We start from the raw sequence: 209,770 nt of genomic DNA, 5'->3' as shown, positions 1-209,770 counted from the left end.
CACACTCAGCCGTATTCGGGAACCATATTTAATGCATGTCTATGAGCCGACCGGAGTGAACCGCAGCCTCCGGTCGGCTTCGTTTTCGGCCCTATGCGGTTTCCCGACCGTAGGCAAAAACGCGGTCGACCACGTTTTTGCCTGCGGTCGGGAAAGCGCATACGGCCGAAAACGAAGCCGACCAGAGGCTGCGGTTCACTCCAGTCGGCTCATAGACATGCATTAAATACTGTTCCCGAATACGGCTGAGTGCGATTAAGCCCCGCCCCCCCTCCTCCCAGCCGTATACGGGAACCGCATTTAACAAAACGTGGTGTGAACCCAGCCTAAGAGAGGTGAATCCAAGGTGGGATATTATCTGACCGGAAGGTGCAACGTGCTGCAGATAAAGTGCAATGATGGCACGGTGCAAACGTGCTGTAGACAAGGTGATAATGGGAGTTATTTAGGTAGTATTGTAGGACATTAATGTTCATTTACCAATTTTTGAGAGGTCACTCCGGAGAATGCAAAATTGCCAGTCGATGTCCGTAAAAAAGGAGTGCAGTAAGCAGGGTTTGATTCGGTGATATCGGGAGGGAACGGGAGACAGCCCCGGCCGGCGGCGGCGTCTTTCCCGCTGACTTCCGATGTGTTCGCAGTCTCTGCCAGTGACATCACTACAGGTAGCACCACCTGTAGTGCATCACTGGCAGAGACCGCAAACACATTGGACTTCACCGGAACCTTGCCAGAAAGTTATACAGATTTGTAAATTACTTCTACTAAAAAATCTTAATCCTTCCAGTACTTATCAGCTGCTGTATGCTCTAGAGGAAGTTGTGTAGTCCGTTCAATTCTGACCACATTGCACTCTGCTGCCACCTATGTCTGTGTCAGGAACTGTCCAGAGCAGGAGCAAATCCCCATAGCAAACCTCTCATACTCTGGACAGTTCCTGACATGGATTCTATTTAAAAATCTTAATTCTTCCAGTACTTATCAGCTGCTGTATGCTCCAGAGGAAGTGGAGTTCTTTGTTGTTGTTCCTTTCAGTTGACAGTGCTCTCTGCTGACACCTCTGTCCATGTCAGGAACTGTCCAGAGCAGGAGAGGTTTGCTGTGGTGATCTGCTCCTACTCTGGACAATTCCTGACACGTACAGAGGTGTCAGCAGAGAGCACTGTGATCAGACTGAAAAGAAATTCAAAAAGAAAATAACTTCCTGTGGAGCATACAGCAGCTGGTAAGTACTGGAAGGATTAAGATTTTTTTAATAGAAGTAATTTACAAATCTGTATAACTTATGGGCACCAGTTAATAAAAAAAATAAATAAAAAAAAAAAAAGTTTCCCACCGGAGTGCCCCTTTGAATAGTCCACTTGTTACAGCCGAGCTATGCAGAATACAATCTCTGAATGCATAACATATCAAACCTTAAAGCAGATGGGTTACAGCAGCAGAAGACCACATCGGGTGCCACAAGCTGCGGAGTTGTAGTTTTGTATCTGCTAGAGCAGTGGTCTGCAACCTGCAGACCTCCAGATGTTGCAAAACAACAACTCCCAGCATGCCCGGACAGCCGTTGGATAGGGGATAAGATGTCTAGGGGCGGAGTACCCATTTAAACAGATTTGTGAATTACTTCTATTAAAAAAGCTTAATCCTTCCAGTACCTTTTAGGGGCTGTATACCACAGAGGAAATGCTTATCTTTTTGGATTTCTCTTCTGTCACGATCACAGAGCTGTCTGCTGACCTCTGCTGTCCATTTTAGGAACTGTCCAGAGCAGGAGAAAATCCCCATAGCAAACATATGCTGCTATGGACAGTTCCTAAAATGGTCAGCAGAGAGCACTGTGCTCGTGACAGAAGAGAAATCCAAAAAGAAAAGCATTTCCTCTGTAGTATACAGCCCCTAAAAAGTACTGGAAGGATTAAGATTTTTTTAATAGAAGTGATTTACAAATCTGTTTCTTTCTGGCACCAGTTGATTTAAAAAAAAATTAAAAAGTTTTCCACGTGAGTACCCCTTTAAGGCATGCTCTTTGACCAGTGCAGGTAGGTGGCAGATCCTATGAGTGGTGGCAGATCCTGTATTATCTATAAACTGGTTTCACCTTTCACTGTAAACCTGTATATAATAATGACAAGAGGGCTGGATAGTTTTCTCTCCAGAACAAGATGTTGCAGCTTTTTATTATTAGGCTGTATTTATACTAGTGTAACATTACGGCCACTAATTCCAGTACAACTATACGCCTGATGACACGAACTGACAGCGGTATACTGGATATTCATTGACGCAAGTTCAGATTGGTGCTGTGTGCAGGTACAAGTCCACCCCAAAACTACCAAAATCTCACTGTAAAGAGAACAAATACCAGTAAAGGTGGGTTTAGATAGAAAGCGGGTCCAACAAACTGTTTATATAGTTTATTGTATGTATACATCACGTACAAGGGGCTGTCATTATGTCATGTATATGGAGTACAAATTGTGACATGTAAGGTATAAAGAGTTACAATTCAATACCTCCTCAACTCCTCAAACATTTCTAGGCAGGAATCGCATGGTCACATGGTCTTCATGTGTTTTTAATAGCTTTTTTTTTATTTATTTATTTATTTTTTTACTCCCCCACCATTTTCAATTTTTTATAGTTAGCTAAGGTCTATAGCAGCGGTCTTCAAACTGTGGCCCTCCAGATGTTGCAAAACTACAACTCCCAGCATGCCCGGACAGCCAACGGCTGTCCGGGCATGCTGGGAATTGTAGTTTTGCAACATCTGGAGGGCCACAGTTTGAAGACCACTGCTCTATAGTGAAATACAAAAAAAAAAAAAAAAATTGCTAAATAACTAGCTAAATAAATAACTATAATTCCAGTCTTTGGGTCACTAACCATGCTCTAGGTGTGCCATTTTTTTTTCTATTGGTTTCTTTAAGGAACTGTAGAAAAATGCCTTTGCAAAAAAAGAACAAAAATTGCAACCAAAAAAAACGAAAAAAAAAATAAATAAATAAAAAAAATTAAAAAAAATTATCCCCTTCCAGGCTCTTCCAGGCATGCTGAGAGTTGTAGTTTTGCAACAGCTGGAGGCACACTGGTTACTCTTAGACTAAGGGTAGGGTCACACGTAACTGATCCGCAGAGTATTTCACCCGACCCATAGTGTGCCTCCAGCTGTTGCCACCCAACTCGACATGCCTCGCTCCGCCCCCTGGCCTGTTCGCAGCGGCAATCCGCCGCTCCAAGCTGCCACACAGGGGCCTGCGAGTTGCCGAGTGCACTTGCAGTATACACAGACAACGCAGAACAGCCACGATGTCCGAGTACACTGCACATGCGCACGACTACTCACAGGTTGGAGGCACACTACGGGTCGGGTCACTGGCATATCTGCTGGGTAAAATATGCAGAAGGCTGCTTATTCCAGCAATTGGTCGGGGTCTGAACACCCAGACCCCGACCGATCAAAACTCATGACTTGTCTCTATGACATGTGAAAAGTTTTTTTTTTAAGCGACAGATATACTTTAAGCATAAAGGTTCCTAGCAGCATATAGAACAGTGGTCTTCAACCTGCAGACCTCCAGATGTTTCAAAACTACAACTCCCAGCATGCCCGGACAGCATATGGCTGTTGAAGACCACTGATATAGAAGAAGTATCTGGAAAGCAAATGTTACAGTCATAAGTTATGTAATAAAAACAATTGAGGTTTTATTCCGTCCTGTACAATCCGTGTCGGTCTGACTTCTGCTCATCTTCCATGGATTGGCAGAGGCTTCACCTCATCCACTCGATTCTTATGCACTTGGAATGCTGGGGTGACCCATCGGCCACATGAACACCGATCTCCGTACCAGTTAAAGGAGCCCAGTTTGGCGTTACACTTCGGACACAGAAGCTGTGAGTAGAACGAGAGTCATTCATACATCAAATGGAAATGAACAAAACCTTAAAAAATGGGTACTCCAACTTAAATAAATGAGCCCCCCCCCCTCCCCCAGCTAGTCTCCAGAACGACACCCGACTACTTTGTTTTTAAGGGAGCAATGGGTCGGCACATCCACTGTGGCTCCATTCATTGTCTATGGCAGTGTTTTAAGTGTGTCTCCAGCTGTTGCAAAACTGGGCATGCTGGGAGTTGTAGATTTGCAACAGCTGGAGGCACACTGGTTAGGAAAAGCTGCCCTACCCAGTTTTGCAATAGCTGGAGGCACACTGTTTGGAAAACACTGGTCCATGGAGTCGCCGGAGATAGCCAAGTACATCGCTCAGCTATTTCCAGGGGATCTGTAGACAACGAATGGATCAGCGGCGAACGTGCCGATACTCTGCTCCCCTCAAAACAAGGTCAGGGTGCAATTCTGGAGATCACAGGGGACCCAACCCTATCATAGTAGATGAGCAGGATTATTTCCAAATCCGGCGTGTCATCTGCACATTCATAGAATGGCCAGCAGCTCCCTGTACAGTACTGTTCTCCAACCTGTCAGGGCATGCTGGGATTTATAGTTTCCCAATCTGTGGGTCCCCAGCTGTTACAAGCAGAAAGAAGTCAACCTAATCCGAATTCTTAACACTAAGATTTTGTGTTGTTAGTAACTCAGACGTCAGTGTGCACCTCCTGGCAGAAGAAACATTCTAAGCTTCACGCCAGTGTTTCCCAACCAGGGGACCTCCAGCTGTTGCAAAACTACAACTCCCAGCATGCCCGGCGAAACACTGGCGTAGAGTATAAAATTGCTGTGGTTCTAAAGGCCAAATGAAGTCCAACTTGCTAGTAGGTGGTGTCTCTAATGAAGTGGTCATTCAGTACAGTGGTCCCTCAACATACGATGGTAATTCGTTCCAAATGAACCATCGTTTGTTGAAACCATCACATGTTGAGGGATCCGTGCAATGCAATCTATATATATAAAAAAAACTCAACGTGGGTGTGTGTGTGTGTGTGTGTGTGTGTGTGTGTGTGTGTGTGTGTGTATGTATGTATGTATGTATGTGTATGTGTGTGTGTATGTATGTGTGTATATGTATGCATGTATGTATGTATGTGTATGTGTGTGTGTATGTATGTGTGTATATGTATGCATGTATGTATGTATGTGTATGTGTGTGTGTATGTATGTGTGTATATGTATGCATGTATGTATGTATGTGTGTATGTTCCAGCATCACGTCCGAACGGCTCACGATATGAACATTAAAACTTGGCACACGTGTTACTTATATGTCAACAACAAACATAGGATAGGTGATTTAACCCTTACTCACCCCCATTTGCCAGGGGCGGGGTTTATGTTTAACCCCTTAAGGACACATGACGTACTGGAACGTCATGTGTCCACTCCCGATCTATAACGCGGGGCCACGGCGTGGCCCCGCGTCATAGCGGGTCGGGCCCGGCCTCTAACAACGGCCGGGACCCGTGGCTAATAGCGCGTGGCATTGATCGCTGTGCCGCGCGCTATTAACCCTTTAGACGCGGCGTTCAAAGTTGAACGCCGCGTCTAAAGTGAAACCGAAAGCATCCCGGCTAGCTCAGTGGGCTGTTCGGGATAGCCGCGGTGAAATCGCGGCATCCCGAACAGCTGACAGGACAGCGGGAGGGCCCCTACCTGCCTCCTCGCTGTCCGATCGCCGAATGACTGCTCAGTGCCTGAGATCCAGGCATGAGCAGTCATCCGGCAGAATCGTTGATCACTGGTTTCTTATGAGAAACCAGTGATCAACATAGAAGATCAGTGTGTGCAGTGTTATAGGTCCCTATGGGACCTATAACACTGCAAAAAAAAAGTGAAAAAAAAAAGTGAATAAAGATCATTTAACTCCTCCCCTATTAAAAGTTTGAATCACCCCCCTTTTCCAATAAAAAAAAAAAACACAGTGTAAATAAAAATAAAAATAAACATATGTGGTATCACCGCGTGCGGAAATGTCCGAATTATAAAAATATATCATTAATTAAACCGCTCGGTCAATGGCGTGCGCGCAAAAAAATTCCAAAGTCCAAAATAGTGCATTTTTGGTCACTTTTTATATCATTTAAAAATGAATAAAAAGTGATCAATAAGTCCTATCAATGCAAAAATGGTACCGTTAAAAACTTCAGATCACGGCGCAAAAAATGAGCCCTCATACCGCCCCATACACGGAAAAATAAAAAAGTTATAGGGGTCAGAAGATGACAATTTTAAACGTATTAATTTTCCTGCATGTAGTTATGATTTTTTCCAGAAGTCCGACAAAATCAAACCTATATAAGTAGGGTATCATTTTAATCGTATGGACCTACAGAATACAGATCAGGTGTCATTTTTACCGAAAAATGTATTACGTAGAAACGGAAGCCCCCAAAAGTTACAAAACAGCGGTTTTTTTTCAATTTTGTCGTACAATGATTTTTTTTCCCGCTTCACCATAGATTTTTGGGCAAAATGACTGACGTCATTACAAAGTAGAATTGGTGGCGCAAAAAATAAGCCATCATATGGATTTTTAGGTGTAAATTTGAAAGCGTTATGATTTTTTAAAGGCAAGGAGCAAAAAACGAAAATGCAAAAACGGAAAAACCTCCGGTCCTTAAGGGGTTAAAGTCCCATACAAGTCAATGGGAAATATATGTTACTGGATAACTTCCAAACGGCTTGAGATATTTCGATAATACTTGGACACATGTTACTTATATGTCCACTTAAAATATAGGATAGTTAATTTAACCCTTAACTACCCCCCATTTGTGAGGGACTTTTTGTTTAAAGTCCCATGCAAATCAATGGGAAATGTATGTTCCCACATAACTTCTGTACGGCTGGAGATATTTCAATACCTGGTACACATATTACGTGTCGGGATAGGAGGTCGGGATATGAGGTCGGGATATGAAGTCATAAGCTTCCTCCTTTGTTTATTTTCCTCCCCAACAAGGATTAGGAAGGAAAAACCGGGCAACGCCGGGTACTCAGCTAGTGTTAAATATAGGACGTTGTACTCACCTGTCCCCGCCGCTCCGGACCCGTCACCGCTGCCCTGGATGTCGCCATCCATCGCTGCCGCTGCATCCCCGGGTTGTCCCCGCCACTCCAGAACGTCTCTGTTGCCTGGGATCATCGTTCCTCATCGCCGCCATTACGTCACTATGCACGCCGCTCCTATTGGATGACGGGATGGCATGTGCGGCGACGTGATGACGCCGAAGGAGAGCGACAGCGATGCAGGGGATCCCGAATATGACATCCTGGAGCGCCGCGGACAGGTGAGTGACCATCACCGAGGCTTGCGGGGCACCGTAAACGGCTATCCGGTGGCAGCTGAAGCAGTCAGCGCTGCCGGATAGCCGTTTATGCAATGGCCCAGACATACAAAAGCATTGTATGTTGATGCTGCCTTCAACATGTGATGGCCTCTGAGAGGCCATCGCATGTTGAAATTATCGTATGTCAGGGCCATCGCAGGTCGGGGGGGGTCACTGTATAGGCTTAGGTCTGTCTAAGCAGGAATTTTCTACGTATTGTGAACAATAGGAAGCCCTAAAAAGCAGGAATGAAGGAAGGGGGTGAATCGGTGGCAGGTGAGAAAACGTTTTCTTATGTTAATATATTAACCTGATACCCCAGGTACGAATTAATGTATAATTTATTCTCCAGACAATTCCCTTAAAGGGGTACTCAGGAGAGAAAAGAAAATGTTTTCACGTCAACTGCAAGAAAGTTAGACAGATTTGTAAATTACTTCTATATAAAAATCTTAATTCTACCAGTACTTATCAGCTGCTGTATTCTACAGAGGAAGTTGTCAGGAACTGTCCAGAGAACAAGCAAATCCCCATAGCAAACCTCTCCTACTCTGGACAGTTCCTGACACAGACAGAGGTGTCAGCAGAGAGTGCTTCCTGTGGAACACAGTAGCCAGGAGCAGTTGTGTGTGAAGCAGCTTTGGGTGTGTCCCTTTTTGTATTCCTCCAGAGTTCCAGAGGCAGAGCAGGTGATTCACCAACCTTTCCCAGGGGTGTGGAAGGCTCCTTGGGAGAGCTTCCCTGCATGGAGCCCCTGGCCTCCACTCCCCGTTCTTCCAGGCTGGCGGGGGGTGGAGAGAAAACAGCGACAGCCATTTTTCCGGCCGGAGGAAGAAGATCTGGCAGAGTCTGCAGCAATGCAGGCTCGGCTCCTCCGGCAATAGGTGCCAGACAGAGATCCAGTGGAAGAAAGGCGAAGAGGAAAAGTATTGAGTTGTGGGCTGAGAGGGGTCCCAAAGAGTCCAGCGAGACCTACTGCTCCTGCATGACCGCACAGTTTGCGGAATATGACCGCTGCGGTAGGGAGCTTAGGTTGATGAGAGAGGACCTGCGTGGAGCCCAGAATCTGGTATGCTCTGGGTCCAAAAAGGAATAAACTGGAACTGAAAAAGAGGATTACATCCCTGAAGAAAGACATTGCAAATCTAGAGGAGAGCAGAGATCCTGGAAGGGAGCGGTCTCTTCAGGGAGAGGATGGAGAACCAGGATCGGTTTGCCGCCATGAAATCCCCAGGTAAGGTGGAGGTGGATGATGGGGAGAGTAGTGGCGGTAAAGAAAGAAAGGATGGTGGTGTTGGTGTAAAGGAGGAGGAGAAGAAGTTGGAGGAAAGTGTACAGGTTGAGGAGGATGATGCATTGCCTGACCCTACTCCCTGTGACACCCAGACCACTAAGACTCAGGACAGCTACATAGAGCCAGCTCAGGTGGCACTACCGCTAAGCGATAGTGAGGATGATGATGTGGAGAGTGAGGCTGGGGGATTGCTGAGGGCTATAGTGATGCAGGAGTCCCCAGCCCACCTCCAGAATTTTACATTTGGTAATGACCAGTGTGATGACATATTAGTAAAGAGAAAAGCAAAAAAACAGAAGATCCAGGAAACTTTGCATTATGTGTTCCGTCCTTTCCAGCAGTCTGGGCCAGCTGCAAAGCTGGCTCAGGCTGCTGGGTCCTCTAAACTGCCAGACCCCGTTTCTGTGGTGGAACGGAACCAGCATGGGGGATACAGCATGGCATCAGTAAAAGCTGCAGATGCAATAGATGTGAAGCCCACCCATCCTGCCGGTAGGGAGGGGCAGGATGGGCTCATGGTGGGCAGCGCGAGTTATGCCCCTGTGTGCTCGGGGGGCGGTTCCCTGAGTACTGTGGGCATTACCGGCACTGCGGGGCACTCCCCTGTGAGGGTGGAGTGTCCGGGCGCCGGGATTATCCACAGAGCCTGTGAAGTCGGGTGAAGCAGGTGCTGGCGCTGTGGGAGGAGCTGGAGTGCGCCCGGTGGGGCAGCCCCAGAATCAGGATGTGATATCAGCCATGAAGGAGAAGCCATCAGCGTCGACCCCAGCAGCGGCTAAGCCAGCACAAAGGACTTTACTAAAGCCAGCCATACTACAAGTCCCAGCCAGCCCAGAATTTGTTAGTCAGGACAAGAATGTAGGATGTGATATTGATGGGTGTAGTAGTGTTGTGGGTGAGAGGAGTGTATGTGGGAGTGTCAGTGGAGTGAATGTTGATGGGAGTGGTAGTAGTATGGCTGGAAATAAAGAGGTTGAGAGTAGTGGTGTGAATGGTGTAGTTAGTGGTTCTGGCTATTGGTCTGGGTGTGGTCCGGCTGCCCCCCTGGCAGTGACTGCTCCTAGGAGCTATGCTAATGTCGCTGCCGGGGGTTCAGGGGGGGTCCCCGTCTCTGTCCGGCCCTGGGGGCCATTTGCAACAGCGCCTCCTGGAGGCTCTACGCAGGGGTGACCGGTCGATCCAGGTAGAGGGAAGGGGTGAGGTCGACCTGTCTTTCTGGATAGAGAGGCACGGTTTGGGGGCTTTCCGAGAGCGGAATGGGGAGGTGGTCTGGTCCCTCCCGACAACCGGGCAGGACAATAACCGTAGGAATGTGGTCCGTCTGATTTGGAGGGGTGAGGATGCGTGCCCACCTCGCGCTAAAGTGGTTGAGCTCCTCCTTCATATGGAATTCAGAGCGAGTGACATCTTTGCCCTGATTCACCCCTATGGTTCGTCTGAGGTTGATGTCAGTTTCGTTCAGCCAGAGGGTCTCAAACTCTTCTGGTTACGAAGTGGCAAAAAACGAGCCCGGCTGGCTGGATTTCGCCGTAAAGGCGATTTCCCATCAGAATGCTGTCAAGAAGGTAACCGTTTTGACCCGTAACGAGTCACTTTCTTGTTATGACATCATGACCTGGCTCGGACGGCATGGGGATGTGACGGACATGCCCAAGAAAAACTTGGATGAGCACGGGATCTGGTCCGGGGCCTGGGTGTTTTCCGTCAAACTCAAGCGTTCAGGGAGTACGGTTGCCCACATTCCGTCAGCCGCCTTCCTTGGACGTGATAGGATCCAGGTCTTCTACCAGGGGCAGCCTAAGGTCTGTCACAGGTGTGACAGACCCACCCACTTTAGCGCAGCCTGTACTGTACAGGTCTGCGCTTTGTGTGGTGGGTCATCTGGCCACATCCTGTTGGCAGATCCGGTGCCACCTGTGTGGTGTGCTCAGGCACCCTTTTAGCCGTTGTCCTAGCGCCTTCGCCCGTGCAGCGGCCACTCCGGCTGAGGAGAGCTGTGAAGTTGCCTCGGCCGGGGAGGGTATGGGAAGGGATGGGGGTGCAACAGGGCTTGTGAGGAGGAAAAAGGGCCCCGCCAAACTAAGGCGGGAGGAAAATCGTAGAAGGAGTAGGGAGCTGGAGAGTGCCCAGGTGATGGGGGTAGCTCCAGCCCCTGCTCCTGAAGCTGGCCCTGTAACCACTGAAGCCCTGGAGGAGGATGTGCTGGACGGGGAGATCAGGAGGCTTCACAGAGAGGAAGGCAATATGGCCGACTCTTCCGATTCCTCCCACTATGAAAGTGTGGATGAGGAGAGTGGGGAGAGGCCTAAAAAGAAAGACAAGGGCAAAAGGAAAGGGAAAAAGAAGAGGTCAGAGCCCTCTGTTCCTTGTGCTACGGGCCAGGTTCAAAACGGAAGCCTGACTGCCCCCCCTCTGATTGACCTGTCAAACCGGTACCTCGTCCTTGATACCATCTCCTCCCCCTCCTTGGCTGGGGAGGGTGAGGGCGAGGTGCCTAGGGAGAAAGAGCCTCTGGGAGGAACTGGGCCCTGTCCTGTTGAGGCACCTTCCTCAGAGGACAGGGCTAGACCGGGGCCAGACGGAGTCGTGGATAATATGGATCTATCTGAATAAAAAAAAAAAGATCCAAGAGTGGTCCTGCCCTCTCATCTTCTTCGGGGGATGAGGGGGCAAAAAAGAAGGGAAAACAAAAGTAAAGGGTGGGGCCGTCTAATTTAATCACCCTGTATGGCGGCTGGCATCTATTAATTGTGCCAGCATAAAGTCGGTTACGGCTAGATTCGCAGCCTTTGAGTTTCTCGGCCGCGTTGAAGCCGACATTTTCTTATTACAGGAGACCAGGTTGTCAGATCTAGCCTCTCTGGTAAAAGCCAGAAGAGAGTGGAGGTGTGGTCCCTCCCACTGGTCTCTTGCGGCTGAGCCGTATAGTGGGGTGGCGGTCCTTTTTACCGATCCGGTTGAATGCCGATGGGTTATTGAATTAGAAATGGGGAGGTGCCTGATCTTAGATGTCTTCATGAAGGGACAAGAGCTCTGGCTCATTAACATCTACGCCCCACGAACTAAGCGGGGCCGTAAAGATCTCTTTATGAGGATTAAGCCCTTTCTTTTTACAAGTCGGCAAGTGATCTTTGGAGGGGACTTCAATAATGTCACGAGGTCCCAAGATAGGAGAGGTTCCAATAGTCCGCTGACTTGCGATAGTGTTGCGCTGATGAGCATAGCTAGAGAAGCTCGCCTAGAGGATGCCCACATCCAGAGCCCCTCGGGCCACGCAGGTTTCACCTATCATCAAGGTAGTCGCAGGTCTAGGATTGATAGGTTTTATTTAAAGGAGGAAGCAGTCTCTTCTGCAGTGTCCGTGGTTGAGGTGGAGTTCTCCGATCACTATGATTTTGTTTTCCCTGAATGTTTCAGAAACCCCCCGGATGGGAAAAGGTTATTGGAAGCTGAATTCGTCCCTCCTGGAGGAAGCGGAGGTAAGACAGTCCTTTGAGGATTTTCTTCAGAGTCAGGTACCTTTACTGGGCCTATGTAGTAGTAAGTCAGAGTGGTGGGAGATATTCAAGAAACGGGCTGCGGGGTTCTTCCGCCAGCTCTCGAGCTTCAGGTCCCTGAACAGGTATCGCTTGTATCAGGGTCTGAGGAGGAAACTCGAGCTTCTTGTTTCGACTGGAGGTAGCCGAGAGGATATCTCCAGAGTGATATCCTTGCTGATGAGGTGTCAGTACGATAGGCACGCATCTTTGGTTTTTGAGAGGGATTTCGGGAAGTACTGCTCGCCCGACCCTTACAGAAACTGTAAGATGTCAGTGAGTAGTAAAATCATTTCAGGACTGATTGATAGTACAGGATCTCTGAATCGGTCCAGATCAGGGATCTTAGAGGTTGTCAGATCCTTCTACTCGCACCTCTTGGGGAGGAAGGATCTAGATTGAGACAAGATGTCGGTTTTCCTGGCTGAAAACATTCCTAAGCCAGGGGTAGACCCCTCTCTTGGCGTTTTGGCAGAAGAAATCAGGGAAGAGGAAGTGAGACTGGCGATCAAGGGGCTTGCCCCCAAGAAGTCGCCAGGTCCGGATGGCTTAACATCCGAGTGGTACAGGACCTTTAAGGAGTCTTTAGCTCCCCTCTTGACTGAAGTATTTCCGCTGGTGAACGGGTGGTCTGGACGCTCTTTTGAGGTGTATATGTGTTTGCGATTGATCCCTTCCTTAGGAGGGTGAGTCGCGGACCATTGGCGGGAGTCGGGATGAGTCTGGCGGAGCCAGCTGTTACCCAGAGAGTGGTGGCGAAGAGGAGGTCGATGTGGTGATGTCGGAGGTGGACCGCTACTCGGAGGCATCCGGGTCTAAGATCAACCGGGATGAGTGTGAGAGTCTCTGGCTGGGAGGGGGGGATCCCACATTTGATCTCCCGGACACCCTTCCAGGGCCCCAAGAATCAGCAAAAGTCTTAGGCATCACATTTGGCCAGGATGATTATCCCACCAAAAACTGGGATGGTAAGCTCCAGGATGCCGCTCCCCTTGTTTATCTATCTGGGCAGCGTATGTATCTTGCCAGAGGCTTACTATACTAGGATCTACAGCCTGTTTTTCCAACTGTTATGGGGGAACAGGATGAACCTAGTCAGGAGGGAGGTTACGTACCGCACGAGGAGACTAGGGGGTTTATCTATGGTAAACCCGGTGGTGTTCTTTACGAACACCTTCTTGAAAGCTAACATTGCAAACCTCTGGAAAGAGAGGGCTCCTCCGTGGGTACTCTCCTGCAGGGAATGGTTTCAGCCTTTCTTCCAGGAATGGGAGACAGGAGGGCGAGTGAAGGACCTCCGTACGCCCCATGGATATCTTCCGGCTTACGCTACCCCCACTCTGAAGTCAGTGGGGTCTAGGAGTGTGGGAGATCAGGACCCAGTCAAGGCAGTTCCTTGACAAGCGGGTTCTGTTGACCCACTTCCAGGAGCCTCTGGCGCTCAGGGACTGCCCAGGTCGGGATCTGAGGGTGGGGTTGTACCTTTTAAACATGAAAAGGATCCCCCAGAAGTTTTGGGACTTGGCCTGGCGCTGCTTTCAGGGGAAGCTATATGTAAGGGACAACCTGAAGTGCAGGAACTCTGATGACCGAGGATGTCCCCGTGAAGTGTGTGGGGACACGCTGGAAAGCATGGACCACTTCCTGCTTCATTGTCCCTTTAACCCCTTGAGGACCAGGCCATTTTACACCTTAAAGGACAAGTCTCACAGTAAACAATTGTTCAGCTTTTAGTGCAGAAGGTAAAGTTATACAGGTTTGTAAATCACTTCCATTACCAATGCTGCTTAGAAACCAGCTTTATCTGCATTCTTCTGTCTGACAGGAAATTCAGCTGTTCCAGGTTTTCATGACTTTCGACCCCCTATTCAGGCTGTTATCAGCAGCATCCAGGGGCCGTGACGTGACAATTACCCAGAAAACCCCTGTGCTGCAGAGAGATCCCTGAGCTCGGGCTTAGCCCCTCCCATCTGATGAATATTCACACTGTCCTCCCTCTGTTCTGCAGTGATTGGCTGAGCAGCACTGCCTATATGCCGGCTGATTCAGATCATAGTTCTCTCCCCTCTCCTTGCTAATGTTTTTACACTGATAACGGAGGAGAGGGGGGAGGGGAGGGAGCTGTCACACTGAGCACTGGGGAGACAGAAGTGCAGGGCAGAGAAGGGGGGAGGTTATTGGGTCAGTGTAAAGCTATTTCACTGAGAGGAGGAGGGGGAGGGAGTGATTTTACAGTGTAAAACTGCAGCTTCCACTCCAGGGTCCCTCTCTCTGAGCACTGAGATTACATTGTGTTTCCTCGTGGCCACCCTGCTGTATAGGGCTATGATTGGAGCTCAGTGTTATGTGGGAGTGAGCTAGCATAGCTGTGGGAGTGACTAACATAAGATAGGGGAGGTAACAAGTTCTCTGCTCAGGCAGCTGAGAGCAGGAAATGTGAGCAGTGCATGCAGGGAAATGTAGTCTTTGACATCACAGGCATAGGCACCATAACCAGGAAGTAACTGGAATTTATGAGCTGAATAGCCAGTGAATGGGGGGCGGAAAATAAATCACAAACATGTCAGAGAGGTGGTAGGTGAATATACTATGGAATGGCTAAGTATTTTTTTTTTTCTTTGCTGCATGGGATATCTTCTTTAAGGACCGGAGCGTTTTTTGCAATTCTGACCACTGTCACTTTAAACATTAATAACTCTGGAATGCTTTTAGTTATCATTCTGATTCTGAGATTGTTTTTTCGTGACATATTCTACTTTAACTTAGTGGTAAAATTTTATGGTAACTTGCATCCTTTCTTGGTGAAAAATCCCAAAATTTGATGAAAAAAATGAAATTTAGCATTTTTCTAACTTTGAAGCTCTCTGCTTGTAAGGAAAATGGATATTCAAAATAAAACATTTTTGGGTTCACATATACAATATGTCTACTTTATGTTTGCATCATAAAATCAATGAGTTTTTACTTTTGGAAGACACCAGAGGGCTTCAAAGTTCAGCAGCAATTTGGAAATTTTTCACAAAATTTTCAAACTCGCTATTTTTCATGGACCAGTTCAGGTTTGAAGTGGATTTGAAGGGTCTTCATATTAGAAATACCCCATAAATGACCCCATTATAAAAACTACACCCCCCAAAGTATTCAAAATGACATTCAATAAGTGTATTAACCCTTTAGGTGTTTCACAGGAATAGCAGAAAAGTGAAGGAGAAAATTCACAATCTTCATTTTTTACACTCGCATGTTCTTGTAGACCCAATTTTTGATTTTTTGCAATTGGTAGAATGGAGAAAATTTTTACTTGTATTTGAAACCCAATTTCTCTCGAGTAAGCACATACGTCATATGTCTATGTTAATTGTTCGGCGGGTGCAGTAGAGGGCTCAGAAGGGAAGGAGCGACAAATGGTTTTTGGGGGGCATGTCACCTTTAGGAAGCCCCTATGGTGCCAGGACAGCAAAAAAAAAACACATGGCATACCATTTTGGAAACTAGACCCCTCGGGGAACGTAACAAGGGGTAAAGTGAACCTTAATACCCCACAGGTGATTCACGACTTTTGCATATGTAAAAAAAAAAAAAAAAAAAAATGTTTTACCTAAAATGCTTGGTTTCCAAAAAATTTTACATTTTTAAAAAGGATAATAGCAGAAAATACCCCCCAAAATTTGAAGCCCAATTTCTCCCGATTCAGAAAACACCGCATATGGGGGTGAAAAGTGCTCTGCTGGCGCACTACAGGTCTCAGAAGAGGAGTAGTCACATTTGGCTTTTTGAAAGCAAATTTTGCTCTGGGGGCATGCCGCATTTAGGAAGCCCCTATGGTGCCAGAACCGCAAAAAAAAAACACATGGCATACCATTTTGGAAACTAGACCCCTCGGGGAACGTAAAAAGGGGTAAAGTGAACCTTAATACCCTACAGGTGTTTCACGACTTTTGCATATGTAAAAAAAAAAAAAATTTTACCTAAAATGCTTGGTTTCCCCAAATTTTTACATTTTTAAAAAGGGTAATAGCAGAAAATACCCACCCAAAATTTGAAGCCCAATTTCTCCCGATTCAGAAAACACCCCATATGGGGGTGAAAAGTGCTCTGCTGGCGCACTACAGGTCTCAGAAGAGGAGTCACATTTGGCTTTTTGAAAGCAAATTTTGCTCTGGGGGCATGCCGCATTTAGGAAGCCCCTATGGTGCCAGAACCGCAAAAAAAAAAAACCACATGGCATACCATTTTGGAAACTAGACCCCTCGGGGAACGTAACAAGGGGTAATGTGAACCTTAATACCCCACAGGTGATTCACAACATTTGCATATGTAAAAAAAAAAAAAATGTTACATTTTTAAAAAGGGTAATAGCAGAAAATACCCCCCAAAATTTGTAACACAATTTCTCCCGAGTACAGCGATACCCCATATGTGGCCCTAAACTGTTGCCTTGAAATACGACAGGGCTCCAAAGTGAGAGCGCCATGCGCATTTGAGGCCTAAATTAGGGACTTGCATAGGGGTGGACATAGGGGTATTCTACGCCAGTGATTCCCAAACAGGGTGCCTCCAGCTGTTGTAAAAGTCCCAGCATGCCTGGACAGTCAGTGGCTGTCTGGTAATACTGGGAGTAGTTGTTTTGCAACAGCTGGAGGCTCCGTTTTGGAAACAGTGGTGTACCAGACATTTTTCATTTTTATTCGGGAGGGGGGCTGTGTAGGGGTATGTGTATATGTAGTGTTTTTTACTTTTTATTTTATTTTGTGTTAGTGTAGTGTTTTTAGGGTACAGTCGCACGGGCGGGGGTTCACAGTAGTTTCTCGCTGGCAGTTTGAGCTGCAGCAGAAAATTTGCTCAGACTTGCAGCCGGATACTTACTGTAATCCTCCGCCCATGTGAGTGTACCCTGTACATTCACATTGGGGGGGGGGGGGGGGACGGGACAACAACCAGCTGTTGCAAAACTACAACTCCCAGCATGTACGGTCTATTAGTGCATGCTGGGAGTTGTAGTTTTGCAACAGCTGGAGGCACACTGGTTGTGAAACACAGAGTTTGGCAACAAACTCAGTGTTTTGCAACCAGTGTGCCTTCAGCTGTTGCAAAAGCTACAACCCCCAGCATGTACGGACAGCGGAAGGGCATGCTGGGTGTTGTAGTTATGCAACAGCGGGAGGCATACTACTTTGGCTGGGGATGCTGGGGATTGTAGTTATGCAACAGCTGGAGACACACTGGTTTGCTACTTAACTCAGTGGGCCTTCAGCTGTTGCAAAACTACAACTCTCAGCAGTCACCGACAGCCAACGGGCATGCTGGGAGTTGTAGTTATGCAACCAGCAGATGCACCACTACAACTCCCAGCATGCACTTTAGCTGTTTGTGCAAGCTGGGAGTTGTAGTTACACAACAGCTGAAGGTACACTTTTCCATAGAAAGAATGTGCCTCCAGCTGTTGCAAAACCATAAGTCCCAGCATGCCCATAAGGGAATGCTGGGAGTTGTGGTGGTCTGCCTCCTCCTGTTGCATAACTACAGCTCCCAGCATGCCCTTTTTGCATGCTGGGAGCTGTTGCTAAGCAACAGCAGGAGGCTGTCACTCACCTCCTGCTGCTGCTGATCGACGCTGCAGGTCAGTCCCGCCGCCGTCGTCGCTCCTGGGGCCCCGATCCCAACATTAACGCCAGGGATCGGGGTCCCCAGCACCCGAGGTCGTCTTCCCGCACCCGCTCACGTCCTCCGGAAGAGGGGCGGAGCGGGTGCGGGAGTGACACCTGCAGCAGGCGCCCTGATTGGTCGGCTGGGATTCCCGGACGACGAATCAGGGCGATCGTGAGGTGGCACCAGTGCCACCTCACCCCTGCAGGCTCTGGCTGTTCGGGGCAGTCTCTGACTGCCCCGATCAGCCAGTAATTCCGGGTCACTGGAGACCCGATTGACCCGGAATCGCCGCAGATCGCTGGACTGAATTGTCCAGCGATCTGCGGCCATCGCTGACATGGGGGGGCATAATGACCCCCCTGGGCGATATGCCGCGATGCCTGCTGAACGATTTCAGCAGGCATCGGGCACCGGCTCCCCTCCGGCTAGCGACCGGGGGCCGGGAATGAACAGAACGTACTCCTACGTCCTCGGTCCTTAAGGACTCGGAAACGGGGGCGTAGGAGTACGTCCATTGTCGTTAAGGGGTTAATATAGGGTTCTACAACCGGGTGGGTGCTTCCATCGGCTGAAGTCAACTTGCCGGCCTTACCTACCCGGAGTGGGCTTATGGGGCATTTAGGAACTTGAGTGGCCGAGACCGGGGCACTTTATTCTTAGTTAGTTTAGTGGTTAGGTACTACACATGGAATGCACGGCGTTTAGTGTCGAACCAACAGAAAATCCTCTCTGAGGTGGAGGTCTGTAGGAATATCACCGGTGACCTCGGTAAGATCAGGTCTTTGGAGTATGGCCGTCTTGGTACCAATAGGGCTTCTCCCCTGTGGAGAGGTTTTTCTTTTCATGTGCCCTAGGTACTAGGCCCTTAAGGTGAAGTACCTTAATTTTGGCTAGGGGTAGTGTATATATGTTAGGGTGAGTATAGGGTTGGTTTCATGAAGGGATAGCCATAGGGTCAGAGGTTGATAGGGAGAGGAATTTACATTTATTTTCATCAGGATTGCCATCCTTCTTCCTGGTGGGGGGCTATGTATGTCACCTTAGCCTTTTGTTTTGTTTTCTATGGATAGATTGTAAAAGGCTTGCAGGCAACCAAACTTGGGCCTTGTGGTTTGTTGTTTTTTGGTGTATTGTATTGTTAATATTGTTTTGTGGTAGAGTATGTGTATATTGTTTTGTATATGTTCTGTTTATTAGGTGGGTAGGGGTGGTGGTGATCTGGCATGGATCAGTTATGGACAATATGTGGATAAACTGTGATCTATGGACTTTGACCCATGTCCAGAGGGGGTGGTGGGTGATGGGATAGTATAGTGTAGGTTGTTATTTTTGTTATATAGTTGTTATTTGTTATATAGTTATATTGTTATATAGGTTGTCATGTGTAAGTTAATAATTTTTAACTTTTTTTTTTTTTTTGTGAGAATAGGCAGTCAGACCAGTTTTCTGTTGTTCTACGGTTTACCAAGTGGAGTCATTTTTAGTTACGACAGTTAGCCATATTTTTCTTTTGTTATTTTTAAAAAGGGAAAAGAAAAGGAAGAAAGGGTGTGTATATATATGTATGTGTGTGTATGTGTATGTATATATATGTGTGTATATGTATGTGTATTTTTGTTATTTTTTTTATTCATTTTTTTCCCTTTTTCTCTTTCTTCCAAGTTGGATAATTTTTAGTTACGGCAGTTGGCCATATTTTTCTTTTGTTAGTTACTTGTGTGTGTATAGGTGTGTATATATATGTATATATGTGTATGTATAAAAAAGAAAATATTTTCCAAGTTGGATTATTTTTAGTTACGGCAGTTGGACATATTTTTCTTTTCTTTTGCATGTTGTTATTTTAAGAAAGAGAAGGAAAAAAAGCGAGGAAAAGCTATTTATGTTGTTAAGGAATGTGTGTGTGTGTGTGTTGGACTGTTTGGTAATAGAATATTATAGGTAGGTCGTTATTTGTTATTTATTATAACCTGGGCTGGCCAGTCAGGAAAGTTTCACTTTTTGTTTCTGAGACAGAATGTCTGTATCCATGTTCAGTTTTGCTTATTTTTGCTTCAGTCAATGGAATTTGTTTTTGTGTTTTGTAAGGTTTTTTAATTTTATAATAAAAGAGTGTCAGCAGAGAGCACTGTGGTCACAGAGAAAAGAACAACACAACTTCCTCTGTAGTATACAGCAGCTGATGAGTACTGGAAGCCATTAGATTTTTTAAATAGAAGTAATTTACAAATCTGAATAAAACTTTTTGTTACCAGTTGATTTAAAAAGGTTTTATCTCTGAAGTTTTCCTTTAAATTATGCAGTTCTGGCTTTACCTGCCCATCCAGTACTCCCAAAAGAGCATCCTCCATCCACCGCACTGGCTCCACAAAAAAAGAAGTGCACTTCGTAGGGTCTTGTGATGCTTGTAACGATGCCAGTCTCTTATGAGCAAAAGCTGCAGGTCCGTCACCTAATGTATGGTTTAAGATGCTTCCCGCCCGGAACAAGGATCGTCTGTGATGGCGATATAGACAGACAACTATTTACCTAACCTATAAACTTTACGTTTATTTTAAAGGGGTACCCCGCTGCTCAGCGTTTGGAACAAAGTGCTCCGAACGCTGGAGTCGGGAACTCGTGACATCATAGCCCCGCCCCCTCAATGCAAGTCTATGGGAGGGGGCGTGACAACTGTCACGCCCCCTCCCATAGACTTGCATTGAGGGGGCGGGGTGTGACACAATGAGGGGGCTATGACATCACGAGTTCCTGGCGCCGGCTCCAGCGTTCGGAACAGTTTGTTCCAAACGCAGAGCAGCGGAGTACCCCTTTGAATTAATCTTTTTGTATATTATGGTCTTGTTTAAAGGGGTACCCCGCTGCTCAGCGTTTGAAACAAACTGTTCCAAGAGCTGGAGCCGGTGCCAGGAACTCGTGATGTCATAGCCCCGTCCCCTCACGACATCACGCCCCGCCCCCTCAATGCAAGTCTATGGGAGGGGGCGTGACAGTCGTCACCCCCCTTCCATAGACTTGCATTGAGGGGGTGGGGCGTGATGGCATGAGGGGGCGGGGCTATGACGTCACGAGTTCGCAGCTCCAGCGTTCGGAGCAGTTTGTTCCAAACGCTGAGCAGACTGTAATATACAAAAAGATTAATTCAATTATATTTTACTTATTTATAACTTGGAAGAAAGAGAAGACAAAGGGATATGATGAAAACTTTTATATACATAAAGGGAATCAACACGGCAAAAGGGGAGAGGGGATTTATATAGAAGAAAAACTACCACAAGAGGACATATTATATTAGAGGAGAAAGGTCTCTGCAGTAATATCAGGAAGTATTACTTTACTGAGAGAGTAGTGGATGCATGGAATAGCCTTCCTGCAGAAGTGGTCGCTGCAAATGTGAAGGAGTTTAACCCCTTAAGGACATCGCCAAATTCAGCAAATCTGACCTGTGTCTCTTTATGCATTAATAACTCTGGGATGCTTTTATTAATCATTCTGATTCTGAGACAGTTTTTTCGTTACATATTCTACTTTAAGATAGTGGTAAATTGTTTTCGAAATGCTCTGCTTTTTAGGAAGACGGTCATACCAAATAAATGACATTTTGTTTCACATAGGAAATGTGTCTACTTTATGTTGGAATCATAAAATAGACTTTTTCCCCTTTTTTAAAAAACATCAGAAGTCTTCAACCCCTTGGGGACTCAGGGTTTTTCCATTTTTTGCACTTTCGTTTTTTCTTTTTTTTTTTTGCGCCACCAATACTACTTTTTAATGTCATCAGTGATTTTACCCAGAAATCTACGGTGTAACCAAAAAAAATTTAAATAAATAAAAATCATTGCGATAAAATTGAAAAAACAAAACAAAAAAACACGCCATTTTCTAACATTTGGGGACTGCTGTTTCTATGCAGTGCATTTTTTGGGTAAAAATTACACATTATCATTATTCTGTAGGTCCAAACGATTAAAATGATACCCTACTTATATAGGTTTGATTTTGTCGTACTTCTGGAAAAAAATCATAACTACATGCACGAAAATTAATGTTTAAAAATGTCATCTTCTGACCCCTATAATTTTTTAATTTTTTTTCCGTATACGGGGATGTACGAGGGCTCGTGATCTGAAGTTTTTATCGGTACCATTTTTGTTTTGATCGGACTTTTTGATCGCTTTTTTATTCATTTTTTATGGTATAAAAAGTGACCAAAAATACGCTACTTTGGAATTTGGATTTTTTTTTTTACATGTACGCCATTGACCGTGCGGTTTAATTAACCTCTTAAGGATGTAGGGCGTACCTGTACGCCCTACGCCTGGTCCTGGTACCCCTGGTCCACAGTGACCCTGCATCACACTGGGTCGGTCCCGGCTGCTATTCATAGCGGGGACCCTGGTCTAACAGCATGCGGCACCGATCGTTGTGCCACGCGCTATTAACCCTTCAGACGCGGCAATCAAAGTTGACCGCCGCGTCTGAAAGTGAAAGTAAACGCTTCCCGGCAGTTTAGTCGGGCTGATCGGGACATCGCGATAAAATCGCGATGTCCGGATCAGCTGGGACGCGAGCGGAGGTCTCCTTACATGTCTCCGCTGCGTCCGATCTGGGTTTGATTGCTCCAAGCCTGAGCTACAGGCTTGAGCAATCGAGCCCCTATCTCGCTGATCCATGCAAAGCTATGGCTTTGCAGGGATCAGCATAAGAGATCAGTGTGTGCAGTGTTATAGCCCCCTATGGGAGCTATAAGGCCAAGTCTCCACTTGTTTCTTTGCACTGCGTTTTTAGGGATTAAAAAAACGCCTGAAAAATCGCCAGTGCAAGTGACGTCATCATGCGTTTTTTCTTGCGTTTTTTTTTTGGGGCTTTTTTTTCCATTTGTGTGGAAATTGCACCTTGGCTTTTTTTTTTTTTTTGGTACTCAAAATTTCTTGGGTACCAAAAAAAAAGGATGCAGCAGTGATGGAAATTTTTTTTTTATTAAACGCAATGTATATATTTTATAACCCAATTTTTATAATTTTTTTTAATAGTGTGTTTCACTTTTTTTTTAAATACATTTTTAAAAATTTTTATGTAGTACTACTACTCCCAGCATGGAACAGACTGCTCCATTCTGGGAGTGATAGTACCTGTACTATATAGACATATCGCCCCGGGTGTCAGTCCTGACGCCCGATGCGATCGTCCATAATATAGCAGAGAAGCGAGCGGGTCTATTCTTTGCTCGCCTCTCTGCACTATACTCCGGCCACTGATGTCAACAGAAATTCATATTTCCCACCCAGAGCTGTGATTGGCCGGATGGTTTCAGCCAATCACAGCTCTGAGGAAAAGATGAATGAATGAGTGGCCAGCCCGGAGTATAGTGCAGAGCAGGGATGTGAGCGATGTATACAGTCGCTACATCTCTGCTATAGACAGGACAATTACAGAGGAGTCAGTAGTGACATCCACTGTGATGTGTCCTTAAGCAGGCACTACTACTCCCAACATGGAGCACACTCTGCTCCATGCTGGGAGCTGTAGTACCTGTATTAATAGACAGACCGCAGCAAGTGTAACTTCTGACACCCGCTGCGATCTGTCTATTAATGCAGGTACTACAGCTCCCAGCATGAGGCAGAGTAGTAGTAGCTGCAGTTATGGAAAGATCATAGTGGGTATCACTTTTGACAGCCGCTGTGATCCTCCTGTATAATGTGTGGATGCAGCGGCCGCTCTTCTATGGTCCCTTGCACGGCCGTATATATACACACATGTTCCTATTTCTCACACAGAGCTGTGATTGGCTGGAACCATCTGGCCAATCACAGCTCTGTGGAAAATATGAATAAGTGTAAATATACGTCAGGGCAGGGGACCATAGAAGAGCGGCCGCCGCATCTATATATTATACAGAAAGATCGCAGCGGGCGATCTGTCTATTAGTACAGGTAGTACTACTCCCATCATAGAACAGTGTGTTCCATGCTGGGAGTAGTAGTACTAACTACAAAAAAATTTAAAAAATCAAGCAAAAAAGTGAAAAACACACAATACATTTTTATAATTGTCGGCTACATTTTTATTTCCCCTCACACATAAATTGATCCCTGTTTAAAAAGTAATAGTTTTTTTTTATACATTTTGTAAGATACAATTTTTTCCTTCACTACTGTATATTTTTTGGAAACATTTTTTTAATGGTACCCTACGAAATTTTATTAAAAACAGCTATCTACATCACTTTTTTGGATCGCTAAAGTCCCAAAAAGATTTAAAACCGCCTGCAAAAACACCAAAGTTAAAATCCACATAGCGTTTTTCTTGGCATTTTCTCACTCCCATAGACTTCTTCTAAAAAAACGCCAAAGTGAAAAGACGCAAAGTGGAATTCGAAATTTGCAATTTCTCATTGACTTACAGCTAACATCTGGCCGCAGCGTTTTTTGACCGAAAAAAACGCCATGCGGCAGAATTGGCGTTTTTCTTGGCAAGTGGAAACTTAGCCTTACCCTGCAAAAAAAATGTAAAAAAAAAAAAAAAAAAAAAAAAAGTTAACAAAGGTCATTTAACCCCTTCCCTAATAAAAGTTTGAATCTCCCCCCTTTTCCCATAAAAAAAATAAAAAAAACTGTGTAAATAAAAATAAACATATGTGGTATCGCCGCGTGCGGAGATGTCCGAACTATAAAAATATATCATTAATTAAACCATGCAGTCAATGGCGTACACGCAAAAAAATTCCAAAGTCCAAAATAGCGTATTTTTGGTCACTTTTTATATCATGAAAAAATGAATGAAAAGCAATCAAAAAGTCTGATCAATACAAATATGGTACTGATAAAAACTTCAGAACACGGCGCAAAAAATGAGTCCTCATACCGGCCCGTATGCGGAAAAATGTAAAAGTTATAGGGGTTAGAAGATGATAATTTTTAACATATAAATTTTCCTGCATGTAGATATGATTGGCTGCATTGGTGGGGGTCCATCTATTGGGTCTAGCCAAAAAAGCATTAGGGTGCTGTGCCACAAACTGTTCGGTGTACAAATTTGTTTGAGCCGCCAACAAATCACTAAATTTTTTTTTTTTTTTTTTTTTTTAACCCATAATAAATTCCATTTCTGTGAGAACTGTGAGGTCAATTTGGATTTCTGGCTGACCAACAAACCCAGGAACCTGTGGCTCATAATCATCCTGAACTGGGGTCCAGACGGGGTCACCTATATGGGGGACAGGGTCGCTATTACAGGGGAAAGGTAAACTTGTAAGGGGGACATGTCCAGGGTGCCTCTACTGGCAATGACCTTCAGCACCGCCCTGAGGGGAAGGAGGAAGATAGTGGAGTTTTCCTCTTCTCCCTCACTGGCAGACTCAGTGTCGGAGGCAAGTTGTCTGGCCTTGCTGGGAGTTGTAGTTTTGCAACAGCTGGAGGCACCCTGTTTAGGAAACGCTGCCCTACAGACCATTTTTCTATTTTAGTTTGGGGGGGGCGGGGGGGTAGTAACAGCGTAAGGGTTTGTGTAAATGTAGCGTTTTATTCTTTATTTCGTTTAGTGCAGTGCTTATAGGGTATGGTAACACAAGGGGATTACAGCGAGTCTCCCGCTGCAAGTTTGAGCTGCGCAAAATCTGCAGCAGATTTGCAGCAGATAGATATCAGCAGTCATGCTGTTCCGATCACCGCATGGCAGTGACAGGAAAAATGGAAAGCCTACAGGTTCGTCCTTAAGTGGTTAAACATGCATGGGATAAGCATAAGGCTTCATATAAGATAGGGCCAGGGACTATTGATAGGATTCAGATTATTGGGCAGACTAGATGGGCCAAATGCTTCTTATTTGCCGACACATTCTATGTTTCTATGTTACAGTGACTTACAAACAAACTGACAAACAGATGATTAGAGGGGATCTAACCTCTAAGGCCTCGTTCACACTGCTGTCGGGCTCCGTTAGGTGGAGCTTCATCGGCAGTTCTGTCAAGTCTAACGCAGAAAAAAAATAATGCAAGCACAGTTTTTTCTCCGCTATTCTCCTGTAAAATTATCGGATCACTGGCAGACCCCATACAAATGAATGGGGTAAGTCGGGACCTGGCAGTAGCCGTTTGCATCCGACCCGCTTCAGGGCTCATTTGGCTCCAAAAAAAAAATAAAATAAAAAGCCGGTCGGACCCTAAACAGGTCGGATGCAAACGGCAATGTGAACCTAGCCTTAGAAAGAGAGAGACAGAGCAAGATAAAGAAATAGACAGAGACACAGATACAGAGAATATGTATAATGAATATATGAAAAAAAATATTATAATCCCGACCTGCACTTTCTGCACCTGAACAATATGTCTGTACTTTGCCCCATAGAGGCAGGATCAGAGGCGAACACTTCCTGCGGCACTTTCTGTAATTCTAAAAGCAAATCACAGAATCACTGTTCCTAAATTTACACAATAAAAAATAATGTTCAGTGTTTAACAGTTTATTAATTTTATTGATCTGTTTTAGATTTTCAGTCTTTTGTTCACCTTGTTCCTAGATGCTGTGATCTTCTGCTTATATAATGACTAGGAAAACTAAGTCAATAAAAACCATAAATAAGACTTCACTATGGATGACATTCACTCTGTGCAGGTTATCTCACCACATAAGAAAGCACTTATGATGTCATTCAGCTTTTCTGTTATAATTAATTTTCCTTGGTTTTCCTCCAAGACCCTAACAGAGTTGGGACGCATTCACATTACAATTTTTACATCCGTCTAGTTCATATAATACTTTCCTTGAAAATCCGATAGCATAATATATCTAGATGTATCCATTGACACACATGCACCTGTTTTGGTCAGTTTACGTTCCTCTTCCTTCCAGAAATCGTGACTTTTGGGCTTGAAGCGACGTTGGGGCCCAGAGTATAACACTGCCGCTCAGCCAATCACTGGTCGCGAGGATATCCTGTCTCAGCCAGTGATTGGCTGACGGGCAGTGTGACACTCTGGGCCCCAACGTCACTTCTGAACCGAGCATCACGATTTCTGAGAGGAAGAGGATCACAACCAGGACACCAAAAACACCACGAGACAGGGGAACACTGGAAGTAACTAAAGGTTTATTTCTTTTAGAGCATGTACAATGGCCAAAGTTGTAAACCCCCCCCCAGTTGGATGACCCTTTCATCAAACACTTCCCTTGTTTTTTGTTTTTTTTTGCAGCAAAAAATATTAAACAATTAAACATAAAAAAAGTAAAAAAAAAAAAAACCCTAGGGGTCCTTACCGGGGAATTTCTGTGTCACTTTCTGTAGGCGATACTGTTTGTAGCTCGCGCTGCTGGTATCTACGTCGCAACCCATTTCTTCAAACAGTGCCAGCTGGTTTTCAAACTCCTCGTGGATTCTGAAAGAAACGTAAAACCAGGATGAGGTTGGGAAGCTTCTCTCTGTACACCAGTGTTACCCTACCGGGGTGCCTCCAGCTGTTGCCATACGACAACTCCCAGCATGCTGGGAGTTGTAGTTTTGCAACAGCTGGAGGCATCTTGGTTTGGAAACACTGCTGTATACTACAGATACTATAAATCAGCTGCTGTATACTACAGAGGAAGTATTTTTCTTTTTGAATTTATTTTCTGTTTGACCACAGTGCTCTCTGCTGACACCTCTGTCCATGTCAGGAACTGTCCAGAGTAGAAGCAAATCCCCATAGCAAACCTATCCTGCTCTGGACGTCCAGAGCAGGAGAGGTTTGCTGCTGCTCTGGACAGTTCCTGACATGGACAGAGGTGTCAGCAGAGAACACTGTGGTCAGACAGAAAAAAAATAATTCAAAAAGAACTTCCTCTGTAGTATACAGCAGCTGATAAGTACTGGAAGGATTAAGTAGAATTTAATACATTTAACTTTCTGGCACCAGTTGATTAAAAAAAAAAAAAATGTTTTCCACCCAAGTACCCCTTTAACACATATATACAGAGCAGCTACAATGTTAAAGGAGAACTCCAGAATAAGGAGATTTTTTAACACTTACCGTAAAATCTCTCTTTCTCGAAGGATCCATTGAGGGACACAGACCGTGGGTGTATGCTGCTGTCTCTAGGAGGTATGACACTAGGGTAACAAAAAAAAAAGCCAGCTCCTCCCAGCAGGATATACCCGCCTCCAGGCCCTGAGCTAATCAGTTTTAGTACCAGAGCAATAGGAGAGGACCGACAGATCAAAGAAAAAAACCTGAACTGTCCGAGAACCAGAAGAAAATATATAACTGAACACACACCATCGGACAGAGAACCAAAGAAAAACCCAAAAGGGCGGGAGCTGTGTCCCCCAATGGATCCTTCGAGAAAGAGATTTTACGGTAAGTGTTAAAAAATCTCCTTTTCTCTATCGGCTCCATTGGGGGGACACAGACCGTGGGACGTACCAAAGCCAAAGCAAACGGCTGTTCCACTGCCGCCTGCAGCACTTTACGGCCCAGACTAGCATCAGCCCATGCGAAGGTATGAACCCGGTAAAACCTCGAGAAAGTGTGCAAAGACAACCAAGTAGCCGCCTTGCAAATCTGCAAGGCCGAGGCCTTGTTCTGGAGAGCCCAGGATGCCCCAACAGAACGGTTAGAATGAGCCACAACCCTGAAGGGAGGAACCTTTCCCCTACAGCGATAGGCTTCCGAAATGGCAGACCGGATCCACCGAGAAATGGTGGCCTTGGAAGCAGGTTGTCCCTTGCAACAACCTTCGGTAAGGACGAAAAGGGAATCACACTGACGAAACGAAGAAGTGACAGAGAGGTAAGACCTAATAGCCCGAACCACATTCAGTTTGTGGAGTAAATGCTCCTTAGGATGAGAAGGAGCGGCACAAAAGGACGGAAGAACAATGTCCTCATTGAGATGAAAGGCCAAAACAACCTTAGGCAAAAAGGAAGGATCTGGCCGGAGGACAACCTTGTCCTGATGAAGCACCAAAAACGGAGAACGGCAGGAGAAAGCTGTCAATTCAGACAGACACTCTCCGGATGGAGGTGATAGCAACAAGAAACGCCACTTTCCAAGAAAGGAGGCGCAGGGACACCTCCCTAAGAGGTTCAAAGGGTTCACCTTGGAGGACCCCCAAGACCAGATTCAAGTCTCAAGGGGGAGAAGGTGACCGATAAGGAGGGGCAGCATGCACCACTCCTTGAAGGAAGGTCCGGACATGAGAATTAGAAGCCAGAGGACGCTGAAAAAAGACCAGAAAGAGACGAAACTTGACCCTTAAGGGAACTGAAAGACAAACCGAGTTCCAAACCCGACTGCAAGAAAGAAAGAAGATGGGAAACCGAAAAAGTAACAGGAGACAAAACCTGAGCTTCGCACCAACGAAAATAAGACCGCCAAGTACGGTGGTAAATTTTTGCCGAGGAGGGCTTACGAGCCCTGAGCATGGTGCGAATGACTGGGGAAGAGAAACCGCGGGCTCGCAAAACCGCCGTCTCAACCGCCACGCCGTCAAATGCAGCGACTGTAAATTGGGGTGGCAAAGAGGACCCTGAGACAGTAGGTCCGAACGAAGTGGAAGGCGTAATGGAGTGTCGTCCAGGAGTACCACGACCTTCGGGGCCAATCTGGAGCTATCAGAATGGCGGGAACTTCCTCCGCTTTGAGCTTCCTCAGAACCCTGGGAAGGAACAGAAGGGGAGGAAACAGATAGGGCAGAGCAAACCCCGTCCAAGGAATCACTAGGACGTCCACAGCTAGCGCCAGGGGGTCCCTGGACTTCGCCACAAACGGAAGTATCTTCCGATTGTGCCGAGACGCGAAGAGGTCCACGTCTGGAATGCCCCAGAGGTCGCAGATCTGCGTGAAGACCTCTGGATGCAGGGACCACTCACCGGGGTCGGCTGAGAAAGTCCGCTTCCCAGTTGAGCACACCCGGAATGTGAATCGCCGAAATGTCCGGAACCTTGTTTTCCGCCCAGATGAGAATCTTTGTCACCTCGGCCACGGCTGCGAGTGCCGCCTTGCCGATTTATGTATGCCACGGGCGTGGCGTTGTCCGACTGGACGCGGACAGGGCGGGACTGAAGCAGGGACTCCCAATGAAGATGGCAAAGAAGAATCGCCTTCAGTTCCAAGATGTTTATCGGAAGAAGGGCTTCCCGGGGAGACCAGAGGCCTTGAACCGTCCAGTCCTCCAGTCCCTGAACACACCGCCCCAGTCCGACAGACTGGCATCTGTTGTCACTACCTGCCAGTGGAGGGGAGAAATGATCGCCCCTGAAGAAGAAGGGGGGAGCGGAGCCACCAGAGCAGAGACTGACAGATCCGACGAGGTAGAGCAATCTTGCGATCGAGAGACAGAGAAGATCTGTCCCATCGAGAGAGAATCACCAGTTGAAGGGGACAGTAATGAAACTGGGCAAAGGGTACGGCCTCCATGGCCGCTACCATCCGACCCAAGACTTCCATGCAAAAGCGGATGGAAACTGGGACCTGGGCCCGAAGGGAGCGGACTCCTGACAGGAGAGTCAGATGTTTGTCCGGCGGAAGGCAAATCCGGGCAGAGGCCGTGTTGAATTGAAGTCCCAGGAAGATCAGAGACTGGGTGGGAGAAAGGACAGACTTGTCCCTGTTGACCATCCACCCGAAGCGATCCAAAGTCTGGAGAGTGAGATCCACATTCTCCAGGGTCTGGACTCTTGTGGGAGCCTTGATGAGAAGGTCGTCTAGGTAAGGGATCACTGAGACTCCTCTCGACCGCAACAGGGCTATCACTGGCGCAAGGATCTTGGTAAAGACCCGAGGAGCAGTGGCCAGACCCAAGGGGAGGGCGACGAATTGAAAATGCCCCTCCGGAACCGCAAAACAGAGGTACCGTTGATGGCCGAGAAATATTGGAACATGGAGGTAGGCATCTTTGATGTCCACCGAATAAAAAAAATTCCCCTTGTTCCATGGATGCCACTACCGAACGGAGGGATTCCATTCGGAAGTGGCGGATAAGAAGATGACGGTTGAGATGCTTGAGGTCCAGGATTGGCCGCACCGAACCGCCCTTTTTGGGGACCACAAAAATATTGGAATAGAAACCCCAAAAACGTTCCCTTGGAGGAACAGGGACAATAACTCCCTGGAGAAGCAGGGACCGAAGGGCCTCTTGAAACTGCTTCACCAGAGAAGGAGACCGGGGAGCCCGGGACCGGAAAAAAACGATCCCTCGGAAGGGAGGCAAACTCAATACCGTACCCATTGGACTCCACGTCCCTGACCCAAGAGTCCTGAATGTGTGTGGTCCAGACGTCTGGAAAAAATAAGAGACGACCTCCCACCCGAGAAAAATCTGCGGGTGGGGGCATCACTTCATGCGGAACTGGGTTTGCTGTTGCCCAATTTGGTTGGTGTCCGACTAACGGTTGGTGTCCGACTTCCAAGACGGGCACGCCCGGAACAAGGGGGCCTTCTGGTCCCGCGAGGGCGCCTGCCCCGACCCCTTATTGGGGCCAAAAGTCCAAATGGACCGAAAGGAAGAGGACTTCCTCTGAGAAGTAGAGCGAGCCTTATTTTGAGGCAACAAGGAACTCTTGCCCCCCGTCGCGCTTGCCAAAAAGACGGACACCAGTAAAAAGAAGCTCGGTGAGAGACCTTTTGGAAGCAGCATCCCAAGCCTTAAGCCACATGGAACGGCAGAGAGCCGCCAGGTGACCCACAGCAAAGGCAGCACAACGGGCTGACTGCATGGAGGCTGTGCACAGAAGTTCCCCAGCTTTAGAGCATTGGAGAACCAAGGCAGCAAGATCCTCAGGGGGGGGATCCCGCCTGGATACCCTGACGGAGTTTTGAGCACCACAACGATAGGGCTTTGGACACCCAAGCCGAAGCAAAGGTGGGAAGTAGAGAAGAGCCTGCTGCTTCAGAGGCAAACTTCGCTAAGGACTCCATCTTCTTGTCCGTCGGGTCCTTGAAAGCAGCCACACCTGCCAGTGGCAGTGTGGTAGCCTTAGAGAGGTGGGAAATTGGTGGGTCCACCGAGGGAGGGGAAACCACCTTAGAGACATGGTCCTTGTCGAATGGGTAACGCACCTGAACCTTCTTCATTCCCGGGAACCTCTTGTCTGGATGTTTCCATGCAGATTTCAGAAGGGTGTCAAATTCAGCGTGATGAAAGGATACTTCAGGAGTCACGTCCGAAGATCCTGGGTCCTCTAAGTGAAAGGTGTCTCTTATGGCTGCAACCAATGAGTTCACCGTTTCAACTGAATCTGCGTGGTCTTCCGAGTCATATGCCGATTTAAAAGCCTAATCCGCCAGTTCACCAGGAGAATGTGAACGAGTGGAGGCAGCCCTGGAGGGGGGCGACCCTGAACGGGTACGCGGCTCTGGCGAGGCAGAGTGGCAACTGTGGGAACGTCCTCTGGAGGAGCGACGTTTATGACCAGATGACCTGGGGGGCGGGACCCACGAGGGGAACGCCCACATCTACCTGAAGACTCAATGGAAGAGTCAGAAGATGCACCCCTAGTACGCTTGTGAGAGCGTGAGGTATGTGGAGAAGGGGAGCGGGTCCCTTTAGAGGGCCGGCGCAGGGCAGACCTCTTCAAGGCAGACACCACGTCACGGGAGGCCTCAGCCACCGAATGGGAGACTTGAGTCAAGTCAGCCATATACTGGGATAGGGAAGAAACCCAGGCTGGAGGGGCGGCCGAATCCACCGGAACTGAAAGAGCATCTGGTGGTACCATGGGGTCTGGGGTAGCAGAGGAGCAGGCAGAGCAAGTGGGTTCAGCCAAACCAGGCATTTTGGAATTACAGGACTTACAGACAAAATAGAAAACTAATGCTCCAGTTGTCTATTTAGAGGGAGGAACAGTTCTGGGTACGGACATAATGAAAAAAGAACTCTCACACCCGAGTCTGTGTCCCCTGTGGCAGCTGCTGTGAGGAGAACTCCGCTCTGAGAGAAAGAGAGGGAGAAACAGGCCAGCCAATAGCCATAGAGGGGCGTGCCTGGAGCAGAGGCACTGTCTAATTGGCCTCTGCCCCCGAAAATCGCGCGCACGGCGCTGATTGGAGGGCTGTTCGCATCTCCAGTAAGCTCCAGCGGCCCTGTGGGCGGAGCTATAGCACCCCGGCCGCCATGAAAAAGAACAGTAATGGCGCCCGTTCCTTGCCCCGGGGAAGTGAGCAGGCGATTCACATGTACGCCGGCAGCTGTCTGCTGCCGAAAACGAAAGTAAGTCGGCGCTCCGTGCACCGTACAGTACAGACGCCGCGGTGGCTGTCAGCCACATAGTAAGTATTGCGGCTGACAGCTGCATAGTATAAAGCACACACACACACACACGTAATAGTAAGAAGTAACCCCTTCCTGCTCAAAATGCCCTTGCTCGCCCCAGCTTTAAATAAAGATAGAGCCCCAATGGCCAGCCCCTTAACTGAAAGTGGTCCAAAAAATGATGGTCTCCAGAGGTTGCAAGTCAGCACCTAAGGGAGAAAATATATATTCACCTCAGTCAGAAGAACTTACCTAATGGAGTCTTCTGCGAGGTCTTCAGTCAGCTTTTGTTACCTGCATCACGCCGAGCTACCATGTGCGAGCGAGGCGAGCAGGGAATAGGGGGACCCGGACCCATGAGGTACAACCCCAGGCGCTGACCGTTGGCGAGAGGGGGTTAACAGCGCATATACGCAATGTCTGTGCCCCCTTACTCACAATGGGGAAACAGTGAGCAGCAGTTCCTGAGTCCCCACCTGAAAACATGAAAGAAAAAGGAATAAAAAACTAACACATTCCCTAACTCGGAAAATAATAAAACATAAGACCTGGTCTGGAGAAATCCAGACCATGTCCACCTCCTTCAGACACTAAGCTTAAACTGATTAGCTCAGGGCCTGGAGGCGGGTATATCCTGCTGGGAGGAGCCGACTTTTTTTGTTACCATAGTGTCATACCTCCTAGAGACAGCAGCATACTCCCACGGTCTGTGTCCCCCAATGGAGTCGATAGAGAAATAAAAATTGTCCCCCATACTGCCGGCAGTAAAAAAAATAAAGATGTACATACCTTCCTTCGCTCCCCCGGGGCCTCCGGTAACCGGCTCCGGTCTCCGCCGTGATCCTCTTCCTGGTTGCCGGTGGTCGGCGAGTCATACCACACTCAGCCAATCACCGGCCGCAGTGAAGTCCCGACTCGGCCGGCGATAGGCTGAGCGGCAGTGTGACGTTTTCGGCCCCATCAGCAGGTGGCAGTGTAGTGAAGAATTTTGTGTCCTGAAGTGTTCTCACACTGCCGCTCAGCCTATCGCCAGCCGAGTCGGGACTTCACCGCGGCCGGTAATTGGCTGAGTGCGGTATGACTCGCCGACCACCGGCAACCAGGAAGAGGATCACGGCGGAGACCGGAGCCGGTTACCGGAGGCCCCAGGGGAGCGAAGGAAGGTATGTACATCTTTATTTTTTTTACTGTCGGCAGTATGGGGAACAATTTTTATATTCTGGAGTTCTCCTTTAAGGTCAAGTAAATAACATAGAAAATCTGGTGACAATGGCGCCTGTCATTGACTGGGATACATTAGGCTCCAAGTGATAAGTCATTTTTTCGCAGATCATGTGTTGGATGCAGGAAAAATGGGCAGAGTGTATGGATCCGAGCGACTGTGACAAATTGTGATATCGAGACAACAGGACCAGAGTATCCCCAAAAGGGCCGGGTCTTGTGGGAATGTTCCTAGTGTGTAGTGATAAGGTGCTCCAAGGAAGAAGCAAGTGAATGGACGTCGGGGTCATCGGTGCCCAAGACTAAATAAAAAAATTTAAAAAATGGTGCAATCGCTATTCATATATTCAAAATTTACATTGAGGCCTATGGTGATGCAATCAAGAGAGTATTCCTATACTAGGATCTGTTCATCTACATCAGTGTTTCCCAACCAGGGCGTCTCCAGCTGTTGCAAAACTACAACTCCCAGTATGCCCGGACAGACAAAGGCTGTCCGGGCATGCTGGGAGTTGTAGTTTTGCAACAGCTGAAGGCGCCCTGGTTAGGAAACATTGATCTACATGAACGAACGCCAAACACATACATGAGCCTAGCCTAGGTTAGAACCAGTCAGTATTTCTGTAGTGTTACATCATATCATTCTCTTTATACGGCATTTAATGAGCACTGTCAGAATAAAAACTTTTTATATAATGTACATCTTGGCAAAACATTAACCTTTCTAATATACTTCATTAAAAAAAATTTATAGAAATCATGGCTGATACAAAAAAAAGACCACAAGGAGTCCCCATACCATCAGAACACAATCCTGTTTGGCTGCCGCATTATCTTTGTCCTAGCTGAAGCCCAGGCAGGGACAAAGCCCAGGAAGTGAGGGTGGAACTAGCAATACTCCATGCTCACTCCTGTCCTATCAGACTGCAGAATGAAAAAAGAAAGGAGGGGGTTACAGAGCAGCCTGCAGTGATTGGATGAAGAGACCCAATACAGCACAGCAGACTCAGGGAGGAAGTGAATGTATGGTGAGTGAGGGTGGGCTCAGAATTTGCTTCGGACACGCCCCTTCCTAAGCAGTGGGTTTCAGGATGAGTGAGCAGCAGAACAAAGTGATTTGTGAGCCACATACAGAAGCTAGACACATTAAAAAGACATGTAAAGCATCTGCATGACCTAGTGAGTAACATAAAGAAGCAGGATTTTTTATGTGATGCGACAGGTACGCTTTAAATATATAGATGTAGGTTATGAAATCTTTTGTAGAACATACTTAACGTCAGACTTTTTGTTTTGCAGTCTCCGGTACGCCTCTTCGTATGGACATCTCGCAGTGTTCATCATGTATGCCACAATCACAGCTGCACTTCGGCTCATCCCAGCATGGCTGATAAAAAAGAAACGGCATGGGTTGGGCTGTAAGTGCTAGAAGGATGATAGAGAGCATACTTAAGGGGTTTATGCCCCACACACGTTCTAAGCCCTTTCGCTAAAAAATGCACTTTGAGCAAGAAAATGCAGCAAAACTGAACATATTGTGAACTGAACCTAACCCACTTGTGAGTTTCAGCTGCTGTAGTAGGTAATTAGACCCCCAGGTGCAGTGACAAGAAGCCACGCCCTCCAGTGGAGGTTCACTTTTGACATACATAAATAACTTTCTAGATGTGCTAACCATTTTGAATCCTCACGTAAACTATTATATAGGTAGCATTACACCCCCGATCGGCTTGCCAAAATATACCCTTCATCCTCCAGGAATTGCTGGAGTTGTGGCAAGGCCTTTGGTACATTAATGCATATCTGGTGGACGTGTGAACGTATTGGCCCTTTTGAGCTTAGTATTAAAGGGTACTCCGCTGTTCAGAGTTTGAAACACACTGTTCCGAATGCTGGAGCCGGTAGCTTGTGAAGTCATAGCCACTCTCCCCATCGTGAGGGGGCGGGGTTATGACATCACAAGTTCACGCCGCTGGCTCCAGCGTTCGGAACAGTTTGTTTCAAACGCTGAGCAGCGGAGTACCCCTTTAAGGCTTTCCATGACCATCTACTCCCTTTCTCCATTCCATGGGGTTCTGAGGTGGCACTTTAATTTTTGACGCTGGATAATATGCCGATAGGCCACTTGACTATTATCTACCACTTTCTCACAGAAGCCAGAAAGTTGAGCCAGAAAGTTAAACAGATTTGAAAATAACTTTTAAAAAATCTTAATCCTTCCAGTACTTATTAGCTACTGAATACTACAGAGGAAATTATTTTCTTTTTGGAACACAGAGCTCTCTTCTGACATCACGAGCACAGTGCTCTCTGCTGACATATCTGCCCATTTTGGGGACTGTCCAGAGTAAAAAGAGTAGAAGAAAATCCCCATAGAAAACATATACTGCTATGGACAGTTCCTAAAATGGACAGAGATGTCAGCAGAGAGCACTGTGCTCGTGATGTCAGCAGAGAGCTCTGTGTTCCAAAAAGATAATAATTTCCTTTGTAGTATTCAGCAGCTAAAAATTACTGGAAGAATTAAGATTTTTTAATAGAAGTAAATTACAAATCTGTTTAACTTTCTGGCACCAGTTGATTTAAAAACAATTAAATAAAAATAAAAAGTTTTCCACTGGAATGTTTAGGCGTGCGGAGGACACAACCTGATAGAGGGAGTAAGGGGGCTGATCTAGTATAAGGAACCTCAGCGAGTATTAGGATATGTATTTTTTTTTTTTCTCCTTTTCCCATGTTATTATATGTATATTATTAATTATCGGCTTCCTTTTGACTCATATTTTTCTCTTCTGTGTGATAGGATTGTTTTGTCTTGTTATTGTTATGAATGTTATATCACATCTGTTCATTATGATTGCGATGCTCCTTTTTTCTTGGAGCTATATTTTTTTATGTTTCTGTGTAAAACATAAATAAAGAATTGAAATGAAAAAATAAAAATAAATAAATAAAAAAAGACTCCACACCCTGTCTCTGCAAAGCCAGAGGGTTCATGGAAAATTTAGGCAGCATTGGGAAATCCTTTCTCCGATTCCGAGTGCAATGAGTATGATTGAAACCTCATGCTTGCCACATCAGCTTCAACAGGTAAGCACAAGGCACACACAAGAACCTCTACATTATTCTCTAATAATGGCCTATGCTGCACTAAATAAGCAAACAAAGTCCAATTTTTTTATGAATAATATGGTTTTATCCCAGAATAACCCATTTATCCTGTGAAGTCTACTCGCAGTATTGATGAAGGTATTTGTATATTTCCCATAACTCACCAATGCACCAGCACACATGATCCTGGCGTTTCCAGAGCACTTGTTAAAAATGTTAAACATTCAGGCAAATAGCTTAGAAGGTCCGCGCTGGAATCATCCAAAAGACGAATAAACATCTTCTGAAGTGAGGGCGGTAGGTCCTTCGGCTCTGCGCTGTCTACAGTCAATATGTGGGTTATGCCAGAGGCCTGTAAGGACTGAACATCTGTAACGTCAGGGACACCGCCAATATACAGGCCTGGGAGAACACAGATCATCTTGGAAACGTTCAGAGGTGACAGGCTGTCCTATAAGGTAAATAAATAAATAAATATGCATTATGAAAAAAGATATCATTTTTATCATTTATCATTGGTTAAAAAATGTGTATATTTTTGGGTGAAAAAAATGTTGTTCCTGCAGCTATTGCCTGTGTTTCTCCGCAGGACAAAATATGGGGCTCCGTCCCCCGAGGACAAGATATGGGGCTCCGTCCACCGAGGGCAAGATATGGGGCTCCGTCCACCGAGGGCAAGATATGGGGCTCCGTCCACCGAGGGCAAGATATGGGGCTCCGTCCACCGAGGGCAAGATGTGGGGCTCCGTCCACCGAGGGCAAGATGTGGGGCTCCGTCCACCGAGGGCAAGATGTGGGGCTCCGTCCACCGAGGACAAAATATGGGGCTCCGTCCACCGAGGACAAAATATGGGGCTCCGTCCACCGAGGACAAAATATGGGGCTCCGTCCACCGAGGGCAAAATATGGGGCTCCGTCCACCGAGGGCAAGATATGGGGCTCCGTCCACCGAGGACAAGCGGGGCTCCGTCCACCGAGGACAAGGGGGGCTCCGTACACCGAGGACAAGCGGGGCTCCGTACACCGAGGACAAGCGGGGCTCCGTACACCGAGGACAAGCGGGGCTCTGTACACCGAGGACAAGCGGGGCTCTGTACACCGAGGACAAGCGGGGCTCTGTACACCGAGGACAAGCGGGGCTCTGTACACCGAGGACAAGCGGGGCTCTGTACACCGAGGACAAGCGGGGCTCTGTACACCGAGGACAAGCGGGGCTCTGTACACCGAGGACAAGCGCGACTCTGTACAATGAGGACAAGCGGGGCTCCGTGCACCGAGGACAAGCAGGACTCTGTAAACCGAGGACAAGCGGGGCTCTGTGCACCGAGGACAAGCAGGGCCGTAGGCTGTCCAGGCATGCTGGCAGTTGTACTTTTGCAACAGCTGGAGGCACATTGGTCAACACTGTGTTAGGAGAATACAAGACATCTGTGTGACTGTAATACAACTATTCCCATTCCTCAAACTGGGATAGTTCTTGTACTACAAAACTGGTATTTCATGTGATTTAAAGGACCTGTGACCTCCCCTGACCCGCCTGTTCTAGTAAATACATATATTCCCCATGATATAACAATTCTGTAGCACTTTTTCCTATAGCGGTTTTGTGATGTTCCTCTGTAACTCCGCCTGACCAATTCTGAATAAGTTGAGAACTGTGTGTGTCCGTACACAGTCTAATGCTGCCAGCTCTGATTGGACAGTAACGGACAGTGCAGGGACACGACCCCCAACCAGGAACACCCAACTGCCAATTTGTTAATACAGTTCCAGGAGGAATAAAGGAGGAACGGCCTAATGAAGAGTTATGAGTAAAGAAGCTTCAGAATTTATGTCACATGACCCTTCCCTGCAGGTGTTGCTCCTGTGATGTCATAAGTCTTATAATGGTATAAGGGATATACATGGAGAAGGGCGGATACCTACATTTTATCATGTTTCATTGCAGTCCTGAGGCCGAGATGTCAGGACTGCGTTGTCAGGTCATGCTGGGAGTTGTAGTTCCCCAATCTACGGGTCTCCAGCTGTTGGAAAACTACATGCTGGGAGATAAAGTTTTTAAGGTCTGAATACACACAGGTTGACGAAAAACTGTCATATAAGGTTCCCTTTCATAGTTCCTAATGTAAGAACGCCTATATAGAGTGGACGTATATACAGAGGTATCAATATTCCCTGCAAATGAATGGCAACTATATAGGTAGAGCCTAGAACCTCCTGAAGGCCCATGCATTCTAGGCTTTACAACAGTCTTTCCCAACCAGGGCGCCTCCAGCTGTTGCAAAACTACAACTCCCAGCATGTCCGGACAGCCTTCGGCTGTCCGGGCATGCTGGGAGTTGTAGTTTCGCAACAGCTGGAGGTGCCCTGGTTGGTTCAGTCTGCTCTGCACAGTTCTATAGCATCTCCATAAATCCCTGTGACATATATATATATATATATATATATATATATATACCGTTATATATACTGTGCACCCTTAGGGCCCATGCATACTTCAGAAATTTCGCTACAGAACTTCCAGCAGAATCCAATAGAGATGAATGGTAGTCGGAGCAGAATGTGCAGTGTGCATGGGCCCCTCTATGTGCCACGCTGAGGACAGCTCTGCCATATGTGCCCATGTGTAACTCACCCACAGACGCCTCTCACATGGTACATCCTAGTGCACAGGAGACCCTTTGATGATGTCACGACCATGTGACCTGTCACATGTGTGGGAGGGGTCAGACTGCAGGATGTGTTGCTACAATCTTTTTAGTGCTATAAACATTTCCTCCCAAAGATGTGTGAAGTGCATGACAAATACAGCTCTGCACAGTATACTATATACACGCAGCTCTGCACCGTATGATCTATACACACAGCTCTGCACCGTATACTATATACACACAGCTCTGCACCGTATGATCTATACACACAACACTGCACTGTATACTATATACACACAGCTCTGCACCATATGATCTATATACACAGCTCTGCACTGTATACTATATACACACAGCTCTGCACCATATACTATATACACACAGCTCTGCACCATATACTATATACACGCAGCTCTGCACCATATACTATATACACACAGCTCTGCACCATATGATCTATACACACACAGCACTGTATACTATATACACACAACTCTGCACTGTATGATCTATATACACAGCTCTGCACCGTATACTATATACACACAGCTCTGCACCGTATGATCTATACACGCAGCTCTGCACCGTATACTATATACACACAGCTCTGCACCATATGATCTATACACACAGCTCTGCACCGTATACTATATACACACAGCTCTGCACCGTATGATCTATACACACAACACTGCACTGTATACTATATACACACAGCTCTGCACCATATGATCTATATACACAGCTCTGCACCGTATACTATATACACACAGCTCTGCACCATATACTATATACACACAGCTCTGCACCATATGATCTATACACACACAGCACTGTATACTATATACACACAACTCTGCACCGTATGATCTATATACACAGCTCTGCACCGTATACTATATACACGCAGCTCTGCACCGGATACTATATACACACAGCTCTGCACCATATGATCTATACACACACAGCTCTGCACTGTATACTATATACACACAGCTCTGCACCGTATAATCTATACACACAGCTCTGCACAGTATACTAAATACACACAGCTCTGCACCGTATGATCTATACACACTGCACTGTATACTATATACACACAGCTCTGCACCGTATGATCTATACACACACAGCACTGCACTGTATACTATATACACACAGCTCTGCACCGTATGATCTATACACACAGCTCTGCACAGTATACTATATACACACAGCACTGCACTGTATACTATATACACACAGCTCTGCACCGTATGATATATACACACAGCTCTGCACCGTATACTATATACACACAGCTCTGCACCATATGATCTATTCACACACAGCACTGCACTGTATACTATATACACACAGCTCTGCACCGTATGATCTATACACACAGCTCTGCACAGTATACTATATACACACAGCTCTGCACCCTATGATCTATATACACAGCTCTGCACCGTATACTATATACACACAGCTCTGCACCGTATGATCTATACACACACAGCTCTGCACAGTATACTATATACACACAGCTCTGCACCGTATGATCTATATACACAGCTCTGCACCGTATACTATATACACACAGCTCTGCACCGTATGATCTATACACACAGCACTGCACTGTATACTATATACCCACAGCTCTGCACCGTATGATCTATACACACAGCTCTGCACGTATGATATATACACACAGCTCTGCACCGTATACTATATACACACAGCACTTCACTGTATACTATATACACACAGCTCTGCACCGTATGATCTATATACACACAGCACTGCACTGTATACTATATACACACAGCTCTGCACCGTATGATCTATACACACAGCACTGCACTGTATACTATATACACACAGCTCTGCACCGTATGATATATACACACAGCTCTGCACCATATACTATATACACATAGCTCTGCACCATATACTATATACACACAGCTCTGCACCATATGATCTATACACACAGCTCTGCCCCATATACTATATACACACAGCTCTGCACCATATCATCTATACACACAGTTCTGCACCATATACTATATACACACAGCTCTGCACCGTATGATCTATACACACAGCTCTGCACCGTATGATCTATATGGACACAGCTCTGCACCATATACTATATACACACAGCTCTGCACCATATACTATATACACACAGCTCTGCACCATATACTATATACACACAGCTCTTCACTGTATACTATACACACACAGCTCTGCACCATATACTATATACACACAGCTCTGCACCATATACTATATACACACAGCTCTGCACCATATGATCTATACACACACAGCTCTGCACCATATGATCTATACACACACAGCTCTGCACCATATACTATATTCACACATCTCTGCACTGTATGATCTATACACACACAGCTCTGTACCATATACTATATACTCATAGCTCTGCACCATTTGATCTATACACACACATCTCTGCACCATATACTATATACTCACAGCTCTACACCATATGATCTATATACACACAGCTCTGCACTATATACTACATACACACATTTCTGCACCGTATGATCTATACACACACAGCTCTGCGCCATATACTATATCCTCACAGCTCTACACCATATGATCTATACACACACAGCTCTGCACCATATACTATATACTCACAGCTCTGCACCATTTGATCTATACACACACAGCTCTGAACTATATACCACATACACACATTTCTGCACCGTATGATCTATACACCCACAGCTGCACCATATACTATATACTCACAGCTCTGCACCATATGATCTATACACACACAGCTCTGCACCATATACTATATACACACATCTCTGCACCATATGATCTATACACACACAGCTCTGCACCATATACTATATACTCACAGCTCTGCACCGTATGATCTATACACACAGCTCTGCACCATATACTATATACTCACAGCTCTGCACCATATGATCTATACACACACAGCTCTGCACCATATACTATATACTCACAGCTCTGCACCGTATGATCTATACACACAGCTCTGCACCATATACTATATACTCACAGCTCTGCACCATATGATCTATACACACACAGCTCTGCACCATATACTATATACTCACAGCTCTGCACCATATGATCTATACACACAGCTCTGCACCATATGATCTATACACACACAGCTCTACACCATATACTATATACTCACAGCTCTGCACTGTATGATCTATACACACACAGCTCTGCACCATATACTATATACTCACATCTCTGCACCGTATGATCTATACACACACAGCTCTGCAACGTATGATCTATACACATAGCTCTGCATCATATACTATATACACACAGCTCTGCACCGTATAATCTATACACACACAGCTCTGCACCGTATGATTTATACACACACAGCTCTGCACCGTATAATCTATACACACAGCTCTGCACCCTATAATCTATACACACACACCTCTGCACCGTATGATCTATATACACACAGTTCTGTACCTTATGATCTATACACACAGAGCTCTGCACGTATGATCTATACACACAGCTCTGCACCGTATGATCTATACACACACAGCTCTGCACCGTATGATCTATACACACACATCTCTGCACCATATGATCTATACACACACAGCTCTGCACCGTATGATCTATACACACACAGCTCTGCACCTTATGATCTATACACACACATCTCTGCACCATATGATCTATACAAACAGCTCTGCACCGTATGATCTATACACACACATCTCTGCACCATATGATCTATACAAACAGCTCTGCACCGTATGATCTATACACACACAGCTCTGCACCGTATGATCTATACACACACAGCTCTGCACCGTATGATTTATACACACAGCTCTGCACCGTATGATCTATACACACACAGCTCTGCACCGTATGATTTATACACACAGCTCTGCACCGTATGATCTATACACACAGCTCTGTATCGTATGCTCTATACACAAGCATAGGTCTGCACTATACGCTCTATACACACAGCTCAGCACTATACGCTCTATACACACAGCTCAGCACTATACATTCTATACACACACAGCTCTGCACTGTATGCTTAAAACACACACAGTTCTGTATCGTATGCTCTATACACAAGCACAGCTTTGTGCTGCACTGTGCCCTCTGAATATACTACCACACACTGAGCCCTCTGAATATAATACTACCACCCACTGCGCCCTCTGAATATAATACTACCACACACTGTGCCCTCTGAATATAATACTACCCCACACTGTACCCTCTGAATATAATACTATCACACACTGTGCCCTCTGAATATAATATAATACTACCCCACACTGCGACCTCTGAATATAATACTACCACACACTGTGCCCTCTGAATATAATACTACCAGACCCTGCACCCTCTGAATATAATACAACCACACACTGCGCACTCTGAATATAATACTACCACCCACTACGCCCTCTGAATATAATACTGCCACAGACTGTACGCTCTGATTATACTTCAACACACTGCACCCTCTGAATATAATAGTGCCACAGCCGCAACTGCACCCTTTGAATATTCTACTGCCTCACTGTGCCCTTAACACTAAAACACACTGCGCCCTCTGAATATAATGCTGCCACATACTCTGCCCTCAGTACTACTACACACTGTGCCCTCTGAATATAATGCGGCCACACACTGCACCCCCTGAATATAATACTACTACACACTGCACCCCCTGAATATAATACTACCACACACTGCACCCTCTGAATCTAACACTGTCATACACCATACCCTTTGAATATAACCTTGCCACAAACTGTTCCCCCTTAATATAATACTGCCAAACTCTGTATCCTCTGAATATCATCCTGCTACATACTGTGCCCCTTGAATATAATACTGCTGCACACTGTGCCCTCTAAATATAATACTGCCACACTCTGTGCCCTTTGAATAATATACTACCACACACTGTGCCCTATAAATATAATACTACCACCCACTGTACGCTCTGATTATAATACTTCCACACATTACCCTCTGAATGAAATACGGCCACACACTACACACTCTGCATATAATACTACTACACACTGCACCCTCTGATTATAATACTACCTCACACTGCACTGTGAGTGTGTATAGCCTGCGGTACCGAGCTGTGTGTGTATAAAGCATGCAGTACAGAACTGTATGTGTATATAGTGTGATGTCCCAAAACAGAGTCACCTGTTGCTACTCTGAACACTGTAGTGACAAAAGTTTTCTGTTGTGTCTAAAGTCTACCATTCTAAGTTTATTACAATGCACATGTATTTTTCTGCATCATTATATAATGCCTGCGTGCACTGAGGCCTAAATATAGAGTGTGTGTGTGTGTGTGGGGGGGGGGGGGGGGTTGCAACATTTTCTACCCAAAAGTCTATTCTCACTGTAAGAGATTTGTTAAAGAGTACTTCTCATGATCTTGTTAAATGCTATAATCCTCCCAGTTCACTGCCCCATCATGATAAACCACCCCCTGCCTTTATTTTCATTGTTTTTTAGTTTTCTACCTTGATACTTCTGCTCAGTCAGATTCACAGACTGGGAAGAGGCGTTTCCCCTTCGGCTGTCCGGGCATGCTGGGAGATGTAGTTTTGCAACAGCTGGGGGCACCCTGGTTGGGAAACACTGATTTAGAGAAACAGTATTTAGCGTAGGGGACCTGTTCTATCTTTCGGCTGTTTTTAGTAAATATAATTCTGGAATATATTTTCTGTATTTTGCATTTTCTCTGTTTTTTCCTTTTTTTTAATTTTAATTTTATTTTTTTGTAATTGATTGACCATCGGGTTTTGTCATTCTCAGTGTCAACACCCAGTTGTCAACATAGCGTTTTAGGAAAAAATGTTCCACGACGCCATCGTTTTTGCCAGTCTCACGTATAAGTTTGATGAAATGCACTTGTGAAAGTAAGTGTCCCTGATTGGCAGTTAGGAAATGTGGTTACTAGAGGTGCACCGAAATGGAAATTTCAGAACCGAAACGAAACCGAAATAAAAAAAATTGTCCGGCCGAAACCGATACCGAAACCGAAAATAACTTCTCCCCGTCTTCTGGTAAAATGCAGCGCTCCGCTCATTAGATTCCCCCACATTAGATTGCCAGCTCCCCCACATTAGGTCGGGAGTTCCCCCACATTAATAGGCAGCTCCCCCACATTAATAGGCAGCTCCCCCACAATAGTAGGCAGCTCCCCCACAATAGTAGGCAGCTCCCCCACATTAGGTCAGCATTTCCCCCACAATAGTAGGCAGTTCCCCCACAATATTAGGCAGCTCCCCCCAACAATATTAGGTCAGCAGTTCCCCCACAATAGTAGGCAGCTCCCCCACAATAGTAGGCAGCTCCCCCACATTAGGTCAGCATTTCCCCCACAATAGTAGGCAGTTCCCCCACAATATTAGGCAGCGCCCCACAATATTAGGCAGCTCCCCACAACAATATTAGGCAGCTCCCCACAACAATATTAGGCAGCACCCCCCACATTTGTAGGCAGCTCCCCCCACATTTGTAGGCAGCTCCCCCCCCCACAATATTAGGCAGCTCCCCCCCACAATATTAGGCAGCCCCCCCCCACAATATTAGGCAGCTCCCCCACAATATTAGGCAGCTCCCCCACACAATATTAGGCAGCTCCCCCACAATATTAGGCAGCTCCCCCACACAATATTAGGCAGCTCCCCCAAATTTGTAGGCAGCTCCCCCACATTTGTAGGCAGCTCCCCCCCAACAATATTAGGCAGCTCCCCCCACATTTGTAGGCAGCTCCCCCCCAACAATATTAGGCAGCCCCCCCACATTTGTAGGCAGCTCCCCCCAACAATATTAGGCAGCTCCCCCCACATTTGTAGGCAGCTCCCCCCCACAATATTAGGCAGCTCCCCCCACATTTGTAGGCAGCTACCCCCCAACAATATTAGGCAGCTCCCCCACAATAGTAGGCAGCTTCCCTCCACCCCACAGACATACAGCTTCCAGCCATATACAGTGTATGGCTGGAGGCTGTATATCTGTACTGCTGCCCCCACAGTGTTCCGGTCACCGCTCCTCTGGCCCGGGGTCACATCTACTGCTATGGCCTATGGACCATAGCAGTAGGTGCCGGGACCGGAGGAGCGGTGACCGGAACACTCAAGAAGATGACGCTGTCACTTACCAGGCCCCGGCCAGCGCGCGTTCTCCTGCGACGATCCTGCGGTCCTCCTGCGTCTCTATGGTTGTACGCACAGGACGTCAGCGACGTCCCGTACGTACGACCATAGAGGCGGAGAAGCGAAGGACCGAAGGAGGATCGCAGGAGGACACCGGGGAATGGTGAGTGACCGGCGGAAATCCTTATGTCCCGAAAAGATTTTGCCGGGCCGGGCATGCTGGGAGTTGTAGTTTCACAACAGCTGGAGGCCCCCTGGTTTTTAGTATACAGTATTAGGTTTTATATGCGCTGGCCGGCAGCCACACACGGGAGCCGGCCCGGGCACATAAAAAGAAGTGCCCCCCCCCCAGATGTTGCAGCCGGCCCCCCCTGCACCCCCCCACGAGTGCCTCTGCCACTGGCAGTGTTTGTAACTTGTGCTGTGGGCGGGCAGGGGAGGTGGGTCATTATCGGCACATTTTTTGTTGTTTCGGCATTTCCCCGAAACATCTATTTTCGGCCGATATGTATCGGTGCATCCCTAGTGGTTACCCTACCTAATCCCTAGGGATAGGGGAGGATCCTAAATCACATGTATGGTCTAGTCTGACCCTGGCCATAGAAGAGAGCACACCTGCCCTTCAGCTCTCTCACCTTCAGAGGGAGTCTGCCTACAGCTTCAATTTGTTCAACCAAAGGCATCAAAGCTGGTACCTGTATAACATGTGTGATAGCCTGGGGGATGTAGGGTATGGGGAGTGTAGCTGTGCAGTAATTAAAGGGTGCTTGTTAACCCTTGCTATTCATGATGCCAAGGTGGGGGTTCCTCATTAACGCTTTTCCTACTGCCACCCTTCCCAAGAGGAATAGGGAGGTAGATGATAAGAATAGATTGTCCACAACCGGAGAGTTTTCTGAAACAGTATTAACTTTTACTGAAGGTTTTCTGCAAGCTTCAATAATACAACAGTCTCTGAGCATAACAACAGCTTTCCTTGGAGATTGACAAAGGTTGGGACTTTAGCATTAAGAGTCTTTTAGCACTATGCGTTGCTCCACTGGATTTAGGGGTTAGTTGCGGTCCAGTAGTCACGCTAGCATTAGCGGGGATTTAGATTTGAACTCACGGTTTTGGTTCCGCTGAGGCCGGCAGGTTTTTGAGGCCTAGCGTGTCTTTGAAAGTTGCGTAGCACCGTCCTGTTAGTCCGGCATCCACAAGAGCAGCAACCCAAAAGAGCGATAATTGGACGCAGCTCCCTTATATGGGCAGGGGCTGGACTAATGCTAATTGGTCCATACTGATGTCAATCACCATTACAGAGATTTGTGGGTAACACGTGACCCAAGGACCTCCTAAGGTCCTACAACATACCATAGAGGTTATTAGCATGGTCACATGACCGAAGGCCCTGCGACGCCGAACAAGGTAAGTACTATACGTTACTATAGAATATATATATATATAATTATTAAATATATACATTTATTATTATTAAAGATAGACTTGAGGAGAGGCGACTAGGGGCTGTCCCACCTGAGGAACCCTACCTGAACGTAGTTACTCTGACTTTGGGGTCCTCTACACTAGGTACTGTATGCAATACTGTACTGGGACACCACACATGTCCTGCTACAGGGGTACTACAAGAGGTAGCATACAGGAGAAACGCATAGGTGCGTCTATTCCCCCAAACCTGGCCTAGTCAGCGCCAGACTCACATCTGGGGATTTCCTTTTACATGCTCTTGAAGTTAGCACTGTCTCAGAAAATCCAAGGAAAGGTAAGTAACGGAAGTTCTCCTTGCAAAGTTCACCATGGTACACCCCCGTGAAGACCCCTGAAGCTTGCTCAGATAAATTGGACATTTAGTACAGTCTACAGCCAAGTCTAAAATTCTTCAGTCAGGTTGCTTATCAAGTTCAGTGAGGAGCTAGCCAGGCCACACTGAAAGGGAACACTTATATTAATATCAATTTAACCCATCATGCATAGACATGGCATTACCTGAGCTGACCCGATTTGCTGATCCGGCCCATCATGCATCCCATTGAAGTGCCGTGAATGCCGTGACGTATGGTCCTCCCTGTCTTGCTCCTTGACTGTTCCCACCTCTACTCGAGAAGTGAACCATGTGATTTCCCGAAATGCTTCTCTAGGACTGGTCTGGTGTGTGAAATGCTGGTCTTAGCGCCTACTATGGGGCTTTGAAACAGGCTTAAAAGCTGAGCTCACTTTAACCCCTTAAGGATACCGCCTGTTTTTACCTTTATAACAAGCCCAATTTTTCAAATCTGTCCTGTGTCTCTTACCCCAAATACCTCTGACATGCTTTTACTTAGCAATGCAATTCTGAGATAGTTTTTTTTATTACATATTGGTTTTATATTAGTGGTAAATCTTTGTTGCTTCATGTAGCATTTTTTGTCAAAAACTCCAAAATATTGTGAAAATGTTAAAAAAAAAAAAATTTTCTTTCAATTTTTTTTCTGGCATTCACTGTATGGTAAAAATTATGTTATTTTTATTCGGTGCATCAGTACGATCATGGCAACACCCAATTTATATATAGCTTTTTGTATGTTCTTTTTCCTTTTCTCAACAAAATCCTTTTTGTCGGTTGTCCCCCTTGAGTCAGACATCAGCTCTTCCATGCGACAAATAAAAAGAATTTCCCTATACCAGTCAGACACTGTCGGGGGGGTGCTATTTTTCCAGCACCGGGGAATCACCGACCTGGCCGCTACCAACAGGAAGCGTGCTAATTTCTTGGCCGGAGTCCAGCGGGATGACGGCAGAATCGACAGCAGCAGAACCTTAGGATCATTGGGATAGGATATCCCTGTTATATGGAGTATGTGCGAGACTACTGTCACCCAGAAGGGGCCCAGGGATGGACATGACCACCATATGTGGGACATGGTGCCTACGTCTCCCCCACATCGCCAACAATTTGCCGACACCGTCGGGTACATTTTATTCAGAACAGACGGCACTCTGTACCATCTAGAGATGATTTTATAATTTGTCTCTTGGGCCCTACAGGAGATCAATATTTTATGGCAGAGGGAGAATGCTGCTGTCCAGTCTGAGGCCGCAAAGGTAGTGCCCAGTTCCACCTCCCACGCCCCCGTGTATCGAGGTGGCTCCTGGGCCATCGCGTCAAGCAGAAGGCCATATATCTGAGAGACCGCTCGGGGGACCGGGGAAGTGGAAGTGCACAGCACCTCAAAGGGCAAGAGGGGCCTACTTAGATGCAGGGAATCACCATCAGAGTTGACAAAGTGTCTGAGCTGCATGTATTGCATGTATCTAGCGGGGGATTGTAAGTGGTCAGGTACCAGTTCAGTATATGTACGTAGTTGTGTCCCCGTCAAGAAGACTCTCAGGGGGAGGGTCGGGGGATCGGTCAGCCCTAGGAAAGAGGAGCTCATGAGGCCCGGCGGAAAGCGAGGGTTCCCCAACAAGGGGGTGAGGGGGCCATCAGGTGTCAGGAGACCAGTGGTGTGCAGGCAGTGCCGCAGTACAATCAGAAGTTCCCTCGACACCCAAGGCAGGGCTCTGAGAGTGGTTGGTGTAATTGTGTCCCGCGGGAGCCAGGGAAAGGCCAAGACTAGGGGCCCCACGTCGCAGAGTTCCAGACCCACCCATCTCTTGGTCGTGCGGCCGTGGAGGAAGTCCAGGTATTGTGCCAAAGAGGCTGCTATGTAGTAGGCTCTACAGTCTGGGACCGCCAGTCCACCCGCCTGCTTTCGCCTCATCAAAATTCTTCTGGATATCCTCGACGGCCGCCCGGCCCAGATGAACCTAGTAAACAATCTGTCAAGCCTACGGAAGTATGAGGCGGGGATAGCAATCGGCACTGTCTGAAACAGGTATAACAACCTGGGGAGAATATTCATCTTGAGGATATTGGTTCTGCATACCCAGGTAAACGTTCCCCTCGACCATCTCTCAAGATCCCTCTCTACGGTAGATAGCTGGGGAAGGAAATTGAGAGAGTAAGCGTTGGACAGTTGTCTGGGAACCTGAATCCCTAGGTACCTAAACGAGTCAGTAGCCCAGCGAAAGGGGTGTTCTCGCTTCAGGCTATCTACCACAGTCTGCGGGAGGGTGATGTTGAGAGCAGTGCTTTTGGACATGTTTATCTGGTGATTACTGAAGTGGGAATAGAGCTGGAGAACGCGTGACACAGCTGGTAAGGAGGTGCAAGGGGAGGTCAGATATAGGAGCAGATCGTCCGCAAAGGCAGAGCAAAGGTGCCCATCCCCCCCCGAAGAGAACCCCTTAATGGCAGGGTCTTGTCTAAGTGCAATCAGAAGATGCTCCATGCAGATAACATAAAGCAGGGGGGAGAGCGGGCAACCCTGGCGCGTGCCATTCCGGATTTTGAAAGGGGAAGACAGTGCACCGTTAACCCTCACCCTAGCCTGTGGATCCCTATACAGAGCAGCCACACGGGTCAACATTGAGGGACCCAGGCCAATTTGAGCCAGCGAGCTCTCCAGAAACCCCCAGTCCACTCGATCAAACGCCTTCTCGGTGTCTAAGGAGAGAAGCATCAATGGCGTGCGGTCTGCAGTAGCCTTGTGTATGACTGAGAAAGCCCGGATTGTGTTCTCGCGAGCCTCTCTTGAGCGAAGGAAACCTGATTGATCGTGGTGGACTACGGGTCCCAGGACAGCCCCCAGTCGGTCCGCCAGTAGCTTGGCAAACAGTTTGATGTCCGTGTTTAATAGGGATATTGGGCGGTAGCTGGCACAAAGACCAGGGTCCTTATCGTCCTTGGGTATGACAGTGATTATGGCAGTAAGAGAGGCTGAACGGAAGCCGACCCCTGTAGAGACGTCGTTGAAGGCTGCATGGAGAAAGGGGACAATCTCCGCCTTCAGGGATTTAAAAAATTTGGCTGTGTAGCCATCGGGACCGGGGCTTTTACCGGATGGTAAGTCAGTAATGGCCTCCGCGATTTCCGCTTCGGTGAAGGGGGCTTCCAAGTCATCGATAACATCAGGCGGCAGTCTGGGGAGAGAAGTTTGGCGTATGTAGTCCGAGAGTGAGATCTGAGGGAGAGGGGGCTGAGGGAGGGCCGCGCGTGGAGGGAGATTGTAAAGATCAGTGTAGTACCGTTCGAAGGTCTCCAGAATCTCCGACGTGAGAAACGTATTCTCACCTTGCGGTGTTTTTATGGATGGGACGTATAAGGCAGCCCTTTGGTCACACAGAGCCCTGGCCAATAGTCTGCTCGGCTTATTGCCCCATTCATAAAACGCTTTGGAACATCTTTGGCGGTAGTGTTTGTATGTGTCGTTCAGCAATGTACAGATCTCATGTCGCACCCTAACGAGCTCCCTCAGAGTAGAGTCCAACTGGGACCGTTTGTGCAGTGTTTCCAGAGCGTTAAGTTGCGCCAACAGGCTCTTAAGCTTAGCAGCTTTTTCTCATTTAAGGCGTGAGCCATGGCTAATCAGAACGCCCCGTAAGACGCACTTCAATGCCTCCCACTGTAGTGGTGTGGAGGTCGGGTCGTTTTCATGGACTGTCCGGAAGTCGGCTATGGCCTTCTTCAGGTCAGCGACGCACAGAGCATCTAAGAGGAGGGATTCGTTGAGCCTCCACGAGTACTGCGGCTTGCTGAGCAGGGGTACATTTAGTGAGCAGTGGACGGGGGCATGGTCAGAAAGGAATAGATTACCTATCTGGGAAGAGGTCAGGTGCGGTAAATGGTGGTGAGTTAGAAAAATATAGTCCAATCTTGAATAAGTCCTGTGTGGGGAGGAGTAATGTGTGTAGTCCCGCTCCCCCGGGTGCTGGAGCCGCCACACATCGCATAACTGAAGAGCGTGAAGTTGTTGCCGGAGGCGGCTAAGCTGGCGACAGGACACAGCAGAGCGCCGTGCAGAGGCGTCCAGCACCGGGTGGACGGGAAGGTTGAAGTCTCCTGTGAGGAGCAACATACCTTGGGTAAAGGAAGTCAGATCATCTAGGGCCCGCAAGAGAAAAGGGACCTGAGCAGAATTGGGGGCATATACCGTCGCTATCGTTACCTCCTGGCCCAGGAGAAGACCCTTAACAAAAAGGTATCTAGCTGCAGTATCTGTCTTAAACTCCTGGAACGTGAAGGGTAGGGACCTATGTATGCCAATGGAGACCCCCTTCGAACGTGAGTCAGGCTTGGGGCAATGGAACCATGTCGGGAAGTACCTGCTCAGTCTGTCAGGGATATGGCCCACCTTAAAATGAGTCTCTTGCAAGCAGAGGATGCTAACCTTCAGTTTGTGCATATGGTAGAGGATCTGAGATCTCTTCTCCGGTACATTGAACCCCTGGACGTTGAGTGTGGTTATTTTGATATCAGTCCTCACCACCGTGCGGCAACCAGGCAGTCAGAGGAGGAGCGGCCAAAGGACGAGTGGTCGGTCAGAAACAGGTCCTGTGAAGAAATAAAGGAAACAGATATCAAAAAGGCAAACCAAGCCAAAAGTAGAGGTAACCGTGTACTATGCAGAGGAAATATTCAGGCGGTGTTCGGAAGCACTAGAGGTGCAAAGGGAAACTGGTGACAGCAATCAGACAGCTGTCTCGCAGGTGTGCTCAACGCACACCCAACCTATGTGGGGGGGTATGTGAGGAAGGCAGTATCAACTAAGTGAGTGGCTAAAGTAGGGGGGGGTAGTTGTTGCGGTCGGGTATCTAAGTCCGCCCACGGCCATGGGCTAGTATGAAGGGTGGCCCCTCTAGGGGAGCACACACAAACAGGCGTGTGAGGGTAGTGATCTATAACATCAGCAAAGAGGAAGCCCGGGGGGAAGCCGGGTCGGGGGAGGTCAGCTGCAATCAAGTAGGTGGTAGAGGGACCACGATCCTCGTGTGGGAAGGGTGGGGCCGAGAGCATTAGGAGCAGGGGAGGGTGTGACCGGTGGGGAGGAAAGCTGGAAGGGGGGGCGGGAAGTGGAGCAGGCAGAGGGGGGGGGGGAGCCAGAGATGGGAAGGGAGATGGAGGAGGAGAGGAGAGAGGGGGGAAAGCTGAAGGTGGGAGCGTGGGGGAAAGCGGGAGATGGGAGGGTGGGGGGGACAGGAGGGGGGGCAGGCATTGGTGGATGTGAGGGAGGGTAGTGGGTAGTCATGGAGGGGGGGGGACAGGGGAGTGAGCGAGGTAGGGTCTACTAATGAGTCCTTAAAGTGGGCGAGGAGGGTGGTAAGTGTCAGCTAGGGCCTGAACACTGTCCCCTAGGTGCACAAAGTGATACACTATGCAAGTTCGGTAATCACTGAAATCAGGGTTCAGCGGGAGTCCCTGAAGATAGGCGTCTGGGTCTTCTCAGACGCTGCAGCTGTGGCCAGCCCGGATTGGGGCGTCTGGCGGGGGTCCTCTGGATGGGTCTGGAGAGTGGGATCTGCATAGCAGGATAGGGGTTTTTCAGGAAATCGATCCATTCCGGTAGGGAGACGGGAGGGAGACCCAGGGCCGTAAGGAAATGGGGCAAGTCAGAGGGGTCCCTCAGAGTAGCTGAAACTTCACCAGACGTAGCATGCAGGGCAAATGGAAATCCCCATCCATAAGACAAATGGCGATCCTGGAGCAGTCTCAGCAGTGGTCGGAGAAGAGCTCTTTGTCGGAGGGTGCGTCTGGAGAGATCCGGGTATAGTTGCAGGGCAACCCCATCAAAGTCCACATCACCCCTCTGTCTCACATTTAGCATTATCTGTTCTTTCAAGGCGTATTTATGTACACGGCAGATTACGTCCCGTGGACGCGAGGGATCGTTGCTGGGAGCACGAAGCGCATGATGGGCCCTGTCAAGTTCGATACGAGACTCCGGTGGGCGCCCCAGAATCATGTTGAAAATCCTGGTGACAGTAGGGAATAGATCCTGGGATCCTGGGCTTCCGGGAGACCACGGATACGTATATTATTCCGGCGGCTCCTATTTTCGATGTCGTCTAAGTGCTCCACCAGGGCCTGTTGAGTGGATGCATGAGTGGTCAAGGTGGATTGCAGGTCTCTCATGGTATCAAGAGCGTTGGATTGAAAGTCCTCAAGGGCCCTCACCCTTCCTTGAAGGTCCGCTACGTCTTGCTTGACGGGCAGCAGGTCTTGGCGCCAGGCGTGTTTCAATTCCAAGGCCATGGCAGATATGTCACTTTTAGTGGGCAGGAGTGCTAGGAGTGCCTGGAGTTCAGGGTGACCCTTGAGCAAGGCCACCGCCTGGGCCGGGGGTGGGAGGGATGAGGACAGCGGGTCCCTCAGTTCATCCCGTTGCCCATGGAAACTAAGCGGCAAAGAATGAGTTCCTGAGCAGACCGACAAGTGGGGTGCAGTGGTTTGGGCACAGAGTCCAAGATGCGGCATGGCAGGTGATGGCTGAGCAGGCAAGGACAGATGTGTAGCTTCTCCGTACCCCTCAGCAGCATGCACTGAGTCGGAGAGGCCGTGAGCCAGGGCCAGGCTTCCAGGGTCCACTACAGGTTCTTGGTCCAGGGAGGACAATTGAGAGGTCGGGGACCCCCTGGGACTCCTAAAGATTGAGGGGATGCTCTGTGAGGGCGACACCTGCCCATTCATGGAGGAGCTAGGCTGGGAGTTGGGCATAGGGGGTGACAGAAGGACTTCAGCCCGCTTTCCTACCTCCACCAGGACGTCACAGCCGGAGCCCCTCTGTTCGGAGTCGTCCCCTATGTGTTGCAGCGGGGCACAACTTGCAGTATTGGTGCCCCCAGATGTGGATAGGCCCCCCGTCGGTAGTCAGGTTCGTGTTGGAGAAGGGAGGATCAGTGGTGTCCCCGCTCGTCCCGCCAGTCCCATCTGCGCTCCATCTGGGGAGAGTTCCGGTGCAGGATGCCTGCCGCCTCCACCCTCCACTCCGGCCGGGGACAGCGTACGTCGCAGCCCGGGCTCCTGACTTCCGGTTGGGCCCCGCTGAAGGGGTTGTATGCCGGGAGCTCTCCCATGGGGTTGCGTCCTCGTAGGTAAGTCCAGCAGGGATTGCATCGTTGTCTTCGGTGTAGCTGTAGCTGAGGCGGCCGCAGTGCGCCTTGTGACAGGCGGTGAGGGGAGAAGTGCGTCCTCAGTAGATGGCGCCCGCGCCATTTTGGAGAGGACAGTCATGGGGCCCGGGTCGTCTTGGAGTCCCGTCAGTGGGCCAAAAAAGTTCGAGATCGGGACCGGGGTGTGCTGTGAGGGTCCCCTCGATCTCCTGTTCCTTCCCGACCTCCTGGAGCTCATAAGGATGAGTTAAATACCCTCTATACAGGCCGTGGGTCCGGAGCTCTGCAGATTAGCTGCTGCTTCCTCTCATAGCAGGACACGCCCCCCTTATCCCATATTTTAAAATAAAATAATTTAAATAGAATAGACAAAAACACATTTGATATCGCTGTGTCCAAACTATTGACATATAATGTTAATAAAACCGCACAGTAAATTGTGTAAACATAAAAAATACCAAAGTCCAGAATTGGTAAAAGAAGTGACAAAAAAAATCATCAAGTGATCAAAAAGTCTGATCTAAAGAAAAATGGTATCAATAAAAACTACAGATTGCGACTTATAGATAGATACCTGTATACAGAAAAAAAGTGTTAGGGTATGCTGCTAAAATTCTGCAGGTACCTGCCTCCTCACTGTTCAATTATTGTCAGGTTACTCCTGGCAGTCTAAGCAGCCTGGAGAAATCGAGCGCAGATAACACTGATCAATGCTATGCTATGGCATAGCATTGTTCAGTATATGCAATCAGAAGACTGCATGTAATAGTCCCCTATGTTAAAGGAGTTATCCACCATAAGGTGATGTTAGTACGTACCTGGCAGACAGTAATGGACATGCTTAGGAAGGATCTGTGCTTGTCTTGGGGCTAAATGACTATGTTGTGAGATTACCATAACACTGTGGCTAGCTGTTTGTGAACTTGTATTTCCTGTTTGAGTGTTTCTTTTTTTGACTACAAATCCCACAATTCAATTTTCCTCCCTCCCACACATCAGCCACCCCACCCATTGAAACAAAGACCTGTGGTTTTCAGTCAGGGTGCCTACAGCTGTTGCATTAGTTGCAGTTGATCTCTCTCCTACCAAACGATCGCTCCACCTGCTCTGACTGAGTCTAGCTGAAGCTGGGTTTGTATAAGCAGAAGTTTAAAAAGTTTTATAAGCAGAAGTTTAAAAAGCAGGAGTTGTAAGCAGGACCCACTGTAACTGTAAGTATTACACTCCCTTGATAAAAGTAGTTTTTCTTAATAGTTAATAACAGCTGTTTGTCTCCAAGGATATGGACAGCAGGATTGGAGGTTTTCTTCAGTGCACATTGTGCCACATGTATACATCTCTGGAGCAGCAGCTTCAGGGTGAATACCGCTGTGACAAATGTGAGCATGTTGCCCACCTGGAAGCTCGTATTAGAGATCTAGAGGAGCAAAATGCAACATTGAGGGCGATTGACAATCTTACAGAGCAAGCAGTTAGTGGGGTAGAAATGGAGGTTGGAGAAACTAGCCAGGAGGCCCAAGTAGGGAGCTGGGTTAATGTAGTTAGAGGGACAGGAAAGGGGGCAAGGAAAAGGAAGGTCACTTCTGCTTCTGATCTCCCAAGTAAAATTGCCAAGTTGGGCGATGATGCGAGGGCCTCAGTATCAGAGATGGAAACCCTAGTGGATACTGGTTTCCCTAACAGCCGGGGGAACAGCTCAACTAGTAGTGTGGGGGATGGTAGCGCAGGTAGGCCAAGACAGTTAGTTGTGGTAGGGGATTCTATAATCAGGAAGACGGATAGAATAATTTGTCGCCAAGACCACCTCAACCGAATGGTTTGCTGTCTCCCTGGTGCCAGGGTTCGGCATGTGGTGGAAAGGGTGGACAAATTACTAGGGGGGGCTGGGGATGACCCAGCTGTCGTGGTCCATGTGGGAACCAACGACAGAATACATGGTAGGTGGAGGTCCTTGAAGAATAATTACAAGGAACTAGGTGCCAAGCTGAAGGGAAGGACGTCTAAGGTTGTGTTCTCTGGAATACTTCCTGTGCCATGCGCATCGCAGGAAAGACAGCGGAAGCTTAGGGAGTTAAATGCATGGCTTAAGTCGTGGTGTGAGGGGGAAGGTTTTGGGTTTTTAGAGCACTGGGCTGACTTTTCATTGGGGTACAAACTCTATTCTACGGATAATTTGCACCTGAATGGAAGGGGGTCTGCTGTGCTGGGGGAGAGAATCCTGGAAGGGGTGGCTGAGTATTTAAACTAGGTGAGTGGGGGGAGGATAATAAAGCAAAGAAAGCAGACAGTGGGATGGATAGGTTAGAGAGGGGTCAGGACATAATGGCGGGTGGAGAGGAGTCCTGTGGGGGGAGGTTAAGAGCAGTGGATAAGGAGATTCATGCGTTACAAACCAGCTGTAAAAATAAATGTAGCCCGAAAAATTGTAATCCCAATAATTCAAAAAATTCCATTAGCCCCAATAACTCAATAACAACAATAAGCCCCATTAACTCAAAAAATACTGTTAGCCCCAATAACTTAAATAACAACGTTAGACGCAATAACGCAAAAAATCCCATTAGCCCCAATAACTTAAATAATAACGTTAGACCCAATAACTCAAAAAATCCCATTAGCCCCAATAACTTAAATAGTACAATTAGCCCTTATAACTCAAAAAATGACATTAACCCCAATAACTCTGAAAATCCCATTAGTGAGACTATATGTGTAAAACTTAATGGAAATGTAAAGTGTATGTTCACAAATGCCAGAAGCCTAGCAAATAAAATGGGGGAGCTTGAGGCCTTGATACTGGAGGAACATATTGATATAGTTGGGGTCACTGAGACATGGCTGGACTCCTCGCATGACTGGGCTGTTAATCTGCAGGGGTTTACATTGTTTCGCAAGGATAGAATGAACAGAAAAGGTGGTGGAGTCTGTCTGTATGTTAGAAGTAGTATGAAAGTCAGTGTGAACGATGCCATAGTGTGTGATGATTCTGAGGATGTGGAATCACTGTGGGTAGAATTACAAAAGGAGGGAAATACTGAAAAAATAATATTTGGTGTAATCTACAGACCCCCTAATATCACTGAAGAGATAGAAGGTCGGCTGTATAAACAAATAGAGAGGGCCGCCCGGGCAGGTACAGTGGTAATAATGGGAGATTTTAACTATCCAGATATGGATTGGGGCCGGGGGTTGGCTAAAACTACAAAGGGGAGAAAATTCCTAAATTTATTGCAGGATAATTTTATGGGCCAGTTTGTGGAGGACCCAACAAGAAGTGATGCCTTGTTGGATCTGATCATTTCCAACAACGCAGAGCTGGTTGGTAATGTAACTGTGCGGGAAAACCTTGGTAATAACGACCACAATATAGTTACTTTTGACTTAAAATGTAGAAAACAAAGACAGACGGGGAAAGCAAAAACATATAACTTTAAAAAGGCAAACTTCCCTGGGCTGAGGGCTGCACTACAGGACATAGACTGGGGGGAGGTGTTCTCAAATACTGATACAGAAGGTAAATGGGACATCTTTAAATCAACTCTAAATAACTATACAGCTAAATATATACCAAAGGGGAACAAATATAAACGATTAAAACTAAATCCTACATGGCTGACAAATGAGGTTAAAAGAGCAATAAACAACAAAAAAATAGCCTTCAAAAAATACAAATCTGATGGGTCAGCTATAACATTTAAACAGTACAAGGAGCTTAATAAAATCTGTAAAAATGTAATAAAAACAGCAAAAATTCAAAATGAGAGACAGGTGGCCAAAGAAAGCAAAACTAAACCTAAATATTTTTTTAGATATATAAATACAAAAAAACCAAGGACAGAGCATGTAGGACCCCTTAATAATGATAATGGGGAGGTTGTCACGGGCGATCAAGAGAAGGCGGAGCTACTGAATGGGTTCTTTAGTTCTGTATATACTATGGAAGAAGGAGCTGACATTGGCCAGGTCAGTGCTGGTAACACATCATATAATGTATTGAACTGGCTTAATGTAGAGATGGTACAAGGTAAGTTAAGTAAAGTAAATGTAAGCAAATCTCCAGGGCCGGATGGACTACACCCAAGAGTTCTTAGAGAGGTAAGTTCAGTAATATCTGTACCCTTGTTCATGATATTTAGAGATTCTCTGGTGTCTGGTATTGTGCCAAGGGACTGGCGCAAGGCTAATGTGGTACCAATCTTCAAGAAGGGCTCTAGGTCTTCGCCAGGCAATTATGGACCGGTAAGTCTAACGTGCATTGTGGGTAAATTGTTTGAAGGACTTATAAGGGATTACATACAGGAATTCATAGGGGATAATAGTATTATAAGTGATAGCCAGCATGGGTTTACTAAGGATAGAAGTTGTCAAACCAATCTAATTTGCTTTTATGAAGAGGTGAGTAGAAGCCTTGACAGAGGAATGGCTGTGGATATAGTGTTTCTGGATTATGCCAAAGCGTTTGATATTGTCCCTCACAGACATCTGACAGGTAAGTTAAGGTCCTTGGGCTTGGAAACTTTAGTTTGTAACTGGATTGAACACTGGCTCATGGATCGTACCCAGAGAGTGGTGGTCAATGATTCGTACTCTGATTGGTCCCCGGTTATTAGTGGTGTACCCCAAGGTTCAGTACTGGGCCCGCTGCTGTTTAATTTATTTATCAATGATATAGAGGATGGTATTAACAGCTCTGTTTCTATCTTTGCTGATGACACCAAGCTTTGTAGCACGGTACAGTCTATAGAGGATGTGCATAAGTTACAAGATGACTTGGATAGACTAAGTGTCTGGGCATCCACTTGGCAAATTAGGTTCAATGTGGATAAATGTAAAGTTATGCATCTTGGTACTAATGACCTGCATGCGTCGTATGTCTTAGGGGGGATTAAACTGGCAGAGTCACTGGTAGAGAAGGATCTGGGTGTACTTGTATATCACAGACTACAAAATAGCATGCAATGTCAGGCTGCTGCTTCCAAAGCCGGCAGGATATTGTCATGTATCAAAAGAGGCATGGACTCAAGGGACAGGAAGGGAGTTGGAAAGGGTGCAGAGACGCGCGACTAAACTAATATGGGGCATGGAACATCTTAGCTATGAGGAGCGATTAAAGGAGTTACAATTGTTTAGTCTTGAGAAGAGATGTTTAAGGGGGGATATGATAAACGTATATAAGTATATAAATGGCCCATACAAAAAATATGGAGAAAAACTGTTCCAGGTTAAACCCCCCCCCCCAAAGGACGAGGGGGCACTCCCTCCGTCTGGAGAAGAAAAGGTTTAGTCTAAAGGGGCGGCATGCCTTCTTTACCGTGAGGACTGTGAATTTATGGAACGGTCTACCTCAGGAACTGGTCACAGCAGGAACAATTAACAGCTTTAAAACAGGGTTAGATACATTCCTGGAACAAAATAACATTAATGCTTATGCAGAATTATAAAACTACATCCCTTTCCCTTATCCCCTTACATCCTTCCCTTCAATCCCCTGGTTGGACTTGATGGACGTATGTCTTTTTTCAACCATACTAACTATGTAACTATGTAACTATATGGGGTATCGCCGTACTCGGGAGAAATTGCACTACAAATTTTGGGGGTCTTTTTCTCCTTTTTCCGCTTGTGAAAAGGAAAAGTTGTGGGCTACACCAGCATGTTAGTGTAAAAAAATAAAAAATTTACACTAACATGCTGGTGTTGCCCCATACTTAAAAGGAAAAAAAGACCCCTAAAATTTGTAACGCAATTTCTCCTGAGTACGGAAATACCCCAGATGTGGGCGTAAAATGCTCTGCGGGCGCACAACAAGGCTCAGGAGTGAGAGCGCACCATGTACATTTGAGGCCTAAATTGGTGATTTGCACAGGGGTGGCTGATTTTACAGCGGTTCTGACAAACGCAAAAAAATAAATACCCACATGTGACCCCATTTTGGAAACTACACCCCTCATGGAACATGACAAGTGATATAGTGAGCCTGAACACCCCACAGGTGTTTGACGAATTTTCATTAAAGTTGGATGGAAAAATGAAATTTTTTTTTATTTTTTCACTAAAATGCTGGTGTTACCCAAAATTTTTCATTTTCAAGGGAAAATAGGAAAAAAGCCCCCCAAATTTGTAACCCCATCTCTTCTGAGTAAGAACATACCCCATATGTGAATTTAAAGTGCTCTACAGGCGAACTACAATGCTCAGAAGAGAAGGAGCGTCATTGGGATTTTGAAGAGAAAATTTGTCCGGAATTGAAGGCCACATGTGTTTACAAAGCCCCCATAGTGCCAGAACAATGGACTCCCGACACATGTGACCCCATTTTGGAAACTACACCCCTCATGTAATGTAATAAGGGGTACATTGAGAATTTACGCCCCACAGGTGTCTGACAGATTTTTGGAACAGTGGTCCGTAAAAATGAAAAATTAAATTTTTCATTTGCACAGCCCACTGTTCCAAAGATCTGTCAAACACCAGTGGGGTGTAAATACTCACTGAACCCCTTATTAAATTCTGTGAGGGGTGTAGTTTCCAAAATGGGGGTCACATGTGGGGGGTCCACTGTTCTGGCACCACGGGGGGGCTTTGTAAACGCACATGGCCCCTGACTACCATTCCAAACGAATTCTCTTTCCAAAAGCTTAATGAAAGCTTCTGAACATTGTAGTTCGCCATTTTGGCGGTCATTTTCTCCTATTACCCCTTGTAAATATGTAAAATTTAGGGGGAAAACTGCATTTTAGTAAAAAAAATATTTTTTTTCATTTACACATACAACTTTAACGAAAAGTTGTCAAACACCTGTGGGGTATTAAGGCTCAGTGGACCCCTTGTTACGTTCCATGAGGGGTGTAGTTTCCAAAATAGTATGCCATGTGGGTATTTTTTGCGGTTCTGGCACCACAGGGGCTTCCTAAATGCGACATGCCCCCAAAAAAACATTTCAGCAAAAGTTGCTTTCAAAAAGCCAAATGTGACTCTTTCTCTTCTGAGCATTGTAGTTCACCCGCAAAGCATTTTACGTCCTAACATGGGGTATTTCCATACTCAGAAGAGATGGGGTTACAAATTTGGGGGGCATTTTCTCCCATTACCCTTTGTAAAAATGGTAAATTTGGGGGAAAAAGCTGCACTTTAGTGTGACATTTTTTTTTCCATTCACACATCCGATTTTAACGAAAAGTTGTCAAACACCTGTGGGGTGTTAAGGCTAACTGGACCCCTTGTTACGTGCCTTGAGGGGTGTAGTTTCCAAAATGGTATGCCATGTTGGGTTTTCTGCTGTTCTGGCACCATAGGGGCTTTCTAAATGTGACATGCCCCCCAAAAACCATTTCAGAAAAATTCACTCTCCAAAATTCCATTGTCGCTCCTTCCCTTCTGTGCCCTCTACTGCGCCCGCCGAACACTTTACATAGACATATAAGGTATTTCCTTACTCGAGAGAAATTGGGTTACAAATTTTGGGGGCTTTTTCTCCTATTACCACTTGTAAAAATTCAAAAACTGGGTCTACAAGAACATGCGAGTGTAAAAAATGAAGAATTTTCTCCTTCACTTTGCTGCTATTCCTGTGAAACACCTAAAGGGTTAACACACTTACTGAATGTCATTTTGAATACTTTGAGGGGTGCAGTTTTTATAATGGGGTCATTTGTGGGGTATTTTTAATATGAAGGCCCTTCAAATCCACTTCAAAACTGAACTGGTCCCTGAAAAATTCCGATTTAGAAAATTTTGTGAAAAATTTGAAAATTGCTGCTGAACTTTTGAAGCCCTCTGATGTCTTCCAAAAGTAAAAACATGTAAACTTTATGATGCAGTCATAAAGTAGACATATTGTATATGTGAATCAATGTATAATTTATTTGGAATATCCATTTTCCTTATAAGGAGAGAGCTTCAAAGTAAAAAAAATTTCAAAATTTTCAATTTTTTCATCAAATTTTGGAATTTTCCCCCAAGAAATGATACAAGTATCAACAAAATTTTACCACTAACATAAAGTAGAATATGTCAGGAAAAAACAAAGTCGGAATCAGAATGAAAGGTAAAAGCATCCCAGAGTTATTAATGCTTGAAGTGACAGTGGTCAGATGTTCAAAAAATGGCCGGGTCCTTAAGGTTATTTGGGCTGGGTCCTTAACCCCTTAAGGACTCAGGGTTTTTCCGTTTTTGCACTTTCGTTTTTTCCTCCTTACCTTTTAAAAATCATAACCCTTTCAATTTTCCACCTAAAAATCCATATTATTGCTTATTTTTTGCGTCGCCAATTCTACTTTGCAGTGACATTAGTCATTTTACCCAAAAATGCACGGCGAAACGAAAAAAAAAATCATTGTGCGACAAAATCGAAAAAAAAACGCCATTTTGTAACTTTTGGGGGCTTCCGTTTCTACGCAGTGCATATTTCGGTAAAAATTACACCTTATCATTATTCTGTAGGTCCATACGGTTAAAATGATACCCTACTTATATAGGTTTGATTTTGTCGCACTTCTGGAAAAAATCATAACTACATGCAGGAAAATTTTTACGTTTAAAAATGTCATCTTCTGACCCCTATAACTTTTTTATTTTTCCACGTACGGGGCGGTATGAGGACTCATTTTTTGCGCCGTGATCTGAAGTTTTTATTGGTGTGATTTTTGTTTTGATATGACTTTTTGATCACTTTTTATTCATTTTTTAATGTTATAAAAAGTTACCAAAATACGCTTTTTTGGACTTTGGAATTTTTTTGCGCGTACGCCATTGACCGTACGGCTTAATTAATGATATATTTTTATAGTTCGGACATTTACGCACGCGGCGATACCACATATGTTTATTTTTATTTTTTTTTACACTGTTTTATTTTTTTTATGGGAAAAGGGGGGTGATTAAAACTTTTATTAGGGAAGGGGTTAAATGACCTTTATTAACACTTTTTTTTTACTTTTTTTTTGCAGTGTTATAGGTCCCATAGGGACCTATAACACTGCACACACTGATCTCTCATCCTGATCACAGGCGTGTATTAACACGCCTGTGATCAGCATTATCGGCGCTTGACTGCTCCTGCCTGGATCTCAGGCACGGAGCAGTCATTCGTCGATCGGACACCGAGGAGGCAGGTAAGAGCCCTCCCGGTGTCCGATCAGCTGTTCGGGACGCCGCGATTTCACCGTGGCGGTCCCGAACACCCCGACTGAGCAGCCAGGATACTTTCAGTTTCACTTTAGAAGCGGCGGTCAGCTTTGACCGCCGCTTCTAAAGGGTTAATACCGCACATCGCCGCGATCGGCGATGTGTGGTATTAGCCGCGGGTCCCGGCCGTTGATTAGCGCCGGGACCCACGCGATATGATGCGGGATCGCGGCGCGATCCCGCATCATATCGCGGGAGCCGGCGCAGGACGTAAATATACGTCCTGCGTCGTTAAGGGGTTAATGTTATCACAAAATATGAAATAAAAAAACTGGACAGTTTAAAAATCGACATTGATAAAACAAAAGAAGATGTAGAAAAATCTAAAGATTAACCGGACTATGACTCATTTTTGGAAAAAATAAATGATAGAGTGGAGAAATTGGAAAACTATATCATGGAAATTAAAAAAGTCAGATACAAGAGAGACACCAAGGATTACACCTTGAATCAAGTTTATGACTGGTACAAATGGGAAAGAAATGAAAATGTTCCTAAATTCATTTTGAAAAAAAGTGGATATAGGAAGAAACCACGCAGCCATCCTAAAGTTACCTTTAGCTCCACAGAGGTAGATACAGACAATGCGGACAGCACAGGCTCAGAGGGTTCAACATCACAACCCAAAAGAAACATCTCTTATCAACGCAAACCAAAAAACTGGAAGGGCAGAGGAGGAAAAAAAACAGAAGGGCCGGACGAAAACACAGAGGAAGAAAACGCAGAGCAAACGCTGCAGACCCGAAGCAGGGTGAAAAAAGCAGCTTCCTAAATCTGTCATCAAAGGGATTTTAAAAAAAATATTTTTATACTTTATAACATTATAAAAGTTTACACAAAACCAACTTTTCCATCAAAAAGAAAATTATATCCCCAAACCCACCCAACAATATCTATTAATCAACCTTTAAAATCAATTCTACTTTAATCTTCCCATTACAATATTCCTTATTTAACTTACTACTTGAGGCCTGCAGTCCTCCCTCCGCCTTCCTCCCTCCCTCCCCTCACCTCCTCCCTCCTAACTGTCTTTTGTCGCTTCCCCTACTGTTCACACCCTTTCCACCCCTATGTCATCACCTATTTCTATAACCTTAACAACAGGAGCGAATAAATTAAGAAATAAATCAATTAATCAGAAGCACAGATTTGGGGGTACCAACCCCCCATAAAGAGATAGGATCAGGGAGAGGAGGGAGGAAGGAGGAGAAGAGGAAAAAAAACAAAAAAAAAAACACACATACATCACTCCCATCACCTCTTGGTTTTTTAATATTTTTCCTTTTATTATTTTCCTTTTTACCTCTTATTTTTCCTACCCGCTTCTCCCCCGACTTGCCGGCCCTAGGCTGCCCCTTTTACTGGTTGCAGTCTCTGGCCGACTACCCCCCAACTTTCCAGGGCGGTATTTAACTCACCCTGGACTGTCAGGGTGGCGAGGAATCATAGGTATTTGAGGCTATTTAGTTCTTTGAATTCCACATTCCTCTTCCTTCTACAACTATCAACCATACAAAAACAAACAAAAAAAAAAAAAAACATCCTTCTGACCTCTCCTCCCCCCCTCTAAGCTGTTCATAGGTTATATATACCAAGGAAGAGGAGACAGCAACTATCCAAAAAGGAAGGAAAGGAGAAAGGAAGAAAGAATAAATAAATAAAAAATTCTTTACTTTTCCACTATAATAATCTACCAGGGATTAAAGGTCTCGGACTGACTACATGCCTTCAAGTATTACAATCTTATTCTTGCCCTCCCCCCCCATGACACTGGCAGAGAAGAAACTTTTTTTAATCAAATCCTTATTTCCACCAATTTATTTTTTTCCTCTATCGGCATATTCTTAATCCACCTATCCCATGTTTGGTGGAATTTTTTCATCCCTCCTTTCTTTGCTGCATGCAAAAATTCCAAGTTAATAATATTTGCTACAGTGTTCATATATTCTTTTGTGTCTGCATTTTCTTTACTCATCCATTCTCTCGCTATCATCAATCTCAATACAAACATCAATTTGAACAACAGTGCTTTGTTACTATTTCTGACTACCATGCCTAACAGCCATATTTTAGGGTTCATTGTAATTATAATCTTTAACCTTATTTCAACCTCCTTTATTATTTTTTGCCACACCTTTTGGACTTGCGGACATATGTGAGAAATCTGCTTCTTCCTCTCCACACTTGGGACAACCATAATGTTTATTCCTATCTATCTTCCCCTATTGCTTGGGGGCATAATACAATCTCTTACTTATAAAAAATTGTGTCACCCTGTGATTTCTATTACATATCGCTTTTTTACCCCATTCCCAAATACCTTCCCACTCTGTTTGACTTATTTCTCCTATCTCATTCTCCCATTTCCTTTGACTATTGTGAACCACTCTATCATCTTGCACCTTCTTCAATTCTCTGTACATTTTAGATGTTATTTTCCTTCTAATTTCTTTCTCCATCACCTCCTTTATTAGTGGTTCTTCTTGTACCATCAGCCACTCTTTTTCCTTTACTTTACTCACCGTGTGTTTTAATTGAAAATATCTAAACTCCTGATTCTCCGGAATTCCATATTCTCTACATATACTATAAAATGGTCTTAACCCATTTCCTTCTAATATTTGTGCCACAAATCTTAGTGTGGGAGAAAATAAAGAGTGTAATAGCACAGAGGAAGGCGACACGATATACACCATTATTTGATAATAAAAAGTTTGCTTGTGTTTTAGTGATTTCTTCAAACTTTTTATTATCAAATAATGGTGTATATCGTGTCGCCTTCCTCTGTGCTATTACACTCTTTATTTTCTCCCACACTTTTTGTGCCAATTGTAATAACGTTGCCCCTGCTCCTTCTCTAATACTTAACCCCTTCACGACGAGCGACGTACATGTACGGCGCCGCGAAGTGTCACTTGGCGCGCGGCGACGTACATGTACGTCGCGGGGTTCCGGGAGCGCCGCGTCAATGGTAGCGGTGATCGGACCGGGATGACTGCTGTTATCTAACAGCAGGCATCCCGGCACATCGTCGAGGGGGGTCCTGAGACCCCCCCATGACCGCGATGCGCGCAAATCGCAGGTCAATTCAGACCTGCGATCTGCACGATTCCGGGTCATACGGGTCACTGGTGACCCGGTGACCCGGAAAATAAGAGGGATCGGGGGTGTCCGAGACACCCTCGATCCCCCTAAAGGGATAGGAGTTTGGTGGCATGGGTGCCACCCCTCCTATCCCTGCTATTGGTCGGCCGAGCGACCGACCGATAGCAGACCGGGGGAGGGGGGGTTAAGGTTCGGTTCCCCCGCTTTGCCCACCTATCGGTGTCCGGGCAAAACGGGGGAACCGTCCAGGGAAGGTCGGCGCCGAAGGTCCCTACCTGGATCCCGGATCCCCACTCGCGATCCTCCCCCACGTGCGGCGGCGGCGGCAGCAATACTTCCGGGTCCTGCTAGGTGAGTTGTTGCCTAGCAACATCCGGAGGGCCACAGTTTACAGTGGTCTCTAAACCGTGGCCCTCCAGATGTTGCAAAACTACAACTCCCAGCATGCCCAGACCGCTGTTTGCTGTGTGGGCATGCTGGGACTTGTAGTTTTGCAATATTTAGAGGGGTTCAGGTTGTAGATCAATAAGTGGTCTCAAATTGTAGCCCTCCAGATGTTGCAAAACTACAACTCTCAGCATGCCCAGACAGCAGTTTGCTGTCTGGGCATGCTGCGAGTTGTAGTTTTGCAACATCTGGAGGGCCACAGTTTTGAGACCACTGGACAGTGATTTACAACCTGAACCCAGCATTCCCAGCATTCAGGAACAGCATCTTGGCATGCTGGGAGTTGTACTTGCGTGCCTCCAGCCATTGCATAACTACATCTCCCAGCATGCCCTTCCGCAATCAGTACATGCTGGGAGTTGTAGTTTTGCAACAGCTGGAGGCACACTGGTTGGAAAATACTGAGTTAGGTCATAGAACCTAACTCAAGGTTTTCCAGCCAGTGCGCCTCCAGCTGTTGCAAAACTACAACTCCCAGCATGCATGGTCTGTCAGTGCATGCTGGGAGTTGTAGTTTTGACCCCCCTCCCGTGTGAATGTACAGGCTACATTCACACTGGTGGCAGATTACAGTGAGTTCCCCGCTACAAATTTGAGCTGCAGGAAATTTTTCGCCGCAGCTCAAACTCCTAGCGGGAGACTCAGTGTAATCCGCCGCCAGTGTGAATGTAACCTAAAAACACTACACTACATAACATAAAATAAAGAGTAAAACACTACATATACACACGTACACTGCCCCCCCACCACCCCCCTTCCCCAATAAAAATGAAAAATGTATTGTATGGCAGTGTTTCTAAGATGGAGCCTCCAGCTGTTGCAAAACAAAAACTCCCAGCATTTCTGGACAGCAATTGACTGTCCAAGCATGCTGGGAGTTTAGAAACAGCTGGAGGCACCCTGTTTGGGAATCACTGGCATAGAATACCCCTATGTCCACCCCTATGCAAGTCCCTAATTCAGGCCTCAAATGCGCATGGCGCTCTCACTTTGGAGCCCTGTCGTATTTCAAGGCAACAGAACAGGGTCACATATGGGGTATCGCCGTACTCGGGAGAAATTGCCTAACAAATTTTGTGGGGCTTTTTCTCCTTTTACCCCTTATGAAAAGGAACAGTTGGGGTCTACACCAGCATGTTAGTATAAAAAAATAATTTTTACACTAACATGCTGGTGTTGCCCTATACTTTTCATTTTCACAAGAGGTAAAAGGAAAAAACGCCCCCCAAAATTTGTAATGCAATTTCTCCCAACTACGGAGATACCCCATATGTGGGCTCAAAGTGCTCTGGGGGCGCACAACAAGGCCCAGAAGGGAGAGTGCGCCATGTACATTTGAGGTGATTTGCACAGGGGTGGCTGATTGTTACAGCGGTTCTGACAAACGCAAAAAAAAAAAAACACCCACATGTGACCCCATTTTGGAAACTACACCCCTCACGGAATGTAATAAGGGGTGCAGCGAGAATTTACACCCCACAGGTGTCTGACGGATCTTTGGAACAGTGGTCCGTGAAAATGAAAAATTTTGCACAGCCCACTGTTCCAAAGATCTGTCAGACACCAGTGGGGGGGGGGGGGGGGGGGTAAATGCTCACTGTACCCCTCATTACATTCTGTGAGGGGTCTAGTTTCCAAAATGGTAAGCCATGTGGGGCTTCCTAAATGCGACATGCCCCCCGAGCAAAATTTGCTCTCAAAAAGCCAAATATGACGCCTTCTCTTCTGAGCATTGTAGTTCGCCCGCAGTGCACTTCAGTTCACCTTATGGGGTACCTCCATACTCAGAAGAGATGGGGTCACAAATTTTGGGGGGTCTTTTCTGCTATTAACCCTTTAAAAAATGTGAAATTTGGGGGAAAACCAACATTTTAGTGAAAAAAAATCTATTTTTTTTTTACATATGCAAAAGTCGTGAAACACCTGTGGGGTATTAAGGCTCACTTTATTCCTTGTTATGTTCCTCAAGGGGTCTAGTTTCCAAAATGGTATGCCATTTTTTTTTGTTTTTTTGCTGTTCTGGCACCATAGGGGCTTCCTAAATGCGACATGCCCCCCAAAAACCATTTCAGAAAAAAGTACTCTCTAAAATCCCCTTGTCGCTCCTTCGCTTCTGAGCCCTCTACTGCGCTCACCGAACAGTTTACATAGAGATATGAGGTATGTCCTTACTCAAGAGAAATTGGGCTACAAATATAAGTATACATTTTCTCCTTTTACCCCTTGTAAAAATTCAAAAATTGGGTCTACAAGAACATGCGAGTGTAAAAAATTAAGATTTTGAATTTTCTCCTTCACTTTGCTGCTTTTCCTGTGAAACACCTAAAGGGTTAAAACATTTACTGAATGTCATTTTGAATACTTTGGGGGGTGCAGTGTTTATAATGGGGTCATTTATGGGGTATTTCTAATATGAAGACCCTTCAAAATCCACTTCAAACCTGAACTGGTCCCTGAAAAATTGCGAGTTTGAAAATTTTGTGAAAAATTTGAAAATTGCTGCTGAACTTTGAAGCCCTCTGGTGTCTTCCAAAAGTAAAAACTCATACATTTTATGATGCAAACATAAAGTAGACATATTGTATATGTGAACCCAAAAAAAAATTATTTGGAATATCCATTTTCCTTACAAGCAGAGAGCTTCAAAGTTAGAAAAATGCAAAATTTAAAATTTTTTCATCAAATTTTGGAATTTTTAACCAAGAAAGGATGCAAGTTTCCACAAAAATTTACCACTATGTTAAAGTAGAATATGTCACGAAAAAACAATCAGAGTTATTAATGTTTAAAGTGACAGTGGTCAGATTTGCAAAAAAGGGCTTTGTCCTAGAGGTGAAAATGGGCTCCGTCCTTAATGGGTTAATTGACCTCCTTCTAACCATTCCCATATTCATAGACATTTTTCTACCCTACTCCCTACTACTCCTCTCAAATAGTCCATTTCTTTCCATCTAATTAGATGGGTTAACTGTGCTGCCCAAAAATAGGTTCTAAAATCCGGAACTGACAGATCTCCATTATTCTCTTCCTTTACTAAATGTTGTAATTTTATCCTTGGTCTTCTCCCCTTCCAGATTAAATCTCTCAACAGAGATTCTATTTGCTTGAATACTCTTTCCCCTAAAACATATTGCAATTGGGGTAAAGTTATCATTTTTATCAAACTAATTCTGTCCGCCATACTTAATGGAAGTCCACACCAAATCTTAAATTTAGTCCTTATCTTTTGCAGCAACGGATCTATATTTAATTTTATATAATCTTCTACCTTTTTAGAAATTACAATACCTAAGTAGCGAAAGGATTCATGTTCTTTTAACACCCTAACCTTACTATTCTCTATTCTCCCTTCTAACGGAAGCAGCACTATTTTTTCCCAATTTACTTGTAGTCCTGATATCTTACCAAAGCTTTCCACTGTTGCTATTACTTTATCCAGCATATGATCTGTATTGGAAATGTACATCAGAATGTCATCCGCGAACAACGATATTTTGTCCTCTCTCCCCCTACACCCAAACCCCTCCACCCCTTTCATCTTCCTAATTTTTACTGCAAGTGGTTCTATATATATAGGGAGAAGATGTAGGTGGAGAGAGGACAACCCTGTCTTGTACCTCTGGTAAGTGGAAACCCCTCTGTCTCTTCATCATTCACTAAAACTCCCGCCATTGGTTTCTTATACAATATTTGTATCCATCTTATAAATCTCTCACCCAACCCAAAACCTTCCAGTACTTTCCATAAATAAGGCCACTCCACTCTGTCAAAAGCCTTGACTGCGTCAAGTGACAGGATGGAGTGGCCCCCCCCTCACCTTTGTATATTCGCAAACAATCTCCTTAAATTGTCTGCCATGCTATACCCCTGCCTAAATCCACACTGATCTTTACCTATCAGACCGGAGGTCACACCGGCCAACCTATTCGCCAATATCTTGGCCAAGATTTTCATATCTGTATTTAACAGAGAAATTGGCCTGTATGACCCCGGCTCCGCTGCATCTTTTCCTGGCTTCAAAATAAGGATAATTATCGCTTTATTCATAGACTCTGGTAGTTGCCCCCCTTTAAATATTTCATTAAATAATACTACTAGCCTCGGAATCAATACCTTTCCAAACACTTTATATAACTCAAATGGGAGCCCATCTGGACCTACTGCTTTAGCTTTTGGGGCTTGTTTTATTACTATTTTTACCTCCTCTTCTCTAATCTCTGTCCCTAACCCCTCCCTCATTATACTAGTTATTTTTGGAAGACAGCATTCTGATACATATATTTCTACCTCCAACCTGTCTATTTCACCTTGTGTTTTATATAATTTACTATAATATTCATGGAAGACCTCTATAATTTCTTTTTGTTCGTTCCTTATCTTCCCTTGCTTATCTCTTATTGCCTTTATTTCTGTTTTTGATGTATAGTCCTCAATCATTTTTGCCAAAAATGTTCCTGGTCTACCACCCTCAAAATATTTCTGCCTATATACTCTATTCATCGTTTTGATGGCATGGTTCTTGATCACAGTCTCATAATCCTTCAACTCCTTTACCCAATTATTTTTATCTTCCACTGATCTTGTATTCCTATATTGCCTTTCTGCTATCTCTATCTGCCCTTTCATTTCCTCCTCTTCTTCTTTTGCTTTCTTCCTTACTCTTGCCATTCTTTCGATCATTAACCCTCATTGTCCCCTCGTTTAACATACAGAATTCAAAAATCCTTCCACCATATCTGGTTCTTCCCCCCATAACTCCAACCAATATGGACTAACACATAGCCTTCTTTGTTGTTTTCTTCTATTACAGTGCATTTTTATCAGCGTTGGTGAGTGGTCTGAGATGCTTCTAGGCTCATATATCACTTCTTTCACCTCCTTTATCATATCTTGTGATCCCAACACAATGTCTATTCGAGACAGGGTTTGTTTAGATTTATTAAAGCATGAAAATATTTTTTTATCTGGGTTCTAGATCCTCCATATATCTTTCCACCCCATCTCATTCAAAAATGTCTCCAACACCAGATTGGCCTTGTTTTCATTTTTTCTCCATCTATCCAAGTCCTCCTGAATAACTGCGTTATAATCCCCCATAATTAACACGGCGACATTTCCCATATCATTAATAAATTGACATAAACTCTGCAGCACAAAAAAATTGAAAGGGGGCGGAATATATACAAAGGCCCAGATCATCCTCTTTCTCCCACATTCTACCATCAAAAATATATAACTTCATTCTTTATCAATTCTCTTTTCCAACACTTGCAACTTTACCCCATTATGTATCATCACGCTTACTCCTCTTGCATAATTCGAGTAGATTGAGTGATACGATGTCGCTATCCATTTACGACTTAACATTCCTATTTTTTCCTTATTTAAATGGGTTTCCAAGAGGCATATCACTCCTGGCAGATGTTTGGTTATTACCTTGAACACTGCAGCTCTCTTTATTCTTTCTGCTAATCCTCTAAAGTTCCATACTAATATATTTACCATCTAATAGCAGAAAGAAGGAGGAGAAAAAAAAAAAACCTCTGCCAGTGCCATTTGCCCTCCCCTCCCCCCCCCTCTCTTGGTACGCTCTCCCCTCCACGGGTTGCGTTCCTCTCTACTGAGCCTAACTTCTGCCTACCCACGCCATCTTAAAAACGCTACCCTTTAAAAATACGAGAAAAAAAGAATAACTTAGAAACTACTTGCTTAAAGGAGAACTTATTTAATTGCTTCGCTATCCAGCCACTCTGAAGCTTCTACTGGCGTCATAAAAAACATTGTCTGATTCTTGTACTCTACTCTTAACTTGGCAGGGAATATTAGTGAATATCTTATTTCTGCCACTCTTAGCATTTTCTTAACCTGTAAGAAATTCATCCTTGCCATCTGAGTTTCTTTTGAAAAGTCTGGGAATATTCCCACATTACTACCTTCAATCACTATTTCTACCTTTCTTCTCGACATTCTTATAATATGATCCCTATCTGCGGAGGATAAGAGTTTTATCAACATAGCACGGGGCCTGGCTCCAGGTGGGGGAGGATGAAAGGGAACTCTGTGTGCTCTTTCTACCACCATTGTCTCCAGCCCCCCTTCTCCTCCAAAACTTTCTTTTAACCACCTCTCCATAAATTTCCTACAATCCTCTCCTTCCACTTTTTCTGGGATTCCAACAATTCTGATATTCGCCCATCTACTCCTATCCTCTAAATCCCTAACCTTTTCTGACATCTGCTGGCAAGTTCTTTTTAACCTTGTGATCTCCTCTTCTGAATCTTTTTACAACCCCCTCAACCTTGCTTATCCTTTGTTCCATTTCTCCCAATCTTTCTCTGATTTTTTTCATATCCTCCTTTATCAGTGATATATCCTCCTTTACTTCTCCCAGATTTTCCTGTACTTCACTCAGGGATTCATTAGATTTCTGCACACCTTCTCATATTTTATTCAGTATCTCTGAGGACTCCCACCTAGGTCTCCCATCCTCTACCTCCTCCTCTAATTCCGTTCTGTGGTCCTGCTGTTTTCTTTTTACTACTGGGGACAGGAATTTTTCCATTACCCCTCCAACCGCTCCTTCCCCCTTCTCTTTCTCTTTTACTTTAATTCCTCCACCTGATCTCCTGTTGCCATCCTCCTTACCCTCCTTCCCCACATTTCTTCGCACCATCATTACTATATCGGTATTAACTAGAAATATGGAAATCTACAGATAATTTTTTACACACCAATTTCACCAGGTAAATCAGCTCTTACAATTGTTACACTTTTTCATGAGACAATATTCACTTTACACTTCCCATCCACCAAAATATCTCCAAAAATATCGGTATCTATTTTTCAGCACCCATAAATTAGAGTACAAAATATATACGTAAATGACGCCCTAGGGTTCAGTTTAAAAGTCCTCCAATAGCGAGTAATCCCCGGGGTTACAATAGGTTATCACCACTCCATATATCTTCTGGCTTCTATTTAAGTCCATTCACCAATATCTTTTATAATGTGCACCACTTATGGCAGAGTACATATATATTAATTCCCAAGCGCATAGCCTTTAGTGACAGCAGTACTTCACTCAAACAAAGTACGGGGAGAAGCAGTTTTTCACTTAAACAAAGCACGGGGAGAATCTTTTAGTTTTATCGACACATCATGTCCCGGCAGCCAGTCTTTTGATCTTTTTAATCCTCCTTTCACCACTCCATCTGGCTGCCCAATAACCCCAGTCTGACCTTATTTAGTCTTCTCCACGGCTCCGCTATGCTCGTTCACCATCCCCGGATCACAGCAGCTTCACAATAACTCCCAAGCTCCGTCTCTCTCCTTTCTCCGCTCTGCCGCTTCCAGCCTCTGACCAGAATCTGGCTTCTCCACTTGCTCTTCAGCTGCTCCACTTTAACCTTCTTCTATCGCTCTCACCTGCACATTCTCCACCGGCCTCGGACTCTCTACCTCCGGCTCACAAACACATGAACGCCGGCATCCTTAATCACCCAGCCTTGCATCCTGGGTGCCCGCAATCTCCTTCTCGTGGCGTGGCGTGGTTCGGCGGAAGGCGCGCGGCTTGCTACCTGCAGCTGCTCACATGCTCCTCCCCCTTCAAGTCATCAAAGGAGTTAAGTCCAGAACACATGGAAGTGTTAACCCCTGGTTTGAACTTTGCACCAACCAATAATTTGGATATTTTTCACACTTTAACAGAGATAAACAAATTTGTCCGGAACCTAACAGTCAAACGTCATTTTTACAATCCACAAGAAGAACAAAATATTGCACAGGATCAACAAATCAGTAATTCATATTCCACCTTTATGTTTTCAGAACAGCTGGCATCAAAGGCACTTGAGGACCTCGACATGGAAAATGAAGAACAAGTCAGGGACACTGAGAGAAATAAACATTACAAAATGAAAAATCCTTACTTTTATCCGGTACAGGAGAGAACGGAGGGAATGGACAAATTCTAAGAAGCTATTGAAAGGGGACTCACTGATTTATACACAGAACAAAATATGAACAACCATAAGTACAACAACCTAAATAAAGCACAAAGATTAGCATTCAAAGACCTCCAAGAGGACAGATCAGTAGTAATTCGTATGTCAGATAAAGGGGGTATGGTAACTGTTATGAATAAAAAATTACATAGCACAAATACATGAGATGCTAGCTGATGAACAGGTGTATGGCAAACTTAGTGCAGATCCAACTTTAAAATTTACCAGTGAATTGTGTATTCTTTTGAATGAGGGGTTCGCCTTGCATGTGCTTATGGAAAGAGAAAAAGAGTATTTGTTTGGTGACAATCCGGTCATGCCCATCTTGTATACTCTACCCAAAACGCATAAAGGGGTACTACCACCCCCTATGTGTCCGATAGTGTCTAGCCAGGGTTCCTTGCTAGAGAGATTATCTATCTGGCTGGACCAAATGCTCCAGCCACTTGTTCGCCGTGTGCCAGGATACCTGCAGGATTCAAGGGATGTGTTGCGCAATTTGGGTGGTTTGCAGTGGCAATCTGGGTGGTGTTGGCTTACTTGTGACATTGTATCGCTATACACTTGTATACCCTGGCCAGTAGCCATGAAAGCCTTAGAACACCACCTAGATAATCACAGCAATTACACAAATGATCTACGCGAATTCATCAAACAAGTCACATGGTTTTTGATGTCACACAATTTTTTCAGTTTTGACAGCCAGTTTTTCATTCAGCGAAGTGGGGTGTCAATGGGGGCAAGACACTCCCCCTCATTGGCAAACCTCACAATGTCTTTTTGGGAGGAGATCACCATTTTTTCCAGTCACAATCCGTTTGTCACCCATGTACAGTGGTATGGAAGATTCATAGACGATCTTCTCCCCATTTGGAGAGGTGATATGTCTTCCATACCACTGTACATGGAATATTTGAATGACAACCAGTTCAATTTGAGGTTCACTCAACATGTTGATTCAGCTACAGTAAATTTTTTAGATCTACAACTCACAGGCATTCCAGGACATACAATACAAAGTTCCACATATCGTAAACCTACATCAGGAAATACAATTCTACGGGCCAACAGCAATCATCCCATACAAACCATAAGAGCCATTCCAGTAGGAGAACTGATTAGGGTGAAGCGCAACTGTACATCACATTCCACATTTTTGGAGGAGGCAAAACAATTGGAAGACAGGTTGCTAAAAAGGGGCTATAGCCATTAACAATTCAACAGAGCAATGAACATTATTCAAAACAAAAGCCGAGAAAATTTGGTAACAAACAAAAAAAAGAAAAAACAAACGATAAAAAACACAATAGAATACAGAAACCAGTACTTGCAATCACATACAATCCACACTTCAAACACATCAGAGAATGAATTAATAAACATTTGTACCTTTTGAAGGACGATGAAATACTGTCAGGTCTCCTGGCACAGGGGGTGGCTGTAGTGCCCAAAAAAGCTTGTACTTTGAAAGACAGTTTGTCCCCTAGTTTGGTTGTTTCGGAAACGCAGGGTGCAAATAGATGGCTGAGAAACAAAGGTTTCTTTAAATGCGGAGCTAATCGTTGCAAATCATGTGACGTTGCTAGGGTGTGTAAAGATTTTGTTGGTAACACAGAAAATCAGAGGTACAGCATAAAGCAATACATCAATTGTAATGCGACAAATGTCGTGTACATAATTGAATGCACCGCTTGTAGCCTGAAATATGTAGGATGCACTTCGCGTCCATTAAAGGTCAGAATCCGCAAACATTTATATGACGCGGTTAAAACTGAAAGTAACAGGAATAAATCGGGTGCATCCTTACATTTTGCACAGGCTCACAATGGTAGCATTAAGAATTTTGTGGCATACGGTATTGAGAAGATAAAGAAGCCCATAAGGGGTGGTGACATACAAAGAAAATTGTTCAGTCGTGAAGCCTTCTGGCAGTTTACCTTGTGTTGTGGTTCGTGGCTCTGGGGTTGAATTATATCTAGCTCCAAGGGTCACACGACCAGTTAAAATCTGCAGACCATGCATCTGGGACACAAAATGTCCGACAAAAATGGCTGCCACCGTGCGGTGTTGTGAATACAATATATTCACAGACCAGGTGCATAGACACTTAACTGAGCAGTACTACCGGAGACCAAATGCATTCATAAACACCCCACAGACCAACCTATTTAGGAATTTTGGAAGAGTTATATCCTAATATCCAATGCACAAATTAACACTACACACCCAAATACTGGCAGAAATAAAGATGTTTTAAAACACTATCCGTTGGCTATTTAGGTGGATTTTCCTTAAAATATACAACTATGAAACACACAGAGAATATAATACTGAAAAATACTTAGCTTCGGGGACCCTTTACAGCAAGTATGAGCAACAAAGACAGGCATGGGAGTAGGCTGCAGTCCTTTGTTTCAGGATTCAGGCCCAAACAGGAAGTCGAATGGCCAGGTGTGTTGGTATCCAGCCCCGCAATAGAAAGAGCGAGTGGTCCCCTTTGAATGGGCTTTTATTTAGATGTTCTCTGCCCCAGCCAGCCCTCAGGTGGTCTGTCTAATGTTACAAAAGCCCCTGTAAGCATGCCTTGGAGACCCCCTACTATAAAGATGATCCTCCATCTTTTCTTTTGTCTAAACTCCATGCGGCCTTCTAGGACTAGAATCACAAAATATAGCAAATAAAATGTATGTCATTTTCATGTCCATAACACCTTGCGTACCAGAATTCCGCACAGTCTGAACATACGGAAAGAACTAATGTTGCATTATTAGGAATAATCTCCGCATTATATGTTTCAAGTTGTCACACTCCGTTTCAGTAGGAAACATCATTGTAACATTGTACAAACCATCTTGTGAACATAGCATTTAATGTGAATTTCATTAGGAAGCATTCCACAGTGAAATTGTGTAGAAACACTAGAAGCTGTACACATGATGTATTTATTGCCGATTCCACTGTCAGTGCAGGACATATGTAATATAACAGTTCCTAATTGCACATAACACAAGTGGATGAAAGCAATAATATTTCATGCAATAGTAAGTTTTAGAGGTAACCTGTCTTCGGGTGAAGTTTTAAGGAATACAATGGGTGTTTTATACAAGTCTTCGTGAAGCAAGTGCTCCTCCCTCCCGAACTCACTATTTAGGAGGTGAGGAACACACAGGTGGTGTGGTGATCAAGAACGCACATGCGTTCGAAACGCGTCCATAGGAGAGGTTTGCTGACCAGATGAAGGTGGATGGTGTGTGCTCTGTATTTTAAAGAAAAGCTCAATAAAGGAATTACATCTTAAAGGCACTGCTGGACTACCTTTTCTTCATTTACCTACAAGTGTAAGGGTTGCGCCCGCTTCGCAGTGACAGACCAAACTCTCCGTTTAACGCACCGCAAACAACCGCAAACATTCCATTTGCACAACCGCAAACTCCCCATTCGCACAAGGTTGGATACCAAGCTAGCCATGTCCCGTTCCTTGTCCTCACTGATGTCATTGAAGGTCTCTTCCTCCACTCAGCCACGAACAACACCTAGGGTCCCCGAAAGGTGACAACAAGCCCCCTTGGATGCCTGCTTTGTTTGGTCTTAAACCTCCTCAAAGCCCCCTTTCTCCTCTGACTCCTCTTCTTCAGACTCCTCTCTCTGCGTTGCCTCTCTCTGCGTTATTATAAGGTGTGTTAAGTAGTACTATTCCTATCAGTTTAATCCCTGTTACGTCCCCTATCAGGGGACGTGTATATGGCATCGGTTTTAGTAACCGGGAGATGGAAAAAGATGCTTGGTCAGTCCTCCTACTTCAAATTTGGGGCACTGCACGTGCAATCTAATGTGCCACCAGATAGGAGTGGTGTGTTAAGTAGTACTATTCTTATCAGTTTAATCCCTGTTACGTTCCCTATCAGGGGACGTGTATATGGCATCGATTTTAGGAACCGGGAGATGGAAAAAGATGCTTGGTTGGTCCTCCTACTTCAAATTTGGGGCACCGCAAGTGCAATCTAATGTGCCACCAGATAGGAGTGGTGTGTTAAGTAGTACTATTCCTATCAGTTTAATCCCTGTTATGGGCCTTTTTTTTTGTTTGGTTTTTGAAGCCACAATACGGCAGCACCAGAGGCCAGAAAAATTAGGCATGTACACATGCCTGAAAATTAGGTATTGTTGCAGCCGCTGCTGTAGCAGCGGCCAGAAAAGTTTGATGTAAGTTTCCCAGGCAGAAAGTGCCCTAAAACGGCTTGAACCCTAGTTGGTGGCAGATAAGTCACGCAAGTCATCCGGCATTCAGAGATAAAATACAGCAGCGTGTGGACCATTTTTAGCCCAAGGCAGCTCATCTCATCAGGTCTTTTTTAGTCGAATGTATCGCCCACTGTCAGTCCCTTTGGGATCCATCCCTCATCCATCTTAATAGAGGTGAGGTAATCTAGACTTTTTTGGCCTAGGCGACATCTCTTCTCAGTGACAATACCTCCTGCTGCACTGAAGGTCCTTTCTGACAGGACACTTGAAGCGGGGCATGCCAGAAGTTCTATAGCAAATTGGGATAGCTCAGGCCACAGGTCAAGCTTGCACACCCAGTAGTCAAGGGGTTCATCGCTCCTCAGAGTGTCGATATCTGCAGTTAAGGCAAGGTAGTCTGCTACCTGACGGTCGAGTCGTTCTGAGGGTGGACCCCGAAGGGCTGTGGCAATGCATAGGACTTAAAAAGCTCTGCATGTCCTCCATCTACAACACATCTGTAAAGCGTCCTGTCCTTGCCGATGTGGTTGTGGGAGGAGGAGGATTACTTTCACCTCTTCCTCTGTTAGATTCCAGTTGTGCTGTGACATCACCCTTATACGCTGTGTAAAGCATACTTTTTATTTTATTTTGGAACTGCTGCATCCTTTCTGACTTGGGGTAATTCAGTAACATTTCAGGCACTTTCTGCTTATACCGGGGGTCTAGTAGCGTGGACACCCAGTACAGGTCGTTCTCCTTCAGCCTTTTTATACAAGGGTCCCTCAACAGGCACAACAGCATGAAAGACCCCATTTGCACAAGGTTGGATGCCGAGCTACTCATGTCCCGTTCCATCTCACTGAAGGTATGTTCTTCCCCCCAGCCACGTACAACACCACGGGTACCAGATCAACGAGCACCCTGGGATGCCTGTTGTGGTTGGTCTTTTTCCTCCTCCTCAAAGCCACATTTCTCCTCTGACTCCTCTTCCTCACAATCCTCTTCCAGCGTTGCCGCAGGTCCATCAAGCGATGCTGATAAGGTTGTTTCTGGTGGTGATGGTGACCACAACTCTTTCTCTTCACGCTCATCTACGGCCTGATCCAGAACTCCTCGCAGATCACGCTCCAGGAAGAAAACAAATGGTATGATGTCGTTAATGGTGCCTTCGGTGCGACTGACTAGGTTTGTCACCTCCTCAAAAGGACGCATGAGCCTACAGGCATTGCGCATGAGCGTCCAGTAAAGTGGCAAAAAAATTCCCAGCTCCGCAGAGGCTATCCTAGCACCTCGGTCATACAAATAGTCATTAACAGCTTTTTCTTGTTGGAGCAGGCGATCGAACATTAGGAGTGTTGAATTCTAACATGTCGGGCTGTCGCAAATCAAGCGCCTCACTGGCATGTTGTTTCACCGCTGTATATCTGAGAAGTGCGCCATAGCCGTGTAGGAACGCCTGAAATGGCCACACACCTTCCTGGTCTGCTTCAGGACGTCCTGTAAGCCTGGGTACTTATGCACAAAGCGTTGTACGATCAGATTACACACGTGTCATGCATGGCACATTTGTCAACTTGCCCAAATTCAATGCTGCCAACAAATTTCTTTCATTGTCCCAAACCACTTTGCCGATCTCCAGTTGGTGCGGAGTCAGCCACTGATCCACCTGTGCGTTCAGGGCAGACAGGAGTGCTGGTGCGGTGTGACTCTCTGCTTTCAGGCAAGTCAACCCCAAGACGGCGTGACACTGCCGTATCCTAGATGTGGAATAGTACCTGGGGAGCTGGGGGGGGGGGGTCCTTTGATGTGGAGCAAGACGCAGCAGCAGAAGAGGACTCAGCCGAGGAGGTTATGGAAGAGGATGGAGTAGGAGGAGTAGAGGAGGTGGCAGCAGGCCTGCCTGAAAGTCGTGGCGGTGTCACCAACTCCTCTGCAGAGCCACGCATTCCATGTTTGGCAGCCATCAGCAGGTTTACCCAATGCGCAGTGTAGGTGATATACCTGCCCTGACCATGCTTTGCAGACCAGGTATCAGTGGTCAGATGGACCCTTGCCCCAACACTGGGGGACGGACCTGCGGGAGGCAGAACTGCTGGGTCCTCCCAGAGGAGGCAGAGATATGATCACAGGGATTATAGGAGCAGGGAGCGCTCCCGCAGATCCCGCTCCTCCCGCTGGCGATCGCCCTCTTCCTCCCGGGACAGTTCTAGTGGCTCCAGGGGACGGGAGGGCCGCTCTCGTAGACGTGAGAAGCGGAGATGTTGCACCAGGTCTTCCAGGAGGTCCTCCCGCGGGTGCAGTCGGCCCCGCGCAGTTGCGGCCCCGGTCCCGGTTCCCAGTCCTGACCCTGTTCCCACCACGTCCTCATCGGCTACGGTGGTTCCTGCGCAGACTGGTGAGTTTTCCTTTGCGGGTGCCTGGGGGAACGGGCAAGATGCTATATTGTCTACCTTAAAATCTGTGTTGGCAAAGTTAGCCCCTCCTGCGGAACAGGTCTCTAGTTGTCGGGAGTCCCCGGTTAGGGTAGGGGTTCATAAGGATGCTTTCTTTTGTGGGATTAGCCCTTTGGGGGTACACGATGAGGAAGCAGTGAAAGAGAAAATATGGTCAAATCAGTAAGTTGACTTGTGGTCGCTGGTATCCGTGGATCAACATACCATCGACAAAGAACGGCGGCCGCAAGGGGAGAAGCCTTCCCCTTTTCTGCTTAAGGTTGCTAAGACTATAGGTAATTGGTTACAAGCCTTTTCTGTTTTGGGTTGTATAATGGGTCAGAAGCATCCAGAGTGTTGTTCTGAGCTTTTTGTTTATATGGACTCTATTTATAGTGCTTATAAGTCACATGGGGGATCTGCTTGGTGGCGTTATGACAAAGAGTTTCGTTGTCGCTTGGCTTTGCAGCCGGAGGTGGATTGGGGTGTTAAGGTGACCGATGTGTGGTTGCGTTTGATGATGGCACAAAAGATGCCTTCTTTTCAGCCGGGGGCCGCTGGCCACTCCGGGGTTGCAGGACCAGCGGCCGTACGCCGGCCCGGGGTATGTTGGTTGTTTAATGAAGGGCATTGTCGATTCCTCAGATTGTGCAAATACTGATAATAATGTTTTTTTCATTCCGTTTGTGCTGGGTCAGGTGTCTGGGGATTTTCCGGATAATCTGAAGTCGGCTAGGGATCATCCGGAGGTTTTATGGGAAAAAATTGGCAAGGAAGTTGCTTTTGGATGTTTTATGGGTCCGTTTGATTCCCCTCCTTTTTCTACTTTTCGGGTCTCCTTTAGGTGTTGTTCCCAAGAAGGAGGTTGGGAAGTATCGCCTGATTTACCACCTTTCACATCCGAAGGGTTTTTCGGTCAACAATGGCATTCTGAAGGAAGATGCTTCAGTGTCATATGTTTCTTTTGATCGGGCTGTATCCTTGGTTCGGGATGCGGGGACTTTGGCTTTGATGACTAAGTCTGACATTGAGTTGGCTTTTCGCCTATTGCCGGTGCACCCTGAATGTTACCACTTGTTGGGTTGCCGTGTTGATGGGGCTTTTTATTATGACGTTTGCTTGCCCATGGGCTGCTCGATTTCGTGCCACTACTTTCAGATGCACAGTACATTTTTAGAGTGGGTGGTGCAGTTTGAGACGGGCTGCCGGTCGGTAATCCATTATCTGGATGATTTTCTGTTTGTTGTCCCTGCTGGCTTGTCCAGGGGTAAGTTTCTGTTGGATATGTTCCGTTTTTTCATGTCGCGGTTCGGTGTCCCCTTGTTGGCTGACAAGACTGAGGGTCCGGCTATGGTTATTTCCTTCTTAGACATTGAGATTGACTCTGTCAATATGGTTTTTCGGCTGCCGAGTGAGAAAATGGAGACTTTGCTTGGATTGGTTGAAAGTTTTTGTGTGGTACGCAAGGAAATGCTCTGGCAGCTGCAGGTGTTGTTGGGGCATCTGGTTTTCGCCTGTCTGGTTATGACTATGGGCCGGGTTATTTGTAGATGTTTGTCTTTGGCCATGAAGGGTGTTTCCTGTCCCAGACATCACATTTGCATATTCAAGCAGATGCGGTCGGATGTTTTGGTGTGGATGGAATTTTTGAGGAGGTATAATGGTCACACTTGTTGGCTGGCTGCTGCGTTATCTAATGTGGAGTTGCAATTATTCACGGATGCTGCTGGATCTTGTGGTTTCGGGGCCTTTTTCAATGGGGAATGGTGTGCGTAGGCGTGGCCTCCGGCATGGCATGATAACGGGTTGTGTTGCAATCTCACCTTTTTGGAATTGTTCCCCATTGTGGTGGCTGTGGAACTGTGGGGACATTGTTTTCGTAATAGGAGGGTTTGTTTTTGGACCGACAATTTAAGTGTGGTTTATTGTATAAACGGGTTGACTTCTTCCTCTCTTCCTGTCTTGTCTTTGCTTAGGCATTTGGTTCTTCGTTGTTTGGAGTGTAATATTTGGTTTAAAGCTCGCCATGTACCGGGAGTTGACAATGTGATTGCTGATTCACTCTCCCGTCTGCAGTTCCAGGAGTTCCAGCGGCTGTGCCGGAGGCGGCCAGGGAGGGACTTCCCTGCCCCCAGTTGGTATGGGGCTTGCTGAGCGACGTTTGATGCCCCTGATCGAGTCATCCGTGGCGGCTGCCACATGGGCTGGACACGGTAAGGCATGGGCTGAGTGGTGTGCGCTGATAGCTGGAAGGGAGGTGGCAGTTAATTTGACTGTTCGCCTAGCTGTCACGGTAGACTATTTGCTTTCTTTACAAGAGTCTCAGGTTTCTGCGATAGTTGCCCCACGGCGCTTTTCCGGCATTAGTTTTTATTTTAAGCTTTTTGGTTAGGAAGATGTTACTAAGCGCTTCTTGATCCAGCAGGCTTTGAAAGGCTGGCAGCGCACTCGTGCGGCGGGAAACTCGTCGTCCGGTTTCTTTTTCTCTGTTAGGCCTGCTTTTGAATGCAACGGCACAAGGCTGTTCTTCCGTTTTTGAATTGCGTTTGTATTCTGCTGCTTTTTGCGTTATGTTTTTTGACGCTTTGAGAATTGGGGAGTTCCTGCCTCTAAGAGCGGGATGGGTGATTTGTTGTGGGAGGATGTGGTGTGCTCATACAGTGTGCTGCAGCTGCGTGTTAGGCGTTCTAAGACGGACCTGGTGGGGCAAGGCACGTGGGTGTGTGTTTTAGCGGTTGGTGGGGTTACCTGTCCCGTGCGGACAGTTTTGGAGTTTTTGGCGGTCAGGGAGTCTGGTGCACATTTTTTTGCGCATGCTGATGGGTCGCCCCTAACCCGTTTCAATTACAAGTTGTGTTTAAGCGTTATTTGGGGTTGGTAGGTGCCCGTGTGGCGGAGTATGGTACCCACTCCTTTTGCATTGGGGCTGCAACCAAGGCTTCAAGAGCGAGCCTGTCAGTGGATGCAATACAGCGTATTGGGCGCTGGAGGTCTGGTTGTTATGTGGAGTATTCAATAGAAAGAATAAAATAAAATAAAATAGAATAAAACTTGCATCTATAGTTCATCCAATGTTGGCATCAATAATAATCAGTTAACAGTGTGCTTAACTGCTCAGTCTCTTATAAGCACGATGTGATGCCGATAGCCAGATACACTGTCAAATAACGGCTTGTTGTAACAGTTGCAGTGTCCAATCTCAATGAATTGTCTCACAGATGTGAAGGATAATGAAAGTCCGGTGCACAGCACCACTCACCACCCTTGCGACCGCTGGTATTGCTGGTATCGGCAGAGGAGCTGTTTCGGTGATGTGGCACGGAGGTGTCAGGCCTCCGGCAGTGAAGGTCTGTATCTCCTGTGTCCGGCAGCGTTATAGGTAGCGCTAGAGTTGTCCTATCCGCAAGGTCCATGGCTGGCACGGATGGCACCGGCCTCATAGGTAAGCCGAAGGTCCTTGGCTGGTGGAATAAAGCAGTGCGTTCAAGGTAGCGGTGGAAGTGCGTGCAGCGCGCCCCGTGTAGTTGAGCGCTTGCACGCGCGCAGAGTGCCAGTGAAGCCGCAGTGGTCCCAATACTGGGGGCTTCCAGCAGTTTCAAATAGAGTTCGGTATAGAGCTGGGATATGGAGATGATTATAGATAGATGCAAGTAGAATACACAATTCTAGACGCGTTTCAAGGCCTCGGGCCTTTTCTTCAGTAGAGGTATAGGTGTATGGTTTGTGCGGGAAGAGTTTTTTATAGTGTGAACTGTGATTAGTGGAAAACCAGAAAGTCTGGAAATTCCAGGTTGTAGGTAAATTCAGGAACTGGATCATATAGGAAAAGGAGAAAAATAGAGAAAATTAGAGAAAATTACATAGTAGAAGTAAAAGAGTGTGTAGATATGATATATGGATAATGAATGTGTAATTGAACGTGGAAGGCTGGAAAAACAATGGTTCAATGTGGGTATTAAATAACTTCAGCTAGTTAGCAGACTCCTATATATATATATATATATATATATATATATATATATATATATATATAGGATATATTTAAAGGACTAGGTCTAGTGATAGCTTATGGAATAAATAGACAGCATAATATCAAGAAAAAATATATAGAAAAAATATATATATAAAAGTGAAAAAATGGTTTGTAACAAGAGAACATAAAAATGAAAAAATGGATGACTATGGAGATAAAAATGTGAATAATAAAAAAAAATTTGAATAAAAAAAAAGATAAAAATAAAAATAATCATAATGATAATAAAAAGGTAGAGATAAAAAAAATTTATAAAAGATAGAAATAAATAAAATGAAAGTAAATACAAGTGTAGTGATGGTTAGCGGGACTGGAACAAAAATGGTTGGTGGAACTGGAACAAAAACAAAAAACAAAAATACATGCAGATGTGGAACACCGAAGATGTAATGTTTCTTGGGTGGGGCTCAGCCACAGGACCGTCGTCGAGTCGATATGCGACCAGTCGACGACGGGTCATGGGGGAGAGCCCAACCACAAGTACTAAAGGAATCCGAAGATCTCCAGCTCAGCATTAAGACCTTTAGGGATCAATAAGTCGAACTCGAAGATCTTGCGGGATTCAGCCTTCGACATACGAGTAATAAAATCGCCACCTCTCCAGCAATTGTTTACTTTTAAAAGAGCTGTAAAGAAAAAATGAGAAGGATCTTGAGCATGGCATTCCGTAAAATGAAGTGACAGCGGATGAGTCTTGTTTCCTTTTTTAATATTATAGATATGCTCTGATATACGGATTTTTAGTTTCCTTTTGGTTCGTCCGATATACTGTTTGCCACAGGTACATTGTATTAAATAAATAATTCCTTTGCTGTGGCAAGTGAGACAGTCTGTGATTTTATAGGTGAATTGGTTAGTTTTTGATGAAATTTCTGTAATAGTTTTGGGTGAATTTGTGATTTTGCAACCTGAACAGGATCCTCATTTGTGAAATCCTTTTGTCTGAAGCCAGGTGGAAGATGAGATGGAAGGTGGTTGACGGATGGTGGGGGCTACTTGTATGCCCAAATTGGGAGCCCTGGTGTAAACTATAGGAGGATGTGTGGGGATGGTATGACCAATGGCTTTGTCGTTTTTTAAGAAATGCCAGTTCATTTTGATGATCCTTTCAATTTCTTTGTAATTTCTGTTAAAGGGTAGGATCAGTTTGGGGATATCGCCTTCAGATGGAGGGTCAACTGGTTTGGGATTGAAAAAAGATAATCTATCTAGGGTCCGGGTATCGTTTAATGCTTTATCTAAAATGGTTTGGGGGTAGTTTTTATCCAGGAACTTATTAGTTAAAACTTGTGCCTCAAATTTGTTATCAAATGTACAATTTCTCTTCAATCTCTGGAATTGACCTTTTGGGACATTTAAAAGCCATCTAGGTAAGTGGCAACTATTAAAAAGTATAAAACTATTTTTTGCCACATGCTTGTGGTATGTGCTACACACCAATTTGTTTGCATCAATGGTAATTAAAAGATCTAAAAATTCCAAAGTGCCTGTGCTTATATGCGGTGTAAATTTTAAGTTAAAAAAATTGGTGTTTATTTCCTGGATAAAATCAGTTAAAAGATTTAGTGGGCCTTTCCAGATAAAAACGATATCATCAATGTATCTTCGCCAGAGCACGAGATCCGCGCCCAATCTGGGAACGATTGTGGCTTCCTCCCAGGCCGCCATAAACAAGTTGGCGTAACTGGGCGCGAATCTTGTGCCCATGGCGGTACCTGTTGTTTGGAGATAAAATTGGCCATTAAAAGAGATAAAATTGGCCATTAAAATAAAAACAGTTGTGTGTTAAAATGTATTTAATAGATTGCAAGATAAAGTCAATTTGTTCCGGTTTCATAGAGCCTTTATTTAAAACATGTTTGACTGCATTCATGCCATCTTGGTGATTTATTATAGTATACAATGAGCTAACATCAAGGGAAGCCAGTAGATAGTCTGGCTCCCACTTGATGCTTTCAAGAATCTTAATGGCTTGTGTAGTATCTTTTAAATAAAAACAGTTTTTTTGTACAAAAGGTTGGAGGTGGCGATCTATTAATTGGGAGAGATTGGAGGTGATTGACTCGATTCCCGAAACTATTGGGCGTCCTGGTGGGTTAATTGGATCCTTGTGTAGTTTAGGAAGGCAATAGAAGACTGGCAGTTTGCCTTGTGTTCCAAGAACAAAGTTATGCTCTCTGGGAAGCAATATGCCACTTTCTAAGGCATTGTCGCACAAGGTTTTTAATTCTTTGGTATATTCTGATGTAGGGTCTGTTTTTAACTTGGTATAAGTATTAGGGTCTAACAGCTGTCTAGTACATTCTAGGTTGTATTTGTTGGTGTCTAGAATCACAATCGCACCCCCCTTATCAGCGGGGCGGATTGTGATGTCATGATTTTGTTGTAATTCATTTATTGCCAACTTTTCTTTATATGTGATATTATGATTTCGTGTATTTGGTTTCTATTTTCGAATTTAGGACTCTATAGCAGTTTTAAAAGTCAAGATATCAGGGCCCATTTCATATCTGGGATAAAATTTTGATTTTAAAGTGCATTGAGTATGTGTAAAAGTAGTGGATTGGGTAGCAGGTGAAAAATGGGGCTGTTTTAAAAAATACTTTCTAAGGCAGAGTTTTCTGACGTATTTATCGATGCCTATGTAGGTATCAAATTTGTTGAGGGTTTGGGTGGGCGCAAATTTGAGTCCTTTATTTAGTAGTTTTTTCTGTGTATCTGTCAGAGAGGTAGAGCTGAGGTTAATTATACAGTCCTCTAGATCAGTTTGCCTAGTTTTTGAGGTGGTTGCGATTCGTTTTCTTCTTCGTAACCTCTTTTTTTTGGGGTGTTTGTTTGGATTGTGAAGTTGGGAGGAATGAGGTGAATATCTGCTTGTATAGCTAATAGTTTGGGATTGTGTTGTGCCATGTTTTGTGTTGGATAGTGATGCGTTTGTGTGATTGGTGTTCTGGGGGAGTAATAGGTGGGGTAGTGAGGTCGGCGCTGGTGATAATTGTGTGGTTGGGGGGGGATATCTGTAATTTTGGTGATTGTGATAGTAGTTTGGTCTGTGTCGATAATTGGGTGAAGGGTTGGGGTTTCTCCAACTGCCTTTCCCTAAAAAATGTTGGTTGTTAGGTTCTATTAGAGGAGCGAATCTATTCTGTGTTGGAACATTAAATCTGTTGGGTTGTTGATCGGATTTTTGTGTTATCTGAGTTTTATAGGGTTCATTTGTTCTGTTTGGAAGGGAGTTTTTATTGAGTTGCCAGGATAATTTTTTAGATTTTTTAAGTGTGATTTCTTTTTCTAATGAGTCTAATTTTCTCATTGTAAGATCTTCGTATTTTTTATATTCATCATTTATGGTGTATGACTCCAATGTTGTCCGCATGTTGCTAATATCCTTGTCCAGCTCCACCACTAACTCCTCCCTTCTTTCAATAACCAGCTTTACTATATTAATAGATTGTTCCTTTAAAAGTGATTCCCATTTTTGATTAAATATAGGGCTATTAAGGTCCCCAGCAGCAAATGTATTAATTGTCAGACCTTTTGGTGTTATGCCTAAGTGTAGGTACTGCTTTAGGCTTTTCACTTCCCACTGCTGTTTCAGCCTTCTACATAGTATATCCTCCAATTTTCTGAAAGTTTGTGATATGGAGGAATGGTTCGGGATATTTGTGGAAGATTGTGAGACATTTGGTGTTGTGTCAATGTCTGTAAAACAGAAATCTTCTATAATTCTTGTTTTAGACTCAAGATGTGTCCAAATGTTCATAATGAATATATATATATATATATATATAGATAGGAGAGTCTAGATATATAAATGAATATATAAATATGAAGTAGTAAGTGGAGGATGAGAGAAAAGAGGATAAGAGTAATCTGAGGAGCACTTGCCACACAGGTGAAGTGAGAGAACAAATTAGATAAAAGAAGGTGTAGCTCACTCAGTGGGTGAATATACCTGAGGTTAACTGGTGTTACCTTCACCCAAAGGTCTAAATAGTACAGAAAAGAGATCTAGTTGATAAATCAACTAGGTACCAGTCCTCAAGGTATATGTAAAAGAAAGTTAGTGGAATGTAAAGAATAAGAATAGATGGAGATCCAGATATTAATTGAAAAAGTATAATATATTTATTAAAGGTGATGTTATTCACTGGTATCTAGTGTCCCTGCAGGGCCCTTGCATGGGACAAAAGGCGCAGCGTAGAATAATAAAAATTTATAAAATCAATGAAATAATAATTCAATAGAAAGAATAAAATAAAATAGAATAAAACTTGCATCTATAGTTCATCCAATGTTGGCATCAATAATAGTCAGTTAACAGTGTGCTTAATTGCTCAGTCTCAGCGTTATAGGTAGCGCTGGAGCTGTCCTCTCTGCAAGGTCCACGGCTGGCACGGATGGCACCGGCCTCGTAGGTAAGCCGAAGGTCCTTGGCTGGTGGAATAAAGCGGTGCGTTCAAGGTAGCGGTGGAAGTGCGTGCAGCGCGCCCTGTGTAGTTGAGCGCTTGCATGCGCGCAGAGTGCCAGTGAAGCCGCAGTGGTCCCAATACTGGGGGCTTCCAGCAGTTTCAAATAGAGTTCGGTATAGAGCTGGGATATGGAGATGATTATAGATAGATGCAAGTAGAATACACAATTCTAGATGCGTTTCAAGGCCTCGGGCCTTTTCTTCAGTAGAGGTATAGGTGTATGGTTTGTGCGGGATGAGTTTTTTATAGTGTGAACTGTGATTAGTGGAAAACCAGAAAGTCTGGAAATTCCAGGTTGTAGGTAAATTCAGGAACTGGATCATATAGGAAAAGGAGAAAAATAGAGAAAATTAGAGAAAATTAGATAGTAGAGGTAAAAGAGTGTGTAGATATGATATATGGATAATGAATGTGTAATTGAACGTGGAAGGCTGGAAAAACAATGGTTCAATGTGTTTATTAAATAACTTCAGCTAGTTAGCAGACTCCTATATATATATGTATATATAGGGTATATTTAAAGGACTAGGTCTAGTGATAGCTTATGGAATAAATAGACAGCATGATATCAAGAAAAAATATACAGAAAAAATATATATATAAAAGTGAAAAAATGGTTTGTAACAAGAGAACATAAAAATGAAAAAATGGATGACAATGGAGATAAAAATGTGAATAATAAAAAAAAATGTGAATAATAAAAAAGATAAAAATAAAAATAATCATAATGATAATAAAAAGGTAGAGATAAAAAAAAAATTATAAAAGATAGAAATAAATAAAATGAAAATAAATACAAGTGTAGTGATGGTTAGCGGGACTGGAACAAAAATGGTTGGTGGAACTGGAACAAAAACAAAATACAAAAATACATGCAGATGTGGAACACCGGAGATGTAATGTTTCTTGGGTGGGGCTCAACAACAGGACTGTCGCCAAGTCTTAATGCTGAGCTGGAGATCTTCGGATTCCTTTAGTACTTGTGGTTGGGCTCTCCCCCATGACCCGTCGCCGACTGGTCGCATATCGACTCAGCGACGGTCCTGTGGTTGAGCCCCACCCAAGAAACATTACATCTCCGGTGTTCCACATCTGCATGTATTTTTGTTTTTTGTTTTTATTCCAGTTCCACCAACCATTTTTGTTCCAGTCCCGCTAACCATCACTACACTTGTATTTACTTTCATAGTTACATAGTTAATACGGTCGAAAAAAGACATATGTCCATCAAGTTCAACCAGGGAATTAAGGGGTAGGGGTGTGGCGCGATATTGGGGAAGGGATGGGATTTTATATTTCTTCATAAGCATTAATGTTATTTTGTTCCATGAATTTATCTAATCCTGTTTTAAAGCTGTTAATTGTTCCTGCTGTGACCAGTTCCTGAGGTAGACCGTTCCATAAATTCACAGTCCTCACGGTAAAGAAGGCGTGTCGCCCCTTGAGACTAAACTTTTTCTTCTCCAGACGGAGGGAGTGCCCCCTCGTCCTTTCATTTTATTTATTTCTATCTTTTATAATTTTTTTTTTATCTCTACCTTTTTATTATCATTATGATTATTTTTATTTTTATCTTTTTTATTATTCACATTTTTTTTTATTATTCACATTTTTATCTCCATAGTCATCCATTTTTTCATTTTTATGTTCTCTTGTTACAAACCATTTTTTCACTTTTATATATATATTTTTTCTATATATTTTTTCTTGATATTATGCTGTCTATTTATTCCATAAGCTATCACTAGACCTAGTCCTTTAAATATACCCTATATATACATATATATAGGAGTCTGCTAACTAGCTGAAGTTATTTAATACCCACATTGAACCATTGTTTTTCCAGCCTTCCACGTTCAATTACACATTCATTATCCATATATCATATCTACACACTCTTTTACCTCTACTATCTAATTTTCTCTAATTTTCTCTATTTTTCTCTTTTTCCTATATGATCCAGTTCCTGAATTTACCTACAACCTGGAATTTCCAGACTTTCTGGTTTTCCACTAATCACAGTTCACACTATAAAAAACTCTTCCCGCACAAACCATACACCTATACCTCTACTGAAGAAAAGGCCAGAGACCTTGAAACGCGTCTAGAATTGTGTATGCTACTTGCATCTATCTATAATCATCTCCATATCCCAGCTCTATACCGAACTCTATTTGAAACTGCTGGAAGCCCCCAGTAATGGGACCACTACGGCTTCACTGCCACTCTGCGCGCGTGCAAGCGCTCAACTACACGGGGCGCACTGCACGCACTTCCACCGCTACCTTGAACGCACCGCTTTATTCCACCAGCCAAGGACCATCGGCTTACCTACGAGGCCGGTGCCATCCGTGGACCTTGCGGAGAGGACAACTCCAGCGCTACCTATAATGCTGCCGGACACAGGAGATACAGACCTTCACTGCCGGAGGCCTGACACCTCCGTGCCACATCACCGAAACAGCTCCTCTGCCGATACCAGCAATACCAGCGGTCGCAAGGGTGGTGAGTGGTGCTGTGCACCGGACTTTCATTATCCTTCACATCTGTGAGACAATTCATTGAGATTGGACACTGCAACTGTTACAACAAGCCGTTATTTGACAGTGTATTTGGCTATCGGCATCACATCGTGCTTATAACAGACTGAGCAATTAAGCACACTGTTAACTGATTATTATTGATGCCAACATTGGATGAACTATAGATGCAAGTTTTATTCTATTTTATTTTATTTTATTCTTTCTATTGAATTATTAATTCATTGATTTTATACATTTTTATTATTCTACGCTGCGCCTTTTGTCCCATGCAAGGGCCCTGTAGGGACACTAGATACCAGCGAATAACATCACCTTTAATAAATATATTATACTTTTTCAATTAATATCTGGATCTCCATCTATTCTTATTCTTTACATTCCACTAACTTTCTTTTACATATACCTTGAGGACTGGTACCTAGTTGATTTATCAACTAGATCGCTTTTCTGTACTATTTAGACCTTTGGGTGAAGGTAACACCAGTTAACCTCAGGTATATTCACCCACTGAGTGAGCGACACCTTCTTTTATCTAATTTGTTATGTGGAGTATGTTCGCCCAGAATTGTTGCTTTAATGTTTTTTATTTTTCAGATTCTCCGAGAGCCAATGTTTATTTCCTGGGTCACTCTTAATTCCATTGGGCGGCTCAGAGAGCGGATTGTCGGCCTGGCGGTCGATCTTTGGGCTGCAGTGACATTGTGACTCACTGGAGAGGTTTTCTGGGCATGCGGTGGCCTAGGGTATTGACGGAGGCGGTGGACATCGCAAGGTTAACTCCTACTAGTGTGATATTGGTGGTTCATGTTGGGGGGAATGACCTTTGTCATTTATGGGTTCCGGGCTAGAGATGAGCGAACTTTTCAAAAATTCGGTTCGGCCGATTCGCCGAATTTTCCTGAAAAGCTTGTTTCGATCCGAATTTGTTTGCGGCGAATCAATATTAAAAAAGGCTATTTCTAGCCTACATACAGCCTCTATAGGAGTATAGAACACTAAAACACATATGGAGTGTGCTGGGGTAGTGAAATAATACTGTTATTCAGAATAGCATGCAGATTACCGGCATCACTCTTAGAATCACTGCCGCACAGCAGCACAATGACAGAGCCTGGTGGTGGCATCAGTGTCAGGAGATCATATAGTGACTGAATGACATAGCGTGGAGGTGTTGGCAGCATGAGGACACCATATAGTGGCTGAATGGCACAGCGTGGAGGTGTTGGCAGCATGAGGACACCATATAGTGGCTGAAAGGCACAGCGTGGAGGTGTTGGCAGCATGAGGACACCAAATAGTGGCTGAATGACACAGCTTGGATGAGGCTGAAGCATGAGGACACCATATAGTGGCTGAATGACACAGCGTGGAGATGTTGGCAGCATGAGGACACCATATAGTGGCTGAATGGCACAGCATGGAGGTGTTGGCAGCATGAGGACACTATATAGTGGCTGAATGGCACAGCGTGGAGGTGTTGGCAGCATGAGAACACCATATAGTGGATTGAATGGCACAGCGTGGAGGTGTTGGCAGCATGAGGACACCATATAGTGGCTGAATGGCACAGCGTGGAGGTGTTGGCAGCATGAGGACACCATATAGTGGCTGAATGGCACAGCGTGGAGGTGTTGGCAGCATGAGGACACTATATAGTGGCTGAATGGCACAGCGTGGATGTGTTGGCAGCATGAGGACACATATAGTGGCTGAATGGCACAGCGTGGAGGTGTTGGCAGCATAAGGACACCATATAGTGGCTGAATGGCACAGCGTGGAGGTGTTGGCAGCATGAGGACACCATATAGTGGCTGAATGGCACAGCGTGGAGGTGTTGGCAGCATGAGGACACCATATAGTGGCTAAATGACACAGCGTGGACATGTTGGCAGCAAGAGGAGACCATTTAGTGGCTGAATGGCACAGCGTGGAGTTGGCTGATGCACTAGTACACTACACACCAGGGCTTCACAATCCCCCCCCCCCCCCCCCAAAAAAAAAAAACACCAACACAATATATTAAATTTTTGACAAAGATTTCTCATAGGTAGCACCCGCTATCCAAAAATTTGAAATTTCCAGACCCAGGCCCCACCTCTGCGGCATCAGGAACCCATATATTGCCTGAAGGACACAGCCTGGAGTTGGCTGATGCACCAGTACACACCCGGGCTTCACAATCCCCTCCAAAAAACAACAACATTTTAGAAATGTTTTAAAGAAATACCGTTGTGTAAGAACAAGCGCATATCCAACAGTTCACAAGACTCTATAATGCAGGACGGTGGACCACCCAAAGACATTCTTCTCAAAAATAATAAACCACACAATGTTTGAATTTTTTTTACAAAAACTAAGTCAATATGTGTGTAAGCGCATCTGTCTCCAAAAGATCAGATCACCAAAGGACTTTTTTCGCCCAAAATGATGAAGCAGAGTTTATCCCTGTCCGTATGTTTTTTTAAATTTTGTTATTTTCATTAAAAAATCACACGCAACAAGCGTTCCGTTGTGTAACGATTAGCATTCTGGAAAATTCAATTTTATTACCGATAAAATAATCAGTAAATAAAAAAAAACACTACCCAAGAGTGTTTAATTACCCCATACATTACACCAGAAGCCGTCAGGAGTAGGCCTCAGCAGTACCCAAGACGCTTTAATAACCCCCTACCTTTGCACGATCAATTGCGAGATCAGGCAATACAAGGTGTGTTATGCCCTCAGATTTCTGGGGCCGCAGGCGCGCTCTACTGAACGGATTAGCGTGTCTCTATCTTTCATCGACCAGTGCTGGTAACCCGCTAACTCCTGGAAAGGTAAGCTGCCGCGAAGCAGGTGGTCTCCCCCATTTGGCTCCAGAATATCCACTACTGCCATACCACGCTGACTGCCAACCGTGCTACCGCCTTGCTGACTCAAGGGCATCCTGCAACTCTCTTCTCCTGATGATGAACCCCCCTTCTCCTGAGATCGAGAAATAACAGGTGTGTTATGCCCTCAGATGTCCGGGGCAGCAGCCGCGCTCCACTGAACGGATTAGTGTCCATCTTTTTATTACTGAAAAAATTATCAGTAAATTTAACAAAAACACTACCCAAGAGTGTTTAACCCCTTAAGGACTCAGGGTTTTTCTGTTTTTGCACTTTCGTTTTTTCCTCCTTACCTTTTAAAAATCATACCCCTTTCAATTTTCCACCTAAAAATCCATATTATGGCTTCTTTTTTGCGTCGCCAATTCTACTTTGCAGTGACATTAGTCATTTTACCCAAAAATGCACGGCGAAACGGAAAAAAAATCATTGTGCGACAAAATCGGAAAAAAACGCCATTTTGTAACTTTTGGGGGCTTCCGTTTCTACGCAGTGCATATTTCGGTAAAAATTACACCTTATCATTATTCTGTAGGTCCATACGGTTAAAATGATACCCTACTTATATAGGTTTGATTTTGTCGCACTTCTGGAAAAAAATCATAACTACATGCAGGAAAATGTATACGTTTAAAAATGTCATCTTCTGACCCCAATAACTTTTTTAATTTTCCACGTACGGGGCGGTATGAGGACTCATTTTTTGAGCCGTGATCTGACGTTTTTATCAGTATGATTTTTGTTTTGATCGAACTTTTTCATCACTTTTTATTCATTTTTTAATGGTATAAAAAGTGACCAAAATGCGCTTTTTTGGACTTTGGAATTTTTTTGCGCGTACGCCATTAACCGTACGGCTTAATTAATGATATATTTTTATAGTTCGGACATTTACGCACGCGGCGATACCACATATGTTTATTTTTTTTTTTTTTACACTGTTTTATTTTTTTTAATGGAAAAGGGGGGTGATTCAAACTTTTATTAGGGAAGGGGTTAAATGACCTTTATTAACACTTTTTTTTTACATTTTTTTTGCAGTGTTATAGGTCCCATAGGGACCTATAACACTGCACACACTGATCTCCTATGCTGATCACTGGCGTGTATTAACACGCCTGTGATCAGCATTATCGGCGCTTGAATGCTCCTGCCTGGATCTCAGGCACGGAGCAGTCATTCGCCGATCGGACACCGGGGAGGCAGGTAAGGGCCCTCCCGGTGTCCGATCAGCTGTTCGGGACGCCGCGATTTCACCGCGGTGGTCCCGAACAGCCCGACTGAGCAGCCGGGTCACTTTCAGTTTCACTTTAGAAGCGGCGGTCAGCTTTGACCGCCGCTTCTAAAGGGTTAATACCGCACATCGCCGCGATCGGCGATGTGTGGTATTAGCCGCGGGTCCCGGCCGTGGATTAGCGTCCTGCGTCGTTAAGGGGTTAATTACCCCATACATTGCACCAGGAGCAGTCAGGAGTAGACCTCAGCAGTACCCAAGAGGCTTTAATAACCCCTTACCTTGCCCGATCAATTGCGAGATCGAGCAATAACAGGTGTGTTATGGCTTCAGATGTCCTGGGCCGCACTAGCGCTCCACTGAACGGATTAGCGTGTCTCTATCTTTCAAGGACAGGTGCGTGTTGCACGCTGAAACCAGTTCGTGATAGCGATCTGGGATTGCAATTATTTAACCTTAAAATGAGGAATTACCAGTAAGTGAGGGTCATAAGCTGGCGTTGATTAAGTCCCTGCCCTTTGTACACACCGCCCGTCGCTATAAGCGATTGGATTAGTTAGTGAGTTGGTTAGTGAGGTCCTCGGATCGGCCCAGGTGGGGCAGGAGAAGGTCCTGGCAGAGCGCCGAGAATTTAACGATCATTGTTGAAATTTGCATTAAGCATGTATTTAGCTACTGCTAAACTTCAAAAAATTATAGTCCCAAGGCCTGAGGCACCAGGGAGGAAAGTAGTTTGTGAAAGACACAGAATGAGTCTGGAGCAGTCATTCGCAGTACCCAAGAGGGTTTCATAACCCCTTACATTTAAAGATCAATGTTGACATTTGCATTAAGCATGTATTTAGCTACTGCTAAACTTCAAAAAATTATAGGCCAGAAGCATCAGTTTTCCCCATGTTAGGTGCATAGTTGTCCCCCAGATTAGGCAGCATAGATGTCCCCCAGATTAGGCAGCATAGATGTCACCCAGATTAGGAGCATAGTTGTCCCCCAGATTAGGCAGCATAGATATCCCCCAGATTAGGAGCATGGTTGTCCCCCAGAGTAGGCAGCATAGATGTCCCCCAGATTAGGAGCATAGTTGTCCTCCAGAGTAGGCAGCATAGATGTCCCCCAGATTAGGAGCATAGTTGTCCCCCAGATTAGGCAGCATAGATGTCCCCCAGATTAGGAGCATAGTTGTCCCCCAGATTAGGCAGCATAGATGTCCCCCAGATTAGGAACATAGTTGTCCCCCAGAGTAGGCAGCATAGATGTCCCCCAGATTAGGAGCATAGTTGTCCCCCAGATTAGGCAGCATAGATGTCCCCCAGATTAGGAGCATAGTTGTCCCCCAGATTAGGCAGCATAGATGTCCCCCAGATTAGGAGCATAGTTGTCCCCCAGAGTAGGCAGCATAGATGTCCCCTGGATTAGGCAGCATAGATGTCCCCCAGATTAGGAGCATACTTGTCCCCCAGAGTAGGCAGCATAGATGTCCCCCAGATTAGGAGCATACTTGTCCCCCAGATTAGGCAGCATAGATGTCACCCAGATTAGGAGTTTAGATGTCCCCCAGATTAGGAGCATAGTTGTCCCCCAGATAAGGAGCATAGTTCTCCCCCAGATTAGGCAGCATAGATGTCCCCCAGATTTGGCAGCATAGTTGTCCCCAATCAGCGCGAGCCGGTCAGAGCCAATCAAAGGTCCGTATGTGGCAAGCGGGCCGTACAATTCCCAGGTCTGCCCCAGAGGGTTTCATAACCAACCACAATAGAGAAAATGTTGTTGTAGGAGCATGGTCAATCTACTCAGACCCATCTGTCATTGGTGGCTGGAAATCCTTGCTGATCCATCCCTGATTCATCTTGACAAACGTCAGTCTCTCCACATTTTTAGTGGACAGACGAGTTCGCCTTGGGGTGACTATGGCCCTGGCTGCACTAAACACCCGCTCTGATGGCACACTACTGGCCGGGCAAGACAGCTTTTCCAGGGCAAACTCCGCTAGTTGCGGCCATAAATCGAGTTTGGCTGCCCAGAAGTCCAGCGGATCTTCAACGGTTGTTGGCAGGGTCATGTCGAGGTAAGCCACCACCTGCTGGTTCAGGTCCTGCTCCATGTCCACCTGCTGCTGATGAGTAGCTTCACTATGCGGCTGAAGGAAGCTACTCATCAGCGACTGTAGAATCAGGCTGCTGCTGATTGAGCCTGTACTGCTCCTGCCACCCCTCCCCTCCCCAGCAGCCGTGGCAGTGGAAGGTGAGCGCAGAGGGCCCCCCGAGTCAGACCTGCGAATGGATTGACCATGTGGCCGATAGGCATCGGCCAACCGACTACGTAGAAGCTCCCTGAAGTAGGTCAGTTTGTCCTCCCTCTCAGTGGGTGTAAAAAAGGCCCCCATTCTGGGCCAGTAGCGAGGGTCTAATAAGATGGAGATCCAGAAGTCATCGCGCTGATGAATTTTGACAATTCGGGGGTCACTACGCAAGCAACTGAGCATGCATCGTGCCATTTGTGACAGTGACTCGCTGGGACTACCTGCCTCCATCTCCATTGCATACTGCCACGGTGTGTCTGGGTCCTCTGTCTCGCCTCCCTCGTAATAACCCTCCAGCTCCTCTGGCTGCTCCTGCTCCTCCTCTCCTGTCCAATGACCAGAAACACCGTCCATCTCATCCACCGTAAACTGTGCTCCGCTCTGCCCCTCATCATCCTCCTCCAGTTCATCCCCCACAGGACTCATGTAGCCTTCTGATGTAGGCGCAACGTCTCCATTGCTGTGACCATCCATGTTTTCAATAATTTTTGGGAGTAAATGTAGGAGTTGAATTACGTCGTTCATGGCGTAATTCGAGCGAATAACAAAAACTGTGGCTTCCTCAAAGGGCCTCAGCAAACGGCAGGTGTCACGTATGAGCTGCCACTCCTTCACATTGAAGTTACACAGTGGAGTACTCCTATCTGCTTGTATCATCATTTGTTCGTATAGTCTGTCCAACATATGGAGAGTGGAATTCCAACGTGTGGCAACGTCACAAATGAGACTATGTTGTGGGATACCGTTCTGACGCTGCAGCTCAAGCAAAGTGTGCTTGGCGGTGTACGAGTGGCTGAAGTGCATGCACAGTTTCTTTGCCATTGTCAGGACGTCTTGCAAATGGGGTGAAGACTTAATGAACTTCTTGACAACCAGATTCAACACGTGTGCCATGCAGGGCGAATGGTTCACACTTCCTTGTCGCAGCGCGGCCACAATGTTCTTCCCATTGTCGGTCACCATGGTTCCCATTTCCAGATTTCATGGAGTAAGCCATACTCGGATTTCTTCCCTAATGAACTTCAGCAGTTCCTCCCCTGTGTGACTCCGTTCGCCAAGGCAAACCATGTGAAGGACAGCTTGACACCGCTGTGCCCTACACACGTGGTACGATGAAGGGCCACCGAGATTTGGATGTGCAGTGGAGGCCGAGGACACGGGGGAGGAGGAGGTGCACACTGTAAAAGGACCAACTGCCTGGGAGCGAGAGCGTGGAGGAGGAAGCGGTGTGACCTGTCCAAGTTGCTGTTGTGGGCTGTAAAATACATGTATTGTCCCTGCCCTTAGTTACAGCTCCACACGACGGTGCTGCCGTGCACTTTTGAACACACCGACAGGCTCAAGGACTGGCCCACCTTCTCTTGTACAAACTTATGCAGGGCTGGTACTGCCTTCTTCGCAAAGAAATTACAGCTTGGGACTCTCCACCTCGGCTCGGCACAAGCCATCAATTCCCTGAAAGCTGCAGAGTCCACCAGTTGGAAAGGGAGGGACTGCAACACCAGCAACTTGGACAGGAGCACATTCAACTTTTGCGCCGTTGGATGAGTGGGCGCATACTGTTGTCTCTTGGACATGGCTTCGCCGATCGATTGTTGGCGGAATGGCTGACTACGAGCGGAAGAAGCAGGAGCGCAAGAAGGAGGGTTTGACACAATGCACCCTTCGGCTGAGGTGGTGGAGCCTTGGCTGGATGACGGAGGGAGCTGATGGCCACTGGGTGATGCTGCAGGCTGGACCACTACATTGTAGCCACGGTTATCCCAGGCCACTTTATGGTGGCGAATCATGTGTTGACGCAGGGCTGTGGTGCCGAGATTGGAACACTGGCCACGCTTCACTTTCTGCCGACAGATTTTGCATGTGACTACGCTAAGGTCCTCCGGATTCTTTATGAAGAACAACCACACCGCAGAGTAGCTGATTTTCCCACCCAGAGTCTGCACTATTTCACTGCTATTGGCGCCGTCTCCAGGAACCCCTGTTCCACTACCTCCCTGAATGGTAGCTTGCCGCAAAGCAGGTGGTCTCCCCCTGGCACGTTTGGCTCCTGAATTCCCACTACTGCCACCACCACGCTGATTGCCAACTGTGCTACCACCTTGCTGTCTCATAGACAAAGAGCAAATCTCTTCTCCTAATGATGATGAAGCCCTAGCTTCTGCACCCGGCTACCAATTGCGATCGGTTCATCATCATCAAAAGATGTGTGCACGTCACTGATGTCCTCCTCGTGTTCCACAACAGTGTCTGCCTCAGGACCCTGAACAATTGAAACACCGCCTCCCACGTCACTCTCTGCATCACTACTTGCCCGCCTTGCGGAGCAAGCGACGCATGTCTCCTCACATTCTTGGCTGCCCATTAGCTGCTGACTGTCCTTTATTACATCGTCCTCACTAAATAGTGGAGCTGAACCCAAAGCATGAGATACTTCTTTGGGAGAGGGAACAGCATAGGACAAAGGCAATGGGATTACGGGGACTGCTCCCGGGCCATGCCAACTGAGGGTTGTGTCTGAGGAACCCACCGACTCTTGACTGGGGTTGTCAGATGTCGCTTGTGATGATGGGGATGAGTGTGCAAACCAATTGACGAGGAGAGATGGGTCGACGACACGACCGCTGGGTGTTAACGGGAGCTCAGGCCTATTGCTGCGACTCCTGCTGCCACTCGCCCCAAGTCTGCTGCCAACTCTGCCTGACGTATGTAGGCCTCTGCCCCTTCTCTGTGCACGTCCTGGCACTTCCCTGCCTGACATACTTAGTGCGGTTATGAGGTTATAGAACAGCAGCAGGCCATTACTTACGGCTGTACTTTCAAAGTATATAGGCCCTAGACAGAATAACAGTTACTAAATAGTACACTCATTTGTTGTATGTAGGCCCTTTGCAATGATGAGCGCACTGGTATGCGTATTTCTGCGCAGAAAAAACACTTTTTTTTTAAAATACACCAGCAGGTGTATACTAATGTGTGGAATAGCACTGAATTTAGCACAGAGACAGAATAACAGGTAGTAAATAGTATACTACTTGGTTCTATGTATGCCCTTTGCAATGATGAGCGTATTTGTACGCAGGAAAAACTTTTTTGTCTTTAATACACCGGCAGGTGTATAACGTGTGGTATAACTCTGAATTTAACACAGAGACAGAAAAAAAGGTTGTATATGGTACGCTATTTGCTTGTATGTAGGCCCTTTGCAATGATAAGGCCACTGAAAAAGCGTATTTGTACGCAGGAAAAAAAAATTCTTTAATACACCGGCAGGTGTATAACGTGTGGTATAACACTGAATTTAGCACAGAGGCAGAAAAAAAGGTAGTATGTGGTACGCTATTTGCTTGTATGTAGGCCCTTTGCAATGATAAGGCCACTGAAAAAGCGTATTTGTACGCAGTAAAAACTTTTTTTCTTTAATACACCGGCAGGTGTATAACGTGTGGTATAACACTGAATTTAGCACAGAGACAGAAAAAAAGGTAGTATATGGTACGCTATTTGCTTGTATTTAGGCCCTTTGCGATTATAAGGCCACTGTTAAGCGTATTTGTACGCAGGAAAAAAAAATTTCTTTAATACAGCGGCAGGTGTATAACGTGTGGTATAACACTGAATTTAGCACAGAGGCAGAAAAAAAGGTGGTATATGGTACGCTATTTGCTTGTATGTAGGCCCTTTTCAATGATAAGGCCACTGGAAAAGCGTATTTGTACGCAGGAAAAACTTTTTTTTCTTTAATACACTGGCAGGTGTATAACGTGTGGTATAACACTTAATTTAGCACAGAGAGAGAAAAAAAGGTGGTATATGGTACGCTATTTGCTTGTATGTATGCCCTTTGCAATGATAAGGCCACTGTTAAGCGTATTTGTACGCAGGAAAACCTTTTTTTTTCTTTACTACACCGGCAGTTGTATAACGTGTGGTATAACACTTAATTTAGCACAGAGACAGAAAAAAAGGTAGTATATGGTACGCTATTTGCTTGTATTTATGCCCTTTGCAATCATAAGGCCACTGTTAAGCGTATTTGTACGCAGGAAAAAAAAAATTTCTTTAATACAGTGGCAGGTGTATAACATGTGGTATAACACTTAATTTAGCACAGAGGCAGAAAAAAAGGTGGTATATGGTACGCTATTTGCTTGTATGTAGGCCCTTTGCAATGATAAGGCCACTGAAAAAGCGTATTTGTACGCAGGAAAAACTTTTTTTTCTTTAATACACTGGCAGGTGTATAACATGTGGTGTAACACTTCATTTAGCACAGAGACAGAAAAAAAGGTAGTATATGGTACGCTATTTGCTTGTATGTAGGCCCTTTTCAATGATAAGGCCACTGGAAAAGCGTATTTGTACGCAGGAAAAAAAAAATTTCTTTAATACATCGGCAGGTGTATAACGTGTGGTATAACACTTAATTTAGCACAGAGGCAGAAAAAAGGTAGTATGTGGTACGCTATTTGCTTGTATTTAGGCCCATTGCAATGATGAGCGCACTGTTAAGCGTATTTGTACGCAGGAAAACCTTTTTTTCTTTAATACACCGGCAGGTGTATAACGTGTGGTATAACACTTAATTTAGCACAGAGACAGAAAAAAAGGTAGTATATGGTACGCTATTTGCTTGTATGTAGGCCTTTTGCAATGATAAGGCCACTGAAAAAGCGTATTTGTACGCAGGAAAAACTTTTTTTCTTTAATACACCGGCAGGTGTATAACGTGTGGTATAACACTGAATTTAGCACAGAGACAGAGTAACAGGTGAAAAATGCTAAAAAGGCACTAAAGTCCACACTAATATGACTTATTTCTGAACAGCAGCAGGACCCAACAGTGCAGCACCACAAAAAAAAAATGCAGGTATTAAACCCTAAATTTCACTCTGTCACACAATTCTGAGCAGCAGAAGATTTGTGGAGCAAATAAAAATAAACTCAATTGGGCTGAAAAATGAGGAGATAAGATGGTTGATAAAGTTCAGGCAGCTTGGAGATCTGTATGAGGCAGCTGACAGCTATCTGCCCCTCTCTGCTGCAATGCTCAATAACGTGAATGGGAGGTTTAGCTATCAATGATCCTTCTCAGTGTTACAGCACAGCACTCTGCACTCCTGCCTTTCCCTAATGCTGATGTGACCAGCAGTTGCAGTGTAACGCTGTGGTATGAGCTATTCACACACACACAGTCCCATCCTCTCCATCTGAGTGCATAGATGAAATGAAGTGAGGCAAGATGGCCGCCGATTATATAGGGGCTGTGACATCACAGGGGTCAGTGAACACTGATAGGCTGCATCTCACATGTGGTTCAGGGTCAGCCAGCCTACCTTCATTCCCGCCGATGTTTCCCGCCCTCCCATAATCCCCTGCCCCATGTACTCACATGTGGATCCGCCATCTTAGGTCTCCAATAGGCTGGAACGCTGTAAAATGGAGTTTAATGAAGCGATTCGTGCAATAGAATCGCGGCGATGTTCGTATTCGTTGCAAATCGAATTTTTCATGAAATTCGTAACGAATTCGGGTTCGTCAACTTCGATTCGCTCATCTCTATTCCGGACCTTATAACACTGATGAAGGCTGATGTGGAGAGAATGTGGGTTTTCTTTACGGAACTGGTGCTGGTGTGGTCAGAGATTGTTCTGAGGGTTTCGTGGCAGGGGGCCCGGAATGCCGACAACATTGAGCGATCTCGCCGGCTGGTGAACTCGCGGATGGCAAGGTTTGTGCGATAGGTGGTGTGGTTGTTCACCACCGGGAGCTCGAAGGTAACAACTGGCGTTTTATGATCCCGGACAGGGTCCACCTGAACGATATTGGCCTGGACATATTTTTGTCCGGCCTTCAGGATGGTCTAGAACAGGCACTTTTCCTCCATAGTGGCGGTCGGAGCACCGTGTATGTGTACACAGGCTCCTCGGTGGCATGGTAAGAGAGGAGTTGGAGGAAAAGGTACCGAGGGCACATATGCCCGCCAGGAGTCTGGCGGTCAGCATACCGCCTTGGTAAGAGTTTTTGGTTTGTGTTGAGGTAAAAGCTGATGTTAAATGTTAACTGCAGTTTTATATGGTTATGTTGTTTACATTAAATAAATTTGAGCTGTGACCACTACCCAGCCCAGTTAAAATGGAGAATTGAGTCTGTCGTTTTTGGGGGGAAAGGGGGAGAGGGCTCTTGGTATATGAGGGGAAGTGTGTTCTATGCAGTCAAATCAAAACAGAATGACCGTAAATTCAGGAGTTAGTCCAGCGCAGAGAGGAACCATCAGGAAGCCAGATAAAATCAATGGATTTATTAGATGCAATGTGTTTCACTGCACATGCGCAGCTTCATCAGGCATGAAACGCGTTGCATCTAATAAATCAATTGATTTTATCTGGCTCCCTGATGGTTCCTCTCTGCGCCGGACTAACTCCTGAATTTACGGTCATTCTGTTTTGATTCTACTTCTACCCAGGAGGGCTGCAGCGGACCAATACATATATTCATTCTATGCTTTACCTTGTTGTGTGTGGGCGCACAACAAACTCTGGTAAGCGGCTTGAGAATTACCTTCCCCTTCCCCCACTAAAAAGACCTGCTGCAGTCAAATGTACACTACTGTTACACCAGATATGAGTTGCACTGGTGTGACACTGTGCCCTGGCAGGCCCTGAAACGCACACGTGTGCAGGAAACTGACTGCTATTATTTCACAGTCAAAAAAGTTTTTATTTTTTTTATGTACACTACTGTTACACCAGATATGAGTTGCACTGGTGTGACACTGTGCCCTGGCAGGTCCTGAAACGCACACGTGTAAAGGAAACTGACTGCTATTATTTCAGTCAAAAAAGTGTTTTTTTTTAATGCAAGCTATTGTGACACCACCAGCTATGGTGGCACTGGGCAAGTGGGCACAGTATACACTGTGAGCCTGACACACACACTGGCAGGCAGGCAACTGCAATTTGATTACACAGGGGAAGAAAAAAAAAACAGACAGATGTTCTAGCCCTAAAAAGGCCTTTTTTGGGTGCTGTCCTTACAGCAGAGATCAGATGAGTCCTTCAGGACTTTAGTGGACACTGAATACACTAGCCTAAATATTGATCAGCAGCAGCTACACTGTCCCCCTCTCACTAAGAATGCAGCTTCAGAATGAATCTACAATGGATGCTGTCCAGGAGGTGGGAGGGTCTGGGAGGGAGGTTCTGCTGCTGATTGGCTGTAATGTGTCTGCTGACTGTGAGGTACAGGGTCAAAGTTTACTCAATGATGACGAATAGGGGGCGGAACGAATAGGGGGCGGAACATCGCATAGGTTCGCCCGCCGCATCAAATGCGAGCAAGCTATGTTCGCCGGGAACTATTCACCGGCGAACTATTCAGGACATCACTATCCTCATAACGTCTTGTAGAACAAAAATTGAAGGAGTTATGGCTTTTAAAAAATTAAAAACACTGTGCCCTTAATGGGTTAAAGTATACATTCTGCAAACTACCCACATCACTGAGTGTAAGATATATAAGTATATGAAGGGTAAATGGGGGGTATATATTAAATGGGAGAACACTTGGGACGACTGACATGGAAAAGGACTGAGGTCTTAGTTAATAGTAAACTTTAACTAAACTTTAACTGTAGTGACCAGTGTTGGGCTGCTGCTGCCATGGCAAATAAAATCATGGGGTGCATCAATAGGGGCATAGATGCCCACGACAAGGAAATAATTCTACCGCTGTACAAATCCCTAGTCAGACCACACATAGAATACGGTGTACAGTACTGGGCACCAGTGTATAAGAAAGATATAGTGGAGCTGGAGAGGGTTCAAAGACGGGCAACAAGAGTAATACGGGGAATGGGAGGACTACAGTACCCAGAAAGATTTGCAGAATCGGGGTTATTTAGTTTAGAAAAAAGAAGACTTAGGGGGGACCTAATAACTATGTATAAATATATCAGGGGACAGTACAGAGATCTCTCCCATGATCTATTTATACCCAGGACTGTATCTATGACAAGGGGGCATACATAAGTGCTGCTGGCACTACGGAGCTACAGTTAATTTGAGGAACCATTACTGCCAACATGTACTGGGAAATACTGAAGCAGAACATGATCTCCCTCCAAAATTCCGAACTTGGTAACAACCCCAAACACACCTCCTAAAAAAAAAGAAGCTAAGGGTGATGGATTTGCAAGGCATGTTTCCAGACCTTAACCTCGATATGCATCTATGTGGCATCCTTATAGAGTACCCATTATCAGCTTTAAACATTGTTTAATCCTCCTAGTTCACTCCCTGTAAATTTATTAAGAAGGTTTATACAGTCTTGGGGGACTTTTATCACTTATTTTCTTGTTTTCTTAATTTTATATTTAATACAAAATTTTTTTTTTTTTAAAGGGGATTGTATACATTTTTTGGGTGTAGGGTATTATTCTAAAACATAATGTATGGTTGTGGCTAGTGTCAGCGTTATTTTGGTGAGTATTTTTTATTTTATGTTATCAATTTCTTTTTGCTTTTTTGAGGTGGTTTTTTTTTCTTAAACTTTTTTGTACTTTTTATACCTTATCAAATAAGTGGGCTTTCAACAGCGATCATCTGATCACTCATATGCTACTCTGAACTACTATTGTATTGCAGTGTACTAAGCCTCTCAGTATGATTCTTATATGATGCTCATATATACTTATTAAAAACACATATATCTTCATGTATAAGGGAAAGACTATGACATCTCTGCAGGTCTAGATTTTACATCTAGCCTGATTGTTATCAGTAATTAATATAAATATTAATTACCTGTTCCGTGGTTCCTTTCTTGCAGCTGACGAGGGTATATGTCACGTTCACCTGTTCACCGGGCATCAGTCGTCTGTAAAAAAGACACAGGTATGATAACATGTTCCTGATACATGCTACAGATGCTAATATATATAACACTCTAGGGCCAGAACTACTTATCTGCCCCCCATGTACACTCCTCTACTCTCCTCTGTTACCCATGTACACTCCTCTATGCTCCTATGTCACCAATGTACACTCCTCTACACCCCCAACACCCCTCTGTCACCGATGTACACCCCTCTAACACCCCCAAAGCCCCCTGTCACTCATGTACACTCCTTTATACCCTTCTGCCACCCATGTACACTCCTCTACACCCATCAGCCACCCATGTACACACCTCTACACCCCTCTGACACCCATGTACACTCCTCTACACTCCTCTGTTACCCATGTACACTCCTCTACATCCCTCTGTCACCCATGTACACCCCTCTGTCACCCATGTACACCCCTCTACACCCATCTGTTACCCATGTACACTCCTCTACACTCCTCTGTTACCCATGTACACCCCTCTACACTCCTCTGTTACCCATGTACACCCCTCTTCACTCCTCTGTTATCCATGTACACTCCTCTACACTCCTCTGTCACCCATGTACACTCCTCTACACCCCCAACACCCCTCTGTCACCCATGTATATCCCTCTATCACCTTGTACACCCCTCTGTCACCCCCTACGAACCCTGTCACCTATGTACACTCTTCTACACCGCTTTGCCACCCATGTACACTCCTCTGTTACCCATGTACACTCCTCTGTCAACCATGTACACTCCTCTAATGCCCTCTGACACCCATGTACACTCCTCTACACTCCTCTGTTACCCATGTACACTCCTTTACTCCACTTTCACCCATTTACACTCCTCTACACCCCCAACACCTCTAATGTCACCCATGTACACCCCTCTGTCACCCCCCTACGCCCCTGTCACCCATGTACATCCATCTTCATGTAAAGGAAAGACTATGACATCTCTGCAGGTCTAGATTTTACATTTAGCCTGATTGTTATCAGTAATTAATATAAATATTAATTACCTGTCCCGTGGTTCCTTTCTTGCAGCTGACAAAGGTATATTTCACATACACTCCTCTACACCCCTCTGTCACACATGCACACCCCTCTGTCACCTGTGCACCCTCCTCTACACCCTCTGTCACCCATGTACACCCCTCTATACCCCTCTATTACCCATGTACACTCCTCTACACCCATCTATCCCCAATGTACACTGCTACACCCCTCTAATATCCGTGTACACTCCTTTGCACCTCCGTCACCCATGTACACTCCTCTACACCCCCCTGTCACCCATGTACACTCCTCTACACCCCTTTGCCACCCATGTACACTCCACTATGTTCCTCTGTTACCCAAGTACACTCCTCTACACCCCAACACCTCTCTGTCACCTATGTACACCCCTCTGTCACCCCCTATGCCCCCTGTCACCCATGTACACCCATCTATCACCAATGTACACTCCTCTAAGCAACTCTGCCACCCATGTACACTCCTCGACACACCTTTCTGCTACCTTTTTGCTCGTCAACTTTGGTAGGGGATCCCCGCGAGAATAACGATCATAAATGTTCCCAATCTCTGTACCTGAGATATGGTTGTGTTATATATAAAGCTGTCCATAGACGATATACTTATTAACAACACATATATCTTCATGTATAAGAGAAAGACTATGACATCTCTGCAGGTCTAGATTTTACATCTAGCCTGATTTTTATCAGTAATTAATATAAATATTAATTACCTGTTTTGTGTTTCCTTTCTTGCAGCTGACGAGGGTATGTGACACGTTCACCTTTTCACCGGGCATCAGTCATCTGTAAAAAAGACACAGGTATGATAACATGTTCCTGATACATGCTACAGATGCTAATATATATAACACTCTAGGGCCAGAACTACTTATCTCAGGAATTATGAAACCGCATAAGAAAAAGGAACAACAAAACAGATGGAACACATTGGAATCCAAATGATTTTTTTCACTTAAAATATAATGTATATTTTTATAAAATATTTTATCAAAATTTTTTATATTATATACAACAGTTTAACCCCTTAAGGACCAGGCCATTTTACACCTTAGGACCAGAGCGTTTTTTGCACATCTGACCACTGTCACTTTAAACATTAATAACTCTGGAATGCTAGTTATCATTGATTGCGAGATTGTTTTTTTGGAGACATATTCTACTTTAACATAGTGGTAAAATTTTGTGGTAACTTCATTTCATAACATCATTTCTTGGTGAAAAATCCCCAAATTTGATGAAACATTTGAAAATTTTGAATTTTTCTAACTTTGAAGCTCTCTGCTTGTAAGGAAAATGGATATTCCAAATAAAAAAATGTTTTATTCACATATACAATATGTCTACTTTATGTTTGCATCATAAAATTGACGTGTTTTTAGTTCTGGAAGTCACCAGAGGGCTTCAAAGTTCAGCAGCAATTTTCCAATTTTTCACAAAATTTTCAAACTCACTATTTTTCAGGGACCAGTTCAGATTTGAAATGGATTTGAAGGGTCTTCATCTTATAAATTCCCCACAAACTACTCCATTATAAAAACTGCACCCCTCAAAGTATTCAAAATTACATTCAGTCAGCGTTTTAACCCTTAAGGTGTTTCACAGGAATAGCAGCAAAATGAAGGAGAAAATTCACAATCTTCATTTTTTACACTCGCATGTTCTTGTAGACCCAATTTTAGAATTTTTACAAGGGGTAAAAGGAGAAAATGTATACTTATGTTTGTAGCCCAATTTCTCTCGAGTAAGCACATACCTCATATGTCTATGTAAAGTGTTCGGCGGGCGCAGTAGAGGGCTCAGAAGGGAAGGAGCGACAAGGGGATTTTGGAGAGTAAGTTTTTCTGAAATGGTTTTTGGGGGGCATGTTGCATTTAGGAAGCCCCTATGGTGCCAGAACAGCAAAAAAAAACACATGCCATACCATTTTGGAAACTAGACCCCTTGAGGAACGTAACAAGGAATAAAGTGAGCCTTAATACTCCACAGGAGTTTCACGACTTTTGCATATGTAAAAAAAAATTATTATTTTTTCACTAAAATGTGTGTTTCCCCCCAAATTTCACATTTTTGCAAGGGTTAATAGCAGAAAATACCCCCCAAAATTTGTAACCCCATCTCTTCTGAATATGAAGGTACCCCATAAGTGGACCTGAAGTGCACTACGGGCGAACTACAATGCTCAGAAGAGAAGGAGTCACATTTAGCTTTTGGAGAGCAAATTTTGCTCAGGGGGGCATGTCGCATTTAGGAAGCCCCTGTGGTGCCAGGACAGCAAAATAACCCCCGCATGGCATACCATTTTGGAAACTAGACCCCTTGAGGAACGTAACAAGGGGTACAGTGAGCATTTACACCCCCCCCCCCACTGGTGTCTGTCAGATCTTTGGAACAGTGGGCGGTACACAATTTTTAATTTGCACAGCCCACCGTTCCAAAAATCTGTCAGACACCAGTGGGGTGTAAATGCTCACTGCACCCCTCATTACATTCCGTGAGGGGTGTAGATTCCGAATGGGGTCACATGTGGGGTTTTGTTTTTTTTTGCGTTTGTCAAAACCACTGTAACAATTAGCCACCCCTGTGCAAATCACCTCAAATGTACATGGTGCACTCTCCCTTCTGGGCCTTGTTGTGCGCCCCCAGAGCACTTTGCGCCCACATATGGGGTATCTCCGTAGTCGGGAGAAATTACATTACAAATTTTGGGGGGCTTTTTTCCCTTTTACCTCTTGTCAAAATGAAAAGTATAGGGGTATAGGGGTGGACATAGGGGTATTGTACGCCAGTGATTCCCAAACAGGGTGCCTCCAGCTGTTGCTAAACTCCCAGCATGCCTGGACAGTCAGTGGCTGTCCAGAAATGCTGGGAGTTGTTGATTTGCAACAGCTGGAGGCACCATTTTGGAAACACTGCCGTACAATACGTTTTTAATTTTAATTGGGGGGGGGGGGAGGACAGTGTAAGGGGTGTATATGTTGTGTTTTACCCTTTATTATGTGTTAGTGTAGTGTAGTGTTTTTAGGGTACATTCACACTGGCGGAGGTTTACAGTGAGTTCCCTGCTAGGAGTTTGCGCTGAGGCGAAAAATTTGCCGCAGCTCATACTTGAAGCAAAAAACTTACTGTAAGCCTGCCCGTGTGAATGTACCCTGTACGTTCACATGGGGGGGCAAACCTCCAGCTGTTTCAAAACTACAACTCCCAGCATGTACTGACAGACCGTGCAGGCTGGGAGTTGTACTTTTGCAACAGCTGGAGGCACACTGGTTGGAAAACCTTCAGTTAGGTTCTGTTATCTAACTCAATATTTTCCAACCAGTGTGCCTCCAGCTGTTGCAAAACTACAACTCCCAGCATGTACTGATCACCGAAGGGCATGCTGGGAGATGTAGTTATGCAACAGCTGGAGGGATCACAACTACAACTCCCAGCATGCTGGGATTTGTAGGTTTGCAACATCTGGAGAGCTACAGTACAGAGACCACTGCAAACTGTGGCCCTCCAGATGCTGCAAAACTACAAATCCCAGCAGGCCCAGACAGCAAACAGTTGTGTGGGCATGCTAGGAGTTGTAGTTTTGCAAGATCTGGAGGGCTATAGTTCAGTGACCATATAGTGGTCTCAAACTGTAGCCCTCCAGCTGTTGCAAAACTACAACTCCCAGCATGCCCAAACAGCTGACTGGGCATGCTGGGTTGTAGTTTTGCAACATCTGGAGGGCTACAGTTAGAGACCACTGTATAATGGCAACTCACCGGCTTCCGTTGGATCCAGCCACACGTCATCGCCGCCCGCCAATCTCCGTTGCCCGCAGCCTCCGTCGCCCGCCCGGATCGGTAAGTGGATCTTCGGTGCCGGTCCCCGTCGTTTCCCCGTCCTGCCCCGCCTATTGTGGGTGGGCAGGACGGGGAAAACGAAAGTTAACCCCCGCCCCCGATCTGCTATTGGTGGTCGCGTCTAGACCACCAATAGCAGGGATAGGAGGGGTGGCAACCCTGCCACCTCACTCCTATCGCTTCAGGGGGATCCTGGTGTCTTAGACACCCGCGATCCCCCTTACATTCCGGGTCACCGGGTCACTATAGACCCGTAATGACCCGTAATCGCGCAAATCGCAAGTGTGAATTCACTTGCGATTTGCGCCGATCGCCGACATGGGGGGGTCTGATGACCCCCCTGGGCATTTGCGCGGGGTGACTGCTGATCGATATCAGCAGTCACCCCGGTCCGGTCCCCGCCCGGCGTGCGGCAGGGGGCGGAATTCCCACGGACGTATGAGTACGTCCCTGGTCCTTAAGACCCAGGGCGCAGGGACGTACTCATACGTCCGTGGTCCTTAACCCCTTAAGGACCAAGGGCGTCCTTGGTCCTGCTCTCCTGATATAACTCGGGGTTACACAGTAACCCCGCGTCATATCATGGCGGGCCCAGCGTCATAGTGAAGCCGGGACCCGCCTCTAATAGCGCGCAAATTAATAAAAATATATCATTAATTAAACCGCTCGGTCAATGGCGTGCGCGCAAAAAAATTCCAAAGTCCAAAATAGTGCATTTTTCGTCACTTTTTATATCATTTAAAAATGAATAAAAAGCGATCAATAATCAATGCAAAAATGGTACCGTTAAAAACTTCAGATCACGGCGCAAAAAATGAGCCCTCATACCGCCCCATACACGGAAAAATAAAAAAGTTATAGGGGTCAGAAGATGACAATTTTAAACGTATTAATTTTCCTGCATGTAGTTATGATTTTTTCCAGAAGTCCGACAAAATCAAACCTATATAAGTAGGGTATCATTTTAATCGTATGGACCTACAGAATAAAGATAAGGTGTCATTTTTACCAAAAAATGGACTACGTAGAAACGGAAGCCCCCAAAAGTTACAAAACAGCGTTTTTTTTTCAATTTTGTCGCACAATGATTTTTTTTTCCGTTTCACTGTAGATTTTTGGGCAAAATGACTGATGTCATTACAAAGTAGAATTGGTGGCGCAAAAAAAAAGCCATCATATGGATTTTTAGGTGCAAAATTGAAAGAGTTATGATTCTTTAAAAGCAAGGAGCAAAAAACGAAAATGCAAAAATGGAAAAAAAAACGGTCCTTAACCCCTTAACCCCTTAAGGACTGAGCCCTTTTTCACCTTAAGGACTTGGCCATTTTTTGCAAATCTGACCACTGTCACTTTAAACATTAATAACTCTGGAATGCTTTTAGTTATCATTCTGATTCCGAGATTGTTTTTTTCGTGACACATTCTACTTTAACTAAGTGGTAAAATTTTTTGGTAACTTGCATCCTTTCTTGGTGAAACATCCCAAAATTTGATGAAAAATTTGAAAATTTTGCATTTTTCTAACTTTGAAGCTCTCTGCTTGTAAGGAAAATGGATATCCCAAATATTTTTTTTTATTCACCTATACAATATGTCTACTTTATGTTTGCATCATAAAATTGATGAGTTTTTACTTTTGGAAGACACCAGAGGGCTTCAAAGTTCCGCAGCAATTTTCCAATTTTTCACAAAATTTTGAAACTCGCTATTTTTCATGGACCAGTTCAGGTTTGAAGTGGATTTGAAGGGTCTTCATATTAGAAATACCCCACAAATGACCCCATTATAAAAACTGTACCCCCCAAAGTATTCAAAATGACATTCAGTAAGCGTTTTAACCCTTTAGGGGTTTCACAGGAATAGCAGCAAAGTGAAGGAGAAAATTCACAATCTTCATTTTTTACACTCGCAGGTTCTTGTAGACCCAATTTTAGAATTTTTGCAAGGGGTAAAAAGGAGAAATTTTTTACTTGTATTTGAAAACCCAATTTCTCTCGAGTAAGCACATACCTCATATGTCTATGTTAATTGCTCGGCGGGCGCAGTAGAGGGCTCAGAAGGGAAGGAGCGTCAAATGGTTTTTGGGGGGCATGTCACCTTTAGGAAGCCCCTATGGTGCCAGAACAGCAAAAAAACCCCACATGGCATACCATTTTGGAAACTAGACCCCTCGGGGAACGTAACAAGGGGTAAAGTGAACCTTAATACCCTACAGGTGTTTCACGACTTTTGCATATGTAAAAAAAAAATAAAAAAATGTACCTAAAATGCTTGGTTTCCCCAAAAAATTTACATTTATACAAAGGGTTAAAGCAGAAAATACCCCCCAAAATTTGAAGCCCAATTTCTCCCGATTCAGAAAACACCCCATATGGGGGTGAAAAGTGCTCTGTTGGCGCACTACAGGTCTCAGAAGAGAAGGAGTCACATTTGGCTTTTTGGAAGCAAATTTTGCTCTGGGGGCATGCCGCATTTAGGAAGCCCCTATGGTGCCAGGACAGCAAAAAAAACAACCACATGGCATACCATTTTGGAAACTAGAGCCCTCGAGGAATGTAACAAGGGGTTAAGTGAACTTTAATACCCCACAGGCGTTTCACGACTATTGCATATGTAAAAAAAAAAAATATTTTTTTACCTAAAATGCTTTCTTTTCCAAAAAATGTTACATTTTTAAAAAGGGTAAAAGCAGAAAAAGCCCCCCAAAAATTTGTAACACAATTTCTCCCGAGTACGGCGATACCCCATATGTGACCCTTAACTGTTGCCTTGAAATACGACAGGGCTCCAAAGTGAGAGCGCTATGCGCATTTGAGGCCTAAATTAGGGATTGCATAGGGGTGGACATAGGGGTATTCTACGCCAGTGATTCCCAAATAGGGTGCCTCCAGCTGTTGTAAAACTCCCAGCATGCCTGGACAGTCAACGGCTGTCCGACAATACTGGGAGTTGTTGTTTTGCAACAGCTGGAGGCTCCGTTTTGGAAACCGTGGCGTACCAGACGTTTTTCATTTTTATTGGGGAGGGGGGGCTGTGTAGGGGTATGTGTATATGTAGTGTTTTTTACCTTTTATTTTATGTGGTAGTGTAGTGTTTTTTGTGTTAGTGTAGTGTAGTGTTTAAGGGTACAGTCGCACGGGCGGGGGTTCACAGTAGTTTCTCGCTGGCAGTATGAGCTGTTGCAGAAAATTTGCTGCAGCTCAAACTTGCAGCCAGATACTTACTGTATTCCTCCGCCCATGTGAGTGTACCCTGTACATTCACATTGGGGGGGGGGGGGGGGGGGGGAACATCCAGCTGTTGCAAAACTACAACTCCCAGCATGCGCTGACAGACTGTACATGCTGAGAGTTTTAGTTTTGCAACAGCTGTAGGCACACTGGTTATGTATCACTGAGTTTGTGACCTAACTCAGTGTTTCAAAACCAGTGTGCCTCCAGCTGTTGCAAAACTACAACTCCCAGCATGTACGGTGCATGGTGTAAGGTGACTGCTGGGAGTTGTAGTTTGCAACAGCTGGAGGCACACCGGTCGTGAAACACTGAGTTAGGTAAAAAAAAAATGGGTTTCACAACCAGTGTGCCTTCAGCTGTTGCAAAACTACAACTCTAAGCAGTCACCGACAGCCAACGGGCATGCTGGGAGTTGTAGTTATGCAACCAGCAGATGCACCACTTCAACTCCCAGCATGCACTTTAGCTGTTTGTGCAAGCTGGAAGTTGTAGTTATACAACAGGTGAAGGTACACTTTTCCATAGAAAAAATGTGCCTCCAGCTGTTGCAAAAACCATAAGTCCCAGCATGCTCATAAGGGAATGCTGGGAGTTGTGGTGGTCTGCCTCCTGCTGTTGCATAACTACAGCTCCCAGCATGCCCTTTTTTGCATGCTGGGACCTGTTGCTAAGCAACAGCAGGAGGCTGTAACTCACCTCCTGCTGCTGCTCCATGCAGGACTGTCCCTCGCCGCTGCCAGCCGCTCCTGGGGCCCCGATCCCAACATGGACGCCGGGGATCGGGGTCCCCAGCACCCGGGGTCGTCTTCCCGCACCCGCTCACAGCCCTCCGGAAGAGGGGCGGAGCGGGTGCGGGAGTGACACCCGCAGCAGGCGCCCTGATTGGTCGGACCGGTAATCCGGCCAACGAATCAGGGCGATCGTGAGGTGGCACCAGTGCCACCTCACCCCTGCAGGCTCTGGATGTTCGGGGCCGTCAGAGACAGCCCCGAACAGCCAGTAATTCCGGGTCACTGCAGACCCGATTGACCCGGAATCGCCGCAGATCGCTGGACTGAATTGGCATAATGACCCCCCTGGGCGATATGCTGGGATGCCTGCTGAATGATTTCAGCAGGCATCCGGCTCCGGTCCCCAACCGCCCTGCGTCCTTAAGGACTCGGAATGCAGGGCGTATCCATACGCCCTGCGTCCTTAAGAGGTTAAGGACGCAGCCCTTTTTCACCTTAAGGACTGAGCCCTTTTTCGCAATTCTGACCACCGTCACTTTACAAATTAATAACGCGAAAACGCTTTTACTGAATATTCTGATTCTGAGATTGTTTTTTCTTGACATATTCTACTTTATTTTGGTGGTGGTAAATTTTCGGCGTTAATTGCATCCTTTTTTGGTGAAAAATCCCAAAATTTCATGAAAATTTTGAAAATTTTTGCATTTTTCTAACTTTGAAGCTCTCTGCTTGTAAGGAAAATGGATATTCCAAATAAATGTTATTTTTCTTCACAAACACAATATGTCCACTTTATGTTGGCATCATAAAATGGACATACTTTTGCTTTTTGAAAAAATTAGAGGGCTTCAAAGTAGAGCAGCAATTTTCAAAAATGTCATGAAAATTGCTAAATCTGAAGGGACAGATGTTACAGAACTACAACTCCCAGCATGCCTGGGCAGTCGAGGCATGCTGAGAGTTGTAGTTTGGCAACATCAGGAGGGCTACTGTTTGGGCACCACTGTAACAGTGGTCTCCAAACTGTGACCCTCCAGATGTTGCAAAACTACAACTCCCAGCATGCCCAGACAGCCTTTGGCTCTCTGGGCATGCTGGGAGTTGCAGTTTGGCCCCCCTAGTGGTTGCCACAGTAAAGATCGATTTACTTTCACTTTCAATCCCACCCCCCCCCCCACTGTCGATTCCCTATCTGATCAGGATCCTGCAGGCTCCAGCGAAGATCCCAGGTCCCCAGGGATCTTCTCCTGCAGGTACGGCCTCCATCTTCTTCCCAGAGCCCCTCGACATCCAGGGGTGGGCAGAACGGGGGGGTTCTGCGCTTCCATTGGTCAGAACTCCGTTCTGAGTAATGGCAGGGGATAGGAATAGATCGAAGCTTTGCGATCTCTCTCCAATCCTTTAGGCTGATCAGGGTTGTTGCTGACAACTCCGATCAGCCCTATTTTCCGGGTGATCGGGTTACCAGAGACCCGATCAGCCCGGAATTGGAGAAAATCACATGTCTGAATTGACATGCGATTTTCTCCGATCGCCGACATGGGGGGGGGTCTCAGGACCCCCCTGGGCGATGTGCCAGGGTGCCTGCTGAATGATTTCAGCAGGCATTCGGCTCCGGTCCCCAACCGGCTAGCTGTGGGGACCGGAATTCCCACGGGCGTATGGATACCCCCTGCGTCCTTAAGGACTCGGAATGCAGGGCGTATCCATATGCCCTGCGTCGTTAAGGGGTACTTCCGTGAAAAACTTTTTTTTTTTTTTTTTAATTAACTCGTGCCAGTAAGGTAAACAGATTTTTTAATTTACTTCTATTAAAAAATCTTCATCTTTCCAGTACTTTATAGGTTCTGTATACTACAGAGGAAATGGTGTTATTTTTGGAACACAGAGGTCTCTGCTGACATCATGACCACAGTGCTCTCTACTGACATCTCTGTCCATTTTAGGAACTGTCCAGAGCAGCCTATGTTTGCTATGGGGATTTTCTCCTAATTTGGATAGTTCTTAAAATGGACAGAGATGTCAGCAAAGAGCACTCTGGTCATGATGTCAGCAGAGAGCTCTGTGTTCCAAAAGGAAAATAATTTCCTCTGTAGTATTCAGCATGCTCCTTACACCTAACTCTGCCTTTTTATGAGCTACAAAATGGTCAAGATTGGTCGCGTTTACCCTTTTACACTCCTCAACGCTCCTCTGTCACGCATGTACACTCCTCTACACTCCTCTGTCACCAATGTACACCACTCTGTCACCCCTATGCCCCCTTTCACCCATTTACACCCATCTACCACTCATATACACTCCTCTAAACCACTCTTCCACCCATGTACTCTCCTCTACACCCCTCTGACACCCATGTACACTCCTCTACACTCTTCTGTTACCCATGTACACTCCTCTACGCTCCTCTAACACCCGTATAAACTCCTCTACACACCCAACAACTCTCTGTCACCCATATACACCCCTCTTTCACCCCTACGCCCCTGTCACCCACGTACACCCATCTATCACCCATGTACACTCCTCGACAATCTTCTGTTACCCATGTACACTCCTCTACGCTCCTCTATCACCCAAATACACTTCTCTACACACCCAACACCTCTCTGTCACCCATGTACACCCCTCTGTCACCCACGTACACCCACCTATCACCCATGTACACTCCTCTAAACCACTCTGTCACCCATGTACACTTCTCGACACACCTGTTACCCATGTTCACCTTTCTGCTACCGAAAATAGTTTCTTCCGAGGGGTGCCCCGAGGTGAAAAAGGTTGGGAAACACTGGTCTAAAGTAAACTTCTATTAGATATTGAAAAAGGGGATTCCTACAAATAAAAAACAGAGAATAAGGAACATGAATGTTCCTAATCTCTGTACCTGAGATATGGTTGTGTTATATATAAAGCTGTCCATAGACGATATACTTATTAAAAACACATACCGTATATACTCGAGTATAAGCCGAGTTTTTCAGCACGATTTTTCGTGCTGAAAACACCCCCCTCGGCTTATACTCGAGTGAACTCCCCCACCCGCAGTGGTCTTCAACCTGCGGACCTCCAGAGGTTTCAAAACTACAACTCCCAGCAAGCCCGGCCAGCCATCGGCTGTCCGGGCTTGCTGGGAGTTGTAGTTTTGAAACCTCCGGAGGTCCGCAGGTTGAAGACCACTGCGGCCTTCGACATCATCCAGCCCCCTCTCACCCCCCTTTAGTTCTGACTACTCAACTCCGCTCGGCGCTGGTCCGGTGCTGCAGGGCTGTCCGGTGAGGAGGTGGTCCAGTGGGATAGTGGTTCCGGGCTGCTATCTTCACCGGGGAGGCCTCTTCTAAGCGCTTCGGGCCCGGCCTCAGAATAGTCACGTTGCCTTGACAACGACGCAGAGGTGCGTTCATTGCCAACGTACCTTCTGCGTCGTTGTCAAGGCAACGCCTCTATTCCGGGCCGGAAGCGCGGAGAAGAGGCGCCCCCGGTGAAGATAGCAGCCCGGAACCACTATCCCACCGGACCACCTCCTCACCGGACAGCCCTGCAGGACAAGACCAGCGCCGAGCGGAGGTGAGTACTCAGAACTAAAGGGGGTGAGAGGGGGCTGGATGATGTCGAAGGCCGCAGTGGTCTTAAACCTGCGGACCTCCGGAGGTTTCAAAACTACAACTCCCAGCAAGCCGCGACAGCAGATGGCTGCCCGGGCTTGCTGGGAGTTGTAGTTTTGAAACATCTGGAGGTCCGCAGGTTGAAGACCACTGAGGGCGAATGATGACAAGGGGATGATGAAGGGGGGATGTGTGGGATGATAAGGGGATGATGAAGGGGGATGTGCGGGATGATAAGGGGATGATGAAGGGGGGATGTGTGGGATGATAAGGGGATGATGAAGGGGGGATGTGTGGGATGATAAGGGGATGATGAAGGGGGGATGTGTGGGATGATAAGGGGGATGATGAAGGGGGGATGTGTGGGATGATGACAAGGGGATGATGATGAGGATGTTAATGACGGGGGTCTGGATGATGACAGGGGGGGATGATGTATTTCCCACCCTAGGCTTATACTCGAGTCAATAACTTTTCCTGGGATTTTGGGTTGAAATTAGGGGTCTCGGCTTATACTCGGGTTGGCTTATACTCGAGTATATACGGTATATCTTCATGTATACGGGAAAGACTATGACATGTCTGCAGGTCTAGATTTTACATCTAGCCTGATTGTTATCAGTAATTAATATAAATATTAATTACCTGTTTCGTGGTTTCCTTTCTTGCAGCTGACGAGGGTATATGTCACGTTCACCTTTTCACAGGGCATCAGTCATCTGTAAAAAAGACACAGGTATGATAACAAAATGCAACATTAAGGGCGATTGACAATCTTACAGAGCAAGCATGTATACTACTCTGCGCTCCTCTGTCACCCACGTACACTCCTCTACACCCCAACACCTCTCTGTCACCAATATACACCACTCTGTCACCCCCTACGCCCCCTTTCACCCATTTACACCCATCTATCACTCATATACACTCTTCTAAACCACTCTGCCAACCATGTACACTCCTCTAGACCCCCAACACCCCTCTATCACCCAGTACACCCCTCTTTCACCCCCTACGCCCCTGTCACCATGAACACTCCTCTGTTACCCCATGTACACTCCTCTACGCTCCTCTGCCACCCATGTACTCTCCTCTACACTCCTCTGTTACCCATGTACACTCCTCTACGCTCCTCTGTTACCATGTACACTCCTCTACGCTCCTCTATCACCCATATACACTCCTCTACACATCCAGCACATCTCTGTCACCCATGTACACCCCTCTTTCACCCCCTACGCCCCCTTCAACCATCTATCACCCATGTACACTCCTCTAAACCACTTTGCCACCACGTACACTCCTCGACACACTTGTTACCCATGTTCACCTTTCTGCTCGTCAACTTTGGTATGGGTTCCCCTCGAAAATTGTTTTTTCCGAGGGGTGCCCCGAGGCGAAAAAGGTTGGGAAACACTGGTCTAAAGTAAACTTCTATAAGATATTGAAAAAGGGGATTCCTACAAATAAAAAACAGAGAATAAGGATCATGAATGTTCCTAATCTCTGTACCTGAGGTATGGTTGTGTTATATAAAAAGCTGTCCATAGACGATATACTTATTAAAAACACATATATCTTCATGTATACGGGAAAGACTATGACATCTCTGCAGGTCTAGATTTTACATCTAGCCTGATTGTTATCAGAAATTAATATAAATATTAATTACCTGTTTCGTGGTTTCTTTCTTGCAGCTGACAAGGGTATATGTCACGTTCACCTTTTCACCGGGGCATCAGTCATCTGTAAAAAAGACACAGGTATGATAACGTGTTCCTGATACATGCTACAGACGCTAATATATATAACACTCTAGGGCCAGAACTACTTATCTCAGGAATTATGGAAAAAGGAGTGGAAAAAGGAACAAAAAAATAGATGGAACACATTGGATCCAGATGATTTTTGTTTTTTACTTAAAATATTATGTATATTTTTATAAAATATTTTATCTACATTTTTTATATCATATACAACGGTGAATCATGTAATAGTAATGTAGACCTTTGTACACTCCTCTACACTCCTCTGTTACCCATGCACACTCCTCTGTCACGCTTGTACACTCCTCTACACTCCTCTGTCACCAATGTACACGACTCTGTCACCCCCTACGCCCCCTTTCACCCATTTACACCCATCTACCACTCATATACACTCCTCTAAACCACTCTGCCACCCATGTACACTCCTCTACACCCCCAACACCCCTCTATCACCCCGTACACCCCTCTTTCACCCCTACGCCCATGTCACGCATGTACACTCCTCTGTTACCCATGTATACTCCTCTACGCTTCTCTTCCACCATGTACTCTCCTCTACACCCATCTGACACCCATGTACACTCCTCTACACTCTTCTGTTACCCATGTACACTCCTCTAGGCTCCTCTATCACCCATATACACTCCTCTACACACCCAACAACTCTCTGTCTACCCTATGCCCCGTCACCCACGTACACCCATCTATCACCCATCTATCACCCATGTACACTCCTCGACACACCTGTTACCCAGTTCACCTTTCTGCTACGTTTTTGCTCGTCAACTTTGGTATGGAGTCCCAGAGTAAATAGTTTTTTCCGATGGGTGCCCCGAGGCGAAAAAGGTTGGAAAACACTGGTCTAAAGTGAACTTCTATTAGATATTGAAAAAGGGGATTCCTACAAATAAAAAACAGAGAATAAGGATCATAAATGTTCCTAATCTCTGCACCTGAGATATGGTTGTGTTACATAAGTAGCTGTCCATAGGCGATATACTTATTAAAAACACATATATCTTCATGTATACGGAAAGACTATGACATGTCTGCAGGTCTAGATTTTACATCTAGCCTGATTGTTATCAGTAATTAATATAAATATTAATTACCTGTTTCGTGGTTCCTTTCTTGCAGCTGACGAGGGTATATGTCACGTTCACCTTTTCACAGGGCATCAGTCATCTGTAAAAAAGACACAGGTATGATAACATGTTCCTGAAACATGCTACAGACGCTAATATATATATAACACTCTAGGGCCAGAACTACTTATCTCAAGAATTATAGAAAAAGGAGTGGAAAAAGGAACAAAAAATAAATGGAACACATTGGGATCCAGATGATTTTTTTTACTTAAATATATTGTATATTTTTATAAAATAATTTTATCTAAATGTTTTATGTGATATACAACATTTGATCATGTAATGGTAATGTAGACCTATGTACACTCCTCTACACCCCTCCGTCACCCATGTACACTCCTCTACACCCCTCTGTCAGCCATGTACACTCCTCTACACCCTCTGTCACCCATGTACACTCTCTACCCCCCTCTGTCACCCATGTACACTCCTCTACACCCATCTGTTAACCATTTACATTCCTCTACGCTCCTCTGTCACCCATGTACACTCCTCTACACCTCTCTATCACCAATGTACACCCCTACACCTTCTGTTATCCATGTATACTACTCTGCGCTCCTCTGTCACTCCACATACACTCCTCTACACCCCCAACACCTCTCTGTCACCAATGTTACACCACTCTGTCACCCCCTACGCCCCCTTTCGCCCATTTACACCCATCTACCACTCATATACACTCCTCTAAACCACTCTGCCACCCAAGTACACTACTCTACACCCCCAAGACCCCTCTATCACCCAGTACAACCCTCTTTCACCCCCTACGCCCCTGTCACCCATGTACACTCCTCTGTTACCCATGTACACTCCTCTACGCTCCTTTGCAACCCATAAACTCTCCTCTACACCCAACTGACACCCATGTACACTTCTCTACACTCCTCTGTTACCATGTACACTCCTCTACGCTCCTCTATCACCCATGTACACGCCTCTACACACCCAACACCTCTCTGTCACCCATATACACCCCTCTGTCACCCCCTACGCCCCCTGTCACCCATGTACACCCATCTATCATCCATGTAAACTCCTCTAAACCACTCTGCCACCCATGTACACTCCTCGACATTCCTGTTACCCATGTTCCCCTTTCTGCTACCTTTTTACTCGTCAACTTTGGAATGTTCCTCATCTCTGTACCTGAGATATGGTTGTGTTATATATAAAGCTGTCCATAGACGATATACTTATTAAAAACACATATATCTTCATGTATACGGGAAAGACTATGAAATGTCTGCAGGTCTAGATTTTACATCTAGCCTGATTGTTATCAGTAATTGATATAAATATTAATTACCTGTTTTGTGGTTCCTTTCTTGCAGCTGACGGGGGTATATGTCACGTTCACCTTTTCACCGGGCATCAGTCATCTGTAAAAAAAGACACAGGTACGATAACATGTTCCTGATACATGCTACAGACGCTAATATATATAACACTCTAGGGCCAGAACTACTTAACTCAGGAATTATGGAAAAAGGAGTGGAAAAGGGAACTTAAAATATAATGTATATTTTTGTAAAATATTTTATCTAAATGTTTTATATAATATACAACAGTTAATCAAGTAATGGTAATGTAGGCCTCTGTACACTCCTCTACACTCCTCTGTTACCCATGTACACTCCTGTACACCCCTCTGTCACCCATGTACACTCCTCTACACCCCTCTGTCACCCATGTACACTCCTCTACACCCCTTTGTCACCCATGTACACTCCTCTACACCGCTCTGTCAACCATGTACACCCCTCTACACCCATCTGTTACCCATTGACACTTCTCTAAGCTCCTCCATCACCCATGTACACTCCTCTACACCCCTCTATCACCAATGTACACCCCTACACCCTTCTGTTATCCATGTATATTACTCTGCGCTCCTCTGTCACCTACGTACACTCCTCTACACCCACAACACCTCTCTGTCACCAATATACACCACTCTGTCACCCCCTACGCCCCTTTTCACCCATTTACACCCATCTATCACTCATATACACTCCTCTAAACCACTCTGCCACCCATGTACACATCTCTACACCCCCAACACACCTCTGTCACCTATGTACACCCTTCTATCACCCCGTACACCCCTCTTTCACCCCCTACGTCCCCCTGTCACCCATGTACACTACTCTACGATCCTCTGTCACCCATGTACACTCCTCTACACACCTCTGACCCCCATGTACACTCCTCTACACTCCTCTGTTACCATGTAAACTCCTCTATGCTCCTCTATCACCCATGTACACTCCTCTACACACCCAGCACCTCTCTGTCACCCATGTACACCCCTCTGTCACCCCCTATGCCTACTGTCACCCATGTACACCCATCTATCACCCATGTACACTCCTCGAACCTCTTGTTACCCACAATTACCTTTCTGCTACCTTTTTACTCGTCAACTTTGGAATGTTCCTAATCTCTGTACCTGAGATATGGTTGTGTTATATATAAAGCTGTCCATAGACGATATACTTATTAAAAACACATACATCTTCATGTATACGAGAAAGACTATGACATGTCTGCAGGTCTAGATTTTACATCTAGCCTGATTGTTATCAGTAATTAATATAAATATCAATTACCTGTTTCGTGGTTCCTTTCTTGCAGCTGACAGGGATATATGTCACGTTCACCTTTTCACCGGGCATCAGTCAACTGTAATAAAGACACAGGTATGATAACATGTTCCTGATACATGCTACAGACGCTAATATATATAAAACTCTAGGGCCAGAACTACTTATCTCAGGAATTATGGAAAAAGGAGTGGAAAAAGGAACTTAAAATATAATGTATATTTTTGTAAAATATTTTATCTAAATGTTTTATATAATATACAACAGTTAATCAAGTAATGGTAATGTAGGCCTCTGTACACTCCTCTACACTCCTCTGTTACCCATGTACACTCCTCTACACCCCTCTGTCACCCATGTACACTCCTCTACACCCCTCTGTCACCCATGTACACTTCTCTACACCCAACTGTCACCCATGTACACTCCTCTACATCTCTGTCACCCATGTACACCCCTCTACACCCATCTGTTACCCATTTACACTCCTCTAAGCTCCTCCGTCACCCATGTACACTCCTCTACACCCTTCTATCACCAATGTACACCCCTACACCCTTCTGTTATCCATGTATACTACTCTGCGCTCCTCTCTCACCCACGTACACTCCTCTACACCCCCAACACCTCTCTGTCACCAATGTACACCACTCTGTCACCCCCTACGCCCCCTTTCACCCATTTACACCCATCTATCACTGATATACACTCCTCTAAACCACTCTGCCACCCATGTACACACCTCTACACCCCTAACACCCCTCTGAAACCTATGTACACCCCTCTATCACCCCGTACACCCCTCTTTCACCCCCTACATCCCCCTGTCACCCATGTACACTCCTCTGTTACCCATGTACACTCCTCCACACCCCTCTGACACCCATGTACACTCCTCTACACTCCTCTGTTACTGTGTACACTCCTCTATGCTCCCCTATCACCCATGTACACTCCTCTACACACCCAACACCTCTGTCACCCATGTACACCCCTCTGTCACCCCCTACGCCCCCTGTCACCCATGTACACCCATCTATCACCCATGTACACTCCTCTAAACCACTCTGTCACCCATGTACACTCCTCGACACTCCTGTTACCCATGTTCACCTTTCTGCTACTTTTTTACTCGTCAACTTTGGAATGTTCCTAATCTCTGTACCTGAGATATGGTTGTGTTATATATAAAGCTGTCCATAGACGATATACTTATTAAAAACACATATATCTTCATGTATACGGGAAAGACTATGACATGTCTGCAGGTCTAGATTTTACATCTAGCCTGATTGTTATCAGTAATTAATATAAATATTAATTACTTGTTTCGTGGTTCCTTTCTTGCAGCTGACGGGGGAATATGTCACGTTCACCTTTTCACCGGGCATCAGTCATCTGTAAAAAAAGACACAGGTATGATAACATGTTCCTGATACATGCTACCGACGCTAATATATATATAACACTCTAGGGCCAGAACTACTTAACTCTGGAATTATGGAAAAAGGAGTGGAAAAAGGAACTTAAAATATAATGTATATTTTTGTAAAATATTTTTTCTAAATGTTTTATATAATATACAACAGTTAATCACGTAATGGTAATGCAGGCCTCTGTACACTCCTCTACACTCGTCTGTTACCCATGTACACTCCTCTACACCCCTCTGTCACCCATGTACACTCCTCTACACCCCTCTGTCACCCATGTACACTCCTCTACAACCCTCTGTCACCCATGTACACTCCTCTACACCCCTCTGTCACCCATGTACACCCCTCTACACCCATCTGTTACCCATTTACACTCCTCTACACCCCTTTGTCACCCATGTACACTCCTCTAGACTCCTCTATCACCAATGTACAACCCTACACCCTTCTGTTATCCATGTATACTACTCTGCGCTCCTCTGTCACCCACGTACACTCCTCTACACCCCCAACACCTCTCTGTCACTAATGTACACCACTGTCACCCCCTACGCCCATTTCACCAATTTACACCCATCTATCACTCATATACACTCCTTTAAACCACTCTGCCACCCATGTTCACACCTCTACACCCCCAACACCCCTCTGTCACCTATGTACACCCCTCTTTCACCCCGTACACCCCTCTTTCACCCCCTACGTCCTTCTGTCACCCATGTACACTCCTCTGTTACCCATGTACACTCCTCTACACCCCTCTGACACCCATGTACACTCCTCTACACTCCTCTGTTGCCATGTACCCTCCTCTACGCTCCTCTATCACCCATGTACACTCCTCTACACACCCAACATCTCTGTCACCCATGTACACCCCCTGTCACCCATGTACACCCATCTATCACCCATGTACACTCCTCTAAACATCTCTGCCACCCATGTACACTCCTCGACACTCCTGTTACCTATGTTCACCTTTCTGCTACCTTTTTACTCGTCAACTTTGGAATGTTCCTAATCTATGTACCTGAGATATGGTTGTGTTATATATATAAAGCTGTCCATAGACGATATACCGTATATACTCGAGTATAAGCCGAGTTTTTCAGCACGATTTTTCGTGCTGAAAACACCCCCCTCGGCTTATACTCGAGTGAACTCCCCCACCCGCAGTGGTCTTCAACCTGCGGACCTCCAGAGGTTTCAAAACTACAACTCCCAGCAAGCCCGGCCAGCCATCGGCTGTCCGGGCTTGCTGGGAGTTGTAGTTTTGAAACCTCCGGAGGTCCGCAGGTTGAAGACCACTGCGGCCTTCGACATCATCCAGCCCCCTCTCACCCCCCTTTAGTTCTGACTACTCACCTCCGGTCCGGTGCTGCAGGGCTGTCCGGTGAGGAGGTGGTCCGGTGGGATAGTGGTTCCGGGCTGCTATCTTCACCGGGGAGGCCTCTTCTAAGCGCTTCGGGCCCGGCCTCAGAATAGTCACGTTGCCTTGACAACGACGCAGAGGTGCGTTCATTGCCAACGTACTTCTGCGTCGTTGTCAAGGCAACGCCTCTATTCCGGGCCGGAAGCGCGGAGAAGAGGCGCCCCCGGTGAAGATAGCAGCCCGGAACCACTATCCCACCGGAACACCTCCTCACCGGACAGCCCTGCAGGACCGGACCAGCGCCGAGCGGAGGTGAGTACTCAGAACTAAAGGGGGTGAGAGGGGGCTGGATGATGTCGAAGGCCGCAGTGGTCTTCAACCTGCGGACCTCCGGAGGTTTCAAAACTACAACTCCCAGCAAGCCCGGACAGCAGATGGCTGCCCGGGCTTGCTGGGAGTTGTAGTTTTGAAACATCTGGAGGTCCGCAGGTTGAAGACCACTGAGGGCGAATGATGACAAGGGGATGATGAAGGGGGGATGTGTGGGATGATAAGGGGATGATGAAGGGGGGATGTGCGGGATGATAAGGGGATGATGAAGGGGGGATGTGTGGGATGATAAGGGGATGATGAAGGGGGGATGTGTGGGATGATAAGGGGATGATGAAGGGGGTATGTGTGGGATGACAAGGGGATGATGATGAGGATGTTAATGACGGGGGTCTGGATGATGACAGGGGGGGATGATGTATTTCCCACCCTAGGCTTATACTCGAGTCAATAACTTTTCCTGGGATTTTGGGTTGAAATTAGGGGTCTCGGCTTATACTCGGGTCGGCTTATACTCGAGTATATACGGTACTTATTAAAAACACATATATCTTCATGTATACGGGAAAGACTATAATATGTCTGCAGGTCTACATTTTACATCTAGCCTGATTGTTATCAGTAATTAATATAAATATTAATTACCTGTTTCGTGGTTCCTTTCTTGCAGCTGACTGGGGTATATGTCACGTTCACCTTTTCACCGGGCATCAGTCATCTGTAAAAAAGACACAGGTATGATAACATGTTCCTGATACATGCTAAAGACGCTAATATATATAACACTCTAGGGCCAGAACTACTTATCTCAGGAATTATGGAAAAAGGAGTGGAAAAGGAACTTAAAATATAATGTATATTTTTGTAAAATATTTTATCTAAATGTTTTATATAATATACAACAGTTAATCAAGTAATGGTAATGTAGACCTCTGTACACTCCTCTACACCCCTCTGTCACCCATGTACACCCCTCTACACCCATCTGTTACCCATTTAAACTCCTCTACGCTCCTCCGTCACCCTTGTACACTCCTCTACACCCCTCTATCACCAATGTACACCCCTACACCCTTCTGTTATCCATGTATACTACTCTGCGCTCCTCTGTCACCCATGTACACTCCTCTACACCCCCAACACCTCTCTGTCACCAATGAACACCTCTCTGTCACCCCCTACGCCACCTTTCACCCATTTACACCCATCTATCACTCATATACACTCCTCTATACCACTCTGCCACCTATGTACACACCTCTACACCCCCAACACCCCTCTGTCACCTATGTACACCCCTCTATCACCCCGTACACTCCTCTTTCACCCCCTACATCCCCCTGTCACCCATGTACACTCCTCTGTTACCCATGTACACTCCTCTACGCTCCTCTGTCACCCATGTACACTCCTCTACACCCCTCTGACACCCATGTACACTCCTCTATACACCCAACACCTCAGTCACCCATGTACACCCCTCTGTCACCCCCTACGCCCCCTGTCACCCATGTACACCCATCTATCACCCATGTACACTCCTCTAAACCACTCTGCCACCCATGTACACTCCTCGACACTCATGTTACCCATGTTCACCTTTCTGCTACCTTTTTACCCGTCCACTTTGGTATGGGTTCCCTGCGAAAATAGTTTTTTCCAAGGGGTGCCCCGAGGCGAAAAAGTTTGGGAAACACTGGTCTAAAGTAAACTTCTATTAAATATTGAAAAAGGGGATTCCTACAAATAAAAAACAGAGAATAAGGATCATGAATGTTCCTAATCTCTGTTCCTGAGATATGGTTGTGTTATATATAAAGCTGTCCATAGACGATATACTTATTAAAAACACATATATCTTCATGTATATGGGAAAGACTATGACATGTCTGCAGGTCTAGATTTTACATCTAGCTTGATTGTTATCAGTAATTAATATAAATATTAATTACCTGTGTCGTGGTTCCTTTCTTGCAGCTGACGGGGGTATATGTCACTGTTATGCCGAGCGCTCCGGGTCCCCGCTCCTCCCCGGAGCGCTCGCAACATCCTCGCATTTGCAGCGCCCCGGTCAGACCTGCTCACCGGGTGCGCTGCAATACCTCTCTCAGCCGGGATGCGATTCGCGATGCGGGAGGCGCCCGCTCGCGATGCGCATCCCGGCTCCCGTACCTGACTCGCTCTCCGTCGGTCTTGTCCCGGCGCGCGCGGCCCCGCTCCTTAGGGCGCGCGCGCGCGCGCCGGGTCTCTGCAATTTAAAGGGCCACTGCGCCACTGATTGGCGCAGCTGGCTTAATTAGTGTGTTCACCTGTGCACTCCCTATTTATACCTCACTTCCCCTGCACTCCCTCGCCGGATCTTGTTGCCATTGTGCCAGTGAAAGCGTTCCCTTGTGTGTTCCTAGCCTGTGTTCCAGACCTCCTGCCGTTGCCCCTGACTACGATCCTTGCTGCCTGCCCTGACCTTCTGCTACGTCCGACCTTGCTCTTGTCTACTCCCTTGTACCGCGCCTATCTTCAGCAGTCAGAGAGGTTGAGCCGTTGCTGGTGGATACGACCTGGTTGCTACCGCCGCTGCAAGACCATCCCGCTTTGCGGCGGGCTCTGGTGAATACCAGTAGCAACTTAGAACCGGTCCACCAGCACCGTCCACGTCAATCCCTCTCTGGCACAGAGGATCCACCTCCAGCCAGCCGAATCGTGACAGTAGATCCGGCCATGGATCCCGCTGAAGTCCCACTGCCAGTTGTCGCCGACCTCACCACGGTGGTCGCCCAGCAGTCGCAACAGATAGCGCAACAAGGCCACCAGCTGTCTCAACTGACCGTGATGCTACAGCAGCTATTACCACAACTCCAGCAACAATCTCCTCCGCCAGCTCCTGCACCTCCTCCGCAGCGAGTGGCCGCTTCCGGCCTACGATTATCCTTGCCGGATAAATTTGATGGGGACTCTAAGTTTTGCCGTGGCTTTCTTTCACAATGTTCCCTGCACTTGGAGATGATGTCGGACCAGTTTCCTACTGAAAGGTCTAAGGTGGCTTTCGTAGTCAGCCTTCTGTCTGGGAAAGCTCTGTCATGGGCCACACCGCTCTGGGACCGCAATGACCCTGTCACTGCCTCTGTACACTCCTTCTTCACGGAGATTCGAAGTGTCTTTGAGGAACCTGCCCGAGCCTCTTCTGCTGAGACTGCCCTGCTGAACCTGGTCCAGGTAATTCTTCTGTTGGCGAGTACGCCATTCAATTCCGTACTCTTGCCTCCGAATTATCCTGGAATAATGAGGCCCTCTGCGCGACCTTTGAAAAAGGCCTATCCAGCAACATTAAAGATGTGCTGGCCGCACGAGAAATTCCTGCTAACCTGCATGAACTTATTCATCTGGCCACCCGCATTGACATGCGTTTTTCCGAAAGGTGTCAGGAGCTCCGCCAGGATATGGACTTTGTTCGCACGAGGCGGTTTCTCTCCCCGGCTCCTCTCTCCTCTGGTCCTCTGCAATCCGTTCCTGTGCCTCCCGCCGTGGAGGCTATGCAAGTTGACCGGTCTCGCTTGACACCTCAAGAGAGGACACGATGCCGCATGGAGAATCTGTGCCTGTACTGTGCCAGTACCGAACACTTCTTGAAGGATTGTCCTATTCGTCCTCCCCGCCTGGAAAGACGTCCGCTGATTCCGCACAAAGGTGAGACAGTTTTTGATGTCAACTCTGCTTCTCCACGCCTTACTGTGCCTGTGCGGATATCTTCCTCTACCTTCTCCTTCTCTGCCGTGGCCTTCCTGGATTCCGGATCTGCAGGAAATTTTATTTTGGCCTCTCTCATCAACAGGTTCAACATCTCGGTGACCAGTCTCGCCAGACCCCTCTACATCAATTCTGTTAACAATGGAAGATTGGACTGTACCGTGCGTTACCGCACGGAACCTCTCCTAATGTGCATCGGACCTCATCACGAAAAAATTTAATTTTTGGTCCTCTCCAACTGCACTTCTGAAATTCTTCTTGGATTACTGTGGCTTCAACGCCATTCCCCAACCCTTGATTGGTCCACAGGAGAAATCAAGAACTGGGGTACTTCTTGTCTCAAGGACTGTCTTAAACCGGTTCCCAGTACTCCCTGCCGTGACCCTGTGGTTTCCCCTGTATCCGGTCTTCCTAAGGCTTATATGGACTATGCTGACGTCTTTTGCAAGAAGCAAGCTGAGACTTTACCCCCTCACAGGCCTTATGACTGTCCTATTGACCTCCTCCCGGGTATTACTCCACCCCGGGGCAGAATCTATCCTCTGTCTGCTCCAGAGACTCTTGCCATGTCAGAGTACATCCAGGAGAATTTAAAAAAGGGCTTTATCCGCAAATTCTCCTCTCCTGCCGGAGCTGGATTTTATTTTGTGTCCAAAAAAGATGGCTCCCTACGCCCTTGCATTGACTACCGCGGACTTAATAAAATCACGGTAAAAAACCGCTACCCCTTACCTCTTATCTCGGAACTCTTTGATCGCCTTCAAGGTGCCCACATCTTTACCAAACTGGACTTAAGGGGGGCTTATAATCTCATCCGCATCAGGGAGGGGGACGAATGGAAGACTGCATTTAACACTAGAGATGGACACTTTGAGTATCTGGTCATGCCCTTTGGCCTGTGCAACGCCCCTGCCGTCTTCCAAGACTTTGTTAATGAAATTTTTCGTGATCTCTTATATTCCTGTGTTGTGGTTTATCTGGACGATATTCTGATTTTTTCTGCCAACTTAGAAGAACACCGCCAGCATGTCCGCATGGTTCTTCAGAGACTTCGGGACAATCAACTTTATGCCAAAATGGAGAAATGTCTCTTTGAATGTCAATCTCTTCCTTTCCTAGGATACTTGGTCTCTGGCCAGGGACTACAAGTGGACCCAGATAAACTCTCTGCCGTCTTAGATTGGCCACGCCCCTCCGGACTCCGTGCTATCCAACGTTTTTTGGGGTTCGCCAATTATTACAGACAATTTATTCCACACTTTTCCACTATTGTGGCTCCTATCGTGGCTTTAACCAAGAAAAATGCCAATCCCAAGTCCTGGTCTCTTCAAGCGGAAGACGCATTTAAACATCTCAAGTCTGCCTTTTCTTCTGCCCCCGTGCTCTCCAGACCTGACCCATCTAAGCCCTTCCTTTTGGAGGTAGATGCCTCCTCAGTGGGAGCTGGAGCTGTCCTTCTACAAAAAAATTCTTCCGGGCATGCTGTTACTTGTCGGTTTTTTTCTAGGACCTTCTCTCCAGCGGAGAGGAATTACTCCATCGGGGATCGAGAACTACTGGCCATTAAATTGGCGCTTGAGGAATGGAGGCATCTGCTGGAGGGATCAAAATTTCCAGTTATCATATACACTGATCACAAGAATCTCTCCTATCTCCAGTCTGCCCAACGACTGAACCCTCGCCAGGCCAGGTGGTCGTTGTTCTTTGCCCGTTTTAACTTTGAAATTCATTTTCGCCCTGCTGACAAGAACATTAGGGCCGATGCCCTCTCTCGTTCTTCTGATGCCTCTGAAGTAGAAGTCTCTCCGCAACACATCATCCCTCCGGACTGTCTGATCTCCACTTCTCCAGCCTCCATCAGGCAAACTCCTCCAGGGAAGACCTTCGTTTCTCCACGCCAGCGTCTCGGGATTCTCAAATGGGGACACTCCTCCCATCTCGCAGGCCATGCGGGCATCAAAAAATCCTTGCAACTCATCTCTCGTTTTTATTGGTGGCCGACTCTGGAGACGGATGTTGTTGATTTTGTGCGGGCCTGTACTGTCTGTGCCCGAGATAAGACTCCTCGCCAGAAGCCTGCTGGTCTCCTTCATCCTCTGCCCGTTCCCGAACAGCCTTGGTCACAGATTGGTATGGACTTTATTACAGACTTGCCCTCATCCCGTGGCAACACAGTTGTTTGGGTGGTCGTTGATCGATTTTCCAAGATGGCACATTTTATTCCTCTTCCTGGTCTTCCTTCAGCGCCTCAGTTGGCAAAGCAATTTTTTGTACACATTTTTCGCCTTCATGGATTGCCCACGCATATCGTCTTGGATAGAGGCGTCCAATTCGTGTCTAAATTCTGGAGGGCCCTCTGTAAACAGCTCAAGATTAAATTAAACTTCTCTACTTCTTATCATCCCCAATCCAATGGGCAAGTAGAAAGAATTAACCAGGTCCTGGGTGACTATTTACGGCATTTTGTTTCCTCCCGCCAGGATGACTGGGCAGATCTTCTACCATGGGCCGAATTCTCACACAACTTCAGAGTCTCCGAATCTTCTGCTAAGTCCCCATTTTTCGTGGTGTACGGCCGTCACCCTCTTCCCCCCCTCCCTACTCCCTTGCCCTCTGGTTTGCCCGCTGTGGATGAAGTGACTCGTGATCTTTCCACCATATGGAAAGAGACCCAAAATTCTCTTTTACAGGCTTCATCCCGCATGAAAAAGTTTGCCGATAAGAAAAGAAGAACTCCCCCCATTTTTGCTCCCGGAGACAAGGTATGGCTCTCCGCTAAATATGTCCGCTTTCGTGTCCCCAGTTACAAACTGGGACCACGCTATCTTGGTCCTTTCAAAGTCTTGTGCCAGATTAACCCTGTCTCTTACAAACTCCTTCTTCCTCCTTCTCTTCGTATTCCCAATGCCTTCCATGTCTCTCTCCTTAAACCACTCATCATTAACCGCTTCTCTCCCAAACTTGTTTCTCCCACTCCTGTTTCCGGTTCTTCTGATGTCTTCTCCGTGAAGGAGATTCTGGCCTCCAAGACGGTCAGAGGGAAAAAATTTTTTTGGGTGGATTGGGAAGGCTGTGGTCCAGAAGAGAGATCCTGGGAACCTGAGGAAAACATCCTAGACAAAAGTCTTATCCTCAGGTTCTCAGGCTCCAAGAAGAGGGGGAGACCCAAGGGGGGGGGGTACTGTTACGCCGAGCGCTCCGGGTCCCCGCTCCTCCCCGGAGCGCTCGCAACATCCTCGCATTTGCAGCGCCCCGGTCAGACCTGCTGACCGGGTGCGCTGCAATACCTCTCTCAGCCGGGATGCTATTCGCGATGCGGGAGGCGCCCGCTCGCGATGCGCATCCCGGCTCCCGTACCTGACTCGCTCTCTGTCGGTCTTGTCCCGGCGCGCGCGGCCCCGCTCCTTAGGGCGCGCGCGCGCCGGGTCTCTGCAATTTTAAGGGCCACTGCGCCACTGATTGGCGCAGCTGGCTTAATTAGTGTGTTCACCTGTGCACTCCCTATTTATACCTCACTTCCCCTGCACTCCCTCGCCGGATCTTGTTGCCATTGTGCCAGTGAAAGCGTTCCCTTGTGTGTTCCTAGCCTGTGTTCCAGACCTCCTGCCGTTGCCCCTGACTAAGATCCTTGCTTCCTGCCCTGACCTTCTGCTACGTCCGACCTTGCTCTTGTCTACTCCCTTGTACCGCGCCTATCTTCAGCAGTCAGAGAGGTTGAGCCGTTGCTGGTGGATACGACCTGGTTGCTACCGCCGCTGCAAGACCATCCCGCTTTGCGGCGGGCTCTGGTGAATACCAGTAGCAACTTAGAACCGGTCCACCAGCACGGTCCACGCCAATCCCTCTCTGGCACAGAGGATCCACCTCCAGCCAGCCGAATCGTGACAGTCACGTTCACCTTTTCACCGGGCATCAGTCCTCTGTAAAAAAGACACAGGTATGATAACATGTTCCTGATACATGCTACAGACGCTAATATCTATAAGAATCTAGGGCCAGAACTACTTATCTCAGGAATTATGGAAAAAGGAGTGGAAAAAGGAACTTAAAATATGATATATATTTTCGTAAAATATTTTATATAATATACAACAGTTAATCAAGTAATGGTAATGTAGACCTCTGTACACTCCTCTACACTCTTCTGTCACCCATGTACACTCCTCTACACCCCTCTGTCACCCATAAACACTCCTCTACACCCCTCTGTCACCCATGTACACCCCTCTGCACCCATCTGTTACCCATTTACACTCCTCTACGCTCCTCCGTCACCCATGTACACTTCTCTACACCCCTCTATCACCAATGTACACCCCTACACCCTTCTGTTATCCATGTATACTACTCTGCGCTCCTCTGTCACCCACGTACACTCCATTACACTCCAACACCTCTCTGTCACCAATGTACACCACTCTGTCACCCCCTACGCCCCCTTTCACCCATTTACACCCATCTTTCACTCATATACACTCCTCTAAACCACTCTGCCACCCATGTACACATCTCTACACCCCCAACACCCCTCTGTCACCTATGTACACCCTTCTATCACCCCGTACACCCCTCTTTCACCCCCTACGTCCCCCTGTCACCCATGTACACTACTCTACGATCCTCTGTCACCCATGTACACTCCTCTACACCCCTCTGACACCCATGTACACTCCTCTACACTCCTCTGTTACCATGTACACTCCTTTACGCTCCTCTATCACATCTCTACACCCCAACACCCCTCTGTCACCCATGTACACCCTTCTATCACCCCGTACACCCCTTTTTCACCCCCTACGTCCCCCTGTCACCCATGTACACTACTCTACGATCCTCTGTCACCCATGTACACTCCTCTACACCCCTCTGACACCCATGTACACTCCTCTACACTCCTTTGTTACCGTGTACACTCCTCTACGCTCCTCTGTCACCCATGTACACTCCTCTACACACCCAACACCTCTGTCACCCATGTACACCCCTCTGTCATCCCCTACGCCCCCTGTCACCCATGTACACCCATCTATCACCCATGTACACTCCGCTAAAACAATCTGCCACCCATGTACACTACTCGACACTCCTGTTACCCATGTTCACCTTTCTGCTACCTTTTTACTCGTCAACTTTGGAATGTTCCTAATCTCTGTACCTGAGATATGGTTGTGTTATATATAAAGCTGTCCATAGACGATATACTTATTAAAAACACATATATGTTCATGTATACGGGAAAGACTATGACATGTCTGTAGGTCTAGATTTTACATCTAGACTGATTGTTATCAGTAATTAATATAAATATTAATTACCTGTTTCGTGGTTCCTTTCTTGCAGCTGACGGGGGTATATGTCACAATCACCTTTTCACCGGGCATCAGTCCTCTGTAAAAAAGACACAGGTATGATAACATGTTCCTGATACATGCTACAGACGCTAATATATATAACACTCTAGGGCCAGAACTACTTATCTCAGGAATTATGGAAAAAGGAACTTAAAATATAATGTATATTTTTGTAAAATATTTAATCTAAATGTTTTATATAATATACAACAGTTTATCAAGTAATGGTAATGTAGGCCTCTGTACACTCCTCTACACTCCTCTGTTACCCATGTACACTCCTCTACACCCCTCTGTCACCCATGTACACTTCTCTACACCCCTCTGGCACGCATGTACACTCCTCTACACCCCTCTATCACCCATGTACACTCTTCTACACCCCTCTGTCACCCATGTACACCCCTCTACACCCATCTGTTACCCATTTACACTCCTCTAAGCTCCTCCGTCACCCATGTACACTCCTCTACACCCTTCTATCACCAATGTACACCCCTACACCCTTCTGTTATCCATGTATACTACTCTGTGCTCCTCTGTCACCCACGTACACTCCTCTACACCCCCAACACCTCTCTGTCACCAATATACACCACTCTGTCACCCCCTACGCCCCCTTTCACCCATTTACACCCATCTATCACTCATACACACTCCTCTAAACCACTCTGCCACCCATGTACACACCTCTACACCCCCAACACCCCTCTGTCACCTATGTAAACCCCTCTATCACCCCGTACACCCCTCTTTCACCCCCTACATCCTCCTGTCATCCATGTACACTCCTCTGTTACCCATGTACACTCCTCTACGCTTCTCTGTCACCCATGTACACTCCTCTACACCCCTCTGACGCCCATGTACACTCCTCTACACTCCTCTGTTGCCATGTACACTCCCCTATGCTCCTCTATCACCCATGTGCACTCCTCTACACACCCAACACCTCTGTCACCCATGTACACCCCTCTGTCACACCCTACGCCCCCTGTCACCCATGTACACCCATCTATCACCCATGTACACTCCTCGACACTCCTGTTACCCATGTTCTCCTTTCTGCTACCTTTTTACTTGTCAACTTTGGAATGTTCCTAATCTCTGTACCTGAGATATGGTTGTGTTCTATAAGAAGCTGTCCATAGACGATATACTTATTAAAAACACATATATCTTCATGTATACGGGAAAGACTATGACATCTCTGCAGGTCTAGATTTTACATCTAGTCTGATTGTTATCAGTAATTAATATAAATATTAATTACCTGTTTCGTGGTTCCTTTCTTGCAGCTCACAAGGGTATATGTCACGTTCACCTTTTCACCGGGCATCAGTCATCTGTAAAAAAGACACAGGTATGATAACATGTTCCTGATACATGCTACAGACGCTAATATATATATAGCACTCTAGGGCCAGAACTACTTATCTCAGGAATTATGGAAAAAGGAGTGGAAAAAGGAACTTAAAATATAATGTATATTTTTGTAAAATATTTTATCTAAATGTTTTATATAATATACAACAGTTAATCAAGTAATGGTAATGTAGGCCTCTGTACACTCCTCTACACTCCTCTGTTACCCATGTACACTCCTCTACACCCCTCTGTCACCCATGTACACTTCTCTACACCCCTCTGTCACCCATGTACACTCATCTACACCCCTCTGTCACCCATGTACACCCCTCTGTCACCCATGTACACCCCTCTACACGCATCTGTTACCCATTTACACTCCTCTACGCTCCTCCGTCACCCATGTACACTCCTCTACACCCCTCTATCACCAATGTACACCCCTACACCCTTCTGTTATCCATGTATACTACTCTGCGCTCCTCTGTCACCCACGTACACTCCTCTACACCCCCAACACCTCTCTGTCACCAACATACACCACTCTGTCACCCCCTACGCCCCATTTCACCCATTTACACCCATCTATCACTCATACACACTCCTCTAAACCACTCTGCCACCCATGTACACACCTCTACACCCCCAACACCCCTCTGTCACCTATGTAAACCCCTCTATCACCCCGTACACCCCTCTTTCACCCCCTACATCCTCCTGTCACCCATGTACACTCCTCTACACCCCTCTGACGCCCATGAACACTCCTCTACACTCCTCTGTTGCCATGTACACTCCCCTATGCTCCTCTATCACCCATGTGCACTCCTCTACACACCCAACACCTCTGTCACCCATGTACACCCCCTACGCCCCCTGTCACCCATGTACACCCATCTATCACCCATGTACACTCCTCTAAACCAATCTGCCACCCATGTACACTCCTCGACACTACTCTTACCCATGTTCACCTTTCTGCTACCTTTTTACTCGTCAACTTTGGAATGTTCCTAATCTCTGTACCTGAGATATGGTTGTGTTATATATAAAGCTGTCCATAGACGGTATACTTATTAAAAACACATATATCTTCATGTATACGGGAAAGACTATGACATGTCTGCAGGTCTAGATTTTACATCTAGCCTGATTGTTATGAGTAATTAATATAAATATTAATTACCTGTTTCGTGGTTCCTTTCTTGCAGCTGACGAGGGTATATGTCACGTTCACCTTTTCACCGGGCATCAGTCCTCTGTAAAAAAGACACAGGTATGATAACATGTTCCTGATACATGCTACAGACGCTAATATATATATAACACTCTAGGGCCAGAACTACTTATCTCAGGAATTATGGAAAAAGGAGTGGAAAAAGGAACTTAAAATATAATGTATATTTTTGTAAAATATTTTATCTAAATGTTTTATATAATATACAACAGTTAATCAAGTAATGGTAATGTAGGCCTCTGTACACTCCTCTACACTCCCCTGTTACCCATGTACACTCCTCTACACCCCTCGGTTACCCATGTACACTCCTCTACACCCCTCTGTCACCCATGTACACTCCTCTACACCCCTCTATCACCAATGTACACCCCTACACCCTTCTGTTATCCATGTATACTACTCTGCGCTCCTCTGTCACACACGTACACTTCTCTACACCCCCAACACCTCTCTGTCACCAATGTACACCACTCTGTCACCCCCTACGCCCCCTTTCACCCATTTACACCCATCTATCACTCATATACACTCCTCTAAACCACTCTGCCACCCATGTACACACCTCTACACCCCCAACACCCCTCTGTCACCTATGTACACCCCTCTATCACCCCCTACACCCCTCTTTCAACCCCTACGTCCTCCTGTCACCCATGTACACTCCTCTGTTACCCATGTACACTCCTCTACACTCCACTGTCACCCATGTACACTCCTCTACACCTCTCTGACACCCAAGTACACTCCTCTGTTACCATGTACACTCCTCTACGCTCCTCTATCACCCATGTACACTCCTCTACACACCCAACACCTCTATCACCCATGTACACCCCCTACGCCCCCTGTCACCCATGTACACCCATCTATCACCCATGTACACTCCTCTAAACCAATCTGCCACCCATGTACACTCCTCGACACTCCTGTTACCCATGTTCACCTTTCTGCTACCTTTTTACTCGTCAACTTTGGTATGGGTTCCCTGCGAAAATTGTTTTTTCCAAGGGTTAACCCGAGGCGAAAAAGGTTGGGAAACACTGGTCTAAAGTAAACTTCTATTAAATATTGAAAAAGGGGATTCCTACAAATAAAAAACAAAGGATAAGGATCATGAAGGTTCCTAATCTCTGTACCTGAGATATGGTTGTGTTATATAAGAAGCTGTCCATAGACGATATACTTATTAAAAACACATATATCTTCATGTATACGGGAAAGACTATGACATCTCTGCAAGTCTAGATTTTACATCTAGCCCGATTGTTATCAGTAATTAATATAAATATTAATTACCTGTTTCGTGGTTCCTTTCTTGCAGCTGACGAGGGTATATGTCACGTTAACCTTTTCACCGGGCATCAGTCCTCTGTAAAAAAAAAAAAAGGTATGATAACATGTTCCTGATACATGCTACAGACGCTAATATATATAACACTCTAGGGCCAGAACTACTTATCTCAGGAATTATGGAAAAAGGACTGGAAAAAGGAACTTAAAATATAATGTATATTTTTGTAAAATATTTTATCTAAATGTTTTATATAATATACAACAGTTAATCAAGTAATGGTAATGTAGACCTCTGTACACTCCTATACACCCCTCTGTCACCCATGTACACTCCTCTACACTCCTCTGTCACCAATGTACACTCCTCTACACCCCTCTGTCACCCATGTACACTCCTCTACACCCCTCTGTCACCCATGTACACCCCTCTACACCCATCTGTTACCCATTTACACTCCTCTACGCTGCTCGGTCACCCTTGTACACCCCTCTGACACCCATGTACACTCCTCTGTCACCATGTACACTCCTCTATGCTCCTCTATCACCCATGTACACTCCACTACACACCCAACACCTCTGTCACCCATGTACTCCCCTCTGTCACCCCCTACGCCCCCTGCCACCCATGTACACCCATCTATCACCCATGTACACTCCTCTAAACCACTCTGCCACCCATGTACACTCGTCGACACTCTTGTTACCCATGTTCACCTTTCTGCTACCTTTTTACTCGTCAACTTTGGTATGGGTTCCCTGCGAAAATATTTTTTTTCCAAGGGGGGCCCTGAGGCGAAAAAGGTTGGTAAACACTGGTCTAAAGTAAACTTCTATTAACTATTGAAAAAGGGGATTCCTACAAATAAAAAACAGAGAATAAGGATCATGAATTGTCCTAATCTCTGTACCTGAGATATGGTTGTGTTATATATAAAGCTGTCCATAGACGATATACTTCTTAAAAACACATATATCTTCATGTATACGGGAAAGACTATGACATGTCTGCAGGTCTAGATTTTACATCTAGCCTGATTGTTATCAGTAATTAATATAAATATTAATTACCTGTTTCGTGGTTCCTTTCTTGCAGCTGACGGGGGTATATGTCACGTTCACCTTTTCACCGGGCATCAGTCCTCTGTAAAAAAGACATAGGTATGATAACATGTTCCTGATACATGCTACAGGCGCTAATATATATAACACTCTAGGGCCAGAACTACTTATCTCAGGAATTATGGAAAAAGGAGTGGAAAAAGGAACTTAAAATATAATGTATATTTTTGTAAAATATTTTATCTAAATGTTTTATATAATATACAACAGTTAATCAAGTAATGGTAATGTAGGCCTCTGTACACTCCTCTTCACTCCTCTGTTACCCATGTACACTCCACTACACCCCACTGGCACGCATGTACACTCCTCTACACCACTCTGTCACCCATGTACACCCCTCTACACCCATTTGTTACCCATTTACACTCCTCTAAGCTCCTCCGTCACCCATGTACACTCCTCTACACCCCTCTATCACCAATGTGCACCCCTACACCCTTCTGTTATCCATGTATACTACTCTGCGCTCCTCTGTCACCCACGTACACTCCTCTACACCCCCAACACCTCTCTGTCACCAATGTACACCACTCTGTCACCCCCTACGCCCCCTTTCACCCATTTACACCCATCTATAACTCATATACACTCCTCTAAACCACTCTGCCACCCATGTACACATCTCTACACCCCCAACACCCCTCTGTCACCTATGTACACCCTTCTATAAACCCGTACACCCCTCTTTCACCCCCTACGTCCCCCTGTCACCCATGTACACTACTCTATGATCCTCTGTCACCCATGTACACTCCTCTACACCCCTCTGTCACCCATGTACACTCCTCTACACCCCTCTGTCACCCATGTACACTCCTCTACACCACTCTGTCACCCATGTACACCCCTCTACACCCATCTGTTACCCATTAACACTCCTCTAAGCTCCTCCGTCACCCATGTACACTCCTCTACATCCCTCTATCACCAATGTACACCCCTACACCCTTCTGTCATCCATGTATACTACTCTGCGCTCCTCTGTCACCCACGTACACTCCTCTACACCCCCAACACCTCTCTGTCACCAATGTACACCACTCTGTCACCCCCTACGCCCCCTTTCACCCATTTACACCCATCTATCACTCATATACACTACCCTGAACCACTCTGCCACCCATGTACACATCTCTACACCCCCAACACCCCTCTGTCACCTATGTACACCCTTCTATCACCCCATACACCCCTCTTTCACCCCCTACGTCCCCCTGTCACCCATGTACACTACTCAACGATCCTCTGTCACCCATGTACACTCCTCTACACCCCTCTTTCACCCATGTCAACTCCTCTACACCCCTCTGTCACTCATGTACACTCCTCTTCACCCATCTGTTACCCATTTACACTCCTCTAAGCTCCTCCGTCACCCATGTACACTCCTCTACACCCTTCTATCAACAATGTACACCCCTACACCCTTCTGTTATCCATGTATACTACTCTGCGCTCCTCTGTCACCCACGTACACTCCTTTACACCCCCAACACCTCTCTGTCACCAATGTACACCACTCTGTCACCCCCTTCGCCCCCTTTCACCCATTTACATCCATCTATCACTCATATACACTCCTCTAAACCACTCTGCCACCCATGTACACATCTCTACACCCCCAACACCCCTCTGTCACCTATGCACACCCTTCTATAACCCCGTACACCCCTCTTTCACCCCCTACGTCCCCCTGTCACCCATGTACACTACTCTATGATCCTCTGTCACCCATGTACACTCCTCTACACCCCTCTGTCACCCATGTACACTCCTCTACACCCCTCTGTCACCCATGTACACTCCTCTACACCACTCTGTCACCCATGTACACTCCTCTACACCCCTCTGTCACCCATGTACACTCCTCTACACCACTCTGTCACCCATGTACACCCCTCTACACCCATCTGTTACCCATTTACACTCCTCTAAGCTCCTCCGTCACCCATGTCAACTCCTCTACACCCCTCTGTCACTCATGTACACTCCTCTTCACCCATCTGTTACCCATTTACACTCCTCTAAGCTCCTCTGTCACCCATGTACACTCCTCTACACCCTTCTATCAACAATGTACACCCCTACACCCTTCTGTTATCCATGTATATTACTTTCACCCATTTACACCCATCTATCACTCATATACACTCCTCTAAACCACTCTGCCACCCATGTACACATCTCTACACCCCCAACACCCCTCTGTCACCTATGTACACCCTTCTATAACCCCGTACACCCCTCTTTCACCCCCTACGTCCCCCTGTCACCCATGTACACTACTCTATGATCCTCTGTCACCCATGTACACTCCTCTACACCCCTCTGTCACCCATGTACACTCCTCTACACCCCTCTGTCACCCATGTACACTCCTCTACACCCCTCTGTCACCCATGTACACTCCTCTACACCCATCTGTCACCTATGTACACCCCTCTATCACCCTGTACACCCCTCTTTCACCCTCTACATCCCCCTGTCACCCATGTACACTCCTCTGTTACCCATGTTCACTCCTCTACGCTCCTCTGTCACCCATGTACATTCCTCTACACCCCTCTGACACCCATGTACACTCCTCTACACTCCTCTGTTACCATGTACACTCCTCTATGCTCCCCTATTACCCATGTACACTCCTCTACACACCCAACACCTCTGTCACCCATGTACACCCCTCTGTCACCCCCTACGCCCCCTGTCACCCATGTACACCCGCCAATCACTCTGCCACCCATGTACACTCCTCGACACTGCTGTTACCAATGTTCCCCTTTCTGCTACCTTTTTACTCGTCAACTTTGGAATGTTCCCAATCTCTGTACCTGAGACATGGTTGTCTTATATATAAAGCTGTCCATAGACGATATACTTATTAAAAACACATATATCTTCATATATACGGGAAAGACTATGACATGTCTGCAGGTCTAGATTTTACATCTAGCCTGATTGTTATCAGTAATTAATATAAATATTAATTACCTGTTTCGTGGTTCCTTTCTTGCAGCTGACGGGGGTATATGTCACGTTCACCTTTTCACCGGGCATCAGTCATCTGTAAAAAGAGACACAGGTATGATAACATGTTCCTGATACATGCTACAGACGCTAATATATATAACACTCTAGAGCCAGAACTACTTAACTCAGGAATTATGGAAAAAGGAGTGGAAAAGGAACTTAAAATATAATGTATATTTTTGTAAAATATTTTATCTAAATGTTTTATATAATATACAACAGTTAATCAAGTAATGGTAATGTAGGCCTCTGTACACTCCTCTGTTACCCATGTACACTCCTCTACACCCCTCTGTCACCCATGTACACTCCTCTACACCCTTCTGTCACCCATGTACACTCCTCTACACCCCTCTGTCACCCATGTACACTCCTCTACACCCCTCTTTCACCTATGTACACCCTTCTATCACCCCGTACACCCCTCTTTCACCCCCTATGTCCCCCTGTCACCCATGTACACTACTCTACGATCCCCTGTCACCCATATACACTCCTCTACACCCCTCTGACACCACTCCTCTGTTACCATGTACACTCCTCTACGCTCCTCTATCACCCATGTACACTCCTCTACACATCCAACACCTCTCTGTCACCCATGTACACCCCTCTGTCACTCCCTACGCCCACTGTCACCCATGTACACCCATCTATCACCCATGTACACTCCTCGACACTCCTGTTACCCATGTTCACCTTTCTGCTACCTTTTTACTCGTCAACTTTGGAATGTTCCTAATCTCTGTACCTGAGATATGGTTGTGTTATATATAAAGCTGTCCATAGACGATATACTTATTAAAAACACATATATCTTCATATATACGGGAAAGACTATGACATGTCTGCAGGTCTAGATTTTACATCTAGCCTGATTGTTATCAGTAATTAATATAAATATTAATTACCTGTTTCGTGGTTCCTTTCTTGCAGCTGACGGGGGTATATGTCTCGTTCACCTTTTCACCGGGCATCAGTCATCTGTAAAAAAAGACACAGGTATGATAACATGTTCCTGATACATGCTACAGACGCTAATATATATAACACTCTAGGGCCAGAACTACTTATCTCAGGAATTATGGAAAAAGGAGTGGAAAAAGGAACTTAAAATATAATGTATATTTTTGTAAAATATTTTATCTAAATGTTTTATATAATATACAACAGTTAATCAAGTAATGGTAATGTAGGCCTCTGTACACTCCTCTACACTCCTCTGTTACCCATGTACACTCCTCTACACCCCTCTGTCACCCATGAACACTCCTCTACACCCCTCTGTCACCCATTAACACTCCTCTACACCCCTCTGTCACCCATGTACACTTCTCTGCATCCCTCTGTCACCCATGTACACTCCTATACACTGCTCTGTCAACTATGTACACCCCTCTACACCCATCTGTTACACATTGACACTCCTCTACGCTCCTCCGTCACCCATGTACACTCCTCTACACCCTTCGATCACCAATGTACACCCCTATACCCTTCTGTTATCCATGAATACTACTCTGCGCTCCTGTCACCCACGTACACTCCTCTACACCCCCAACACCTCTCTGTCACCAATGTACACCACTCTGTCACCCCCTACGCCCCCTTTCACCCATTTACACCCATCTATCACTCATATACACTCCTCTAAACCACTCTGCCACCCAAGTACACATCTCTACACCCTCAACACCCCTCTGTCACCTATGTACACCCTTCTATCACCCTGTACACCCTCTTTCACCCCCTACGTCCCCTTGTCACCCATGTACACTACTCTATGATCCTCTGTCACCCATGTACACTCCTCTACACCCCTCTGTCACCCATGTACACTCCTCTACACCGCTCTGTCACCCATGTACACTTCTCTACACCCCTCTGTCACCCATGTACACTCCTCTACACCGCTCTGTCACCCATGTACACCCCTCTACACCCATCTGTTACCCATGTACACTCCTCTACGCTCCTCCATCACCCATGTACACTCCTCTACACCCTTCTATCACCAATGTACACCCCTACACCCTTCTGTTATCCATGAATACTACTCTGCGCTCCTCTGTCACCCACGTACACTCCTCTACACCCCCAACACCTCTCTGTCACCAATGTACACCACTCTGTCACCCCCTACGCCCCCTTTCACCCATTTACACCCATCTATCACTCATATACACTCCTCTAAACGACCCTGCCACCCATGTACACATCTCTACACCCCCAACACCCCGCTGTCACCTATGTACACCCTTCTAACACCCTGTTCACCCCTCTTTCACCCCCTACGTCCCCCTGTCACCCATGTACACTACTCTATGATCCTCTGTCACAAATGTACACTACTCTACAAACCTCTGTCACCCATGTACACTCCTCTACACCCCTCTGTCACCCATGTAAACTCCTCTACACCGCTCTGTCACCCATGTACACCCCTCTACACCCATCTGTTACCCATTTACACTCCTCTAAGCTCCTCCGTCACCCATGTACACTCCTCTACACCCTTCTATCACCAATGTACACCCCTACACCCTTCTGTTATCCGTGTATACTACTCTGCGCTCCTCTGTCACCCACGTACACTCCTCTACACCCCCAACACCTCTCTGTCACCAATGTACACCACTCTCTCAACACCTGTGCCCCCTTTCACCCAATTACACACATCTATCACTCATATACACTCCTCTAAACCACTCTGCCACCCATGTACACATCTCTACACCCCCAACACCCCTCTGTCACCTATGTACACCCTTCTATCTCCCTGTACACCCCTCTTTCACCCCCTACGTCCCCCTGTCACCCATGTACACTACTCTATGATCCTCCGTCACCCATGTAAACCTCTCTACACCCATCTGTTACCCATTTACACTCTTCTAAGCTCCTTCGTCACCCATGTACACTCCTCTACACCCCTCTATCACCAATGTACACCCCTACACCCTTCTGTTATCCATGTATACTACTCTGCGCTCCTCTGTCACCCACGTACACTCCTCTACACCCCCAACACCTCTCTGTCACCAATGTACACCCCTTTGTCACCCCCTACGCCCCCTTTCACCCATTTACACCCATCTATCACTCATATACACTCCTCTAAACCACTCTGCCACCCATGTACACATCTCTACACCCCCAACACCCCTCTGTCACCTACGTACACCCTTCTATCACCCCGTACACCCCTCTTTCACCCCCTACGTCCCCCTGTCACCCATGTACACTACTCTACGATCCTCTGTCACCCATGTACACTCCTCTACACCCCTCTGTCACCCATGTACACTCCTCTACACCCCTCTGTCACCCATGTACACCCCTCTACACCCATCTGTTACCCATTTACACTCCTCTAAGCTCCTCCGTCACCCATGTACACTCCTCTACACCCTTCTATCACCAATGTACACCCCTACACCCTTCTGTTATCCATGTATACTACTCTGCGCTCCTCTGTCACCCACGTTCACTCCTCTACACCCCCAACACCTCTCTGTCACCAATATACACCACTGTCACCCCCTTCGCCCCATTTCACCCATTTACACCCATCTATCACTCATATACACTCCTCTAAACCACTCTGCCACCCATGTACACACCTCTCCACCCCCAACACCCCTCTGTCACCTATGTACACCCCTCTATCACCCCGTACACCCCTCTTTCACCCCCTACATCATCCTGTCACCCATGTACACTCCTCTGTTACCCATGTACACTCCTCTACGCTCCTCTGTCACCCATGTACACCCCTCTACACCCCTCTGACGCCCATGTACACTCCTCTAAACTCCTTTGTTACCATGTACACTCCTCTATGCTCCTTTATCACCCATGTACACTCCTCTACACACCCAACACCTCTGTCACCCATGTACACCCCTCTGTCACACCCTACGCCCCTGTCACCCATGTACACCCATCTATCACCCATGTACACTCCTCTAAACCACTCTGCCACCCATGTACACTCCTCGACACTCCTGTTACCCATGTTCCCCTTTCTGCTACCTTTTTACTCGTCAACTTTGGAATGTTCCTAATCTCTGTACCTGAGATATGGTTGTGTTATATAAGAAGCTGTCCATAGACGATATACTTATTAAAAACACATATATCTTCATGTATACGGGAAAGACTATGACATGTCTGCAGGTCTAGATTTTACATCTAGCCTGATTGTTATCAGTAATTAATATAAATATTAATTACCTGTTTCGTGGTTCCTTTCTTGCAGCTGACGGGGGTATATGTCACGTTCACCTTTTCACCGGGCATCAGTCATCTGTAAAAAAGACACAGGTATGATAACATGTTCCTGATACATGCTACAGACGCTAATATATATAACACTCTAGGGCCAGAACTACTTATCTCAGGAATTATGGAAAAAGGAGTGGAAAAAGGAACTTAAAATATAATGTATATTTTTGTAAAATATTTTATCTAAATGTTTTATATAATATACAACAGTTAATCAAGTAATGGTAATGTAGGCCTCTGTACACTCCTCTACACTCCTCTGTTACCCATGTACACTCCTCTACACCCCTCTGTCACCCATGTACACTCTTCTACACCCCTCTGTCACCCATGTACACTCCTCTACACCCCTCTGTCACCCATGTACACTCCTCTACACCCCTCTGTCACCCATGTACACTCCTCTACACCGCTCTGTCACCCATGTACACTCCTCTACACCCATCTGTTACCCATTTACACTCCTCTAAGCTCCTCCGTCACCCATGTACACTCCTCTACACCCCTCTATCACCAATGTACACCCCTACACCTTTCTGTTATCCATGTATACTACTCTGCTCTCCTCTGTCACCCACGTACACTCCTCTACACCCCCAACACCTCTCTGTCACCAATGTACACCACTCTGTCACCCCCTACGCCCCCTTTCACCCATTTACACCCATCTATTACTCATATACACTCCTCTAAACCACTCTGCCACCCATGTACACATCTCTACACCGCCAACACCCCCTGTAAACTACGTACACTCTTCTATCACCCCGTACACCCCTCTTTCACCCCCTACGTCCCCCTGTCACCCATGTACACTACTCTACGATCCTCTGTCACCCATGTACACTCCTCTACACCCCTCTGTCACCCATGTACACCCCTCTACACCCATCTGTTACCCATTTACACTCCTCTAAGCTCCTCCGTCACCCATGTACACTCATCTACACCCTTCTATCACCAATGTACACCCCTACACCCTTCTGTTATCCATGTATACTACTCTGCGCTCCTCTGTCACCCACGTTCACTCCTCTACACCCCGAACACCTCTCTGTCACCAATATACACCACTGTCACCCCCTACGCCCCATTTCACCCATTTACACCCATCTATCACTCATATACACTCCTCTAAACCACTCTGCCACCCATGTACACACCTCTCCACCCCCAACACCCCTCTGTCACCTATGTACACCCCTCTATCACCCCGTACACCCCTCTTTCACCCCCTACATCCTCCTGTCACCCATGTACACTCCTCTGTTACCCATGTACACTCCTCTACGCTCCTCTGTCACCCATGTACACTCCTCTACACCCCTCTGACGCCCATGTACACTCCTCTACACTCCTCTGTTACCATGTACACTCCTCTATGCTCCTCTATCACCCATGTACACTCCTCTACACACCCAACACCTCTGTCACCCATGTACAACCCTCTGTCACTCCCTACGCCCCATGTCACCCATGTACACCCATCTATCACCCATGTACACTCCTCTAAACCACTCTGTCACCCATGTACACTCCTCTACACCCCTCTGTCACCCATGTACACTCCTCTACACCGCTCTGTCAACCATGTACACCCCTCTACACCCATCTGTTACCCATTGACACTCCTCTAAGCTCCTCCGTCACCCATGTACACTCCTCTACACACCCAACACCTCTCTGTCACCCATGTACACCCCTCTGTCACCCCCTACGCCCCCTATCACCCATGTACACTCCTCTAAACCACTCTGTCACCCATGTACACTCCTCTACACCCCTCTGACGCCCATGTACACTCCTCTAAACTCCTCTGTTACCATGTACACTCATCTATGCTCCTCTATCACCCATGTACACTCCTCTACACACCCAACACCTCTGTCACCCATGTACACCCCTCTGTCACACCCTACGCCCCTGTCACCCATGTACACCCATCTATCACCCATGTACACTCCTCTAAACCACTCTGCCACCCATGTACACTCCTCGACACTCCTGTTACCCATGTTCCCCTTTCTGCTACCTTTTTACTCGTCAACTTTGGAATGTTCCTAATCTCTGTACCTGAGATATGGTTGTGTTATATAAGAAGCAGTCCATAGACGATATACTTATTAAAAACACATATCTTCATGTATACGGGAAAGACTATGACATGTCTGCAGGTCACGATTTTACATCTAGCCTGATTGTTATCAGTAATTAATATAAATATTAATTACCTGTTTCGTGGTTCCTTTCTTGCAGCTGACGGGGGTATATGTCACGTTCACCTTTTCACCGGGCATCAGTCATCTGTAAAAAAGACACAGGTATGATAACATGTTCCTGATACATGCTACAGACGCTAATATATATAACACTCTAGGGCCAGAACTACTTATCTCAGGAATTATGGAAAAAGGAGTGGAAAAAGGAACTTAAAATATAATGTATATTTTTGTAAAATATTTTATCTAAATGTTTTATATAATATACAACAGTTAATCAAGTAATGGTAATGTAGGCCTCTGTACACTCCTCTACACTCCTCTGTTACCCATGTACACTCCTCTACGCTCCTCTGTCACCCATGTACACTCCTCTACACCCCTCTGACGCCCATGTACACTCCTCTACACTCCTCTGTTACCATGTACACTCCTCTATGCTCCTCTATCACCCATGTACACTCCTCTACACACCCAACACCTCTGTCACCCATGTACACCCCTCTGTCACCCCCTACGCCCCATGTCACCCATGTACACCCATCTATCACCCATGTACACTCCTCTAAACCACTCTGTCACCCATGTACACTCCTCTACACCCCTCTGTCACCCATGTACACTCCTCTATACCGCTCTGTCAACCATGTACACCCCTCTACACCCATCTGTTACCCATTGACACTCCTCTAAGCTCCTCCGTCACCCATGTACACTCCTCTACACACCCAACACCTCTCTGTCACCCATGTACACCCCTCTGTCACCCCCTACGCCCCCTATCACCCATGTACACTCCTCTAAACCACTCTGTCACCCATGTACACTCCTCGACACTCCTGTTACCCATGTTCACCTTTCTGCTACCTTTTTACTCGTCAACTTTGGTATGGGTTCCCTGCAAAAATTGTTTTTTCAAAGGGGTGCCCCGAGTTGAAAAAGGTTGGGAAACACTGGTCTAAAGTAAACTTCTATTAAATATTGAAAAAGGGGATTCCTACAAATAAAAAACAGAGGATAAGGATCATGAATGTTCCTAATCTCTGTACCTGAGATATGGTTGTGTTATATAAGAAGCTGTCCATAGACAATATACTTATTAAAAACACATATATCTTCATGTATACGGGAAAGACTATTACATCTCTGCAGGTCTAGATTTTACATCTAGCCTGATTGTTATCAGTAATTAATATAAATATTAAATACCTGTTTCATGGTTCCTTTCTTGCAGCTGACGAGGGTATATGTCACGTTCACCTTTTCACCGGGCATCAGTCCTCTGTAAAAAAGACACAGGTATGATATCATGTTCCTGATACATGCTACAGACGCTAATATATATAACACTCTAGGGCCAGAACTACTTATCTCAGGAATTATGGAAAAAGGAGTGGAAAAAGGAACTTAAAATATAATGTATATTTTTGTAAAATATTTTATCTAAATGTTTTATATAATATACAACAGTTAATCAAGTAATGGTAATGTAAAAAACCACAGAGAAAAAAAGCGTTTAGAGATAAACAATTAATAAAGTTTTATTGAGAAAAAATTCTTAAAACATACATATTGCAAATGAACACCATGGTTCACCAAATATGAAAAACAAAAAAGGAGACACAGACAGGACACTGAAAATATGGAGGTGGGCGCTCACTCAACTATATTGTATTGGTATAACAATACATAAATGATAAAGTGCATGGCAAAAATATAAAATAATTGAGGTGCTGCTATGTTGCAAATAATACAACAAACGAACAACATGAAGTCAGAACAAAGTGCATTTCATAATTACCAAGTGGTAGAGAGGAGCAAAACCACACCGCCAAAACCCGACGTTTCGCCACGGAGGCTTCTTCTGAGATGTGGTTGTGTTATATAAGAAGCTGTCCATAGACGATATACTTATTAAAAACACATATATCTTCATGTATACGGGAAAGACTATGACATGTCTGCAGGTCTAGATTTTACATCTAGCCTGATTGTTATCAGTAATTAATATAAATATTAATTACCTGTTCTGTGGTTCCTTTCTTGCAGCTGACGGGGGAATATGTCACGTTCACCTTTTCACCGGGCATCAGTCCTCTGTAAAAAGACACAGATATGATAACATGTTCCTGATACATGCTACAGACGCTAATATATATAACACTCTAGGGCCAGAACTACTTATCTCAGGAATTATGGAAAAAACAGTGGAAAAAGGAACTTAAAATATAATGTATATTTTCGTAAAATATTTTATCTAAATGTTTTATATAATATACAACAGTTAATCAAGTAATGGTAATGTAGGCCTCTGTACACTCCTCTACACTCCTCTGTTACCCATGTACACTTCTCTACACCCCTCTGTCACCCATGTACACTCCTCTACACCGCTCTGTCATCCATGTACACCCCTCTACACCCATCTGTTACCCATTTACACTCCTCTAAGCTCCTCCGTCACCCATGTACACTCCTCTACACCCCTCTATCACCAATGTACACCCCTACACCCTTCTGTTATCCATGTATACTACTCTGCGCTCCACTGTCACCCACGTACACTCCTCTACACCCCCAACACCTCTCTGTCACCAATGTACACCACTCTGTCACCCCCTACGCCCCCTTTCACCCATTTATACCCATCTATCACTCATATACACTCCTCTAAACCACTCTGCCACCCATGTACACATCTGTACACCCCCAACACCCCTCTGTCACCTATGTACACCCTTCTATCACCCCGTACACCCCTCTTTCACCCCCTACGTCCCCCTGTCACCCATGTACACTACTCTACGATCCTCTGTCACCCATGTACACTCCTCTACACCCCTCTGTCACCCATGTACACTCCTCTACACCCCTCTGTCACCTATGTACACTCCTCTACACCGCTCTGTCACCCATGTACACCCCTCTACACCCATCTGTTACCCATTTACACTCCTCTAAGCTCCTCCTTCACCCATGTACACTCCTCTACACCCCTCTATCACCAATGTACACCCCTACACCCTTCTGTTATCCATGTATACTACTCTGCGCTCCTCTGTCACCCACGTACACTCCTCTACACCCCCAACACCTCTGTCACCCATGTACACCCCTCTGTCACCTCCTACGCCCCCTGTCACCCATGTACACCCATCTATCACCCATGTACACTCCTCTAAACCACTCTGCCACCCATGTACACTCCTCAACACTGCTGTTACCAATGTTCCCCTTTCTGCTACCTTTTTACTCGTTAACTTTGGAATGTTCCTAATCTCTGTACCTGAGATATGGTTGTGTTATATATAAAGCTGTCCATAGACGATATACTTATTAAAAACACATATATCTTCATATATACGGAAAGACTATGACATGTCTGCAGGTCTAGATTTTACATCTAGCCTGATTGTTATCAGTAATTAACATAAATATTAATTACCTGTTTCGTGGTTCCTTTCTTGCAGCTGACGGGGGTATATGTCACGTTCACCTTTTCACCGGGCATCAGTCATCTGTAAAAAAAGACACAGGTATGATAACATGTTCCTGATACATGCTACAGACGCTAATATATATAACACTCTAGGGCCAGAACTACTTAACTCAGGAATTATGGAAAAAGGAGTGGAAAAGGAACTTAAAATTTAATGTATATTTTTGTAAAATATTTTATCTAAATGTTTTATATAATATACAACAGTTAATCAAGTAATGGTAATGTAGGACTCTGTACACTCCTATGTTACCCATGTACACTCCTCTACACCCCTCTGTCACCCATGTACACTCCTCTACACCCCTCTGTCACCCATGTACACTCCTCTACACCCCTCTGTCACCCATGTACACTCCTCTACACCCCTCTGTCACCCATGTACACCCCTCTACACCCATCTGTTACCCATTTACACTCCTCCGTCACCCATGTACACTCCTCTACACCCCTCTATCACCAATGTACACCCCTACAACCTTCTGTTATCCATGTATACTACTCTGCACTCCTCTGTCACCCACATACACTCCTCTACACCCCCAACAGCTCTCTGTCACCAATGTACACCACTCTGTCACCCCCTACGCCCCCTTTCACCCATTTACACCCATCTATCACTCATATACACTCCTCTAAACCACTCTGCCACCCAAGTACACATCTTGACACCCCCAACACACCTCTGTCACCTGTGTACACCCTTCTATCACCCCGTACACCCCTCTTTCACCCCCTACGTCCCCCTTTCACCCATGTACACTACTCTACGATCCTCTGTCACCCATGTACACTCCTCTACACCCCTCTGTCACCCATGTACACTCCTCTACACCACTCTGTCACCCATGTACACTCCTCTACACCGCTCTGTCACCCATGTACACCCTTCTACACCCATCTGTTACCCATTTACACTCCTCTAAGCTCCTCCGTCACCCATGTACACTCCTCTACATCCCTCTATCACCATTGTACACCCCTACACCCTTCTGTTATCCATGTATACTACTCTGCGCTCCTCTGTCACCCACGTACACTCCTCTACACCCCCAACACCTCTCTGTCACCAATGTACACCAACACCTCTCTGTCACCAATGTACACCACTCTGTCACCCCCTTTTCACCCATTTACACCCATCTATCACTCATATACACTCCTCTGAACCACTCTGCCACCCATGTACACACCTCTACACCCCCAACACCCCTCTGTCTCCTATGTACACCCCTCTATCACCTCGTACACCCCTCTTTCACCCCCTACATCTCCCTGTCACCTATGTACACTCCTCTACGCTCCTCTTTCACCCATGTACACTCCTCTACACCCCTCTGACACCATGTACACTCCTCTACACTCCTGTTACCATGTACACTCCTCTATGCTTCCCTATTACCCAGTGTACAATCCTCTACACACCCAACACCCCTGTCACCTATGTACACCCTTCTATCACCCCGTGCACCCCTTTAACCCCCTACGTCCCCCTGTCACCCATGTACACTCCGCTGTTACCCATGTACACTCCTCTACGCTCCTCTGTCACCCATGTATACTCCTCTACACCCCTCTGACACCCATGTACACTTCTCTACACTCCTCTGTTACCATGTACACTCCTCTATGCTCCCCTATTACCCATGTACACTCCTCTACACACCCAACACCTCTGTCACCTATGTACACCCCTCTGTCACCCCCTACGCCCCATGTCACCCATGTACACCCATCTATCACCCATGTACACTCCTCTAAACCACTCTGCCACCCATGTACACTCCTCGACACTGCTGTTACCCATGTTCCCCTTTCTGCTACCTTTTTACTCGTCAACTTTGGAATGTTCCTAATCTCTGTACCTGAGATATGGTTGTGTTATATATAAAGCTGTCCATAGACGATATACTTATTAAAAACACATATATCTTCATATATACGGGAAAGACTATGACATGTCTGCAGGTCTAGATTTTACATCTAGCCTGATTGTTATCAGTAATTAATATAAATATTAATTAACTGTTTCGTGGTTCCTTTCTTGCAGCTGACGGGGGTATATGTCTCGTTCACCTTTTAACCGGGCATCAGTCATCTGTAAAAAAAGACACAGGTATGATAACATGTTCCTGATACATGCTACAGACGCTAATATATATAACACTCTAGGGCCAGAACTACTTAACTCAGAAATTATGGAAAAAGGAGTGGAAAATGGAACTTAAAATATAATGTATATTTTTGTAAAATATTTTATCTAAATGTTTTATATAATATACAACAGTTAATCAAGTAATGGTAATGTAGGCCTCTGTACACTCCTCTACACTCCTCAGTTACCCATGTACACTCCTCTACACCCCTCTGTCACCCATGAACACTCCTCTACACCCCTCTGTCACCCATGTACACTCCTCTACACCCCTCTGTCACCCATGTACACTTCTCTCCATCCCTCTGTCACCCATGTACACTCCTATACACTGCTCTGTCAACTATGTACACCCCTCTACACCCATCTGTTACCCATTGACACTCCTCTACGCTCCTCCGTCACCCATGTACACTCCTCTACACCCTTCTATCACCAATGTACACCCCTATACCCTTCTGTTATCCATGAATACTACTCTGCGCTCCTCTGTCACCCACGTACACTCCTCTACACCCCCAACACCTCTCTGTCACCAATGTACACCACTCTGTCACCCCCTACGCCCCCTTTCACCCATTTACACCCATCTATCACTCATATACACTCCTCTAAACCACTCTGCCACCCAAGTACACATCTCTACACCCCCAACACTCCTCTGTCACCTATGTACACCCTTCTATCACCCTGTACACCCCTCTTTCACCCCCTACGTCCCCCTGTCACCCATGTACACTACCCTATGATCCTATGATCCTCTGTCACCCATGTACACTCCTCTACACCCCTCTGTCACTCATGTACACTCCTCTACACCCCTCTGTCACCCATGTACACTCCTCTACACTGCTCTGTCACCCATGTACACCCCTCGATACCCATCTGTTACCCATTTACACTCCTCTAAGCTCCTCCGTCACCCATCTATCACCCCGTACACCCCTCTTTCACCCCCTACGTCCCCCTGTCACCCATGTACACTACTCTACGATCCTCTGTCACCCATGTACACTCCTCTACACCCCTCTGTCACCCATGTACACTCCTCTACACCCCTCTGTCACCTATGTACACTCCTCTACACCGCTCTGTCACCCATGTACACCCCTCTACACCCATCTGTTACCCATTTACACTCCTCTAAGCTCCTCCTTCACCCATGTACACTCCTCTACACCCCTCTATCACCAATGTACACCCCTACACCCTTCTGTTATCCATGTATACTACTCTGCGCTCCTCTGTCACCCACGTACACTCCTCTACACCTCCAACACCTCTCTATCACCAATGCACACCACTCTGTCACCCCCTACGCCCCCTTTCACCCATTTACACCCATTTATCACTCATATACACTCCTCTGAACCACTCTGCCACCCATGTACACATCTCTACACCCCCAACACCCCTCTGTCACCTATGTACACCCTTCTATCACCCTGTACACCCCTCTTTCACCCCCTACGTCCCCCTGTCACCCATGTACACTACCCTATGATCCTCTGTCACCCATGTACACTCCTCTACACCCCTCTGTCACCCATGTACACTCCTCTACACCCCTCTGTCACCCATGTACACTCCTCTGCACCCCTCTGTCACCCATGTACACTCCTCTACACCGCTCTGTCAACCATGTACACCCCTCTACACCCATCTGTTACCCATTTACACTCCTCTAAGCTCCTCTGTCACCCATGTACACTCCTCTACACCCTTCTATCACCAATGTACAACCCTACACCCTTCTGTTATCCATGTATACTACTCTGCGCTCCTCTGTCACCCACGTACACTCCTCTACACCCTCACCACCTCTCTGTCACCAATGTACACCACTCTGTCACGCCCTACGCCCCCTTTCACCCATTTACACCCATCTATCACTCATATACACTCCTCTAAACCACTCTGCCACCCATGTACACATCTCTACACCCCCAACACCACTCTGTCACCTATGTACACCCTTCTATCACCCCGTACACCCCTCTTTCAACCCCTACGTCCCCCTGTCACCCATGTACACTACTCTATGATCCTCTGTCACCCATGTACACTCCTCTACACCTCTCTGTCACCCATGTACACTCCTCTACACCGCTCTGTCACCCATGTACACCCCTCTACACCCATTTGTTACCCATTTACACTCCTCTAAGCTCCTCCGCCACCCATGTACACTCCTCTACACCCCTCTATCACCTATGTACACCCCTACACCCTTCTGTTATCCATGTATACTACTCTGCGCTCCTCTCTCACCCACGTACACTCCTCTACACCCCCAACACCTCTTTGTCACCAATGTACACCACTCTGTCACCCCCTACGCCCCCTTTCACCCATTTACACCCATCTATCATTCATATACACTCCTCTAAACCACTCTGCCACCCATGTACACATCTCTACACCCCCAACACCCCTCTGTCACCTATGTACACCTTTCTATCACCCCGTACACCCCTCTTTCACCCCCTACGTCCCACCTGTCACCCATGTACACTACTCTACGATCCTCTGTCACCCATGTACACTCCTCTACACCCCTCTGTCACCCATGTACACTCCTCTACACCCCTCTGTCACCCATGTACACTCCTCTACACCGCTCTGTCACCCATGTACACCCCTCGACACCCATCTGTTACCCATTTACACTCCTCTAAGCTCCTCCGTCACCCATGTACACTCCTCTACAACCCTCTATCACCAATGTACACCCCTACACCCTTCTGTTATCCATGTATACTAATTTTTGCTCCTCTGTCACCCACGTACACTCCTCTACACCTCCAACACCTCTCTATCACCAATGCACACCACTCTGTCACCCCCTACGCCCCCTTTCACCCATTTACACCCATTTATCACTCATATACACTCCTCTGAACCACTCTGCCACCCATGTACACACCTCTACACCCCCAACACCCCTCTGTCACCTATGTACACCCCTCTATCAACCTGTACACCCCTCTTTCACCCCGTACGTCCCCCTGTCACCCATGTACACTACTCTATGATCCTCTGTCACCCATGTACACTCCTCTACACCCCTCTGTCACCCATGTACACTCCTCTACACCCCTCTGTCACCCATGTACACTCCTCTACACCACTCTGTCACCCATGTACACTCCTCTACACCCCTCTGTCACCCATGTACACTCCTCTACACCGCTCGGTCACCCATGTACACCCCTCTACACCCATCTGTTACCCATTTACACTCCTCTACGCTCCTCCGTCACCCATGTACACTCTTCTACACCCCTCTATCACCAATGTACACCAATACACCCTTCTGTTATCCATGTATACTACTCTGCGCTCCTCTGTCACCCATGTACACATCTCTACACCCCCAACACCCCTCTGTCACCTATGTACACCCTTCTAACACCCTGTACACCCCTCTTTCACCCCCTACGTCCCCCTGTCACCCATGTACACTACTATATGATCCTCTGTCACCCATGTACACTCCTCTACAAACCTCTGTCACCCATGTACACTCCTCTACACCCCTCTGTCACCCATGTAAACTCCTCTACACCGCTCTGTCACCCATGTACACCCCTCTACACCCATCTGTTACCCATTTACACTCCTCTAAGCTTCTCCGTCACCCATGTACACTCCTCTACACCCTTCTATCACCTATGTACACCCCTACACCCTTCTGTTATCCATGTATACTACTCTGCGCTCCTCTGTCACCCACGTACACTCCTCTACACCCCCAACACCTCTCTGTCACCAATGTACACCACTCTGTCACCCCCTACGCCCCCTTTCACCCATTTACACCCATCTATCACTCATATACACTCCTCTAAACCACTCTGCCACCCAAGTACACATCTCTACACCCCCAACACTCCTCTGTCACCTATGTACACCCTTCTATCTCCCTGTACACCCCTCTTTCACCCCCTACGTCCCCCTGTCACCCATGTACACTACTCTATGATCCTCCGTCACCCATGTAAACCTCTCTACACCCATCTGTTACCCATTTACACTCTTCTAAGCTCCTTCGTCACCCATGTACACTCCTCTACACCCCTCTATCACCAATGTACACCCCTACACCCTTCTGTTATCCATGTTTACTACTCTGCGCTCCTCTGTCACCCACGTACACTCCTCTACACCCCCAACACCTCTCTGTCACCAATGTACACCACTCTGTCACCCCCTGTGCCCCCTTTCACCCATTTACACACATCTATCACTCATATACACTCCTCTAAACCACTTTGCTACCCATGTACACATCTCTATACCCCCAACACCGCTCTGTCACCTATGTACACCCTTCTATCACCCTGTACACCCCTCTTTCAACCCCTACGTCCCCCTGTCACCCATGTACACTACTCTACGATCCTCTGTCACCCATGTACACTCCTCTACACCCCTCTGTCACCCATTTACACTCCTCTAAGCTCCTCCGTCACCCATGTACACTCCTCTACAACCCTCTATCACCAATGTACACCCCTACACCCTTCTGTTATCCATGTATACTAATTTTTGCTCCTCTGTCACCCACGTACACTCCTCTACACCTCCAACACCTCTCTATCACCAATGCACACCACTCTGTCACCCCCTACGCCCCCTTTCACCCATTTACACCCATTTATCACTCATATACACTCCTCTGAACCACTCTGCCACCCATGTACACACCTCTACACCCCCAACACCCCTCTGTCACCTATGTACACCCCTCTATCAACCTGTACACCCCTCTTTCACCCCGTACGTCCCCCTGTCACCCATGTACACTACTCTATGATCCTCTGTCACCCATGTACACTCCTCTACACCCCTCTGTCACCCATGTACACTCCTCTACACCCCTCTGTCACCCATGTACACTCCTCTACACCACTCTGTCACCCATGTACACTCCTCTACACCCCTCTGTCACCCATGTACACTCCTCTACACCGCTCGGTCACCCATGTACACCCCTCTACACCCATCTGTTACCCATTTACACTCCTCTACGCTCCTCCGTCACCCATGTACACTCTTCTACACCCCTCTATCACCAATGTACACCAATACACCCTTCTGTTATCCATGTATACTACTCTGCGCTCCTCTGTCACCCATGTACACATCTCTACACCCCCAACACCCCTCTGTCACCTATGTACACCCTTCTAACACCCTGTACACCCCTCTTTCACCCCCTACGTCCCCCTGTCACCCATGTACACTACTATATGATCCTCTGTCACCCATGTACACTCCTCTACAAACCTCTGTCACCCATGTACACTCCTCTACACCCCTCTGTCACCCATGTAAACTCCTCTACACCGCTCTGTCACCCATGTACACCCCTCTACACCCATCTGTTACCCATTTACACTCCTCTAAGCTTCTCCGTCACCCATGTACACTCCTCTACACCCTTCTATCACCTATGTACACCCCTACACCCTTCTGTTATCCATGTATACTACTCTGCGCTCCTCTGTCACCCACGTACACTCCTCTACACCCCCAACACCTCTCTGTCACCAATGTACACCACTCTGTCACCCCCTACGCCCCCTTTCACCCATTTACACCCATCTATCACTCATATACACTCCTCTAAACCACTCTGCCACCCAAGTACACATCTCTACACCCCCAACACTCCTCTGTCACCTATGTACACCCTTCTATCTCCCTGTACACCCCTCTTTCACCCCCTACGTCCCCCTGTCACCCATGTACACTACTCTATGATCCTCCGTCACCCATGTAAACCTCTCTACACCCATCTGTTACCCATTTACACTCTTCTAAGCTCCTTCGTCACCCATGTACACTCCTCTACACCCCTCTATCACCAATGTACACCCCTACACCCTTCTGTTATCCATGTTTACTACTCTGCGCTCCTCTGTCACCCACGTACACTCCTCTACACCCCCAACACCTCTCTGTCACCAATGTACACCACTCTGTCACCCCCTGTGCCCCCTTTCACCCATTTACACACATCTATCACTCATATACACTCCTCTAAACCACTTTGCTACCCATGTACACATCTCTATACCCCCAACACCGCTCTGTCACCTATGTACACCCTTCTATCACCCTGTACACCCCTCTTTCAACCCCTACATCCCCCTGTCACCCATGTACACTACTCTACGATCCTCTGTCACCCATGTACACTCCTCTACACCCCTCTGTCACCCATTTACACTCCTCTACACCCCTCTGTCACCCATGTACACTCCTCTGCACCCCTCTGTCACCCATTTACACTCCTCTACACCGCTCTGTCAACCATGTACACCCCTCTACACCCATCTGTTTCCCATTTACACTCCTCTAAGCTCCTCTGTCACCCATGTACACTACTCTACACCCCTCTATCACCAATGTACACCCCTACACCCTTCTGTTATCTATGTATATTACTCTGCGCTACTCTGTCACCCACGTAAACTTCATTACACCCCCAACACCTCTCTGTCACCAATGTACACCACTCTGTCACCCCCTACGCCCCCTTTCACCCATTTACACCCATCTATCACTCATATACACTCCTCTAAACCACTCTGCCACCCATGTACACATATCTACACCCCCAACACCCCTCTGTCACCTATGTACACCCTTCTAAAACCCCGTACACCCCTCTTTCACCCCCTACGTCAACCTGTCACCCATGTACACTACTCTACGATCCTCCGTCACCAATGTTCACTCCTCTACACCCCTCTGACACCCATGTACACTCCTCTACACTCCTCTGTTACCATGTACACTCCTCTACGCTCCTCTATCACATCTCTACACCCCCAACACCCCTCTGTCACCTATGTACACCCTTCTATCACCCCGTACACCCCTCTTTCACCCCCTACGTCCCCCTGTCACCCATGTACACTACTCTACGATCCTCTGTCACCCATGTAAACTCCTCTACACTCCTCTGTTACCATGTACACTCCTCTACGCTCCTCTATCACCCATGTACACTCCTCTACACACCCAACACCTCTGTCACCCATGTACACCCCTATGTCACCCCCTATGCCCCCTGTCTCCCATGTACACCCATCTATCACCCATGTACACTCCTCTAAACCACTCTGCCACCCATGTACACTCCTCGACACTCCTGTTACCCATGTTCCCCTTTCTGCTACCTTTTTACTCGTCAACTTTGGAATGTTCCTAATCTCTGTACCTGAGATATGGTTGTGTTATATATAAAGCTGTCCATAGACGATATACTTATTAAAAACACATATATCTTCATGTATACGGGAAAGACTATGACATGTCTGCAGGTCTAGATTTTACATCTAGCCTGATTGTTTTCAGTAATTAATATAAATATTAATTACCTGTTTCGTGGTTCCTTTCTTGCAGCTGACGGGGGTATATGTCACGTTCACCTTTTCACCGGGCATCAGTCATCTGTAAAAAAGACACAGGTATGATAACATGTTCCTGATACATGCTACAGACGCTAATATATATAACACTCTAGGGCCAGAACTACTTATCTCAGGAATTATGGAAAAAGGAGTGGAAAAAGGAACTTAAAATATAATGTATATTTTAGTAAAATATTTAATCTAAATGTTTTATATAATATACAACAGTTAATCAAGTAATGGTAATGTAGGCCTCTGTACACTCCTCTACACTCCTCTGTTACCCATGTACACTCCTCTACACCCCTCTGTCACCCATGTACACTCCTCTACACCCCTCTGTCACCCATGTATACTCATCTACACCCCTCTGTCACCCATGTACACTCCTCTACACCCCTCTGTCACCCATGTACACCCCTCTACACCCATTTGTTTCCCATTTACACTCCTCTAAGCTCCTCCGTCACCCATGTACACTCCTCTACACCCTTCTATCACCAATGTACACCCCTACACCCTTCTGTTATCCATGTATACTACTCTGCGCTCCTCTGTCACCCACGTACACTCCTCTACACCCCCAACACCTCTCTGTCACCAATATACACCACTCTGTCACCCCCTACGCCCCCTTTCACCCATTTACACCCATCTATCACTCATACACACTCCTCTAAACCACTCTGCCACCCATGTACACACCTCTACATCCCCAACACCCCTCTTTCACCTATGTACACCCCTCTATCACCCCGTACAACCCTCTTTCACCCCCTACGTCCCCCTGTCTTCCATGTACACTACTCTACGATCCTCTGTCACCCATGTACACTCCTCTACACCCCTCTGTCACCCATGTACACTCCTCTACACCACTCTGTCACCCATGTACACCCCTCTACACCCATCTGTTACCCATTTACACTCCTCTAAGCTCCTCCGTCACCCATGTACACTCCTCTACACCCCTCTATCACCAATGTACACCCCTACACCCTTCTGTTATCCATGTATACTACTCTGCGCTCCTCTGTCACCCACGTACACTCCTCTACACCCCCAACACCTCTCTGTCACCAATGTACACCACTCTGTCACCCCCTACGCCCCCTTTCACCCATTTACACCCATCTATCACTCATATACACTCCTCTGAACCACTCTACCACCCATGTACACACCTCTACACCCCCAACACCCCTCTGTCACCTATGTACACCCCTCTATCACCCCGTACACCCCTCTTTCACCCCCTACGTCCCCCTGTCACCCATGTACACTCCTCTGTTACCCATGTACACTCCTCTACGCTCCTCTGTCACCCATGTACACTCCTCTACACCCCTCTGACACACATGTACACTTCTCTACACTCCTCTGTTACCATGTACACTCCTCTATGCTCCCCTATTACCCATGTACACTCCTCTACACACCCAACACCTCTGTCACCCATGTACACCCCTCTGTCACCCCCTACGTCCCCTGTCACCCATGTACATCCATCTATCACCCATGTACACTTCTCTAAACCACTCTGCCACCCATGTACACTCCTCGACACTCCTGTTACCCATGTTCACCTTTCTGCTACCTTTTTACTCGTCAACTTTGGAATGTTAATAATCTCTGTACCTGAGATATGGTTGTGTTATATATAAAGCTGTCCATAGACGATATACTTATTAAAAACACATATATCTTCATGTATACGGGAAAGACTATGACATGTCTGCAGGTCTAGATTTAACAATCTAGGGCCAAAACTACTTATCTCAGGAATTATGGGAAAAGGAGTGGAAAAAGGAACTTAAAATATAATGCATATTTTGGTAAAATATTTTAACTAAATGTTTTATATAATATACAATAGTTAATCAAGTAACGGTAATGTAGGCCTCTGTACACTCCTCTGTTACCCATGTACACTCTTCTACACCCCTTTGTCACCCATGTACACTCATCTACACCCCTCTGTCACCCATGTACACTCCTCTACACCACTCTGTCAACCATGTACACCCCTCTACACCCATCTGTTACCCATTGACACTCCTCTAAGCTCCTCCGTCACCCATGTACACTCCTCTACACCCCTATATCACCATTGTACACCCATACACCCGTGTTATCCATGTATACTACTCTGCGCTCCTCTGTCACCCACGTACACTCCTCTACACACCCAACACCTCTCTGTCACCAATGTACACCACTCTGTCACCCCCCTACGCCCCCTTTCACCCATTTACACCCATCTATCACTCATATACACTCCTCTAAACCACTCTGCCACCCATGTACACATCTCTACACCCCCAACACCCCTCTGTCACCTATGTACACCCTTCTATCACCCCGTACACCCCTCTTTCACCCCTCTTTCACCCCCTACGTCCCCCTGTCATCCATGTACACTACTCTACGATCCTCTGTCACCCATGTACACTCCTCTACACCCTCAACACCCCTCTGTCACCTATGTACACCCCTCAATCACCCCGTGCACCCCTTTTTCACCCCCTACGTCCCCCTGTCACCCATGTACACTCCTCTGTTACCCATGTACACTCCTCTACGCTCCTCTGTCACCCATGTACACTCCTCTACACCCCTCTGACGCCCATGTACACTCCTCTACACTCCTCTGTTGCCATGTACACTCCCCTATGCTCCTCTATCACCCATGTACACTCCTCTACACACCCAACACCTCTGTCACACATGTACACCCCTCTGTCACACCCTACACCCCCTTTCACCCATGTACACCCTTCTATCACCCAAGTACACTCCTCTAAACCACTCTGCCACCCATGTACACTCCTCAACACTCCTGTTATCCATGTTCCCCTTTCTGCTACTTTTTTACTCGTCAACTTTGGAATGTTCCTAATCTCTGTACCTGAGATATGGTTGTGTTATATAAGAAGCTGTCCATAGACGATATACTTATTAAAAACACATATATCTTCATGTATACGGGAAAGACTATGACATGTCTGCAGGTCTAGATTTTACATCTAGCCTGATTGTTATCAGTAATGAATATAAATATTAATTACCTGTTTCGTGGTTCCTTTCTTGCAGCTGACGGGGGAATATGTCACGTTCACCTTTTCACCGGGCATCAGTCATCTCTAAAAAAAGACACAGGTATGATAACATGTTCCTGATACATGCTACAGACGCTAATATATATAACACTCTAGGGCCAGAACTACTTAACTCAGGAATTATGGAAAAAGGAGTGGAAAAAGGAACTTAAAATATAATGTATATTTTTGTAAAATATTTTATGTAAATGTTTTATATAATATACAACAGTTAATCAAGTAATGGTAATGTAGGCCTCTGTACACTCCTCTGTTACCCATGTACACTCCTCTACACCCCTCTGTCACCCATGTACACTCCTCTACAGCCCTCTGTAACCCATGTACACTTCTCTACACCCCTCTGTCACCCATGTACACCCCTCTACACCCATCTGTTACCCATTTACACTCCTCTAAGCTCCTCCGTCACCCATGTACACTCCTCTACACCCCTCTATCACCAATGTACACCCCTACACCCTTCTGTTATCCATGTATACTACTCTGCGCTCCTCTGTCACCCACGTACACTCCTCTACACCCGCAACACCTCTCTGTCACCAATGTACACCACTCTGTCACCCCCTACGCCCCCTTTCACTCATTTACACCCATCTATCACTCATATACACTCCTCTACACCCCTCTGTCACCCATGTACACTCCTCTACACCGCTCTGTCACCCATGTACACCCCTCTACACCCATCTGCTACCCATTTACACTCCTCTAAGCTCCTCCGTCACCCATGTACACTCCTCTACACCCCTCTATCACCAATGTACACCCCTACACCCTTCTGTTATCCATGTATACTACTCTGCGCTCCTCTGTCACCCACGTACACTCCTCTACACCCCCAACACCTCTCTGTCACCAATGTACACCACTCTGTCACCCCCTACGCCCCCTTTCACCCATTTACACCCATCTATCACTCATATACACTCCTCTGAACCACTCTGCCACCCATGTACACACCTCTACACCCCCAACACCCCTCTGTCACCTATGTACAGCCCTCTATCACCCCGTACACCCCTCTTCCACCCCCTATATCCCCCTGTCACCCATGTACACTCCTCTGTTACCCATGTACACTCCTCTATGCTCCCCTATTACCCATGTACACTCCTCTACACACCCAACACCTCTGTCACCCATGTGCACCCCTCTGTCACCACCTACGCCCCCTGTCACCCATGTACACCCATCTATCACCCATGTACACTCCTCTAAACCACTATGCCACCCATGTACACTCCTCGACACTGCTGCTACCAATGTTCCCCTTTCTGCTACCTTTTTAATCGTCAACTTTGGAATGTTCCTAATATCTGTACCTGAGATATGGTTGTGTTATATATAAAGCTGTCCATAGACGATATACTTATTAAAAACACATATATCTTCATGTATACGGGAAAGACTATGACATGTCTGCAGGTCTAGATTTTACATCTAGCCTGATTGTTATCAGTAATTAATATAAATATTAATTACCTGTTTCGTGGTTCCTTTCTTGCAGCTGACGGGGGTATATGTCACGTTCACCTTTTCACCGGGCATCAGTCTTCTGTAAAAAAAGACACAGGTATGATAACATGTTCCTGATACATGCTACAGACGCTAATATATATAACACTCTAGAGCTAGAACTACTTAACTCAGGAATTATGGAAAAAGGAGTGGAAAAAGGAACTTAAAATATAATGTATATTTTTGTAAAATATTTTATCTAAATGTTTTATATAATATACAACAGTTAATCAAGTAATGGTAATGTAGGCCTCTGTACATTTTTCTACACTCCTCTGTTACCCATGTACACTCCTCAACACCCCTCTGTCACCCATGTACGCTCCTCTACACCCCTCTGTCACCCATGTACACTCCTCTACAACGCTCTGTCACCCATGTACACCCCTCTACACCCATCTGTTACCCATTTACACTCCTCTATGCTCCCCCGTCACCCATGTACACTCCTCTACACCCTTCTATCACCAATGTACACCCCTACACCCTTCTGTTATCCATGTATACTACTCTGCGCTCCTCTGTAACCCACTTACACTCCTCTACACCCCCAACACCTCTCTGTCACCAATGTATACCACTCTGTCACCCCCTATGCCCCCTTTCACCCATCTATCACTCATATACACTCCTCTAAACCACTCTGCCACCCATGTACACATCTCTACACCTCCAACATCCCTCTGTCACCTACGTACACCCTTCTATCACCCCGTACACCGCTCTTTCACCCCCTACGTCCCCCTGTCACCCATGTACACTACTCTACGATCCTCTGTCACCCATGTACACTCCTCTACACCCCTCTGTCACCCATGTACACTCCTCTACACCCCTCTGTCACCCATGTACACCCCTCTACACCCATCTGTTACCCATTTACACTCCTCTAAGCTTCTCCGTCACCCATGTAAACTCCTCTACACCCTGCTATCACCAATGTACACCCCTACACCCTTCTGTTATCCATGTATACTACTCTGCGCTCCTCTGTCACCCACGTACACTCCTCTACACCCCCAACACCTCTCTGTCACCAATGTACACCACTCTGTCACCCCCTACGCCCCCTTTCACCCATTTACACCCATCTATCACCCATGTACACTCCTCTAAACCACTCTGCCACTCATGTACACTCCTCGACACTGCTGTTACCAATGTTCCCCTTTCTGCTACCTTTTTACTCGTCAACTTTGGAATGTTCCTAATCTCTGTACCTGAGATATGGTTGTGTTATATATAAATCTGTCCATAGACGATATACTTATTAAAAACACATATATCTTCATGTATACGGGAAAGACTATGACATGTCTGCAGGTCTAGATTTTACATCTAGCCTGATTGTTATCAGTAATTAATATAAATATTAATTACCTGTTTCGTGGTTCCTTTCTTGCAGCTGACGGGGGAATATGTCACGTTCACCTTTTCACAGGGCATCAGTCCTCTGTAAAAAAGACACAGGTATGATAACATGTTCCTGATACATGCTACAGACGCTAATATATATAACACTCTATGGCCAGAACTACTTAACTCAGGAATTATGGAAAAAGGAGTGGAAAAAGGAACTTACAATATAATGTATATTTTTGTAAAATATTTTATCTAAATGTTTTATATAATATACAACAGTTAATCAAGTAATGGTAATGTAGGCCTCTGTACACTCCTCTACACTCCTCTGTTACCCAAGTACACTCCTCTACACCCCACTGTCACCCATGTACACTCCTCTACACCCCTCTGTCACCCATGTACACTCCTCTACACCCCTCTGTCACCCATGTACATAACTCTACACCCATCTCTTACCCATTTACACTCCTCTACACTCCTCCACACTCCTACGTCACCCATGTACACTCCTCTACACCCCTCTATCACCATTGTACACCCCTACACCCTTCTGTTATCCATGTATACTACTCTGCGCTCCTCTGTCACCCACGTACACTCCTCTACACCCCCAACACCTCTCTGTCACCAATGTACACCACTCTGTCACCCCCTACGCCCCCTTTCACCCATTTACACCCATCTATCACTCATATACACTCCTCTAAACCACTCTGCCACCCAAGTACACATCTCTACACCCCCAACACACCTCTGTCACCTATGTACAACCTTCTATCACCCCGTACACCCCTCTTTCACCCCCTACGTCCCCCTGTCAATCATGTACACTACTCTACGATCCTCTGTCACCCATGTACACTCCTCTACACCCCTCTGACACCACTCCTCTGTTACCATGTACACTCCTCTACGCTCCTCTATCACCCATGTACACTCCTCTACACACCCGACACCTCTCTGTCACCCATGTACACCCCTCTGTCACTCCCTACGCCCACTGTCACCCATGTACCCCCATCTATCACCCATGTACACTCCGCGACACTCCTGTTACCCATGTTCACCTTTCTGCTACCTTTTTACTCGTCAACTTTAGAATGTTCCTAATCTCTGTACCTGAGATATGGTTGTGTTATATATAAAGCTGTCCATAGACGATATACTTATTAAAAACACATATATCTTCATGTATACGGGAAAGACCATGACATGTCTGCAGGTCTAGATTTTACATCTAGCCTGATTGTTATCAGTAATTAATATAAATATTAATTACCTGTTTCGTGGTTCCTTTCTTGCAGCTGACGGGGGTATATGTCACGTTCACCTTTTTACCGTGCATCAGTCCTCTGTAAAAAAGACACAGGTATGATAACATGTTCCTGATACATGCTACAGACGCTAATATATATAACACTCTAGGGCCAGAACTACTTATCTCAGGAATTATAGAAAAAGGAGTGGAAAAAGGAACTTAAAATATAATGTATATTTTTGTAAAATATTTTATCTAAATGTTTTATATAATATACAACAGTTAATCAAGTAATGGTAATGTAGGCCTCTGTACACTCCTCTTCACTCCTCTGTTACCCATGTACACTCCTCTACACCCCTCTGTCACCCATGTACACTCCTCTACACTCCTCTGTCACCCATGTACACTCCTCTACACCCCTCTGTCACCCATGTACACTCCTCTACACCGCTCTGTCACCCATGTACACCCCTCTACACCCATCTGTTACCCATTTACACTCCTCTAAGCTCCTCCGTCACCCATGTACACTCCTCTACACCCTTCTATCACCAATGTACACCCCTACACCCTTCTGTTATCCATGTATACTACTCTGCGCTCCTCTGTCACCCACGTAAACTCCTCTACACCCCCAACACCTCTCTGTCACCAATGTACACCACTCTGTCACCCCCTACGCCCCCTTTCACTTATTTACACCCATCTATCACTCATATACACTCCTCTAAACCACTCTGCCACCAATGTACACATCTCTACACCCCCAACACCCCTATGTCACATGTGTACACCCTTCTATCACCCCGTACACCCCTCTTTCACCCCCTACATCACCCATGTACACTACTCTATGATCCTCTGTCACCCATGTACACTCCTCTACACCCCTCTGTCACCCATGTACACTCCTCTACACCCCTCTGTCACCCATGTACACTCCTCTACACCGCTCTGTCACCCATGTACAACCCTCTACACCCATCTGTTACCCATTTACACTCCTCTAAGCTCCTTCGTCACCCATGTACACTCCTCTACACCCCTCTATCACCAATGTACACCCCTACACCCTTCTGTTATCCATGTATACTACTCTGCGCTCCTCTGTCACCCACGTACACTCCTCTACACCCCCAACACCTCTCTGTCACCAATGTACACCACTCTGTCACCCCCTACGCCCCCTTTCACCCATTTATACCCATCTATCACTCATATACACTCCTCTAAACCACTCTGCCACCCATGTACACATCTGTACACCCCCAACACCACTCTGTCACCTAGGTACACCCTTCTATCACCCCGTACACCCCTCTTTCACCCCCTACGTCCCCCTGTCACCCATGTACACTACTCTACGATCCTCTGTCACCCATGTACACTCCTCTACACCCCTCTGTCACCCATGTACACTCCTCTACACCCCTCTGTCACCTATGTACACTCCTCTACACCGCTCTGTCACCCATGTACACCCCTCTACACCCATCTGTTACCCATTTACACTCCTCTAAGCTCCTCCGTCACCCATGTACACTCCTCTACACCCCTCTATCACCAATGTACACCCCTACACCCTTCTGTTATCCATGTATACTACTCTGCGCTCCTCTGTCACCCACGTACACTCCTCTACACCCCCAACACCTCTGCCACCCATGTACACTCCTCAACACTGCTGTTACCAATGTTCCCTTTTCTGCTACCTTTTTACTCGTTAACTTTGGAATGTTCCTAATCTCTGTACCTGAGATATGGTTGTGTTATATATAAAGCTGTCCATAGACGATATACTTATTAAAAACACATATATCTTCATATATACGGAAAGACTATGACATGTCTGCAGGTCTAGATTTTACATCTAGCCTGATTGTTATCAGTAATTAATATAAATATTAATTACCTGTTTCGTGGTTCCTTTCTTGCAGCTGACGGGGGTATATGTCACGTTCACCTTTTCACCGGGCATCAGTCATCTGTAAAAAAAGACACAGGTATGATAACATGTTCCTGATACATGCTACAGACGCTAATATATATAACACTCTAGGGCCAGAACTACTTAACTCAGGAATTATGGAAAAAGGAGTGGATAAAGGAACATAAAATATAATGTATATTTTTGTAAAATATTTTATCTAAATGTTTTATATAATATACAACAGTTAATCAAGTAATGGTAATGTAGGCCTCTGTACACTCCTATGTTACCCATGTACACTCCTCTACACCCCTCTGTCACCCATGTACACTCCTCTACACCCCTCTGTCACCCATGTACACTCCTCTACACCCCTCTGTCACCCATGTACACTCCTCTACACCCCTCTGTCAACCATGTACACCCCTCTACACCCATCTGTTACCCATTTACACTCCTCCGTCACCCATGTACACTCCTCTACACCCCTCTATCACCAATGTACACCCCTACACCCTTCTGTTTTCCATGTATACTACTCTGCGCTCCTCTGTCACCCACATACACTCCTCTACACCCCCAACAGCTCTCTGTCACCAATGTACACCACTCTGTCACCCCCTACGCCCCCTTTCACCCATTTACACCCATCTATCACTCATATACACTCCTCTAAACCACTCTGCCACCCAAGTACACATCTTGACACCCCCAACACACCTCTGTCACCTATGTACACCCTTCTATCACCCCGTACACCCCTCTTTCACCCCCTACGTCCCCCTGTCACCCATGTACACTACTCTACGATCCTCTGTCACCCATGTACACTCCCCTACACCCCTCTGACACCACTCCTCTGTTACCATGTACACTCCTCTACGCTCCTCTATCACCCATGTACACTCCTCTACACACCCAACACCTCTCTGTCACCCATGTACACCCCTCTGTCACTCCCTACGCCCACTGTCACCCATGTACCCCCATCTATCACCCATGTACACTCCTCGACACTCCTGTTACCCATGTTCACCTTTCTGCTACCTTTTTACTCGTCAACTTTAAAATGTTCCTAATCTCTGTACCTGAGATATGGTTGTGTTATATATAAAGCTGTCCATAGACGATATACTTAGTAAAAACACATATATCTTCATGTATACGGGAAAGACTATGACATGTCTGCAGGTCTAGATTTTACATCTAGCCTGATTGTTATCAGTAATTAATATAAATATTAATTACCTGTTTCGTGGTTCCTTTCTTGCAGCTGACGGGGGAATATGTCACGTTCACCTTTTCACCGGGCATCAGTCCTCTGTAAAAAAGACACAGGTATGATAACATGTTCCTGATACATGCTACAGACGCTAATATATATAACACTCTAGGGCCAGAACTACTTATCTCAGGAATTATAGAAAAAGGAGTGAAAAAAGGAACTTAAAATATAATGTATATTTTTGTAAAATATTTTATCTAAATCTTTTATATAATATACAACAGTTAATCAAGTAATGGTAATGTAGGCCTCTGTACACTCCTCTTCACTCCTCTGTTACCCATGTACACTCCTCTACACCCCTCTGTCACCCATGCACACTCCTCTACACCCCTCTGTCACCCATATACACTCCTCTACACCCCTCTGTCACCCATGTACACTCCTCTACACCGCTCTGTCACCCATGTACAACCCTCTACACCCATCTGTTACCCATTTACACTCCTCTAAGCTCCCCGTCACCCATGTACACTCCTCTACACCCTTCTATCACCAATGTACACCCCTACACCCTTCTGTTATCCATGTATACTACTCTGCGCTCCTCTGCCACCCACATACACTCCTCTACACCCCCAACACCTCTCTGTCACCAATGTACACCACTCTGTCACCCCCTACGCCCACTTTCACCCATTTACACCCATCTATCACTCATATACACTCCTCTAAACCACTCTGCCACCCATGTACACATTTCTACACCCCCAACACCCCTCTGTCACCTACGTACACCCTTCTATCACCCCGTACACGCCTCTTTCAACCCCTACGTCCCCCTGTCACCCATGTACACTACTCTACGATCCTCTGTCACCCATGTACACTACTCTACACCCCTCTGTCACCCATGTACACTCCTCTACACCCCTTTGTCACCCATGTACACCCCTCTACACCCATCTTTTACCCATTTACACTCCTCTAAGCTCCTCCGTCACCCATGTACACTCCTCTACACCCTTCTATCACCAATGTACACCCCTACACCCTTCTGTTATCCATGTATACTACTCTGCGCTCCTCTGTCACCCACGTACACTCCTCTACACCCCAAACACCTCCCTGTCACCAATATACACCACTCTGTCACCCCCTACGCCCCCTTTCACCCATTTACACCCATCTATCACTCATATACACTCCTCTGAACCACTCTGCCACCCATGTACACACCTCTACTACCCCAACACCCCTCTGTCACCTATGTACACCCCTCTATCACCCCATACACCCCTCTTTCACCCCCTACGTCCCCCTGTCACCCATGTACACTACTCTACGATCCTATGTCACCCATGTACACTCCTCTACACCCCTCTGACACCACTCCTCTGTTACCATGTACACTCCTCTACGCTCCTCTATCACCCATGTACACTCCTCTACACACCCAACACCTCTCTGTCACCCATGTGCACCCCTCTGTCACTCCCTACGCCCACTGTCGCCCATGTACACCCATCTATCACCCATGTACACTCCTGTTACCCATGTTCACCTTTCTGCTACCTTTTTACTCGTCAACTTTGGAATGTTCCTAATCTCTGTACCTGAGATATGGTTGTGTTATATATAAAGCTGTCCATAGACGATATACTTATTAAAAACACATATATCTTCATGTATACGGGAAAGACTATGACATGTCTGCAGGTCTAGATTTTACATCTAGCCTGATTGTTATCAGTAATTAATATAAATATTAATTACCTGTTTCGTGGTTCCATTCTTGCAGCTGACGTGGGTATGTGACACGTTCACCTTTTCACCGGGCATCAGTCCTCTGTAAAAAAGACACAGGTATGATAACATGTTCCTGATACATGCTACAGACGCTAATATATATAACACTCTAGGAACAGAACTACTTATCTCAGGAATTATGGAAAAAGGAGTGGAAAAAGGAACTTAAAATATAATGTGTATTTTTGTTAAATATTTTATCTAAATGTTTTATATAATATACAACAGTTAATCAAGTAATGGTAATGTAGGCCTCTGTACACTCCTCTTCACTCCTCTGTTACCCATGTACACTCCTCTACACCCCTCTGTCACCCATGTACACTTCTCTACACCCTCTGTCACCCATGTACACTCCTCTACACCCTTTTGTCACCCATGTACACTCCTCTACACCGCTCTGTCACCCATGTTCACCTCTCTACACCCATCTGTTACCCATTTACACTCCTCTAAGCTCCCCGTCACCCATGTACACTCCTCTACACCCTTCTATCACCAATGTACACCCCTACACCCTTCTGTTATCCATGTATACTACTCTGCGCTCCTCTGCCACCCACGTACACTCCTCTACACCCCCAACACCTCTCTGTCACCAATGTACACCACTCTGTCACCCCCTACGCCCCCTTTCACAAATATACACCCATCTATCACTAATATACACTCCTCTAAACCACTCTGCCACCCATGTACACATCTCTACACCCCAACACCCCTCTGTCACCTATGTACACCCTTCTATCACCCCGTACACCGCTCTTTCACCCCCTACGTCCCCCTGTCACCCATGTACACTACTCTACGATCCTCTGTCACCCATGTAAACTCCTCTACACCCCTCTGTCAACCATGTACACTTCTCTACACCCCTCTGTCACCCATGTACACCCCTCTACACCCATCTGTTACCCATTTACACTCCTCTAAGCTTCTCCGTCACCCATGTACACTCCTCTACACCCTTCTATCACCAATGTACACCCCTACACCCTTCTGTTATCCATGTATACTACTCTGCGCTCCTCTGCCACCCACGTACACTCCTCTACACCCCCAACACCTCTCTGTCACCAATGTACACCACTCTGTCACCCCCTACGCCCCCTTTCACAAATATACACCCATCTATCACTAATATAAACTCCTCTAAACCACTCTGCCACCCATGTACACATCTCTACAACCCAACACCCCTCTGTCACCTACGTACACCCTTCTATCACCCCGTACACCCCTCTTTCACCCTCTACGTCCCCCTGTCACCCATGTACACTACTATACGATCCTCTGTCACCCATGTACACTCCTCTACACCCCTCTGTCACCCATGTACACTCCTTCACACCCCTTTGTCACCCATGTACACCCCTCTACACCCATCTGTTACCCATTTACACTCCTCTAAGCTCCTCCGTCACCCATGTACACTCCTCTACACCCTTCTATCACCAATGTACACCCCTACACCCTTCTGTTATCCATGTATACTACTCTGCGCTCCTCTGTCACCCCCAACACCCCTCTGTCACCTGTGTACACCCTTCTATCACCCCATATACCCCTCTTTCATGCCCTACGTCCCCCTGTCTCCCATGTACACTCCTCTACACCCCTCTGTCACCCATGTACACTCCTCTACACCCCTCTATCACCAATGTACACCCCTACACCCATGTATACTACTCTGCGCTCCTCTGTCACCCACATACACTCCTCTACACCCCCAACACCACTCTGTCACCAATGTACACCACTCTGTCACCCCCTACGCCCCCTTTCACCCATTTGCACCCATCTATCACTCATATACACTCCTCTGAACCACTCTGCCACCCATGTTCACACCTCTACACCCCCAACACCCCTCTGTCACCTATGTACACCCCTCTATCACCCCGTACTCCCCTCTTTCATCCCCTACGTCCCCCTGTCACCCATGTACACTCCTCTGTTACCCATGTACACTCCTCTACGCTCCTCTGTCACCCATGTACACTCCTCTACACCCCTCTGACACCCATGTACACTGCTCTACACTCCTCTGTTACCATGTACACTCCTCTATGCTCCCCTATTACCCATGTACACTCCTCTACACACCTAACACCTCTGTCACCCATGTACACCCCTCTGTCACCCCCTACGCCCCCTGTCACCCATGTACACCCATCTATCACCCATGTACACTCCTCTAAACCACTCTGCCACTCATGTACACTCCTCGACACTGCTGTTACCAATGTTCCTCTTTCTGCTACCTTTTTACTCGTCAACTTTGGAATGTTCCTAATCTCTGTACCTGAGATATGGTTGTGTTATATATAAAGCTGTCCATAGACGATATACTTATTAAAAACACATATTTCTTCATATATCTGGGAAAGACTATGACATGTCTGCAGTTCTAGATTTTACATCTAGCCTGATTGTTATCAGTAATTAATATAAATATTAATTACCTGTTTCGTGGTTCCTTTCTTGCTGCTGAAGGGGGTATATGTCACGTTCACCTTTTTGACGGGCATCAGTCATCTGTAAAAAAAGACACAGGTATGATAACATGTTCCTGATACATGCTACAGACGCTAATATATATAACACTCTAGGGCCAGAACTACTTATCTCAGGAATTATGGAAAAAGGAGTGGAAAAAGGAACTTAAAATATAATGTATATTTTTGTTAAATATTTTATATAAATGTTTTATTTGTGATCGGAGGCTCAAATGCGTAGCGTACCTACCTAACAGCCTAACCACTGATATACTAACTAACAGGCAGTCTGAGTTGTGCCATATACTGCCGCGTGTAGGTACACCTGAATAAAATAGAGGGCATACCTTAGATAGAAAAAGACTCCTAAGAGATTAAATGAATTTTTTAAAAGAGGGGGGGTTGGGTGGGATGTGAAGAACCCGCGGCGTACTGTGCTAGGGGCACCGCGGGTTCTTATAGTGATTAACCCCGCCCCCTCTCACTAATACAGGCTAACTGCGTTAGCCTTCACACTTGTGATCGGTGGCTCAAATGCATAGCGTACCTACCTAACAGCCTAACCACTGATATACTAACTAACAGGCAGTCTGAGTTGTGCCATATCCTGCCGCGTGTAGGTACACCTGAATAAAATAGAGGGCAAAACTTCAATATTTGAAACAAAAAAGCTTTATGAAATAAGACAACATTACAGAACCAGAAACTGGAAAGCATGGGACCTTCCAGACTTTGGATTTCAGCGACTCAAATTACGAATCACACGGGCTGGCATCCCCTGACGTGATGCTGATGAGGTGGCACCGATGCGAAGGGGGTGTCCAGATATCACAGCCGAGTCACCCCCCACAGCCTATCACTAAAATACGTACTTTAACAAATTGCGGAGTGGTGAGAGCAAAACCTCAGAATAATAATAACGGCTGCGACCTACTGGCTCCCTGGCGTGTGAACAACAGGTCACGTAGCAGCCGAACCGGGCACTACCTATGAAATGAAATGTGGAAAAGCAGCAGATGGTAACGACTTGCCCGGGTAACGATGTTTTAGTAGCGCTCAACTCAAGCTAATAGTGATCGGAATTCCATATCAGTTGCTCAGTCTCCAACAAATATCATTTTACGTTTTACTAGAGAACTCACCAGGTCTGAGGAAGCCATAGTAACCCAGAAACAAAGCTGCTTTCCAACACAGACTATCTTTGTAGCTGAACGGGGGTCCTGTCTAGAACATCTACTAACTGTCTGAACGAGTCTGCCGACAAAGGCTGACGGGAAGAAGGCTTGGATCCTTAGCGCACCTTTCAGCGCCGCTTTAACTGTATCGAATGAAACAAGGAGGCCAAGTCGGAATGTGCCAATGAGATGTGAAGCTGAACCACCGCTAGGTATGACTTAATCGTGCTAGATGAAGAGAAGAGTGGCAAAAACCCAATAAAACCAAGTAGGAAAGTAAAGTGTGTGTGTAAGCTCCTCCGAGTACATGCTACAAACCAAACCCTGACCGTATGCATAATCCCAAGTGCATATGTACATAAAACATAACTACCTAGTCGTCAACCTAAAACCGTGTTAAGTTGTAACTGTAACCGACCTGTGGACGTGACAGGTGATGACACCACTCATGCGGCAAGACTGATCATGACACTCAACCAACGTATAACCAAAATAATGATCAACCTGAAGCTAAGACAGCCAAAACTTCAACTGAAACCAAGCTATATGCATGACCCTGATGCTAAATGACCTTGAGAAAACACATAACATTGTCGTCAACCCGAAGCCGTGTCGAGTAGTAACTGAATCGACCTGTAGACGTGACAGGTCTGAAAACTCAATTAACTATGAAACCAAAAGTATCACCGCCAAGCCGCGACAGGTCGTAACCATGATTGACGTATATACGTGGCCCCCGATGCTAAATGAACTTGTGAAAACACACAACATTGTCGTCAACCCGAAGCCGTGTCGAGTAGTAACTGAACCGACCTGTAGACGTGACAGGTCTGAAAACTCAATTAACTATAAAACTAAAAGTATCACCGCCAAGCCGCGACATGTCGTAACCATGATTGACGTATATACGTGGCATCCGAAAAAAAAGCTATACCTGTAGCCTGACCCAACTGCTACCTAAACACAACGTATGTGATGACACTGTCGCCAACCTGAAGCCGTGACAGGTTGTATCCGGACCGACCTGTAGACGTGACTGGTCAATCCGAAATTGAAAACCTCAACCAAAGTAACGTATGTGCTGAATGTATATGAACATGTACCGAGTATGAATACCGTAAGCATATACCAAGCATAACTCCTTGGCACATATGCTGTACATGACACTGAACGTGGGCCCGGCAACCCAACCAGACCATGTGTTCATCAATAACACCCAGATCACATGTCCAAACCAGACACCTTGACCGTATACACCGACCAAACTATATGAGAGCCTGTGCTGCACAAACTATATGAATGTGAGCTGGAATGAACTACACGAGCGAGTGTATGCACCAAACTATCAAATATGTACATAACAATAACTACTAGCAGAAACACTGAACAACTTAACCGATTACCAGAGCAAGTCCATGGAACAGACTAAGTAAGTGAATGCACAAGACTTTATGAGCGAGTGCGCTTGGCAACTACATAAGCGTAAGCACAGAACAAACTATTTGCGCATATGCACAGGACTAACTGAGTGAACGTATGCCAGAACAAACTATGAGTGTGTCTGCATGGACTAACTAAGTAAGCGTATGCCGAAACCACTATGTGCATATGTATAGAACTAACTGAGCATGCCGAGAATGAACTGTGTGCGCGTATGCACAGCATGAGTCTATGACCGTAAAGAACAAGCTATACGGGCATATGCACAAACGAACTATGTGAACATGCAGGGAACAAACTATATGTTGGTATGTACGGAACACACTATATGAGCACCTAACAATTATGTGAGCGTATGCACCGATCAAATTGTATGTGCGTGTGCAGAGAAAGAACCATACGGACGTATGGCCGAACCACTGCACGTGTTCACCAAATGACCTGTATGCATAAGCGAACTACATGCACAGAACGAACTGCGTAAGCGAACACCCAGAACAAGTTATATGAGCGTATGCACAAAACTATATGGCCTCTAACAAACTGGGCAACTGTCCAAACCAACTGGATGAGCATATGCACAGGACAGACTATATGAGAGTATGCACGGAAACCCTGAGCGTATAGACCGAATGAATTAAATGTGCGTACACGAACGCCCAGAACAACCTATATACGTAAGCCCGGCCCCACTATACACAGATATGTACGGAACAATGTTGTGCATGTGTATAGAACTGTGCCGTCGAGTGACTCAACCAACAAACTTGATGAACCTATACTCAGGTCAACTATATGCGCAAATGCACAACCAAACTGCATGTTCGTATGGCCAACGACAACCGATAAACAATACATGCATGCAGTAATTCTATGACCACGTACCCATGCACAGAACAACACTACATGCGCTGTACGAGCACACGTGTGGCACAAATGCCACAAGCGCAAGAGCCGCACAAGCACCGGAAGCGCATGTACAAGACGTATGCCACGAGCACACGAACAGCATGGTTCTCATGAGCACATGAGCCTGCACAGTATAATTCCTACGAGCGAGTGAGCAGCACAAATCCTACGAGCCCGTGTACAGCACGAATCCTACGAGCGCGTGGACTGTATAAAGCCTACGAGCACATGTACTGTATAGCTCCTACGTACAGCATAAATCCTATGAGCGTGTATAAATCCTACAAGCGAGTGCACAGTACATATCCTACAAGCGTGTACTGTATAAACCCTACGAGCGTGTGAACAGTACAAACCCTATGAGCGTGTGTACACTGCACAGTATAAATCCTACGAGCGTGTGTACAGTACAAAACCCTATGAGCGTGTGTACAGTGTAACTCCTACGAGCGTGTGTACATCATAATTCCTACAAGCGAGCGTACAGTATATATCCTACAAGGGCACGTACTGAACAAATCCTACGAGCGTGTACAGTGCAAAAACCTTACGAGCGTGTGTACAATATAAATCCTACAAGCGTGTGTACAGTATAAATCCTGCAAGCATGTGTACAGTATAATTCCTACGAGCGTGTGTACAGTACAAATCCTACGAACGTGTACCGCACGAATCCTCCGAGCGCGTGTGCAGAATAAATCCTACAAGCACGTGTGCAGGATGATCCTACAAGCCTGTGTACAGTATAAATCCTACAAGCGTGTGATATAAGCGTGTGTACATTATGAACCCCACGAGCGTGTGCACAGAATATATGCTACAAGCGCACGTGCAGCACAAACCCCACACGCACGTACCAGCGTGCACAGTTTAATCCAACAAACGTGTGCACAGTATGGATCCTACGAGTGTGTGCAAGCGTTTGTACAGTATGAATCCTATGAGCGAGTGTACAGCATAAATCCTACAAGTGTGTACAGTATAAATCCAACAAACGAGTGTACAGTATAAACGCTACCACCGTGTGTACAGCATAAATCCTACAAGCATGTGTACGGTATAAATCCAACAAGCATGTGTACAGTATAAATCCAACAAGCGTGTGTGCAGTATAAATCTTACAAATGAGTGTACAGTATAAACCCTACCAGCGTGCATACAGCATAATTCCTACAAGTGTGTACAGTATAAATCCAACAAGCGTGTGTACAGTATAACTCCAACAAGCATGTACAAGCGTGTGTACAGTATAAATCCTACAAGCGTGCGTACAGCATAAATCCTACAAGTGTGTACAGTATAAATCCAACAAGCGTGTGTACAGTATAAATCCAACAAGCATGTGCAAGCGTGTGAACAGTATAAACCCTACAAGCGTGCGTACAGCATAAATCCTACAAGCGTGTGTATAGTATAAATCCAACAAGCATGTGAAAGCGTGTGTACAGTATAAACCCTACAAGCGTATGTACAGCATGAATCCTACAAGCATGTACAGGCGTGTATACAGCACAAACACTACAAGGGTGTGCACGGCACAAGTGCTACAACCGGGTGTACAGCACAAACGCTACAACCGTGTGTACAGTATAAACCCAACAAGCATGTGTACAACATGAAACCAACAAGCGAGTGTACGGTATAAACCCCACAAGCGTGTGTACGCTATAAACCCCACAAGCGTGAAAGGCATGAATCCCACAAGCACCTGTAAGGCCTAAATCCCACAAGCGTGTGTAAGGCACAAATGCTACGAACGAGTAAACAGAAAAATGCCATGAGCGTAATCAACGTGCGCGAGCGCATGAATCGTACAAATACGATGAGTGCATGTACAGAATTACCAGCGCCCATACTACATGCGCCTGAACTGCACCAATGCTACAAGTGCATGTGCATTGACAAACACATGAAACACCCTCCTTGTGATCAGGAGGGCCGTGTCGTAAACCTTGAATAAACTAAAACATGTACGTATATATACATATATAATCATATACATGGAGCAAATTAAGGGGGCGTGTGCAAGGAACCGATTATATAGTCGTATGCGTAGAATAATTATAGGAACAAAGAAAAAGAAAAATTTTTAAATTTTTTAAAATTTTTTTTTGAGCCTGCACAGACCAACTATATGACTGTGTATGAGGAATAAATTATAAGAGCGTGAACACCAACAACTACATGACCGTATGTGTAGAAAATGAATCGTGTGCTCGGCATAACTATCTGACCGTATGTGTGGAAGTAATGAGTGGAATAACCTTTTTTTTTTTTTTTTTTTTTAATATCCCTTAGTGTAATGCCACGAGCGGAGCAGTCGAGAGCGTGCTGGCATATAATAACCCCTTATAGTAAAATGCAGAGCTGAGCAGCCAGAGAATCGTGCCGTCATATAATTAACCCCTTGTAGTAAAATGCAGAGCTGAACAGCCAGAGAACGTGCCGGCATATAATTAACCCCTTGTAGTAAAATGCAGAGCTGAGCAGCCAGAGAACGTGCCGGCATGTGACTAAACCCCCCCCCCCTCCCCCCGTTGTGGACGAACCCGGTAACCGACACACACAATATACCCTACATAACCATGACAGGTGGCGGGGGTATGATGATAGCCTATAAGCTCCCCGATACCACAAACAGGGGCCAGTACCCTGGCAGAAAACCCTAGGGTGACAGCACCGGCCCGGCTGTAGAAATGCCGGTACCGTACTGCCACGGGGGTTCGTGGGGGAGTGAGGACTCGCGCAGCCATCCCAAGACAATAGCAGCAGCATGCCCCCGTCACGGGTCCCACTGCCGGAGGGGCCGTGCCAGACCAGCCGGAGGAAGAGAACGGGCCACGTGTCCCACTGTTACTGAAATCGGGGCCGGGGCCTGGCCGGGGGTACACCCCCGGACTCCGCCTTACCTCCGGAGAGGTGGTTGCGGAGAAACGACGCCACCCAGGCCAGCCCCGGCAACTTACCTGTACCACACCGCTGCACCGCTGGAAACAGCTTCCGGTCAGCTGACTGGTGTGTCAGCTGACTTCTCATGACATGAAGAACCCGCGGCGTACTGTGCTAGGGGCACCGCGGGTTCTTATAGTGATTAAACCCGCCCCCTCTCACAAAAAGAGGCTAACTGTGTTAGCCTTCACACATAATATACAACAGTTAATCAAGTAATGGTAATGTAGGCCTCTGTACACTCCTCTTCACTCCTCTGTTACCCATGTACACTCCTCTACACCCCTCTGTCACCCATGTACACTCCTCTACACCCCTCTGTCACCCATGTACACTCCTCTACACCCCTCTGTCACCCATGTACACTCCTCTACACCGCTCTGTCACCCATGTACACCCCTCTACATCCATCTGTTACCCATTTACACTCCTCTAAGCTCCTCCGTCACCCAGGTACACTCCTCTACACCCTTCTATCACCAATGTACACCCTTCTGTTATCCATGTATACTACTCTGCGCTCCTCTGTCACCCATGTACACTCCTCTACACCCCCAACACCTCTCTGTCACCAATGTACACCACTCTGTCACCCCTTACGCCCCCTTTCATCCATTTACACGAATCTATCACTCATATACACTCCTCTAAACGACTCTGCCACCCATGTACACATCTCTACACCCCCAACACCCCTCTGTCACCTACGTACACCCTTCTATCAACCCGTACACCCCTCTTTCACCCCCTACATCCCCCTGTCACCCATGTACACTACTCTAGGATCCTCTGTCACCCATGTACACTTCTCTACACCCCTCTGTCACCCATGTACACTCCTCTACACCCCTCTGTCACCCATGTACACCCCTCTACACCTATCTGTTACCCATTTACACTCCTCTGCGCTCCTCCGTCATCCATGTACACTCCTCTACACCCCTCTATCTCCAATGTACACCCCTACACCCTTCTGTTATCCATGGATACTACTCTGCGCTCCTCTGTCACCCACGTACACTCCTCTAGACCCCCAACACCTCTCTGTCACCAATGTACACCACTCTGTCACCCCCTACGCCCCCTTTCACCCATTTACACCCATCTATCACTCATATACACTCCTCTAAACCACTCTGCCACCCATGTACACATCTCTACACCCCCAACACACCTCTGTCACCTTTGTACACCCTTCTATCACCCCGTACACCCCTCTTTCACCCCCTACGTCCCCCTGTCACCCATGTACACTACTCTACGATCCTCTGTCACCCATGTACACTACTCTACACCCCTCTGTCACCCATGTACACTCCTCTACACCCCTCTGTCACCCATGTACACTCCTCTACACCCCTCTGTCACCCATGTACACTCCTCTACACCGCTCTGTCACCCATGTACACCCCTCTACACCCATCTGTTACCCAATTACACTCCTGTAAGCTCCTTCGTCACCCATGTACACTCCTCTAAACCCCTCTATCACCAATGTACACCCCTACACCCTTCTGTTATCCATGTATACTACTCTGCGCTCCTCTGTCACCCACGTACAGTCCTCTACACCCCCAACACCTCTCTGTCACCAATGTACACCACTCTGTCACTCCCTACGCCCCCTTTCACCCATTTACACCCATCTATCACCCATGTACACTCCTCTAAACCACTCTGCCACCCATGTACACTCCTCGACACTGCTGTTACCAATGTTCCCCTTTCTGCTACCTTTTTACTCGTCAACTTTGGAATGTTCCTAATCTGTGTACCTGAGATATGGTTGTGTTATATATAAAGCTGTCCATAGATGATACACTTATTAAAAACACATATATCTTCATATATACGGGAAAGACTATGACATGTCTGCAGGTCTAGATTTTACATCTAGCCTGATTGTTATCAGTAATTAATATAAATGTGAATTACCTGTTTCGTGGTTCCTTTCTTGCAGCTGACGGGGGTATATGTCGGGCATCAGTCATCTGTAAAAAAAGACACAGGTATGATAACATGTTCCTGATACATGCTACAGACGCTAATATATATAACACTCTATGGCCAGAACTACTTAACTCAGGAATTATGGAAAAAGGAGTGAAAAAAGACCTTACAATCTAATGTATATTTTTGTAAAATATTTTATCTAAATGTTTTATATAATATACAACAGTTAATCAAGTAATGGTAATGTAGGCCTCTGTACACTCCTCTACACTCCTCTGTTACCCATGTACACTCCTCTACACCCCACTGTCACCCATGTACACTCCTCTACACCCCTCTGTCACCCATGTACACTCCTCTACACTCCTCTGTCACCCATGTACACTCCTCTACACCCCTCTGTCACCCATTTACACTCCTCTACACCCCTCTGTCACCCATGTACATCCCTCTACACCCATCTCTTACCCATTTACACTCCTTTACACTCCTCCACACTCCTCCGTCACCCATGTACACTCCTGTACACCCCTCTATCACCAATGTACACCCCTACACCCTTCTGTTATCCATGTATACTACTCTGCGCTCCTCTTTCACCCACGTACACTCCTCTACACCCCCAACACCTCTGTCACCCACGTACACTCCTCTACACCCCCATCACCTCTCTGTCACCAATGTACACCACTCTGTCATCCCCTACGCCCCCTTTCACCCATTTACACCCATCTATCACTCATATACACTCCTCTAAACCACTCTGCCACCCATGTATACATCTCTACACCCCCAACACCCCTCTGTCACCTATGTACACCCTTCTCTCAACCCGTACACCCCTCTTTCACCCCCTACGTCCCCCTTTCACCCATGTACACTACTCTACGATCCTCTGTCACCCATGTACACTCCTCTACACCCCTCTGTCACCCATGTACACTCCTCTACACCCCTCTGTCACCCATGTACACTCCTCTACACCGCTCTGTCACCCATGTACACCCCTCTACACCCATCTGTTACCCAATTACACTCCTCTAAGCTCCTTCGTCACCCATGTACACTCCTCTAAACCCCTCTATCACCAATGTACACCCCTACACCCTTCTGTTATCCATGTATACTACTCTGCGCTCCTCTGTCACCCACGTACACTCCTCTACACCCCCAACACCTCTCTGTCACCAATGTACACCACTCTGTCACCCCCTACGCCCCCTTTCACCCATTTACACCCATCTATCACCCATGTACACTCCTCTAAACCACTCTGCCACCCATGTACACTCCTCGACACTGCTGTTACCGATGTTCCCCTTTCTGCTACCTTTTTACTCGTCAACTTTGGAATGTTCCTAATCTGTGTACCTGAGATATGGTTGTGTTATATATAAAGCTGTCCATAGACGATATACTTATTAAAAACACATATATCTTCATATATACGGGAAAGACTATGACATGTCTGCAGGTCTAGATTTTACATCTAGCCTGATTGTTATCAGTAATTAATATAAATATGAATTACCTGTTTCGTGGTTCCTTTCTTGCAGCTGACGGGGGTATATGTCGGGCATCAGTCATCTGTAAAAAAAGACACAGGTATGATAACATGTTCCTGATACATGCTACAGACGCTAATATATATAACACTCTATGGCCAGAACTACTTAACTCAGGAATTATGGAAAAAGGAGTGAAAAAAGGAACTTACAATATAATGTATATTTTTGTAAAATATTTTATCTAAATGTTTTATATAATATACAACAGTTAATCAAGTAATGGTAATGTAGGCCTCTGTACACTCCTCTACACTCCTCTGTTACCCATGTACACTCCTCTACACCCCACTGTCACCCATGTACACTCCTCTACACCCGTCTGTCACCCATGTACACTCCTCTACACCCCTCTGTCACCCATGTACACTCCTCTACACCCCTCTGTCACCCATGTACATCCCTCTACACCCATCTCTTACCCATTTACACTCCTTTACACTCCTCCACACTCCTCCGTCACCCATGTACACTCCTGTACACCCCTCTATCACCAATGTACACCCCTACACCCTTCTGTTATCCATGTATACTACTCTGCGCTCCTCTTTCACCCACGTACACTCCTCTACACCCCCAACACCTCTCTGTCACCAATGTACACAACTCTGTCACCCCCTACGCCCCCTTTCACCCATTTACACCCATCTATCACTCATATACACTCCTCTAAACCACTCTGCCACCCAAGTACACATCTCTACACCCCCAACACACCTCTGTCACCTATGTACACCCATCTATCACCCCGTACACCCCTCTTTCACCCACTACGTCCCCCTGTCACACATGAACACTACTCTATGATCCTCTGTCACCCATGTACACTCCTCTACACACCCAACACCTCTCTGTCACCCATGTACACCCCTCTGTCACTCCCTACGCCCACTGTCACCCATGTACCCCCATCTATCACCCATGTACACTCCTCGACACTGCTGTTACCCATGTTCACCTTTCTGCTATCTTTTTACTCGTCAACTTTAGAATGTTCCTAATCTCTGTACCTGAGATATGGTTGTGTTATATATAAAGCTGTCCATAGACGATATACTTATTAAAAACACATATATCTTCATGTATACGGGAAAGACTATGACATGTCTGCAGGTCTAGATTTTACATCTAGCCTGATTGTTATCAGTAATTAATATAAATATTAATTACCTGTTTCGTGGTTCCTTTCTTGCAGCTGACGGGGTATATGTCATGTTCACCTTTTTACCGGGCATCAGTCCTCTGTAAAAAAGACACAGGTATGATAACATGTTCCTGATACATGCTACAGACGCTAATATATATAACACTCTAGGGCCAGAACTACTTATCTCAGGAATTATAGAAAAAGGAGTGGAAAAAGGAACTTAAAATATAATGTATATTTTTGTAAAATATTTTATCTAAATGTTTTATATAATATACAACAGTTAATCAAGTAATGGTAATATAGGCCTCTGTACACTCCTCTTCACTCCTCTGTTACCCATGTACACTCCTCTACACCCCTCTGTCACCCATGTACACTCCTCTACCCTCCTTTGTCACCCATGTTCACTCCTCTACACCCCTCTGTCACCCATGTACACTCCTCTACACCGCTCTGTCACCCATGTACACCCCTCTACACCCATCTGTTACCCATTTACACTCCTCTAAGCTTCTCCGTCACCCATGTACACTCCTCTACACCCTTCTATCACCTATGTACACCCCTACACCCTTCTGTTATCCATGTATACTACTCTGCGCTCCTCTGTCACCCATGTACACATCTCTACACCCCCAACACCCCTCTGTCACCTGTGTACACCCTTCTATCACCCCGTACACCCCTCTTTCACCCCCTACGTCCCCCTGTCACCCATGTACACTACTCTATGATCCTCTGTCACCCATGTACACTCCTCTACACCCCTCTGTCACCCATGTACACTCCTCTACACCCCTCTGTCACCCATGTACACTCCTCCACACCGCTCTGTCACCCATGTACACCCCTCTACACCCATCTGTTACCCATTTACACTCCTCTAAGCTCCTCCGTCACCCATGTACACTCCTCTACACCCCTCTATCACCAATGTACACCCCTACACCCTTCTGTTATCCATGTATACTACTCTGCGCTCCTCTGTCACCCACGTACACTCCTCTACACCCCCAACACCTCTCTGTCACCAATGTACACCACTCTGTCACCCCCTACGCCCCCTTTCACCCATTTACACCCATCTATCACTCATATACACTCCTCTAAACCACTCTGCCACCCATGTACACATCTCTACACCCCCAACACCCCTCTGTCACCTGTGTACACCCTTCTATCACCCCGTACACCCCTCTTTCACCCCCTACGTCCCCCTGTCACCCATGTACACTACTCTATGATCCTCTGTCACCCATGTACACTCCTCTACACCCCTCTGTCACCCATGTACACTCCTCTACACCCCTCTGTCACCCATGTACACTCCTCCACACCGCTCTGTCACCCATGTACACCCCTCTACACCCATCTGTTACCCATTTACACTCCTCTAAGCTCCTCCGTCACCCATGTACACTCCTCTACACCCCTCTATCACCAATGTACACCCCTACACCCTTCTGTTATCCATGTATACTACTCTGCGCTCCACTGTCACCCACGTACACTCCTCTACACCCCCAACACCTCTCTGTCACCAATGTACACCACTATGTCACCCCCTACGCCCCCTTTCACCCATTTATACCAATCTATCACTCATATACACTCCTCTAAACCACTCTGCCACCCATGTACACATCTCTACACCCCCAACACCCCTCTGTCACCTATGTACACCCTTCTATCACCCCGTACACCCCTCTTTCACCCCCTACGTCCCCCTGTCACCCATGTACACTACTCTACGATCCTCTGTCACCCATGTACACTCCTCTACACCCCTCTGTCACCCATGTACACTCCTCTACACCCCTCTGTCACCCATGTACACTCCTCTACACCGCTCTGTCACCCATGTACACCCCTCTACACCCATCTGTTACACATTTACACTCCTCTAAGCTCCTCCGTCACCCATGTACACTCCTCTACACCCCTCTATCACCAATATACACCCCTACACCCTTCTGTTATCCATGTATACTACTCTGCGCTCCTCTGTCACCCACGTACACTCCTCTACACCCCCAACACCTCTCTGTCACCAATGTACACCACTCTGTCACCCCCTACGCCCCCTTTCACCCATTTATACACATCTATCACTCGTATAATCTCCTCTGAACCATTCTGCCATCCATGTACACACCTCTACACCCCCAACACCCCTCTGTCAACTATGTACACCCCTCTATCACCCCGTACACCCCTCTTTCACCCCCTATGTCCCCCTGTCACCCATGTACACTCCTCTGTTACCCATGTACACTCCTCTACGCTCCTCTGTCACCCATGTACACTCCTCTACACCCCTCTGACACCCATGTACACTCCTCTACACTCCTCTGTTACCATGTACACTCCTCTATGCTCTCCTATTACCCATGTACACTCCTCTACACACCCAACACCTCTGTCACCCATGTACACCCCTCTGTCACCCCCTACGCCCCCTGTCACCCATGTACACCCATCTATCACCCATGTACACTCCTCTAAACCACTCTGCCACCCATGTACACTCCTCAACACCGCTGTTACCAATGTTCCCCTTTCTGCTACCTTTTTACTCGTCAACTTTGGAATTTTCCTAATCTCTGTACCTGAGATATGGTTGTGTTATATATAAAGCTGTCCATAGACGATATACTTATTAAAATCACATATATCTTCATATATACGGAAAGACTATGACATGTCTGCAGGTCTAGATTTTACATCTAGCCTGATTGTTATCAGTAATTAATATAAATATTAATTACCTGTTTCGTGGTTCCTTACTTGCAGCTGACGGGGGAATATGTCACGTTCACCTTTTCACAGGGCATCAGTCCTCTGTAAAAAAGACACAGGTATGATAACATGTTCCTGATACATGCTACAGACGCTAATATATATAACACTCTAGGGCCAGAACTACTTATCTCAGGAATTATAGAAAAAGGAGTGAAAAAAGGAACTTAAAATATAATGTATATTTTTGTAAAATATTTTATCTAAATGTTTTATATAATATACAACAGTTAATCAAGTAATGGTAATGTAGGCCTCTGTACACTCCTCTTCACTCCTCTGTTTCCCATGTACACTCCTCTACACCCCTCTGTCACCCATGTACACTCCTCTACACCCCTCTGTCACCCATGTTCACTCCTCTACACCGCTCTGTCACCCATGTACACCCCTCTACACCCATCTGTTACCCATTTACACTCCTCTAAGCTCCCCCGTCACCCATGTACACTCCTCTACACCCTTCTATCACCAATGTACACCCCTACACCCTTCTGTTATCCATGTATACTACTCTGCGCTCCTCTGTCACCCACGTGCACTCCTCTACACCCCCAACACCTCTCTGTCACCAATGTACACCACTCTGTCACCCCCTATGCCCCCTTTCACCCATCTATCACTCATATACACTCCTCTAAACCACTCTGCCACCCATGTACACATCTCTACACCCCCAACGCCCCTCTGTCACCTGTGTACACCCTTCTATCACCCCGTACACCCCTCTTTCACCCCCTATGTCCCCCTGTCACCCATGTACACTACTCTATGATCCTCTGTCACCCATGTACACTCCTCTACACCCCTCTGTCACCCATGTACACTCCTCTACACCCCTCTGACACCCGTGTACACTCCTCTACACTCCTCTGTTACCATGTACACTCCTCTATGCTCTCCTATTACCCATGTACACTCCTCTACACACCCAACACCTCTGTCACCCATGTACACCCCTCTGTCACCCCCTACGCCCCCTGTCACCCATGTACACCCATCTATCACCCATGTACACTCCTCTCAACCACTCTGCCACCCATGTACGCTCCTCAACACTGCTGTTACCAATGTTCTCCTTTCTGCTACCTTTTTATTCGTCAACTTTGGAATGTTCCTAATCTCTGTACCTGAGATATGGTTGTGTTATATATAAAGCTGTCCATAGACGATATACTTATTAAAAACACATATATCTTCATATATACGGAAAGACTATGACATGTCTGCAGGTCTAGATTTTACATCTAGCCTAATTGTTATCAGTAATTAATATAAATATTAATTACCTGTTTCGTGGTTCCTTTCTTGCAGCTGACGGGGGTATATGTCACGTTCACCTTTTCACCGGGCATCAGTCATCTGAAAAAAAGACACAGGTATGATAACATGTTCCTGATACATGCTACAGACGCTAATATATATAACACTCTAGGGCCAGAACTACTTAACTCAGGAATTATGGAAAAAGGAGTGGAAAAAGGAACTTAAAATATAATGTATATTTTTGTAAAATATTTTATCTAAAAGTTTTATATAATATACAACAGTTAATCAAGTAATGGTAATGTAGGCCTCTGTACACTCCTCTGTTACCCATGTACACTCCTCTACACCCCTCTGTCACCCATGTTCACTCCTCTACACCGCTCTGTCACCCATGTACACCCCTCTACACCCATCTGTTACCCATTTACACTCCTCTAAGCTCCCCCGTCACCCATGTACACTCCTCTACACCCTTTTATTACCAATGTACACCCCTACACCCTTCTGTTATCCATGTATACTACTCTGCGCTCCTCTGTCACCCACGTGCACTCCTCTACACCCCCAACACCTCTCTGTCACCAATGTACACCACTCTGTCACCCCCTATGCCCCCTTTCACCCATCTATCACTCATATACACTCCTCTAAACCACTCTGCCACCCATGTACACATCTCTACACCCCCAACACCCCTCTGTCACCTACGTACACCCTTCTATCACCCCGTACACCGCTCTTTCACCTCCTACGTCCCCCTGTCACCCATGTACACTACTCTACGATCCTCTGTCACCCATGTACACTCCTCTACACCCCTGTCACCCATGTACACTCCTCTACACCCCTCTGTCACCCATGTACACCCCTCTACACCCATCTGTTACCCATTTACACCCCTCTAAGCTCCCCTGTCACCCATGTACACTCCTCTACACCCTTCTATCACCAATGTACACCCCTACACCCTTCTGTTATCCATGTATACTACTCTGCGCTCCTCTGTCACCCACGTACACTCCTCTACACCCCCAACACCTCTCTGTCACCAACGTACACCACTCTGTCACCCCCTATGCCCCCTTTCACCCATTTACACCCATCTATCACTCATATACACTCCTCTAAACCACTCTGCCACCCATGTACACATCTCTACACCCCCAACACCCCTCTGTCACCTATGTACACCCTTCTATCACCCCGTACACCGCTCTTTCACCCCCTACGTCCCCCTGTCACCCATGTACACTACTCTACGATCCTCTGTCACCCATGTAAACTCCTCTACACCCCTCTGTCACCCATGTACACTCCTCTACACCCCTCTGTCACCCATGTACACCCCTCTACACCCATCTGTTACCCATTTACACTCCTCTAAGCTTCTCCGTCACCCATGTACACTCCTCTACACCCTGCTATCACCAATGTACACCCCTACACCCTTCTGTTATCCATGTATACTACTCTGCGCTCCTCTGTCACCCACGTACACTCCTCTACACCCCCAACACCTCTCTGTCACCAATGTACACCACTCTGTCACCCCCTACGCCCCCTTTCATCCATTTACACCAATCTATCACTCATATACACTCCTCTAAACCACTCTGCCACCCATGTACACATCTCTACACCCCCAACACCCCTCTGTCACCTGTGTACACCCTTCTATCACCCCGTACACCCCTCTTTCACCCCCTACGTCCCACTGTCACCCATGTACACTACTCTATGATCCTCTGTCACCCATGTACACTCCTCTACACCCCTCTGTCACCCATGTACACTCCTCTACACCCCTCTGTCACCCATGTACACTCCTCTACACCGCTCTGTCACCCATGTACACCCTTCTACACCCATCTGTTACCCATTTACACTCCTCTAAGCTCCTCCGTCACCCATGTACACTCCTCTACACCCCTCTATCACCAATGTACACCCCTACACCCTTCTGTTATCCATGTATACTACTCTGCGCTCCACTGTCACCCACGTACACTCCTCTACACCCCCAACACCTCTCTGTCACCAATGTACACCACTATGTCACCCCCTACGCCCCCTTTCACCCATTTATACCAATCTATCACTCATATACACTCCTCTAAACCACTCTGCCACCCATGTACACATCTCTACACCCCTCTGTCACCTATGTACACCCTTCTATCACCCCGTACACCCCTCTTTCACCCCCTACGTCCCCCTGTCACCCATGTACACTACTCTACGATCCTCTGTCACCCATGTACACTCCTCTACACCCCTCTGTCACCCATGTACACTCCTCTACACCCCTCTGTCACCCATGTACACTCCTCTACACCGCTCTGTCACCCATGTACACCCCTCTACACCCATCTGTTACCCATTTACACTCCTCTAAGCTCCTCCGTCACCCATGTACACTCCTCTACACCCCTCTATCACCAATGTACACCCCTACACCCTTCTGTTATCCATGTATACTACTCTGCGCTCCTCTGTCACCCACGTACACTCCTCTACACCCCCAACACCTCTCTGTCACCAATGTACACCACTCTGTCACCCCCTACGCCCCCTTTCACCCATTTATACACATCTATCACTCGTATAAACTCCTCTGAACCACTCTGCCATCCATGTACACACCTCTACACCCCCAACACCCCTCTGTCACCTATGTACACCCCTCTATCACCCCGTACACCCCTCTTTCACCCCCTACGTCCCCCTGTCACCCATGTACACTCCTCTGTTACCCATGTACACTCCTCTACGCTCCTCTGTCACCCATGTACACTCCTCTACACCCCTCTGACACCCATGTACACTCCTCTACACTCCTCTGTTACCATGTACACTCCTCTATGCTCTCCTATTACCCATGTACACTCCTCTACACACCCAACACCTCTGTCACCCATGTACACCCCTCTGTCACCCCCTACGCCCCCTGTCACCCATATACACCCATTTATCACCCATGTACACTCCTCTAAACCACTCTGCCACCCATGTACACTCCTCAACACTGCTGTTACCAATGTTCCCCTTTCTGCTACCTTTTTACTCGTCAACTTTGGAATGTTCCTAATCTCTGTACCTGAGATATGGTTGTGTTATATATAAAGCTGTCCATAGACGATATACTTATTAAAAACACATATATCTTCATATATACGGAAAGACTATGACATGTCTGCAGGTCTAGATTTTACATCTAGCCTGATTGTTATCAGTAATTAATATAAATATTAATTACCTGTTTCGTGGTTCCTTTCTTGCAGCTGACGGGGGTATATGTCACGTTCACCTTTTCACCGGGCATCAGTCATCTGTAAAAAAAGACACAGGTATGATAACATGTTCCTGATACATGCTACAGATGCTAATATATATAACACTCTAGGGCCAGAACTACTTAACTCAGGAATTATGGAAAAAGGAGTGGAAAAAGGAACTTAAAATATAATGTATATTTTTGTAAAATATTTTATCTAAATGTTTTATATAATATACAACAGTTAATCAAGTAATGGTAATGGAGGCCTCTGTACACTCCTCTGTTACCCATGTACACTCCTCTACACCCCTCTGTCACCCATGTACACTCCTCTACACCCCTCTGTCACCCATGTACACTCCTCTACACCCCTCTGTCACCCATGTACACCCCTCTGTCACCCATGTACACCCCTCTACACCCATCTGTTACCCATTTACACTCCTCCGTCACCCATGTACACTCCTCTACACCCCTCTATCACCAATGTACACCCCTACACCCTTCTGTTATCCATGTATACTACTCTGCACTCCTCTGTCACCCACATACACTCCTCTACACCCCCAACACCTCTCTGTCACCAATGTACACCACTCTGTCACCCCCTACGCCCCCTTTCACCCATTTACACCCATCTATCACTCATATACAATCCTCTAAACCACTCTGCCACCCAAGTACACATCTCTACACCCCCAACAAACCTCTGTCACCTATGTACACCCTTCTATCACCCCGTACACCCCTCTTTCACCCCCTACGTCCCCCTGTCACCCATGTACACTACTCTACGATCCTCTATCACCCATGTACACTCCTCTACACCCCTCTGACACCACTCCTCTGTTACCATGTACACTCCTCTACGCTCCTCTATCACCCATGTACACTCCTCTACACAACCAACACCTCTCTGTCACCCATGTACACCCCTCTGTCACTCCCTACGCCCACTGTTACCCATGTACCCCCATCTATCACCCATGTACACTCCTCGACACTCCTGTTACCCATGTTCACCTTTCTGCTACCTTTTTACTCGTCAACTTTAGAATGTTCCTAATCTCTGTACCTGAGATATGGTTGTGTTATATATAAAGCTGTCCATAGACGATATACTTATTAAAAACACATATATCTTCATGTATACAGGAAAGAATAAGACATGTCTGCAGGTCTAGATTTTACATCTAGCCTGATTGTTATCAGTAATTAATATAAATATTAATTACCTGTTTCGTGGTTCCTTTCTTGCAGCTGACGGGGGAATATGTCACGTTCACCTTTTCACAGGGCATCAGTCCTCTGTAAAAAAGACACAGGTATGATAACATGTTCCTGATACATGCTACAGACGCTAATATATATAACACTCTAGGGCCAGAACTACTTATCTCAGGAATTATAGAAAAAGGAGTAAAAAAAGGAACTTAAAATATAATGTATATTTTTGTAAAATATTTTATCTAAATGTTTTATATAATATACAACAGTTAATCAAGTAATGGTAATGTAGGCCTCTGTACACTCCTCTTCACTCCTCTGTTACCCATGTACACTCCTCTACACCGCTCTGTCACCCATGTACACCCCTCCACACCCATCTGTTACCCATTTACACTCCTCTAAGCTCCCCCGTCACCCATGTACACTCCTCTACACCCTTCTATCACCAATGTACACCCCTACACCCTTCTGTTATCCATGTATACTACTCTGCGCTCCTCTGTCACCCACGTACACTCCTCTACACCCCCAACACCTCTCTGTCACCAATGTACACCACTCTGTCACCCCCTATGCCCCCTTTCACCCATTTACACCCATCTATCACTCATATACACTCCTCTAAACCACTCTGCCACCCATGTACACATCTCTACACCCCCAACACCCCTCTGTCACCTATGTACACCCTTCTATCACCCCGTACACCGCTCTTTCACCCCCTACGTCCCCCTGTCACCCATGTACACTACTCTACGATCCTCTGTCACCCATGTAAACTCCTCTACACCCCTCTGTCACCCATGTACACTCCTCTACACCCCTCTGTCACCCATGTACACCCCTCTACCCCCATCTGTTACCCATTTACACTCCTCTAAGCTTCTCCGTCACCCATGTACACTCCTCTACACCCTGCTATCACCAATGTACACCCCTACACCCTTCTGTTATCCATGTATACTACTCTGCGCTCCTCTGTCACCCACGTACACTCCTCTACACCCCCAACACCTCTCTGTCACCAATGTACACCACTCTGTCACCCCCTACGCCCCCTTTCACCCATTTACACCCATCTATCACTCATATACACTCCTCTAAACCACTCTGCCACCCATGTACACATCTCTACACCCCCAACACCCCTCTGTCACCTGTGTACACCCTTCTATCACCCCGTACACCCCTCTTTCACCCCCTACGTCCCCCTGTCACCCATGTACACTACTCTATGATCCTCTGTCACCCATGTACACTCCTCTACACCCCTCTGTCACCCATGTACACTCCTCTACACCCCTCTGTCACCCATGTTCACTCCTCTACACCGCTCTGTCACCCATGTACACCCTTCTACACCCATCTGTTACCCATTTACACTCCTCTAAGCTCCTCCGTCACCCATGTACACTCCTCTACACCCCTCTATCACCAATGTACACCCCTACACCCTTCTGTTATCCATGTATACTACTCTGCGCTCCACTGTCACCCACGTACACTCCTCTACACCCCCAACACCTCTCTGTCACCAATGTACACCACTATGTCACCCCCTACGCCCCCTTTCACCCATTTATACCAATCTATCACTCATATACACTCCTCTAAACCACTCTGCCACCCATGTACACATCTCTACACCCCTCTGTCACCTATGTACACCCTTCTATCACCCCGTACACCCCTCTTTCAACCCCTACGTCCCCCTGTCACCCATGTACACTACTCTACGATCCTCTGTCACCCATGTACACTCCTCTACACCCCTCTGTCACCCATGTACACTCCTCTACACCCCTCTGTCACCCATGTACACTCCTCTACACCGCTCTGTCACCCATGTACACCCCTCTACACCCATCTGTTACCCATTTACACTCCTCTAAGCTCCTCCGTCACCCATGTACACTCCTCTACACCCCTCTATCACCAATGTACACCCCTACACCCTTCTGTTATCCATGTATACTACTCTGCGCTCCTCTGTCACCCACGTACACTCCTCTACACCCCCAACACCTCTCTGTCACCAATGTACACCACTCTGTCACCCCCTACGCCCCCTTTCACCCATTTATACACATCTATCACTCGTATAAACTCCTCTGAACCACTCTGCCATCCATGTACACACCTCTACACCCCCAACACCCCTCTGTCACCTATGTACACCCCTCTATCACCCCGTACACCCCTCTTTCACCCCCTACGTCCCCCTGTCACCCATGTACACTCCTCTGTTACCCATGTACACTCCTCTACGCTCCTCTGTCACCCATGTACACTCCTCTACACCCCTCTGACACCCATGTACACTCCTCTACACTCCTCTGTTACCATGTACACTCCTCTATGCTCTCCTATTACCCATGTACACTCCTCTACACACCCAACACCTCTGTCACCCATGTACACCCCTCTGTCACCCCCTACGCCCCCTGTCACCCATATACACCCATTTATCACCCATGTACACTCCTCTAAACCACTCTGCCACCCATGTACACTCCTCAACACTGCTGTTACCAATGTTCCCCTTTCTGCTACCTTTTTACTCGTCAACTTTGGAATGTTCCTAATCTCTGTACCTGAGATATGGTTGTGTTATATATAAAGCTGTCCATAGACGATATACTTATTAAAAACACATATATCTTCATATATACGGAAAGACTATGACATGTCTGCAGGTCTAGATTTTACATCTAGCCTGATTGTTATCAGTAATTAATATAAATATTAATTACCTGTTTCGTGGTTCCTTTCTTGCAGCTGACGGGGGTATATGTCACGTTCACCTTTTCACCGGGCATCAGTCATCTGTAAAAAAAGACACAGGTATGATAACATGTTCCTGATACATGCTACAGATGCTAATATATATAACACTCTAGGGCCAGAACTACTTAACTCAGGAATTATGGAAAAAGGAGTGGAAAAAGGAACTTAAAATATAATGTATATTTTTGTAAAATATTTTATCTAAATGTTTTATATAATATACAACAGTTAATCAAGTAATGGTAATGGAGGCCTCTGTACACTCCTCTGTTACCCATGTACACTCCTCTACACCCCTCTGTCACCCATGTACACTCCTCTACACCCCTCTGTCACCCATGTACACTCCTCTACACCCCTCTGTCACCCATGTACACTCCTCTACACCCCTCTGTCACCCATGTACACCCCTCTACACCCATCTGTTACCCATTTACACTCCTCCGTCACCCATGTACACTCCTCTACACCCCTCTATCACCAATGTACAGCCCTACACCCTTCTGTTATCCATGTATACTACTCTGCACTCCTCTGTCACCCACATACACTCCTCTACACCCCCAACACCTCTCTGTCACCAATGTACACCACTCTGTCACCCCCTACGCCCCCTTTCACCCATTTACACCCATCTATCACTCATATACAATCCTCTAAACCACTCTGCCACCCAAGTACACATCTCTACACCCCCAACAAACCTCTGTCACCTATGTACACCCTTCTATCACCCCGTACACCCCTCTTTCACCCCCTACGTCCCCCTGTCACCCATGTACACTACTCTACGATCCTCTATCACCCATGTACACTCCTCTACACCCCTCTGACACCACTCCTCTGTTACCATGTACACTCCTCTACGCTCCTCTATCACCCATGTACACTCCTCTACACAACCAACACCTCTCTGTCACCCATGTACACCCCTCTGTCACTCCCTACGCCCACTGTTACCCATGTACCCCCATCTATCACCCATGTACACTCCTCGACACTCCTGTTACCCATGTTCACCTTTCTGCTACCTTTTTACTCGTCAACTTTAGAATGTTCCTAATCTCTGTACCTGAGATATGGTTGTGTTATATATAAAGCTGTCCATAGACGATATACTTATTAAAAACACATATATCTTCATGTATACAGGAAAGAATAAGACATGTCTGCAGGTCTAGATTTTACATCTAGCCTGATTGTTATCAGTAATTAATATAAATATTAATTACCTGTTTCGTGGTTCCTTTCTTGCAGCTGACGGGGGAATATGTCACGTTCACCTTTTCACAGGGCATCAGTCCTCTGTAAAAAAGACACAGGTATGATAACATGTTCCTGATACATGCTACAGACGCTAATATATATAACACTCTAGGGCCAGAACTACTTATCTCAGGAATTATAGAAAAAGGAGTAAAAAAAGGAACTTAAAATATAATGTATATTTTTGTAAAATATTTTATCTAAATGTTTTATATAATATACAACAGTTAATCAAGTAATGGTAATGTAGGCCTCTGTACACTCCTCTTCACTCCTCTGTTACCCATGTACACTCCTCTACACCGCTCTGTCACCCATGTACACCCCTCCACACCCATCTGTTACCCATTTACACTCCTCTAAGCTCCCCCGTCACCCATGTACACTCCTCTACACCCTTCTATCACCAATGTACACCCCTACACCCTTCTGTTATCCATGTATACTACTCTGCGCTCCTCTGTCACCCACGTACACTCCTCTACACCCCCAACACCTCTCTGTCACCAATGTACACCACTCTGTCACCCCCTATGCCCCCTTTCACCCATTTACACCCATCTATCACTCATATACACTCCTCTAAACCACTCTGCCACCCATGTACACATCTCTACACCCCCAACACCCCTCTGTCACCTATGTACACCCTTCTATCACCCCGTACACCGCTCTTTCACCCCCTACGTCCCCCTGTCACCCATGTACACTACTCTACGATCCTCTGTCACCCATGTAAACTCCTCTACACCCCTCTGTCACCCATGTACACTCCTCTACACCCCTCTGTCACCCATGTACACCCCTCTACCCCCATCTGTTACCCATTTACACTCCTCTAAGCTTCTCCGTCACCCATGTACACTCCTCTACACCCTGCTATCACCAATGTACACCCCTACACCCTTCTGTTATCCATGTATACTACTCTGCGCTCCTCTGTCACCCACGTACACTCCTCTACACCCCCAACACCTCTCTGTCACCAATGTACACCACTCTGTCACCCCCTACGCCCCCTTTCACCCATTTACACCCATCTATCACTCATATACACTCCTCTAAACCACTCTGCCACCCATGTACACATCTCTACACCCCCAACACCCCTCTGTCACCTGTGTACACCCTTCTATCACCCCGTACACCCCTCTTTCACCCCCTACGTCCCCCTGTCACCCATGTACACTACTCTATGATCCTCTGTCACCCATGTACACTCCTCTACACCCCTCTGTCACCCATGTACACTCCTCTACACCCCTCTGTCACCCATGTTCACTCCTCTACACCGCTCTGTCACCCATGTACACCCTTCTACACCCATCTGTTACCCATTTACACTCCTCTAAGCTCCTCCGTCACCCATGTACACTCCTCTACACCCCTCTATCACCAATGTACACCCCTACACCCTTCTGTTATCCATGTATACTACTCTGCGCTCCACTGTCACCCACGTACACTCCTCTACACCCCCAACACCTCTCTGTCACCAATGTACACCACTATGTCACCCCCTACGCCCCCTTTCACCCATTTATACCAATCTATCACTCATATACACTCCTCTAAACCACTCTGCCACCCATGTACACATCTCTACACCCCTCTGTCACCTATGTACACCCTTCTATCACCCCGTACACCCCTCTTTCAACCCCTACGTCCCCCTGTCACCCATGTACACTACTCTACGATCCTCTGTCACCCATGTACACTCCTCTACACCCCTCTGTCACCCATGTACACTCCTCTACACCCCTCTGTCACCCATGTACACTCCTCTACACCGCTCTGTCACCCATGTACATCCCTCTACACCCATCTGTTACCCATTTACACTCCTCTAAGCTCCTCCGTCACCCATGTACACTCCTCTACACCCCTCTATCACCAATGTACACCCCTACACCCTTCTGTTATCCATGTATACTACTCTGCGCTCCTCTGTCACCCACGTACACTCCTCTACACCCCCAACACCTCTCTGTCACCAATGTACACCACTCTGTCACCCCCTACGCCCCCTTTCACCCATTTATACACATCTATCACTCGTATAAACTCCTCTGAACCACTCTGCCATCCATGTACACACCTCTACACCCCCAACACCCCTCTGTCACCTATGTACACCCCTCTATCACCCCGTACACCCCTCTTTCACCCCCTACGTCCCCCTGTCACCCATGTACACTCCTCTGTTACCCATGTACACTCCTCTATGCTCCTCTGTCACCCATGTACACTCCTCTACACCCCTCTGACACCCATGTACACTCCTCTACACTCCTCTGTTACCATGTACACTCCTCTATGCTCTCCTATTACCCATGTACACTCCTCTACACACCCAACACCTCTGTCACCCATGTACACCCCTCTGTCACCCCCTACGCCCCCTGTCACCCATGTACACCCATCTATCACCCATGTACACTCCTCTAAACCACTCTGCCACCCATGTACACTCCTCAACACTGCTGTTACCAATGTTCCCCTTTCTGCTACCTTTTTACTCGTCAACTTTGGAATGTTCCTAATCTCTGTACCTGAGATATGGTTGTGTTATATATAAAGCTGTCCATAGACGATATACTTATTAAAAACACATATATCTTCATATATACGGAAAGACTATTTCATGTCTGCAGGTCTAGATTTTACATCTAGCCTGATTGTTATCAGTAATTAATATAAATATTAATTACCTGTTTCGTGGTTCCTTTCTTGCAGCTGACGGGGGTATATGTCACGTTCACCTTTTCACCAGGCATCAGTCATCTGTAAAAAAAGACACAGGTATGATAACATGTTCCTGATACATGCTACAGACGCTAATATATATAACACTCTAGGGCCAGAACTACTTAACTCGGGAATTATGGAAAAAGGAGTGGAAAAAGGAACTTAAAATATAATGTATATTTTTGTAAAATATTTTATCTAAATGTTTTATATAATATACAACAGTTAATCAAGTAATGGTAATGTAGGCCTCTGTACACTCCTCTGTTACCCATGTACACTCCTCTACACCCCTCTGTCACCCATGTACACTCCTCTACACCCCTCTGTCACCCATGTACACCCCTCTACACCCATCTGTTACCCATTTACACTCCTCCGTCACCCATGTACACTCCTCTACACCCCTCTATCACCAATGTACACCCCTACACCCTTCTGTTATCCATGTATACTACTCTGCACTCCTCTGTCACCCACATACACTCCTCTACACCCCCAACACCTCTCTGTCACCAATGTACACCACTCTGTCACCCCCTACGCCCCCTTTCACCCATTTACACCCATCTATCACTCATATACATTCCTCTAAACCACTCTGCCACCCATGTACACATCTCTACACCCCCAACACCCCTCTGTCACCTATGTACACCCTTCTATCACCTCGTACACCCCTCTTTCACCCCCTACGTCCCCCTGTCACCCATGTACACTACTCTACGATCCTCTGTCACCCATGTACACTCCTCTACACCCCTCTGACACCCATGTACAATCCTCTACACTCCTCTGTT

At 46.1% G+C, this 209,770-nt stretch overlaps 1 protein-coding gene and 2 long non-coding RNA genes across 9 annotated transcripts; all 3 read right to left on the bottom strand.

Annotated features, from left to right (window-relative positions):
• Positions 1-2,785: 2,785 nt before the first annotated feature.
• DUSP12 (dual specificity phosphatase 12) lies at positions 2,786-111,696 on the bottom strand. 7 transcript variants are annotated; one of them, XM_056523558.1, is made up of 9 exons: positions 111,629-111,692; positions 109,805-109,877; positions 53,431-53,594; positions 37,485-37,771; positions 35,483-35,596; positions 27,019-27,137; positions 26,064-26,154; positions 20,077-20,257; positions 2,786-3,892 (listed from the first exon to the last, which is right to left on the bottom strand). In XM_056523558.1, exons 3-9 carry the CDS (start codon positions 53,443-53,445, stop codon positions 3,746-3,748), a joined length of 954 nt encoding a protein of 317 aa, XP_056379533.1. In that variant the 5' UTR covers positions 53,446-53,594; positions 109,805-109,877; positions 111,629-111,692; the 3' UTR covers positions 2,786-3,745. The 7 variants fall into 7 exon arrangements, with proteins under 7 accessions (XP_056379533.1, XP_056379532.1, XP_056379535.1 ...); XM_056523557.1 differs by lacking the exon at positions 53,431-53,594 and having other exon boundaries at positions 111,629-111,696; XM_056523560.1 differs by lacking the exons at positions 109,805-109,877; positions 111,629-111,692 and adding an exon at positions 86,806-86,912.
• A 44,154-nt stretch (positions 111,697-155,850) lies between these two features.
• On the bottom strand, positions 155,851-156,741 carry LOC130275514 (uncharacterized). The gene is made up of 3 exons (XR_008844807.1): positions 156,666-156,741; positions 156,443-156,533; positions 155,851-155,923 (listed from the first exon to the last, which is right to left on the bottom strand). It is a non-coding gene; the product is annotated as an uncharacterized LOC130275514 (long non-coding RNA).
• Positions 156,742-173,741: 17,000 nt separating this feature from the next.
• Positions 173,742-182,493, bottom strand: LOC130275516 (uncharacterized). Its single transcript, XR_008844809.1, has 3 exons — positions 182,418-182,493; positions 179,920-179,992; positions 173,742-173,815 (listed from the first exon to the last, which is right to left on the bottom strand). It is a non-coding gene; the product is annotated as an uncharacterized LOC130275516 (long non-coding RNA).
• Between the last annotated feature and the right edge of the window lie 27,277 nt (positions 182,494-209,770).

The sequence above is a fragment of the Hyla sarda genome, chromosome 6, assembly GCF_029499605.1.
Source record: "Hyla sarda isolate aHylSar1 chromosome 6, aHylSar1.hap1, whole genome shotgun sequence".
NCBI classification, from domain to species: domain Eukaryota; kingdom Metazoa; phylum Chordata; class Amphibia; order Anura; family Hylidae; genus Hyla; species Hyla sarda.
This window is presented reverse-complemented; position numbering and strand designations above follow the sequence as displayed.

Bases quoted from the DNA above. Each gene is read 5' to 3' on its own strand.
- DUSP12 (XM_056523557.1), bottom strand. From the start codon at position 109,870: ATGCCCGGTGAACAGGTGAACGTGACATATACCCTCGTCAGCTGCAAG. The intron at 26,155-27,018 runs GTAAGGACCCCT...ATTTGCTTTTAG, and splicing joins AGTGACACAGAAATTCCCCG to AATTACAGAAAGTGCCGCAG. The intron at 3,893-20,076 runs GTAAAGCCAGAA...TTCTACTCACAG, and splicing joins TGGGAGTACTGGATGGGCAG to CTTCTGTGTCCGAAGTGTAA.